This window comes from Mauremys reevesii, linkage group 21, assembly GCF_016161935.1.
Source record: "Mauremys reevesii isolate NIE-2019 linkage group 21, ASM1616193v1, whole genome shotgun sequence".
Taxonomy (NCBI): domain Eukaryota; kingdom Metazoa; phylum Chordata; order Testudines; family Geoemydidae; genus Mauremys; species Mauremys reevesii.
Window position 1 is genome coordinate 8,854,174 of NC_052643.1, and position 211,874 is coordinate 9,066,047.

The window sequence follows — 211,874 nt, forward strand, 5'->3', positions numbered from 1 at the left end:
CCCAACAGAGCCTGCCCCAGGGAACCGGGGTGGGATTTCATACCATCTCTCTACCTAATCAGAACTCTGGCGGGGAGACAGGGAGGGAGGCCAGTTTCTCCTATTTGCTCATCTCCCAGCCAGTCAGAGCCCAAGGGGCAGAGCTAGTTTTCACAGCGCTATGGTTGTTCTGTGAAGTGGGATTCCACACCTCTGTAGTACCACTTCACACCTCCACAGGCTCCAGCTCCAAACCTCCTGGGGCTTGGGCCCCTCCTCACTGCCTTGGCAAACACCCAGCTCACAGAGAGTCCAGAGTTGCTCTGAACTGACAATGGCAGAGAGGGCTCTTGATTGAATCCCATCGCTCCCTTTCCCCAAGCAGCGTGGAGCAAATACAGGGCTTTGCCGGGTGGTTTTCACATTGCCTGGGTGTAGATACCTTCCCCTTTCTCTCTAAAGCACTGCACTGTGCTATCCAGGGCCACTCTCCTACTGCATGGAGTCTCCAAACAGAGATCCTGACCCCCTGCCTCTTCCCACTGGCATCACTGCCTTCCACCCAAACACAGGCGGCTTGATGAAATTGCCTCCAAATTACCAGCCCTCGCCTCCAGCCTGCCTTTCCATGGGGTTTTCTGATTGAGGGACCTTGCCAGCCTGACAGCTTCATTACAGGGACCTTCAGTGCCGGCTTAGTCGAGGAAGTGATTTAGAACCAAATTACATCTAGATTTCCCCCTCCGCCCCGCCTCGCTGCGTGCTGCAATAATAGCACCAAAGAGGCCCTCCGAGCAATGCGTGTCCTGGACACAGCAGAGAAGCAGGAACAAAGCAGCGCACAGTTCTCAGCCAGAGTCAGACACAGCGAGTATCCCTGCAGAAAGGCCAACAGAGCCACCAGCCACCCAGGGTTTATTCAGTCCTTGGGTGTGGCTGGGTCTGAGCTGAAAGAACTGGGAAATGGTTAGCGCTTGAAGTAGCTGGGACTCTTCCGCGAGCAGATGGAGGCTGCTTGGAGTATAGTGGACGGCAGGTGGCAATTGGGAAGTTGAGGTGGCCGCAACACGGAGGCAGAGCAGAACGGAGGCAGTGATATGGACGTTTACATTACTCACCGGGGCCAGACCCTCAGCTGGAGTAGATCAACCCAGACTGTGCTGCTGCTGCCTTGAGGAGCTGGGCATTAGTCTCAAGAAATCGTTCTAGATGCCCATAAGAGCCAGGTGTGTGGGGATGAGATCCTGTTAACTGTCATTAGTGCCTGTGACTGTGTCTCCTGGCTAGAGGGAACTAGCAAACGTCCCCCCTTCCTATCGATAGGGGGGTTGCGCACACACCTCCCCTCCCCACTCAGCTGCTGGGTGTTTCTCCATTGGATGGACCCCCCATGTCTGCCTCCCCAGGAGAAGCTGCAGAGGGAAAGGGTGGCTATCTAGCCCTCCCCACTGAGAGGGCACCGAGAGAAGGGTAGAAAGGGGAACTAGGTGATCCATCAGCATCTTCACTGCGCTACTGTGGGATGAAAGAATGAAGGAATCATCCACACACACACCCCATGGGGACAACAAGAAGTGGCAACTGGGAAGAGGAGCCTAAAAATCAAACCCCGAATGTTTGGAAAACCAGGCCCAGTCCTGAAGCTCTGACTCAGTTTCTCCTCAGGCCCTGCTTAGGCCAACCTCCCCCGGCATCAGTGAGAGCTGTCAGTCTCCTGAGTGAGAAACGAGTACCCACTGGGCAGCCACTGTGAGATTGGAGCTCACTGCCTGGGCAAGAGCCAAGCCCAATCTAAGGCACTGAGCTCCATAACCCCCATCAGAGGTAGAGAGCACTCAGCACCTCCAGGAGCGGCTCAGCGCTTTGCAGGATTTTGCCCTCGGCCTAGAGGGTCACACATGGTTCCCAGGGCCTCGACGGGTCTCTCTCAGAGAAGCCGCATGGTTCTCAACCTGCCAAGGTCCAGAGGATATGCAGACACCATGAGCCACGCAGGGAACGAAGCTGTTACCAAGCAGGTTTTCCCCGATCAGTTCAGCACCGTGACTCAGCAATCGGGAGTTCACAGGAAGGATTTCATTTACAGTCAGAAAACATGGGCCGACAGCCGGGGCCATAGGTAGAATGATGGTGGACTAGGCTTGGAACCGAGAGGCCGGGAGTGTGTGCAGAAAGCCCCTGAGTAGCCTGCATGCTAAGGAGCAGTGAGAAGCAGCCACAGGTAGGGTGACCAGACAGCAAATGTGAAAAATCGGGATGGGGGTGGGGGGTAATAGGAGTCTGTATAAGAAAAAGACCCAAAAATCGGGACTGTCCCTATAAAATCGGGACATCTGGTCACCCTAGCCACAGGGAAACAACAGAAAGAGAGAAACTGCCTGTTTCCATCTGACATTTCTCTCCGCCTTGGAATCCCCATCTGGAGAACAGGCAACAACAAACAGGGGAATTTACACTGGCCACTTTATACAAATCTAACCTTTCGGTACCTGCCAGCTACAGAGCCGTTATTTACTACCCCACCACCTGGCTAAATTGGAAGAGGCAGCCAATCAAAACAGAGCGCTGAGCAGGGCAAAGGGCCCCAGCTCCCGACTGTAATTTCAGAGAGCGTGACAGCGTTCACCGGGCTGGGGAGATGTACTGACTGTATTCAAATGACTTGACAAGTAAGTACGTGGGGAGGCCACTGCTCTCTAATAGATAGACTCAGAACAGCTCCGCTATGTGTCATAGCCCTATTACGGTTCACAGGGAAGGGGGATGCTCCATTAGCTCAAGTACTAGGAGTGATTCCTTTCAGGGCAGGTGGATAAAGGTCCAATCTCCTTTATCAGCATCAGCAGAGTGACAGCTGTGAAGTCCCAGTTGGGAATGGGTTTATCACTATGGATAGAGCAATAGTGCACCTGCACGCGCACACACCCACCACCGAACGTTATCAAATTAATCTCCTCGTGCACCAACCTACTGAGTGACCCCAGGAGACCCGTGTAGCGTGGTGGGCTCCTAGAATGAGCATGCCAATTTTTCTGCATCCTCAATAAATATCTTGTGCATTTCTATGGTGTTATTCAGCAATTTCCATACAAAGGGCTCTCTTCGCCCATGTCAATGAAACGCAGACACCACTGGTGTGGGACACAACCGCTGTTTCTTGGCCCACAGCACAAGAGTTTAGGAAAGGAAAGGAATTAAAATAACATATCCAACCAAAACCCCTGGGGATGGGGGGGTGGGTCGGTAGTCAGAATGCAATTTCCCCCATGTTGAAATGTGGCCAGGATACAGGAGTTAAAAGTGTCCTCAGATCTTTAATGACCCCAAGGCTGGGAATTCAGCTTTCCGTCCCTTGCAACACAAAGTGCTCCTGCACTAACAGCTCTCTCAGAGCAGTGGTTTTCAACCTGTGGTCCGCAGACCCCTGGGGCCCGCAGACTATGTCTAAGATTTCCAAAGGGGTCCGCACCTCCATTCAAACCTTTTAGGGTCTGCAAATGAAAAAAGGTTGAAAACCACTGTGCTAGATACAAGGGTGTTCAAAGTGGGGGCTGCGTCCCCTTAGGGCAGGGCCGGCTCCAGGCACCAGCGCAGGAGGCAGGTGCTTGGGGCGGCCCGTGGAAAGGGACAGCACGTCTGGGTCTTCGGCGGCAATTCGGTAGTGGGTCCCTCAGTCCCTGTCGGAGCGAAGGACTTGCTGCCGAATTGCAGCCAAAGAATTAAGCGGCATGGCTGAGCTGCCGCCAAAGTGCCACCAATCGCGGCTTTTTATTTTTATTTTTTTGCTTCGCCACTTGGGGTGGAAAAAAAGCTGGAGCCGGCCCTGCCTTAGGGGGTGGCAAGGTTATTATGTGGGGGGTCAGGAGCTGTCAGCCTCCACCCCCAAACCCCACTTCACCTCCAGAATTTATAACAGTGTTAAATATAAAAAATGTGGTTTTAATTGATGGGGGTGGGGGTTGCACTCAGAGGCTTGCTGTGTGAAAGGGGTCACCAATACAAGAGTTGGAGAACCACTGGCTAGAGCATTGGAGCAGCCCAGACAAAGAAAAATGTTCCCCTTAGCAGCATGGTTCGTACCGGCTCTCTCCGCATCCCCCATACTTCCCACCATCACTAGCATCATGGCCAGGGTTGCCAACTCGCTAATTGCACAAAACGGAACATCCCCGGCCCCTGCTCACTCCCTCACCCTCACTCACTTTCACTGGGCTGGAGCAGGGGGTTGGGGTGCGGGAGGGGGGTGAGGACTCCAGCTGAGGGTTTGGGTTCTAGGTAGGACTGGGGATGAGGGCTTTGGGGTGGAGGAGGGAGTTTTGGGCTGGGGCAGGGGGTTGAGGTGCGGGAGAGGGATGAGGACTCCAGTTGGGGGAGGTTCGGGGGGAGGCAGGGATGAGGTATTTAGAGTGCAGGAGGGGGCTCAGGGCTGGAGCGGGGGGTTGAGGTGTGAGGGGGGTTGCGGGGTGCAGGCTCCAGGAGGGAGTTTGAGTTCAGGAGGGGACTCCGGGATGGGGCAGGGGGTTGGGGTACAGGGGGGGTTCAGGGTCCCAGCAATGCTTACTGCAGCTCCCAGGAAGCGGCCGCCAGGTCCTTGCAGCCCCTACGCACACGGGTGGCCAGGGAGGCTCCATGTGCTGCTCTCACGCCTGCAGGCGCCACCCACACAGCTCCCATTGTTGCTCTAGGCGAGGGCAGCACGCAGCCTCCCTGGCCACCCATGTGCATAGGGGCCACAGGCACCTGGTGGCTCCTTTCGGGAGCCATGTGAAGCTAGGGCAGGTGGGGAGCCTGCCTTAGCCTCATCTCCGTGCTGCACCACCAACTGGACTTTTAACGGCCTGGTCGGCAGTGCCAGCCGGAGCCGCCAGGGTTCCTTTTCGACCGAGCATTCCAGTAAAAAACCTGCTGCCTGGCAACCCTACTCCCTACACAAAGACACACAGTCTCTTACACACACACACACACACACACACACACATACATACAATGCATGCATGCACACAGACACTTTTTCATACACTTTCTCAGGGCCCTCTGGAGGAGGTGACACAGGAGACCCAACAGGTCACAGAGCCCCAAGAGGGGCAGTCTCGTTCTCCTCCCCTCCCCTCCAGCAGCCCCATTCCCAGCCCTTGGAGAGCCGGCAATGGGGCAACAGACCGCGGGGTCACCGTGGGCCACACGCTGCAGCTGGAGCGCAGCCACAGGAGGAGTGTGAGGAGGAGAAGAGGGACGGCAGCAGCGGGAGAGGCGCACGCCAGGACCCCTCAACAGCCAGCTGCTGAGCGCTCATGAGTCACGTTAGTTCGTCCCCTGCCGTGACCCAGCCAATGGGAGCTGCGCCTGCAGGCAGGGGATGGGGGCAGCACGCGGACCCCCCTGTCCACCCCTAAGCCTAAGAGCTGGACATACCAGCTGCTTCCAAGGAGCCGCACGGCATGAAGGCTAGCAGGGAGCCTGTCAGCCCTGCTGAGCAACACTGCAAACTGGACTTCCAATGGTCCAGTCAGCGGTGCTGACCAGAGCCACCAGGATCCCCTTTCGACCTGGTGTTCCAGTCGAAAGCCGGACATCTGACAACCCTAATCAGGGCAGCTCCACCACTATGCGCAAAAGCGGTAGCACCAGGCCTGAAGTTTCAAGCATGACTAGTGATTTGCAGGGGCTGGCTTGTCCCCAGCCCACCAAGGACTCACCGCTACGCCCGTCGCCCAGCATCCCTTGCCAGGCAATTTTATGTCTCAAACCTAGGCAACCCCCACACACAAACAGTTTCCCAGCCCACCCTGGGGTATGGCTCCCAGGGGACCTGCCCCTTCACCTCTCTCAATTCCAGCTGCTTCAGGGCCTATGGCAGGATTCTCTTCCTGGAGACTCTTCTCCCCTAGCAGGTTCCCAGGGCCTCCTCTCACAGGGGACTTCCTTCTGCTCATGCTCCCCAGGCCTCCCGGCTTGTGGCCTGTCTCCCTATTCCCAGGGAGCAGGCACGAGAGCCCCATGTCTGCTTTCTCTTCCCCTTTCCTGACTGACCCTCAAGCCAGACTCAGCCAGGCTCCTCTCTAGGGCCAAGGGGCTTTTTCTTACAGCCCAACTGGGACCAGTGCCACCCACTCACAGGGGCCCTGCTGAAGACACAATAAAGAGGCCTGGTTTCCAGAGGGCGGGTGCGCAGCACTTCCTGGAAATCAGGCCCCTTTAAGGTTTCTCTGTCTGGACCCCCAAAATCACTGGTTATATTTGGAAGTCTTGGCCTTAGTGTAGTCCAGGCCCCAGCAGCCTTTGGTGTTTTTACCACTGTGGTTTTCAGCCCTGCTCTGGGCAAGGGAAAGCATCACCAGTATTGCCAGCCCCCCAGCATTCCAAAATCTTTGATTCGGGCCTGAAACATCACACGATTGGCTTAAAAATCTTGAGATTTTTTTAAAATAATACATGTTGGTCTCTTTTTCTTTATTCTCTGGTTTCTCAGCCTTTAGGCTGCACTTGGGTCACATTTCCAAGCTTGTGGGCTGGACGTTTATTTTTTCTTTTAAATAAAAGCAGAGATTCTCACTTAATCACAGGACTCCAAGCCCTGGGGATTTAAGAATAACATCAAATATTGCAAAACTCGTGAAAAAATCATGACAGCTGGCCCTGCTTCAACTTGGTGGTAAGAACACAGGTTTCTCTGGCAGCCCTTTCCACTCTCCCCCTCCCATAGCTGGAACTAGGTAGCAACAGATGTGAAAATGAAGAGGAGAAAAGGCCCAGTGCAGACATAGCTAACTAGTTATGCTGCTTCCCACAACACACCGGTTTCCTTTGGAGCCTTTCATCCCGTCCTAGCCTTGCTTAGCTTGCAAGATCTGACAAGATCCCAGCCTGGGGGGATCTGGCTGCAGGGGATGCTGGAGGCTTCTCTTCTGAACCCAGCATGCCCTCACTGCTCCTGCCTTAAGTAGCCAGCTGGCTGCTCTTACGCAGGAAGAGAAAAGAGAAGGGACAAAAGAAAAAGAAAGGCTCCCCGTTGAATAAAGAGATGAGAAACCTAGAGTAGTTTTAAAACAGTTAGGAAAGTTAAGAGCTGAAACTGACCAGAAGTCATGGAGGGGAAGGTACATGAACTTTTAAAGACTTAGGCTGAGATTATCAAAGCTGCTGAGGCAACCTGGATTCTCATTTTCCATTCACTTTAATGGGAATTTGGCATCAAAGCAGTTCTGAAACCCCTGGCCTTGAGGCCTTGATTCTCCTCTTACTGACCCCAGGTTTACTCCAGCATAACTCCACTGCCTTTCCCTGGTGCTGGCGAGAGGAGAATCCAGCCCTTGATTCTTTTTGATCAGACTTTTTAAAAAAAGGGTCTCTGCTAAAACAATAATTATTCCCTGTAGAAAGGTGAGCCTGGCAAGCAATGAGTTTTCAGCTTTTAACACCAAGGGACCAAGGGAAGGAACAGAAGCAAGTTACAGGCTGACTCCAGCCCTGGAGGACCAGACATTCTTTTCCTCAACCAGGCAGTTTACCAAGGTCTTGTCTAAACACAAACATTGAACTGCTTTAATCACACTGGCTCAGTTCTGTCAGGCCAACCCCTAGCACGGACACAGTCACAGCAGTATAACAGTGCTTATAGCAGTATTGCTAGTGCATTAAGGAAAGGGGAAGACGCTGTACTGGTATAAAGGCGCAGTTACACCAGCACAACTATGTCCACACAAGGGGTTGAACTCATTTCACTACTTCAATAGGAAATCACACCCTACCTGACATAGTTAAATCCGGGCAAAATCTGAGTGTAGACCTGACCTAACTTCTCCCCAGCCATCTAAAGGCAGCCGGTCAGCTCTCTGCAGATGCATTGTAAGTAGCTCCAAAGAAGGGAGGCCAGGAAAAGGTGATAGAAGTGTCAGAGTGATGCTGCCTGCCCCGTGGGTCTCAGCACATCCTCCTCCCAACCTTGACTTTCCTCAGTCCTGCTGAGCTCGCAGTGTAGCACTCATGCATTTTCACTCCCCCCCTGCTAAGGTTGCCCCTTTGCCTGCAGGCTGCCATGACTGGGATCTCAGTCTGAAACACTAAACCCATTTGTGTGTCAGGGCAGCGCTCTTATCCCTGTTTTACAGGTGGGGAACTGAGGCACCAAGAGGCTAAGTGATTTGCCCAAGGAGTCTGTAGCAGAACAGGGAATTGAACCCACATCTCTGGCTAGCGCCCCAACCAGTGAATTAGCTGTCCTACTATAGGGGCTTTGCAACACTTGTGGCTTTCCAGCCAGACTGGTGAGAGACACCATTGCTGACAGCAGTTCAACACTGCCCAAGCTAAGGACCAGGTTGCAAACAACACTGGAAAAACACCTGGGATGGCTGTTGCGGGGTGTCATAAGCTCAAGGTGCTCCAAACAGCAGTCGTTTGCAGTGCTTTTTGGTTTAGTGTAGACAGGGCCTAGAGGGCCCTGCATAGCCACTGTAAAGTCAGCTGTATCGGTGCCTTTCCCCTGGGCTACCTGGGTCTCTGCAGGATCAGTTAGGAGCTCAAGAGGGCCATGCCTACCTCAGAGGATTTGACATCGTGTCTGCCTCCTATGTGGCTGTTCCATCACCAGGCAATGACTCACAATAGAGGGCGCCAACGGACGGGTGTCACAGTCCACTGCCAGTACACAGCAGGCCCGCAATGGGGCAGGAGCTGACTGCATTCTGGGAAGCTCTTGGCCTAACCATTTTTTTGTGAGGCTACCCATCGGGCACAGTTCCCTGGGCTTGCCAAGCCCTGGTGCCCAACTCCAGGAGCCCTCTCTCTGCTTGCAGCTCGTCATGGAGCAGTGTGGTGGGGAGAGTTCCCTTTCCAGCAGACAGGGGCCCACACTAGGCAACAGTTTCCGTCGCTTCCAACACCCACAGGCTGCTCGCGATGAGAAGGCTCAGAGCCTCCGCACTGCTAATCTACAGAGTGCTCAAGAGGCAAAGAAAGAAATAAGTGGAAAGTAATCAATGGCAGTAGTTAGTTTCAATAGGTTCCTTAATCAATACAATTTATAGCACAGACAGCTCCAAGCACTAAGGCAGGGAAGCCCAGCGTGGAGTGTTTATAACATTTCTTTTTGTTTATTTCTCCTCCTTTTCTTCCTTTGGCAGCATCCCATGGAGAACTAATTTGTCCAGGGACATAACAAGATCATGCTTCATTCACCAACATCTTACAAATGTCCTGTAAATTGAATTACCTGTTTGGGCCATTCTCTGGGATAGACACATGGCCAGGTCCCAGGGGAATGGATCAGAGATTTACAAAGTAATTTAATTTCTCTGTGTTATTGGATTTAAACTGACGATAAACAACTGGAAAGCAAACCAAAAGAGAGAGAGAGAGAGAGAATGGAAGTGGCTGTTGTAACAAAGACCTTTCATCATTAACTGGTCCCCTAACATGCTACTTCTGGAGTGGGGAGAACTGGCTTGTGTTTAAAGCACAGATCTAAGAGCCTGGAGATCAGGGTTTTATTCCTGGCTTTGTTACAAACTTCCTGTGTGATCTTTTGTGCCTCAGTTTATCCATTGGTAAAACAGGGATACAATAATAATCCTCCCTGTCTCCCTGGAGATTAATTGGCACACAGCACTGAGATCCTCAGGCAGGAGGCACTATGGAAGACAAAGTGTTCATTAGAAATGTTCCAGATGGTGGCATGTAGCTCTGGGTGGCAAGTCATGAGTGGATACAGTGTAGAGGAAGACTTGAAGGCTTTCTGATGAATCCAAACGTAGGCAATTTACTATTCAGGCCTAATATCTTCCCAGAAAGCCATCCCAAAATCACACCAGCCAGCCTGCCCCTCCTCTGGTTGCATGGACACAGACTCATAACCCTGAGCCCCAGTGTATCTCTAGCCACTGACTTTTCAACTAGCATGCTAAACAGAGCCCTGAGACAGTGGATTTGAAGGCCAGATTGACTAGGACAGCTCCAGGAGCAATAGTAAGGGCTTTCCAATGCATCTGCTCAGACAGATCAGGAGCCAGGAATCCAATGAACAGATGGCTGATGTCTTCTCGAGGCCCTGCCACACATTGCAAACCAAAGAGCTGTGCAATCCCAGAGCTGGGAAAAGAGCAGGTGTACACCTTGAATCCCCTATTAATTTGTCAAGGGCTCCTTCAGCATGGCCTTTTCCATCCTTGCTTGCTGATCATCTGGAAACAGAAACCTTCCTCCTTCTCAGCATCCTCTCTTTCCTAACATGATCCATCTGGAAAAGCACCAGCATTCCTTCAGTGATGGGGGGCAGGAGCCTGCTTGGATCGAGCAGCCCCCTCCGCCCCAAACCATCATCCCAAATTCAAAGCCAAACCAGACTTTCTTTCTTTGAGGTGAAAAAAATAGAAAGGGTGAGAGGTTTTGTTTTAAGTGACATACCGTTATTAGGGCATTTTTGCTCTTCTTTGTTGCATCTGGAATGGGAAGTGCTCAGATACTAGAGCCGATCAGAAAATTAAAAGAAAAAAAAACCTACATGAACCATTTCTAAATTGTTTCTGTTTTGCAGGATTCAAGGCAAAACTATTTTTAATTTCTTCCAAAACGTTTTGCAAAACCCTTATCAACATTTTTCATTCACCAAACACCAGGTTTTGCAGGAAACAAGCAACCAAAAACTTGCTTTAACCTGAAAAGCCCAGGTTTTGGTAAATGAAAATGTCCATCACCATTCCAAAGATCGATGCAGGGAACACTGTTGATAAAGAGTCACAAAGAAAGAAATGTTTCTAAAAAGAGTCAACAATTTTCAGGAAAATTTTGTTTTATGTTTTTTAAAAAGGCCTTTTTTCAGTGGGGGAAAAAACTTTTCAACCAGATTTACGGAAAATCATGAGAAAAGGGGCTTGGGGGAAAGGCAAACTTCAAGAGAAAGCCATCTCCAGGTCCATTCTGCTGACCCAAGAGGTTCAGATAAGCATCTAACCTTCTAGATGCTCATCCAGGCTCAACCTCAAGCCTATTGCTCTTCACTCATCACTTACCGTATAATAAGTGGGGCTTGAGAAAAAATATCCTGGGATTCAGGCAGATTTTACTGGGGAATCCAAAACAGGGATGTGAGATTCCAGGATTTCCTGAGCCGATTATCATCTGCATAGATCTCCTTGGCTGATTAACAAACAGGATGGAGACAACCTCAAGACAGCTGCATTCCCCATTCTTCCAGCAAAGAGGTATTGTGGTGGCCAGTAAAGACAGGGCAGCTGCCCCATCATCCTCTGGTGGAGGAGAAGCAACCTCAACTTTTGCCCCATGAAAATCACGGTTGCAACAGCTTCCTTTTGGCTCATCAGTAAGAAAGTTGCCTGGGGGATTATTTCCTTTGGGGAGGAGGACAGGTTCTGCAGGAGTGACTTCTCCCAGGGAAGAGAAACTTCAAGAGTAGCATTGGGAGGATGGGAAGAATAGTCCCAGAAGGAACACTGGCTCTCAGACCCCCAACCGTGAAAGCTTCCCTCGCTTCAGTGCTGGCCCGCTGCATGGGGATGTTCTTTACCCAAGGACTGGCTACAGGGTGGGTATCTCAGCAAAGAGAACACGCCAGAGGGATGCTGGGTCCCATTCTGGATTTGTCTGTGTTGTAACACCGGAGCGGTGCTGCCAGTGGAAACCTCTACGCCAGGCATTGCACCGAGAAGACAAGCTCCTTCTTTTAAGAGATTTTAACCCAATGAATTATTCATCATAAATGACTTTGAGACGAGGCGACTCTCTATGTCACCACCTGATTATGCGTTCCATAAAAAGAAATGGCAGCAATTTATCTCTTTTCTCTTCCAGGGTGGGCAGGGGGGATACATACACCACCAAGTTGGAGTTATGAATCATCCCTCTTAGCTGTCAGACTGCAGCCAGTGACACTTTTACTGATTTGCCACTTAGGGCTTCCCACCGGGAGCTGCAAGGAGAGGGCCTCGGGTTACTGTTTTGGGAAAGGAGGGGAGCGTGTGGATGGTGGAGGTCTCTGGTCTCTCTTTGCTCATTTCCATGTGTTTCCTTGTTGCTGAGTTCCAGATCGTAACCAGCAATGGCACCTGGACAGGTGACCCCCGGAGCTGTAGGGGGTGGAGCCTGTAACAAGGCCAGCTGCACATGCAAGCTGTCTAGAGCGTAGGGAGGTGGGTGTGACGTCTCTTCCCCATTCTATTATTAATTAAGCAGAGAGGCCGGGCTGGAGGAGGGAAACTCAGTAACTTGTTTCTCAGAGCCATGTTTCCATGCTACCAGATTGCATCAGTCTCAGGGGCACCAAGTGTAACAAGCAATGCGATGCAGGCAAGCCAAGAGCGCCGTGGCTGGGAAACGGGAGCTGGATGGGTTTGCAGTGAGAAATCAGCAAAGGGCTTCAGCGAGGGAAATGCAAGAGCTGGTAGCTCTAGGCAAGGTGCACCCTGCTGCACGTCCCCTTTGCCCAGGCCCACTCGGGTCATCCTGGGCCTCTCCTGAGGGGGTGCTGTTAGCTGTGCTTCCTGGGGCTCTTGTGATAGGGATGTACTGAAACCACCAAGCTTGGTTCATTTAGTGTCCTGCCCTGAGAGAGGAAAGGTGAAGACTTGATTTCCTGACCCCCAAACCTCGCTATTTGGGTGGGATTCTGTATGGGACACATAGGCACTGGCATGGCCACGCCCAGACACACTTTCACACACAGGTAGTCCTGCCCACAGAAGAAGAGTCATGCTCACAGGAATCCCCCCTTCCTTCACGTGCACACTTCCACACTCTGGTACGGCCACACGTAGTGACACAGGCAAACTCTTTGCACAAGTGCACCCCTGTAGGCATGCCTTCAGATGTACACTCGAAGGACACGGGTGCACCTCAGTGCACACATACACACACACACACACACACACGCATATCCCATGCACATATTGTGCTAGGCACTCCCACTCCCCCTAGACCATCACCCACCACTTTGCATTATCACCTCCCTCCTTCCAACCTCTTGGCTGCTGGCATGTGATGGGCAGATACAGCCTGGAAAAGTGTTAGGGGGGCACATCCTCCCCACCCTTGCACAGGCTGAGAGGAACATAAAGCACAGTGGAGATTGCAGCTGGTTTATTATTTATGAAGCTTTGGTGATGTTGCGTATAAATAATCCATGTCTGTAAAGCGTTGCTGGCACTCTCGTTGAATATTCATGAGATATTTTTGTTGGGAACTTTCACCACCAATTCAAATCCAGACACAAAAATAAAAATCATCATCGTAAAGCTTTCATCTGTCACTTTGCAGCTTCAACCTCTCTCTCTCTCTCACACACACACACACATACACACAGTTGAGGTTGGATTTTACAAAAAAGCCTTGCGCCCAACGTGCTGAGCTAGTTGGAAACCCTAGTCCTAAATGGTTCATAGGCCTGGTGAGCTGCATCTCACCCAGAATGTCTTATTTTTGTCTATCTCCCCTTGAACCTCCTTCTGTACTCCCCCTCCCCCCGTCTTATTGCACATCACAGCCACTTTGGCAAGGACCTGCAACATCATCTGTCCCCAACCAACACTAAAGCCCTGGCTCTTTTCACACTGTCACTGATGCGAAATGTGTAATTGGATTATAGAAGGTCCTTTTAGTGCCAGGCAAAGGAGGAGGTGTGAGCAGGGAGTGTAAAGAGAATGAAAAAATAAAAAGGAGGGAAAAACACTTAGGGCACCAGTTACCTATTTAAGCAAAAAAATGATTTTATAGAAAATCCCTCTCCCCTGCCCCCCTTTTTATCAGCTCCCACTGTTCTATCTCCCTCTCCTATCTGGATCCAGCGCCAGCATTTGTTCTTACTATGAAAGCTTGTCATGACTGGGTTTAATGAAGTTTAATTATCTTCCGAGATTCAATGAATAATTATAAATCTTTTCAAGATGCAATCACAAGCACTTCATGGTTCATTAATGGCGGAAAATCAATTGTAATTTGTGTAATTCCCCTCTCCTGGCTATCCCTACGCTCGTCTCCCCACACCCCTGCCTTGCATCCCCTTGTCTCGACAACAGGGAACAGTCCCTGTTTTCTTTTTGGAATTAATGAGGGTTTAGCGGCGTGCCATGCGAGGGGCAGGGGAATATGGAGAACACCATTAGGAAATGTTAGCAAGAGAGGGATGAAAGAGACAAGGTAGAAAAGATGGTTAAGGTTTTGATGTTGCTTTCATACACTGGCTGCAACTATCTCATTCCATCAGCCTTGGAGACACCATGAGTTCCGGATCATAAATCTCCTTAGCCTGGAGGTGCTTATTTCTCCCTCTTGCTGTTGTATTAAAAAATCCAGTTGGTTCCACTTCAGGGAATTATTTTTAAACACGCTGGCTCTTTTTCTTCTGTTGATCTGGACCTTCACCTCTCCCTCCTTTGGACACGCGTTGCAAATTTCCATGCTGTGAAGCTTCCAAGGGCTCAGAGCCCATGGGCAGTTTGAAAAATAATGCCCACCAGTTTATTTTTGGAACGTTTGGAAGGACTGGAAGCCATCACCCCTGGCGCAGAAGGCTAGTTAGCGCCATCTTCTCTCTTTAAACTGCAGGTAGTGTGCGAAACTGTCTGCCAAACGATTTCCAGAGTGACCTTTCTAATTGAAGCTCTTTAACCTTTTCGCACAATTACGGCTACACATTTTTACTGAATGCAAAAAAGGTGGTTGGTTTCGCGTTTTTTTTTTAAGGTTAAAAGATTAAAAAACATAATAGAGAGAGAAAGAGAGATGAAAATTAATGTAGTCAAGTTTGCAGTTTCCAGCAGCCCCAGGAGAGCTCTGCAACAAAGATGACATTTCCATGCAATTGACATTTCCCCAGTTGGAGCAATCCCTCCGATCTGTGGTTGCTTGTGTGTGGAGTCAGTTGTGAAGAGGATCATTTAGTTTCTCATTTCCATCCAACGGGATTTAATTTCTCTCCCTCCCTGCTTATTCCCCTTTTTCAAAACTGACACACAAGTTTCAAGCTCTCTAACTCAGCTCCACTCTTTGCATGGGGTGGCCTTCACTGGAGTTCCGGCGTTTTCAGTGCATTGTGGATTCACAGAGGAAATGAATACTTCTGTTTTATTAAGAGAGGGATGAGGCTATTGGGAGCAATGATCCTCAGGATCTGAGCCTCCAGTTGGCCCCAGGGAGCATGTGTCTATGTGCAAGCCTGCATATGTGTTGGGGCATGTGTCTGTGTGCATGTGTGTTTGGTCTGTTCTTGCTCCTGTTTAAGCCAATGCCTTCAGTAGGAGCCAGGCTCTTTCTTTGTCATGTTGACATGCATCCATATTTTTATGTGTGCGCACACGTTTCTAAATATGTATATGGGCACACATCTTTGCATGTGTATATGTATGTGCCTTCATGGGAGTGTATGTACATACATGTTTGTATGAGCATTCAGGCATTTCTACCATGTGCATGAATGCATGTGTGGAAAATCACACGTATCTTGTGAATCTGAGAGTACATACAGTTACATAAATTGGTGTGCGTACATGTGTGTCTGTGCATAGGTGTTTGTGTGAATGTGTCCGTATGCACGTGTGCTTACACGTGTATATTCAGACATGTATGTATGAGGATCCTTGTGTCTAAACACGTGTTAGTGTGTGGAACTGAGAGCGTTAAATGGTCACTGACAGCTACCTTGTACAGTTTTAACCTTTATTTTTAATTCCCATTATTTCTCTTCTTCTTTGAAGCTGAAAAAACTATTTGATTTTCCCAGTGTTGACCTCTCTCTTTTTTTGCCCTATATTATACAACATGCAGCATACAAAAGCCTGCTGTTATCCACGTGTAGTGAGGCTAGCCGGGCTCGTCTCTCCGGGGCGGCAGGGAACCACACCGCCTCGCTATCTTTCGGAATAGCTCTTGCGGCGAATTAATCTGGCCGTGGGACTCTTCCTCTACGGCCTTAGTGAAGGTACAGATAAACACAGTGAGCCCAGGCCCTGGTTCAGGGCAGGGCAATGGGGAGTCAGGTGCTCAGGCAGGGAGCAGTAACAGTATATAAACAGTAGGCCCAGGCCCTAGGCTCCACAGGGCCTGGGAGAGGGGGAGACGGCCACCCATGAGTTGGGTGGCGCGGGGGACGCAGGCCTTCCCACTCCACGGCATCCCAGCCTGGGGCCCTACCAGCAGCAAAAGACAGTGGGGATCCGAGCTGCAACACGCTGACATGGGGTCTGGCAGTGCTGCAGCCAGAATAGGGTCAGCTGCCCCTGGCTGTGTATCCAATTAACCACTGAAACATCTTACCAAGGGCCATGGTGGATTCTCCATCCCTGGCAATTTTTACATCAGGATGGGATGTTATCCTAAAAGAACTGCTCTAGTACAAGCACAGCCATTGGACTCAAAGTAGGAATTAGTACCAGGAAGCCCCATGGCCTGTGTTCTACAGGACAGTCTGCACAATCGCAGCGCAGAGAAGGGAACCTGAAGGTCCTGCCAGTAGGGTGGGAGCAAGGAGGCTGAGCAGAGGCATATGAAGGTTGGTCACTTCCAGACAGGGGACAGAGCACAGGTAGTTGGTGAGCTAGGTGCCCAGGGGGCTGGTGGAAAGGAATTGACAGTCCGTGATCTACTGATTGTTGTGACTGGCTGTGGCTGCGCATTTTCACTGCAAAAAGTAAGACAAGCTAACTCGCGCTCTGCCCGATACCTAGAGGGTGGCAGCTGCCTCCTGGGGGGGCCCAATGATGGCCCCACTGGGGGTGCTGGAGTCTGGACAGGGACCATGTTACAAAGAAAACTCATGATCCACAATTAATTAAACCTCTAGTGAAGACAAAGCCTGAATCAACCATCCTCCTCCTGCAGCACCCAGCTGTTCCTCTCCGCCAGGGACTGAGCTGGCCCGACATTGCTCAGCATGTGTGATCTAACAAGATCTCAGCTCAGGCTGAGCCAGGCAGGAGCCCCTGAAATGAAGGGGGGAAAGTCCAGTCCAAGTCTCCTGATGTCCTGGTGTCTGGAAGGTGTATGCGACCTCACTCAGCTCACTCGGGGATTGCGCACTCCAACCCTGCTGCCACTCAGAGACCTCTCTCCTCTCCCTCCATCTCTCCTTGGTGCTCTCCTTTGAGACTCCTTTGTCTCCAGAGGTAGGGCGCTGGAATCTGCTGCTGGCATGGAGCCCTGTGGCCCAAGCCCGTTGCTAATGGAGATCAGGACAGAGTCAGCGAAGCCTCGTTTCCCTGTCTGTCCCCATTGGGCTTACATTCCTCAGCCTCCTTCCAGGCTCTGCAGAACGCTGCCCCCGCTTACCAATCCAGCCCCTCTGGTTGCTCTATTGCTCTCTCCATCTCCTTCTACCACTCTCCTGCCCACTTCCCAGTTTCCCGCCCCCACCCCGGGTTTGGGACAGCCTCTCCCATTGCACACCCTCCCTCCCTCCTCCTCAGCACCCTCACATAGCCGCCTCTGCCATGAGTCAGGCTGTGAGCTCTTTGAGACAGGCCCCTGCTCTGTAAGGCTCCCTGGGCTAGATAAATAATAAAAGAGATATTGAACTTCCCATCTCCCTACCCCAGCCTCCTTTAATTAGTGAGGTGATAAGAGACCAGCAGCTGGATTCAGTATCCCTGCCTCCTCCCAAACCCACCACAGTCCACCCTGCTGCCAGCCAGGCTTGTGGTGCGTCAGCACCATGCAGACAGGGCTGGCACGCTCCGAGCGCTTTGCCTTCCAGGGTGATTTATGGGCCCTGTCAATCCAGCAGACTGAACGGCAGAGACAGCTGGAGCATACAGTGAGCGGGAGTAGCAATCCATCAGCACCGGGCGGGAGTCACCCAGGAATCCATCAAGAGCTCCATCATGCAAAGGAAGAAGAGAAACAGAGGAGAGAGCTGGAGAGAGCGCGCTGAGATTTCTCGGTGCCTGGGTGCTTCCAAGATACACAAATAAAACAAGATGACAGACACGGAAAACCATTTCCGGTGTTTGTAGTGACTCTGGTGGACCTGCTTTAAGTCACAAATGACAGTGTCTCACACAGCCGGGCACAGCTCTCTGGTGTCCGAGGAACCAGCAGCAATCACAAAGCTCTCTCCCTTTGCTAGCCACAGAGCCTTGTGGCGGGTACTAATTGCCTCTGGGTACAACAACTGGACAGTTTTGATTGTTAGGCCATTTTAATTGCTAGGAAGCCAGCCCTCGCTGCCTTTGTTCTCCACTGCAGAGGAGAAAGATGATGCCCTGCACATCAAAGAAACAATGCAGCGCAACCCACAGCTTCCTTTAATGTGCAATGAATTTTGTATTCCAACCCAGTGCTGACTCCTCAACAGGCCCCCACAGCCCACCCCACACACGTGTGTGCAAGCACATACACACGCAAAGACGCACAGCCCCAACCACAGGCAAGCACACAGAGAGGGATGCACAAAGACACAAACACACAAAGAAACATTTAAACACACAGGAATATACATACCAGTGCAGGCACGCACACAGGCCCAGAGACACACAAGCTCACATCAATAGGCTCTCACACATAAGTCTATGCACTGTCTACAAGCACAGGAAGGGACACACGAAAAGAACACAACGATCCAACCCCCCCCTACACACACACACATATCCATGCTCACTGCATGTCCCATTCTACAATTCCATAGACAGATAGAATGTTCCCCAGCAACAAAAGCTCCTTTCACCCCAGACTTCGTCAGCAAACAAGAGACTGTGGTTCTTTCTGAACCTGCTCTGGACACCAGGGAGAGAGACGGGGAAAAGATAGGAGCGTCTGATGTGGGGAGAAGAAAAGCAATTTAACTTGCAATAGCAAACAGCAGAACAAAGCACATTATGTCTTTTTGCTCCAAAGGCAGATACTGACGTTGCTGTGAGTCACGCTGATTACAGGTTAAGTGTGTGTTCCCACAGCTGGGGAAAGATGGAGGATAAATCAGCTGCAAAGTTGGTAAAGAAAAATAATCCAGCAAACAAAAGGATTCAGGATACAGGGGGGTGCAGGACGTGAGAGGGGTGAGTAGGAGACAGAGGATGGGCACGAGGGGGAAGGGTTAGGAACATGTGGACGCTAGGTGTTGGAGTGGATAGGAGGGGCTAGAGCAGGTGGAAGGAGCGGGTGTTAAGGGCTGAGGGTAGGAGCATGCAGAAGAACAGCAGGCATGGTGGGTCAGTGCGGCTGAGAAACGGAGGTTCAGACGGGTTCTGATTCAGGCTTATCTCAAGTGTGCGTTGCCTTTCCCCCAGTGCTCAGCCATTCCCAATCAGCTCAGCAACCTCCCTGCTGACCTCGTTTATTCCCCCACCCCCACCAGGTGCAAAAACATCAGGACGACTTTCAGGAGCTGCTGCTTTCACAGCCTGAAGCAGGGCTGGGCTGCGTCTGTCTCACCTTGAGCAGAGCCCCTGGTGCCGGCTGCATCACAGGCAGGACGTGGTGCCATTCTGGTTTATGATCCTTTTATCTCCCTGGCCAGGGGACCATATCCAGCTCCCCCGACCGAGGGCAATGAAGCCTCAGACATTACACATCGCCCAAAGGACTGCATGCCCCTTTATCTCAGGGGAGGATTCTCCTCCAAGCGCCAGCCTTTTCTTAGCCATTTGTTGCTCCAGCTGCAGCCTGGAGCATAAAGGAATCTTTTATTTTTTAAGTCAGCCTTTAAGCTGGGCCTCATTAAGGCCTCAGACGGCGCCCCAGGCCGCACATGGCACTGACAGAGGGCAAGAGAGAATGGCTTTCAAGCCTGGATGGCTTTGTCTGCGCTGCTCAATGCACACAGCAAGGGCAGAGAGCATCCGGCTGCTTCGGGAAAAGATGAGCCAAAACCTCCAGGCCTTCCTCCTCCCACCCGGACATTGGATGACTCTGATAAACAGGAATGTCGATCTGACCCAGACCCGGTTTGGGTTCTGCAAGTTATTTACTTGGACTGCAGTAGCATCTCAGAGCCCCAGGCATGGGCTGGGGCCCGGCTGTGCTAGGCGCTGTACAGACACACAGCAAAGACAGGCCCCGCACCAAAGGGCAAATCCAGCTTCTTCAGACCCACCCCAACTGATACCAAGAATTGCTATTCAGTGCAGGGTATGTGCAGCCTAGTGATTTACAGCAGGAAACTGGGAGTTGCCTCTGACACTGACTCGCCGTGTGACCTTGGAGTGTTCCTAACAGAATGTTTAGGCACCATTAGGAAAGAGAAAGATAATGAGACAAAAAAAGTCATAATGCCACTATATAAATCCATGGGATGCTCCATCTCAAAAAAGATCTATTGGAATTGGAAAAGGTCCAGAGAAGGGCAACAAAAATGAGGAGGGGTATGGAACAGCTTCCATATGAGGAGAGATTAAAAAGACTGGGACTGTTCATTTTAGAAAAGAGATAACTGGGGAAGGGTGGGGGGGAATCTAACAGAGGTCTATAAAACCATGAATTGTGTGGAGAAAATAAATAGGAGGGTGTTATTTACCCCTTCACATAACACAAGAACTAGGGGTCACTCAATAAAATTAATAGGCGGCATGTTTAAAACAAACAAAAGGAAGTATTTCTTCACACACCACACAGTCATCCCGTGGAGCTCATTACCAGGGGATGTTTTGAAGGCCAAAAGTATAACTGGGTTCACAAAAGAATTAGGTAAATTCATGGAGGACAGGTCCATCGGTGGCTGTCAGCCAAGATGGTCAGGGTTGCAATCCCTTGCTCTGGGTGTCCCTAAGCTTTGACTGCCAGAGGCTGGGACTGGAGAACAGGGGATGGCTCACTTCATGATTGCCATGTTCCATTCATCCCCTCTGAAGCATCTGGCACTGGCCACCGTCAGAAGACGGGATAATGGGCTATGGACCACTGGCCTGACTCGGTATGGCCCTTCTTATGTTCTTAAGAAACTTCACCCCTCTGTGCCACACTTTCCCCTTCTGTAAATGGGCACAGTAATATACCTCCATCACTGCAGAGTTGTGAAGCTTAACTAATTCTTTGTAAAGGGCTTGGAGATCCTCCAGTGAAAGCTGGTAGGAGTGTTGGTTTACTACGTAGACAGGCAATGGGGCACAGGCCCCTGTCAGGGCTGCACAAGACATTCTCCCTCCATACCAGCCGTGCGGCTGCTAGTGGCAATGCGTCCTGGGTTTCCGTGGATCCTTCTCATCCCCAGGATGCAGGTGCCCCCTGACTCCTTTGTTCATTGTGCATGCGAAGCTGCTCAATAAAACGCTGCTGACGCTGCTTTCTCTACCCCCCTGCTGCTCTCCTCACTGGCCTGGCAACTGACACGGTGCTGAAGGTAATTTCCTTTCATTTTAAATAAATAATCATTCACCAACTCAGGCAGCTGAATTTGTTCTTGATCTTGCATCAAAAGGGAGAGGACTTCCCTTCCCGGGCCGGAAAGAAGAGGGGGACTTGGCTTTGTAATTACATTTGCTTTCACTGTGTTTTGAAAATAAGGTGCACAAAGAGAGCCTCGTGTCATGGGCCCAAAGTAACAAAGGAAGCTGCCTCTTGTTTGTCTCCTCGATCTGCTTCCACAGAACAACATGATCTTGAGCACGTGGATAACGCAGGTGCGGGGGCCTGGTTAGTTCTCCCTGGATGCTCTGACTCTAGCAGCATGGAGGGAACGAGCAAAACCACCTCACTGGCTGCCGGGGATAAGAGCAGAATGAGCCCCCGGAGGTGCTAGGCACATTCTCTGACATTTTACACAGGAACTATGCTACTGGGGCATTGCTCACCCACGGAAGGGTCGGGCCATCACTGGGAAGGACGCTGGAGAGAGGAGGATCACTGTCTCTAGAATTTCTTGGCTAAGTCTCCCGCTAGTCGTGCTAAAGGTGCAGCTGGCACTGGTCTCTTTGCTTCCTCTTATTTTGTGGGCTCAAGTTTCTCCATCAGGGTTGACAGGAAGCCCCATATACCCAGAGTGAAACCTGCTTGTAAGTGACCTCAGCGTTTCATCTCAGCTCACCAGGAGTTCCTTAAACCAAGGCACTGAGTGAGCTTCAGTGCTAGCAACTGGATGGGTCATAGCTGCACTGCATAGGCAGCCTGGCAGCATTGCCCCAGCTCCTGAAGTCCTCCTGTCCCAGCATGCACTGGGTTCCGTGTAAAACCTGGGGTGAATTCTAGGGAGGCCAGTGTGCCCTTTGCTGATTGCCAAGTCCCTGTCTGGAGGGGATGTCCTGGGGGCTGGGGATTACACTCAGAGAAGCTCTTCCCATGGGGGGATAGAACGAAAGGCTCTCGTCATCTCAGTGCACAAGGAGCACACTGCAGTTCCCTTCCCAATGCACCTCTGCTCAGAGCCGTCCTTTTCAATGGAAAAATAAAGGACTTCAATAGCTGAGGGCTTTGCTGAAGGAGCTTAGGAGGGCTGTGTAAATGCTGTCTGAGGAAAGGAGTTTCATGGAGGAGGAGCCACTGGCCTTTGCTGTTGCCCAGGTTAAGCCCTTCAGACCCATTCTAGATCCTTGGCCCGCGGGTTCTTTTCCATTATTAGCTCAGTCCACCAAAGACTTACATACTTGGGGCCAAATCCAGCGGTGGGGTCACTCTAGTGAATTCAGGACTGATTCAGGTAAAGCCCCATTGATATCAACGGGAGCTCAGTGAGACCTTGGCCTTTGGCCCAGGCATTGTGTGAACTAAAAGAACTTCTCCCAGCCTCTTTCTCCCTTGCCACAGAGCACAATTCCTCCTTCCACCTGTCCCGGCCAGTCTGACTTGGGAGGGTGACAGAAAATCAGCCTTCCTTCCCATCTGCATCCCAATTGCTCTGCAGGGATCTGGGCTGCATCCCAGATGTTCCATTGCAGTGGCTGTGGGGTTGGCGGAGGACAGGGCAAGTGTGGCATGTTTGCACAGACCAGGCTCCAGCTCAGCTTTTGTCTGGGAACCTTGCTGGTCCTGCCTTCTCCAGCCATCTGGAGCCACTGTGCATTCTCCTCCATGCAGCCCCACAATTTATCTGCTGATCTGCAGCCCAATGCACCTGGCCTGTAACTAGTGAATGGTAATAAAAGAAAATGACACTGTGGGGCATTATAAAATAATGAAATTGTGCGATTTGTTTCTGCCCCAGATAGTGCAGATAATCAACATTTTACAAAAAATGCTCCCTCCACTTCCTGGCATATGTTATTATTGTTATTAATAGCGAGCCCATTCCTGGGGGCAGCTCTTGGCACAGGTATATTTATTTCCTCCATGGCGCCGTCACCCCCTTGCTGGCGTCCCACACCCCTGCAATGTGCCCTGCCCCATGGTGCAGGAGGCAGACTGGAAGGCGGGGACCATAGGTCGCGCTGCAGCTTCCCAGACAAAAAGCCTCCTCATTCCGTTGCCCAGGAGGGGCTGAAAGGTTAGATTCTATCACTGGAATTGCATTACCTGAGTCTCATTGCTCTATTAGTTCCTGTTTCTACCCAATGAATTGAGGTTGCCCTTTAGGAGACAAACACACTGGCATTTACCTCCTCCCCCGTGAGCCAATGGGAATGTGGGCTGCCACATAGCTGCTCCTCAATAATGAGGGAGACTTTCTCCCAAGCTTCTTCTATTAGTGCCAGCCATGCCCTGGGCATCGCCCTGGATACCCTCAGCCTTGAAACTGCACAAGCCCCTGCTGTTCCCCCCCTGGGACTAGGGGTTTTGTCACATGGCCCTGTCATGGGATCATCATAAACCCCCTATGATTTTCCTGATGTGCTAATCACAGAGCTGTGAGAGCCTCAGGTGTGTCCAAAGTGTCCCTATCCCTGTACCATGGTAAGCCTCAGGTGGTCCCCATCATTAATCCACCGCAAGCCTTAGGGACCCCCGTTCTTGAACCACAACAAGTCCTGGGCATTCCCCCAAGTGTTTCCCCTCACTAGACACAGCTGTTTCTCCAGTTTCCTCATCACAGAACCATGATGGGCCTCAGGTGTTTGCCTAGGTGTCCCATACCATGGCACCAAGAAAAAGAATTTGTCAAGCCATCATGGCAACTAAACCCTCCTTTAAAACACATGCCATGGAACACATCCCAGCTGGAGTACTGGCGGGCTAATGGTCAAGGAGCTACCCTGGGACTCAGGAGATCCAGGCTTTAGTCTTAGCTCTGCCACTGAGCTGCTGGGTGCCTTTGAATAAGTCACTTTGTGACTCCGTTTCCCTTCCCAGACTTTATCCATCTTGTCTATCCACACGATAAACTGGGTGGGGGAAGTGATTGGATCTGTACAGTGCCTGTCATAAATAAACAGATCAGGGTTAAGGTCTCTTTTACCTGGAAAGGGTTAACAAGCTCAGTAACCTGAGAAACACCTGACCAGAGGACCAATCAAGGGACAGAATAATTTCAAATCTCTGTGGAGGGAAGCCTTTGTCTGTGTTCCTTGTTGGCTCTGTGCTCTCTTTGGATCTAAGAGAGGCCAGTCATGTCTCCAAGTTCTCCTGGAGTAGTTCCTACTATCCAATAGTGAGTATTAATTAGAAAGGCGGATTAGTCTTATAATTTGATTTCTACATTTGCAATTCTGTGTTTTGCTATAGAATTTCTTTAATTCTGTACTGTTATTGCTTTTACTGAGAAAGAAAGGAGGGGAGATTCTCTCCAGAGATTGATAAGTTTAGACCCTGTGTATTGTTATTACAGAGACAGTTACTTCCTTTTTATTCTAGGTCTCACCCCCACTTGGAGCTGTTGGGTTCCAAAATGGGGACCTGCATGGACTCCTCTAAACTAAAATCCTAGTTTAAATCTGGTAAAAGCTGCCACCACCCAATAATGTACGTGTATTGGGACACAGTCCTTCCCCAAAATCCTTGGGGATCCCAAGAGCCCCAAATCCATGGAGTTCTTACACCCAGGAGAAATAAACCATTCCCCCCTGCTTCCTCCCCCCTCCCTTTTCCTAGGAGAGATACTGGGATCCAACTACAGAGGGATGCCGCCCTCCTCCCCTTTCCCTGAAGATTCACCCAAGGAAAGATCAACCAAGTCCTTAACAGAAAAGATTTATTAAAGAATAAAAAGGAAGTAACTGTCTCTGTAATAACAATACACAGGGTCTAAACTTATCAATCTCTGGAGAGAATCCCCCCTCCTTTCTTTCTCAGTAAAAGCAATAACAGTACAGAATTAAAGAAATTCTATAGCAAAACACAGAATTGCAAATGTAGAAATCAAATTATAAGACTAATCCGCCTTTCTAATTAATACTCACTATTGGATAGTAGGAACTACTCCAGGAGAACTTGGAGACATGACTGGCCTTTCTTAGATCCAAAGAGAGCACAGAGCCAACAAGGAACACAGACAAAGGCTTCCCTCCACAGAGATTTGAAATTATTCTGTCCCTTGATTGGTCCTCTGGTCAGGTGTTTCTCAGGTTACTGAGCTTGTTAACCCTTTCCAGGTAAAAGAGACCTTAACCCTGATCTGTTTATTTATGACAGTGCCTAACACAGTGGGGCACGTGTCTTGATTGGGGCCTCTGTGTGCTACTGTAATAGATGATAATGATTTTCCAGCATTGGTGCAGGCAGGAGAAGAGTCAGGAGTGTCTGGAGAGCTACTTACCGCTAAGATCTTCCCACCTACAGCACAGCCTGGAATCCCATCCACAGTGTGGACTGTTGATCTTTTTCCTGGGACAGACACAGTGCTGAACTCCCTTCTTCCATGCAGCTCATAGGACTTGGCTGCTCCTCTTTCCCATTGCTCTTTTGCACTGGGAACATACCCCAGGCTGTCACTCTGGTACCTATCCATCCATCGCCCATGGAATCCAGGCAATCATGAATGTTAGGGACTTGGATACGCTCCCTCCCCACCTTGTATGCTTGTCACTGGCACAAGGTAACGTTGTACAGCCATTTAATAACACAGCTCCTTAAGCTGCTGACAGTGGGGAGATGGAGGCCACTCAGAATGAGGAGCCTCATGACTCTATTTACTTCTGCAGATTTCAGGCGGGATCTGTAAAAACTTCCCAGCACATCCAGGATGCCCGTCCGGGGAGAGAAAGGCCTAGAGGCAAGCAGCCCGCCTGAGGAAATCTCCTAGTAATTCTCAGGTGGTAAACGCCTGGCACAATGATTTTGTTCATTGATCAGACTGAAGAGCCGTTTCCTTCTTTCATTCTTGGCTTCAGTTCTGTTTTGCTGCAGCAATGAAGATGCATTAGAGACCGGCCTTTGGGCTTGGGGGAGTCTGTGAAAATTCAGGCCCTGCCGCAGCTGTACGCAAAGCCCTGCCATCTCTCTCAGCACCACAGAAATGCAGCCAAACACTCCCCAACTTGAGGGCTCTAGAAAGCTGGATCCAGCTGTTATGACCTGAGCCCATGTCTAGTCAGGGGCAGGGTGCGAGTACAATGGACAATCGTTCCTGTTCTCTAGCATAGCTCAAGTTTCTACTGCCCCATGTTCTCCAAGGGAGACCTGCTCTCTCTGCCCTTCACTGTTCAAGAGACATCTCTCTTTGTCTCTTCTTGAGCCTACCTACCTACAGTCCTAACCCCAGCATCTCTTTGGGACCCTGCACTCTGGATGTCATTCCTCCCTCCCTGACCGAACCCATCAATGCCCCCCAACCCCTCACTACGAAGGCTCCTTCCTGCCCTGGGTATCTGTTGTGCTGTTTGGGGGGAAAAGCAGCAGCAGCCAAGGAAACTCCCAGGATTTGCAGACCAGTGAACTTCATCTTGGTTCCGAATAAATCAGCTGAGAGGAATTGAGGCTAGAATTGTACAATACTTGGGGCAAGGAGACAGTGATCAGGTCAGCCCAACGTTGCTGTTGTAAGGGAAATGAATCCCTCCCTGGCTTGGCGGACATAATACGATAGTAAGTAGAGGTGACCTGGTGGAGATAATTTACTTGGCCTCTCAAGGGCAAGGGGCCAGACTGATTTCGGTAACACTGGGGTAAATCCAAAGTGATGCCATAGGGTTCAGTGGAGTTACTCCAGATTTGCACTCGTCTGAGATAAGGTTCAGGCCCTAGGCTTCACTGTTTTCTCAGATGTTGGTATGCAATGGGAAACAGGCATGGCAAGCAGCCACTCCGCTGGCTGGAGAGAGTGATAGGGTGTAATAGTGAATAGTGAATAGGGTGACCAGATGTCCCGATTTTATAGGGACAGTCCTGATATTTGGGGCTTTTTCTTATATAGGCTCCTATTACCCCCTCCCCATCCTCTGTCCCGATTTTTCACACTGGCTGTCTGGTCACCCTAATAGTTAACTGCTGTTGGGATCAGAGTTACTGGAACCAGAGTTATTTCATATAAAAGGCCCAATGTAGTAAGCAGAATTTCGCTGGATTCAGCCTCGGCAATGGACTCTTTGCTGGCGAAGGAAAGTCTGGGTCTGTCAGCAGTGCAGGCATGGAGTGGGACAGACAGCATAGCCATTCAGGTGAAACTGCACCCGCCCTGAACTGAGGGTAGAGACATGGACGAACCAAGCCCGACAGTGCCCCTCCCCAGCATGAATACTCACATGTGCAATGTAAACGCTGATTTCCATGAGTGCTTGTGCACATGACTTTGGACCCCGATTTCCAGGAGGTCTGTGCTGGTAAAATGCAATCACTCGAGTGTCTGTGGAAAGCAAACACAAAAGTAGAATGAACCTGGAGGCAGTGAATTGTTACAAATTCAGAAGTCCGTAGACTTTGGTTTTTGCAGTATTCATCCAGTTCCAGCAGAGGGGGCTGATACATTTTGGCCAGAATTTTCAGGTGGGCTCAGCACTCACTACCGAGGGTCAAATTTTCCAAGGGGCTCAGTAGTATCTTGGGTGAATTAGAAAATCTGGACATCAGCAGGTTAGCTGAAGTCAAGCACCTGCTTTAATCATATTGCCCAACATACTGCAGACAGCCTCCTTCTATCATCCCAGTCTGCACCACATATCCGGTTTTATTATTTATGGTTCACACTCACCTTTCTTTGGGGATTGTAGCTATCCATTTTGCTTCTTCCTCTACCCCACAAGAGCTCCTTAAGCAGCATCATGGGAAACATTTCTGCAGTGCTTTAACAAGGATCACAGTGCAACTGGGACACTTTTTGGACTTAACCCAGGTGTCTAGGGTGAATCGCTACCACCTGCTTTCAGCAGGAGGGACCCTCATCTGTGCTGCTGGCAATACAAAACTACCTGGCAACATAAGCGCTCCGCTCCAGGCTCCACAAGCCCCGTTCTTTCCCAATGCAGGGTAGCGCTTTACACACACCCCTTTGTTATACTCGAGTGCCTAGTCCCTTGTCTTCTGGACATCCACAATGCACACTGATCTGCTGCCTCTTCTGGAAGCCGTGCACTCATTCACAGGTTTCACCTTAGTTCAATACTCTCCTCAGCACAAGGCACTTAGCCATCTCTATAGTAAACCCAAACTGAAGTTTATTTAACAAAGCTTGAGGTAAAGGTTCAAATAAAAGCAAAGCAAGAGAATTTGGAAACATAAGGTTACAGGTCTAAGAAAAACTTAATAAGTATAGGCTATTGCTTGTGTTTTAACAAGTTACTTTCCTATCTAATAATGACTCGTTTCACTTCTGCCTGTCCAATGCTCAACCCTTGCTTTTCCATTCTCTGCGCACGTTTTTCTCTCCTGCTTGCGATTAGCATTCCTTTTAAAATGTTTTCACACTCTTATTTCTCACCCAACGGTCAGCCCTTACAGTGCTTGTCCAGTCCAGTGGGAGGGACCCACTTGTCATGAGACACTCCTGCTGGCAGAATGTCACCTCCATTTGTGCCGTCTTTCCTTCTCTTATACAGTCCCAGACTTTTGTCTTTATCAAATCAAGTCTGCATCTACTCCAGTCTGTAGACTCTGGGCTGGACTGACAGATGTCAATTGTTCTCAATTTTGATTGAGTCAGCTCTGACACCTACCCTACCTCACAGGACAAGTTTCAACTCCGCCAGTTTTGGAAACCAATATTCTACATATTACATAACTCTGGAAATGTTTCCTGTACAAACATCCCACAATGTCCTTTGGTGAAATATCAGGAAGATGGTCAGACACAGATGTAATATATTTGCCAGGGCACGCCTGGGCATATCTGGGCATGTTAGTGTCACAGCATCCTAAACAGAAGAAATTACTCCTTTGAGTTCCTGCCTGCCCGATTCTCAGCCCTTGCTTTTCGATTCTCCGGGTGTACATTTTTCTCTCCAGCTTGAAATTAGCATGCCTTTAAAATGTTTTCACACTCTCAAATTGTTTCCTAAATGTGCATATTAGCCAGCGAAACAGCTTGGCTTAGTTACTCCACATGCACTAACATCCATCTCAGCAAAAGTCTATTACCCTTAATATGCCTTCCCCTCACTTCTCAGGCTCATAAAATCCAGGGGCACTAATGAAACCTGCTCTGTGGCTCTTTACACTGGTGCTAGAGAGTTCAGAGTGTCAAGCGCTGGGAGAAGTGACACGGTTTTGCTTTGGGAGCAGATGTATGCAAAAGACTGAGAGAGTGGGATATTGGCGTGAGGGTTTAACAAGCATTTGTGAATGCTACCCGGGGAAACCTTCACTCATGTCCATAAGCAAGCGCACACATTTCACTGGCACCAATGGCCAAACAGCACCGCTCTGGCAAAGGCATGCATTTCGGTGACTTTTGCCCCAATGCCATTTCGGTATGGCTCTTTGTGGTCCAATAACTCTTGGAGGGAATACTGTGAAAACAGCCTTTTATCTGCATGGGAAATTGGAACTGAAAACCAAAAATGGTCATTTGGGGAGAGATGAAACCACAAAAAAAAGTGATTCTATTGATTTTGATTGCCTGCGGTGGTGAGGACGTTTGTTTTTCACTCAGCTTCAGTGGAGTCCAGGCTCCGGCCTGCTTTCCCAAAGTAACCCTGGATCTATGCAGAAGGACATGTGAGACAATCAGCTTTCCCCAAGTCATATCAGTGAATTCGGCACAGGGGCTCTGACTTTGTGATGGGTGAGACAGTACCCAATCGGAGCAGCCCTGCTCCCCTCCCTGCTCAGCTGACAGAAAGAAAATATGCACAGATATGCATTTGTGCAGAGAGGTTCTCTTTTTAATTGTACAGGTCACAGACAAGCTTGCATTGACCACTTAGCATGCACTGCTATAGACTAGGGACCGAATGGCTAGGCCGCACTTCTGCAGAAAAGGACCTAGGGTTACAGTGGACGAGAAGCTGGATATGAGTCAACAGTGTGCCCTTGTTGCCAAAAAGGCTAACAGCATTTTGGGCTGTTGTATAAGTAGGGGCATTGCCAGCAGATCGAAGGACGTGATCATTCCCCTCTATTCGATATTGGTGAGGCCCCATCTGGAGTACTGTGTCCAGTTTTGGGACCCACATTACAAGAAAGATGTGGAAAAATTGGAAAGAGTCCAGCGGAGGGCAACAAAAATGATTAAGGGGCTGGAGCACATGACTTCTGAGGAGAGGTTGAGGGAACTGGGATTGTTTAGTCTGCAGAAGAGAAGAATGAGGGGGGATTTGATAGCTGCTTTCAACTACCTGAAACAGGGTTCCAAAGAGGATGGATCTAGACTGTTCTCAGTGGTAGCAGATGACAGAACAAGGAGTAAGGGTCTCAAGTTACAGTGGGAGAGGTTTAGGTTGGATATTAGGAAAAACTTTTTCACTAAGAGGGTGGTGAAGCACTGGAATGGGTTACCTAGAGAGATGGTGGAATCTCCTTCCTTAGAGGTTTTTAAGGTCAGGCTTGACAAAGCCCTGGCTGGGATGATTTAGTTGGGGATTGGTCCTGCTTTGAGCAGGGGGTTGGACTAGATGACCCTGATATTCTATGATTCTTAGGAACATGCACACTAAATATCAAGCTCAGGAGTTCCCCATGTCATTGCACTGCATTCTCTATCACCACAAGGTTCCCATTTTCCCTGCCAGGAACCAGTGCTGCATTTTCTTATTACCCTGTAAGTATAGGTGCTGTTGTCTAGGATGGGCACTGCATTCTTTGCTGGTCTGAAACTGCCTCACAGACAGAGAGCCTGATTCTGATCTCTCACACACCAGGATAAATGAGGTGGACTCCAGTGGTGCTACATGAAATTATCTCCAGTGTAACACCAGTGAGGTCAGAAAAGAGTCTAGAAACAGGAAATCATGAGCGGGCAGAGCGCGGCGTTTGACAGCCTTCTCGATTTTGTACATTTCAAAAAGGACCTAGAGCCAATAGAGAAATCCCCCTTGACTGCCTTGAACCAACCTGGGCTTTATGGCCAGGCCACTCTGAGGGCCACCACGCACAGGGCAAGAGGCCTCCTGCAGGGGTCATGATTCCAAACGAGACTTGGACAGATGGGGATTGATCCTCCCTCTCACGCTGCTTTTACACCAACATGGCCCCAACTTCACCAGTTCCTGCTCATGTACAGTAGAGTTACACACAAGGTCAGATCAGGCCCATGGGCAGCTCTTACATAGGACTCTCCAAACAGGGACTAACCTAACTTCACAAACTCACCTCCCCACAAGAGGGTCAGTCAGACAGCCTCAGTATCGCCATTCAACAGAGGCACCGAGGCTCGTGGTGGGTCCATGTCAGAACTGGGAGCGGAACGCAGGACGGCCTCTCTCCTAACTCTTTGCTCAGCCCACTAGACCATGCTGCTGTCAGTTAGGGTGCTGCCATCAAGCAGGAAAACAAGAAGTGAGGCTGTGCTGTGCGATGCTGCGCGTTGAAGAGGTGTTGGCGTAGGGGGAGGTTTCACTGGGGGGGCTTTTCAGTGGGGGGATAGAGGTGGGACCTGCTTGTGTCCTTCCTCTCACAAAACATTAGCCTTCCAGGTTTCCACTGTGAGCCCCTTCCCCTTCATTGCCTCTATTTTAAAAATAAGCTCCGGGCCCCTTGTGCTGAGCCTGGGTAACCCATCCCCAGTGAACTGTCACACCCTGGTCTTAGGGACCTCTCAGACTTCATACACACCTCTCAGCTCACCTGCAGATTGGAGGTGATCTCCAGCAGATGCAGATGCAAACCTCACCAAAATGGCTAACCACCCCCAGCTGCAGCTGGCCATGCCACGGGCTCCCAAACAAAGGTAGCAAGAGCTCATCATAGCTGCAGGAGGTGCTGCAGGCATGCAATCCGCCAGCCAGCACCAAAACCGGGTTCCTATAAGAGGTGAGGCTGAGAAGCTGAGATCCAGCTAGGGTTAAGAGTTCAGGTTCAAGGCTGCATAGAATTCCGCTTTGAATTTAACTGCACCAAAATTGTGCAGTCTCTGCCATCTTGGGCCTCATCTACGTTGGGCCCAGGACACAGGGCTCCTTCCAGCTGTGGATCTGTCATGGAAGCAGAGCTGGAGGGCGGGGCTCAGGAGCATCGGGAGATCCAGATCTGAAACCAGCCAACTATGAAATGTCTGGATGGAAGGCTCCAGTCTGGTCGCATTTCGAGCTGTAATAGAATCAGGGCAGAATCCTGGAATGATGGTAGGAGATGGAGTGGATGGCTGCTCTGCATTGTGCCTGGGGAGTCGTAACCCGTGCCCTTCCACCCTACATGTGCTCGTTGCTGTGGGAGCTTCTCCTGGAAGGGGATGTTGCGGAGGGGAGGTGTTGGGTGCTACTGGGGTCTGTTTGGGGGTGGCAGGGTGCCCATGCTGTAGGGGAAGGGGCAGAGCGGTGGTGGGGGAGAGTAGAGGATGGCTGGGAGGGTGGAAGGCATTGAGGCTGTGCGTATCCTGACCAGATCACTGCTATACTGTGTCTAGGAGAGCGGGGTTGTGGGGAGGCTTCTAGCCATGCATCTGCAATGCAGTAAATATGCCCCAGCACCCTGAAGAAGTGGAATGAGCCAGTGCTGCCCTCCCTGCTCTCAGGACCCTACTCCTTTAAACCACAGCTTGGAAACTCAGCCTGCCTATCAAGTCTCCTTCTTCCCCCTCCCCACATCTACCTGTCTGCTGGGGTGGTGCGCAGAGGAGGTGCCTGGGAGCAGAGTATAAATCAGGGGCTATATCAGAGCATTTCATCCCTGACTGTGTAAAGAGCAGCTTTTGTGACTTCCTGATGTGATTTACCATACAATGACAACCTTTAATGTCCGCTGGTGTTATAATCTACTTTATCTTAATACAATCTTTCCCTGCTGAACCCTCCGGAGTCTTAACAGCTATTTTCAATGGAGTTTTTTTTATTATGATGACTTGATACTGTGATTACTGTCGCACTCCTGCTCTTTGTAGAAGGGGAAATTAATAAGTTTTTTCTTAAGCACTTTGCACCAGAACGGAATACCAATCAGCCCCCAAGGCGGGCTCCCGCGCCTGCTGGATTCAATTACCAACCTTTGCTCTGACTTTCCAAGACACAGCAGTTTTCAGATCAACAGCATGTCAGCACAAACAGGCCACGCTCCGCTCGAGGCATCCAGCCTCCACGGGCCGTGGGTTGGGTAATGGAGGGAGGGGATCAGGGTGGGTGGCTTTATTTTCCACCCCACACTGCACTACTCCTGTTGATTCCCACATAAATATCCACCTAACTAACCCTCAAGGAGTCACCTCCCCAGCCTCTACCGCATCTTGATACCAGGGGGTCACAACAGTGCCCTCCACCCTCCCCCTCTTCTCAGAGAGCCACTGCGCCAGCCTCCCTCCTCCTCAGAGAGCCCACTGCACCAGCCTCCCCAATTCCCTCCCCCTCAGGGAGCCACTGCACTAGCCTCACCAGCCTCCCTCCTCCTCAGAGAGCCCACTGCACCAGCCTCCCCAATTCCCTCCCCCTCAGGGAGCCACTGCACTGGCCTCCCCAATTCCCTCCCCCTCAGGGAGCCACTGCGCCAGCCTCCCTCCTCCTCAGAGAGCCCACTGCACTGGCCTCTCCAATTCCCTCCCCCTCAGGGAGCCACTGCACCAGCCTCACCAGCCTCCCTCCTCCTCAGAGAGCCCACTGCACCAGCCTCCCCAATTCCCTCCCCCTCAGGGAGCCCACTGCACCAGCCTCACCAGCCTCCCTCCTCCTCAGGGAGACACTGCACCAGCCTCCCCTCTTCCCTCCCCCTTAGGAGCCACTTAGGTTGACCAGATGTCCTGATTTTATAGGGACAGTGCCAATATTTGGGGCTTTGTCTTATATAGGGTCCTATTACCCCACACCCCTTGTCCCGATTTTTCACACTTGCTGTCTGGTCACTCTAGAACCACTGCGCTGGCCTCCCCAGCCTCCTTGCCCCTCAGGGAGCCACTGCACTGGCCTCCTCTCCTCCCTCCCCCTCAGAGAACCACTGCACTGGCCTCCCCAGCCTCCCTCTCCTCAGGGAGCCACTACCCCAGCCTCCCTCCCCCTCAAGGAGCCACTGCACTGGCCTTAGGCTCACAGGGCTCGGCAGGGCTATACAATTGCAGTGTAGACATTGAGGCTCGGGTTGGAGCCCACATTCCGAGACCGCCCGCAATTCATGGGGTCTCAGAGCCCAAACATCGACACTTCAATTTTAGTGTCCCATCACCTGAGCTCCACAAGCCCAAGTCAGCTGACCTGGGCCAGCTGTGGCTATGCCCCGGGTCTTTTATTGCAGTGCGGACGTGCCCCAAGATTTCATCTCTGCCAGACACGGGGATGGTGTCTCGTTGCTTCCGCTGCCCAGGCTGCACCTGCCACTGGGGAAAAGAGAGGAGACTCTCTGACACCTTTCCCCAGTGGCGAGGCGACCTGGTGACTGTGAATAGAAAAGATAGCTGACGGCAGGGTGCTCGTCAACCTTGCTGACAAAGGCCCAGCAAGAGCCAAAGGCTGGAAGTTGAAGTTAGATAAATTCAGCCTTGAAACAAGATGCAAATTCCTAGTTGCCAGGGTAATTAAACATTGGCACAGCTCACCAGGTGAGGTGGTGGACTCAGCAACCCCCGGAGTCTTTACAATGAGATTAGATTTCTTTCTAAAAGACATGCTGCAATCCATCTTGTGGGAGAGGTTCTATGTGCGTGCAGAGGTCCAGGCTGCCTGGTCCCAGATGTCCCTTCTGGCCTTAGATTCACAGACTGCATGAGTCCCCCAGTTCATTTCCTTCCTTCATCAGCCACGGGCAGAACAGGATTGCCTGCATTGCCCTCAACATGCTCAGAACGCTTGCAGCTCTGCGTTAAGACAATGGCTTTACTAAAATCGCAGGGCTTCAGCTGGTTGCCTGCAGGGGTCGGAAACGATCTGTTTCCTCCAAAGTACAGCTGGTCAGATGTATTCAGGCTTTTTTCCATCTTCCTCTAAAGTGTCAGAGATTGACCACAGCTGGAGACAGGACATGGACAGCGTGGACCAGTGCCCTGAAGGGGTACAGAGAATCCGCTTTCTAAATGCCCAGCCGGTAGGTCTTGCCCACATGCTCAGGGTCATGCTGATCACCAGATTTGGAGTCAGGGAAGAATTTTCCCACAGGGCAGACTGGGGTTTTTCACCTTCCTCTGCAGCATGGGGTGGATTCACCTGCTGAGATCATCCGGGCATAGCTCATCAAATCAATTCCCTACCATTGCAAGGACCTTGGTACTGGTGGCACCTTGGTCTTTCCTGTTCTCTCGCTGTGGCACACAGCTTCACCTCCCGAGCACTGAAATGCTTTAGTCTGACTAAAACCTTTGGGCTTAATAGAGGGGTATCTGGGTGAGATGTGATGGGCTGTGAGACACAGGAGGTCAGACTAGATGATCCGATACTCCCTCCTGGCATTAAAATCTATGAAAATATAATTACTCTGCATTCTCTAAATCAAGTATTTGAGAGACAGAGGCATTGCTCCTGCACTTTGTCAGGCCTGATTCTCCCCTGCTCTGCACCTCGTCTCATCACTTCCACCAGTGCCAAGTGGATGTCAAATGCTTCCATTCTGATTGGTAGCATCCCTCACCCAATCTGCACTGGCATAAGTGACAACATGAGGGGCAAGGGAGCGGAGAATGTCACTGGGATAAATCTGGCCTTTGGTTTTCACGACTCTCTCTAAGATGCTACCAGCAGCGCTCATCTGCCCCCATTGCAAATTCTTTCCACAGTGCCCTCCATCCAGACACAAGCCAACATGGAAGAGGGATACGCACTGCCTGGGTCAGGCATCCGGGCACAGAGCCCAAGCTGCAGAGCCAATGCCACTATTGATCAGGTAAACTGCAAAAAGGAAACAAAGTCACTGTGATTAGTCACGTGGATGGATGCCAGCTAGTTTGTCTGTTTCCTGCAAAGAGGCCAAGAGTCTGATGGTGCAAACATTGAGTCATTATATAATAAAAGTACACAGGTCATTAAAAATCTTCCGGCAAGCCTGCAAAAAGAGCATCCTCTATTAACTGTTTCAATGAAGCAAGAGGATGTGGATGCCAGGGATTTAGTTGCACCCATGGGGTGGGGTCGGACGGGAGTCAGGGATCCTCAGCATTAGCGCTGAGTCACTGATTCCTGCTAAATCACGTATGCTTTGAATGCAGCCTCTTTTTCGGCCCAGGAAATATTCACCATCAGGTTGCGATTTCAACACATGTATTCAAACAGGGCTTTTTTTTATATCACAGTAGTGCCTAGGGACCTCAACGGAGATCAGGACCCTATTGTGCCTGGCACTGTTCAAACCTATAATAAAAGACAATCCCTGCCTTAAAGAGCTGACAGTCTAAAACAGACCAGATAGACAAAGAGTGGGAGAAAGGAAGGGTTATTATCCCTGTTTTACAAATGGGAAACAGAGGTTACATGACTTACCCAAGGTCACAGACTGACCTGAGACCAGAAGCCAGGTCTCCTAATTTCCACGGATGTGCTCTTGCCACTAGCTCAGCCTGCCTCACATGACCGCTTTGTTCACTAGCTACCTACTCATGATACATCTTTCATTGATGTCAATGAGACCCTTTCGGCTGACTTCAAAGGGAGTGGGATCCATCCCGCAGAGCCCACCTTTAAACAAATTCCTGTGGGCTGCATCCATGCTAAGTTTCAAACTTTGGTTGCTTTTGCTGTGGCTCTGTTCAAAGACAGAGTAGTTAAAATCTCTCTATAGTTTACAACAGGAAAGCGTATTTCGTTCGTGCTCCCATAGCTCAAACACAGCTGCAGGCATTTTGCTCAAACTGTCAACAGCAATTCATCTTCATTCAGAGACCAACCGTGGAATATTCCCACCCCAAAGGTGACATTTTCAGGAAGTTATAAGGGTGTGAAAGCAGGGAAGCGGTAATAGAAAACATTTTGCGGAATTATAGAAAAGCACCACAGGTATGCATAGAGCACTGTGCAATGGGTAACATCGGCTAAACAAACACCAAGGTCCCTGCCCAAAAGAACTTGTTGTCTAAGGGTGCACATCCCACTGGGTGTCGACTACCTGCATCTCCCCGAGGAGTCAATGGGAGTGAAGGATGTTCTTGCACAAGCAGGGGGTCAACTTTTAGAGCTGGAAAGCTTCCCAAAACAGCTGCATCTCCAGCTGTGTGTTGCGGAAGGAAGTGCAGGAAGGGGCTTGGCTAGCATTAGCTGGGAGGCTGTGCAGATGAAACTTTACCCTGAGGCCATTAACTTCAGCCGGACCTGCACCTGCTTACAGCAGCCACCCTAGTGTTAAAGGCCCCGGGGCCAGTGCAGCCACAGCTGTCAAACCTGCAGACATCAGGGCCCACCCCACCAGGGAAAGGCTGCTTGCCACTCATGTCCTAATGCCACCTGCTGCTTGTGCTGGCTGGGCTTGGCACAGGTAACTTAGTCCCCTGGGGAAAAATCCATGCATGTTAGTTCTGGGCACATTGCCTAGCTGCCTGTTCCTCCCCCATCAGAGCTGTTGGAAGGAGGGGAAGGAAACAATTCACTGAATCTTGGACCTTGAAGATGGGGGTCCCAAATGAATGGCCTTGCCGGGGGCCCCAGAACGGTTAGAATTGGACTGGGGGGGGAGGAGGAGCTGTGATGGGTTAAACTGTCCAATAAAACAATGGGGGGAGAGTCTTAAACCCTGTCTCTCTTACTGTGTGGGTAAGAATCATAAGGTCTTTCAAAAGCAGGGAGAGAAACCAGAGAGGAGGGTGAAGGAGTGCACATGCTCCTAGAAGACAGCCCTCTGGCTGGCTGGACTGCTGCAAACAGACAGTTCCCTGGAGCAAGGGGCTGAGGGTTTTAGCGTCCTGTTTCCTGGCGAGAGCAAGCCGCTTCAGAGCCAGCTGAAGATTTAAACAAGCTCTGAGCCGGATCTGCATCTCATTTGCTATGTGAGGCCAATAGCGTGAGAGGAGGCAGGTTGGTGCAGGGCAGCGGCATAGCCTGGCACAGCCAGACTCCCACGCTCCTGCCTCTCTGAGGCGCAGGGCACAAAGGCTGCTCTCCAGAGGCCAAGAGCACTTTTTAGAGCACTGCAGCAGAGACGGGCTGTGAACAAGTTGGTTAGAGCAATGGCAGGACTGCCTGGAGTACAGTTATTAATCAGTCATAGCAGGAGCAATAACCTTCATTTCTAGAAGGCCCAGACCCCCCAGGTGCATTGCAGATTAGATTAGATCCCACTTGCCCCTCTGCTGACCTGCAGCCGCTTTGTAGCTGCTGCCTCTGTGCAGCCTGAAAGGCTTCTAAGGCTGTTAAGACAGGAAGGGAAGAGTGACACACCCAATTTAAATGCATTTAGCACCTCACCCAACCAGTGTCTGGCAACATAGTAGGGGCCTAATACAACCTTCCATTGGCTTCAATGGGAGTTGGATCTGGCCCTAAAATCGTAATCTTCCTCACCGTTCCTGCCTAAATATTCTAAAGCGCTCAGACTCCGTGTGTCTAGAGTAGCTGAGGAGTGGTTCTTTCCATAGGAAGAAGCAGCAGCGCAGCAATGTCTAGGGATTACTACTCTGATTAGTGACTTAACTGGTGAAAGAGGACAGCACAACTGTGCTGTCTGGCACCGCGGGCTTAGATTAAGGAGGCAGTGTGGTTCAGCGATTAAGATGGAGACCTGAGTTCTATTTCTGGCTCTGCTGGTGACCTTATGGAAGTTCCCGTGCCTCAGTTTCCCCCTCTGTAAATGAGGCGTGATATTCACGGACCCACAGACTAATGAAATCATTACTATTTCTGCAGCACTACAGATGCCAGAGGGGTCCATGCTGTTTTATTTAGCAACCACAGTCACAGTCCCTCCACCTCAAAGAGTAATTCATTCACAAGACAGGATGCTGGAGAGAGAACAGGAAAAGGAGCTAGAGGAAGGAATACACAGAATAAGGTTGTGTAGATTGGGTGACACATTTGGATCATGCTGGCTGCTTGGGTTTTGATTACCTTGTGGTAAGCCCAGAGTGGCTAGACCTCAAAACATCAGCTGGGAAGAGCTGTGGAGTATTTCACATCTAGGGTTCTGCAGCATGAGCTTCTGAAGAAGTGGGTATTGCTCATGCTGCAGCCTCTGATATCTAGGGGAAAGGCACCCGAGGCCATGTCTACACTAAGGGCACTACATGGTACTGCACCTATGCCATTGTAGCACCATAGTGTAGATGCTTCCTACGGCAACAGCAGGCGTTCTCCCGTCACTGCAATTAATCCTCTCCCCCAACAGGTAGTAGAGCTAGGAAGAATTCTTCCATCAACCTAACCACATCTACACCTGGGGCTAGGGTGGCATAGTAAAGCTCTCAGGGGGGTGTGACGAGGTGGGACTGTTCTTAATGTTTCCTCTGAATACTGGGTGGGTGCCTCAGTTTCCCCATGCATTTCTTAAGTCTCCAGTGTGCATAAATGGCCAACACTCTGTATCCTGGCAACAAATGGCTGGGGCCCTTCCCCCCTGCAAGGAGATGGCTAAAGGTGAACAAAGATCAGGTGACCTCCTGGCCCGGGAAAGAGACAAAAGCCAGAAAGGAGGGGCTGGAGGGGGTTTCAGTTTGGAGCTGGCTGGGGACGGGAAGTGAGGGCAAACAGGGTTGTCTGGCTCGCTGGGCCCCAGGATGGACCCGGCTGAGGGGTCCTGTTCTCTGTACCTACAAGCTCCGGTTTAGACCGTGTTCCTGTCATCTAATAAACCTCTGTTTTACTGGCTGGCTAAGAGTCATGTCTGACTGCCAAGTGGGGGTGCGTGCAGGACCCTCTGGCTTCCCCAGGACCCCGCCTGGGCAGTCTTGCTGTGGGACGCGCACGGAGGGGCATATGCTGAATGCTCCAAGGTCAGACCCAGGAAGGTGAAGCCGTGTGAGCTTCTTGCCCTGAAGACAGTCTGCTCCAAGGGAGAGGAGGCTCCCCAAAGTCCTGACTGGCTTTGTGGGGAGCAGTTCCAGAGCACCACGCGGGGACTCCATGGCAGGGTGTGAATTCACACCCTTAAGCACCATTGCCGTATCAACCTAACTGATGCATAGACCAGGCCTGCGACATGGAGATGTAACATAAGTTACTGGCTGGGCAGCTTTTCTTATTCCCTGGAAAAATATCATTAAATCAAGGACTAAAGTTACAAAGGACCCTGAACCACAATCAAGAGTGCGTCACATCTGACCTTTTCAACTATGCCTTACAAAACACATCTCAGAGGTGATCAATCTGAGCCGGGACGCATAAGTGTCTGATGCAGAAAAGGTACAGCCGACGACAGAGAGGCAAAGGTTGAGTCTCTGGGAAAGCCAGGCCGGCCTGAGGGGATGGAGCACAAGCAGATCAGCACAGGGATTGTGTCTCACCAGCACCTAGCACAACAGTGGTGCCAATCTGATTACAAACAAGAGTAATAAATTCTCATGCAACATGCTGACAGGCGTAGCTGTGAACTACTGTGCAGTGAGTCAGCAGGCCCTCCCATGACTGCTTATGCCAGGCCAAGTCGCAGCAAGGCCCTGGGTGGTGAAACTGTGCAGCAGTAGCTGTGTTAAGAACTCTGGGAACCAGGGAACCACAGGGCCCATCTGTGCACGCAGTCTCAGTCAAGAATCCCCTTTATAGTCATGATTACTGAGTGCTTCCTCTTCTCTGGAAAGAGAATAAGAGCAGATCTCACGGTGTCTCTCATCTGCAAAAGGACATATAGTTCATATTGTTTTAAAATGACACCTTTATGAAAATACCATTAAAGAAAATATTATTAAGAGGAAAAAAATCCAACAGTTTCAATGGAAGAAGTGAAGCCCAATTGCTCCCAGGAGATGTAGCTGCCCCTCCAGCAGTGAAGCAGCTTTGCTAATGGATGGAAAAATTCTTACGGCTGCCTGTATTCTAACTCGTTTAGGAAATAATGTCTGAGCGACTTTTCTTCAACACAAAAGGGCTGGTAACAACAGTGCTGACAGGATACCAACTGGAACTCCAGATTTTCAGCTTTGACAACAGAATTATTGCACATTATTCTTTCTAAGTAAATTAAACCCATTAATCATCATAATCAGTAATGCTCCGTGTCAGTGATATGGGAACACAACTAGTCATTATATTGTGCTATCAAGAAATTAACAAATGATATTGCAGCCACTACACGCCGCTGCTGTCGCTGGCTGACAGTTGACGGGTACGTTAATACCCAAGGCTTAGGAGAGACCCCACTTCCGAGAGAAGTGAGGGCGTTTAGAGGAGATGACAACCCTTCCTCATGGGGAGTTATAGCACCTGGGACTCAGATTGATCAGAGGAGGCCTCCATATGTGGCCATGAATCTGGCCCATAAAGTTCATTCCTTTACTTGTAGCTGGTGGGGCTCAATGTCATTTAACTGGCTTGGAACATTCCATCCCTATGTCGGGCAGCTGAGACTGGCCGGATGCAGAATCCATCAGTACTCTGCGTTTTGGTTCAATGCTGTAATACTGAGCTCACCAAACGCCTGGCGTGCATTGCCCTCCATGCGCCCATATCACTTGCAGCTCTGCATTAAGATAATAACGATCATCAAATCTCATGCTTCAGGCAGGCAACTGCAGGGGACAGGAAGGAATTTTTTTCCCTGGTGTACAATTGGCTAGACGTATTCTGGGGCTTGTTTTCCACCTCCGTCTGAAGCATCAGAGACTGGCCACAGCTGGGATATGGGACACCAGATGGGACGGGCCATTGACTTGCGCATGAATCCTCTTTCTCAGTGCCTGGCTGGTGCTGTGTCTTGCTCACATGCTCAGGGTCATAGCAATCATCCCATTTGTGGTCAGGACGGAATTTTCCCCCAGGGCAGATTGGTGAGGACCTTAGAGGTTTTCACCTTCTTCTGGAGCATGGGGCGTGATTTGCCTGCTGAGATCACGTGGGCATGTCTCACCTAATCAATTCCCTGCCATTGCAGGGGCCTCAGTCTTTGGTGGCACTTTGGTCTCTCCTGTCCCTGGCCTGTGGCTCACAATTTAGTCCTGAGGTCTGAAATGCTTTAGTCTAAGGGCATGTCTACACATACTGTGCTGCAGCGGCACCACTGCAGCACCTCTGGTGAAGACGCTCTATGCTGACGGGAGAGAGCACTTATGTCGGTATAACTTAATGGGGGGGGGTATTAATGGACTAGCTGATCTAATGGTCTCTTCCAGCCTTTCTCGCAACAAAAAAGAAAAAAGAAAAAGCGCCACCATTTTAAAGTGTGCATTTGTATTAGAACTGAGTTAAGAGTTCTCACTATTATAGTCATGCTTTATATTAAGATACATTGATCAATAGTTCGTAAAGTGGCTAATAAATGTTTAATAGAAGCTTTAATAAACTATTAATAATCAGGTCAACAGCTGGCTTGTAACGACCTTAATACCTTCTACTGGGGTGTATAATCATCCATGACACGTACTGTTCCGGTGTGTAACTCATTGTTAGCATAGCTCATGTTCAGTTGTTAGCTTTTCCTGAGCTTTTTATAAGTGCACCCTTACTATTAAGTGTGACTCGTTATTTATTTGCGTTGTGGTAGCAACTAGAGGCTTCAACTGAGGTTGGGGTCCCACCGTGCTAGGTGCTGCACAAACACAAGGAAAAGAAGGTCCCTGGCCCCAACTAGGTTATAATCCATGTAGTTCACAGAAAATAATTTACTCAACAAGTTTTGCCTCCTTCTCTTTGCAAAAATATCTGTGTGCAGAGTGAGATTCTTTCTAACCGATGCATCATCTGAAATTACTCAGCAAAATTTTTCATTAATTTCATTCTCTGTACTGCTTGCTGGGTTGCTTAGTTACACCTGTCATACGGTACTGTTTTGGTTCCCTGATTGATTCTGATGGGAATGCTCACAGAAAGTGAAATTAAAACGTCTCTCTCTCTCCTGTATGATTTGAGCGTGTGAACGTTCATAGAAAGTGAACACGCAGAGACAGCTCGCACGAGCTTGCTCACGTGGAGTAGTACCTTCCTCCCATCAAGGGGATGACTCACCAGGGCTGTGAGAGTGGCTGAAACAAATTCATGCCAATGGCTGAATACTCACTGTCTTATTTTGTGTGTGGGTATGCGCACACACCATGCAGCTTTGTTTAAAAGCTAACCTGAGTAGTATAGTAACTATCCTTACTAGCCACTTCTTTACCACATGCTTTTTGAACAGTAGTTATTTCATTTTGTAGCAGCAGCTTCAGCAAGCAAGTCTCCAGGGATGATCAATACGTCTCGTAGATACCTTCCATTTAAATGTGCAGTAGGAAGCAATTATACTTCATAGATGCCAAAGCTTCTAGATTAGGGTGACCAGACAGCAAATGTGAAAAATCAGGACCGGGGGGGAGGGGTAATAGGAACCTATATAAGAAAAAGACCAAAAAATCAGGATTGTCCCTATAAAATCGGGACATCTGGTCACCCTATTCTAGATAGGCAGCAAAATATCTTATTGACCAGGAGTCTGAGCTGTGGTTCCACACCCCTGCCTGCATCCATAACAACAAACACCCCATGCCCAGTGCTTAATGTGGGGAAGTTACAGGGGGTCACATCAAGCGAGGTCATTGAGGAGCCCACTTTAAGCACTGTCCTGCCAAAACAGCTTCTCCCAGATTATGATAGACCCCCTCCACTCCCCCACACACACTTTTTTTCAGACCATTTTAAGCACTGCTCATACCTCCCATAGTCCCTGTTACATCTGCTGCATCCCTCATTTCACCCCTGTCTTGAACACCTGCCCCCCGGGTATAATTTCTCCCATTCTCCCTGAATTAAATTCCTGCCCCTGCATGTTACCAGCCACCCCGTTCCCACGCCCACCCTCTGAGGCAGCACAACATTCATGTCTGCCCAGAGAAATATATCCTAATGTTGTGAGCTCGGTTCCCCCTAGCGGTATAACTGACCTCGCTCGTTACTGAGCATGCTCAGAGCTACTTTGCAAGATACTGAGATGGATACAGAGGGCCTGGGGGTTGGTAATGGGATAAAGAGCCAGTCTGCAGAGGTCACTGGCTGCAATTACTCTCAGGTCATTAGTAACTAACGTGTGTTAGCATTTGATAGCTGTTCAGTGGCCTGTGTTAAAAGATCTGAGGGTTGTCGTGCTGTCAGCAGTCTGTGCCATGGCGGCTCAGGTCCACCTCAGGAAGGCAGCATAGGCTGAAAGTCAGTCGAGGAGCTAGAAAGCCAGAGAAAAACCACAGGGTCAGTCTGTGTCCAGCCGCAAAATAAAGAAACCCCCTTATATTGATAACAGACAGGTCCTGGCTCTTCTCTGCCATGAGAGACATTACACGGCTCTCAGACCTGTTCCTAGTGTACTTGGCACCTGCTAACCTTTTGTTGGCAGTGTCTGTACAAGGGCCATTGGGGAAGTGAGCTCCTGGCTCTAGAGAAAAGTCCTTCCACGTTAGGATGAAACACAGTGGCAGGCAAGTTTTCATTGCTACTGCCCTTGTTCTGTAGACACACCAAGCGATTTGGTTTCCCATGGTGTCAGCACACCTTCCATCTGCCAGTAGAAACAGATGCCCGACAGGAATAAAGCAGCTTTTTATCTCCAGTCTCTGACTGCTTCCGTAGCTTCATATCACACTGAGGTTTGAAGCAGAGCATCTTGGATCAAAAGGTAAATTCTAGGGAGACCAGGAAGCTTTCCCATACTGCTCCAGGTACCTTTCCATTCTCCTCCAGGGTCAGTGCAATGTCTACTGTACATCTGAACGGCGACAGACCTTTTATTTGTTTAAAGGCACAGGCACCCTCAGCTGGAAGCTGTCTACTCCATGATGGTCTACACTAGTGTTTTTCTCCCAGTCCAAGTCAATGAGAGTGCAGGTTCTCTGCACCTCTGGAAATGAGGCCCATGAAGCGCCTGGCACATTTCTCTCCTGCTGCCTTTGTGGGAAGCATTCATTGCCTCGCCGGACTGTGCTCTGGTTACCTTTTGTCCCTGCATGCTGCTAATAAGCTGGCTCTGAGGCCGATGCCCTCTTGGAATCATGGGCAAAGCTCGGAGAGATCAAGAAGGATGAGAGTCCTGGCAGGGGAAGAAATGCAGCTACTTGGGGTGGAAAAAAAGACAAAAACCTACTCGTAAGCCTGGAAATCCACAAACTCCCTCCTTTCCCCAATGGCCTTGCTCATCTAAACCCTCAGCATGCTGCTCCCCTTTCCTCGCAGCTGATCCGCACCCTGCTCTAAATCGTCTCCTCTCACTCTGAGCCCGCTCCAAATGCAGTTGTAATCTGTGGGAGCCTTTCCACTCATTTCAGTGGGATTTGGATCAGGTCCTTTACCATCAGAAAGGCAGGAGGAAGGAAATGCAGCTATAAAAAGAGAAATGTGCTGCTGCTTTCCCCATGAGCGCCATTCCTCCCCTCAGCCCACCCTCCACAAGGAGACTGGCATATTTAGTTTCCCGATGGCATTTTATTGGGCCATCTGCAGGAAGTGAGGGGTGCAAATAAGGATATTTATTGTAAGCTAAAATTACACCGGTTCCAGATAAACTAGGAGTGGAATTTTGTTTACTTCTTTATCCCACTCCTGCGCTCGGGTAATGATTTTACAGTAAATTCTTCCATTTAATATGCTCTGCCTTCCCATCTCTTCTGTTGAAGGGGATCCGGACACTCCAAGACAAAATGTTCAATAATTTCCCATGCTGCAGAGAGAGAACCTCCACTATATTTCCCCAATTTTGAGAGGAAATGGTTTTATAGGGACATTCCCAGGACAAAAAAACAAACAAACCAACCTCTCTTAGGATTTCATCCCTCATGTTTGTAAAGTTAGTAAAAGGTTTATGAGTTACTGAGCTACTCTGAGGATTATTGATAAACCCTTCTCTTCTTCCCATTGTTTCATCTCATCAGCCCCACAACCATTATGGACTTCTGAAGCATAGAGAGATTCTCTTCGCGGCATCATTTTAGTAACAGCCTCCCTAAGATTAATGCCAAGTTTTGCTACCCCATGAAATACATCATTCTCCACTCTCCCGTTATGACTTGGAAACCAGGCAGACAACGCATTAATCCCTCGTTAAGATAGGAGCAGTGTAAGATGGAGGGAATCTAATGGATGGAACCAGATAATACTTTTCCAGAAATGCACAACCCTTAGAACTGAGCAAAGGCAGATTTCACTGAATGCAAATTTAAGGCTAATGTTATCACCACGAGGGAGAGGGTGAAATATTGCCAATGTCCGTCTCTGAAATTTCTAACGGTGTCAAACTCTGATGAAGGAAAGTCTCCAAGACTTTTGGGGCCCCATCCAAATCTGACTCTCTGCCAGCAGAGATCATCCCAACATTCCAGCTCTGTGGACCACTCCATAAGAGAAGGCTTTTCCACGGACAGTGCGTGGTTCCCTACATGCCACCAAGAAAGTCTGTGCAGATGGCCAGTGGGCCATAGAGCACTGTCTGAGAACAGCTACCCAAAGTCCTTCACGTTCTCTCTTCTGCTGACCCTCACACGTAGGCGAAAGGCTGAGCTTAGTACAAATGCTACTCATTATGCAGAGTAACACAACAAAAAGGCTGTCATGTATAATCAGTAACCAGAACCACTCGTGATCAATCCACAGAGTTTAAAACATCTGCAAAAGAGTTAATCAAATGACAAATTGGAGGAAATCAAGATCTGCTCATAGATATTCTGCAAGAGAGAAAAAAAAAAGAAGCTATCTCCATCAAATACATTATTTGTTATCTACGTAAGGTACACCTCACAATCTTAAATGCATTTGTCCTCACAACACCCCAGTGAGACAGGGCAGTTCTTTTAATCCCATTTTGCAGATGGGGAAATGAGGCCCAGCGAGGCTAAGGCCATGCCTACATTACAGACTTCAGCCAGCATCGCTATGTCTGTGAGGGGCATGAAGAAGTGTGATCTCTGACCAACACAGCCAAGTCGGCAGAAGCCCCCAGTATAGACACAGCTAAACCAGTCACGCTGCACATTTGCCAGCTGCAATAAGCTATTCGGCCAAAAGTTTTGTCAGTATAAACTGCATCCACACTAGGGGCACTTTGCCAGTAGAGGATACTGGTCTAGCGCCACCGCCAAAGCCCTCTTAGTGTAGACATGGCCTTTATGATTGCCCAAGGTCACACAGGAAGCTTGTGGTACAAGTGAGACTTGAACCCAGGTGTCCTAAATCCGAGGCTAATACACTGACCACTGACCATCCTTCCTCTCTACTAATTATGAAATACTCCGCTCTAATTATCATTCTTCGTGTTTCACAGCTAAAGAAACCTATGCACTGAGAAACTAAGCAACTTGTCTAAGGTCACCAAGAAAGTTAGTGGCAGAACCATGACTATAACCCACATTCTTAACCTGGGTCCTCTGATCTATCCCAAAGACTTTGCTTCCTCTAGGAGGAGGTTCCCAGTCCTACTCACTCATTCTTGTATTTTGAATGTAGTTATCTATTGTCAGCTCTTGAGGACAGGGACTGTCTTTTTGTCCTGTGTTCATCCAGCACCTGGCACCCAGGGCCTTGGACTGCCAGGCCCTACTGTAGTTCATCATATACCCATTCCCATGGCCTCTGAGAGAATGTTACATAATATCCCACAAGATGGGAATATCCTCCAGACCCTCAGCCCATAGTCAACCAAATACCAGGCTGAAGAGCTATGCTTTGCACCATGGGCTGAAGGCCAAGGAGCTGGGGGAACCTGACAGGGAAAGTTGGTCCCACTCTAGGGGAAATCTCCATCACAAATAACAGGAGTGTCAAAAGGAGCTGATCTCAGCCAACACAAAGGTGCGCAGAGTTAGAGGCAAGCATTCAGGGCTCAATCCAATACCCACTAAGGCAATGGGAGTGCGACCATTAACTTCAGTGGGACCAAGATCAAACCCTTAGGGGAAAGCTCCCAAATCACATCGGGCTTTAGAGACTAAAGCCACTCACCTGGTTGCACCTAGAAGCAACTGGGAAGCTTACTAAGGGTATGTCTACACTGCAATTAAAAACCCAGGGATGGCCCAGGCCAGCTGCCTCAGACTTGTGGGACTTGGGCTAAGGGGCTGTTTAACTGCAGTGTAGACATTCGGGCTTGGGCTGCAGACCAAGGTCTGGGACCCTCCCACCTTGCAGGGTCCTAGAACCCAGGGTCCATCCTGAGCCCAATGAGCTCAGCTCCATGCTGCATGAGCTGATGCGGCCAGGAGTCCTTGAAAGGTATTATTATTGTACTCATTTTATTTGTGTTACAATAGCACTGAGGTCCCATTGTGCTAGGCGCTGTACAGACACATCGAGACAGTCCATGCTCCAAAGAGCTTACAATCTGACCAGAGCAGAGAGACAAAGGGAGCATTATGATCCCCATTTGACGGATGGGGAACTGAGGCACACAGAGATGAAGTCACTTGCCCAAGGTCACACACACAGTGTCTGCAGCAGAGTCAGAAACTGAAGCCCCAAGTCCCAGCCTAGTACCTTATCCATGCGGCCATCCCACGCAAAACACATTGCTGTACTTAGCCCTGCATCAAGAGCCCCGTTTCTATGAGGTTCCAAAGGACCCACCTGTTTGCTGGGCTCCTCTCATGGGAAATGGCCACTTCCCTGCACCCCAGACACATCCTGACATCTTGCCCCGCCAGCCTGATGTTTTGCTCTGGTTTTCCTGTGACAAGGAATTGCATGAGATGGGGGATTCAGGCAGGTGTCCCTCCCATCCAGGAATATAGCTGCTCAGCCTGAGTAATAAAGACACTCTCCTTGTCAGTGTTAATATAGAGATACACAGGCAGCCTCTCTGAGAGGCTTCAGTCTGAACAGACTCTCCAGAGCACAGGGCGCATGAGCCCTTTCGATTTTAATCCTTTCATTCTTTAATCTTTTTTGCTCATAGTTTTATCATGCACTGCAGAGTTTCAGGCGATAAGCCCACAACAGAGGCAGGTAAATCTCGCCTGTAGACAAGTGCGAATTCGGAATCTTCCCAAGCAAGGGAGAGAAATTCTTGGTTCTTCTTCATGGGAACTGGCAGAACCAGCAACTGCCAGCAATCATTTCCTAAGAGACAGGCTCCTCGCAGGGGAATCACTCAGGGGGGCAAAGAAATAGGGACAGGCAGCTCTATGGCGCCCATCCCTGCAGTATCAGAGCACCTCACAACCTCGAGTGTATTTAATCTTCCAGCACCCCTGCGAGGCAGGACAATGCTATTATCCCCATTGTACAGATGGAGAACTGAGGCACAGAGGGGCTAAGGCCCAGATCCACAGTGGTATTTAGATTCAAGCTGCCAGCCTAGAGGCAAACAGCTCTGCAGCAATCCCATGAGTTCTTCCACCGTGCAACCTCGTCATGTTGCAACACTGCAGCCCACCGAGCCTTGCATGTGTGGGTGAAAACTCTCGCTGTCACATTACAGGAACATTCCCTGTCCTTGCATATCCACAGCCTCTGAGTCACCTTGGGAAAAGATTCCACTCCCTGTCTGGGCGGGGGGAGGGGGGGGTTGGTTTCAGGGACCCAATGGCACCCAGGACTGAGAATGAGCTGGAGAATTGTAGGTCACTGGTTCAGATCTGGGCTGGTGTGTGACCATCAGTCATTCCCACCTGGATGAGTTTGGGCTCTAACCCCACAGACCAGTGCACTATGCCAACCTTCCCTGGAAATCTCAGCAAGCAGGTCAATGGGTGAACAGACCCAGGAAACTGAGCTCTCTGTCCCTCCAGGGCAAACTTGAGGGTCCTTGGCAGGGCATGGCATGGATCACTGGAAAAGTCTCTGGTGCCCACAAGGCCATAACCTTTTGCAGCACTAACTGGCCGTTACACAAAAGAGGGATGAAACGTTCCTCTGTGGTTAGGGAGGATCCAGCATCACATCGCCTTCCCTGTAGCAGGGAGCTGCTCCTCTGGCCCCCAACAGACATTTCTTTCCCTTTAATCTAAACCCATCACATCTCTCCAGCTCTGCTCCCTGACATCTCAGAACAGAGAGAGAGAGACCGGGGGCAACACCCACGTACACAGGCTCCTCTTGCTCCTACACGATAGTTTTGCACTGGAGCTGCCTGTGGCCAGACAGGGTCTCCCTTTCATTCACAAATCACAGCGGGTGGGAATCACTTTGATGGCTTCACTGGCCTCGTGAGGAAGGCTCCGAAGAGCACAGGCATTTGCACTAGTGCGGCACCTGCTTAGAGTGACTGAATCTGGGGAGAAAGAAGCTGCCTGTACTGGCATGCAAGGAAGTTATGGACAGCTTCAATGCATTTTCAGCTCACTAGTAGGGTCACATCCCAGCCAGAGCAGACATGTGATTTTTATGGGGTTTAGAGAGGGCTTTGTCTGCCCTGTCCTGAGGAGAGCTGGGCAAAATTTTTCAGCCAAATTTTTTTTCAGCAAAATATGTAGAGTTGGGTCAACTGAAACATTTCAGAAATTCATGTCCATTTTGCCAAATTGTTTTGGTCAGGAAAAAAAACTAAAAATAAATTCCAGAGAAATCAACATGTTTCATTTCAACATTTTCTAAATAAAATATTTCTTTTTTTTTTTTTTGTTTTTTACTGGAAGCAACTTTTCATTTTGAAATTTTCTTCAATCTTAGTTTTTAAAATTTAGAACATTTTTAAAGAGCTGGAAACCAAACCAAACCATTTCAGTTCAGATCAAATGACAGGGTTCATTCAGCCCAAAATGATTTTAAAAAAAACAACAAACTGAACTGAAGCAAACCGAAAATCAGTAATACACACAGCTCTAAACAAGGGTACGGCCCAATGCTGGGTCTCAGCATGCCCCTTTGTCTGTCAGTTACACCTGCCTGTTTTCAGGCACTGGCACCAATTGTGTGTTTGTGTGCGCGCGCATATACAACCCTATGTTTGTGTGCACATGTATTACAGATGGGCCCAAAACACCACATCCTTCAAACTATGAGAAAGTTTTGATCCAGATCTGGGATCTGCATCTTGAGGCCCTTTCACACTCTCTCTCTGGGTGGGGTGGGGAGGTGTGCCTGCATGTCAGGGAGTGTGTGCAGAGCACTGTCTGCTTGTCGATCTTCCCGTTCAATGACTGTGTGAGAGTGAGCGGAGCAGTAGAAGTCCATGAAACAGAGCGGATTCCAGTTGTACCACTTCCTGGGGATTAAGAAGCCAACTTTATACATACCTATCAGAAATCCAGAGAATTAGGGACACCTGGGATTTCTCTCTCTTTTTACTCGGGGAGCATTTTGTTCTTAATTACAACTGGCAATAACAGCAACCACTTTGTCAGGGATTAACTTGATTATATTCAAGGGGGGTGGGATGCTCTTTTCTTATGAAAATCCAATCAATCAATCTGGCTGTAGAGAACAAAGCCCCTGCAGCTGTGGGTAGTCACTTCTCCTGTGTGGAGATCCTAAGGGAAAGGGAGTAAGTTCATAGCAAATTTCTCCCTCTCTCCCAACTCAGAGGCTTCTTGGGAAATCTGAGTGAAAGGGGAATCCCTTATAGATTATCCTGCCTCTTCCCCGCTGGTAAACCCCACCCCCAAGAATAAAACTATCAGGAGAGAGCCTTACCTCCTGGGTTCTACATCTGCTCTGCCACTGACTCACTGGGCAACCACCACTCCATGCCTCAATTTCCCCATCTTTAAAATGGAAATAATATTATAATGAGTTGAGTGTTTATGCAAACCACTGCCCTCTACTGGAGAGAATCATAACTGAACAACAGTGTCTCATAGGCCCCATTCCAGTGAAAGCTAACAGAGATTCTTTGGTAGCCCAAGTAGTAGGGGGGCTAGGCTAGGCTAGGCTAGGCTTATGGAGCAGGAAAAACTGAGTTCCACCCTAGAGTCAGGAATTCGGAATGTCCTTTGTGTGTGACACAGCAGCAGCCCTAAAATCCTCAGTAACCACCAGTTGTTTTCAGAGCATTATCTCAGTTTCACAGCTGGGGCACCAGACCCAGAAGGAGACATACCCACAAAAGGAAACACCAGCAGAATCCTCAGGAGTTCTCAGCTCCTGTTCCTACTCAGACCACTGTGCTCCCTCTCCTGTACACAAGCCAGTGGCGTTCTGGGCAGGGCCCCGACTCCAGGATGCCACTAGTGGGCAAGGGTGAAATGGGTGGAATAAAATAATGAAAAACTTGAATCTTGCCAAAGCCCAAACCTTTTCTGTGCTTTGGAAAAATTCATCTCACTCTGTTTTATCCTGCTGACTATTTTCCCTTTCCATGGCAGCCTCTGCATTTGAAGGCTCTGGAAAGTCTATTCCCTAGCACAAACTAGTCTCTCAGACCCATGGTGTATGACTACGCATCAGAATGATCAGGTTCTTATCAGAACAGAGCCACCCTCCTACCACTGGGTTTTTGGTTCCCCTCAGCCATTCCTCTGCCTGCGCATCTCATTATGCATCTCCCTTGCCTTGCTAAGTCCTGTGCTGCCAGAGCAGCCATGATCCTCGTGGCTTTGTCCCATATTTTGTTCCTGAGTTAATCGTCTTTTCCCTAGGGCGCTTTATTTCCACTTCCCACTCAGTCCTCCATGCTGTGTCTCTGAAGCAACCAACAGCTGATGTGACGCATTGAAAAGCACAGCTGGGCTGGATGCAGCAGGAAACTCAAGCGCTGTCAAAGCCTGGAAGAACAGGGGACAGGCTGGTGAGGTTTGGCATGGTAGCTTGGAGGCACTGACAGTTCTGGGTCCCTCGCTCCAGTGCAGGATTGAGGAGGAAGGGGCGCCTTATGTCACTCACTAGCAACATCCTCTGGCTGACCGAAGGAATGGCACCGGAGGGTGCTGTCTGCAGGCCTTTGCTCCTGGAGGGCTGCCACAATAGCTTTGTGGGGAAGAAGAGAGGTATCAGCCTCAGGACATGATCTCCTGAGGGAGTTCAGAAGACCCCATCACCACCACCCCTCACACGGTGACAGATTTATGATGCTCTTAACTGTTCATTTCCTTTCAAACACTTGGGTTATTTGTACTCCATTAGCATCGAGAGGGCCCAATCAATGCTAGGGTCTCATTGCGTTAAGTGCCGTACAAACACCTAGTGAAAGGCAGACCCTGCCCCCAAAGAGCTTACCATCAAAACAGACCCAACAGAGAAAGGCCAGGAGGGGAAATGGAGGCACAGGGCAGGGACGTTACTTGCCCAAGATCACACAGGACAGTGGCAGAGTCAGGAATAGACTCCAGGTCTCCTGTGTGCCAGTGCAGTGCTGTAGCATGCATCACACTGCCCCTCTGGTGAATGATATGATAGGTGATAGTGTTACTTAGCAACCTTGATTAGTCTCAAAGTTCGGGAATTTCCCAGGAGTTGGTAGGGCTGAGGTGGGGGGAGGGAAAGAGGTGGGCCATGGGGAAGGAGGTAGCGTTCATTTTTTCTAGTGTAGGTAAATGAAGCCATTGGATTGTTTGTTAATTTTAAATAAGCGACAGAGACAATTTCAGATTAAATAGATGAGCATCGCTGGCCAGGCTCCTGTAGGGCCCTGCCTCATTCACTGCGCAGCTGGCCAGAGCCTAGAGGTGTGTGGTTACTAGGAGCTAGCTGGTCCGTGCACTGTCACAGCCCGGTGTGCTGCATTCTGCACGGTGACAGGAAACACGAAAAACTCAGACCTGAGAATAGAAATCTGGCACGGTGGATAAAAATCAATTATTTCTTTTTTAAATTAAAAAAAAAATCTGATTTTTTTGATAAAATGCTGTTTGAGGAAAAAAACCTATCGAAAGATAGTTTTAATTAAGATACGTTATAGCTCAAAGATATCTCATCATGGAATAGGGATTATAAATTCTAATTCTATAGTATGAGACAATAAATTCATGTAATGGTTAAGAAAAGTTTTGTAAAGGAGTTCCAATAGTTCACGGATTAGGGGCCCGATTTTATGAGGTTCCAGGGCTCTGAGAGCAGAGAAATTCATTTTCTCATGTTGACTTGGCTGACAGAGTCAATTTAATTTTTTTTTAACTATTTTAATTAAAAACAATTTTAACAAAAACAAACCTGATTTTAAAAAACTTGAATGTTTAACTAAATTCAAATGCTCGTTTTATTAAAATATTATGTTTGCTGTTGAAGAAAAAAATCCAGAATACATAATGTTGTTGTTTTAGTTAAATAAAACAATTTAAATGTCTGTCTGGTGATGTTCCCCTCCTAATACAGTATGGCAAGAATATCCTCCAAATATTAATAATGAACCTGTTGAATTGGAGATCGTTCACCTCCCAATGACTTCATAAATATCTGCTTCAATTACCTTTGGTAAATGAAATAACCAAACCACCATTCATTTTCTGATCTAGCTGTAAAACTAATCTGAAAAGTTTTCAGACTAAATCACTTTAAAAATGTATAGTGTGTACCTTCTAAAAATGAAACCTACACCTATCTCTGAATTGTGAAGAATATGTATTAAGGTTATAACCAGGGCCGGCTTTAGGACATGTGGGGCCCAATTTGAAAGAGCTGCTGCCAAAATGCCGCTGAAGACAGTGGCAGCGATTGAGGTAGCTGTTTCCGGCAGCACTTCGGTGAAGGGTGCGGGGCCCCTCTTCCGGACGCTGCGGGGCCTGGGAATCGGTGGAATTGCCCTAAAGCCAGCCCTGATTATAACAACCAACAAGAATGCACTTTTATGTAGAAATCCATGACTAAATCAAGTCTTCCTGACTAGTGATTTAAATCAAATCCACCCTGAAGTCAGGCCTCTTGATTTCACAGCTAGCACGTGCCTGCCAAGTCACTGAACCTCCGTGAACCTCAACTCCCACTCAGCACAAAGCAGCTACGATTAATGCTTCACACTTCTGTGCTGCTTAGGCTGTTACTCAAGACAGGTGCAGTGTGCCATCTAGAAGCACTGGAGGGGCCTGATCTCACACCCTGGAAGCCAATGGGAGTGTGGCCATTGATTTAAATGGATGCAGGATTGAACTCTGATATGATAAGCACATGTGTGGTCCTTCCTGCCTCTCTCCAGGGCAAAACTGCATGTGGTTTTTGAAAAATGCTTTTTCCATCAACAGATCTCAAAGCACTTTACATCCCATATAAAGGTTCTCCTGAGCTGCAAAACCCAGATCCAAATTCAGATTTGTGGATTTGGCCCATTCAGCTGTAAAATCCAGATTTCCCCCAGAATACAGCAATGCTCAGTTTGGGGTAGGAGGAAAGTGGGGGCAGTTGGGTTCTGGCCCATCTCTCTAATTACATCCTGTTGCTCTAAACCCTATCACTGGCCTGAACAACTCCCATCCAGCACCTTTAAATCATTCCCTCTCACAATTTTCCAGCCAAGCTCTGCCCTTGGGCAAAAGCTCTTTAAAAAAACCAAGGCAGAGAGAGGAGAATTTGCACCAAATCTTTGGGGAGAAAACCTACCAAATGGAATTTTGCACACTATCCCTCACCCCTCCTCTCCCCTCCCTGCAGCTGCTGGGCCTTTAACTGTTCAGCCCATTAAACCACAGACTGAAAGGTGGGGGTGGAGGGAACGAAAGAGGGACATGATGCACAACAGCAAGGAGAACGGGACATGGCCATAAGCACACCAGAGATGCAGGTGTTCTGAGCACAGAGGGTTTATAAATGACTTGAACTGTAACACTTCATCAATTATCCTGACGCTGCCTCAGCCGTACGAACTCCTCGTGGACGGGAGAAGGTTTGGGCGTTGGAATCTGTCTCCCATCAGTCATGATCAGCAGTAGCCTTTTAGCCAAGGCAGGCTGCAGCTTCGATCCTGATACAGAGGGGTTAAGAGCCTCACAGAATTCTGCAGGAGGTGGTCAAGCAGCACAGGGCTGGCTTCTTTATTTCTCTTGGCAAGCCAGGGTAAGGAATCCAACTCCACCCCAGCCCACTGGCTTTAATACTGTTGATGATCTGGCCCAAATTAAGGCCACAACCCATTTGGCCTAGGCAGGAGACGAAGGATAGTCTTGTGGGTAGCTCCACGGAGACTAGGAATCAGGAGCTGTGAAGCCTGTTCACATTGATGTAAATCAGGATCGACTCCAGGGAAGGCAATGGAGTTACACCGATGGAAAGTCAGTGTGAGAACAAATCCAGGGTCATGCAATCAATGCCTGGCTCAGCCAAAGACAGACCTGGGACAAGTCGCTAACAGTCTGACCTGTCAGAGTTGCTAAGCACCCATGACTTCAGCTGAAGTCAGTGGGAGCAGTGGGTAGCTCATCACCCCTGAAAAAAAATCAGACTTTTGATCTTTATGTGCTTCTGCTTTCTCATCTAATTCTTCACATCATCAACAATCATCATTACTAACAACTCCCTACCTCACCGGGGAGTTCTGCGGCTTGAGTCTCTCAGATGCATTAAGCAGGCAGCCAGTCTCCACTGTGCTGAGAGACAGAACTCACCGCTGTCTGTAAAATGCTTGGAGATGGGCAGAAGGAAGGTAGCACAGGAAGGCGTAGCGTTGGTGACGGGTACTGCAGCACCCATGGTATGAAATATCGGACACCAGTTCCCGGCCCTGCGATCAACAGCAGATCATACCATGTGGCGAGTGGAGGATGGTGCCCGCCTGTTTTATCTCCAACCCTTGTGGCTTGTTGTTGGTCAGTGTCATTGCTTGCTTGCTGCTTGTGAAGGGAGTTTTTGTGCCTCTAGATCTGCATCTTTGCCTCTGGATCTGCAATAATCCTGTGATTGTGATGCCAAGCGGCACCCCAAGACAATTTTATCACACTCTGTATAATGTGTAAATACCATTAAGTTAGACAGATTTTCTCATTAATTTTCCGTCCCGGTGACAGGCCAGGAATTAACACAATTGATTTTCCAGTCCCTGCTCATTATCAATCATCCAAGAACTTAGTCACATTTCATCTGTTCCACCTGATCCCTAGCATTTATTTGGAGGCTTCAACGTATATTAAACTAATCAAGAACAATGGGTGTAGCAGCCTTGGTGTTCAAAACACAGGCAGGAGCACAGGGAGTACATACCTAATTCCCTCAGTGCGAAATGCTCTCCTGGGTGTCAGCGCAGCAACGCAGGACAAATGAGGTGGAGACTAAAAACAGCCACGTTAAATCACGTCCAGGGCTCTGGCATTTTCCAGACTGCCCAGCCAAATGGGCACCCAGGCGCATATGTCTGCATTCCTCTCCAAAGGGTTAATGACACTGCAGCACTCACAGAGGGCTTCACCAGAGTAGTGGAGGGTGCTGAGTGCCATGCCTGGGGCAGCTGGCAGGATCAGATCCGGATTCTGAGTTCCTTACTCTCATTGATTAGGCCATACTCCGTCAAGAGTCCCATTGCTGGAGAGGAAGGATGGCCCAGTGGTTCGGGCACTAGCAAGGCTTGAGAGACCCAGGTTCAATGCTCTACTCTGTCACTGACTTTGTATGTGACCTTGGACAAGTCACTTAGCCTCTCTGTGCCTTAGTTCTCCCTCTGTGCAATGGGAATGATAGTGCTGCCCTACTGCATGGGGATGTGTAGATAAATACATTGAAGACTGTGAAGTGTTAAGATACTAAGGTGAGGTCTGGCTCACACACAGCTCTCTCCACGAGTCTAGAGGGTGAGGGGACTTCACAAATATTGACACAGATGATCTGTCCCGATGTCCATCCCTAGTAAATATGGCTGATATCCTTTCCTGATCGCTCTCTAACCCTCACCCTTCACATCACCTGCATTCTCCTACTGCCAGCAGCTCTGCTAATTGTCTCATACCCTGTATTGTATTTTCTGCAAACCAAGTCATTTATCTGCAGCGCTCTCGGAAATCTAGGGAGCCACATTCTTTCTGGGAATGGAGACAAGCAGGTTATTTTGGACAATACATTCATCTGCGGCTATCTTTTTTAGGACATATGTTCTTTTGGCCCATGTAGTAAAAGAGGACTTATGGCCAAAACCATCTCTCACACTCACACATTTAACCATGCTGTAATAGACTAATGATCTCTTCTCTAACAGCAGCCAATGCTGAATGCTTCACAAAACCAGAGAGGGAAATTTCTTCCTGACTTGGTGATCATTTTAAACCTTGAAATGGGAGCCCTTATTTTGATAATGGCTAATGGCACCGCGCTGAGGATGATTACTCCTATCCAATCTTGCTGAGTTATCTCCCATAGTATCCTGCAGATGTGAGTTCCACAGGTCAATCATACATAGCATGTTAAAAAAAAAGTTTCCACCTAGGCCTTTGAAATGCACTGATTTCTCATCTGAATGTCCCCATTTTGCTCCTGTCCAAAAGGACAGGATAAATTTTCTTCTTGGTGCTGTCAGCTCTCTTCTATTCATCAGGATACAGGCATTATTCAAGGCAGGTTTGCAGCTGGAATTATCACTAGATAATACTAATCTTTATGGAAGCTATTTAAGAGGAATTCTAATCTGCTTTTATTAGGTGACTTTTGGCAGTTCCAGTGCAGGGAGACAGCGTGGGTGTGGAATACTAAGCAATGAGAGGTTAGAAGGGACACTTCAATCTAGTGGCTGTTTCTCCAGCTAATTGGATTCATAATCCCCTTAAGGTTATGATCAGAGTTTAGTCAGCTGGGACATTAAGAAGGTGCCCAATTAGTTTGAAATCTCACAGTTCAACCACAGCCTGCAAGAGACAAATAACAATTCCATCTGAAAATCTTCCCAGGACGGGAGACTAAGGATGTCACAGATATGGCTGTGGTGGATCAGCTCTCAGCACTTCACTTGCGTCCTTGGAAGGGGCACTGGAATATATGTGCCTGTCTCCCAACAGTTTCAGAACAGCAGCCCATGCCATCTCCAAATCCAAAGGATGAGAGGTGCCAGCCTCTGGAGGGCGCCTGATAGCCAGCCCCTTCTCACAGCCCCCTGCTCCTATCTAAGTGGAGAGGAATGAACCTTGGAGATTCCAGTGCTCAGAAGGCAGGTTCTCTTGGTTACATTCATGCTGTGCTTGCTGTTTCTCAAGGTTACTGCACTGAAAGGCTGCAGCATTTGCAAAAAGCATGGCGGTTTAAACATTTTACACAAAATCCATATTAAATCACAAAAGTCTCTCTCAAGGAGTGTGAAAGTGTCTGATGGCAGCACAAAGGAGCTGGTAAATACAGCGGAACCCAACCTGCTCTTGTACAACATCTTTCATGCCTTGCGGGAACAAAGCACAGGAAACAAGCCTAACTCAACATCGCTGCCCAGGAGCAGGAAACACAGAGAACTTAAACCCACTCTTAGACAGCAAAGATTTGGGCCAAATTCAGCATTGCTGTAAGAGGGTGTAACTTCAGTGCAGTCATGAGATAAACATTGATCAGTGAAATATTTTTAGGTCCAATGCTGCCCTTTCTCTGGATCCCACTAACACCAGTGAACTTTCCATGCACAGAGCTCAGACTGTGACTCTATCGATGAGTACGAAAAGATGACATGGCTCTGAAAAAGGTGCCTTCAAGGTACTGCCCGTTTCAGAGGGACTCTGCATGCACTGCTGATGGAGGACACTGATGCAGGTAGAATGAACCAGCATGTCAGCTGGGGAGGGAGTAAAGAATATCAATCACCACCAGCCAAAGTTAAAAGGCAAACTCTTGACCTGTTACTTTTCAGATATCTGAGGATGATGAGGTTGTGCAAAGAGCAGGAGGGGGAAAAAAAACCCAACCCCTACACATCCTGTTAGCATAGGCAGAGGGATGAATCTGCCAGACCTACAAGGCTTGTTAAAATGGGGAAGATTTACTACACAGAGCAGACAATTTTGCAGCCTCGTGTAACTTCCTTGACAGCATGTTAACTGCACTTTTGGAGTGGCCTGCGATCTACAACGTGGAGACTTCACCACAAGACCAAGTACATAGGAAACACAAAGCACAAGAGTCCTCACACATGCATCCGAGGAAGTGGGTATTTTCCCACGAAAGCTCATGCTCCAATACGTCTGTTAGTCTATAAGGTGCCACAGGACTCTGCTGCTTTTACATGCTTAACAGCGAGTTCTCAACCAGAAACAACATCAGAAAGGGTCCAGGATGCAGACTTGTGGCTGGTCTACATTTAAAACACTACAGTGGCACAGCTGCACCACTGTAGCACTTCAGTGTAGACACTACCTACACCAACAGAAGAGGTTCTCCTGTCAGTGTAGGTAATCCACTCCCCGAGAGGTGGTAGCTAGGTCAGAATTCTTCCATTGACCTATCGCTGTCTGCACAGAGACTCAGGTCACCTTAACAATGCCATTCAGCAGTGAGGATTTTTCACACCCCTCATCAATGTAGTTAAACAGACCTAATTTTCTAGTGTAGACCAGGCCCCAGACTGGAGACCCCAGGACAGGTGGTCATATCACTTGGCCTCAATGGTCACCCTGTTTCTTTTCTTTTCTTTTTTTTTAAACCAGGAAGACAATGGAAAGAATGAGAGCCTGGGGGAATCATAGAATATCAGGGTTTGAAGGGACCCGGCTCAATCCCCAACTAAATCAGGGAGGATGAGGTAAATGGCATCACCAGTAGATTATTATTATTATCGATTTGTATTACAATATCACCCAGCAGCCCTGATTTCTTGTTGTTTTCTCCCAAGCCTAAGTCACTGCATTCCAGACAGGCATGCCTTGCTGATGGTGCAGGAAAACAAACAGATTAACAGCCTGCGAGGGGAAAAGGTATTTCAAGGTTATGAGCATAACAAAAAAATCTGTCAGAAACCAACACACTCTCCCATTTCTCAACGGCTGAGCTCCTTCTCCTCTTGCAGTCTGGTAAATACATTCACCCAGGTGTGACTAGTTTTATGGCAGGCTTTGGGCTGGAGGGAATTTTTACAGCCCAGTCTGGAACTCAGCATCACCATTGACATTTGCCTATCAATGAACCTGCACCTCCAGCCATGCAGCCCCCATAGGCAGAGAGAGCTGGGCCCTAGCCTCAGGCAATGCATGGATGAGGTCAGACAGCAGGCACTGGTGGGGTACAGCTGATTGCTGCCATGAAACTCCTCTTGCACCTCCAGCCCTGCAAAACCTCCTGCTGCTCTAGTCCTGGATGCCCCATGTGTCTCTGCTGATCCATCTTAAACCTGACCTGCAGCAATTCCAGATCTGGGCCTATATGCCAATTCACCTTGTTCCCATCCAGCAGTCCCGCTCGCTATGCCCATCCCGGGCTCCCCACACCCAGCAGCCACACGCACGCTGCTCCCCTCCTGGGTATTTTGAGAGCACTGAGTGAAATTATATTCCTGAGCTAGGCATGGAGCCAGGGAATGCTCTTTATTGTCATTCACTTGGCAGTGATTGGTACAGCTTATAGCAGATTGAAGTATAAGGACCTGATAATGAAACCGTTTCATTTCCATCCCTGATTCAGCTGCCACCTGTAATGCTACAGCCAGGAAAGGGCTCTGGAAGGGCGTTACAACCCCCTTGCAGTCCCGCTAGGCACTGCCTTCTCCTCTACACATCACCATTCATCTTGCTCTAGGACTCCCCTTCCAGCTGGGCCCTGAAGTGATGCAGGCCCCAGGCCAGATCTGTTACTTGCAGGGACACAAAGCATGCAGCTGCCTGGATGTTTAATACACAGGTACAGCTTGTAGAGGCTACAGGTCCTAGCACTCAGATGCTATTTCTTGACCCGAGTGAGCCTCCACTCCACTCAAGATGAGCATTGCACGCTGGGATTTGTAGTCTCCACAGGCTGCTCTTCCACATTAAGGATGAAGAGGACCCTAGACTGCTTTTGGTCAGTGCCCTTTGGGGAATCCTTACCATAGTGAACTGAACTGATGCCCTCCACAGGGGTTTGTCCTGGGGGTAAGTCTTCATTTGCAATGTGCTCATTTTGGGAACCCTTGGGAAAACTCAGTGACCCCTTCCAAGCAACTCCAGTCCCATTCCTACATGATTCCCCATATTAATGCTCGAGCCAAACTATTCAGACTCATAGACTTTAAGGTCAGAAGGGACCATTATGATCATCTAGTCTGACCTCCTGCACAACACAGGCCACAGAATCTCACCCACCCACTCCTGTATCAAACCCCTAACCTATGACGAACACCATCAAGTAGCCCAGGCTCAAAAGGTGGCCTTACTTAAAAATCATCAAAACCTGGCCTGCAGATTCCACTTTTACCTTGAAATCCACTGTTTTGGAGATGCCAACTGGAACTAAAGGCCACCACACCATTGTGGTGGGACACACCAAAAATGAGTGAGCTCCCCCTGCTGGCAATTTGTTCTGCCCAGCCATGCACATTCCTGCTGACATCACCCCTGTTGCTAGCACATAAACAAACAGTAGCTTTTGCGCTCCTTTAGAAAAACAGGAGGGAGGGACATATTCAATTAAAAGGGAGCAAATTGGAAAAAAAGAAGTTATTTTCCAGTTTCTATGAGTATATTTGGTCTATTTCCAAATGTGCTCATCACCAGGTAGTCAAACCCCTCTATGGAACTGGCCCTGCCTCCCTGAGACAGCATCTCTCCCCTCTGCAACCATGGCCTCTTATAACAGCTGCCTTCCACCAAAACAAACTGCTGACCAGTAGGGGAGAAGGTTCAGGCATACTGGAGACAGCACTTTCATAGAGGCTATACTTAGGGCATGGCTACACTTGCAAATGTAGAGCGCTTTGAGTTAAACCCATCTTCGTAGAGCAAGCACTGCAGTCTGTCCACACTGACAAGCTGCAAGCGCATTGGTGTGGCCACATTTGCATCACTTGCAGCGGCCACAGAAAGCAGTGCATTGTGGTAACTATCCCAGCATGCAAGTGGCTGCAACGTGCTTTTCAAATGGGGGGGGGGGGTGGAATGTGACAGGGAGTGTGTATGTGGATGGGTTTTGGGGGGGGCTGAGAGCATGTCAGCATGCTGTCTTGTAAGTTCAGACAGCAGCAGATTCCCCTCTCCCCTGCCTCCCTCTCTCACACACCATTCCACAGTAATGGTTTGCTTTGATATCCGCATTCCTGCAGTGATTCCAAAACAATGACAAGAGTGGCCACTTGACTTAAGGGGATTATGGGACCTTTCTGGAGGCCGATCAGAGCGCAGTAATGCAACACCTCGTTCACACTGACGCCCGGGCGTTTCACCCGAGGCGCACCAAGCGTTATGCTTCTCACCAGGTGGATTACCAGGAGTGCTCTAGCCACGGAGTGAGAGTGTTCTAAGTGCCTTGCCAGTGTGGACGAGTCATGAGTTAGGAGGCCCTTGGCTGCTTTAATGTGCTCTAACTTGCAAGTGCAGCCAAGCCCTTAGACTATGGAACCTACTGCCACAAGAGATCAGAATGACCACAGATCCCCTCGGATGAGAACTAAATGTTTCCCCTTGATAAGCTCTTCACGTGCAGTGATATGCACAACACACAAACAAAACAAACAAAGACCCTATAATCAGCTGCTTTTCTTACAGGTCGGCATGGAAGAGAGATCATTATTGTCTTTCTATTTTTTAACTGTTGGGAAGCACTCAGATACACAGGGAACGGGGCCCCTTAATTACCTCAATTCATTAATCAGCAACAAGGGAATGAGGATAATTCCAGATGTGAAAATCGTACCATTTGCCATTTGTATTCACATTTATGCACCCCACTCCCCACCCCAAAGCTCAGAGAGGAGAATGGCCCCTGCCACATGATTGCAGCCGTTTTGGGCATACTATGGTTCCATCCACAGATCCCTGCCGCCCTCTCCCCTGCCCAGCGGACAGCAGAAAGGGAGACAGCAGTTTGAGGCTTGGTTGAGCCCAGCCCTGTGTGGTGTGCAAGGCTGGGGAAGGGAGGCAAACAGCTTTCCCTCTACCCCTTCTATGCCAGCACATGATGAGCCAGGTACCATGGCAGGGCAAAGGAGGCCATACTTCCCCCACTGTACTGGTCAACAGAAATGGGGGGTGGGGAGGGTTGAGCTCCTGGTTGGCAGGTCCAGTGATGACCACGGTGGCCTAGCTGGCCATTACTGACACACAGTGCTCCCAGCCTGAGTTTCTGGGTTTCATATTGTATTATCACGGTCTAGAGTTATTGAAGCTCTAAACTGTAAAGTCTGTAGCTCTGTGATACTTTAGGATGAATGCAAATGGAGCAGCTGATTGTTACCCAGGCATACAGCCCTGCTGACTCCGCATAAGCCATTCTGCAGCACTGCTCCAGCCACATTGCTGCTGAAGTCATGATCAGAAATAGCCCCAGCTCTCCCGCAAAGTTCTTGGGCTCTCATATTTACTGCAGGCCCCTTCGCTCCTGGCAAAGAGGAGGATGGCAGTTTCCCTCTTAGCAATTTTCCAGTGGACAGCTTGGAAGCAGAGACCAGGTAGCCCCGCAGGCAAGTGCACAGAGCAGGTTAAGAGGCGGGTTCGATTCCATTTGCTGGTGCACGTCAGTTCCCATCTCTGAGCCACAGATTTTTCACCTGTAAAACGGAGATAAGAGCACACAGATGTCTCTGGATGAGGCAGCTCTGTGTGAAATGTTGGCTGTTCCCCATGCACATGGGAGTGGAGATGTTCCTTGCAGAGGGGAAAGCATTCTTCTCTAAAACAGTAGGACTCACCCGCAGCCACCGCTTCTGGAGGGTTATTGGCGATATAAAGCCGGACCAACAGAGAAAGGCTGAGCTGGAACCTCCACAAAATTTGGGACAGTTTAGCCTTGGATCCAAGCTTCCCAAGTGCTCCCCTCTCTCTGCAGTGGAATGAGCCAAACCCTGGGCTCCAATGACCCCTTAAATGGGGGAAAACGTGGATATAGATGGATCCCAACTTTCCAGCTCAGGTCTATTGCTGCTGAAGAGAGAACTGAGCCATGGAGGTGCAGCGCTGACGCCTTTGTTGCTGATGGAGCAACCTGAGATTCCTGCCTTGTTGCTGCATGAAAAGAAACATTAGAACACATCTTCAGACAGAAAGAAATAAAACAGGATTCCAGCCTCTGAAGTTCAGTGGCAAAGACCTCTCCTCCTCCCCTCTTCTTCATCATCAGGATCTTTCCTCTTACTCCTCCTGATCTCCTCCCAGGCACCCACTTCTGGCCTCAGCGCAGCCCTGGACATGGCACATCACTTCAACTTCCCTCTTGGGTTCCCAGTAAGTCCATGAGAGCTTATTCTCCATTCCATCAACAGTTGATTAACAAAAGCACAGTGCAAACGACCCAGCGCAAAAATCCCCACAACATTGTCCACATCAATCCCATGCAAGGAATCTTCAAAAACCCAGCTCCATGCTCACCATCCTGGACTTCCACCAGACCTGGACTCTTGCAGTCCTCCTCTGTCCTTTTGCTAGAATAGCCACTCCAGACCTTCCTTTTGGGGTGCAACCTTGCTCTTCCCCGTGGGAGCTTCCAAAGACGCTCTGCTGGCTCCTCTGGGAGCCAGTTAGACACAAGTGGGCAAGCCCCTCTGCTGCTCTCCTTCCTTCTGCCTGCTCCGGCTCAGAACCAGCAGGCATCAGCTTCGGCAAACTCTTTGCTGCTGCCTTCAGCCCTCCCCCAGGAACCATCTTTCCTGTGCGACAGCTCTCACCTCCCAGTCTTCCTGATTAAACCAGTCTGCTCTGACTCCCCGGCAGCCTCTTCTCACCAGGCCTGTGATAGCCCCCAGGTCATAGAATATCAGGGTTGGAAGGGACCTCAGGAGGTATCTAGTCCAACCCCCTGCTCAAAGCAGGACCAATCCCCAGACAGATTTTTTCCCTGAGATCCCTAAATGGCCACCTCAAGGATTGAACTCACAACCCTGGGTTTAGCAGGCCAATGCTCAAAGCACTGAGCTATGCGGTCACACCTTCTTAATTAGCCCAACTGGCCACCCCTGGACTGGAACAAGAGAGCTGAGCCCTGCTTCATTAAATGAGCCAGCTGCCCTGTTACATCTCCCCCCACTGCTCCTGCCAGAATAGTTCCCCCTTTTCCTGTAACCCTGACCTGCAAAGTTCCAAAGGACCACGGCAAAGAAAACAGCCTGGGTAGGAGATTCTAGCACCGGGGGGTGATTAATCCTTTGGAAAGCCAAGGGCAGATCACATGGGGAAGAAATCAACTCAGCCTTGCCTTAGTTTTCATTGTGCGTAATTAACTGCTTAGTTAAAAACTAATTTAAGGGAGGAGAAAGGTCAGCTGGAGAAAAGTGTGACTTTTTTAGGGCTTTATTGAGCTCCATAACATAAAACAGCCAGTGAATCTATAGCAGGGTCACTCCCAGCCTTATTTATCCTGAATGGAGCTGAGGTTTATACAGACTTAGAAATCTCTTGCCCATGGGTTGAAATATGACTTCACTGTGGCATATAATGGCCAAAGTGCCATAGTGAGAGTAATTTATTATTCACTGGAAGTCACTACATCAGCCATAGGGACAAGAGCTAACTGTGCTCAGGGACATGGTTTATTAGCCCCTCTTCCTGATCAGCCTGAACTTGCAAAACCGCCTATTAGCGTAGAAGCAGCAAAGAATCCTGTGGCACCTTATAGACTAACAGACGTCAGTTAGTCTATAAGGTGACGCAGGATTCTTTGCTGCTTCTACAGAACCAGACTAACACGGCTACCCCTCTGATATTAGCGTAGAGCACGACAGTGCCTCGTGGCCTTATTGGAAACAGAGACCACCCAGCATGCAGTTAATTGTCTGTTCGCTTGTTCGACAAAATAGGCAGCAAGTTTGTCTGTTTTACAAATATGCTAACAAGTTTTGGGACACACGTAGCTTGTACAAATCTAAATAAACACATACGGTTTATTTCAGAAACAGGCCATTACCCATGCCACAAATCAAGTTGCTGGCAGGCAGATTTCTCCCTCTTTCTTGGGAGGTGCCTTTGCAGATTTACCAGCAGCAGGACTGCAAAATGGGCTGGGTTATTTGGCTTTTCCTGGCAAATGCACAAAGGGCCAGGTTTCCCAGGGCTTCACAGCCAGAGGTTTCCCCAAGAGCTCTGGATCCAGCATGATGAGTGCTTTTGCACAGCTAGCCTCTCTTGGTGCCCAAAGAACTGAGTTCTTCTGCCCAAAGCAAGTAGCATTAGCAGATCTTACGAGAGAGGGACAAAAAGACTGAAATAGGGTGAAACTCCGCCTTCCCGCAAAAGCCTGAGCAAATGGGCTTTGTGCAGGATCAATCATTTGGGGTGACAGAGGAGAAAGAGAATTCATCCCACTCCCCAAGCCCAGCCAAGAAGCAGGGCCCAGTCCTGAGCTGCCACTGCTGCCTATATCAGTTATGGTCCACTACAAACTTCCCCACCTCTACTACGTAGGGTTGTGGCCACTGGATTTTCACTTGCACATTAACTAACCCTCTCACCAGGGGCGGCTCTAGGGATTTTGCTGCCCCATCACGGCAGGCAGGCTGCCTCCGGCGGTTTGCCTGCGGGAGGTCCACCGAAGCCGCGGGACCAGCAGACCCTCCGCAGGCGAACCGCCAGAGGCAGCCTGCCTGCCGCCCTCGCGGCGCCGGCAGAGCACCCCCCGCGACTTGCCGCCCCAAGCACACGCTTGGCGTGCTGGGGCCTGGAGCCGCCCCTGCCTCTCACTCCCCTTGTGTGGTTCACTTTGAACTGTAACTGTTTAAGCCTCTGTATCTAGAGTACTTGCAACTTTCCCCCTTTTGCCAGCCCTGCCAAAAACATTTTCCTTAGCCACGTGCCCTGGTTAATTCACATGCTTTGCTATTTAAGCGCTGAATCACCATTTTGCTGTACAAAGCAGGCAGTCGGTGCTGTTAGCTCTAAGCTATATGAAGCATTCTTTCTCTTCTCCATTTTCTGCCACCAAAACAAAGGCACTGCTTGTTCATTTGCTTTCAGCCAGGGCCTGTCTTAGGAGAAATATGGATTCCTGTGTCAAGACTGAATAACTGATTTGTAAGTTCACATGAAAGGGACTAGTCACTTTCCTTCCCTTATTCTCAGGCACCAGAATAATGGCGCAATATCAAGCCGCAAACACTGCAGGGAAAGATTTAAGTCAAACAAACTGTTTTCATTGATTTTTTTTCCAGTCTCATGACAACATTCCCTCCATACTATCTGATTTTAGACCCTTTTTGTGATGAAAAGAACCAAACCAAACCCATCGCTTCTCAGCCTAAACTACCTGACAAGGTCAGTTCCATTAAGCATCTAAGGAAGCGAGGCTGGGAAAGCGTTTCAAGGGATGGTGGAGAGAAGGAAGAGAAATACATTGACACGGGGAGGGAGAAGGAATGGCACGTGTGCAGCTGCGTTTGGGAGGGTTGTCTTACAGACTCAGGTAGGAGTTCTGCCTTGTTGGGAAACTAGCACGTAGCAAACCCAAACGCAGCAGGACCCTCAGTGAGAGCACTTTACCCTGACACACATCAACTTCACTGCAAGCCAAGTTCCACTTTAATAGGGGAGAGGCCTCGTTTACACTGGCGCCTCTCAGCATTGCTGTGCCAGCAGACCTGCACCAGCGCTACCCTGGCGATGGAAGAGTCCTCACTGGAAATGCAGACTTCATGACACTGATCCTCCTTGTCACTTCAAACCTGGCGCTGCTCTGGTCAGTCGCTAGGCTCTTGTCACTTTCAAACCCATGCAGGGTACCTGGCTTTTTTTCAGTTCTCAGGTTAAGAAAAGCCTCTGCGTTTTGTGAGGGCTTCAGCCTTCACTTTCCTGCTTGACAAACTGTTGCCTGACACATTGCTTCACCAGGGCATTCATCTTTATTCGTTATCGGCAGGTCCGTCTGATTAACGAGCAACACAGGGGGAAGCAACACAACGGTGTCATGGATTTTTAATTTTTCAAATCACTTTGGCCTCAGCAGGGATGACAGCAAATCTGGACAGAGCAGACGGTGTCAGGATGGGTTTGGGTTTTTTTTGTTTTTTTAAAAAGTGAAAACGTTTGGGTCTGAGCAAAGGCTGCAAACTTCCCTTTGGAAACCTCTGCTGATCTTTTGCCCCAGGGGCTAACGACAGCCTGGAATCCGGGACAGATTTCCACATGCAGGGCTGTTTCCAAGGGAACAGAGGAACTTGGTCTGTAACTGGCTTTGTGTTTGCTATTTAACAATCCTTCAGTGCTGGAGGCCAGCTATGCTTCCTCAGAGGATTCCAGGTTCAGAGATTCAGAAGCTCTCTATATCCAAAGGCTCAGAAGCCTTCTCTACCCACCTCTCAAGACCTGATCCAATGTCTTTTGAAGACAATGGGACTTTTTCAACTGACTTCAGTGGGGTGTTGGATCACACCCCAAACACTTCTCCATCAGAGAGCACCCAGTTGGTTGCTGAAATGTCTGGATTAGGACATGGACAGTCATATGATTTAGAAGGCAGGAGAGGCAAGTATAGACAAAGGAGGAGCAGCGCCAGTTTTTAGAGATTGCACTGGAAGAAGATTTGAAAGAAAACCCAATAAACAGGTTCACTTTGGATCTTACTCAGTTACACACAGGAGCAAAAGGCTTATTTCAGACAGTAAAGCACGGCTGTTACTCTAGGCAGAGCTGATCTCTATGTTTCCTTCAGACATACAGCCGCAATAAGCCAGCTGTACCAGAGTTTTATTAAGCCTTATGAATTTTTTAGCAGATCTGGGAGCTATAGATTTTAACCTGGGTAGATATTTAGCTCCACCTTAAAATGAAAAATCTCAAAAAGTCAGAGCAGCATTTCATCCCTTAAATATGTAATTCCAGCTGGAGCAAAACTCCAAGAACAAAGCAGCCAAAGGTGAGTGAATTAAAAGTGATCTGAAGGCAAACTACCAGGGAAGGGGGTAGGCTAGTGATTAAAACAACAGACTGGCGAGCAGGCTTCTTGTGTTTTGATCCCCTACTGCACATATGCTCCTGTGTAACTGTGATGAAGGGACAGCGGCTCAGTTTACCCAGACATGAAATGGGGACAACACAGACTAAGCTCCGAGGAGCACTGTCAGAGGTAACTGATATTTGGAAGGGTGCTTTGAGATCTGACGGTTAAGGCAGCTGTATAAACACAAACTCATTTTACGGCACCTACACAAAACCTGTGCAGATACTGCACATTTTTTTCACACAGGCGGATATTTGTGTATCACCCATGATGCACCGCTTGCTCACACTCCATTGTAAGCTTATTCCTCAGCGTCTGACCTGAATAAGCTTATTAAGCCATCAGTGGCGAAAGCTTTAAGAATGCAAGGTAGGGCTGGATGGCTCTCTTCAAAGGTACATTTCCACCATCGCCTGCCAGGGCACGTCTGTCACTACTTAATCCTTACATTAGAAATTAATCTGCAGTCATTTAGCTGCGTCACTTGTTTACCCCAGAGGAGACTCATGGCTTCCCCCATTGAGGCAAGGCTCAAATCAGCAGCTGTTTTCTGACCTCTCTCTCTTAGAGCCTGAATTTCTTTGAAGACAAAAAGACAGCACAGCCATGCTAAAGCGTGTGCATATGTCTCCATCCACCAGGGCCCTGCATCCGTCAGCTGCAGAACTGTGCTCCAGAATTTAAGCTTTTCTTTTCTAGCTGCAAAGAGAACCTTCCCAATTTGAAGGGAGAGCAAACGGAGGCACTGAGCTGAGTCTGCAGAGAGCCTGAAGCAATGGCTCTGAGAAGGGTGAACCGCCTCATTCGTCTGACAATGATGCAGACAGACCAGCTTTGCAAAGCACTTTGAGGTCTATTGATGAAAAGTGCTGTATAAGACCGAGGAATTAGTATTAAAATATTATCTCAGCAGCAAGTTAAGTCTGAAGACTGATGTGTCAGAACTGGTAACTATGACATTGTTGGTCAGTGAACACCCAACTAATATCCCTGTCCCACAAGCCCAAACTTCCTTCCACCCCTTCCCAGGTGCCCACAATCCTAGCTGCCCCCTCCTCAAAGGCCAAAGCCTCCAGCTCCCTCCTGGACCACCTCTGTGATTCAGCCCTGCATTTCCAACACCGAGGTCTGCAGCACACTGAAAATTAAATGCTATGGGGCCATTTAAGATAAACCGAACAGTATCTCCTGTTACACAACGAGAGGGATACACAGTGCTGACTGAATTATTCATTCTCATATTTAATTTCATTAAAAATCAGTTAATTCAGCCAACGCTGCAACAAGATATCCAGCGCTGCCGTGCTAGGGTTGCCGCCGGATGCAGGAATCTTGTTGTAGAATTTGTCCTGCATTTGCAGTGGAGCACGTAAGGCCCTGCCTTTCGTGAATCTTCCCAATGGCACGGTCCATGTGTGTGTCCTCACCTGAGGCCCCAATCCTGATCCATACACAAGGACCCCAGTGGGGCTCTCCACAAGGTCCTCCCCACATGGACCAGGGCATATGTAGTAAACATCATGAGGTCCTGGCCCTAACTTGTAGGGTTTTGCAAAGCGCTTTGAATAAGGTGACAACACTGTGTGAATGATGCATTGGAGGATTCCACAAAGAGACCTGCTGCTGTCCAGGAGCACCTACCCCTTCAAGCTGCATGGCCGTGGGAGTCCCTTTGCACCTGCAGATCCACATTCTCAATTTGAAAATGATACTCCTGCCACGCACAAGGCCATCTTGGGAGCATTAGCTGTGGATTAGCTGCTCTGTCATGTTCTCTCCCGCTCCGGGTGAAAGCAACGAGGCCCAGCAAGCCTTACAAACAGTTGGTGGCTTCTACACGAGCGGCTTCCCTGCATCCAGAGTTTGTTTTCCAAGCCCCATAGTTCTTATCTGGATCCAGATCTCACATACAGCAAAACTGTGTAGGGTGTTTGGAGCTGGGATTCTGGGTCGGCCTGGGAGAAAGATATAGGAGGATTCTGAACCTTCCCAGTCCTTCCTATTTTGGTCTGGGTCATCTCATCCCCTATATGTAACACCAGGCTACACTCTATCCCCGCTCCCCTGATTGTACCGGTACAGGAGCAGCTCAGCCTGGTCTTCCAGCTTTTAGACTAGGAGGCCTATGTTCTGGTTAACTGGGGATGCCCCACTAGTCTGTATCCATTCCCCTTCCCCTTGAGCTTGAGCAGATGGAGGAGGGGGTGGGTTCTGCTCTTAGCACTCCTGAGCCAGCGGTTTTCCCTCAATACACCAATGTCATTAAGGCTTTTCAGTTACAGGCAACTTTACCACCATTATCCAAGAAAGAAGTTTCCAAAGTGCAATGTACGTCCGATCCGCTGAGCATTCTCACCTCTCTCCAACCTACAGAGAAATTGTCGCAATGAAGGAGACAAAAGCAAGTTCAGCTGGGCTAGGAGTCCAGGATGCCTTCTCAAGTGACCCCACTCTAGGCAGCGGTGAACTGGCATGGTCAATCCCGATCGGAAAGAGCAGCCATTCTGGTGCTGAACGGAACCAGCTCACTGGGGAGAAGAGCAGCTTCTCCAGACATCCCCATCTCTGCCCTCTGTAGAATGAACTGTGAAGGATAATTCGGAGGGAACTCTGTCCGGTTCATTTTGTGCATGGAGATCGCAGCTGGCAGGATAATACTGTATCATCTAGCTGTCTTAGGTACTTATATGGCCCCCATTACCATACAACAGTGATACTCACAGTGTGGTTCACAAGCTGCAAGTGGCTCTTTGCAGCACATGATATTAAAACACTGGGTGATTTAATTATTAACCATTCTAAGTTATTAGCCAATCAGGATGCTTTTACTTTGTTATGATCCAATTGTAGTTGATAAAATAATAATACTTCGCTAGTCATTTTGCTGGGGGAGTTTTTATATTACAGTATATACATACATACACACACACACACACTAAATATTTCCCCTGCCATGCTGCTTCAATATGAATATATAGTACTATAGTAAGTGAAACCATGGATTCACACTGCTGAGACTTTTAGGTAATGCCGATCCCTAATTTGGCTCCTGAACCATTAAGGTCTGAGTATCACAGTTATTCTACCCTACTCCAATGATTATAGTACAACACTGCCATCTTCAGGCAACTTGCAGAAATGCAGCCCCTATCCAGGCTGAAAACCTGAACACAAATGGCACAATCTAGAAAAAAAGAACAAGGAGTCCTTGTGGCACCTTAGAGACTAACAAATTTATTTGAGCAGCAGGGCCAGAACCAATGTCAGTGTGTTGCGGTCAGGATCCCCACTGCTGCAGCAGCAAGTCTGCTGCTGCTAGGGCACCGGGCTGGGACGCAGTGGAGCGGGTGGGCCTCCGTCCCCCCTGCCACCCTACTCACGGGTGGCCGTCTCCCCCTCGCACCAGACGCTCAGAAGCCTGAGCTCCTGACTGTGTGTTTGCTGCCCTGCCCTAGGGCCAGGGCTCCTATTGAACTATTGGCTCAGCCCCTGCCTAAGGGCCCGAGCTCCTGACTGTGTGTTTACTGGCCAGCCCTGACCCAGGGCTTGGGCCCAGAGCGAACTATTGTGAGGCGGTGGGACGAGCCTCAGCCGAGCCCTTCTACAGGCAGATCTATCCTGCAAACATCTGAGGCATGATCTGCTGTATTGGCAAAAGGCACAGTGAGTGTAGGCGAGATTATACCAGCAAGGATGTCCTTTTGCTTGTTGGAATAAGTTATACTACTAAAAGCACAACTGCATCTGCACTAGGAGCTCTTGGCCAGTATATCACACCAGTACAGCTAGATCAGCAAAGCCCTCCTTGAGTAGAAGTGGGTCTACATTACAGTTGACTTTTACTCAATACTCCACAAGTAGAGTCCATCCACAATTCATTTGAACTTTATGGGCTTAGCAAATTGTAAGACAAGGGTTTATCTATGCTAGAGGGTTTTAGTGCAGGTTAACTGATGGGAGAGCTTCTCCTGCTGACATAGCTACTGCCTTTCGGGGAGGTGGATTAACTCCACCAACAGAAGATCTCCCATCGGCGTAGGAGCGTCTTTATTTACGTGTTACTGTGGCACGGCTGCACCGATGCAGCATTTTAAGTGTAGACCTGCCCACAGGGAGTACTATTTCCTCCAAGACAGCTGAGCTGCAGGCCCCAGCATAGGCTGAGAAGGGTACGATGCCACAACCTTCTTGGAAAAATTAAGCTTGCCCACACGTGATCATTAAAGACCCAGAAAAGGGTGAATTCCGAGGCAGATTAAATGGTGTCAGAGATAAATTAGTGTACATGGGTGGAACTTGAACCGAGCTAGCGAAAGTGAGTGTGATACCATGGGGCTGTCACCAGGCTAAGAGGGCTCGAGATCAGGGGTGAAGTAGAAACAGGAGAAAAAGCAGTCTCCACTCCAGCTACAAATCTGCCTTCTGCCCCAGGCAAGTAAGTTACACCCCGATCCCCACTGTTTACATCACCTTTTCATTTGGCCCAGCATCCACAAAGCACTTCATGATCCCTCACAATGACAAAGGCAACAGTAAAGCTTAGCACTAATAGTGCTTGGCATCTTCATAGTGCTGTTCACAGAGCAAGCCTCCAAACAGCCCTTAGAAGGGCATCAGGCAGATTAGCCCCTTTTCATATCTAAGGGAAGCAATGGCAAAGAGTTGTGCCTAGACTTACACAGTAAATCAGCACTAGAGTTCTCACTCTTAGTCCCAAACTCCTTCTTCTACACCACGCTGCCTCTTGAGACATAAATAAGGGATTAGCCCCACACCTTTTATAATCTGCTAAAACAGTTATTTGTGGGCTGTGAAGTTAGACCGTGAATCACGCCGAAGCATCTAACGACAGCAGCATTATGCTGCATGTAAAAACATAAGTCCCTCGGGGCAGTTTTCCCTGCCACAAGGGTTTATAGCTCCTGGGCTCTGCTGCACATACATGTAACGCAGGATGGAACTTGGGGGGCACTTTAAACCAGAATCAACAGAAGGAAAAATATAAATGAACAAATTCCCCTATGCCACAGACCTCCCGTTCTGGCCAAAGCCCTGCATTCAAACACGCAAACCTTACACACCAACCATTAACACAGCTTAAAGGTCTCTGCCCCAAAGCATCCCAATAGCTGGTGTGAAAGAAAGAGCAAGGAGACCACGCAGGAGAAACATGATTTGAGTGGCAGAATGACACTGAAGAGGCTCAAGTGTGCCTGTGTCCTGGGCAGGCATTAGTGACCACAGCTACTCCAGAAAGCTTCCCAATAATCCTTTACCCTGGTTTGTGGCCCAGATGGGAGACTGGTGGGGGCAGCACGCTGCCAAGGGCCTGCGGCGCAAATGCGACCACCTAAAAAGTTGCAAGGAAGTCAGAAGCGGGGACTTTGATACAGGAAGAGCAGGAGAACACGCAGGTGTTGATAAGCAAGTTTATCTTTATTAAAAAGACAAAGTTCAATTGAAGTCTGTCTCAGTATTATAAATGCTCAGGCTCATCAGTGCCCTGCATAGAAAGCTGTATTCCAAAGTGGCCTCTGTTGATAGATTAGATCCCCAAAACCTATTAACATCTGCCCTCAAACATATGTTTGCCCTTTCAATTGAACTGATTATCTCTCGACATACAAGGACAGGGCTGCTGGGTTCACAAGGGGACTCTTATGGTCAAAGGCGCCTACCTCATGCGTACCTAGGGTGTGCGCTTTCCAGTGCTTCTACGCCAAAGCTGTACAGAGGAGTGTCCATAGGAAACATGTTCTCCCAGAAGATCCAAACCCAGAAACGTAACACGGAGCCGTTTAAAATAATTAACCGTGGCTTGTTACAAATGGAACATTTAGACACCTCACTGAACCTCTGCCTGGGCGAGAGGAGAGGTCAGGAGGCCATTTAATACATACGCTGGACAGATGTGCTACAGATCTGCTCGGCTACCAGCAGAGACTCAGCATGCAGCAATACAGCTTATTGCAAGAGGCTGAAAAGGCCTATGATCAGAAGAGGTGCTGGACATACAGCATCTGAACTGAGGATATTGGAACACAAGACCAGTTGCCTTAGGGTTTGTCTATATGGAAAGTTTTACCAGTGATGCTAAAATAAATCCCCATGTGGACACAGAAGCCTGGCTTTTGTTTAGATTAAATCCTGTACCCAAGCAACATAAATTAAACCAAAAAGGGGCTTCTCATACCAGAATAAGAGCATATGCATGGTATAATACTGGTACAACTTTACTGGTTTAAATTCACCACCTTATGTTATACCAAAAAGATCTTCCTATATAAGTAAGGCTTGAGAAGCAGAATGCCTGAGAAAATATCCAGCATAGATATAGCACTTCTTACTTTCAAAGTTCTTTATCAAATTACATTAACCCCACAACACCCAGTGAGGTAGGCAACGATAAGCTCCATTTTACAGATGGAAAAACCCAGGCACAGAGAAATTAAGTGGCTTGCCCAAGGCCACTGGGGGGAAACAAATGAGATGGTTAGGATTAGAATCCAGGCGTTTCCAGCTCCCTTACCATACACAGATCACCCCACACCCCTAAGGCTTCCAAAGTCTGCTATGTTTGATGCTGCTTATGAATGGAAGCAGTCTGCACACGTTTCCTTCTAATCCCTGTATCTGTAAATCACTTTGAATGCCCAAGAAAATGGCGCCACAAATGCATGAAATGGGTCACCTCTCACCCCAGCTCTGTGGCAATAGCACTGGTCTTTCCCACTAGCAGACAGACTTTCTAACCAGGAGTCTTTTCCCTTTTTGTAAGGAAGAGATCAATCATAGTGTTATGTGTTGCTGTTCCACTGAGGGACATTTCCTAGACTATTCACCATAAGAACTACAGCTCTCAAATTTCTTGTTCACATTCTGCCTGTCAGAAGCAACATGGCTTAGGGAACATGCATAAAAAATTGCCACATCAATCCCCATTAAACTATAGCTATGCAAGAGCTAGACATATCATCATATAACAAACAAGAAAAGGGCACATGATGTATCTGCTGAAAGACCTACAAACAATACAACCCTGGGATTAACCGGATCAACCCACTCCATCTTGCAGAATGGGCTCTGTTAGGAAATAGCTCTCTCTACCACCGGGGTTGATTTTGCCATCACTTCCACTCCTCAGTCTGTGAGACAGAATGTGCTTGGCAGAAGGCAGAGTTGGTTCTTTGACAAATGCTCATCACCAGCCCACTGGAGCTTTAAGCCAGCACCGAAAATAGGAAGTGTACATTTTCCCAGAAAATCACTGCCAAGTATTGCTAGATGCCTCTCTCCCTCCAGCTGAGATCAACCCCTTCTGACTGGGTTTCTAACCAAAGCCAGGTTCTCTACTGTACAAAGCAGCAGACTGACTGCTTAAACCAGTTTTGCCTTGCTGTTTTCCCTGGGCAGCCTGGAGAGAAAGTCTGATCCAGGCATCGCCCTATTTTAATAACTGAATCTGAGGCTGGTGAAAGCTGTCACCTGCCTGCTAAGATTGCTCCTGAGTAACGGTGTCCAGCTGTGAAGCAATCACAACCGGCAGCTAAGTCACCAGAAACCATTTGAACACTTTGATGTCACCTATATAACACCTCGGTGCCAGTTCCATTTTACAGTTGTCATAACTCCTCCATTACATCAGCACTGAACAGCAATCACCCCTTTCAGGTGAGTAACCTCTCATTGCCATAACACGCCCAAGGTGACTATGCCACACTGCACACCCTGCTGGACTTTACTGATCGCAACTAAAAGGCTCCTTGTGCCCTGGTTAATACCCTCCCCTCGGGCTCAGGAACACTGTGCTCCTGGCAGTCGGAGTTCTAGAACAAGGTCTAGATCAAGTCAATCTGGACATTTCAAGGGCGTCCTGCAAAGAGCCCTTACATCAACACTCGCCATTTCACGCAGGGAACAAAAAAATTTCCCAGTGAAGAACAGGGTTCAGTGACGGTGGGAAAATATGAGTGAGAGCCAACACGGACCAGGTGGTGAGGATGAAGTTTATCAAGAGGAGTGAAGTAGCACCATCTGCTTTATCCATGATGCTGACAAAAATAAAACATTCAGTGGCAACTTTCATGTGCTACAGCATAGGGGTGGAGCTGCTGAATCCCCTTCATGTTGTATGGGGATGATTCACAGATCGGGGAAGGGACAGTTCACATTTAAGCCTCAACCCTGCTCCTATTGAAGTTAATAGCGAAAGTCCCTTTGAATTCAATGGCAGTAGCATCAAGTCCTTGAAATGTCTGTCTGCTCACATGGTGAATTACAATAAGCACCGAGAGAAAGCCAGAGACACAGTCAATTCAACCCTCTTCCCAGAGAAGAAGTTCCTAAGACACCATCGGAAGTCTCTCGTACAAGAGAAACTGCTTATCTCAACAAGACCAAAGCCCATAAAATTCACATGGAGTCACTGGCTCGAGCCAGCCTTCTTGCTCTGGCCCCATCCATAACAAACCACCCACTTGCACCCCGAGCTCTGGCACTAACACTCAAGTCATGGGGCTACAGCAGCTCTCGCCATTACAGTTTGGGCAGCGTGCCTGCTGGTGCCAGTATAATACCAAAAACATAGAAGAGCCCCAGCAGGAGGTTGAGCTTGGCTGTCCGCTGGGGAATTTTGCTGAAGCTCTGGCTCCGGAACTGCCTCTCCAGCGAAAAGGCCATAGGAATGGTAAGTAGTGGCAGCGCCATGCTGATGGTGTAACGCGTGGCCAAGATGCAGAAAATCAGGTACGGCAGGAAGAGCAGCGTGTTGTAGAGCATGTAGGAAAACGTGGGGCCGATGAGGATGGCCAAGGTGACAATGCCTGCCTGCCGGTCAGACTCCATGTCCCGTGTGTTGTTGCTGTGCAGGATGGCCTCAGTGCTGAGGGCTAGTGGGACAGCATAGAGCAGCGGTGAGACAGACAGATAGCCAACCTGCACTGCATGGGCAAACATGACAGCCAGGGGCCCAAATGTGATGAGGATCACCAAGTCGCCAAGTGCAACATATTTAAATCCAATTCCTGTGGCAAGAAACAAGTGGAAAACAAGTGTTACCAGATGAAATTCACTTTATGGAGGATAATAGATGTTACTCAAACAGATCAGCAGCTCCTACAAAATGCGGTAAAACAGCCAACACAAATACAACTAGGGCAGGGCTACACATGCTCTCGTATTGCCCCAGAACTGATTATTGTTCTCCCTTTCCAAAGATAATAAAGCAAATACAATGTCTGCAATTCTCCAGTCTCACCCACTGAGCATAGATTATGGGGCAGATTCCAGTTACCACCTGGAATACTTGTTCCACAAGCAGTCACACTGAAGTCAACGGGATCACACATGCAGAAAGGTGCTACACAACGTGAGTAAAGATATTCGAATCTGGTCCTGAACAGACGCAACCATCAGGTTAGACTAACAGCTGCTACATCTTTCAAATGATATCCTCCGAATCCTAGAAATTGCTTAATCTTATCTATAGCAAAACACTAGGTGTCTCTTCAACAACCCAGCTGCAGAAAGAGGCAAAAGACATTTTTATCTTGATAAGCCCCACAAAAAAAATTCATGTTCCTACTCTACATCAGTGTTATTCATTAATCTTGGGTGCATTTCTTAAAGCATGTCTTAAGTTTACTTTTCATTTGAAACTAGATCTGGCTAATAAGAAATGAGGACCCATTCAGATAATACAAACTGAGCTCCATCCCTGAAGAAGAGAACACAGATAATGAACCAAACCAGTTGACATACACCAGATATACATTTCACACACAATTCCTGCCACAGACTCAGAGTACTGAATACAGTCCTTACCTCCAGTATAAAGGAAGGAACTGGAAAGTCCCCCAAAGTAGATCAGGGCCAGGTGCTCCAACTTGAGAGTGGAGAGACAGTAGAGGCAGGCAGCACAGATACAGCCCAGGGTATAGAGGAAGACCCCAAATCGGACCACATCCTGAGGCTCCAAGATCTGGTCCACCAATGTCCGGTCATCACTCTTCTTGTGGTCAATGCCCTTGGAGAAGTCATAGTAGGTATTAACCAAGTTACCTGCTCCATGCACAGCCAAGACAGCCACTGCACTGCCCACTAGCAGCCCTGGGTCTAGGGATCCATGGGACCGATAGGCTAAGGCACTGCCCAGGGCTACTGGGGTCAAAGAGGCGCTGAAGCTCCAGGGCCGCAGGGCCAGAACGTAGGCTGCACATTTCTGCCTCCAGGTGCCTGGGTGGCTCTTCGCAGAGCTGACCAGCCCGATGCCCAGCTCCCCCACAACACCTCCTCTGGGGCTCTCAGCGCTGATGCTAATCTTCTCGGTCTGATCCTCAGCCTCCATGCTCTTCACGCAGCTGCCTCAGGAGAAGGTGCCGGAGAGAGACCTGGGAAAGGAGGGGGAGTTTGCATCAGGAAAGGGAAATCCCCAGGCCTCACCAGTGACTCACTGGTGACATACCCAGCCCAGGGGAGACCCGCCCCGCAACGTGAACCTCTGCAGCTGCCACCGCCGAGCGAAGGACCCACAGCAGGGAGAGCGAGGGGCGGGCCCCTTCCCAAGCGGGGCACCACAGCGGAGAAGCGGGGTCTTTCCCCGGCTTCCTCCTCCCCATGGGGCGCCTCAGCTGGGGTGACCGGATGTCCCGATTTCATAGGGACAGTCCCGATTTTGGGGGCATTTTCTTATATAGGCTCCTAATACCCCCACCCTGGCCTCAGCTCCCCCGACCTCCGCATGTCCTGGGCAGGGGGCGGCTCCCGGCCCCGGGCGGGGCTGACTCTGCGCTCCCGTCTCCTGGGGCGGCTCCGAGGGCCCCTCACCTGCTGCGGAGCCGGGATCCGGCTCCGTTCACGCGCGAGCCGGGCACTCAGGACCATGGCAACCAGCCCGCGGTGCCGCCATCTTGCCCGCGTGGGCACCAGCCAGGGCCGCCCCTCCGGAAACAAGGGCTCCGATCGCGGGGGTTCCGCTTGCTCTGAGGGGAGCCCTGGGCCGGGAGGGGCGGGGGGAAGAGCCCCACAATACTAGTAATACGGGAGCGGGGCTAGGATCTTCCCGCAGCGGGACGGCAGCACAGGGAGGTTAAACCTCATACTCGGGGTCACTCAGCCAGTCCGTGGATTGAACCCGGGAGTCCTGAGCCCCCATCCCCCTTCTTTAACCACAGAGAACAGACTCCCCTACCCCCGGCCCTGCACACGGGTGCTCGGGGTGCTGCATGCACACACAGCCCCGCAGACTCCTGCCTGCAAGATCAGAGCCTGAGCCTCCGTTTTCCCCAACCTGCAAAATGGGGATAACAACCCACAGGGATTAATATGTAGGAGCGACTGGAATAATCTGGTAATAAGTGACACAGAGAAAGCCTAGGACGTTAATTCCGAGTCACTGTTACTCAATTATCGGTTAATATTTAACTATTACTGAACATTAACATCTAATCATTAGTATCAATAACAAGTCTGTTATATGAACCCTTAACCATTAAGATTAGCGGTAAATCAGGGATGTTAAACACTTCGTATTGATTATTACAGCTATTAGCTATTCTCCAAACTAGGTGTCACAGAAGCGAGTACCTTCTATACGTAACATTACGGTAACAGAGCCTTTCTTCTGCCCTTGGTGCTCTTCAGGGCGGGCTGCACCCAGAGCAGTAGAGAAGCTGGAGGAAATAGAAGGACCAAGCGTTCACGCGGCGGAAGATTCCTACCGTATCAATGGTTTAAAAAAAAAACAATCGACGCTTCCCCATTCCCGCATGCGCACAATACCTGTGGCTTCAAAGAGGGCGGAAGCAATGCGGCTTTCCAATGGGGGGAGCAAGCTCTGAATTCTAACCAATCAGGCGGCACCCAACTTCTCATTGGTTCAGTTAAGTGTCAGTATATCACCATCTGTCCTTTGATTGGCCATGAGCGATTGCACCCGCCTCCGGCAGTTATTTGGGGGTGGAAACACGATCCCCTAGTAGCCCCTCCTCACCTGTAAAACTATTGGCTGCTCCACCCGCTGGTCACATTCCCCTCCGCGCTGATTGGTTGCCGGTTCTTCGCCGGCCCAGCGGCAGCAGCGGGGGTGGGGAAACCCGGGGCCCAGGCTGGGGAACCGGTCGCAAGGGGGCCGGCGCGGCTGGGCCGGCCGGAGGCGGTGAGTGATCCCCCGCTGTAGGGACACCCCGGCCTGGCTCCCCCGTACGGGGCCTATGGGGGCGGCCTCCCCTTCGCCGGCCGGGCTGGCCCAGGCCCCCCGGCGGCCGGGCTGGGGCGCTGCCGGGTGAGCGGGGCCGCCCGCGGGTCCTTCCCTCCCCCGGCCGGCCGGCCGCCCCCGCAGCTCGGGAGGTGCCCGACTCCCCTCCCGTGCCCCAGGCGGAGCAGTGCCCGGAGCTGTCAGCCAGGCCGGCGGCCGCCGCTCTACCCCCGGGGCCTCCCCGCGCCGCGCCGCTCTGGCTGGGACCGTGGCCTTGGGTCTGCGCCGGCTTTCCCAAGGCGGGGCATCCGTGCCCCCCGCTCATGCAAGCCAGGCCTCTGCCCTTGGCGGTGTGCGCAGGCTCGTAGGCCTTGCTCGCCCGAGCTAGACACCCCCTTTGCACCGGAAAACACCGCTCGTTGGGGAGCTGCGAAGGCATTTCCCTCACCAGGGAAGAGGAGGCCTATTTAGGCGACTCTTCCCATGCTGGGAGCTGATCATGGCTTCTGGGGCGATGCTGATAGCAGGAAAGATCCCACACTGTCTCCTGATTCCTCTGGGGCATCTGCTGTACCCAGGGATTTTAACGAGGCAGAGTTGTCCCGCGGCTAGTGAGGAATAGGAACCCGGGACTATTAGGGTTCTGGTCCTAGTTCCCCCAACTCACCTGCTGTTTGTTTGCAGCAAAGTACTTGAAGACCTGTTTGTTGGTTTCCTCCTTTCTAAAACGTTTCTTTTTCAACTTTTAAAAAAAAATGCACCCATCAAGATGGTCTCTACACATGCACAACATTAAACATCCCATTACAATGACTGTTGCTGGCATGAATAGACTCTCAGCCCATGAATGTACATTGGAGGTTATAACACTTACCCTGGGCGTATTGAGGCTTGTAAAGAACTTTGAGGTTCTTGGATGAAAGGGATTGTAGAGGAGCAAACTAAAGTAATGATATCAACATGCTAACCAAGCGGGCCTTATCCTCCTTGTAACTTTGCTTGACCGAGAACGACTCTGAAACACAACCCTGTCTTGGTATTTGGGCATGTAATTGATATGGGCATGTCACATGTACCCAAGAACACTTTGTGCTGAGGCTGAGCTGGGTCCAGTTTGTTTAGGGTGCGCTGAAGGACCTAGCGCGGAATCCAAGGAGCTTGTACCCCTGTCATATATCTGTCAGGGCTCTGTAGCTACCATGCCATCTGAAAGCCCTCTGTTTCTCATGAGATGTGTATTTGGGAGCAGTAAATAGGAGCAGTGTGGTGGAGGGAGCTGTGATTAGTTTCTATACTAGCCAAAAGCAATAAACAGGTTTTCTGTCTAAAGGATCCACTGGACTTGATACCCCAAGTCCCAGCTTGCCGCCATCATGTCGAGCACCGTGTCCATCCTTCAGCAATTTGCCAGTGGCCTGAAGAGCCGCAATGAAGAAATTAGGGCAAAAGCCGCCAAGGACTTGCAGCATTATGTCACCATGGAGTTCCGTGAGGTGAGTGCTGCAGATGTGGGAGCAGCAGCATTTAGCTGGGAAGACACGTTTGTACTACTTGGCTAGGGAGTGAGGTATGTTGCTTGGATGCTTGGGGTGGTAGAGATTTGGGATGCTGAGGTAAGTAAGGCTCCAGAACAGGGGCTGGGTTAACAGGGCAGGAGCACAGGCAGGAGATATAATTGCTTCTTCTAGATGTTTGAATCCCACAGTTAATTTACTGCTTTTGAGTTTGGGAGCCCTGAAAAGTGGTGTTGCCCTTCTTTGGCTTGGTCTACACTGGGGGGATTGATCTAAGATACGTCGACTTCAGCTACGAGAATAGCGTAGCTGAAGTCGACGTATCTTAGATCGACTTTCTTCGCGTCCTTGGGGCGCAGGATCGACGGCTGCCACGCCCCCGTTGACTCCGCTTCCGCCTCTCGCCCTGGTGGAGTTCGGGAGTCGAAGGGGAGCACATTCGGGGATCGATCGTGGGAAGTGTAGACATACCCTTTATCTGGGGCATGTGTAATGGAGGAGAGTTTGTAAATTGGTCTGAATTCCTTTCCTGTGCAGATGAGCCAGGAGGAATCTACCCGCTTCTACGATCAGCTGAATCACCATATATTTGAACTGGTCTCTAGCTCTGATGCAAACGAGAGGAAAGGAGGCATTCTCGCCATAGGTGAGTGAAGGACTTCAGAGCCTCTGGTGAACTTTCCCTTCAAATTGTTATTCTATCAGGACAGATTGTCAAGAGAACTCCATACCACAAGAGATGCCCAGTATACTTAAGAGAGTTTGGTGCACTGGGTGCGTATAGAATGTAGAGCTCTTTTGAAAATCTGACCATAAATGTCACAATGGGAGCTGCTGGATGCTGAGCACTTCTGAAAATCTGGCCCTTTTGCTGCCTCCTTGGAAACTGAGCTCTTGAAAACCTGACCCCAATGTAGGTGCTGAGCACTTGAAAATCTGGCCCTGAGCTCTTCTGAAAATACTTCTCATAGTGTCCAGTTTTATTGGTGGTCACAAGAGGCGAAGACTCCGGACTCCCAGTTGCCTGAGAACATTCATTCTTTTTTGTTTAAAGTCACCTGCTCAAGGGCAGCAGCCCCCATCCCTGTGGAGGGATCTAAATGGCTTTTGCCTTCATTTTGTTTAGTGTCTCTCTCAATTGCCCTGTTGTGCTTTCATTCTTACATGGCAAAGCTGCCCAAATCCTGTGACACACAAGGATGCAGGTAACTTGTATAAAAACACACTCTGTACTCTTCGCGTTTGCCTTTTGTTAACTACATAGAAACTGCTTGTGGGTTGATTTCATGAACCATAACCAAACCAACCCCAAGGTATCTGGAGGTGGTGGAAGTAACTTAGGAAAAGAAATCTTTGTTGACCGCATCTGATTTCAAAGCTGACAGTATCACTCTAAAATTGTTTCTGTGAATTTAGTGCTGTTGAAAGGTGCCGGATTGACAACCCTGGACACTGATGGCCTCTTTATCTACAGAGCAGGTACAACCCAGGCACCGGCAGTGCAAACTTCAGCCACACTGCCCCCTGTCAGTGTGCCTCAACTTTGACCTGGAGGGACCATCTCTAGGGGTGAGGGAGCATTCAGTCTCCTTAGTCCATTCAGTCCTTGGCGCCTCTACTGAGACTGTCAAGAAGGGGGCCAATTGTAGTGGTTGCATGTGGATGCCTGTCAATTGGGAATGGGTCCACAATCCCAGGGTGGAAAATCTGTGACCTGTGGAAAGAACTTGATAAGCTTCCCTGTTTACTAAACAAATTCTGACTTTAAAAGGCTGGTGATCCTTTCCTATTGCTTGATTTCTGTGGTGGATTTCTGGTTTAGGAAGAGATAATGGGAGTCTCTAAAGAATGGATAGGGAATACTAACTCTTCTCCAGGGACTACCCTACTGTCTGGCAAGCTGACTCGGTGGCAGAGCTTTCACTCCTGTTCTCCTTCTCCCCAGCAAGCCTTATCGGCGTTGAGGGAGGCAATGCCACCCGCATTGGCAGATTTGCCAATTACCTTCGGAACCTCCTCCCCTCCAATGACCCCGTCGTCATGGAGATGGCGTCCAAGGCCATCGGGCGCCTTGCTCTGGCAGGTGATACCTTCACGGCGGAATATGTGGAGTTCGAGGTGAAACGGGCTCTGGAGTGGCTGGGAGCTGATAGGAATGAAGGTCGAAGACATGCAGCTGTATGTACTCCTCTTCAGCCTTCCTGGGAAAGGGCTCATGAGTAGTGCTGATGGGAGCTATGTATATAGATGGGCGGATGCAGCGAATGAGAGCTGTCAGGGATTGGAGTGGCTACCATTGTATATCTGAGAAGTTGTGATGCTGGCTAGCTGGTCTGCCATTAATCATGTTCATTATCATAGTCTCTTGGGACCAGCCAAGAATGAGGGCCTGTTTTGCTAGGCATTGTATAGATGCAGAGCAGATAGAAGCTTACAGTCTGGACAGACACAGGGAAGGGGTCAGTCTCTGAATTCCAATCTGTCCCTAACACCACTGTCTCTCTTCCTCTCTCCAGGTTCTGGTCCTGCGTGAGCTGGCAATCAGCGTGCCCACCTTCTTCTTCCAGCAAGTGCAGCCATTCTTCGATAACATCTTTGTTGCTGTGTGGGATCCCAAACAGGCCATCCGAGAGGGAGCCGTGTCTGCCTTACGAGCCTGCCTTATCCTCACCACCCAGCGGGAGCCAAAAGAGATGCAGAAGCCACAGTGGTACAGAGTAAGGAAATAATCCCTTAATCTTGGAACAGCTTTCCTCTAGAGTTCAGAAAAGCCTCAGTGTCGGCACCAAAAGCCAAGAGACTGATCCTCATATGTCAATAGGTGTTGGCCTCTCTCAGTCAGGATTGAAAATGGTTTGGCCTCTAGAATAGGCTGAACCAAACTGTTTACACTACCCTCCCCAAAAGCATGTGAGACACTCCATTCCACCAGGGCTCTATTGTACGTTCTGTAACTTGTTGCCAACAGTAGAACAGAATGCTCAGTAGTTAGGGACACGTGCAGATTTTATGGGTTCAGCTACCTCAAGGTCTCATCAGCATCAGTGATCAAAGAGCCAGTCAGCAATGGCACTGTTACAATGCTGCAGCCAGGGGTTGTACTTATTTGGCAATGAGTTCTAAATTCACATGTTAGGCTTGAACAATGCAATCAAACTAATTTGACACCGTGAGACCTGAGCACGTCCTACTGGCAACATGACCAGGGCGCCAAAACATGAAAGGCCTCAACACACATTTCAAATAATCCCCATGAACGCTATGATAATGGTGTGTTCTTGAGAGAAGATGGAAGACGCAGATCTCTTTGTTCACTCTTTCTGTTGAAAACAGTTTGGCTGCCAGAGTAGACTGGGTCAGAACTATTCAGTGCTCTGTTCTAGTGTAGATCAGCTGAGGTTTGTAGCTGTTCTTGGAACTTATGGGCTCCCAGTAACTACTGACTTGCTATATTCCCTTGTTCTACATTGAGGGGACTTGGTCTCTGTTAAGGTTGCTATTATCTTTGTTCAGCACACATACGAAGAGGCAGAGAAAGGTTTTGATGAGACTTTGGCCAAGGAGAAAGGTATGAATCGTGACGACCGAATCCACGGCGCCTTACTGATCCTCAATGAATTAGTGAGAATCAGCAGCATGGAGGGAGAGGTGAGTGACTTATCAAGATGGCGACCAGTGTTTGGTGCTATGGTTGGCCGAACGGAGGTGTCTCCTTGTTCAGTTTAATAAAATGGGGCACATGCGATTAATCCGTTTGGGTTGGAAATGGGTTGATTGAGCTGGAGAAGTTCACAAGCAACTGGGGTCTAGGGCATTTAATTGTCACAAACACAGTGGCAAAGTGAAGGGAATTAGTACAACAGTACCAAATGTGTAGGGACAGGAGGGTTCATTCATGATGGAAAGTGACATTAAATAGCTTTAAGTGACAACTGGATGTGTGGGGCAGCAAGTACAGATATTTGTGGGATATAAACACAAAGGAAGGAGAGGAATTGTGCAGGGTGTTATAGGAGGATATAGCCAGAGGAGGTGGGAACACTTCCTCGCAGTGATTAAATGAGATGCTGGGCAGCCTCCCAAGGGAAGGGAAAGGGTGAAAACCCAATTGCTTGGGACTTTTAAAATTAGATTAGAAAAAGCACTAGAGAATGTCCTTCAGGGAACAATTCTGCCTCCGTCCCTTGGGATGGACAAGGTGATTGAATAGATCTCTCTCCCTCTTTAGTTTCAATTACTCCTCCACGATCTTTTCCCAGTTGTAGCTTCAAACCTTTCTTGCATTATGCTGTCCCCTGTGACCGTATGTAGTAGGACAGGTACATCACTGTCTGTTCAATGTGTGTGATATAGGATGGTCGCCTGATAGGTTCTAACCTTATATGGATATGTGTTTAATTTAAGCAGCAACTTGGCACCAATTAAATTTGAACTGAAGGTGTGTTCGTAGGGGCTGGTGGGTTCATAGGAAGTGGTTGAATGTGTTGGACGCGAGGGTCAGGTTAGTGCCCAGAACTGTTTAATCATGTGAAACTCAGCACATTCTGAGAGTCCTGCTAGACCAGTGGTTCCCAAACTAGGGGCGCTCCTTGTTCAGGGAAAACCCCTGGCGGGCCAGGCCGGTTTGTTTACCTGCCGCGTCCGCAGGTTCAGCCGATCACGGCTCCCACTGGCTGCAGTTCACTGTTCTTGGCCAATGGGGGCTGCGGGAAGCGGTGGCCAGCACGTCCCTCGGCCTGCGCTGCTTTCTGCAGCTCCCATTGGCCAAGAACGGCGAACCGCGGCCAGTGGGCGCCACAATCGGACGAACCTGCGGACGCGGCAGGTAAACAAACGTGCCTGGCCCGCCAGGGGCTTTCTCTGAACAAGCGGCGCCCCTAGTTTGGGAACCACTGTGCTAGACTGTGAATTCACAGTATTATAGAAATGTAGGGCTGGAAGGGACCTTGAGACATCACCTAGGCCATCCCCCAACTTCCCTTTGGTTGAGGGGGCAGTGGATGCAGGGTTGGAACAGCATTTCCCGTAAGAGTTAGGGCCACTGCCATACCTAGTCTGCCTTGTTCAGTGAATTTCACTGGTTGACCCTGATTCTTTCCCACTCTGAGGCCGAAAAGGGAGAATTCTTTGCCTGTGCTGTCTCACTGCTGGCCACTTGGCAGGAAAATCGATTGCATGTAAGGCACCTGGATGTCAAGTCTGGTTTGCAGTTCAGTCCGTGCCATACAGCCCCCTTGGTGTGGGTGCCTGTGGTCCATGAGTTTGTTAGTTGTATGTGTCCTCTTCTGTTTAACTGCCTTTGAAAGTGTTTTTTTTCTGTGCCCAGCGCCTTAGAGAGGAGATGGAGGAGATCACGCAGCAGCAGATGGTGCACGACAAATACTGCAAAGACCTGCTGGGCTTTGGTACAAAGCCTCGCCACATCACCCCTTTCACCAGCTTCCAGTCTGTACAGCCCCCGCAGTCAAACGCCTTGGTGGGGCTCCTGGGGTACAGCCCGCATCAAGGAATCATGGGGTTTGGAGCCTCGCCTGTCCCAGCAAAGTCAACGTTGGTCGAGAGTCGATGTTGTCGGGATCTGATGGAGGAGAAGTTTGATCAGGTGAGCTGTGGGCTTTTCTCTAGCGCCTCCCAAAATCTCCTGCGCAGAGACCAGACGCTTAGTGTGACGTCCTTCCATGTCCTTTGCTGGGAGGCAGTATGGCCCGATAGTTGGATCACGGTCACAACCCATTAACTGTGTCCCTGACTCTGAGGCTGGTTTCCTGTGTGTCCTGGAGGGAGCAACTTAACTTCTCTGTGCCTCAGTTTAGCCCTCTGTGGCACAGGTATAATTATAACCCTTCCTGAGGGGTGATGCAGCGGAATGACAGTGGAAAACCTTGCGATCCCCACAAGGCAAGGATGACAGAGCACCCTTTAAAGCCCAACCCCTCTGGTTCCAGGTGTGCCTCTGGGTTTTGAAGTGCAGAACCAGCAAGAACTCTCTAATCCAGATGACAATCCTCAACTTACTGCCACGGCTGGCTGCTTTCCGGCCTTCTGCGTTCACAGGTGAGGGGTCTTGCAGCTGGGCTTTGGCTGGGGCTGCAGCTGAAGGTGAGTTGGGGAGTTTCTAGCTCATGTGGTCCCATTGACCTATGTACAGGTAATGCAGCAGCAGAAATCCTGGTGCTTGGCATTGTACTAACTGGCACTTTGATTCCTGCTTTAAGTAGTGGGAATTACTGTCCTCTGGATGGTCTCCTTGACATCTGATGGGAGCTCACTGCTTTGTAAAGCTGGCAGAGTGAAAGCCCTTGCCTGGAGTCCGTGTTCAGTGCCTTAATAAAAACAGGACCTCATTTTCATGCTCCCTGAGCGTGCCATGTTCAGTGGTGAGCTGTACCCTCTTACTCCCTGCACTTATATCCCAGTTATCAGCAATGTCCGATCCGGATTTCCCTTCTGTGGATGAAAGAAAATCCCAGCTGGCCTTTCAAAAGTTGAATCACTCAAGGTGCTGAGAACAGCCAAAGTAGTTGGAGTTAGAGGAGCACTGTCAATATGGCTCTAACTGGATTTACCTTAAAGCTTTATTATTGTCTCTCCTCACCACCAGATCCCAGTCGGTCACTGCAGTAACAAGCAATAAACTGCTTGGCATCTTGCTTACAGGAAGCGTCTTTTAACTACTATTGCCAGGTTCTCCCTTACACTGTTTCTGTAGTGGGGGCCGTATGAAAGGGACCACTGGGCTTTTAGCCACACAGGCCAATAGGAAGTTGGTTTCTCATAATCTCATAAAAACTTTGTGTCCACTCTGTCAGGCCAAATGAACTCATTGATTGTCTTGTTCTGCTCTTGTGATCAGCTGATCAGTACCTTCCAGACACCATGAACCACATTCTGAGCTGTGTGAAGAAGGAGAAGGAGCGAACAGCCGCCTTCCAAGCCTTGGGATTGCTGTCTGTGGCCGTGAGGTCTGAGTTCCAGGCCTACTTGCCCAAGGTCCTTGAAATCATCAAAGCAGCACTCCCGCCAAAAGATTTCGCCCACAAGTGAGTGTGTGAAGGTTAGAGAGGCTCTTGGACAGACACCTGCTGATCATGCCATTTTTGGTGTGACTGTGGGGTATGACAGCTTATTAAACTGATAGGTGTTCCCATGAGACGTTGATAAGTGAGGGGGGTGAAGAGAGATGCAGGATTGCACTCTGAGGTAAATAGCTCTTATGGTGTCTGTTTTCAGGAGGCAGAAGTCCATGCAGGTGGATGCCACAGTCTTCACCTGCATCAGCATGCTGGCACGAGCTATGGGACCCTGCATCCAGCAGGACATCAAAGAGCTTCTGGAACCCATGTTGGCCGTGGGACTGAGGTAGGTACAAGATATGTTAACAAGTTCTTCCATTAGCCACTGGGTGGCATTGTTGGCCATCACTATATGTATAAAAGTGAGTTATGAAACTCCAGCAAGCAGACTTCTTAATCAGCCTTAGAGAAAAGCCTGTCAAATGCTTTCCCTTCACAAACACTCAGAGATTATATTGTTGTCCGTCTTCCTGAGTTGGAGGAAATAGTGCACTGAGTGTCCTGCTTTCCTAAGACATGCCACTGAGAAGCCAAATACCAGGATGAAAATAACAGTATGGTGTTACGAAACTAATTTGTTTTGAGAGAAGGGGTGAGAACTAATCTTTAGATTCAAAGAGCCAAAAAACCAAATTCCTTTCGAATAGAAATACTCCAGAAGCTATTCCCTTTTCTTGAGAAGGAATCCTTCAGCTCTTGGGATGGCAGCCGGGGTGAGGGTGTGCATTCGAGTCAGCCAATTCGCACAGTCCCCTTAAAAGTGAAACATACCAGAAAAGACATGATTTTCAAACACAGGCAATTGTATCCCGTGACCAAATCCAACCCTGGTTACACTTAGGTGTGTGAAAAGGATATTCGTGCCTTTCTGCTGCTCTGGTTATTCAAGCTCAGCACTTAGGTGAGTTATCATGGCTCCCATGTCTGGAAGTCAGGGCCAGTATTTTAAATTCAGTATGTGGGTGCATTGCTGTGCTGAGCTTCCCATTCCACGCCTGGTGCTGCCAGCTAGACTCCTCCAGCACTGTGAGTGCGTATACATCCTGCTGGGGGGAGGTTACTCCTCTGAGAAGGCAACAAGCAGCAATTTGTCTTCCGTGTGAGATGTCTCTTGGGTTCTGAGCAGGTGTCACCGTTTAAAGAATTGCTCTATAAAATAACTAGTCCCAGTGAAGTCGAGAGCAGAGTCCCCTGCTTCCCAGCACTCAGACACTCCTTTTAGGCAAAAACTTGGGCAAACAGGAAAACCCTGAAGGTCAGTGCACTCCATCTGGGTCAGCCCAACAGGGGAAGTGAATTCGAGGTCGGACTGTCCCACGTCTAGCCTTCCCCCACCTTCAGAGTTCATATCTGGGGACTCCTAACTCACGTGTCCCAACTGATCTCCTCTGCCAAGATGGCGGATACGGATAAAGGCAGTCGTTCAAACAGCTTGCTCCCAGGTTGCACAGCGCTTCATACTCCTGGACGTGTATTGGTAGCCTTTGCCTACAGATTATAGGAATGAGGCATCCAACACAGCAGGTGCCACTAAAATAAGCCTGCAGCTGCATTCTGCTCCCTGTGAAACATCAGAGCAGTGTTCAAAGGTAGCCCGATGCAGAGTGCCTTGCACCACTCTCCTCTAGAGTCCCACCATGCAGATAATTCCTGGTAGCGCCTAACACAGCAGTGTGGGCTAGAATCCAAGCAGTTTGTTTGTTCGCTCTGGAGTTTGCACGAAGGCAGCTGTGCTGTGATAGCAGGTGTTGCTGTGACATTAGAAACACCTCAGGTAACGTTTCCATGGGCAAAGTTACAGTCGTGAATGAGAAGCCAAAACATGTAACTGTTCTTGTTCCTGTCCTACTGAGTGTCTGCCTGCTTGTTGCCCTCAGCCCCGCTCTGACCGCTGTGCTCTATGACTTGAGTCGTCAGATCCCCCAGCTGAAGAAGGACATCCAGGACGGGCTGCTGAAAATGCTCTCTCTCGTTCTAATGCACAAACCTCTCCGGCACCCAGGCATGCCCAAGGGCCTGGCCCATCAGCTGGCCTCTCCCAGCCTCACCAACATCCCCGAGGCCAGCGATGTGGGCAGCATCACCCTCGCCCTGCGCACACTGGGCAGCTTCGAGTTCGAAGGTAAGCTGTGGAGCCAGCAGCAGGGTGGATGTGCATGTCAGTATTGTCGGTGCAGGCTGCGTACGCTGTCATTAAGGTTGCACAACAATATCCATGGCCTGTGTGTGTTCCCACGGCTGAATTCACTGCAGAGTTTTGGGAGCCTTCTGGAAAGCATCACCCGTTGTGGGTGCACAGTAACACAAATATGTATATACTGTAATTAGAATTACAATCCAGAAATCGGTGTAAAAGCATCTAAGGAAAGGCTTGCCTTTCCCCTGGCTGGCACAGAAGAGAAGAGCTGACATAGCTCATGCTCAGGCTGACCCCATCTACACAGCTGCTCCTGTTACAGGAGGAGAGACTTTAAACCAAACGGTAACGGTGTCCCTCACATTCAGTCTGCAGCTCTGTGTTTGTCTCCCTGGAAAGTCTTCTATCGCTGAGGTGTAAACCTGTGTGATAACCAATCTCTCTTTTCCCCACTCCCATCCAGGCCATTCTCTGACCCAGTTTGTCCGGCACTGTGCGGATCACTTCCTGAACAGTGAGCACAAGGAGATCCGGATGGAGGCGGCCCGCACCTGCTCTCGCCTTCTCACGCCCTCCATCCACTTGATCAGCGGTCATGCCCATGTGGTCAGCCAGACCGCAGTGCAGGTGGTGGCAGACGTTCTCAGCAAACTGCTAGTGGTTGGGATAACAGACCCAGGTAATGTGTTGGGTTTGCCACCATACAGCTGTCTGTGCCTGGACCAAGGGTTGTGGTACTGTTCAGGCTTGTTTTCTGATAACCCAGGGAATCGCTCTTTCTAAATAAAATGGATTTCACACCTCTGAATCCATCCCCAGATTTGGGCGTATTAGCAGAGAGCAAGTGCAGAGTGATGTAACCCCAGGAATTCTCTATTCTAGGTGGAGGCCTCAGAATTTCACTCCCCGCCTCTTGCCTTGTTGTATGAGCCTGTCCCACATCACAGTCTCAATTGTTACGACTCAGGAGGGACCGGCTCCTTTTGTTGAACCTTGCTCTCTTTTCCCCCTTTTGCTGGGTGGAGTCTGTTAATGGCTGAGCGGTCACCTGGGGCTGAGCGGTCACCTGGGGCTGGTTTGCCCTTTCTCTATGGTGCTTCCAGTCACACTAGCTTTAGGAGCAACAAACTGTCCTGGACGTGAACCCCAGGAGTCTTGTTTGGCAGCACAGAGCTATAGTGAGACGCCATTGGGTAGATTCTTCAGGTCTCTCTCACTCATTGGGGTCCTCGTCCGCTTGCTCCAAGGTTTTGGCAGGGTGGTTCATTGACAGTAGCTCTCTGGTGAAAGAAGGTGGTATGTTATTTAGTGTGTCTGTCAAGATTGTGTAAGAACAACGGTTGAACATGAGCGAAGACAAGTGACCATGCTCTTGCAGACCCCGATATCCGTTACTGTGTGTTGGCCTCCTTGGACGAGAGGTTTGATGCCCATCTTGCCCAGGCAGAAAATCTGCAGGCTCTCTTTGTGGCCCTGAACGATCAGGTGTTTGAAATCCGAGAGCTGGCTATCTGCACCGTGGGCCGGCTGAGCAGCATGAACCCTGCCTTTGTCATGCCTTTCCTGCGCAAGATGTTAATACAGGTAACAGAGACAGGGTGCTAAGGATGGGGATGGATTCTTTACTGACTGAGGTGGGGATGGTGGCATTAAGGAAGTCAGACTGTGCTAGAATAGCTGCAGTGCAACGTAGGTCTCCCTTTCTGGAAGGCTGTTTATAACCCAGCTTGATACGTCTTAGACAATGCTTTCCTAATGAGTGTTGATGGTTTCATTTTATGTATTTGCACCAGCGTCCCTCAGAATTCTATGAGGTTTTCAGTCACCAACTTCCATGGTAGGGTGGAGAGGACAGTAGTAACTTCAGGTCCCAACATGTGCAACGCTTTTTGCCTAGAGTGGAGGGGCCTTCTGTTCAGACTGAGGTGGAGTATAATCCCATAGGGTTTCCCTCCCCGTTAGGGATGGATCTGGTTGCACTCCATTCCGTTTTATACAGATTAGCCATGGCCTCGTTTGGGCACCCTTGGCTGATACCACGTATACAGCTTCTGAGATTGCTTTCTCATTTGACACTTGAGTTGTGAGTTGCGGAGGAGGATGGGATCAGTCTCGCTATTTTGCTCTCTTCTATCGTTTGCTGCCTTACGTGGAGAACGCTGGCTCTCCAGCTTTCGCTCTGCTTTAATGCATCTGGTTTGCCCTTTGCGCAGATCCTGACAGAGCTGGAACACAGTGGTGTTGGCAGAATAAAGGAGCAGAGCGCGAGGATGTTGGGTCACTTGGTTTCCAATGCCCCACGACTCATTCGTCCATACATGGAGCCCATCCTTAAGGTAGGGCCTTCTTAGAATTCCTGCTGACTTTTGGTGGGGGAGATCTTCTGGCACACAGGTGGATCACACAATAACTGTGACCATGAGCTTCACCATTTTCATTGCTCTGTAATGGCATAATAACCAGACTGGAGTGTGGTCCCTACGACAACCCTGAGTGTGTGCAACTGCTTGACCTGGATAGACGTTGGATGCGCAAAAACCCTAAAGATATGATAGAAATATGTTGTAAATCTTTGAAACATACGTTGGCACCCATGAGCATCTGTTAGGGGCTCTGTCTTACTGGCATTTCCAGTGCAGGAATCGGGGAAGAGATTGCTCAGTGCAGGAGTCAGGGTCAGGGGAGAAGTTTCTCAGAGGATTCTAACTTTTTCCTATGTCATCAAACAGGCATTGATTGTGAAACTGAAAGATCCTGACCCAGATCCAAATCCAGGGGTGATTAATAATGTCTTGGCTACCATAGGGGAGCTGGCACAGGTAAGCGTCTTGCAGCTTCATGTGGAGGCATTATCATTGCTGCCTAAGTCTGTAACAGTTCTAGATGAGAGCCCTTCCTTCCTCTGTCTACAGGTCAGTGGGCTGGAGATGAGGAAGTGGGTGGACGAGCTCTTCATCATAATCATGGACATGCTCCAGGACTCCTCCTTGCTGGCGAAAAGACAGGTACGTATATGACACCTGCCTAAACCATGCTGTCCTCTGTGACCAGAAGCATACAGTAAAATGTCACTGTAGGCTATGAAAGCTACTAAAAAACGTTAGCTCAGAATGTCAGTCTCTCATGGAATGTGGAGTCCGTTCTTGTCTGCCAAGATGGAAATTGTAGCGCCACTCTGTCTTGTGATCAGGATGTTCTGCCACGTGGCTAGAGAACCCAGCTTAGGTCAGTAGTTTTTGTGGAAGATGCTGGGATCAGGCTCAGTGCTGCAGAGACGTTTCCAACACCAACTGAAGGAGATGGAGAAAAATGTCATATCTCAGAGTGGTGTGGTGTGTGTGTTGTATAAGCCTGAGGTTTGTAGGTTGCCATGTGTTAATTGACTTTTCACCTTCCCTTAACAAAGAGACCCTGTTTGTGGAGGCTTCCAGTGTCATGGCCTATGGAAGGCAATCAGACATTGAGATGTTTTAAAAGAATAAAAATGGCTCTGGTAGGACAGGACAAATAGTAACTTGCTGCTTGGCCTGATCATAACTAACCATTCGGGGCTATGTTCATTCCAGGTGGCTCTGTGGACACTGGGACAACTGGTGGCCAGCACGGGTTATGTGGTGGAGCCGTACAGGAAATACCCAACTTTGCTGGATGTGCTGCTGAACTTCTTGAAGACCGAGCAGAACCAGGGCACTCGGAGAGAGGTAGGGACTCAAAGCTCACTTCCCAGCAGTAACTTCTGCGTACTTGCATGAGAGGGCGAGGTCAGTGATGCTAACCTTCTGAACGAACGACTGATCTGTCATTGGGGTTGCTTGAGGGATAGTTTGGCATAATGGGTAGGACTCTAAAGGGGCTGTGAATGGAAACTAATGAAGTTGCTCACTTCAGTGGATGGGGAGAATCAATACACTCTATTTGGAATACGATGGGACTGTCTCCCCCACCACCCGATCATCTTCCCCTTCCCTCCACCAGCTACCCAGAGCCCTGAGTTCAGGCTTCATTTAATGTGTTGGCCTTAGCCTGGGTGATACGCCTTGACATGCCTTCTTTGTTTTGATTTTTTTTTCCCCCCTTGCTAGGCTATCCGTGTGCTGGGACTGCTGGGGGCTTTGGACCCTTACAAGCACAAAGTGAATATTGGCATGATTGACCAGTCGCGAGACGCTTCAGCTGTCAGCCTGTCGGAGTCTAAATCCAGCCAGGATTCTTGTAAGCAGAGGGAGACTGGGGAAAGAATGTGCACCCTGCACTGTTTAGTTTTAAAGGGGCCTTGGTCTTTACATTCCAGCACAGGAACTAAAGATGAAAATGATGTAATGCAGCATCTGGGTTGTTTCCTCAGTCAGTCCTGAGAGGTGGGCTAGATGGATCCTAACCAAGAGTGTTTCCCAAAAACTCCATGGGCTTTACACACAACCAGGATTTTCCCTCAGAAGTGAAATGACTTAAGCTACGGAAAGGCAGCATTATCTGTAGCTAGGGCATAGGACAGGGTGTCAGGAGACCTGAGTTTTTTTCCCCAGCTCTGCCTCTGAGACTTCTCAGAACTAGAGGTGAAAGTCATTTCATGTTCTCCACCTCTCTCAGATCTCCCTGCCAAATTTTGAGGTTTTACAATTGCACCTTCCTGTTTTATAAAATGTCTTTCTCTTCCCTGTTGCTGCTTGAAAGGCTAATGGAAATGGGAGACTACCTATATAGGGGAAATCTGAATACACATGATGTGGTCAAATGTACAGTAAAATGACCAGTAGAGAAATATCTCCTCTAATTTTTTTATCTGTAATGATCTTGGGTGCTACTTACAGCAATAGTCCATAAATTGCAGGCAAATGTGCGGGGAATTGTTTAAGCTGATGGTGTCCGCTTAAAAATGTTCCAGTTAGTTGACAGGGTTTACTTAGGACTGCTTGTCTACAAGGTCACAGCACCACTCCCAGAGAACTGTTTGACTCCTTTGAAAGTTTTCCCTGCCCTAGCCCCGTCTCCCGCTTTCATGGGAATGCAGAATATGGTGGTTTTATTCTGAGAATGAATATCAAGCAGAAAGACGTTTTAAACAATTACCAACTTAAACCCAGTTTTTCTCTCTCAAAGTGCCTTCTAGCCTGTTCCATTACATGTTCTTGCACTAGAATGAGCTATGTTTCAGGAGCATAGGCTTTACTGTCCATTGCACAGTTCAATGCTTTAGGCCATTATTTCTGTAGCGTCCTAGGGATGTGTGGTGTCCGACAGACAAATTACACAGGCCTCTGCCCTGCGGAGCGTGCAATCAGAGTAAAATGCTGAAACCATCTAACAAAAACACTTCCCAAGTAGGCGTCCATGGAGTATGTCAAACTCATACAACTGAGGGTATCAATAGTTTTGCCCCCTTACTTTTATCATTGAATTTTGGTGCTAATGTAAATAGAAGTTCATGTGGTTGCTTCAGTACAAAGTTCTGCCCACCTCCCTCACTCCCTGTCTGCAGGTACCCATGTTGTATACCCATTTCCTGACCAGAGAGCAATAATGCTGAATTGCCTGGCGATGGTGTCAGGACGTAGACAGGCAGCTGTTTGCCAGGTGTTTGCTTAAATAAAACCATCAAACTGGCGTCACAGGACTTTGGTTTTGTCAGGAATTTTTATTAGCACTTTCAACTGTTACAATAAAAAAATATAATACCAGATGGACCGTGATAAACTGTCCCTAAATTCAAATAGATTTCTAAGCGCTTTCAAGATAGCATTACTGTAAGGCAGTAAAAAGCCCCCTGAGTTCAGCTGTGAAACCGATTGTGTATGTGTGCATGAATTTCACTGTATACAAAATAAGAGAACAGAACAAAAATAAGTAGCCAGATTATGGGCATCTCCAGATGTGAAATTCACTATAAGTGACTTTATTGTTTAATTGTAACTTACTGTAAACACCTACAATGGAAATAGTTATACTGACGTGTCCACTCAGCCACTGGCAAGGATTTCTTCTGTGAAATCCAAAGAATTCCGTGGAGCTCCGCTGGATTTCCATCAGTGTAAATGAAGTCTAGATATGGAATAAAAAATACCATTTCAATTGGTTTCCAAACACTAATACAAACAGACAGGGATGAGAGTGCAAAAGGAATGTGGTCTCGGAGTAGTAGAGCAATGTCTGGTGATACAGAAGTTTGAGGAAATTTTCAAAAAGCCCTTAGGGTTTGTCTACACTTGGAAATTTACCAGAGTACTTATTCCAAAGTAACTCTTTGTGGATACACTCATGTTCTGGAATAGTTATCTTGGTAAATTTCCAAGTGTAGACAAGTCCCAAATGACTTAGGAGCCTAGATCCCTCTGAATGTCAATGCCACATTTGAAAACGGGACTGAGGCACTTGAGAAAATGTTACCCGATAGCTACAAATTAGCCTACTGGTTACCCCCATTTAAAATATCTGATTAGATGGGAAAAGAAGGAAGGGGATATTTCATCTTTAAAAAGAGAGAGGAAGAGGCAATCAATCAGATGTAGCTTATTTCCAGGAGAGGTTTGTATTGCAGAATATTTTATAAATGGGATGTGAGAAACTGTCTGTCATGCTCCAACTATCTAAAAGTGCTTTACAAAGTCAGTCGGTCACTGCAGTGCATCCAGCCATGGAGGCAAACGTCTCAGGTGATGTGCTAGGCTCTGGCACTCTCACACTTTTGGACATGAGTAGGTGTGTCCCTAGGAGAGGAACGTTGGCCAGAATGGCAGGGTTTATCCCCTCATTTTTTATTTTTATTTTTATTTTTTTTACAAAAGCAGAGTGAGATTATGAATTTTCCTCCCAGATGGCTACCAGGGATGAGCAGCAGGTGTCATGTGCAATCAAAGGGCAGATTGTGTTATTGTTGAGACACTCTCGTCTTAGCTCTTGCTGTTGTGTTGAAGAACTGCAGCTGAGAAAGATGACCAGTAGCTAGAGTTAAAGCTGTCCTGTTAGTGACAGCTTTTAGTTTTCTGCGGGCAGACTCCCCTCTCCTGCACAAAGAACATGGGAGGGGGGAGCAAGAAAACCCTGCACATTTCACCTGTTTCCCCCAACCTCTTGTGACAGAAGACATTTTGCTGAGTGGGGTCTGTTAATCTTGAAGCTGTGCCTCCACCCAACCCCATAAATCCTAGCGACATGGGAGAATCCTGGGGATCTCTTCTGCAGTGAGCCAAGACTCTGCTGCTACGCTGGTCTGTCTTCCTCAGTAGCCAAGACTGCTGCAGTACCATTGCCTGGGTCCCCCTATGACTGTTTAGCAACATTACCCTGTGCACGGATTTTCTTATGGAAGTGTCCGGGCTCTGTAGGGGCCAATACTCTGGAGATCAGACCTCCCCTTTTCCACCCATTCCTACCCTGAAAGCTTCTGAACTCCTGTAAACAGAGTCTCAGCAAAGAAGCACGTGCAGTGGGCAGGTTGGGGCACAGTGCTTTATAGATGCCACTCCCCTATTTGTGTTTTTTTGTGCAAAAATTGAGAGATCCGTGCAGCCACGTTCTTTTCTTGTATTTAGGAATACAACTTTCAGGGTCTCAGGGCTTTGGTTTAAGTTCCCATGGACTGGTCATCTCCTCTGAGCATGTTGTTAATGTAAATTCCTCTTTTCTCTTCCCCCCCCCCCCCCCCCATTAGCCAGCTGTGTCTGAAGTGCAATGTTGGTGTGCATTGTGTGTACACATGTAAGTGACACTTCCTTCCCTTTTCCCAGCTGATTACAGTACCAGTGAGATGTTAGTGAACATGGGAAACCTCCCTCTGGATGAGTTCTACCCTGCTGTCTCCATGGTAGCGCTGATGAGAATCTTCCGAGACCAATCCTTGTCCCACCATCACACTATGGTAGTCCAAGCCATCACCTTTATTTTCAAATCTCTCGGGCTGAAGTGTGTGCAGTTCCTGCCCCAGGTCATGCCAACGTTTCTCAATGTAATTCGGGTTTGCGATGGTGCCATCCGAGAGGTGAGTGTGCTAGGAATTTGCTCCCCCTCCCCAAAACAAGAATCCATTGTAAAGCGAATGCAATTATCTTTGGGTGCTCCTGCACCGAGTGCTGCTGCCAAGCATGCTGCGAAAGTGAGGTACCAGCTTTGCTTTCTCTCTCCTCTTGTTATTGATCAGAACATCAAGTGGTGCCAATTTTTCTGCTTCTCCACTGAAACAGCTGCTACCAAGCATCCCCCCTAAATGGCCAGTTCTCAGTTCTGCTTCCTCCTTAAGCCATCCTGTGCAGGTCCCACAGCTTTCAGTGGCCTCTGCAGTTTATGCCCTGTTGCACCGTGTGTCTTTACATGTAGAATCTTAAACGTCTAGCAAAGCGGTCTGCTTTCATCCTCCTGTGCAGGGAATTTGACTTGCTGCAGTCAGCTGGCATTCACAGCTGAGTGGACAATGATTCCACAGCACCTCACTTCTTTCTCATTTAACTAGCAGTTTTCACTTAAATGTAAAATTGCATCAGAAGAATGGGCCTCAGCTGCATCTGGCCTAAGATGGCTGGTTGTAGCAGAACCTCTTTCTCAAGAGTGTATGTAATGGGGAATTCACATGAGTTACTAGAATTGTGTTTTACATGTGGGATGGGAGCAACAGAATTACCCCCATTCCTGCTATAGAACCACAGTCACCGCTGGCAATCCTCTACCAGACTGAATTACTACTCAGGTTGGAACGAAAACCCCTGGCGCTCGGGGTTTGCTGAGCGCCTAGACATGACTGACCTAACTTGCTTGAAAGCTCTGCAGTTTTGCACACTCTCTTTAAAAATTTTCAGGTAAAAGAAGATGGTGAAAGTGTACTGGGGAGAAGAGCTGAGGTGGGTACAAAGCGCAAACCAGGCAGTTCCCTGCACTGTATGTAAACCTCCTCTTGCAACTCCACAAGAACTGAGTTATTTTTCAGTAAACATGTATATGTTGCTCTAGCCACAGAGGCTGCTTTTTATCCCTTGTCCACTTACCTGATTTTCATGAAACCCCATAATCGATTCTTCTGAGCTCCACTTGTGAATTGGAACACATTGGCCTGTATTTGCTATGAACACCAATTACAATCTACACCACAAGTTTTGCATGAAAACTGTGAAATTTAATAGAAAATGATACAAATGTTCTTGGGTTTTTTTTGTTTATTTGTTCTGGTTTTCAATAAGCATTTGTGGACCAGGGGTGCTCACCCAAATTGTTATATTATTTCACACCAAACTCAAAAGTAAAATCACTACAGTGGATGGTTGCACATGATTTTGTTTTGCTTGATCAAAGTGAATCATGAACCCAACACAGCAAATGTACAGTAGAATGGTCTAGGTCACGATACTCCCAGGGTACAATTAGCCATCTTTCTAATGAACCGTTAACCTGGCAAGTACTGCAATCTGTCCCTGTAATATTCCACCAATATGCCTTGGTGGGGAGAGGGAGAGAATATAGAACAAAGTATCTTAAAATCTGGGTGAGTTTGGCCAGCAGCAAGAGATCGGGGCTACATTTTCAGAAGCAGCCTCCAGGTCTGAATTTATAAAGCGATGTGGTATTTCAAACTCTGGGTTCAGGCTTGCGAGTCCGTTGTTTAAACACCTGATAATTTGCATGCGTAGAATCCCTTTGATGCATGCATATCCAAAGTTTTAAATATAGCAGTGGATAAAAATACCAACTTTGGGTTGAGGCTGAGAGAGAATTTGGCCCCAGACTTCCAGCATTTATAGCTGTGCATGTTTTTTAGTTTTTAAAGACGCTTGCAATTAGCCTTTTGAAATCAGATTTGCCCTGAATTGCGCAGGCATTTGGATAGCAGCATCGAGCACTTACCTGTCTCTTCCTTTCAGTTCCTGTTCCAGCAGCTAGGAATGTTGGTGTCTTTTGTGAGGAGCCATATTCGACCCTATATGGATGAAATTGTCACCCTTATGAGAGTGAGTACAACCCTTAGTCTGAACCCCAGTATCCTGGAAATAGTGGAAGGTGGTTAATTACGCTTTCCTTTATTGAGCAGGTGGGGTCATTCTTGAGGGAATATCACAGTCACAATACCTGCCCATCCAGAAAGAGAGATCCGGAGAGATTAACAAACCTCTGCAGCTGCGGAAGGCAGGGAAATTATTAATAATGGGAGAAAAATATTGATTAATAAAATATCACTTAATATTACAATAATAGTTTCTTCTTCTAATCCAGTCTCAGAGCTGTTACTCCAGCTGAGGGTACGGGTCATTCTCTCTTTCTTAGGATTGAACCTGGGCTTTGCTAACTACTGCTGAACAGCGTCAGATGGAAGCCTGGAGCATTGTGATTGTAACCAATGATTCGTCTGTTGCCCTAAAGCTGGTGTAATATGCAGTGTTAAATAGGTGGCTTGGGTGTTTTGTTTTTTCTTAAGTTGCTTAAATCAGGGGATTGCCTAATGGAGGAGAAGGTTCTCCCTAGTGTTAGCCTTATGCTGTCTCCTGGTCCCATACTGCATGCAGCTCAGCTATAGAGAACCTTTTTTATCTTTCTCCTCCAGGACTTCTGGGTCATGAACAATTCTATACAGAGCACAATTATCCTACTTATTGAGCAAATTGTGGTGGCTCTTGGGGGCGAGTTCAAGCTCTATCTGCCTCAGCTTATTCCTCACATGTTACGGGTCTTCATGCACGACAGTAGCCCAGGACGCAACGTCTCTGTCAAGGTGAGTGATTCAGCCTATGAGGTGACATGTTGGGTACTGCCTGTCCAGGAGCCTAGTCTCATGGGCCCACGTCTGGCTACACTGAAGCAAGAGGGGTGGAATAGCCCTACTGCCATAATAGCACGGGATCCAGTGGTTCAGTCAGTGCTCAGGTGAATGCACTGTGCCAGAGCAGCTTCCAAATGGAGAGAGGGTTACTTTAAAACATTGCTGTTTCATTGGATCATCTTTCCCTCCAGCTGTTGAATGCGATCCAGCTGTTTGGAGCTAACTTGGATGACTACCTGCATTTGTTACTACCTCCCATTGTAAAGCTGTTTGATGCCCCAGACGTCCCCCTGGTGGCTCGCAAGTAAGTATCTGCCAACTCTGTACTCTTTTCTCCACTCTGCCTCCATTCATCTGTGTTCCTCAGTGGCTGCTGTGGTCCTACATGGCATAGATTGCTTGTTAGTCCCTCTAGGTTTTCGATAATCAGATGCATGTAGTACTTGTTACTTTATTTACTTGAATGCCTCAGCCCTAGTGCTCTGTGTTTCTCAGCTGCACTAATAAATCCTAGCTTTCACCTGCCATTGTCTTAGTCACGGCCATATTCAAGCAGTCGTGCAAGTGTCGTTGTCACCAAAAGCCCACTAAACTGCCATGTCTATTTCTGTTATTGCTAATGGCTGAGACATATGTGCCTAAATCGCTTGTATCTTTATAATCGGCCTTCTCCTCCTGTTCCGTCCCATCGGTGAGAGTCCTCCCCTCTTTCTGCTCTGGTTTCAGAGCTGCCCTGGAGACTGTGGACCGCCTGACAGAATCGCTGGATTTCACTGATTATGCTTCACGGATTATTCACCCCATCGTGCGGACACTAGATCAAAGCCCTGAGCTACGGCCAACTGCCATGGATACATTGTCCTCTCTGGTCTTCCAGCTAGGGAAGAAGGTAATTTCCTTCTTAAGTGCGACAGCCCCCAGAGAGGAGGGAATTTCCTTCACGGCGTTAAAATGGGAGTATTTAACATGTAGTCAGCCTGGATTTTAGAGAGACAATGCCCAGTTTTGCAGTCTTTCCAGTCTACAATTGTGTATTGCAGTGGGTTTGCCCTTACAGTGTCTCCCCTGCCCTCCCCCCAATGGCTTTTGGTAGCATGTGTTTTTCAAATCAAGCTCTTTCAGATTCTGCTTCTAGCTGGTCAGTGAATTGAAGATGGAATCGTGGGTATATTTTAGTCTTGGTGAAACTGACTAACTGGCTTTTGACTCCTTCTCCCATACAGTATCAGATTTTTATCCCAATGGTGAACAAGGTCCTGATGCGTCATCGAATAAACCACCAGCGGTATGATGTTCTCATCTGCAGGATTGTGAAGGTTAGTTGGCTTGTATGAATGCAGCCAGGTGTGTAGAATCGGATTCAGGTAGGTTCAGTACTGAAGCTACTGCAGCAGAAGACTCGTGTAGGCTTCTCGCTGTTGCATGCAGAGTAACTGTTTCCATGTTCTGAGTAGTAGTTGGGTATTTTGGGACTGAAACTGGAAAACGTATTTGCCTTGTAAAACTTGGGCTCCCCATAGAAAAGTCTCTGAACTGTCTAGGAGGAATCTATAATAGTAGTTTGTGTCTTTCCTTCTCTCTCATGTATCTTCTTCACCATTTCCACCCTAGGACCAAGGAAGGATTCCCCTGCTCAAGCCCAATGTACTACAGTAGGTCCCATAGTTCATAAGTCAGGAACTGCTCCGTATTTCCCAACATAATTCCATTATTATGTCCTCTCCTGGTCACTAGCACAATGTCTTTCTGCAGCTCTCACCGAGACAACTGGACACTGATTTGTGGCGTATTATTCCACAGTGGTGTGACTGAGTTTAGCTTCTCCGTCCTCCAATGTTGGGAGCCAAGATTTCTTGGCAGCTAGTGCTGATGGGAATGGGATGACCTGAGCTCACAGATGCCAAAGATGTAATATGTTGTTGTGAAAGATCATCCCCCTACCCCAAATTGAGCTTAACAGTTGAGAACTTCTTGAGTTTTCCTTTCACCCAGACAGATAGCCTTGAGCAGAAAGTGGGAGGGGAGAGGTAGGGAGGGAAGGGCTGTGCACATTAAAGGAAGTCTTAATAGTGGCACACCTGGCCTTCACTCTGAGCCATTGATTGCAGGGCTACACCCTTGCTGATGAAGAGGAGGATCCCCTGATTTATCAGCACCGAATGCTGAGAAGCAGCCAGGGAGAGACGCTGACCAGTGGCCCTGTGGAAACAGGACCTATGAAGAAATTACATGTCAGCACCATCAACCTGCAGAAGGTGAGTTACGGATTTCCCGCAGTAGCTTGCTGCAGAAGGTGGGGGGCTATTGGTGCCTTGATCAAAGAGTTATGTCTGGAGCATCTGAACATTTCAGGGCTCTACCAGCTGTCAGCCCCAAGAGTAGACTTGTCTAGTGTCAGGGGGCTTCCTTTAGAATTCTAAGCAACTTTGAGGTTCTCTCTTGGTTTTAGAGGATGTCTTGTGAGCAGTTCAGATGCTGGATTAAAAGGGGCCTTGTAGTAACACTGAAGGTCTCTTTCCCCATGTCTGACGTGTTCGCAAGACTCCTTGATTCTGAGGAATGAGCCTTGGAATGGTCTATCACTTACTTCTGGATTTAACGACTTCAGCTCCATTGGAATGTTTTTTTCTACCCTCACTGTCCCCAAGAATAGTCCATTGTTAAAGGCAGCTGTGTAAAGTGCCCTCTGTTCCATGTTAGAGAGTTAATGTTCAGATGAACTCCCTGTGGTGCTTTACAGTTCTGTGCGTGGATGCATCTCTAGGTATTGGTACGTGTGAGACTATTTAGACCACAGACAAAGAGTGACTTGGCTCAGAGGGAAATGGCAGGAAAGTATTGACCAGAATGACAATAATGACTTTGATATGTAGCCCTTTGCTTTAAGTGGTAAGTGCAATGAAGGAACTGCGTTCTACTTAAGACAAGTTCCTGGCTACCGTTCCACTAACTGCAGTGCTTATCCTCGGCCCCTCTTCCCAACAGGAGGCATTGGAGCACTTTGGCTGGCCTCTGGATGTTCTCCATCTGCTCTTAGGAGGGCAATAGCACAGTTCTGATTGGTCATGTGAGCACGGTTTGACCATAGGCTAGATTCAAAGGGGGGGTGTGTGTGGCACTCCCTCTCCTCAGCAGGATGGGGAGCTGAGTTGACCCTGCAGTTCTAATTCTAGACGCACCTATTAGGTATTTCAAAGCTGGTGCTTAACATTGACATGTGACATCGGGTGTGTTTTGCAAAGGAGAGAGAAGGGCTGCAGGTCTTGCTTGTTAAACATTTGTCGTGCATGATGGGAACATGCTTTGGGTGGGTTGCTTAGAAATGAGGCTGGATTGTTGCAAATGGCCCTGTGGAAGGAGAACCCCGGCAGGGAATAGAAGAACAGATCGTACCAGATGAGATGTAGAGCTATGAAGTCGAAACCTCTCTTGCTGAAGCCTCTTATCCTCTGCTCTGGGCTCACGTATTGGCACTGCACTCAGCAGCTGAGCTGTCTTGCTTTCTGCTTCAGGCCTGGGGAGCAGCAAGAAGAGTCTCCAAAGATGACTGGTTGGAATGGCTGCGGCGATTGAGCTTGGAGCTACTGAAAGATTCCTCATCGCCATCCCTGCGCTCTTGCTGGGCCTTGGCTCAGGCCTATAACCCTATGGCCAGGTACGGTCATTCTGTATTTCCTGCCGCTCCTTAATGTGCTTGCAGCAGCAGGCACACGCCCAAAAAAAAAAATGGTAAGGGAATGGAAACTCACATAAAAGCTGTGGAATTTTATGTAAAGTTACCTATTGCTTGGGCAGGGAATAAAACGGTTGGCATTCCTGATTGGCAGCTCCTCGAGGTGCAGTGTTGAGTGGGAGAATTTTCAAGATACTTCTGTCTACTGCTCTTTCCAGAATAATAGAAGGCAAATAAAAGTGAAGCTGAAAAAACAGGAAAGTAAAAAATTGTTTGTAGAGCCCTGCATCTCAGATAAGATTCCTCTGGGTGGAATAAACTGCTCTGATTTAATATCATTGTAACCAGTAGGTCTAGGGCGACTTGGTTTTCATGAGCAGCCGCTTGTTCATCTCTTCCCTGTGGCACATAATTGTCACTTCAGTGGGCGGGAACCTGACTTTACTGTTGTCTCAAGAGAGCCACTCGTTTCTAGTTTTGCTTTTTTGATAGAAGTGAATTGTAGCACGCATACAATGGAAAGGCTGATAGATTGGCAAAAGTTTGGGGCTTGCTGTGTGGGCAGATGTTGTGCAAGTGTCCTTCACAGCTCTGCAAATGCATCTCAGTTCTGTCCTTTAGTATTTCCCTGCTATTCTAGCCCCACTCCCAGAGTGCCCCCATCTCCCCTCCACCGCATGTGCACACAGAGCTCTGCCCATGCACTTAATCCTCTCTGCAGCAACCCCTGCTAAACCCCAGTTCTGCTCTGTAGTGAGCACAGACTATGTGATAACTTTGTGAGGTCAACACATGTCCAGTAAAAATACTAAGTGACATTCTCCCTGCCCCACTAGTTCAGGCTGGAACCCAGATACAGTATTCAGAGCGGAAAGGATAGACATGCTCCCTGCTGTTCCAGTCCACCACCATCATACTGCTTTAAAATATTTTATTTTTAAAATTTAATCTTGTTGGGCATTTTGTGCTGAAGAAATAAACACAGGAATTTCTCATTCCTGTGCATACCAGAATGAATTGCAGGGCTCTGCACAGAAGGAACATAGTGTTTCAAAACCAGTGCTTAAGCCACTAAGATCTCTTGTGGTCCTGTGGTCTAAGCATAGTGTTTGGAATAACAAGACTCCTTGCAACCACATGTTTTAATCCTGGCTGCATTCGTTCAGTCCTTTGTCCTACTCAGGTACGTAAACTAAGTTCTCTGCAACTTGTGTGTGAGCCTCTTGAGCTAGATCTTCAAAGCAGAGATTCTGTGTATCAAACATCCTGTCGTGCTTTTTCAAAGATCAGGAATCCATCCCCTTGGCCAAAAAACTCCCTCCCCCGCACTGTTGTGCAGCAGGCTGCGTAGGAGCTGGCTGCCGGCTACTGTCCTCCACCCCCAGCGATGACTGCAGTGACTTTTCTACATGTGGTTCGTAAAGCAGGTCGAAAACCTTTGTGCTGAAAGGCACTGTGTAAATGTAAGGTAATATTTAATATAGACAATACCAGGAATTTCAAGAGAACCTTATTTATATTCATTTCATATCCTATTTTCTCTGCATTAAAAATGAATAAAGCAGCTAATTGAGAGAAGGGTACTAAGACAGTGAAAGCAAGAGCCTCCCCAGTGATGCATTTTAGGCTTTTAGTTGAGGTTTAATATGTTCTTGTAGTGTGTCCCCACATAACCTCGCACTTAAAATCAACTACAGAAGAGAAGGCTGAGGTTGCATTTGTCAGGGCTTTAATCATCTGCTCTCTTGTGAGTCTGGATTCTGATTTCTAGTACCTCAGCAAGATTCTTCTAGCTGTTAAGCTTCATAATGATCCAAGAAATACTTTGATTCTCTACAGAATCCCTTAAATAGTTTCAGCAGCAGGCAGAATGCTGAGGCAGCAAGTGATAAGCCTCATATTGGAGCGCCAATTTTATGTAGAACTCTATCCGAGGATGGTGCAAAGGGTTTGTAAAACCTCTTGTTGGGCCACGGCCTGACGGTCAATCCACTGGACTAGAAAGGACTCCACCCTCACTTTCACTCCCCATCTAAAGACAAAAGTAAAATTACTTAAAATATTCTGGTCCACTAATAATAATAATTGTCTCCAAATATATCCCCAGAGCACATATGAGCATCCTACCTCCCTCTTGGGAAGGGAGACTGAGGCAGAGGTGACTTGTCAAGGCCATGGAGAGAAACTGTCAGAGCTGGGATTAGAACTCAGGAGCTCCTGAAGCCTAGTCCTGTGTTCTAAATACTAGTTAGACTGAAATCCTGTCGCCAAATGACCTTATATTTGTACAGTATCTCTCACCCAGATGGTTCTTAAAGTGCATTACAGAAAGATCACTCAACCTATGTGCAGTACGGAAATCACTGAGGGTACTACTGGAATGTCATTACATCTGGGGTGGAACAGAGTAGATGTTTAGGGCATGGCAGTACTACACAACGACTTAGGAAAGGCAATGAAGAATTCCATATCTGCCAAACTTCAAAGGGAATCGAAAGAGGCATAGTGCAGTTATCTGTGTTTGGAATTTGGGAAGGTTAAAATATCTTATTTAAAAAAAAAGCCAGGACATCTTCAGTGACCGTAAGTGGCCACGACCTCAGTTTTGTCGTCATGTTGGCTTCCGCATAACTCAACGGTGGCCCTGAGCTGAACGTAGCTGCTCAGCCCACAGCAGAAGAACAGAAGTTGGTTTTACAGTGAATGGTTAATCCCTTCCTCTAATCCTGTTTTCCCTCCATCCTCAGAGATCTCTTCAATGCTGCCTTCGTTTCCTGTTGGTCCGAGCTGAATGAAGACCAACAGGATGAGCTGATCCGAAGCATTGAGTTGGCCCTCACTTCTCAGGACATTGCAGAGGTGACTCAGACCCTGCTGAACTTGGCAGAATTCATGGAGCACAGTGACAAGGTAAAAGAGAGCCCCTCGTTGCGGGATGGGGTGATTATCCTTACATGCTGTCCTCCCTTCCTGTGCACCCACTCGATTTCTGATTCTGACCTGTTCCTCTCCAGGGTCCGTTGCCGTTAAGAGATGATAATGGCATTGTCTTGTTGGGGGAAAGAGCTGCTAAATGCCGTGCCTATGCGAAGGCCCTGCACTACAAAGAGCTGGAGTTTCAGAAGGGCCCCAGCCCAGCTATTCTGGAGTCGCTCATCAGGTAGCGTGACTCTCATCAGTTCTGGTTGTGCCTGATTTCCACCAAACTTCCCCTGCCCTCTGTTGTCATTTACAGTAGACCCACTCCACTCTCAGGCAGCAAAAAGAGCCCTTTGGTGATTTAGAGTGTCGGCCATGGGGTCCAATGTGTAGATTAGCAGATTGTTTGCTTTCAAGGGGGCATTTGTAGCTTGCACACTGGGCACATTCACACCTGTCGAGTTCATTTCTCTTTCTGTGCAGTAAAAATTGTAGAGTGAGCCAGCATCTGGGAGTTGGTTATTTCCCTCTCTCAATGAGCTGTAACCTGCTGAAGTTTTGCAGGTCACAGTTACAGAAGCAGATCAGACAGAGTCCTCTGATGTTCCCTGGTTAGGTGTGAGTCCCCAGGGAGTGGCTGAAATGTAAATGAAAGGTGTTTAGGAAATACCGTCTGTGAGCCTGAAGCTCAGCAGCTGAGCAGAAAGCTTTTGGGAAATGAACTTGGCCTTTTTTTGTATCTATTGTTGCAGCTGAGTATTTCAAATTGGGCTAAGCTGGTGTTTATCAGTGAGATGGCAGGAATTACTGGGTTTAAGGAAAAGCCACGAATTACGGTGTGTGTCCCTCCACTCTACCTCCCCCACAACAAGGGATTTTCAACCCGTCTGATTCTGAAGAGTTTTGATCATGAAATCAAGCACTGCTGGGCGAGTCTGCAGCCAGTCAAAGGGAAATATGCCACAGAAAAGTCTGAATTCCCACCAGTTTGTCCAGCCATCACAATGGATGGTACCTTTTGTGCTCTTAATATTGTTACTTAAATGCCAACATTCCCAATTTCATTTGTGATTGTCCTACTGGAATAACCAGTCACTGCATTTTGCAGCGTGGCTGGTAGTGTTGCTGCACCTTCTGTTTTCCAGGATCATGCCCTGCAAGCCTAGCTTGTGGAGTCCATGCGTGACATCCTGTTGTTTTGTGATGATGCAACGGCCACGCTGTGGGAACATGCCACGGCAGCAGCATCACGGTGGAAGCATCAAAATGCCATGAGGCAAAAGTTTCTCTCTAGACTAGATGCACCTGCTTCACCCAAACCTCCCATTTACTTGAACGAAAGGCTCCGCCTAAATAATGTAGCTATATTTGCAAACAGTTAATAGAATATTCTTTATACTGGGACATGATACCTTAGTGCATGTTTTTGAAAAGACTGATTAGGAGGAAAGTAAATGGCAATTTATGAACTGCATGGACTCCTGTAGTGTGTTTGGGATTAGCAAATTTTCTGTATAACTTGGCCTGGTTGTAGCAGCAAAAGACATTTCAGTATAACAAGCTAATAAATATCTTTGTAATTGACCCTCCTTGCATCTTAAAATATCATCTGCTGTTGAAATGCCTGAGCTCAAGTACAATGTAAATTCCACAGATCTTGCCAAAGTTCTCTACAGACTTTCTGGTTTTGCTCATATCTCATCCAAAGCTGCTGCTGTAACAGAACATACCCTAGTGAATTTTTCTTCTGCACTCTTAAGCTTGAATAATTAGAGATACTGTTTAAACTGTTGGTTGGTGAGGAATTTTCCAGAGCACGTGTTCGTTAGTGAGGGGGGAAAAAAATCTGCCGCTGCTGCATTACTTTAAAAAGCCATTGTTTATGACATTTGTTCTGCTGTTCTAGAGGCAGCCAATGAAAAGAGCATTTAGCAGTCACCTGTGCTTTGCTGTATGACTTGACCTTCCTGTGGTATTTTGTATCCTACATTTAGAAAATGCTGCGGTAAAGCTAACTGAATGCTAGGCCAACGCAGATGGCCTATTAAAGAGATGCATATGCTCATGATGAGCAGAGGACTGGGAACCGGGAGCTTTTGTTTATAGCTGATTTGGGCTGGATTTGAACTGGTGAATTAGATTATATTTATATTTGAGCAAAAATATTAGAGGCTTTTGACTCTTTGGCTGCAAAGGGCAGTTTCAGGCTGCAGCCCCAGGGTGTGCTCAGCTGTGGAGGGCTGCATTTCTATTCACTGGAGTTGGCTCAGCTTTTCAAAATTCTGCTTGTTCAGCACAAATAATGTCTGTTTTTTTGGATGGGCAAATAAAATATCACCTCACAAGGGTGGCAGAAAAGATTTTGTGTCTAGGCTAGTAAAATTTCATGAGAGCTCTGGCTAAAGTATGTTAGCTTGGCAGGGCCAGGCTACCTTTGAAGTGTCTTGAGAATGCACAGCTCTAGAAAGCACCTCCCTGATTTTTTCTCATTTCATATCAGCCCAGACAGCAATAACTTCTAGGTAATATTGTCAAATGCTTTTGTTCCCCAAGGTCCTAGTGTCTCATGATTGATGTATTTTTCAGTAGATTTTGCCGTTATGCCTAGGATCAGTTGTCTAATTTATAACTACCTGGCTTGCTTTATGTGCTGGAATTGGGGTGGGGGGCAGCCTTTTGGCCCTCTCCATTCTGGGTCCAGTTTTGTACTGGCTGCAGTTCAGTTGTTGCCAGCTGGCGACAAATTGTCAGCTTGAAAACTGTCAGAAATGACACATCTAAAATGCTAGTGACAAAACCAGAGAGGCTGCAGCTTTTATTGCTGTAGCAGGAAGGCTGGGCAGGGCAGTGTGCAGCCCTGACTGTCTGTGATTTCTATTCTCAGAGCACGGACACGTCTTTCTCCATTAGGACTCTAAAGGCTGACTCCGGAGGACTGGGTACAGAGAGAGGCCGGATGAAGTGTTGTGCACTCTCAGGTCGCTCTCTCCAGAGCTGTCTGAAATTCCTGACATGGTTAAACATGGCTTCTTTTTTTTTTTTTTTAAAGATTGAAACCGAAGTTTCAGGGCCCTAGCTAAATACAGAGGGGAGATGTGTGGAATTCCCCAAATGAGCACCACTTCTCCCCCCTGTGTACCACCAAGCCTGCTGTAGCATGTGTCCTGGCTCTGTAACCAAAGATCGACACATCTTGCTTGAAACAAATTCCCTGAAATCACAGCTTCAGATCCTAGATGGGTTAACTTGGTCCATCTACCTTATGAGGGGGATAAGTTAATTGGGTAGGGCAGATGGAGAGTCTCTTAGACAAGATCTTGCAAACAGACCTCTTGTCTGCACTGCAGGAATATTAAAAGTCCCATGGCACTATTTGTAAGTGGTATAATTTGGAGGCCAAAATCTGTTCTCACCTCCCAGAAAATTGCTGTGCCGTGTGCTGTCCACTGGTTGGTGCCACCTTCCACAGATGGCTGTGTTTCTGCAGGGCTGTTTGAATATAGCTTGTGAAATACTTTGGGAGCATTCAGGCTCGAAGGCACTATAACTGTAGGTGGTTATAAAACACCTAGGGATTTATGGCTCTGGAGCAAGATGTAGTGAGGTGCCAATGGCAGGCCCTTTGTGATGAGTAGGGAAGAAATAGCTGTACTATAGTGGTGAATACTATGGAGTTGTCTCTGATAGAGCTGTAAGGGAAAAGAGGGGCAGGTGGCAAGCTGGTGCAAATTCTTTCAAATGCAAATTAGTCAGTGCCGTTGCAGCACCAGCTTTGCAGGTGTTGTGGCCATCTTGCTCTGCGGTGGTGGTCATGGCACCTCCAAGAGGAGGTCACACAAAAACCCCAGCTTCTTTTTGCCTTTCAAAACCGTTCCTGAAGCAGCAAAGACTTCCCCTTGCATGTCCACTCAGTTTATCCCTCTCCACTCTTAGAGATGTTAGCGTGATCGGTGTCTGCTCCTGCATTCCAACCCCCTCCTTGTTTGCGGTTAATGTGACTTTGCTTGGCCTTCTAATATGTCTCTTCCGGGTGTTCATTGTATTTGAACTGTCTGTCCAGTGCCTTGAGTGCTGTTTTGGGAGTGGGAGGATGAAGACTTCCTGAACATTTCAGGAGTCAAGGCTCTTTTGGTGAAGAAATAACCAGAGTTGGACCAGGCTTGGAGGTGCAGCTTTGGGGTGAGCATCATGGCTCTTGTCCTCTAGGTGGAAAATGCTGTTGTGGCAGATTGGAGTGGGCAGAGTGATTCAGCAACGCTCGGGGCTCTGGCTGCAACCTGAGTTTTGTGCCTTGCCTCAAAATGGAAGGCAAAGTAGAATAAGCATAATGCAAAATGATTTGCACCAGCCTTCTGTTCCCAATAGCGAAGTAGTGGGCCTTCCAGCCTCCCTACCTGCTGTGTACACCTGGCCGTGTGTGCTGCTATAAGTTACTTCCCAGAGAATGGCCAGGATTTGAGTCACAACTTAGTAGCACGTCCCGCTGCTTCCTTATTTTTCCTTCCTAGCTTGTGTATGAGCTTGATTCAGCTGTTGAGAGATTCAAATTACTAAACTTGTCAAGTGTACTGCTCCCAGCCAGCCAAACAATCATTTCAATTTGAGATGTGGACGTTCCTGTGAAAGGATCTTTCCCCGGGGATACGTAACTCTTTGTTAATCAGTGAATTCAAGCTCCCTGCCTGCCTGCCTGGCTCACTGAAATCCATAACTAATTTATTCACTTGCTTCCTATTCTTTGTGCTGAGGCTGAGTCCTACAACTGGAGTCTTGGTTTTAAAGACTCCAGCACTCGTGTAGAGCAGCATCTGCCTTTGCAACCGTGTTCAGGTCATTGTCTGAAACAAGGAGCCGAGCTCTTCTATTCCCTGGGGAGAATCAGAGACAAGGACACACACATGAGCAAGTTTCTTACTGCACTTTGTTAAATCTTCTTTCAAGAGATCACTCGAGTGGGGAGATGAGGGAAATAAATTGTTGTAGGGCTTTAGGTGGGACAGAAAGGTACAAGTCTGCAATATGCTATTAAACAATTATTCTTTTAAAGGAACTTACTGTTTTCCTATATGGGCGAGCAATATATAGCACATTGTGAATGCTACTGTAATCAAAATGATAAAGGATAGCAGGACTCAAAGCTACAGATCCCTTGTATGTTAGAATTCCACATTGGCTTGGACTAAGAGGAATGTTTCCCTTTGAATTGGTATATGCAGCCTCTCTCCCTCTTGAATCAATGTACGAAGTTCTCTGTGGTGTGAGGAAGGGCACAGCCTCTCGAACAAGTTGCTTTGGTCTTTATACGATGGATTTTTAAGCTCTCTGAAGATGCTTGCTTTTAGATTTATGCTTTCACCTTTGTTTACTTTACAGATATTTGCTTCTGTGCAGCATGCTGTGCTGTTTTTGCCTTCTCTGCAATACGCTTTCATCCCTTCGCCTCTGTTGCATCCCCTAGGATGCTTCAGAACTTGCTGTATTCCCCTTTCCTGACCTTAATCCCTCTGTCTGTGTGAGTGTTTGTATCAAACAGCAGGTTAAGGTACAAGACTTGAAGAAAACAGGCTTAAAAATGAGAGACTTTATTACAGAAATGGAAAAGTTTGGTATAAAAAAAAATCCATTGCACAGACTGCATATTTGTATACAACGCTGTTCCAATGTACGGTATGAATAGTCAACATATATAAGACATTTCCCAGGAAACCTTTATCTCCCGTTCCGCATAAGACAGAAAATTTTAAATTAGGCTCAAGCTTTGTTTTTGTAAAGTGAATAAAAATAGATATATTAACTATAACTGTCTTTTTCTACATATTCAAGCAACGGTGTGGCTGCCCTTTTTAACAATCTTTTTCAAGACACTCTTAGGTAAGGAAATGGAATGTGCTGGTTTTCAACGTGGAACCTTTAGGCAGTGCTTACAAAAAATAACCCTCCAAAACAAACCTGGAAATTCCCGGGTATGGCATCCCACCAACAAGGGAGGATTTTTGTAGGTTTCTAATTTCCCTTGGCACTTGAGGATTCCCTGGCTTCCGTGAAAGCTCTGCTCCCAGATGCATTGCTTTGAACTTTCAATACTGTAATGAAAGGAATAACATGCTCCTTTTCTCCCACCCCACCCCTGACATGTGGGCAGCACGGCGAAATTTACTAGGTGCCTGTATTTTGCCTTTCTCTAAAGCATGAATACTGGTCACAGCTGGTGGCAATAGAGCTTTCTTCATGGACCAGAGGTCTGATACAAGGTGAATAATCCTATGCTTGTAAACCATAAAGCAGAGTGTTAAATATTTCCCACATCTGGATTCTCTTTTAAGTAAAAACAGAAAGTTAAAAGCAGGTGGAAGTTCAGGATCAAGCATTATAAAATAGAGATTCGATGGAATAAAGCTTTAAATACAACTTGGGTTCCAGTGACAACACAAACCACTCGAGATTGCTTCTCTTAGTGCGTAATATTATCCAGGATCCTTTGCTGTATTAGAGCCACACATCATCTCTGTATTATTTGATCCCTTGTTTACTAGCACTTCTATTAACCTGCCTTTTTCCAGTTAAACATTAAAAGCTCCCCACCCCACCCCTTGTGTTTTGGAATACAGTGTCAATGTTAAAAGGCTTCTGGCTGTTTGCTCCCTGTTCGCTCCTGGTCTTGCTGATAGTGTGATGAGGTGGCACAAAATGGCCCTTCTGTGTTCCAAGAGGAACACTAGTAACGTTGCAAATCAGTTCATTGTAGCTCAGAGAGTTGCATCCCAGTCCCTCATGTGCTTTCTAGTATAGATCTCCCAGCTCCACATAGCCTAGAGCAGATGGGACTTGAGGTCTCTCCCTGGGAGTACAGTCTTACATGGGTGTTTTCCTGTGACTAGTGGCTGGAAGGCGGTGATGAGACTTCAGGAAAGAGCAGGTGCAACATGCAATTGCCTAAAGTCTCAACCTAGCTTTTCCTACGTGGGGAGAATGGGCCAATTAACATGCACTAGAGAAACATCTCATTGTGGATATTTCTAAGGTGTTCGAAGGGTTTGAAATAAAAGCCCCGTTCCTCTGTTTCTTGGGTCTTGGTAGAAACTCTCTTCCTTGGCAAGATTTGTATTCACCCTCAATGAATCTAAACACGGCAGAGATGGCGAAAAGGAGGGTAAAAGCCGAATTTTTCCTAAACTCTAACTGGTCAAACAATAAGGCAACCCTGTAAATCCCAGTGCTAGTGTAACCACACCATATCCTTCCTGAAGATGCTGCTCCTGCAGGATGTGCCTATTCTAACATAGTATGTATCCTGTTGTGGGGGAGAGTGCCTTGAGAGGAGAACTGGGCTGAGCCATAGTAATGTTGGTACCTTTCCTCTCTCCCGAGTCTGCCTCAGAACTAATGTGTGATGCATAGTCAGTGTATGTAGCCCTTGCGTTTGCACACTTTCTAGATGAAGTTAAACCATTTCAGTGGCTGGTTGAGATTCCAGGATGTTTCCCCTCAGTGCAGCAGTGTCACCGTAGCTTTCCAGTTGAGTGTTGCTTCCCCCTAGGGTTTGAAATCCTCTGGGCGGATCTTCATCTCAACTCTTTTCAGAGAGTAGGTTGAGCCGTGCCAGCCGTACCAGGTGATTCCATCCATGTTTTTGGTGTGTTCCCCTTTGCGGTAGTAAACCCCATTCAGGTTGGAATCTGTGCAGCAGCTGTACCAGTATCCACCTTGCAGGAAACAAACAGAGAAAGCCTTTGTCTACCATTTAGTTAACAGTGACATTCTGTGTTCATGAAGTGAACAATTTTCCTTCTGCAGGGAAGGAGTGGAAGAGGGGCTAGGGTGCAGAATTCATTCTGGAAGCCTGTGACCTTGGCAGCTGTCATTACATTGGGACAGGAGCTAAATTCAAGACACACTGTCTGGTGAGCCCTTCTTTGGAGAGTTCAGAGATGCAGTGAACAGGGCAAATCACCAAGATGATGTAGCCAAATAAACCCAGTGTCTTTGTTAAAGTTCTTGTCTGAGGCACTTGATGCACCTTTGAAAGTTTCATCTCCATTTCTTCCCTCTCTCCCTCTTTGAAAACAAAAGGTCAGCAGAGAACACTGTTTAGTGTTCTTAGCTGGTTGGCTCTAGTATGCATCTGAATGCAATTTGTCCGAGGGTTTACTTTGCAACTAAGGCAACAGTAAAGTAGAACAGCTGAATTCAGAAACTTTTCCCTTAGGGGCTATAATTGCCTAGAGAGGTGAAGCTTATCCCTCTACATATTGGGGCTGTATTAAGAAATTTAAAATAAAAGAGTGAGTTCAGAAGCACTCAGTTACCTTGGTGATGAGCACAGTAGAAAAAGCTGAATAGAATATTCCATCCAGAGGCTCTCGTTACAACACGAATAGAGCAGAGCTCAAAGTGCATGAACCTCCAGATGAAAATAATTCTACAAGTCACTGCAGCCCATATTTTATATATAATCTTACGTTTGTTTAGTACCTTCCATCTATAACTGAATATAAAAAATACACAGGGATAATCTCACCCATCTCTGGGATAGCCAAGCAGATAGATGATGCACAGTACACTTAACAACTGTGTAGTGATCCCATTGCACTCCTGTGGAAAGTGCAATGGGATCACTAATGTCTATAACACACATTATGGCTCTGAGTAGATCCCGTTTCAATTCTTAGATTGTCCAGATAACTGACATATGCATATTCCAGAAACACTCATCAGTTCACTGATCTGCCATCAGAATGTTAACAACTTAAAACAATTGATTAATCTCACTCTGTAATCGTGATGCCATCCATATGTTGCATAGCATGGTTCATTCAAACATTTGCAGAGGAGGAATCTGTGTGCCTTACCTTTACGGAACGCGGCACAGTCATCCACGCACTTGTCGTTGTCCTTGTCCTTGGTGCTGAAGGCTGTGTTGTTGTGGTACCTTAGGGAGTCATGCCCTGTGTTGCCGGTGTAGTTCCCCAGGAAAAGGCGGTAGCTATTCATCTCGTTGCTCAGGGTGAACTGGTTATATTGTGCGTAGCGGATGTTGCCTTCCCAGTCCTGCCACAGGATTAGAGGAGTGAAGAGGAAACAGATTCTGTTTTTAAATAAAATAAAAATACTAGGCAGACTTTGGCAGCTGTGTTTACCTGGGATGCACATTAGCTGAGTTTTCAATAGTTAATTTCTCTTTTAAAATAGAGACTACAGACTAGACTGCAGGAACTCCACTATGGCAAACGAGAATGAACACATTTTCACTTAGCATAGCAGGCTGGTGAATTACCAAGGCATCTTGTTTGCTAGGTGGTCTGCGTTGACATTAAGTTCTATACGCAGAAATCTGGTACACTTCCCTTCCATCCTACAGTCTTATCTTAAGTGTGAACTAACTCAAGTTGGTTTTTCAGGGAGTGCCATTTAGATTCTCTGGAAGCCCCACAAACCACCATTTTGTCCATTACCCCATGCCCATCTCTCAAGGCCCTACACTTACAGCTGCCGTTCTTCCAGTCATGACCTGGACTGATTAATAAGTCGCCAGCCATTAACAGACTGGAGAAGTTGCTGCCGGGCAATGCAAAGCACTCCTTGCTCCCCGCATGCTGTCTCTGCAGCACTCCTGCCCAAAGGAGTGAGCTGGAGTCCCTCCAATCTGTAGTTGGGCATCCCTGTGGATCTTTAAATCCCTAAAAGATGGTCAGCAGCATAATCCCTCCACCCTGGGCTATGATCTTGTTCACCTCAGTGATGGGCAAAATTCACCTGCGAATCCTTTAGAGTCTGTGGCTCACCCAAGATCCAATCTGTAGCCCCGTGAAGGTTCTGTTACGCCGATAGTAAACACTGGGGAATATGCTTCTGTCGTGCCCCTAATGTTGCTGCCATGTCTCTCTCGCATTAGTCTCTCGACTCTAAATATGCGAGTCCTTTAGCCCTCCATTGCTGTTAGGAGATTGCACTTTCTACCAAAGAACCACTGTGCACTAGAAGCTTTTGCTGCTGGAAGTGAGAACCTGTGAATTACCTCCAGCTCTACTCGCAGCAGGGTCGGGCGTCTGGAGAGCCGATAGATATTTTCATTCCCTAGCCAGAAATCTCCCCGGATATTGCCAAAACCTTCCTTGTATTGTTTCCAATCTCTGTTGAAAGAGATCAGGCCAACTTTGCGCCTCTGGATGATGGTCCAGCCACCACCGTCTGTCTCCATGTCACAATACACCTGTAGCAAGAGAGGATGCAGTGCTAACCAATCAGCAGGGTTACAGGGTCCCACTTCCGATTTCATTGTATACAAGATCAGGAAGCAGGGCAGGATACTCTCTGCACCAAACCTCATCTGTCAAGGGAGTTTGTTGGTTTGTGCAAAGAGGCATGAAAACCTGATTTGCTCTGAGCTTTTCTCTCTCCAATGTACCCTTTCCATCCCTACTATATAAGATTCTGTAGGGATTTTAAATGTAATATGCCATCTCCCTCCCTCCGACACTGTAAAAACTGGACTTCACTCTAAGTGTTTTCCAACTGTACAGTATTGAGGAAGCTCTGCTAGAACCGAAGGCATGCACTGTGTATGCACAGCATTCTTACCTCTACATCAGGGCTCCCCAAGAATTCATCTGGAGGCAGCTTGTAAACACCGGAGATTCTGTAATTCTTCTGGTAAAGGGATGAGCAGTCGTAGACAGCATCTACTTGAATCAAACACAGGAAGTAAGATGCTGAGCAGGAGAAGGACCCACCTACTGCAGGTGTGTGTCCTCGAAGGCTTGAGATAAACATTCAAAGGGGCCATTTTGTTGCATCTCCAGTGAAGTGCGAAAGGGTGGAGAAAAATCTGCCTGGGGTGTGATGTGTGCATGGAACAGTGTAGCTTTGATCAGTGCCTGGGGCTGCTCAACTCTAGATGAGCTGTATGGCAGCGGTATTGGAGCTGGTCAGGTTTGCATGTGAGAGAGAGAGGCGGCAGCACTGGAACATGAGGTGCTTTCTGTGGGATGTGGGATTTCTAAGCCTTTTGTCTTCAGCCCCCAAACAGAAAATACTCCTCATAGGAACTGGAAAGCCCACGAAATGAGACGGCACTTGTTAAAAACGAGAGAGATGATCAGGCTGGTGCTGGATGGGTGGTTATGAGCCTTGAAGCAAATTGCAAAGCCCCATTGCATGTCTAGGGCTAGGTACAGTATTTGCAGATGGTGAAATAATCCATTACTACAACTGGAGGAAATACTTTTGCGTGCTTTAAAATATCTTTCCACTACGCAAATGAAGATTTAACCCTTTCTGTGGCTGCTTAGCACAATACGATGGCATTAAAATTCTAGCACCCAGGAAAGAATGCTGAATGTAATTTAGTCATCTCTGGCTTGGTTATAAAATGTACAAGGAAGTGGCTTTGTGCTTGGCTCGGGGGGGGGCTGCATTAGCACTTTACAGCATGCAGTCTTGTCTCTCTTCTCCCACCCGTCAGGAGGTGGGGGTACTTTGAAAGCAGCACTTTTGAGAGGGAGGAAGTGCCAGGGGCTCAATAGCGACGCCTCTGGCCTGCTCTGAAGTGAATCTGTGGGGGGCTCCTTGTGCCTGAAGCTCTTGTGTGGTGGCCACAGTCTCGGGGCGTAGATGATGGTAGGGTGAGGGAGACTAACATGGGGCAGCTCTGAAGAGCTCTATTCTGGACCTGGGGAGGAAAGGGCTAAGCGTGAAGGACAGAGATGCTGTGCTATACAAGGAAACAAATGGCTTGTATGTGTAACTAGCAGAATCAGAACAGCGTCCATTATCTGTTACCTTTATAGCCTCCTAACCTCTTACTGGAGTGCGCAAAGCTCCAGCCTTCGCAGCCATCTCTGTTTTGTATGAAAATTACCAGCGTGAATAAAATGTCCCTTCATACACAGGTCCCTGCCTGACAGAAAGGCAAGATCAGCCGCCTGTGCAGATCATGCGGTTGGGCAGATGAGCTGAGTTTGTGAATAAAACACATTGCGCGATAGTTTCTGTATCACAGTTTGCGATGGCGGGGATGGCATTTAGCTCATCTGAATCTCAGCCTTGCCAGCCCCCCTTCCTCTCTGGATAGGAGCTGATTGAGGGTAGGTGGTGCACACGGGAGGGGAGAGAAGCTAGCTGGGGGGAGGAGTCATCCCTCCTGACAGTTTTTTCAGCATATTGCAGGGTGAATGACTTTCACCTGGTGGCATGAATTCCCTGCATCTGGCTGCTCAAGTCCCTACTTGGCTGGCTTTCTCTGTGTGCTGCTTTGTTTTACAAAACCACATTGCGGCGTTACTATACCCCTGATGAGACTCATTACAGTAAAACACTTCTGTTTATTTAAGACGATAGAAATAGTGAGCAGTGTTTCCAAACTAATGACATTAAACCTTTTCCTTAAGCAGAACTTAGTAAACACTGGTGGTTTGAGATTTTCTTTTTTTTCCCCATTGTAAAACAGACCCAGAATTAAGGTGTTTAGCACATACAATCACTCCAGGCAATAGTAGTCTTTAGAAGGAATTTTAACCTTGTTGGAATGGGTTCCCTTTGGAGTAGACTTTCCTCAGCAAATCCAAAGCAAATGTGCTGTGAAACTTTCCTGCAGCACTATACCAGGGAAGGAGGGAGAATTTTAAACTATTGAAATGTGTTTGTGTTATATCAGGGATTTTGCATAATCTACACCCTTGGATTTCTGAGAATTATTATTCCAAAGATGTCTTAATTTTATTCTGGATCAGACAGGCATAAAGATGGTGTTGCATCAGCAATGGTTCTTAGAAGTGACTCCAGTTGTTTAACTAAACCTTGATCCCCTACCAGTGTTCTGGAGGATGTGGGCATATTATTGCTAGAGGTTTTCCCACACAAACTGACTGCCTCTTTATTCAGATTGGGATCATAGTACTTTGGGGCACGGGGCGGGTGGGGGGGGTATTAAATGAGTCCATCTCACTGCAATTGCAGGATCTGTTCTGCTCCCCCAACCCTTAACAGAGAGCATATCTGATAGTAAACTGCTAACTGGATCTGTGGATTTCTGGCCAAATAAACCTGGCAGCTTTTTGCGCTGTTGTGTCTGCAGAAGTGCACTGGGTAGACTGGCATTCAGTAGGCACAGTCATCAGCTGTGTTAATGGGACATGCTAGCATAGGTTAAAAGTTGGTGGTTAGTTGGGGTTCTGCATTAAGAGGCGCATTTGGGAGCTTAGAGGCTCCGTCCTTACCAGCTGAGGTTTGTGTGACCGTCTGGGCTGCCTGCAGCTGCATGATGTCTATCTGGCTGTTAATTTCGGAGTACTTGCTCTCGGCATCGAGGAGCCGGGACTCCATCTGCTTGGTGCTCCCTTCCAGCTCCATCACCTGCATAACCACATTCACCCAGTCGTCTTCCTGCTTCTTGCTCAGCGCGCCCAGCATGGTGCTCAGGTTGGCTATCTGCAGCTTGAGGTCTTTCATCTCATCGCAGCAGCCCATCAGTTTGGGCTGGGTGTTCCCGCTGGTTGTTCTCCTCTTGGGAGGCTTCTGCAGCCACGCTGGGTAGATGGCCAAGGACAAGGTGATAACACAGAGCCATGCCAGTTGCATAGAGACTTTCACTGGCATTTTCACTCTCAGCAGTGAGAACTCCTGAGTTCTCTGGCTGAGTCCACTGCAGATGCTGTGAGCGCAGCAGGGGCACGTATGAAACTCTTCTGAAAGTGCTACAGCACGCTGGTGCCCTAACTCTGTTTCTCTCCCCCTCTCTCTCAGTGAAGGTGGAGTCTAAAGGGGACTTCTGCAGCCCTTTCCTGTAGGAGTCTGTGCACTCTGGAAGTCTGTCTCTCTCAGCATCTTAAATATCTTTTCTCCTATGTACCTCCACCCCCCTGCAGCCGCACACAGCATTCTAGCCCCTCCCAGCTAATCTGTTCATATCAAGTGCCTATGGGCTGAAATCAACACAGACTTAGGCCAAAAAAGGGGTGGGAAGGAGACTTCCCTCCACTCACCTGTGCCCTGTCGGGTGGGAGAGAGGGCTAGGAATTAATGGGAGTTTCCATTTGGGTTTTAGCCCTTTCGGTGACTAAGTCTGGCACGTCAGAGAACATAACAGCATTCGAGGTCCAGGACATGAGAGGGCTCTCTAACAGGGATGATTTTGTAGCAATTTGAACAAGGTGACTTCTGTGGGGAGTGCTCCTAGCTTTGACAGTCCTATTTGAAGTATTCCACATGAGCTGTATCTCTTGGGTGCTTTTCCGTTTTGATTTGGTGCAGAGACCATTTAGCCATTTCATCCCATAAACAGCTAATCCTCCTCTCTGTAGAGGATCTGTTGTTCCTGGAGTATGTGTCTTGTTGGATTTGGAACTGCTCACTTTAGAGAGGAGATGACTAAGAGGGAGTATAGAATGGTGACTATAGAGCAGGTAAATCACATGCCTCTTACCCTTTCTCATAATACAAGAACATGGGACATTCTGTAACATCGAAAAGCAGCAAATTTAACACCGACAAAAGGAAATGCATTTAATTAACCCGGTGAGCTGATACTGAGGCCAGAATTCTAACAGGTTTTTGAAAAAGAATTAGACATTTATGTGGATAATTAGAGCATCCACAGTTTTATATATAATATAGGATTAAAAATAATCGTATTAAACCCTCATAGTTCAGGACATAAGCCCAGAGAAACTTTCCCTACGGCAGATTATTCTGTAACTGTCGTCCACAAGGATTGTTATGCCTTCCTCTGAAGCCTCTGTCCTGGCTGCTGTTGGAGGCAGGATAAGGGAATAGATGGAGCAAGGGCTTGATTCAGTCTGGCTGCTCCGATGGTAAATGTCATGGATGCCTGTTTTTTTAAAAAAAATCAATTAATCTCGCTTCTGCCTGGTAGGAAGAAAGTGCGAAAGACACAATTGAGCCATCTTGTTCCACATGGAAGTCACTCACTGGTCTAAAAAGGAACTAGGATATATGGTGATAAGGTTTTAATTAGGTTAATTGATTTACTAGTCCCTCATGCACCTTGGACCTATGGAAACATAACTTGCTCCAGCACTCAGCTTTTACTCCTCAGCCTTGTTAAACTTACTGCTAGATGTTTTGTTTGTAGGGACGGATGAACGTGCCAGCCAGCTAGTAACCTTTCAGCAAAGCAGCAGTGGTGTCCTGGCAGGGTTCAGAAAAGTGGGAAGATGAAAGCATCAGAGCGTTTGCAAAGAGGAAGCATGGTGAGACATTGCTTCAGACGCTGTATTTCCCAGGGGAGAGAGGAGAGCAGGATGGAGATCTCTGAGCATGTAGCACGGGTGTCTTGGTGGCTGACCCCTCCTGTGTGCTGTGCTCAGGGCACATCCCTGCCATCTGAGGCATTAGCAGGCAAAGCTCCCACATGTTTCCAGTGACCTGAGATGCCACCAGACTCCGTCAGTCAGGAGTGACAGGTGTTTTTGTTTGAAAGTACAGCAGCTCCCTCTCCTGTTGCTTGTTTTCTGTTGCTGGCATTTCAAGAACCTTCCATAGCAAAATTGTGTTTTATACCACAAACCAGCATGTGCCCCACACACAGACTAAAAGCCTGACCTTTTTGTTCTGCATGTAATCCTGTCTGAGCCCTCTTCTAGCCAGAGTTTGTCTTTCCCTGGGGGCAAATTCTTGTCAGGCTGCATGTGACGAGAAACATGTTTTTGTCAAAAACAGAGACCAATAGTGGAGTAAGCTGGGTTCTTGTTTCTCTCTCCCCCCACAAAAAAAAAAAAAGCATACTCCCACTTGTGTCCCTGCTGTGGTCAAATCCTTGGCGTTCTTTTGAAATTCTAACAGCCTCCTTGATTTTTTCTAAGCAGTTTTGAAAGCTGATCAGCGGTGCTCGGTCCTAAAATAGAAGTGAAGCCTCTCAGTGATGTGCTACCCTCTGACAAAGGGACATGGTTCACCTTTGCTGCTGTTCTACCTCCCTGAAACTCATTTTTATTTTCAAATGCTCTGAGCTCCTGACTACATCTTTTTGGCCACCATAGTATATGAATCTCAAAAATTGGGGACAGGGTATAGGCAGTGGAGGGGCACTTGCAGCCCTCAAGGGACACTGAAATACATCCTCCTGCTTTCAGCATTGAAGTAATGAAAGGACCCAATGTTCAGACAAATTCTTGCCTTCAGTCAGGAGTTCTAATACAGAGGAGAAACTGGTCCAGTGTTGAAGGCATTAGACTGGAAGACAGGAGACTTAGGTTTTATTTCTGGTCCTGCCCCAGGGCTGTTTCCTCTGAGGCAAGTTACTTCACCTCCCTCTGACTCAGTTTCCCTGTCTTTAGAATGGGGATGATACTCCATTTGCTAAAGCACTTTGGTGTCTATGCTGTACAACAGCTAACAAGGAACAAGTCTTGGTAGACAAGAACAGAGAAGAGGGCAAACCTAGCAAACCTGTATATTGGAAGTGTGGACTGTACTGGATACAACTTTATTTTCCTTGTTCTGTTGCAATCCTATTAACCCACAATTGATGCTGAATATGGTTATATCTGGCTTGGTGCCATTCCTTATGCAAACAGGGCTTATATCACTAGCTGGCATTACATAATTAGGAGTATATTAGTGTTTTCTAATTAGAAGTAGCTATCTCCTATACCTGGCGGGATAGATTAAATCAGTGTTGGGCTTAAGTTACTCCTTCCTCTGGGAGTTGTTCCAGCAGGTGTACAAGTTCAAAGTGGGTGAAGCTAAGACTAGAAGGCAAACTGACTATTTGGTAGTCAGTCATTGCAGAGCACATAACATGCAGCTGGTAAATGCTTTTAGGGACCTAACCCACTGTTGTTGCCTACTGTGATTGACAAGGTGTTTATTAGATTCTTCACTGCTGGCAAATTCCAGGAAATCTAGCCCTAGCAAAAGGATCCTTAGGGATGTGTGTATTTCCTCCAGATGTGTAATAAATGTATGTGTAGTTTAAGCTTTGGATATTTTAATAATGATCATGTTCATTGTTTTTAACTCAGCAGCTCACAATTAGTAACTGATTTCTTATTAACGTCAACTAGAATTGTTGACTGTCTGAGTGATTTGGTTATGTAACCAGTAATAGAGAATGTATCCAATATACGAGAGAATAGAATACTGCAGACTTCCAGGCTGGAGGCACAAATCTGATGGAAGAATTATTTGAGGGAGATACAAATCTATTCCCATTACCACATCCTGATTTTACTGAGGATGAATAAGGACAGATACCTCTACAGTCTTTGTTGCTGCAGCCAGTAAATACGTTCCATTATTATGGTTGCAAAAACAAAGAAGCACAATAGAAATGCAGTTCCTCAGAATAAAAACTAAGAGATGTGGAAAGACTTACTGCTTTTATTGGCTTTAATTACTAAAGTATCCGAGGGAAGATAGAGGAAGTGAGGTGACTTGATTTTTAAAAAATCATTGGTATAGCTCCTGGAATGACATGTGATATTTATACTATCTTGGCAGTGTTCTTACCTTGCATATCCGATGCCTAAAGACACTCTGTTTCTGGTCTTGCCTTTTTCCCCTAAATGTTTTCCCTTGCTATTTTCCTTCACTACCTTCATTACATCTCACTTATTAAAAGGCAGGAGATAGCAAGAGGGAGACTTTCTGCAGCATGTCCAACAGGGTTGGCTGAGAATTCTGTTATGGTTTTCACTGCCTCTCCCTACATCAGCAGGAAGCTGGGTGCAGGCTTTTATATCAACACTGGGAATCCAGCCAACTTGAGGGCCTGTAAGTGATGTGGTGAGACTTCACTGGAAAGATGAAGGGGGATTGGCCTGGCCTCTGAAAAGTCAGTCACTGCAATGGTTATTGAAAACAACTCTTTGCTGACATTGGTTTCCCAAAACATTTGTTCCCAAGCATGGGAATAATGTTTAGTAGCTTGATGGAGAGGTTTTGTGGTGAGGTTTTGTTTTTTTTTTTCAAAAGTTTGTTGAATCAAGGATTCAGGGATGCCTGAACACACACAAACCGTAGAATTGGAGAAACTGGCCAGCAAAGGCAACTCCCTGTGCCAGAAGATTATGTGTTCCCCCAAGCTTCCACAAAGCCTCAGCCCTCAGCTTCTAATCCCAGAGGAGAGCTCCCCACACTTCTGCACAGGGAAAAATAAACTTGATTTAGATGGGTGACACTTTCAGAACAATGGGAAAGGGAGCCTTTCAGTGGGTAAGGAGAAGAGACGAGGGGTCTGACCTCAGTTTGACTCCCTAATCTTGCATAGCCTCTGTGCATCTGCATTAATGCAGAAAGGTGCCTTTTCTACCAAGCTTTTGAAACCTTTTCTGGCTGATGCAAGTGTGTGTTCTCCACTCACTGGGGGAAGATTAATTTTGGGGCCTCCTGAAAGATTTCTGTTAAAGCTTTTTTGTGAGAAGGTGAGGGAGGGATCCAGTCTGTTTTCATTTACCTTCTGAGTTCCCAAATATCTTACAAATTTTGCATTACAGACAATATTGTTGGAGACCTTCAGAGAGCAGGGAGCACTGGAAAGCAACCAGGGGCATCTGAGAGAGACTCTTTCTATTATTAGATATGCAGGAGAACCTAAGAGAGAAGAAAGCCCAGCATATGAGTTCTTTTCCTTCTGGTGATAGCAGCTCTGTTGTTAGGTTTGTTTTTTTCACTCCCAATCCTTGTCTGATTTCTTTTTGAAAAGCCTTTACAATACAGAAGTCTTTCTTATTCAGTGCCTGTTTGACGCATTCATAACTTAAGATTAGTTGCGTTATCTTTTAAGCAGCACTAAAACAATTTGCTGAAGACTTGAGTATTTTGTCATGGGCATCAGTTTTTGAGACTACTGATTTTTCCCCCCCCGGCCCAATAACCTTTGTCTTGTTACATTAGCTGGTCACCTCTTGTAATAACCATCCTTGCTACCATGCACGAGTGTGAAGAAAAGGAATTGCTTTCCAGGATGCCTGGCCAAGCAGGACTGGGGTGGAGGGAAGGAGTTTGCACAATCACAATCAAGGCGAAATCAGAAACATGGATTAAAACCTAGATTTTATCAAAATGTGCAGTGACTCATCCGTGATTTTCTTTGCCAAACTATCTTTACCAAACTCGTTGCCCTTACCTGGCTGCTAAAGATTATGTATGCAGACCACATAGGGTGAAATCACCTTTTGATGATTCTTATTAGCCTCAGTTTTCATTCTTTTCTGTGATTATAGCCTGTGCCACAAATGGATCTAAATTGTTCTGAACCGCAGTGACCGAAACACAATTCCAGTGTTGCAGCCTGACTGGTCTGCATTTTAAAAAGCTGTGGTTTTTACTGCTGCTTTAGATTTCCACATAAAATATGAAATCAGACTGTGGAAATTAGAGAAATCAGAGCATTATTTTAAAATAACGTATATCAAATCCCTTCCATTGCTATGAAATCATAGAATATCAGGGTTGGAAGGGACCTCAGGAGGTCATCTAGTCCACCACCACCACCCCACCCCACCCCACCCCAAAGCAGGACCCAATCCCCAACTAAATCATCCCAGCCAGGGCTTTGTCAAGCCTGACCTTAAAAACTTCTAAGGAAGGAGATTCCACCACTTCCTTAGGTAACCCATTCCAGTTCTTCACCACCCTCCTAGCGAAAAAGTTTTTCCTAATATCCAATCTAAACCTCCCCCTCTGCAACTTGAGACCATTACTCCTTGTTCTGTCATCTGGTACGACTGAGAACAGTCTAAATCCATCCTCTTAGGAACCCTCTTTCAGGTAGTTGAAAGCAGCTATCAAATCCCCTCCCCTCTCGCCCCCATTCTTCTCTTCTGCAGGCTAAATAATCCCAGTTCCCTCACCCTTTCCTCGTAGGTCATGTGCTCTGGCCCCTTAATCATTTTTGTTGCCCTCTGCTGGATTCTTTCCAATTTTTCCACATCCTTCTTGTAGTGTGGGGCCCAAAACTGGACACAGCTGCCAAGTTGTGTTCCTGCTGGGGGCTGCCATTTTAATGATGTGTATCCAGACAGGAAGACAGCAATGCTACCAGAGAGAGAGAGAACAGTGAGCGATTTCCAGAGCTCTTTTAAGGTAAGAAATAGAAGAATTCCATAGATTTTCACACTAAAACAAAATACAGAACTTACCTTAAAGCTGTAGAAATTTCCTGCTGCTCCCCATGTCTGACTGCAGCTTTGATCTTCCCCCATGATGCTTGTAATCAGCTGACAATGGAGCTAGCGCCTTCTTCGTTTAAAAAAAAATTGTATGGGATTAAAAATATAATTAGGAATTATTTTGTCTTGCTTTTCACTTTGGATCAAGCAATTGAAACCCTCACACACAAAAGATAATTTGGACCTTGACATCCTTTTTCAAAGAAAACCTCAAGAAGATATAAAATGTTGGCCAAACTCTTCTGAAAATAAAAATAATTTAAATTTGGTAACTGGAAGTTAGTAAAATGCATTGCAGATGTTAGTTATTAACTTAACTGATTAATCAGCACTTTGAAAGCAAAACAACTCCTGCAATACAGAAGAAGTTAGGGAGGAAGGAAAAGTAGGTTTCACTTGAGTTCAGCGGGCTGATGGCGTTTTCTCTGTAATTTGAGTGAACCAGCACCAGACTCTGGTGGAGTCTCTTTATTTCAGAGATCTATTTGCAAAGTGTTTTTACCTTGACAAGCAGTGAGTATAAGGCACTCATCCTTTGCCCATATTGAATGCACCACTAAGTGTGCGAGTATAGGCAAAGTTAACATGAACTTCTTCTATGAAAAAAGGTCTTCACTATGAAAAAAGGTGTGTCTGCCTGCTCACTTGTGGGGAAAAAGACAGACGGTCTTACCTATCTCAAGTTGAAATCCTGCTGAAGACATCTTGCATTAAAAACATACCTTTTTTTCCCAGAGTGAAGACATAAGAACAGCCATACTGGGCCAGAACAATGGTCCATCTAGCCCATTATCCTGTCTTCTGACACTGGCCAGCGCCAGATGCTTCATAGGGAATGAACAGAACAGGGCAACTGAGTGATCCATCTGCTGTCGTCCAGTCCCAGCTTCGGGCAGTCAGAGGTTTAGGGACACCCAGAGCACAGGGTTGCATCCCTGGGCATCTAGGCTAATAGCTCTCCTCCATGAAGTTATCTAAAGCTTTTTTTTTTTAACCTAGTTATACTTTTGGCCTTCCCGGTATCCCATGGCAACAAGTTCCACAGGTTGACTGCATTGTGTGAAGAAATATTTCCTTATGTTTGTTTTAAACCTGCTGCCTATTAATTTCTCTGGGTGACCTAGTTCTTGTGTTAAGTAGAGGGGGTAAACTACACTTTTTCTCCACACCATTCATGATTTTATAGATTTCTATCATAACCTCCCTCCCTCAATCATCTCTTCTGTACACTGCATAGTCCCATACTTTTTAATCTTTCCTGTGGAAGCTATTCCATACCCCTAATCATTTTTTTTTTGAGATGGGGCAATCAGAACTGCATGCAGTATTCAAGGTGTGGGCGTGCCATGGATTTCTATAGTGGTATTAGGTTTTCATTTGACAGTGCCACCTGTTGAGGGGAGGGCTATATGGGGGACTTGCTTTGTGCTGAGGTTGGCCAGCAAAGCCAGTTCTGCCTCGGGGATGTTTCCCCACCTTTTTATCCTGGAAGATTTTGCAGATCATCTTTCTCTGGAAACTAAGAGGAAAATATCCACCTGATTCTAGTCCAGTAAATTGCTATGAATCCCAGTCACAACACTGACTAAAAGCTACTGATGGTTCTGCCTGACTGGAACATTAGTCCCTCGGGATTCCGTGTGTGCCTGAATGCTTTAGTGCTGTTCGTTCTCTGTCCAGTCCCAGGCAGCGATAACTGGAAAACAGTCTTGTAATTCCTTAAGAATGTAATAGAATTTTAGAAGATTGTGTCTGAACAATGAATTAATGGCAAGTGCCTCAGGCCCTCAACCTGCCTGAAAAGGGGTGAGAGCAGTAAGTCTTTGAAATCTGCGCGGGGGAGAGAATACTCCATTGGTATTAATTTTAAGCATACATTTTGAAGGTGTTGACACTGCTGCTTGTAATGTTACTGTGTGGCTTCCAGGAAAAGCACAGTCTGTCCCCCCAGCCTCAAAAGAGCTGGTCTCCAAAGAGGTGTGAGTCAGTTTTTAAATGACTCGTTTCCCTTTGAAAACACATTCCAGTCAGCTATGGTAATGGTGATTTAATGAGCTGTCAATATGGCTTCAATAATCAGTGAGTGAAAAGATGACTCCAAGGGAGGAGAGAAGGCAGAAATCCAGCTAATAAAAAAGAAACTCGGACTCAAACAGGATAGGGCCGAACCACCCCCACACACACACACACAATTTTCCACTCACCTACATAAGATTTAATAGCAGAGTGCTTAGAGTTCTTTACTCTTAAGAAACAGCATATTGAATGCTCTGCAGTATAATATGAACTATAACCTGTATCACTCAAACAACACCTGTCAGATTAATGAAGGGCGCATGGTGATTCATGAACCAGGCTTTGTGGGGATTTGTTTTATTCTTTATCATACATAGTAGGGATGAAAAAGACCAATGGGAATCATCAACTCCATTTCTCTGCCAGTGCATATAATCCCCTGTTGCATACAAACATGAGAACAGTATGCAAACTTGCACTGCTCAGAAATGCCGCCGTGGATCCCCCTACCCTCCCTCCCCCAGTCATTAATGTGAGTTTTTCCTGCCTCACTGGAGGTTTTTATGGTTAAAGAAACCTCTATTTATACTTAAGTAACGTTTAACAGAAAGTCAGTAACACATTAAGTGTGCGGCAGTTTCGGGAGCTGTCCTCGGAAGAAAAATGGTGGAAGCATGCAGTGGGGAACGTCTGCTTGATCAGCTTCTCACAGAAATGCCTTTGCGCCTTCTTCCATGCTGCCCGCTAACTTGGTTCATCCTTCCTGCATTTATCCATAAGCAGCTAGCCCTTCAGCTCTCTCCCCGAGACCCGCCTTGGCCATATTATCTGCAAGAAATTGATGATGATGGGTTGGGAGGTGAACGAGGCCAAGCTGCACTCTTATTTATCTAACAATTAAAATTTTGCATCTCTATTTCTATAAAAATTGTATCCCTCTATTCTACCCTTCACAAGTCACTTGTCATCTTAAATTGTAGTCTCTTTGGGACAGTGGCCATTGTGTTCATATGTCTATATGGCATCTACCACAATGGGGTCCCGATCCTGACTGGACCTCCGGACACTATTGTGATAAAATAATCAGTACATTTATATAGCTAGCATATTTTTCCAACCCTCTGGATGCCTCTTTTGTCTGTCACTTCTGCTGCAAACCTGCCCCATCAATCCTGGCACGGCTGTTCCCCTCAAAATACAAAGATATTCTGCTCTCCCCAGTCCTCAGCAAACTTGCACTTAAACTCAACCTGCCTTGCCAGCTACCCATCCCTTTTCCTTCAGGCCTGCATCTCTGAATCCATCAGACATACCATTTTCAACTGTTCTTCAGATTCCTATCCACCAACTTCATCTTGGAACCCCTCCAGCCTGGCTTCTGCCCCCTTTGCTCCACCAAAGCTGCTATCTCACTGAGCTTTACCAGTTACCTTTTCCTGGGTGTCTCAGGACCTTTACTACATGCTCAACTTTCTTGAACCCTCTGCTTCTTTTGATGCTCAGTGACACCTGCTTTAAGATTCTGTCCTCCCTTGGCTTTTGTGACTCTGTCCTCTCCTGGTTCTATTCCTGTTTGCCCGTGGTCATTCCTTCAGTGCAGCATTGTCCTCCCTTTGTGATACTGCCAGACTGCAGTGCAGAGACCATTTTATTCCCAAGAGACACTGTATCCTAAGAGCCAGACAGCAGCTCTTGGTGAAGCCCGCATCACCAGCATTACAACCCAGCCTCCCCACTAAGCTATTGACATCGAAAAACACATCACGGACCATGAAATAAGCCCTTCCCCATGAAATCCAATGTCCCCTAGGAGCGCCTCAGCAAAGGGGGCTCCTAGCTCCAGCTGGGGTGGGGAGGTGCAGGACTTGTCCATCCCCTGCACAGCCACTGGGGGCGGGGGGACCAGACCCACCTCTGGGTGCCTCCCCCTGCTGCAGAACACTCTGGGACTGGGCAGCAGCTTGTGGAGTTGAATCTTATCTTACCTGTGCAGCTGGGAGCGCCCCAGCAAGCCGCTAGTCTAGGCAGGGCTGGGGCAGGACAAGACTTGCTCTTTCCCTGCAGGGCTGCTCTTGGGTATCTCTCCTGGCTGCAGATCGATCCTCACCCCCTTCCCCACTCTGTCTAGCTCTGAAGGCAGCACAGAAGTGAGGGTGGCAATCCCATTACCTCACTATAACAGGTTTGCGACACCCCTCCTCCCATCTCCTTTTGGGTCGGAACCCCCACGGTTACAACACTGTGAAATTTCAGATGTAAGCCTCTGAAAATGTGAAATTTACCAGTTTTCAAATCCTATGGCTGTGAAATTGACCATAATGGACCATGAATGCCCTACCGATGCATGCTTGGCAGGTCGGTTCCTGCCAAAGACGCACTTCTGTTGCAATTCCTACAAGATGTGAGCAAACTTATGCTGGCTAGGCTGAGAGTCAGATGGGTACGTTGATATTTTGGGAAAGGATGTAATTTCATAACTATCATATTTATTTGTATATAAAAATGTTATCTCTGTTTGACTTCCTCCCTTTCCCTTGCTTTTTGGATGCTTCTCAGTATCTCTCTGGGGTAGGGACTGTGTCTGTATGTCACCTAGCACTACAGAACCTTAATCCTGGTTGGGTCTTCTGGGCACTACAGTCATATAAATAAACAGCTGAGCGAGGCTCCTCTTTTGGGATTATTTCAAGGACATTTTACAAAGTAATATTTGACTCTTCTATTTAATGCCCAGAATTGATTTGTACTTAATACACTCTGAGTTCCTGTTTTGTTCTCCTGCGAATCATTAAAATAAAAATAAAATTAAAAAATTATTTTTGACTTTTTTTCCTTCCCAAATGGCTAATAGTTGAAGGTATTTCTGGAAACTGAACCATTCATTCCCCTGTCTTATTTTCCTGCTTGTTCATCCAAAATAATCAGAATTGGGTCTGTCTTTGTTTTTGAACAAATGTAAGATGGCCAGATCCTGTGACAACAGGTGTCATTACAAATAACAAGAATATTGTCTGCTGCTCTAGTAAAGAGAACATTTTGTTTAGTAGCTTTTGCCAACTGAGTGCACAGGTTGGATTTAGGGAATTCTCATCACACTAATTCTTATAGGAAAAAATGCTTGATTAAAAAAACCAAACAAATAATGAAATATTTCCTTTTTTGGAGGCGGAGGAGATGTCACCTCTTAAATTTAAGAAAACCCTCTCCTCTGCATTGGATAACAAAAAGAGAGAGCACATAGAAACTCTCCACAGATGAACCTCTAGTTTTAATCATAGGCTTTATGTTTTTACTTCACTGCTAATGCTCCTGGGCTGCCCATGCCAGTAATCTGGATTCCGTACTGAGAGTGTTCACTCTTAGAGCCCTTTCAGGTAGAACTTCATCCTGTACTGTGTCCATAGGAAGGTCTCACCTAGTGGATGGTGGAAAGGGGGTGGTCTACATGTGGGCAGTTGTGGGAGAAGGACCCACGGGGTCGCCTCTCTATTTCTTCCTGCCAAATGAACCTCCAATATAGACTCGCAGGTCTGAGCACCTTCCACAGTGCATTCTAGAACCTCCCTGGAGGATGAATAGAAAGGAGTAATCTGGGTTGACTGACAGATTCGCTTTTAAAGACCACCCATTTTAGCCCTTGTTTAGTACCCGGGCCAGAATTTTTATCATGTGAGAGAAATATTCCTGACAGACAGCTGCCAAGCTATAGACACAGCAGCTTCCCTTCTACATCAAGGTCTTTCCTCTCTCCCTCCCTCTCCCCCCCCCCACCTCTCAGGCTAACAACAAATTGTGCCTTGTTAAGGCTTGTCTGGAATGCAGAACATTTCATTCTACTCTGGACAGCAAAGGGGAAGCATGCACATAAAAAAAAAAAAAAAGTACCAGGCTCTGTCAACGAAGGAGCTATGCTAATTGCTGAAGAATAAAAGATAATGGCCAATTTGTCAGCAAGCGTTGACAAGAAAGATAAAGTTGGAAGTAATTAACTGTCTTAGGTGCTGGGAGTGATGTGTCTGCCAGTGGCTCTCTAAATCATCGGGCTATGAAATGTGACAGACATTTATCACTTTTATGATGCAGCACCGACTAGCTCCTGCTTGGGAACTGTGGAGGGCGGTATGTTCTTTGATTGTCACCACTGAGACGCAGGTGTAGTCCTAACCGGTCCTGCCTGGGTGACTAATTCTGGGGAAAAGAACAGGCGTACTTGTGGCACCGTAGAGACTAACAAATTTATTTCAGCATAAGCTTTCGTGGGCTACAGCTCACTTCTTCAGAGGCATAGAATGGAACAGGTTGGCTGTGCATATGGAGCCCAATAGTGTCTGATTCAGCTGAGTGCATTTTGAGCTCATCTTCACTAGGCCGGTATGCATTTTGCTCCATCTGGTGTGCTCCTTGGATATCTGAAATGTATTGAGGAAGCTTGGTCTAACTTAACCAGGCTGGAAAGAGTTCAGGGTGAGAGAACTAAATCAGGAGCCCGGGACAATGTTATACTAATATTTCACACTTCTGCTGGTGTCTTTTTGCAAAGCACCCGGAGCATTTCACAGCCATTAATTCAGTAAGCCTCACGACACACCTGTGAGGCAGGCTAAGTCTCATGATCTCCGTTTTTACAGATCGTTTAACTGACACATTCTGACTTGCCCTCGGCCATAGTGGAAGTCGCTGACTGTCAAGAAAAGAACCCGGGAGTCCTTTCCCAGATATTTGTGCCTCTGTGGATTCTTTAAAGTATAGGATTATATCTCCCAGCCCTTGCCTTGCACTGACTTCAATTGGTGGGTGACAGTCTCATTCATGGTACCAGAATGTCTGTCTCAAGTGCTTTACGTTGCATGTTTCCCCTTCAAATCACTGTAGCGGGAAGGGAGGGTCTTGGACCATTTAGGCATCCAGAAGCCCCACAGGAGACGGCTTTGTAGTGGATTTAAAAAAAAAAAAAACAAAACAGGAGCCAGCCTGGTTTTCTGGTTTCCTCCTGTGCTAGGGCAGGGGATAAAGCACCACTATTGGTTATCTCTGAGACACAGAGCTGGGTCTCTGTAGAGCAGCATGAATTAAGTTGGCACCTGTTTCTCTCTGGTGCCCATGAATGGCGTTTTGGAAATGTGGGGGTTAGGAAAAGGTTCTTCCTCTCTCAAGTATGCAACAGCACAAAACATTCCAGGCCCCGTCTTTTTCACTGCTCTTGTAGTGTTCCTGAGTCGGCATCACAAGGCTAGACTGTGGCATGAACAGTCTGGCCTGGCTGAAGAGAGTCCCATGTATCCTTATAGATAGGTTCCGTGTGCTCCATAGGGTGCACAGAGTTCTCATTGTGTAGGAAACAAGATGCTGTACATGATGCAGCCAGATTAAGGGTTGTGATGTAAGTAGGCTACATGCATGGACAATGAAACTCTAAACTGTACTTAGACCTGGGAAGATGTGGATATTAACTGCTAAAGAGCCATTGGGAACACCTGGACTTCAATAATACAATACAATAAAGGAGCTCATCCGATCTGACTGCAGGGGACCTGTGTTTTGATCATGGACTTTATGTACAAAATAGATGCACTGGTTTGATTTCAGTGGCAAAAAGACTGAGGCTAGATTATGTAGGGTCCAGGGTTATAGATGAAGCCAGGAAAAGCAGAGCTGGAACCCAGACCTCCAGATTCTTAGCCCGGTGGTTTAGTCACAAGCCCATCGTTCCCCACAAAGAAATTTCGAGAATAACATTATTATACCAGTAAGAAGGCTACTGAAACGTTTCTTTGTCACCCCATGCCTCCTTAGCTCAGCTAGTGTGAACAGTGCCACTTCAGCTGAACGCTCTCTCGGTATTCTCATTACACATGTGTATTTCCAGGGGTGTTGTAATTGAAGGGAAAAAACAATCATTAGTGGGAGAGACATGAAGCACTGAGAGAGGCTGGCGATGGCTTTGGTCTTTGAAATTAGTTCTGTTGGTAAAAGAGATGAAAAATTTGCTGTCTGTGCCGCTGTTTCCTGATCTGCCACCTCGGTACCTGATGGCATGTGGTGAGAATTGGTGCTTCTAACGGGCTTGGACACTGGCTTTAAAAGCACTGCATAAATGTGTATGACACTGTACTACTTGGAACCATCTTTACTCTGAATTGGCAATTCTAGTCATTCCCAACCACCTCCATTATGGAAGTTCTGTGACCATGTTGGTGAGATGAGTGTTTGCTGGTAAAGGTTTAAGCATGAAGAATTCTAGCTGCCAGGATTAGCTGTCAGTTGAATGACCAGAATCTGACTTGGGTTGTTTCCTTTCTTCCCCTTTAGTTAGTTCGATGTCATGAGGTGCCATCGGTACGATTTATGATTTGTAGGGTTCCTAGCAAGCCTGGGGCCGCAGTCCGTCCCCAAGACAGATGTCAGTGGAGTTGCTTTTCCTTCCAATCCGACAGCCAGAGAAGGAAGGACAACCCCTGAACTGCAGACTGTGGATAACAGGGCTCCAAAAGAGAAGAGGCTCCAAGTGGTCACTGGCTTGGCTTATTTAGGGCCAGTGCTGTTCTTGCCACACACGAGGAAGGGCTAAGGCAGTTTTGCATTGACTAGCTTGTTTACTGTAGTGTTTAAGTGAGAGGGCTGGAGGAAGCTTGAATGTAAATTATGCTCAAAGTAGGTATTATGTTCTTCTCCCCAAGCCTGATCTTGCTGAGACTTCGCAGCTTCCATGGCTTGCAAGAGAACCACTCCTGTGGGAACTCTTGAAAGTCTGTGAATGAAAAGAAGATGGACAAGGGCTTACAGAAGCCATGGAGTTGAAAATAGGGTGGGCATATTTGCAATGGCAAGAGCCTATTTGACAGGCTAGCACCAAAAGCCGTAAGTTAGGGTGCATACATGATAAAATGATTTCTTCTCTGTTCCCATGGAGCAAATTATTATTTGGTACATATCTCTAATCCAGTTCTTCTAAGGGGTTGGTGGTCCTGGGTTTTTTTTTGTTTGTTTGTTTCTTTGTTTCTTTCTTTGCCTGTTTTAAAGTCAGCAGTCACTTGGGAGCTCTGAATGTCTGCAGCTGGTGCTTGATGGCACAAGGGTCTTGCATATGTGAAGGAAGATCAGAGGAAAAGGGCCAGAGAGGAAGTCTTAGCTTAAGACAGAGTAAATCAGAGGAAATTAAAATGAAGAAATGGAATACGCAAGCAGAAACATGAGTTGTGCTTAAGTCTCTTGCTGATCACTACACTAAATCTCATTTGAATCCCTAAATCTAGTGGCAACAGAGGGAAAACTGGTGGCCTGGGAACTAAATGAAGCAAAAAACCAGAAGTCCTTTCCAGCATTCATAGCAGTGATTCTTTACAGATGGAGCAGGCTTTCCTCCACAGGTGCATTTGTAATCACATTCACTCAGCGATATCCTAGCCTTGCCACACCAAGCCAAGGCCACATTGATTTGCAAATTTATTTTTTATATAAAAAATGCACACAACTATATTCCTTGTGCTTCTGTCTCCTCTTGTTCATTGAATGGGGATTTGGTTGAGTTTCACCATTAGTGAAAACACTGCAGTTGAGCAGCTGTCTTCATCCAGCGTCCCACATGGAGGTGGCAGCTGTGAGCACGAGCACTGGCTTTAGGTCTCTGCAGGCTTTCCTTTTGTTTCTGGCTTCAGTCAACTTCCTCTACCATGGAAAACTGAGCAATTGGTAGCTAAAAAGACAGCACCAGAATTTAAAATGTGGGCAGTTACCTTGGACAATGGGGGAGGACAAGTCATTTTAAATACACTTCCCGGTTCTGAATATAGGCAGCAACAGAGACTGGAAAATCTGTTTTTCCCCTCCCCCCCTCCCCTCCCTCCCTCCTGTGGTTGCTATAATCTGCTAACTCCAATTTTATTGCAATGCATTTTATGGCACAATCGCCATGTGGTTATAGTCAGTTACACTCTGGTATTACTGGGGGACGCGTATGCTTCTGGGATCTTCTGGGAACTTCAAAAAGATCTCACAAAACTAAGTGATTGGGCAACAAAATGGCAAATGAAATTTAATGTGGATAAATGTAAAGTAATGCACATTGGAAAAAATAACCCCAACTATACATACAACATGATGGGGGCTAATTTAGCTACAACGAGTCAGGAAAAAGATCTTGGAGTCATCGTGGATAGTTCTCTGAAGCTGTCCACGCAGTGTGCAGAGGTGGTCAAAAAAGCAAACAGGATGTTAGGAATCATTAAAAAGGGGATAGAAAATAAGACTGAGAATATATTATTGCCCTTATATAAATCCATGGTATGCCCACATCTTGAATACTGTGTTCAGATGTGGTCTCCTCACCTCAAAAAAGATATTCTAGCACTAGAAAAGGTTCAGAAAAGGGCAACTAAAATGATTAGGGGTTTGGAGAGGGTCCCATACGAGGAAAGATTAAAGAGGCTAGGACTCTTCAGCTTGGAAAAGAGAAGACTAAGGGGGGATATGATAGAGGTATATAAAATCATGAGTGATGTCGAGAAAGTGGATAAGGAAAAGTTATTTACTTATTCCCATAATACAAGAACTAGGGGTCACCAAATGAAATTAATAGGCAAGCAGGTTTAAAACAAATAAAAGGAAGTTCTTCTTCACGCAGCGCATAGTCAACTTGTGGAACTCCTTACCTGAGGAGGTTGTGAAGGCTAGGACTATAACAATGTTTAAAAGGGGACTGGATAAATTCATGGTGGCTAAGCCCATAAATGGCTATTAGCCAGGATGGGTAAGAATAGTGTCCCTAGCCTCTGTTCGTCAGAGGATGGAGATGGATGGCAGGAGAGAGATCACTTGATCACTGCCTGTTTAGGTTCACTCCCTCTGGGGCACCTGGCATTGGCCACTGTCGGTAGACAGATACTGGGCTAGATGGACCTTTGGTCTGACCCAGTACGGCCGTTCTTATGTTCTTATGATTCTCTAACTGTAATTTGAAAATGCGAGAAGGTATGCAACCCTGTGATCTGGATCTTTTCCTACACTGAATCCAGAAGGTCAGTTACAACCACAAACGCATAGCTACAGCTAAAAGAGCCTGCACTGAAATGTCCTCTGATAAACCCCCTACAGTAAGCTCTTGTGCACACCAGCCATCCCAGAGGTCACCAGCATGTTTTCAGGTAGTGCCATATGAATCTTTAGGTATTTTCTGTCCATTTGTTTTTAGCTGGTTTTACCTATTTTAGTCAGGCCTCATATCCATTACAGAGAAATTCATTAAAAATGTCAAAATAAATTTTTCAAACACTGCTCACTACAATCTCTTGACCTTTACAAGCCAAAACAGTGGCTCATCGTTAGTTGTGTGACAGTTCCACAAAAGGTTCTATGAAGGCAGCCATGAAGACTTAAACCTGCAAGTCACAGTCTTATTCATTGGGGTTCATAGATGCCATCTGGCCTGCTGAGAACTGCCAATACCTTGCATGTAATCAATGCAATTCAGAGCTCTGCAATCCAGGACCAGTCTTAAGCTCCTAGCTGATGCAGAAGCCCTGGGGTCATGAGTTGACTCGGCTTCCGTTCTTTCTTGAGGAAGGGGAGCAGTTAGTCTCCTCTTCTCCAGGCCTGCTGCTGGAGTGGGAGATAGGGTCTCAGCCTACGAGTTGCATGGAGAAACGAGAGAATGGAACTTTTGCAGAGAAAGGAGGGAATGATGGAATTATTGCAGCCATTCTCAATCAGTGCAGCCCCATTGTGTGAGCAGAGCGCCTGAATTCTGTGGAGCTATATGCATTTCTGAGTCTTGAGAGGATGTACTTCAAGAATACAGGAGAAAATGTTAGCTCATCAACAGTTGCCAACTGTCCTCCTCCCCTCTATGTAGGCTGCTCTTTAGAATCAGCAGTGTTATGCAATCGCCACTTGTGTAAGGGACCTTGAGACTGTGTATATTGTTTGTGCTGTTGTCTGGCTTGTGTATGTGGTGTTAATGTGTCTCTTGCACAGTCCAATACCTGTTATTTTCAGCAACTCAAGAAGCTTTCGAATTAAAAAAAAATAAAAAAGCAGGGGTGGTGTTTCATCAATAGTTGTAGCTGACACAGTTTGTTCTCAAAGTTGGGGAAAATTTTATGCTGGTCCTCAAACATCAGTGACTATGCTAAATGTTCTTTTTCTCTCCTTTTCCTTTCTAGCATTAACAATAAGCTGCAGCAGCCTGAGGCAGCTGCTGGGGTGCTTGAGTATGCCATGAAGCACTTTGGGGAGCTGGTGAGTCTCTGTCTAGATGCTTGGCTCATCCTGTTCCAAAGCGTCTCGATGTTTTCAGTGTTTCCCCTGTGGGCATACACCCATTCTGTCATATTTCTGCTCTTCACTGTAAAATACCTTTAGCTCCTGTCCCTGTAAATGTGACTCCTTCAATGTGCAATTTCAATTCCCTCCCTGTCCTAAATACTCATTTAGTGTTGCCACACCTTGTTAATCAGCTGCTGTGTTCCAGTCCAAAGGTGGCTATATTTCAGTGGCAGGTGAAGTGATACCATTTTGTTAAAACCTGCTTATAACGTGCCAAGCACTTTGGAACTGTTAGGATGCAGCAGTATGTTTGATAAAATGATTGGGCTCAATACAAGGGTAACTGGGTGAAATTGAATGGCCTGTATTATACAGGAAGTCAGACTAGATGATCTAATGGTCCCTCTGCCTTAAACTGTATGAATCTGTGAAATTCCTAGAGCAAGGGAAGCCATGTGTAAGTCTCAAAGCTCCAGACCAAGGTAAATAACATGATTGTAATATATTTATCAAAGGATAAGGCCAGCTCCAGAAAGTTATAACAACCCGGAAGGTTAGGCAGGAAACCTACTTGTAGTTGGGAACTATGGAATTTTTACAGGGAGAATTTCCTTGGCTGCTTCCCTGTAAGTAAATCACTGTTTGAAGGGTGCTATTATAAAAGCATCACATTCACTTTTCCACATGTTTTATAACCAACATAGAGTCTCGCCTGTCGTGACTACTCTGAACAGTGCCGCTCACTCTTTCGTTGCTGAGGAGGGGGTGTGGGCAGGAGAACAGTCCTTCAACTCTCATGGGTTGTGCTTTAAAGCATAATGAACCTCTGAGGTTCTCTCTCTCTCTCACTCTCTGCTTGTCCTGACATGTTTTAATGAAATGCCAGAAGTGATGGAGTAGAAAACAGAGGCTATCTGCCAGGTCTGTGGTTGACTGCAGACATGATTGTCCAGCACAGAGGAAGAGGAAGGGAGAGTCAGCTGCTGTCTAGTGTACTGAATTAGTGCAGTACAATCTCACTGCGAAGCTCTTGGACAGAAATACTGGCCTATTCTGGCTCACGTGGTTTTTTTAAGTGCTCCTCATAAAAAGGAGAACGGTGGGAGTATGCACGTCCCACAGAGAAGGGATTCACTCTCCTAGCCGCATTTACAGCGTTCAAAGTTTTTTCACGGCTGTGGAAGTATAGGTGATTCAGGTGATGCTTGTGAGTGCGGGTGCTGTGGACTCAGCTCCCTGGCCAGGTACCAATGAAAGTACTTACCCAGGCAAAGGCAGCAGGGGAAGCCCCCTTCTGAACTAATCCCCCAAGTCTCTGTAGGTGGACTTGATCTAATGGCTAAATTCAAGACTGCTAACCTACAGGGTGGGGCTAAAGCCAAAATGGTCAAGCTTGTGTGCCTAAAATTAGGCACTTAAATCCACACTTAGGCACCTACATAAGTGACCTGACTTTTAGAAGAACCCATCTTTCAGACTCCTTCCTCTGTACCAGATCAGAATGGGTTGGGGGGGAGATTCCTGAATGCAAGTGAAGAGGGGAGGGAGAGAGAGAGAGAGAGAGTGTGTGTGTGTGTCAGTGTCAGTCAAACTGACTGACTGACTGAGCTGCCATTTTGAAGGGCCATTACCAAGAGGTACCATTGACATCTGTGGGAATTGTGGGTACTCAGGAACTCTGAGTAACAAGCCATTTTATTTGGATGTCTGTTCCTTTGACGGAATGGAGATAGATATATTATTGTTGTTCCTATTGTTACATTTTTGGTAGGCACTCAGCTACTGCAATGACAGGGCCCCATATGTACCTAGATAGATTTTAATAAGGGTTGTATCTCTAACCCTCCCTTCACGCAAGTGAGCACAAGAGCTTACCCAATAGCTGGTACATCTTGGTAATGGTCCTTCAAAATGGCAGCTCAATCAGTCAGTCAGTTTGACTGACACACACACATACACATTCCTCTTCACTTGCATTCAGGAATCTCCCCTCCACCCATTCTGATCTGGTACAGAGGAAGGAGTCTGAAAGGCAACTTTCTTGACAAAAGGGGAGGCGGCAGCAGAAATGCAATGGACAATGTTCCCCTTTTAAACAGACCCTTCTAGTGGGGACCATTGGGAATGTGGATACAGGTCAGGTGTAAGCACAGCAGTGATGGGATTGATTCAGGTCGAACGCTCTTAGAGGCGCTATGTAAAGCTTGGCCCTAGATTGGAAAAGGGGCCCTATATAGGAAGAGAACTGATTTTAGAATGTCCCAACAGCTGTTGTTGTTTCCTGAAGTATCTGCTTTGTGGAGGGAGCAGAGTCACAGATTATTAGGGTTGGAAGGGACCTCAGGAGATCATCTAGTCCAACCCCCTGCTCAAAGCAGGACTAATCCCCAAATCCCTAAATGGCCCCCTCAAGGATTGAACTCACAACCCTGGGTTTAGCAGGCCAATGCTCAAACCACTGAGCTATACCTCTCCCCCAGGTTGCCTTATTCTATTATGTCATTGTAGCTGAAATCTCTAGAAAGAATTGGGTGGACCTGAGTGCGCGAAACTAGGGGTGGGAGGGAGTGAGGAGGACATTTCAGATGAGCTCTCTTTAATCATATAAATCTAGAGAAAAGGTTCCCTCTTGCTCTTTAATGGGTTTTGAAGCAGTCGGTTGCGAGCTGGAGACCCACAGCGAACTAGGGCAAGGCACAGGCATTAGTGTCTCACGTGGAGGACACTGAAGGGCAGTGTCTAGTTTATCCTACCAACAGCCCACGTGGATGTTAAAAAAAAAAAAAAATTTAAAAAAATCAATTTTTGGCGTATGCCAGAACAAGAGCTGCCAAGGGCTGAGCAGAAAAGAACATTGGCAGGGAATCCGGTGTGGAAAAAATCTCAAGGAATTCAAAGCAGACTTTTATTTCCTGAAAATTAAAATCCATAAAGAAACAAGAGGTTGAAGAAAGGTTTGTGCAGTAGATAATGATCACCAGTTGGTTTATTTCTACAGCCTGTGCTGCATACCACAATCTTTCCCCTTAAGGTAGGGGTTAGGACCAGACCATCACTCAAGAATCTTCCCCTGCTGCGAAATGGCCCAGCACCAACCCATTCTGCACAGTTGTAGATTTTGTGGTTAGCTGCCTCATTCTTGTACAGTGCTGCTCTCCTTGCTTAAATTCATCCATGTGGAATAATGACAGATGGGTATCTTTGAGGTATAGATCCCCTCTGCCCACTCCCCAAACTATTCATATTAGTATTTCAGTAGAAATCAATGGGATGAAAATCTGGAATTCATCCCTGTGACATACCTAATGCATTTAGCTCCTGTCTTGCATGTTTGTCAGGTACACAGGATTACAGCTATCTCACTAGCACAAAGTGAGCTTCCATCTGTCAGAGCAGAGTTTGTGCTGATATTCAACATGGACAAAAGGCTGGGTGTAATGAGCAGAACTGGACAAACAACTAATTTGACTTCTCTGAGAATTAGCAAGCTTGAATCTTTAAGGGCAGAGGAAACATTTTAAGTTGGAACCTGCAAACCAGAGACTGAATGTCTTTGGTGGTCTTGTTAGTAATTCTCTGTAAGCACTTTAACCACCCATAGACATGCCTATTTAGATCCCTGCAGCTAGGTTTGCTGATACATATCCTGTATCCAGTTCCTCCTGGTACAGTTAGCAAATCTGGACTAGCCACGGTGAGATAGTGGATGTGCAGACATCATAGTGGGCTCCATGTATGCAAAATTCTCAGTTATCTGGGACTGCTGCTGCTGAGTATATATTCAGTACCTGCACTTCTTGCCTTTCCCCAGCAAGTAAGAAATTGGATCTCAATTTACCAACCGCAATAAACATAATGGCATGTAATTTCAATAATTTATGTATGCAAAATAGGTTCAGTCCAACTAACTGGGAGGTGGAAACTATCCTGTATAATCATGCATCTAAATCAGTGATTCTCAGACCTCAGTGGTTCAGGAGCCAAACTGGCGATCAACATTACCCAAAAGAGCCATGTTCCAGAAAAAGCTACAGTAGCTGTCATGGGAGGGGGGCGGGTGAGAGAGAGAGCACTGTTTCTTCTTCTGATCTGTTGCCACCCTACAGGAAATCCAAGCTACCTGGTATGAGAAGCTCCACGAGTGGGAGGATGCCCTTGTGGCCTATGACAAGAAGATGGACACAAACAAGGATGATCCTGAGCTGATGCTGGGACGTATGCGTTGCCTGGAAGCACTCGGAGAATGGTAAGAGGAGAATTGAGAATCCAGAAAAGCCTATTGAGCTCAAACAGTTTTTCCTGTTTCAGTTGATCTCAGACCCAGCCTCCTCCTGTTTTGCTATTTCTCTGTTTCATTTTGCTCCAGAAATGTGGCTAGTTATTTCTGAAATCTGCTTACTATTTGCCTGGTGAATTATGCCATTCGTGCTACCCATCAGGTGAATTCCTTGAATTACCATTTATTTGTACTTTCCTAACTTTTAGAAGATATCAAGTTGCTGCTCACCCTACACATCAAGGCAGCACCTCATTGCAGGTGTTGGACATCCCTGTCTGAGCCTTTTAGGGTGGAGCCATCTGATTAGCCAAGTTCCACCTGAAAGGGGACGTGCAGCTGATCAGTTCTGTTCCGCCTTTAGTAGCGAGAGATAATATTAATAGAGAGGAGTTCTGGGAACACATAACTAGGCAGCGTGGTTCAAAACTGCCATCAAAAAGTGAGATCCTTCCATGATGACTCATTTAGGTTTACTTGGCCTATTCAGCATTATTCACATGCCTGTCTGGAATGCGTGGACTTTTTTGTGCAAGTGTCAACAATGTTGCCTACTTCCCGGTAGCAATCTGAATGAGATTATGCCAGATAAAACATTCATTTTAAATCCCTTTCACCAAGTCTGCTGCAGATGTCTGAGTTTCTTATCTTGACTGTTGTGAGCATTTTATTAGTTTTTGTCTCTTTTGGCATTCGCTGATGGAAACCACATGACGTCCATCTCTTTGGCACATAGATCACGACATCGGAGTTTGTTTCCACCAGACAGAGACCCATTAATGATTTAGAACTTGCAGATTGTGGGGTGTTCCCCGTGCTCACCTTGAATCAAGAGGCTAATCAGAGAAGACAGGTCCTGTGCACTGTAGTGTGCAGTTCTGCCTCCAGGCACAGCAAATCTGTGCACATCCTGCCTCTCTGCTGAGCTTCTCATGTCACTAGGCCTGTGTGCTGATGGGCCCTGACAGGAACCTGTGTGATGGCACACAGGAAGAAGATTCCTCTCCATTGAGGTCATTGTACTGCTGCATAAACTGAGCTGCCTGGAAACTGTGCTCGGCTGCCCAAGAAGTCCAAAATCCAAACAGCATTTTTCTACCTCCTCCTGCTTCCTGAGTTTTTGCAGCAGGAAGAATGGAGCTTCCCGGTGGACAGTCTCTTATTTGTCCTTGCAAGGAGTAGGCAGTTCCCACCAGGGATTGATGGGATTTCTCTCTCCTGTAGAAATCATCCTTTCTGATTAATCTTCTGCTTCCCTACATTTGGGAGAGATTTATTCTGAAAGATTTTGTTTTTCTATAGGAGCTATAAACGCCTGTGTCTGTTGGCATATTCTGCAGGAAGGGAGGTAATCCCAGTGTTCTGACTTGCATTCAACCCTTTCCTGATGTACAAGAGACTAACCCTCTGTCCAGATAATGTTCGATATGTGTACTGGGTGTCCTGACAGCACAGGAAATGCCCTGCAGCCTATTTGATATGCAGGCAGTGTTACTGGAATCCCAGCCATTCTGTCCTATGATTACATTTTACATGGCTGCTTAAGTAACGCTCCCCTTACTGTTGCTGTTTTGACAAGGGGGTGCGGGAAGGAAGTCAGACCCAATATTTGAAGACTTTAGTGCTGGAGAGATATGGGAGGAAACAGTGTTTCTGGAGAGGATGTAATAGGAGCCAGGTCATTCCAAGAGCTAGTTCTCCAGAATAAAAAATGATTCTCTTCTGTGTAACTGGCTACACCGAAGCAAGATGCAGAGAGATATTGCAACACCTCCACAGTTGGTAGTTTTTTAGTATCAGATAAAAGTCCAGAGAAGTTTGAGGCGCATCATGTGATTGCCTTTGGCTGTGTGAGTTTAACAGCTCACTGCTTTGTTTTATTTCCTTACTAAAGAACAGTATATAAAATAGTGTATTTAGAACAGCTCCTATTGCCCATCTTCTTCTTTCCTGGCTGTACACTTCTGGTTCTGTTTAGTAAGATTTCTCCTAAACAGTGCAGCTTGCAGCTAAGTTTCTTTTAACTTCACAAGGTCTGCTGGGAAGGAAGCAACAGGGCACTATTTCTGCATCAAAGAGGGAGCTTTTATCCTTTTTGTCCTGATAGGGCTTCCTTTAGAGAGACTCCAGCAGATGGAGCAGGGAAGAGACCAAGGAGTTTGGAGGGCTAGTCTTCCTAATGGATACTATATATCATGTCTCTCCATAGCCATCTTCTTTCCTACCTAGACATGCGACCGTAGCCATCTATCTGAGGGATACACACAAAGCTGATCTGCAGGACAAGAGGTGGTCTAAGGACTTAGCAACACCTGGGGGTGTTAGGGAGATTTTTTTGTTGAAATAAAATAATTAACACAGCAGGGAGCATTTTCCTGCCTTTCTTGATGTCAGATATTTGTGATAAATCAACCTATACAGGATAGACACCAACTCCAGAACTCAGATGGAAAGTTGAAATTGAATTGATTCTTTCAGTATCTGATTTGAAATGTAAATATAGCTGTAGCTTGTACATTTACATCTTTAAAAGCAAAACCCTGCATCAGTACAACACTAAGGTCTGAATCTGAATGCAGTCAGAATGCAGAAGTTAATGGTCTTATGGCAAAGAAAAAGGTAAACAGACTTTTTTCCTGTGGCAAAATATCCAGGGAGTTGGTTTCACAAGGCTGGCAGTGTATGCCACTGCAGAATTACTAGGGTGACCAGACAGCAAATGTGAAAAATCGGGACAGGGTGGAGGGTAATAGGAGCCTATATAAAACCCAAAAATCAGGACTGTCCCTATAAAATCGGGGCATCTGGTCACCCTAAGAATTATGCTCCTAATTACCCAAAAAGAATGCTCCCATATCCATGAATGACGTTAGCGCTCTCTCTACACACTTATGTTGCTATCAAACAAAGTAAATATTTCATATAACCCAGCAGTGCCACAGTCGTGCAGCCAGCTCCTTCCTGCTGACATTAATGTCACAATCCCAAGGTTGAGGATTTAGTGCCTTAGTCAACTTGGGCTGCTGTCTGTCTTCTGGTGTAGTGCTGAACTATTTGTGCTGCTTGTTTCTGCTTGACAGTAACTGATGGTTCCTCTGGAATTGATGCTGCACCATGCTGTCGTTCTCAGCATGCTGTGCAGTGAGCGTTTGAAAGTGCAGCCAAGGCAGGCCTAGCCACTTGTCTCCTGGTATAATTATGTCTGCAAGAGCCACGCTTTTGTACTAGCTCATATTGGATACTGATTCACTGCTGCTGCTGTTTTTTCCTGGACCATTAAGCTGTCAGTATGACTGTCTTGCCTGTGGCAACTCATCCATTTTTTGTGTTGACTGATTCATCTTCCTCACTGGGACTAGGGACTAGCAATGAGAAGGCAAGTTGGTCTCCCTCATAGTTAACAGCTGCTTTGCTGCTACAGACTTTCCAGGCTGAGAAATACTAAACTTGCAATACCCAGAATAATTGGTGTGATCAACAACACATTCGAGGTCGATGAAAGCATCTTGGAGGTTCCCCTCTACTAGAGGTGAAGATTAGAGAGTCCCCTTTGAGAACCCATCGAGACAAGTCCTCACCCTTATTTGCTGTAACTGTGATTGTGTAGCTGCACTTTTTGAAGCATGCAGACCCCATAGTGTGTTTATCCAAAGTGTGTTTAACAAAGCCGGGAGGCAGGAACTGTGCAGAACCCATTCATCATAGGTGTCCTTTTTACTGAGGTTTCCAAAGAAGTGCTAAATGTCCCTTGCTTTAAGCATGTGCGCTATGAATTCTGGATTTAATGTAATACCCTTTTCTAGGCTGAAACTGACAGCTCCGTTTTTTAAATAATTTTTCACTGGTTTAGACTAGATGTTCTTGAGCTGTTCTGAGGCTAAATAAATGGAGATATCCTATCTCCTAGAACTGGAAGGGACCTTGAAAGGTCATTGAGTCCAGCCCCCTGCCTTCACTAGCAGGACCAAGTACTGATTTTGCCCCAGATCCCTAAGTGGCCCCCTCAAGGATTGAACTCTCAACCCTGGGTTTAGCAGGCCAATGCTCAAACCACTGAGCTATCCCTCCCCCCGAAACTCCTCATTGACCAAACCACATTATGTCTGTGGACTTGCCAAAATGGAAGCGGTAAACCCCCTTCTTCTCCTCTCTGTAAAAGACAGTTGATGGGGGTAGGCCAGTAAAAACTCTAGGTGTAAGATTGTTCTTATTCCCTAGAAGCTATTAAAACATTTTAAAAACTGAGCTGTCAGCGCCATCCTAGAACAGGGTATTACATTAAACCCAGAAAACATGACCCGCCTGCTTAAAACAAGGGGCATTTAGAACTTCTTTGAAACCTCAGTACAAGGGACCCCGTGGAGGGTGGCTGTCACACAAAGCAAAACCCACTGAGGCGGTTTTCACTAACCTGAAACTGTGAATTATTCCTTCCAGGGGGCAGCTTCATCAGCAGTGCTGTGAAAAGTGGACGCTGGTAAACGATGAAACTCAAGCCAAGATGGCTAGGATGGCTGCTGCTGCTGCTTGGGGCTTAGGTAACATACGCCTTCCAGCTGTGCTTGAGGGATGGTGTAAGATAGCAATTCAGGAATGAGTTCAGGGGTGTAATTGACATCTTTTAAGAAGTCTGAATCACAAGATAAGAGAAAACGTATAGAGCAGGGGCAAGCTTATTAATAGGGTTACATGAAATAATAAAAACAACGAGGAGTCCTTGTGGCACCTTAGAGACCAACACATTTATTTGGGCATAAGCTTTCGTGGGCTAGAACCCACTTCATCAGATGCATATGAATAATGAAGGTCATTTAATGTTCAAGCCCACAATGAAACCTTCTATGCAAAAGCTGCCAATGCACTCTTAGGTAATGAAGAGGTACCTTTTGAGGGCGGAATAATAATAAACAGATGGATTAATACAGTACCCTTTGACCTCTGCTGACTATAACAGGGTTCAAAAAACAACTAGATAAATTCATGGAGGATAGGGTCCATCAGTGGTGCTTAGCCAGGATGGGCAGGGATCGTGTCCCTAGCCTCTGTTTGCCAGAAACTGGGAATGAGCAACAGGGGATGGATCACTTGATGATTACCTGTTCTGTTCATTCCCTCAACATAAATACTGCCTTCGTGGAAGAGCCTGGTGGCCCATCTAATCCAATGGCCTGTCTCCAGTTGTAACCAGTGCCAGATGCTTCAGAGGAAGTCTTAGAACCCCTGTGATATCTCTGTTTGTGTAATGCAACACGGTGGGAGAAATAGCTTCTGATCAATTCATTCCTTGAAGCAGAGCTGATAGCTCTTGTAATTTTTCCATGTTGGTGTAATGTAGATGATACTCTTATTCATATACATGAATACATTAAAAAGTTTGCTAGGCTGATCAACAGGATCCTGGAGTAGCAGGTCCCTCAGATTAATTGCAGTAAAAAAAAATCCTTTTAATCTTTTAGATGTGTTGCCTTTTTAATTTCCGGAACTATTTTTTTCTGGTGTTATGGGCTAGGGTAAATAAGAGTGCCCACCTGGCCTGCTCTGTGCAACTCATTGGAGTAGAATCCTCTTTAGCTATATAAAAGGAGAACATCAAGTTGGTTCAAGCTTTTCAATGCAAATGCTACATGGGGGCAGGGGGAATATAAGTGAGTTTTGGATAATGCGGGATTTCAGATAACTGAGGTTTTTCTGTAGTTCCTTCAGCCATCCCAAGGCAGCTACTTTAAAGAGCAGTATATGAAACCTCACATGGTGCTTTTGGACTCCAAATTAGTCACTTGGCCGGGATCCAATAGCACTGTGACTCTAACCACTGTACTCCGTGCTTAACACTGGAGTCTAGTTGTAGCACGGTGTCAGAGAGGGCTATGGCATCAGCCAGTGTGTCTGTCTCTCTGCAGGTCAGTGGGATAGCATGGAGGAATATACTTGCATGATCCCAAGGGACACCCATGACGGTGCCTTCTACAGGGCCGTGCTGGCACTGCATCAAGACCTCTTCTCATTGGCTCAACAAGTGAGTATCTTCCTTCATGACTTTGCTTCTATAAATAAAGGATTGTGTGTCCTTCCATGCAGCAATGGAGCCGGTTTGAAAGCGGTTAGCCATAACACATGAAATTGCTAGTAATGTCTCTCAAGTGGAAACTCTCTTATCTCTCACGGCTCAGTTTGTTGTGTGTTTCCATGAATACCGCACTCGCTGTGTAGAGACACGTTAGCCCAAGAGTTGTCTTAGTTGTACTCAAGTTTCTGTTCTATTGTGTCCTCTTGGCGGGTGGAGGGAAGTCATGGGACACATCCTGTCTAGGAAATGATTCTGCACAAGACAGCGTTCAGTGAAGGGCGCTGATGGCTAGAGACGTGAATAACAGTATCTCCTTGTCAGTCTGTGCATTCTTGGGTTTGCCAAGTCTTTTCAGAGTAATGTTAACAAATGCCAGATGCTGCAACTGATGCATACTTTTTGGTTTAGGTGCATGGCCCATCTTTACCTTCTGGTGCATCTCCTGTACCCGATCTTCCTTGCAGCAGTGAGGAGTCTTTGTAATCCCGAGGGTACATCTACACTGCAATATGAGGTGGGACTGCAGCAAGTGGAGACATACATAATCTAGTTTTGACCTAGCTAGCTCCAATAACAATAGCAGTGAAACTGGCAGCACGACCTGGGTGGGGTTACACAACCCATTCTGCCACCATGCTGCTGTGACTTTCCTGCTATTGTTGTTTGAGCTAGTTAGATCAAAGCTAGCTTGGCTATGTCTGCACATCCTGCAGCCGCAACTCTGAAGATTGTAGTGTAGCTGTACCCTTCGATAGAGACTAGGCATAAAGGAAAGGAAAGAGTCTGCTGAACAGAGCCCTGTTAGTCTGAGTGCATCTTTGCCTGACATAATTCACGGGGAACGTCATCCCTTTGCAGGTGTGAAACATGTCGATTACTTTCCAAGGAAACTTGTGTAGGATTTCTCAGAATTCTGTGCTGACTTACAGAATTAGATAAAGGAGTGATCCAATCTGCCCTGGCAGAACACGTGCATATCTTGAGTGATATGCACAAGAAAATGAGCTGAGCGTTTAATGGACTAGGGTTTGTAATTAACCTTTAACATTTTGAAAGGAGAAAGTTACAGATGTGAGACTATATAATGAATGGCACCAGAGCAGGACCTTGTTTCATGCATTCAGAGTGTCTTATTTGTACTGAGAGACGTGGGGTTTGCAGGGTCTAAAACAGTCGTAAGAAGTTACTGGGGCATGTAGAACTGTGAGTCCATCTAAGGCCATGACTACACTAGCACTTATGTCAACAAAACTTTTATTGCTCAGGAGTGTGAAAAAACCACCTCCCTGAGTGAGACAAGTTTTGCTGCCATAAACACTTGTGTGCACGTTGCTATCGGCAGGAGATGTTCTCCCAACATAGCTACTGCCGCTTGTTGAGCTGGCTTTATGATGTCACTGGGAGAGCTCTCTCCCGTCAGCAGAATGCGGCTACACAAGTGTTGTTACAGTGGTACAGCTGTGCCACTGTAAGCTTGTAAATGTAGACATGGCCTTAGTAACTGCACGTTATCAAAGAACCAAAGCTCCTGAGGATTTTCTGTAACTGGTTGTTTCACAGTTATTACCAAAATCCCAACTCTTCCATCCCTTACTCAGTGTTACGGTTGGGTTTGCAAGGACGCCGGGCTCAAAGCACGGCAAACACTGGTGACGCAGTCTAGGTATGAGGGACTTTAGCAAATCCAAACTTCCATGGACAGGACCCACTTTTAGACTATAAATGCAAGTCCCAATTTTTTCCCCATACTCACCATTGCATTCTCCAGTTTTCTGTTAGTTTCCATTTTAGAGCTAATTCTCCCTGTAGGTGACTCTCCTTTTCTGGTGCCTGGCGGAGTTTGGGGTGGCTCCCACCTTCCTTGTGGGAGTATTGAGAGTGGACAGTTGTGTTAGTGTGAACTGTCACTGTCTTTGGACAAGGCACAACACTGAAATCTCAACTTCTGTTTCAGTGCATTGACAAGGCCAGAGACCTGCTAGATGCTGAGCTGACAGCCATGGCAGGAGAGAGTTACAGTCGGGCCTATGGGGTGAGTATCTGACCTGCAGCCTCCATGTTAGTTTAGGTTATTTATATAAGCTCAGGGCTTCCTGACTATATTTGTATATCAAATACAAAGGCCTGTGCAGGCCACACGGACCCACAAACTAAGTGGCTGTTGTATGTGGGGATTGTGGCTTTTTAGAAAAGGGTCTGAATCCATTGAAAAGCAGAGTGAGCAAAATGTGTCTGACTCAGTACCCCACTACCAACCCTTATCTCTGCCCCGGTCAAGTTTTGTGGTTAGTTCGGTCTCCGTGTGGAAAAGCTCAGCTTTCACTTCTTCATACCCCAGTGGAAAGTCATCCTTAAGATCAAAGTTTAGAAGCATTGTGTGGGAGGCTCAGGCTCAAGTGAAGATGGAGATGAAATTCCCTGCAGTTCCCTCCACAAATTAGAATTGGGGGTTTTGTTACAGCAGTTTGAGGAAGATACCTGAAAGGCAACTGCTTGTTTTTTCCCTTTTGGTCAGTAGATAAACCCAAGGTTTTGAGGCCAAGTGCTGATCTTTAGTCATGGACTCACTGTGCATTGATTGGGATGGAATGTGATTGTTTCATTCAGGCTATGGTATCCTGCCAGATGCTATCAGAGCTGGAAGAGGTTATCCAGTATAAACTTGTACCAGAACGACGCGAGATCATCCGCCAGATATGGTGGGAGCGACTGCAGGTAAATCTGCTATAAACCTCTGTATACCTTCTGCCAGTGGTATGGACGCTCACGCAGTGCGCACCCACAGCTCCCATTGGTGTCTGTTAGAGTTGTGAGTGCTCAGTGCTTCTGACAGTCAGGCCCTGTCTCCCTCCCTCCTCCTCCATTGGCGCGTGCACAACAACCTGCTTTCTCTCTTCTTTACAGACGTGTCCTACGCAAGTTCTCAACGTGTATTTAATGCCTTTGGGCCACCCCAATGGTGTACATGCTCATTTTAAACCCTGACAGAGGATCTTTCAAATTTGCCTCCTCCAAAGCAGGTTCTAAAGAGATCTGAGTGGAGTAGAGGTTTTAGCGAAACCTGCAGGGCCGCTTGTCCAAATGATTCTGTCTAGCTTGCGGGTGCTAGGGTGCTACACTTCTCAGCTCCTCTTCTTTCATTTGCATGTCTGCATGTTAAATGTAAATGAATATTCATGATGGAATGATTGGAATGAGTAATACTGAGAAACAGGACGCTGCATCAGTGTGCAAAGAGTCATAGAAATGTCCTGTATGTAGTGGTGTTGCAGCCATGTTGGTCCCAGTATGTTAGATAGACAAGGTGAATGAGGTAATATGCGTTGCTGGGATATTACCTCACTCACCTTGTCTCTCTAATAGAAATTTCCTAGCATTTTAGGTCACCTTATCCACCGCACCTGGCGGTGCAAGATTGTTCCCCTACTATTCTCCATTGATTTGTCCTGTCCACTTTTTTTAAGTGCCTCAAGCAATGGAGCTTTCACCAATTCCACTGGAAAGCTAATGCATCTTTTGCCTAGAGAGCATAAGCCCAAGACACGTCTCAGGACTTAAGACCACCTAAATAATTTGAGTGGGTATCCTTTCTGGAGGGAGCTTTTCTGTGAGAGGGAGGACCTGTACATGAAGTAACATATGCAGTACCTTCTAGCACTATCCACAGAGGCGTTCCTTGCAGGGAGAAAAATTATAGTCAGAATGAAGTGTATAAACTGCATTGGACTTCAGTGTTCCATCTGGAGAGAGAATTCTCTCACTGCTGTACGGTCCCCAACACTGAAGGGTGTTTACCTGTTGCTACTGTGAACATTTCAGCTATTTAGGGAGCTGTGACAATGCTTTTTGCTTCCAAACTGCATTCTTGTCTGGAAAAGCTGAGAACATTCCTCTGGAGAGGAGAGGCTGAGTGAGATGGGGAGAGTAATGCCTATGAGTACAGCTGTTTATGGTCCTGAAAACAGTACATACAGTTCTTGTACATTTTATAGTGTCTTAATAATAATTATAAAATGCCTGTTAGATGATTTGGTGGAAGGTTGATTTGGGCATTAGGGAGGGCTGCATGGAACAGGCTTTTCTGTCTAATTTGCATGCACCCAGTTTTGAAAAGTCAGTGGGGTACTTAGCTATTTAATCAGAGATGAGAAGACCTTCTTTTTTCCCTTGGTGTGAGATTTTCCCTTCAAGATCACGTGCTGATTGAGCATTTGACTTGCCTGCAAAGCAGCAGATTTGTGCTGCTGCGTCCAGATAGAATCCCTTGCTGTCACAAAGTTGTGCTAGTCTCCAGTGGGCACAGTCTACCATAGATCTCTGGGATGGATTAAGTCTAAGTCAGTTCTAAAGTTAAGAGGCCTCTTAAAGACTTATTTATCCCACTCTTAAAGAACTTGATCAACCCAGTCAGCCCAAGCCCCAGTGGGTGGCCAGTAGCAATCAGATACGTGCACCACCACCCGCAATTTTGCATCTGAAGCTGGGTCTACACTACAGAATTAGGTCTGTGTAAGGCAGCTTACGTCTACCGAACTCTGTGTCTGCACTGCAACGTTGCTCCCACCAATGTAAGTCGCCCGCTATGCCAACCTTATAACTCCCCCGTTGAAGGTGCGTAGTGTGTAGGTCGATGTAGTTAGTGCGACACACTGCGTTACTTACATCACCTGGTGGCTGTCAGCCTCGCGCGGGGCTCACAACTGGAGGTCCCCTTCTCACCACCCTGGGGCTCACAGCTAGAGCCTGGCAGCCCCAGGGCAAGAAGGCTCCAACTGTGAGCTGACAGAGGGGGCATATTGTGGACATGAACCACTGCAGTAATTACTGCGGTGGCTCTACTTCGACCTAATTTTGTAGCGTGGACAAGACCCAACTCTCTGGACGCACCCTCCAGCTTCAGGGCCAGATCCTGTCCCATCTGCTCTGTTGGACTTGAAGCTATTGTGGCACTCAGCACAGGTAGACAGTAACCAGACACGACTGCTCTAGCAGCTTAGCAGCTGGCCATTCAATTTCTGGCAGAGTGTCAACTAAATCACTTCAGTGTCTGTAAAAACCAGCAACAAGGAGGGGAAGGAAAAGGGCAATAACAAAAATATCTCTTGGCCACTTTCCGAACTTTTTTGTTTTTGTACCTTCTGATATTGGAACTAGTCACTGTTGAAACCAAAAATAAAGTTTGAAGCTGGGTTCGGAAACGTTGTGAAACCCTTGCGTTGTTGTTTTGGCAGTGCAGAAGTAACTGCTCTGCTTTTGGATCTGCTTCTGCTGTAAAAGGTCTCTCTCCTTTTTTCCATTAGAGAATGTCATTAGACTTGGAGCAACCAGCTGGCATCTAATGAGGTTCTGACTATTGAGTATGAGGCTCAGGGACTTACCCTCATTCACACATAGCAATGTTAAGAATGCAGCCAATTAGTGCCCTGTCTCTCTCTGCTGTGAAGTATGGGGACAGCAGTCACTCTGATCTTGGGGAAAGGCTCTTCGGTTGTGGAGGGAACGGAGGAATGGTCCCAGTGGAAAAGAAACATTAATAGGTTCTGTCTGCACTTCTCTTCCCAGGGCTGCCAGCGGATTGTAGAGGACTGGCAGAGAATACTTATGGTCCGGTCTCTCGTTGTCAACCCCCACGAGGACATGAGAACTTGGCTCAAGTACGCCAGCCTATGTGGCAAGAGTGGGAGACTGGTGAGTCGGAGGATTGTGGGAAACCACTGTCATCAGAGGGCAAATAGTCATCCTAAGAGAGACTTACAGCTGAGTTCTGTTCCCAGGCTGGGTCTGAAAACTTCTATGTAATAGTGTCAGTATTATTCATACTTGGCTCTTACTTTGCACTTTCCATCGTATCTAGATAGTTCTGTTAGTATCATTGTTACGCTCCTAGTTTGGGCAGTAACCGCAATAATATTTATTACCAACAAGACACATAAACCACAAAGAATTCCCACTCTTTATTGGCTACTGATGTGAAAACATAACATCTAGGGCCAGGAGAAAACATATGGTCTGTTGTGGGGAGGAGGTGGCTGTCCTTGTAAATACAGGAAATAGTAATCAGGCTGCTGGAGTGTGTATCTCTCCATAACCCTCAATACAGATAACAGCGGTAACAGTTCACTCTTACGTTTTACCAAACCACATCCCTCTCCCCTGTGTATTGATACAGTTGCTTACTACTTTCTGACAACTTGTTCCATGTCCCAGGTGGCCTTTGAGCACAGAAGCTTGTTCTAAGTTGCATCAGAGCCAGTGTTCTCTGCCTCAATCCATAACCTCTAGTTTGACAGCTATTGTGAGCTGGGTTCTATGCTGAGAATGTCAGTGTAAATGATGAAATACTAACACAAGGTACGCGGAGAGACTGTGTGACCTGGGACTACTTCTCCACAGTGACCATGCAGAATTGTTAAATCAGACGTTGTATATGAAACTCACATGGGCATACAGTGGAAGTGTAGCCTTGCACGTGTTCCAGTGCACAGCTGCCCTTTCTGCATGACGTGACCTGCCTATGACCGCCTTAGTACAGAGAAGCAATGTCGCTTTACAAGACTGTTATGAACAAGGGACTGTAGAGGTGAGAGTCAGTGTGTTATAACCTGGTTTTTTCTTTGCCATTCTTTCAAGGCTTTGGCCCACAAGACACTTGTACTACTCCTGGGAGTAGACCCATCTCGACAGCTGGATCACCCATTGCCAACTGTTCATCCCCAAGTGACGTATGCCTATATGAAACACATGTGGAAGAGTGCCCGCAAGGTACATGTTATTTAGAACCTCAGAATCCTTTCCACTCTCAGTTGCTCTGTTTTCAGTTTCTTGCGGTGTCATAGCCACTAGCTCTCTAGTCCCCGAGGAACAAAACCAGGCTGCAGCTGATGATGTTATGATCTTACCCAAAAAAAGGCAAATAAATCATTTTATTTTGGGAAAATCTTTTTCAAGACTTATTAAAATCCTAAAGGAGCACAGAGGATCTAAACCCAATTTGCTCTCTTTTGATTTCAAGTCCCCAAAATAAATCAGCAGCAGTTTCCTGAGAGGCGCAAAGAAGCGTCAGAGGTAGGTGTGATGCCCTTGCCAGGGTTTTTACCTACTTGCTGATGTATGGTGTGCTCCCAGCCACCCCATCACAAGGATACCGAAACTGCCATCTCCCCAATCATGCCCATTTGTGCCCACCTGGCTATCCCCTGGTCAGGGCTGTAGGCTGACAGAGCGAAGGAGCTTGTCATCACCACAAGCTGCCCCGGAATCATGGTCTGACAGTCACACATGTACCCCACGGTGATGGCCAGCAAAAAAACCCCAAGAAAACTAGTTGCAACCTCAATAAAGAAAAGGCAAAATAGATTTTTGTGATGGGCATGGATGAAAACATTCAACAGATGAAAACATCCAATCGAGAGGCAGCTGGAAAGTACCTAGGGCTTTGTCGGGAGAACAACTTGGTTGTGAGGAGCCTGGGATGAATGTTCTAACATTGCAACGCAGAGAGAGTTTACATACTCAAATCCAGTAAGCTCTAAACTGGATGACTTAGCTTTTTTTCATATACATTAAAGCCTCTGTTTATTCTCAAATGTTCTACCACATCTTTTTCAGTTTTTCTGTCTTTGGGCTTGCCAGCTCTGGGACCGTGCCATTTGCAAGCACTTAGCCTACCCCCCTTCCGTTAAATGTAAAAAGCAGAAGGAGCTGCCTATGTGTAGAACAGAGTGCAACTCACTTTTGCACCAGAGTAGTCTCCTACTCTATTCATGGTATCATTCTCTGCCATACCTCCAGGTATATCTCCTCTCCACTGACTGCCTATGTAAGGGAAGGGGGACCTCTGATTAATGCTTTCAAGTCTTCTACTTGATCTGTGATGGAGAAAGAGGTAGGCAAGATGTGAGGGACAGTTGTAGAGAGCAGCATGAAAGAAGGTGTTCACAGAGTAAGAGAAGCAGCTGGAGAAAGGATTGTGTGGCATATGAAAGAGGAAAAAGAGGGCATGAGAGCACAGGAAGAAGCTGAGACGAGATTATGCAGGGTCATGAGAGCAAGGCTCTTCAGTATGACACAACAGAAGAAGACAGTGAAGACTGAAGGAGAAGGGAGGACAGAGTCAGAGACACCCCCTCCAATACCTGAGCTGTTCTCTCTCTTTATTGCATTATATAGCCTCTTTGGTGCAGGCTGTGCCTCTCTGTTTCTAGTTTGTAAAGCTCTGTGTATATTTACAGTGCTGTTTAAGCAATACCTCATCCCAAGGACAGTATTCGAACTGCATGTAAGGTTCAGCATTGGTTGTGAGCTCTGTTCTGCTTGGAGACACGGACCCATGACTATTAAATAGGTTCTTTGCACACCTTTTAAATCTAAGTGCTTGATTTTTGAAATGCAGGCTAGAGCTGCAGCACTGTCATAGCAGAAGCCAGGTTATAATGTGACAGGGACTGCAATCTAGAAAATTTGGATGCCTGTGTTTATCTGGACAAAACTCTGAAAATGTGGGAACATTTTTATATTGCTGGGGGATGGACTACGTGATCGAATGGTGGTTGTTTTTTTTTTAAATTATGTATCTGTGAAATAAAATGCGTGCAGACATATGGCTGGTTGTAGAACGTTATGTGACCAGGCACATAACCTCGATGTGGGACCCTGTATGACTTTTAGTGCAGATCTGTAGTTGTAGAAGGCTGAGTGTTCCTGCCACGCTCAAGTTTGGAATAAGTCATAACTTGCCTTAAACTTGCTCTGTTGTTAGCGATCTACTTCTAACTTGACACCTCCCAATCCACTGAAAGACAAAATGAGGTCTAGATGATGAGCTTCCACTCTGAACCTATCGACTACTATTAGACTTTCTCACAGATGTGGTGTAGTGAGAGAATAAACCCACAGAGCCTCTCCAAACAAAGACTTTTGCCAACCACTGCAGACCAAAGAGATTCCTCCCACTACAAAACTGCACATTGATTTATAAATCCACTTGTTTAAATAAACTGCCCACTTTGATACTCTGGAGTACATTGCCTTAGAATTCATGTCAATTGAAGCAGAAGAGTTTTATTCTGTATAGTGACATGAGGAAGCAGATTGCCAGGCATGGGTAGGAATGGGAGGTGGGAGCATCAGGTTTTTAAAAGTATGTCTTCACTCATTTTAGATAAACCTTAGTTACATTCAGCGAAAGAGTACTGCCAGTTTACTGGCAGATACTTAATGGGGATGGGGATCTTATTAGCCACATAAAGATCCCTCTGCTATCCCTGTGTTCGGATTAGCAGCATGACAATTTTCCATGTTCTGCCTCTCGGTTAAAACTCTTTTTTTCCCCTGATGGTTGATTGAATTCAGCATGCTGAAAAGTAAGGTTGACATTTGCACTGAGCTGATGAGTCATTCCAATTCAGGTGTCTCCTGTCTCATCCTCTTAAATAGCTCCGTTAATGAGAAAAATGCTCATTCCCATTGACAGAAGAGAAACAAATTGGCCTCTTAATAGCACATTGTGCAGTTCCTGACCTGAAGTGACCTTTTAGATTTCAAGGGCTTCCAGTGGAGCGCAGACGCCTCTTTGGACATTTAACTTCAATTTTTCTTGCTTTTAATTTTTTTTCATTGTGTTGAAAGGATTTTTTCCCAAATCTTGCTATCAGGAGCTGCTTCCGCACTGAACTCTCTCTAACCCATCAGAAAAAGAGCCATGTGCTGTTCCATGAGGCTTCCAAAACAACCTGCAGACAAATCTGGACCTTTCAACTAGTTAAAGATCTAAAATACTTCAGGACTGGCACTGTGGGCCAGGCCTGGAGTCTGAGGGGAGAAGAGGGAAGCCCAAGAAGCTGCAAGTTTCCTGAGGCAGTTTTTCCTCAAACCAGTGTTCTCCTGCAAAGTGTGTTCTAGAGGGGCTTCCCGTAATCTCTGGTACCATCAATCTGCTTGCCATTTTGACATATTTACAGATGGCAAAATCCCTCCTAAATTTGGTGGGCCACCAGATTATGTAAGAATGTGTGCTCTGCATTTGCCATCTCTTTGCTTCCAAGTGAATTTCAGGGTGCTGGTTACATTCATTGAAGTCCTGGATAATCTGGGACCTGCCCCAATGTCCTATGGCAAATCAGCTGAGAGGTTTTTGTTTGATTCCTAGGATCACATTTTCCAGGCCCAGCAGTAGACACTTCTCAGTCAAAGGTTCTCATTTGTAGAGTTGACTTTGTCAAGTCGCCAGAGCCAGGTTTTGTTGGCCTGAAGAGCACAGTGCTAGGGCATGTCTCTACAGCCAGGCTTTTGGCTGAATGTATGAGCTGAAGGCGAGTCCACTGAAGATAAGTCCTGAGTAGCAGTTCAGTTGCCAGATTTGTGAGGTGGTGATTCAGAATTCATGCATGGTAAAGACTGATAGGTGCCATGAAAGAACATAAAATAAATCCATTTATACATCCATCATATAAAGCAAAGTTACTCCATATGGGTGTAAATGGTTAGAGGGCATTGAGGGGAAAATTAAGATCTGCTTTGGCTCCCAGAAATACCTGTATTTCCAATAGATCACCTTCCCCCTTGTGAAGCTGTATTTAACCTGTACATTCATACCGTCGACATCCAATTGCAGATCGATGCCTTCCAACATATGCAGCACTTTGTGCAGACAATGCAGCAACAAGCACAGCATGCCATCGCAACCGAAGACCAACAGCACAAGCAGGAACTCCACAAACTCATGGCACGGTTAGTACGGTGTCCTTTGAGGTCCAGTGCCTGGTTATTGCCACCAGCACAGATTCTGAGGTTGCAGAATCCTTACAGAAAATACATGAACAGTAATTCCTCTTAGAATGGGGAGGGCCAGAGTTGTCTTCATTTAGCTGATAGAGGCTGGTTGTGTTATGTCACATGCCTGCAGAGCCGGCTCCAGGCACCAGCCCAGCAAGCAGCTGCTTGGGGGCGGCCAACGGTGACGGGCGGCACGTCTGGGTCTTCGGCGGCAATTCAGTGGCGGGTCCCTCACTCCCTCTCGGAGCAAAGGACCAGCCGCCAAATTGCCGCCGAAGACTGAAGCGGCAGCGGTAGAGCTGCAGATTGTGATCGCGGCTATTTTCTTTTTTTTTTTTTTCTTTTTGCTGCTTGGGGCGGCAAAAACCCTGGAGCCGGCCCTGCATGCCTGTCCAGTGTGTAATTTCAGCAGCTAAACCTTCTGCAAATTCAGAATGCTGAATGACATTGGTTAATGACACTGAGACATCATTTAAGCGAGCTTGTGTTTGTCTCAGGCAGCTGGTTGTATTTTTCCTGCTGTGTGGCTGATTGATTGAAGAAGCCAGAGACCCCAGCATGACTAATTCTTTGGTTTTGGGGGGTTCCAGTTAGCAGTAAAGAAACACTTCCACATGGCTAGCTCAGCCTGGCGCATCCAGGCTTCTGGCAGCTCAGGCACTTGATGCAGCTGTGCTCCTGGCAACCGGGTGCCCAGCTTGAGGTAGCCTCTTAAAAAATAGAGTTACGTTAAAAATACGTCTAGTAAAAATGTCAGTTTCCCTTCTGAGTTCTTAGATTTTATCATTTCCTGTTCGAGTAAGAAACTGAATGATCAAAAGATGATGATGTTTTACTGCTGAATGGAACTTTAAAAAGGACCTTTATTTTTTCTTAACTATATATTCTTTCCAGAATGAGAGTTTTATAACAGCCATTCTCTTCCTAGGCCACCTGTAATGATCCAGCTTGAAAGGCAAGTGCTGATGAGTTCAGCACTTAATTTTTCCTTTGTAACACTCATTGAAAATTGAAACAGGTAGAAAGGACTGGGCTGCATTATTGTGGCACTTAAAGCTTCCTGAGGGAACTAAGCATTAAACCTCTCAGAGCATCCCTCCTGTTGCAATGAACATATTTTATTTCCTGTCTTCGGGGCAGGAGTGAACAATGATTTTTGGCTCTGGCCAAGACTAGTCTCCATGCACCTTAGTGACTGGTTTTCATAGTGCATTCCCTCAGGGCCTGCTGGCGGTGGGCGGTTTATGTGATGCTTTTGTCTGTGGCCACTCAGTACGTTATGTCAGGCACCTCATATAGTGACAGTGTCCCTGTATTGTGATTTTCATATGAGGATTTCAGAACGTTTTATGAACATTCATTAAGCCTCCCGATGCCCCTGTGGGACACTTATTATCCTCATCTTATAATTGGGTATACTGAGGCGCAGTCTGATTTCGTAGTGTTTGTTCTGTTTTCGGGTTCTTAATTTCCCTGGCTTTTTCAGGTGTTTCCTGAAACTGGGCGAGTGGCAGCTTAATCTGCAAGGCATCAATGAAAGCACTATCCCCAAAGTCCTGCAGTACTACAGTGCCTCAACCGAGCACGACGGCAACTGGTACAAGGTAGCCGAGGAGAGAACTCAGTACTAACCCGTGGAGGCAATACAAGGAGTCCTGTATCCCAAAATACAACACAGCCTTGTGCGGCCCATATAACTTCTGCCCTCTTAAACTAGGTTAGACACTGGTATATCACTGATCCCAGTGGAAGTGACCCTGCAGCTCAGGTCAAAATGCAACCGCTGATGTTTGCTGACCAGTGGAACGGGACTGCAGTTCAACCCATGCTGTCACATTTGAGAACTTCTCTCTTGTGGGTTAATTATGGCTGCTTAGGTCAAGGGGGGGAATTAATGTATGGGGAAGTGTTTAAACTTGCTCCACAATGTCTTGTAATTCTATAGGATTTCCACTGTGAAGCCAGAAGCTCCTTTGAGAACTAAAAGTGTTCCTACACATTTGAGACCAGATATCCCCTTGGCAGCCTGCTCCTCACCACGTACCCTTCTGTCTCTACCTCATTGTCCTCTCCTTATATTTTATTTCCTCTTGTCTTTCAACGAGCTAGATGGGGGAAGGGAGGCCTAATTTAATTTTGCTGCAGCAGGGATCCTTTAATCACTAGAAAGTGGGGGCGGTGTAGAGGCTTCATCGTTCCTGGGATTCCTGTTGATATTCTGCTCCCCCATCGGCAGGCCTGGCACGCCTGGGCAGTGATGAACTTTGAGGCTGTGCTTCACTACAAACATCAGAACCAGGCCAGAGATGAGAAGAAGAAACTGCGTCATGCCAGTGGAGCCAGCATCACCAGCGCCAACACGGAGGGCAGCAACAGCGACAGCGAGGCAGAGAGCACAGAGAACAGTCCCATTCCATCTCCTGTGCAAAAGAAAGTCACTGAGGTACGGCCCTCCCTGCCTGCTGGGGATGAGTGGCGCCGCTTGGTGGGTGAATTGATTCAAAGGCATATCATGCGACTTTCCTTTCTGAGAAGACTCTAATGACACACATTGTAGGAGGTATAATTTGAAGCAGAAAGTTTTAGTAGTTCTTAGTGTTTTATCATTTTTGCCCATAAATTCATGTATAAGAAGAACCCTAGCTGCTGCCGCGCTGCAGGGGAGGTGGGGAGGAAAGAACAGGGAGTACCTGTGTTCGCTGCAAGGGTGGGAAGTAGGTGTGGACTTAAGTATAGAGTATTGGGTGCTGGAGTATCTGAATATGTCCTGAGGGGGTGAGGGCTAGAGTCAGGGTTGGTGTGAATCATATGCATGCCTGCATATATTTGTTCCCTCCCCTCTGCTCAGAATTCATGAAGGCAGCCTGCAAGCCGAGAGAGACATGTTCAGTTTACACTCCATTTCCTGCAGCCTTCCCGCTGATACTACATCCTTCACCTCAGATGCTTTTGTAGAACTAAGGCAGCTATTTTCATTCCCACAGGATTTGTCCAAGACCCTCTTGCTGTATACAGTCCCTGCTGTCCAGGGTTTCTTCCGCTCTATCTCTCTGTCTCGAGGCAACAATCTACAGGACACTCTCAGGTACCTAGTAAAGCACACACCAAACAAAATCAAGCTGCTAGTGATATACAGAACTCACTCACTTTAGGGCTCCCTGTAACATGTTCCTGCTCTCTTCACGTACAGCTAAACAAATCAAAGACTGAACACTCAGTCCAAGCTTGTTTATAACCACATGTTCTGGGTTTTGGGGAAGGAGAGATTGCTGTAGGTTCTGAAAACAAGACAATGGGATGTCCTGTTTTTCTTTCTTCAGGGTCCTTACTCTATGGTTTGACTATGGTCACTGGCCTGATGTCAATGAAGCTCTGGTTGAAGGGGTCAAGGCAATCCAAATAGACACCTGGCTGCAGGTAAGGAGTAGGAGGGGCTGGGGCAGATTCCACTTCTTACCTAACTTTGTTCTTACCTAGCGCTTTGGAATTTCAATTACTGTAATATCCCAAATGGCACCCTGCCAAAGGAACCTCTGTATGTGACTTGATGAGAGCAGGGTGCTTGCTCACAGTAGGAATTGTAAATCTTTTAATAAGCACCTTGCACAGACACTGGAGCAGCATGCCTGGATGCCTGTCTGATCTGATTAGTGCCAGAGAAGGAGAAAGGATGAGGGATTTTAAAGTTAGAGATAACATGCAGTAATGACAATGGGATGTGAAACCCTGCTGTGCTACTCTTCTGTAATCCAGACTCTCAGTCCGTTTCAGGATGGCTGTATAGACTGTACTTCATACAAGAGGCTCCACTTTTTATTTACTTTACATTTACCCTTGTTCAAGATGTGGGAGAAGCCTGCAACAGTTTGCACGGGGAGTATCATCCACCACTGTGTGCAGGAATTAACATCTACCACAAGAGACTGGTTGCACATGATAGTCACATAGCTGTTCTGTACCTCTGACATCACCTTTTGGATCTCTGTATTCTCTGTCTAGTTTGTAGAATGCATGCTGGGATCTCTGGCTACTTTGCGGTGGACAAACAGAGCCTTTGAGGACTCTGGTGAGAGTGGTTGGACCGAGCAGCTTGTGAACTATACATGCGAGTGTGACTGGGATCTTTATTTTCTCACCTTTGCTATCAGGTGATCCCTCAGCTCATTGCAAGAATCGATACCCCTCGGCCTTTAGTGGGGCGCCTTATTCACCAGCTCCTCACAGATATTGGAAGATATCACCCGCAGGTAAGCTGTGGCCCTGAGGAAGATTCTCAATAGATTCTTGGTCAAGTAAAGCTTCCTTATTCTATTAGATGTCTATAATGAAAATGACTAGGGAGTGAAGGTGTAAGGGTCAGATCCTGGCACAGGAATGGTTATAGTTTATATCAGACAAGCTTTATTACTGCTACTTCTCCTGAATAGCTTTACTCATTCCCCTGAAAGATTTTTTCCCTCAGCCCCCTCACAGGAAAGATAGAAATGAGGGGCAGATGAAACATGCAGCATTGAGACCAGACAGAATTTAAAGTCCTCTCTGTCTGTTGGGACACCTGATGGTGAAAATTGATTCCTTAAATTTAACTCCATAAAGTAATTGTTATTGTACAGTAGCTGCTGCTAAAACACTAGCTGCATTTCCTACCTTGGTGTAGAGAATCTGTCCCAGCATGCTGGGGAGAAGAATTTTCTGTTCCTCTATCAGTTTGGCACTAGTTCATCACCACTGGAATTACCCTGCTACCCGATCAGTGAAAATCCAAGCATTTCAGATAGTGGGACTTTCTGGTGGAAAAACAAATGTGTTAATCCTTCAGTTATCCATTTCAATAAGGGAGTTACTTTTTTTGCCACAAAATTCTTAGTAGACTAGTATTGAAGCAGGTTTGTCACCTGGTTTCTACGTGCTTGGACTTTATTTTATTTTGTTTTAGTCTTGTTAGTCTCTTGATCTCTGCAGCTCCTGTTTATTACTGTGTGATGTCTGTCATAGGCTTTGATCTACCCCTTGACTGTAGCCTCTAAGTCCACCACAACTGCACGCCACAATGCTGCCAATAAGATCCTGAAAAACATGTGTGAGCACAGTAACACTCTGGTACAGCAAGCAATGATGGTGAGTGCTGTGTATATGGGCAATAAAGAATCATTCCAGGGACTGATGCACCAGCCATATTAAGGTTTTTTGGTCTGTTCTTGTAGCAATATTCTCTCCCATTAAACCAAAGAAAAATGCTGGTTAGTTGATTCTGAGTATGATTAATTCATGGGGAAGGAATGATAGTGTTAGAATACACAGTCTCCAGGAAACTTTCTAGTGTGATGGGACCATAAACTTTAAATATTGGGATTGTGATGTTTGTCACAGATGAACCTGGGAGGTGAGGAGAATGGGGAAAGGGAATCATTGGCCCCATAAAGAGAAATGTTAATTTAATGAGAAAGGGAAACAGAACACCCCAAGTCTGACTTGTTTCTGGGGAAGGGTCGGTTTATCTTGATTGCTAAATTCTTGATGAATAACTGAAAGACAGGAATATATTACCAGGAAAACTTCATGTGATTGCAAACATACTGGCAGGTGAGCAAATCAGTTTATAGTAGTCCAGTAGGGTACTCACGGGAGAAAGTTTATCAAGTAGACAGTTGGGAAAAGTTTGTGTGGCATCCTGTAGTCACCAGCAGGGAGTAGGTGAAACCATTCTCAAGGTGAAAGTAGTCTCGTACTTTTAAGCCTCCCTGCGTCCATGCGATTTTTTTCCCCCCATAGGAATTTATTATCTTCCCTATCCTAATCCAGGTGAGCGAAGAGCTGATCCGTGTAGCCATCCTCTGGCATGAGATGTGGCATGAAGGGCTGGAAGAGGCATCCCGTCTGTACTTTGGAGAGAGGAATGTGAAGGGAATGTTTGAGGTGCTGGAGCCTCTTCATGCTATGATGGAGCGTGGGCCCCAGACCCTCAAGGAAACGTCTTTCAATCAGGTATCTGCTAGTAGAGTGCAGTCTGAGCTTCCTGTCGCCCCAAAAACCAGAACACCCTGCCTCAAAAACATTCCCAGCACCTTTTATCAAGGTAGTAAAAAAGGCAATGGATTTTTTTATTATTGGATGGAGGGCTGCTGTGGGTGGCGCATATATGTGTGTGTGTATCTCTCTCTCTCAATCTTCCTATAACTCTGGTTTTTCATTGTGGAAGCTCGACAGAGTGACTGCCCTCCTGTACAGTAAAGCCTACCTCCAAAGAGTCCCAATTCGAGGCCCCCGAGGGGAGTTTTGACAGTCTCACTGTTTGTTTGCATCCTTTCAATCAGATTGAGGAGCATGTTGAGAATGAAGAGTGCTTCAGGGAGTGAACATGCTTCAAACCCAGTTCTAGACTCTGAAACAGAGGTGGGGGGTTATTCCACCAATTGAGCTACGGGTGAGGCTTTTGAGATAGTTTATACTAGCTTCAAGCATCACTTAGCCATGACACTTATTTCTGCATTCTTGATCTTTGGGGACTCTAATTCTACCTGGGCATAATCTGATCAAAGAAATGGAGTCTAGTGTCTGACAGCCATTACGTGGCCTTTGTAAAATATACCCACCAAAGCAGTCCATGAGAGTAAATGGTTCCTCCTTTGAAGTAACTTCCTCTGCCTCATGGTCACATTGCTTCATGGTCAGCATCACTAGTGCAGGTGATGGAGATGACTCCGCCCTAGTCAGCATAGCAGTTTATTTGACCTTGTGATGTTGCTCTAGCCCCACAGCTACACCATTAAAGGGTATTTCTGCCTTTTCTGGTTTCTTTTGGGGGTGAAATCTGTGTGGCGCAGCTTTGTCTAATAGTGTCAGCACAGCCAGAAATACCTGCGTTCTAATCTTGGTCCTGCCACTGATTTGCCTTGTAAGCTTGGGAACAGTTAGTGTTTGTACAGGACTTTGAAATGACATAAATGAAGCTCTTTGTAAGTGAGAACTATTTACTCTTGGTTTGTTCCACTGTAGTAAGGGTTGGTTTTTCTTCTTCCTCCCCAGGCATATGGCAGAGACTTAATGGAGGCTCAGGAATGGTGCAGGAAGTACATGAAATCGGGAAATGTCAAGGACCTCACCCAGGCCTGGGATCTCTATTACCATGTGTTCAGGCGGATCTCTAAGCAGCTGCCTCAGGTGGGGGGAGAGCTAGAGTTCTGGGTCTTACAGTGTAAGCTGTCAAAACCCATGTGTGTTTATCCAAAATACTCAACAAGGGTATTCCAGAAATACCTGCTGCTGGCTTGCACCTCATGCGGTGCTTTTTGCAAGTAACTGAAGTACTGACGGTTGACTGAACTGTTCTATGCCCTCCATAACATCAACTTATTTTATATTTCAGTGGTATTAAATAGACACATAGACGTATATAAAACTCTGGTTTTGTTTGTTTGTTTCTTGCTGGCAGCTCACGTCCTTAGAACTACAGTATGTGTCACCAAAACTCCTCATGTGCCGGGATTTGGAATTAGCGGTGCCAGGAACATATGATCCCAACCAGCCGATCATCCGCATTCAATCCATTGCACCATCGCTGCAAGTCATCACGTCCAAGCAGAGGCCCAGGAAATTGACATTAATGGGTGAGAAGTGCAAGTTGAGTTTAGCTCAGACCGTATACTTTTTCAAGAAAGTCTTCACTCTAGTCCCTTTAGAAAGCGGATTTTTCATTTTCTGTAAATGATTTTCAGGACAGGCCAGCTGCTCAGATTACCCTACTTTCCTATTCCTGGAAATATCAACATGTACTCTCTCCCTAGCTCCTCATCAAGAAACAAGCATGGAACTGGAGGGTAATGGAAATAACTTGTATAGAGTGTCTTGCATCCCAGAGTCCTTCAGCTACATAGCTAAAGTGACACTGACCCATAGCCATCTTTGGGATGGAGGCTGTCAGCCAACTGGCCCATGGCATGCTACGCAATCGTGGAAAGGAAGGGAAATTATATAATCAGCATAATATCTTTGATTTTATGTTCAGAACAAACAGGCTGTTGGATTTCTATGTTCTGTCTGAAAAAACATTTAGTAAAATGCATTGTATTCAACTCCTCTAACCCAGCAGAGTGAAGGGCTATATTGACTTTGACAGGAGTCAAATCCATGGCTGCAGGGGGTAATGTTATAAGGCTGATGTTTAGGCTACCAGTTTAGTTCCTTTGGCTACACAGTTTGGAAGAGCAAAAGGAACTAAAGGAAGAGGGATACGCAGACCAAGAAAGCGGGTGGAGGTCTGGAGTAGGATTAGATTTATAATGTATATGAAGGGCCGAACACAGTGCCGGGGAGCTTGAGAGTGCATGAGTGTGGAGAGAGATGCCAAAAGTGACAACACGATTCACAACTGCAAGAAAGCAGTAGAGCTTTTGTGCATTTTGTCATGTCAGTGTCCTGTTGTTTTATTTATCTTAGTATTGCATCTCCTTCTGAAGAGTGGAGTCTTTGTGATCTTTCTTTAATGAATACCAACCATTTATTCAAGAAATCAGGACTTGTTTTGTTGCATTATTCCTTAACAAGTGAATTTCTACCCTCAGAAGGAAGTTATTTATAAAATATATCTACCTAATATTCTGAATCTTGCTGTCATTCTGTCCTATTTAATGTGATTCAGACTTCATCTGATGGTTCATGTAAGATACTGCACTCCGCCTCACCACGCCCCGTATCTTCTCTTACAGGAAGCAACGGGCATGAGTTTGTATTCCTTCTGAAGGGCCATGAGGACCTTCGCCAGGATGAAAGAGTGATGCAGCTCTTTGGACTAGTCAACACTCTGCTGGCCAATGACCCGACATCTCTGCGTAAAAACCTCAGGTATTTGGAGCAAATATAGGATCTTCTAATGCATTAATGCTGATGCACTTAACGCCACTACACTTTCTGCTAGCTGATGAAGAAACAGAAAATCCAATAACACAGAAAACAAAATGCAACATTTATGTAACTAATAGCTGGAGATAATGTATGTCAAAAGGAGATGGGGGGGGTTATGTTTGTTTTTGTTTTAAATAAACCCCTTTCGTTGGAGTTTCATCATCTTCAAGATGATTGCAATTCAAGGCATTTCTGTTATTGGCTCTGGAGCCTTAGAGCATTAATAACCTTGCTGGCTTACTAGAGTCCAGTGACTGTTTTGTTGAATTGTAATGTAGTTTATAATCCTACTTTGGGAGGTACAAATAATCTTGTGAAATGGTGAATTCTTGACAAGAAGATTTTAAAATAGCCACTGCATACTCACACTGGTGCTCATTTTAAGTAGCCACTGACAGTATTTCTGCACCCTTGTGTTTCACATGTGAGCACACATCAAGCAGAATGCCATCTGCAGTTAATAGAATGTTGTGGGTCACTTACCCCCAGAGCTCCAGAAAGTGAGCGGTCAATGAGCTTAACATAAACACCTTAAAATAATTCTTAAGGGTAAACAGTAGTACTCTATCAAGAAGGGTTCTCCAGTTAATTTGAAAAAAGACTGGGTGATAAAGTAATGAATTGGATACATCACATTCCCCAGATTTAGGTGGTGGGTTGCTCTAGACCGGTAGATTTTGAACATCATGAAATACACCAATTCCTAATGTCCAGCAATTTGAGCTGTGATTTTTTTTTTTCCTCTCTCTCCCCCTAGCATCCAGAGATACGCCGTTATTCCACTCTCTACAAACTCTGGCCTGATTGGCTGGGTTCCCCACTGTGACACTCTGCACGCGCTCATCCGAGACTACAGGGAGAAGAAAAAGATCCTTCTCAATATTGAACATCGCATCATGCTGCGGGTAAAGGGCGAGACTGGCACACAATTAGCTGTTCTGTTAGATCTCTAATATCCCTCTGAGAGTGAAAGCAATGGGTCAGGCTCTTTTGTTCCCATTTATTTACCTGTCTTTTGATCCCTTTTTGTATTAAAATTACTTTAATAACTGTGCACTAATATAAAATAAAAATGCGAGAATATTCCAAAGCACTCATAAATTAGTGATAGGCGGTGGAGCTATTCACCTCTCACTTGCCATGTTGATAGTGACCACAAGTTCTTACTGTCTTACAGCTAAAATGAGGTTGGTAGAGATCAGTCTGGTTCCTAGCAGATGTGTCCATATCAAGAAGAGTGCCACAGCAGCTGATATTTACTAGCATAAGCAGAGCCCAAAAATTTAATGAGCTATGAAAATTGCACATTGGTGGGGGAAGCAGAGGGAAGCTTGTACTGCTGGTTCTGTCAGTAAACAGAGTGGGTATCATAACCCAGAAGACTAAATCTTACTCCAGAACTAAAATTCTCTCTCAGCTCTTTTTTAAACAATAAAAGTAGCTGTTGGAATGTTTGTGGCCACACCGTGTGGTATTGCATTTCAGAACAGTTCTTTTGGCTGAGTTTGCTGAAAATAAATTGGTTTGTGCTGCAGAGCAATTAATTTAATCGTTTTCTCATAGTTTTACTCTTAAATTAGTAGAGATTGACACATTCCTTGTATTGCAGCTGTTTCAGAATTGTTATGAAAAACTTGGTGGCTGCTGAACGACATTTCTCTATTTCAGATGGCTCCAGACTACGACCACCTGACTTTGATGCAGAAAGTGGAGGTGTTTGAACATGCTGTCAATAATACTGCCGGTGATGATCTTGCCAAACTGCTGTGGCTAAAAAGTCCCAGCTCCGAGGTACATTCACCTTCAGTCTCTACTGATGACTCTTGCAGACAGCTAAATATGGTGCCCTCTCTGTGAACAGAGTGTTTGCAGCATGTAAATGCAAGTCTGTGTTTATAGGTACACAACTGAATGAAGATTATTCCCTTGATCCCCAAGAGCTGCATATGATGTATTTTGTATATGATGATAAAGAATTCATGGATGAAAGACTTAAGATTTAATTTACTGTTAGAGAAATTAAAATGGTGAAATGTAAACTGAATTAGCATAATTAACCTGCTCAGTGCCTGTGCCTTGTATGCATTTTCTGAATTTGTTTGAGGCACACCCAGTTTAAACAGAACTGTTTCGTTTCATCTCTTATTTTTCAGGTGTGGTTTGACAGAAGAACTAATTACACCCGCTCACTAGCTGTGATGTCAATGGTTGGGTACATTTTGGGCCTTGGGGACAGGTAAGTGAAATTGGAATAGTTTCTTTGAAATAAGTGCAGCTAACGAGGATTTATAGATTCCATTCTGAAATAGTTGTCATGCTCCCATCAGCTCATTCCCTGGATATTCTGTTGTGATAACTACTTTCATCTTGGCTATTCCAAACTCCAAATGATATCTTTCAGGGCCTGCCACTACTCCAATTAACGTCAGTGCTCCAGGATCAGGCCCTAGGGTTTGTATGTCTCTTGATTGCACTACATGAATGTCTTCTCTTACAAGAGGCAGTGTGGTTGAGAGGAATAAGCGCAAAACTAAGGAGCTGAGAGTTTTAATTCCAGACCTACCACTCACTCACTGAGTGGCCTTGAATAAATCACTTAACCTGGTACCCCATGTGGCAGAAAGAGAGAACCTCCCAGTGTTGTTACTCTGGGAGGATAAATGACTGTTTGTGCAGTGCTTGGTAGATAGCGAGCATTCATACTGACAGCACTCAATATTTCCTTTTTAAAGAGGTAACCTAAGTATATCTTGTATCACAGCTGCTACAGGAAGTGCAGCTCACTGCTGCCATCACAACTTTTACACAGCATCATCAGTCTCTTTCCCTTGGGGCATCTTATCTGGGTAAAAAACAGGAGCTTGATATTAATGGGTTTTTAGTGAGGTCTTTAATACAATTTCCTTTGTATCACTTAATTCTGATTTTCTTGTCCATAAAGATTACCTAGGAAGTATATGATTAAATATGTAGATAATATTTAAAACACACATTATTTTCCTCATACTAGTCTGTTGTTCAAATGCATATTGGTATGTCACTTAAATATGTATGTCAATGGAAGACTACAATGAACCAGTCAAAGATGATCTAAACTTTGGATTTAGTTTGTGGATTACGGTCCCAGTAGGCCCTAATAACTCCTTTGAAAATCCATCTGAAACCGGTATTTTTATACTAGAGGTCTGTAACATAACAACCAAACCTTTCTGCAACATTTTTGTAATAAAATCATTTGCTTTTGAGCTTAGAATTTTTGATAATTAAGTCATAAGCCTGTGAAACTTGAGGGTTAAAATAAAAACTGAAATGCAGCAGCATAAAAGACAGTACTATATCACCCAGCATCTTTCTAGTCTAAGACTGCCTCTGATAGCCTGTTTTCCTCTCTTTACTTGCAATATGCTCGTTAAATTTCCCTGTGCTGTAAAAATGTACAGTCGTCATAAAATTAGTGGAATATCAACCCTAAATATAAAAGGAATATAACACAAAATGTGCATATCCAAAAATATAGTGGTGCGTCTGGTCTAATAGGACATTTATCTTCAAAAACAAGAGGATTTCTGATAACTCTTGAGTTGTAATTACAGAATCTAATCACACCATGAGGGAAGTGCTTCGGGAAAGCTATTTATCATGATAGCTTCCTGATCAGAGGTCTCCAATCATTAGCTGCCTTCTGACTTGCAAAGATCAATGTCATCCTAGACCCAAAGCCATGATTTACTTTTTGATACATTTTTCTATAACTCTCTAATGATCTGTCACTCTGGCTTCTCTCCTGTTCCTTCCACAAAGACACCCTTCCAACCTGATGCTAGACAGGCTGAGTGGAAAGATCCTGCATATTGACTTTGGGGACTGTTTTGAGGTGAGCTTTTGTACAAAAAATGTGTTGTTTTTTTAAAAAAGTGTTTATTTTTATATTTCAGAAAGACCCTGTTATCTAGTATAGCAAAGGCAGAACTAGGATCCAGGAACTCCTGAGTTCTTATTTTAGCTCTGACACTGACTTTCAGTGTGGTCTTGTGGCATGTCACTTAACTACTCTGTGCCTCACTTTACCTGTCAGTAAAATGGAGAGAATGCACACCTACCTCACCGGAATGTTGAGATTAGTTATATAATTGTTTTACAAACATTGAGTGCTAAGTATCAGTAGTGGTTTTCACATAAATCTTTACACCAATTTGTAATTGAAATATAGAGTACATTACTCTGTACCAACAGACGGGCACAGACTCTTAGTTTGATTCTTACGTTCTTTATCTAGTCATGTTTACAGCTTCCCTCAAAAAAAATTCCAATAACTACGGAATCATAGAAAAGTAGGGCTGGAAGAGACCTTGAGAAGTCATCAAGTCCATCCCCCTGCACAGAGACAGGATCAAATAAACCTAGACCATACCTGATAGGTATTTGTCCAACCTGTTCTTAGAAACCTCCAAAGATTGGGATTTCACAACCTCCCTTGGAGGCCTATTCTAGCACTAACTATCCTTATGGCTAGAAAGTTTTTCCTAATAGCTAACCTAAATCTCCCTGCTGGCAGATTAAGCCCATTAACTTCTTGTCCTACCTTCAGATGATACGGAGAACAATTGATCACAGTCCTCTTTATAACAACCCTTCACATATTTGAAGACTGTTATCAGGTCCCTCTCAGTTGTATTTTCTCAAGACTAAACATAGCCAGTTTTTTTAACCTTTCCTCATAGGTCAGGCTTTCTAAACCTTTTATCATTTTGGTTCCTCTCCACACATTTCTTTCCTTTTTATACCCACAACTTTCAGAGTTCTAGCAGGCAAGCCCAGGCCCTTACTTATTAACAAACTGCTTTTTCAAGGAATATCTGCAAAGTTAGTGTGTTAGTTAACTGATTCTCTTCTATTGTGTATTCAGGTTGCAATGACAAGAGAGAAGTTCCCTGAGAAGATTCCATTTAGACTTACAAGGATGTTGACAAATGCTATGGAGGTAGGTGGGAGTTAGCAGCTACCTTTCTAATAGGACAGAAAGGGGACTGTTCCTAAGAAGGTGTCAGCGGTTCCCCAGCTATCCATGTGTGTTCTACTGTAGGTGACTCTCCCCAATTCCATAAGGAGCCGAGGTGCTAATATTTCACCTGCATTTTCCTTTAAATAAATTTCCCATGTGACCTTTACAATATGAAAACAATTCTTCATTGATTAAAAGGAAACACGGTCCTGCAATTTCCCGGGCCTCTCCATATTTCCTCATCCCAAATATTGGCCATGAACCAAACACAGTCCAGTAGCACAGGGCTTCAAGATGAGTGTCACCTGGACCTCATTTCCATGTCACCAGCGGGCAGTAAATCAGAGTAATGGGGCCTCTTAAACTTGTAATGAACCTGTAGCTTCTTTTAATAAATGGAACATGGTGTAAGGGGATTCTGGTCAAGACACAGGCATGTCCTGCCATGGGAATGATTAGGGCTGGAGTCAGAAGGTAAAAGGAGCACCATCGTTGAGTCAGTTCTTTCTCTTCTGAAGGTGACTGGCCTAGATGGTAACTATAGAATCACCTGTCACACTGTGATGGAAGTCCTGCGAGAACATAAAGACAGTGTCATGGCTGTGCTAGAGGCCTTTGTCTATGACCCCTTACTGAACTGGAGGCTGATGGACAGTAAGTTATTTGGGGAAACAGTCAGAGCAGGGGAGAGAAGTAAATCAGAGTAAACTGTATAAATGTAAGACATTCAGGAGCACAAAATCAAATGTCTTCAAACTCAGGCCTTGGTGGTTTAAATCTGCAGTCTATGCACAGACACTAAGGTTAACAAGACTATGTTCAAGAGTCCTAAAATAAAGAAACACAGAGATGAAATCCCATTTGCCCTTAAAGGGAGAGGTGAAACTAAATTAAAAACAAAATTACTGGAGTGCTTTTGAATGATTTGTCAACATCTTTATTTTGAAAAGCCCCCCCACACACACATTATCTGCAGTTGTTAGTTTGCCTGAAGCATCAGGACACTTAACCCTGTGTCATTCAGAGGAAGTCTGATTCAGTTTGAGAAGCTGGTATTTCCAAAGTCTGTAGTTCAAAGATAAAAACACTTAAGCATTTTATTTTCTTTGCAGCAAATACAAAAGGCAATAAACGATCACGAACAAGGACAGACTCCTATTCAGCTAGTCAGTCAGTAGGTGTGTATAATGTTTTATTGTATTTCATTTAATTGGAGCATAATTTTGAAAAATATTTTTCTAGTCTTTTTTTTTTTCTTCTTCAAAAGCACAATGGAAAAAGCGCTTTATTGAAACTAGGTTTCAAGGCACCAAGTATCTGGTTTTGACTGGTGCCTGTTAATCTCATAATTATATATATATATAATCAACTGCTGAGCTACTTCAGCTTGAATAGCAGCCACTGCTTTGTAGTTATATTCACATTGTAATGTGGCATCAGGATTTTTGTGGAGTACCTAAAAGTTGGTGCAACCCACAGAGTAATTATGACCTGTGATATGTACTGTACTTGCTCGGTTTTGCATAGTAATGCTGCTGTAAGCTCAGTAAAGTTTCACATAGCAACATAGTGGTAAATATGTTACACAAAATCCTAGCAGCTGGTTGCTAATGGACTTGTAGGAGAAATGTCAAAGGAAAGCATTTACTATAATGTTTAATAGTAGGGTTTCAATAACTTCAGTTACTTGGCTACTATTTTAAGTTAATTGTGCGTCTTTTTTAAATATCTTTTAACTAGCAAAATGTACTGAAGGGTCCTTAAAGGTTAACTGCGGCTTTCAGCACATAACATACAAAGTATGTTTCAATCCTGAGTTAGAATCCCTTTAATCAGAGCAATGGGGGCATTCAGCGCACTTAGCCACAATTCAGCAAGCTTCTCAAAAACAAATCAGTCAATCCAAGTCACCAGTAAGACTGCGGGGGAGAGAGGGTTATTGGTAAACGCTACATAGAATATGATATTCTGAGCCTCATGCAATACTGAAATACATTGGCCAGTTTAATGCTCCATTTCCCTGTGTGTCAGTTTTAATGACAACGTAAATATTTTAGCATAGTCCTAAAAAGGCATTTTGCTCAAGATGTTCTATTTAATCCCATGATGCTCCTAGTTCTCATTCAAACACACATACACAAACAAGTGCTTTACATAAATTCACTTGCACGCTGGGAATTGAAGAATTTATTTTCTGTAATCTTAGATGCTGTTGGAGAATTTCTTTCTTTTGTACGGTCTAGACTAGCTGAAGTGCTGTTTTCTGCAAATGTAGCAGTGACCAGGCATAAAAAAAAGTTTAAATGTGCAGTTGCCCATCACATAACTTCATGGTGGTAAGAACTGCATGTAAACCAGAAGCTTTACACAACATACTTGAGCTTGAGTGTAAGGTTTTTTTGAGCTACAAACTGAACCTTAAAAAATGTCACTTTATCTGCCTTTGGGCTTCATATTTATACTGCCATAATTTCCTTTAAAATCAAAGTTTTTACACTGTTCAAAGTGCTGTGCAGGAGAATCTCCTGAAAAGCCACCAAATGCCAATCTTTGTATTTGATGACTGTACTGATATTCTCCCCTCTCTCATTAGAAATGTTGGATAATGTGGAGCTGGGTGAGACAGCCCATAAGAAAACTGGGACCACAGTGCCTGAATCCATCCATTCCTTCAGTAAGTTCCTGTGCAAACCTCATACATTTTACATTATGGGCAACTAGCTCATAAATCAGCACGCTCTACAGATGACAGCTAGCCAAGGTGGGGCAAAAAGGGGTTCTCTGTGAGCATAGATAAGAACTTGTAACTGTCTACTCTCTTCTCTAATTAAACCCAGCAGCTTACAGCGGTGTGTGTATCAACTATTCATGGCAAAAAAGTAACTGCATCACAAATTGTTTTGATCATTGTTGTCCAAATAAAGTCTAAAACGTTGTTTTCACTTCTGTCTTCTAGTAGGGGATGGGTTAGTGAAGCCAGAGGCTCTCAATAAGAAGGCTATTCAAATTATTAACAGGGTTCGCGATAAACTCACTGGTAAGTGTATACTTTTCTAAAATAAAATATCATAAAAGTAATACAGACATTAGAATTATGTTCAGGTTTAAGTGCTTGCCTAGCACTATCATATTTCAGTTTTGTGCTAGTTCTTCATCAATTTTATTTCAGATTATCCTGTTTCTTAATTGGGCAGAGCCATTTAATATATTCGGGCTTTGTAATTTGTATGCTGGAAAACAATCTTGTTTGGAAAATGTAGAGGTAATTTTCATTAATGTGCAGCAGATCTGACCAGTTCATCTTTTAGGTGATGATTCTAAATCAAATCTCCAGCAACCGGCTTTCCTTTTACTGGCTTTGCAACTGGAAAAATTTAGATGTGACATTTTAGACTCTCAATGACGTATATAAGAACCACTAGAATTAGGTACTTAATGTAGCTAGGCAGTGGATTCCTTCTACTAGGAATTTTTAATAAGTACATTACTTTTGTCTGTTGTTTGAAGGAGAGGGTGGGGATAGAGAAAACGCTGATGGGTCATCGAAAACATTTGTGTTCCAAAGGATTCAAAATAGACTCAATGTCGCTTTTGAGATTTTGTCTTTGAACAGTTCTGTGCCAAATATATATTATAAGAGGAGAGAGAGTCATCTTCACATTGCTCCACAACTTGCCAACCAAACCAAGCTATGTAATTTGGCTTACGGCCTTCTTTAATGTTTCTTTCACTTTAATTGTAAAGGTCGAGACTTCTCTCATGATGAAACTCTGGATGTACCCACACAAGTAGAATTGCTCATTAAGCAAGCTACTTCCCATGAGAATCTCTGCCAGTGCTACATTGGATGGTGAGTTTGTCTTTAAACTAGCCTTCCAAATGGAGAACAATCAAGTAAAATATCATTACTCTTATCTCAGTAATCATGCTGAGGATGGCTGAGTAGACATTGTGTCTAAGCTTGTAAACTTTTGTGACCATTTTGTTAGGTTACCTTAGGCACTGCCCTGTAAGCAAGCGAATGTGTTATAAATAGAAAAGGGGATTATTTAAATCAACTCAGAGGTTTTACGCATTTGAAATAAGATGTTCCAATTGTATGTCTATCACCAACTGCTAGTTATGGTAGGGAAATTACATACTCTAATGTCATCAAGTACACTTTTATAACACCTTCATCTTTCTAAGGTTTCTTAACTGTAGTTGTATTCGAGGAACCAGAGGATTTGGGGGGTTCCAGACATTAGGGGTGTTGATCCAGTGATCAAGAAGTAGGCTCAGGCATGGGTCTTTCCCATCCTCAGTGTCCTTGTAATTATGGAAAGGCTTCTGGACATTAGGAGACCTCAGTCCTTCTTAACATAGTCTGTTTTTATGAAGCGATGGGTAAGATTGCACTATTAAAGTATTGCTTTTGCCATCTTTAGGTGTCCTTTTTGGTAACAGAAGATTCCAGAGTATCCACAGCCTTTATTGGAGGCTTTTGCGCTCCACATATATTCTTCTACAAACAAATCTTGGACTGAAATACAGCCTGTCAAATATTTTGAAATGTAAATTAAAGAGTTATTGTATATTAAAAGTTGGTTTAAGCCAATTCATAGCTGCTGTTGAAAAACACGAGTTGTCTGAAACATAAGACTTGATTTGGGTTTCCAGAACAATGAAGACTGACCAAGCCACAAATATATGGTTCACTTGGTCTTTGGGGAACTGGTGACCCATTACAAATAACAAAATACGGGTTTTGACTTAACTTACAATGTAACTATACTAAAATATTTGCAGATGAATCATTGCCCTGGTCAGTCCTGTTGGCGTGGCTGCAGTGAACTCAGTGCACTCATGCAAGAATCCTCATATAAGTGTGGGGACAGAGTTGGAGGGTAGAGAGCAAGAGGAAAGAAGCAGAGTTTTTCTGTCTGTATTACCCCATTATCTCACCTATCCCAAAACTCTGTACACTCACCCAAAATCAGAGGGAGGGATTGTAGTTGAAAGGTTTGTATCTGACCCCAGTGGTGATGTAACCAGCACATTTCAGACTAGATCTGGATATAGGGGTAGATCCAGGATCGAAGACTCTAAGCCAGTCAAAGCAGGGTGGCTCAAAGAGGGTTGATCTATGTCAAGGAGGATGCAAGGTAAACTCAGAATACCACTTGGGAGCTTCCCACACTGGTGGACTAAAGAACAGTATTGGGAAATAATTAGGGAAAACTGAATACTCAGCACAAAAAACAGAAGGGAGGAGAACTGAGCATACCTGGAAATGGAGAGTAATGGATATTAAACATGAGGGTGAAGGTAAATAAAGTTATGATTTATTAATAAAACAAAATGCACAAAATACGAAGTGTAGCCATGTTTAGATGCCATGTTGTATTTGAATATTTTTGTGCCAATAAATTACACAAAAATGTAAAAAGATTTTGACTGGATTCGTATTTATTCCAAAGCGCTCCTTATGGAGAGCAGAATTGAGGCACAGCAGCATTACACTAGCACAGCGGAACTATGAGTTGGGACCCCAGAGTGGCTCAAACACTTTTTAATGGGGTTGCCAGGGCTGGCGTTAGACTTGCTGGGACCAAATCCCGAGACCCACTGCCTGGGGCCAAAGCCTAAGGACTTCAGCCCTGGGTGGCGGGGCTCAGGTTACAGGCATCCTGTCTGGGGCTGAAGCCCTTGGGCTTCATCTTTGGCGTACCCACCCGGGCAGCGGGGCTCAGGCTTTGGGGTTGTGTAGTAACTTTCATTGTCTGAAGGGGGTCACAGTGCAATGAAGTTTAAGAACCCCTGGCAGAAACCCACAGAAGGCACAAACACTGTTGGTAGTGGATTGGATATCTCTAAGGGTAGGTCCATACTTACCTGCCGGGTCGACGCGGAGAGTTTGACTTATTGGGGGAGCCGCGGACTTCAATCCCGCGGCGTCAGGACGGGTAAGTCAGTCGAACTAAGGTAGTTCGACTTCAGCTACGCTATTCACGTAGCTGAAGTCACGTACCTTAGTTCGACACCCCCCCCCCCCCAGTGTAGACCAGGCCTAAGACACTTGTTGTTTTTTGTTATGGGTTTGGCTGTCTTCTCCTATACCAGTCCAGATGGTTGGCTATAGCTCCTTCATGATAGCAGGTGGAGAAAAACAGTCAAAACTGACTACCTGTATCAAAGGAGTTTGCCTGTTTATAAATCTTTTTGTTTTAGTTTCCAGCAACTGCAACTGTATCCTTAAGTGGGCTGCAATTTGGTAAGAACATGAACTTTCTTTATTCCAGATTTTTGGGCATTTTTCTTCTCTTAGCACAAGACACTGATTCTGTGAGACTGAAGAAATATAATTTTAATCTGATTGCTGTGCTGTGTATTTGGAGGGATGATGGTTTAGAAGATGTTTCTTCCTAGCAAATTATTTGTATTTATATAGATTCAAAGATGTTAAGGTTAGAAGGGCCCATTATAACATAGGCCACAGAACCATACAGGAAATTCAAAGTGTCTGGGACAGGGGGAAAAAAGATTGTACCTGTTTTGATTTTGATTATTTCTGCTTTGAAATAATCAACTCCCCAAGACTGTATACTGGAGGAGGAATGTCATCCGTAAAAACTTGAGCTACAGTCTCCATCTGCTGGCAGATTGAAATTTATGCCACCAATCTCTGAACTGGTGTAGAAAAAACTCCAAAAATCAAAGCTCGCTAACAAATGTGACTTGTTCTCTCAGGCTGGTGTCTAGTCAAGGTTAGACGAGGCTTTCCTAGGAAATGTCCATTTACAAAAGTGGCTGAATCAAATACTCCCGGAATCACGCTGGACAGCAGCGAATAACCCCTCCTGGGCTGCAGTCAAGCCCCTGCCTAGAGGGCGGAGTGATGTGGGGGGGGGCCTCAGGCTCGTGGCCCTACTCCAGCGGGGGCAGCAGCCGGGACCCTACAGCGTGTGGGGGGGGGGGGGGGGCCCGTCGGCGGCATGGGGGCGCCGGAACTTGGCGGGAGATCGCCCCACTCCCAGGGCGGGGGGGGGCGTTTTGGGGATGGGGAGGGTCAGTGCCGGGGAGGGGGGCGGCCAGTGCTGGGATGAGCAGCCCGGGGGCGGCGCCGGGCCCATGCGGCGGACGAGTAGATCGCTCCGCTCGCCCGGCCTCGCTGAGGTACTAAGAGGGAAAGACCCAGACAGCCAAAGGGCAGCCCCTGCTCTCACCGCGTGCGCATGCGTCTTCCCCACTTCTGCCTTCCCTCCATTCCCCCCACGGTTCTGCTATCGCGCGAGACTCAGCTATTGTCGCGTCACGTGGGTCCGTGTCAAAGATGGCGGCTGCCAGCGGACGGGGGAGTCGTAGCGCAGCAGTTAAGACGGGCCGGATAATGGACACGGGGAGCGGCGGCTCCACGGAGGAGCCGCCGGGAGGCTGCTCCGACACCGTGCTCCCGGGGTTCAGGGATGCCGACTCCTTCGTCAAGGTACGGCAGGGAGCCGCCACAGACTACTACTCCCGGCGTGCTCTGCGGCACCCCCGCAGCGGGGCATGCTGGGGACTGTAGTTCCTGCTCGCGGCGCGAGCTGAGGCCTGAGGGGAAGCGCGCTACGTTGTATTTCCCAGCATTCTCCGCGGCCGAGATCGAGGCGGAGTGTTGCATGCCGGGCGTTGTAGTTTGGGCCTCGCGCCCCCCTGTTGCCCAGGGCCCTCGCTCTAAGGTGGGGAAGCGGGACCTTGGAGCAGTGACCCTGGGCCCACCTCCTGCTGCTGCAGCCGGGGCCGGCACCACCCACCCTGTCAGCGCAGGGCAGAGCTTGAGTGAGCTGGGCAGCCCGAGGGGGGACCCGGGCGCCAGCGTGGCGGCGGGGTTGGGGGTGCTGCCCCCACATACAACCTACACCCTCTCTGCCCCCCTTCCCCACACAGCCTGGGTAGCCAGCGCTCTCCAGTGCAGCCTCCCAGCGCCGCCCACGCTGTCACGCCTCTCCCCCCGGGAGAGTGGGGGGACAAGCTGCATCCCACTGCCATGAAGTGAGTCCGTTTGTGCAGTTCTGTGCAATGGAGAGATGTAGGCCACGGGACTCGGAACTAGAATTGTAAACCAGGGCCTGTTGTCTCCGTGGCCCTGGAGGCAGTCTCCTTTTTTCTAATTTCATGCAGTCTTCCTGTTCCTGGCAAATTGTCAGCATAACCCCTCAAATTAGTTAGGGCATTCCCTGCAGTGGAGTCTGGGGAACTAGAATCATGGTGGTGAGATAAATTTAACCTAAACAGCCGGTACTAGCTCATCCATGGGCCCTGGTGCCAAAAGCAGCCCTACATTTAGTTATCTGTGTCTTAACCGGAAAAAAAATTCAAAGGAAACCCCCGGATTTGGCAACACTGGAGTGGTGGGATTCTCTGTATTCATAAATTTTCACCAGGGTAGGTGCAAGAGAGGCAGCCTCCTCTGTAATGCTCTCCCTACAGCAAGAAGGATTTTCAATATGCATTTAGCAGCTAGGTCTTGATTTTTGGATATAGGCGGACATTTATGTGGGACTGTTAATCCAAGCATGACAAAGCATTCTACAAACTGATTTACAAACCACAGCATTGCCATCTCCATCATTACAAACTTAGTTCCTACACATTTCCTCACCCAGGGACCTTTTCGTAGGCCTGGTCTACACTACTGAGTTAGATTGATGTAAGCTGCCTTGCATCGACCTAACGATGGAAGTGTCTACACTTAAAATTTTGCTCTTGCCAACTTAACTGCCCCACTATGCCAGCTTAATAACTCCACCTCCATGAGCAGCATAGAATCAAAATCAATGTAGGTAGGTCGATGCAGTGTCAGTGTAGACACAACATTGCTTGCATAGATGGTTACTGGCTTTCAGGAAACTTCCCACAATGCCCTACAATAAAATCGATACAAGCGCTGCTGGTGAGGACACGCACCAGTGATGCAAGGAGCAAAGTGTAGGCGATGCAATTACTGCAGTGGTTGTATGCCGATGTAAATTATGTCAATTTAATTTTATAGTGTAGACATGGCCCTAGAGAGAGAGCATTTCTTAGTTCTGAAGTTGGAGTTAGTATACCCATAATATTTCCATTAAACCAAAACATCTTCAGTTTAAGATTTTTCTTTTCTTTTTAATATTAGTTTCATTAACTCAGAAAGAAATGGTTGTAAACTCTCTTGTTTAAAAAGGCCTAGTTGTGCCTTGGTTTAGGAATAGTAATATAATGCGAGGAATGGGATTACTGTGTGTTCATCTGGCAGGGTCATATTAAAATGAAGATACATTGTGGAATTATATTTTAATGATGTGTGCTTTTTAACAGCATGCACTTGGCACTGTGGTGGCTGCTACTAAGGCATCTAATGGGCTCCCTCAGCCTGGAGATGAATATGACTTCTATCGCAGTTTTCCTGGATTCCGGGCATACTGTGAAACGCAAGGTGACAGGCTGCTTCACTGGTAAGGACATTTTGGCTTTCTTGTGTCAGTGGTGAAAACCTAATGATAGGGAACAAAGTGAGGGGCAGAGAATTCTCTTCTTTGCAAATTTCAAAATAAAACAATATATGAGCATTTTTTATTACGTATATTTCAGCTGTATTTAAAAATGTGTCAACTGCTTTTCTGATACATGAAATTTAAATGGTAATGATAAAAATTGAGTCGTTCAGTTTACCACTGTAAAGTAGCTGCAACAATTTAGGTGAAGAACTGAGCAGGTGGGGGCTGATGGAAAAGTGACTTCCTAACTAGATGGCCCAATCTAAGTTTCGTAGACCCAGTGGAAATGAATAGCAATACTTAGCACTTTCTCAGAGCTTCTCATGTTCAAAGCTCTTACAACAGTATCTAAAGGATCTATATTTGATTTTGCAAACCTCAGAGTAGCCAGAGCTCAGGAAGGATCTTAATAAATTGGTCCAGTCCTTAGTATACCTGCTTTTAATGTCATTTAAAGAGTAACTGAAGTATTCTCTTGTTAGTATGAGCAAGGTGATGCAGTATCATGGCTGTCGCAGTCACATCAAGGATCGCAGCAAAGCAACAGAGTTGGAAGATAAATTTGATTTGCTGGTGGACTCCAATGATGTAATTCTTGAAAAAGTGGTGAGTAAACTTTCCCTGTGTTTTTTGTCTTGTAACCATTCAGCGGATCACTCTCTCCACAGAAATTGAAATGGCAATATTTAGCAATTACACTTTGTTCCTGACTCTTAGATCTTTTTCATTTTAAACATTTATTCTGTTATAGTCACTATTTCTTAGGTATCTCCTTGTTTAAAAAAAAAAAAATTACAGCCCAATGGGAGGCTATTTTTCTGAGCTGTCTGTCACTGTTCTGTATTTCAAATCACAGCAGTAGGTTAGAACTGGGCCTGTAAGGATGAGAGTGATTACTTTTATGACAACAGCACCTAAGGGCTCCAACTGAGATTGGGACCCATTGTATTAGGTGCTGTACATACACACAAGATGTCCCTTGGCTGGAAAGTTTGTAATCTAAATAGAATAGACAAAGGGCGTAAGGGAAAGCAGAGACACAGAAAAGTGGCATGATTTGCCGTAGGTCACACAGCAGAAGGAATAGAAACCAGGGCTCCAACTGTTCCTGAAAACCAGAGACAGTCAATCAAACCTTTCCATTGCAAACGAGGAAGAGAAGGCTGCCTGTGTGGGTGCCAGAGCGGATGTATCATATACTATCCCAGGAGAGCAAGGGAGCTGGAATAATTACCCCAGCCATAAAGAACAGAACAGGCTGGCAGCTGATTAAACTGACATGCGGCTGAGAGCAGAGACCTCAGTACCACTTACATTCAAAAGTAAAGTCTCTTAAACCAGTCATTTAAATCAGTGCTTCCCAGGCCCCAGTAATGGCACATTGGGCTTTGGTGCTGTAGCCTCCCACAGCTTTATTCTCTGCTATCTGGAACCTCATGCAGTCATTTACACTTGTGCAAAGTGAGTATGAAAGAAGCCTAAGAAGGGCCATGTGATCTGGGGCTGAGAATCTGGAGCTCCATGTTCTATTCCTGGTTCTGCCATTGACCTGTGGTGTTACCTCGAGCAAGTCACATTACCTCTCTGGGCCTCCATTTTCCTTCCAAACCTTTGTCTATTTACACTGTTATCCCTTTGGGTCAGGGACTGTCTCTTACTATTTGCCTGTACTGTGCCTAGCATGATATGTCCCTGATTTCAGTTGGGGCCTCTAGATGGTGCCATAATGTCCAAAAAAAAAGTTCTCTGATTCCTAGGCCAGTGCTTCAGCCACTAGAAGACAGTGCCACGTCTATAACAATGGTTCATTTCTCAGCCTGGCTAAGAGTTGTTTATTTATCATGCTTTGCCAAGCAAATTAGATGCAAGACTAACTCTGTATTGGCCCATCTCAAAACTGGGCAGAGTGGAGGATAAGATATGAGAGGAGAGTGTGGGTCTAGGATGATCAGCACATGAATATCTCTGAAGAAACTCCCCTTTGATTCCTTGGCAATTGCATCTCCTAATCCCTAACATTAGAATTCCATACCTAGCCTTTGGCCACTCTTGCCCTTTACAAAATTCAGAGTTGATGAGCATGGAGGCAGCTGCACATTTCTCTTTCAGTCCAGCTGGACTGCCAAATACAGAATGTTTCATACCGTTTCGCTTAAGCTTCTTTTCCCAAATTTCAGGGTATTTTACTGGATGAAGCAGCAGGAGTGAACAAGAACCAGCAGCCTATCCTCCCTGCAGGGATGCAACTCCCAAAGACAATCGTTTCCAGCTGGAACCGTAAGGTGAGACTTCTACAGTCAGCTGATTTGAATTAACTTGAACTTTTTTGCTTAGGCTTGAGTTGTACTGATAGTGGTTGGGGGTTCAGTAACCCAAAGTTCTGTTAGATTTCTGGTTGTGCTTCCCCTCCCTTCACTCCAGATTCAGGATCCCTGGGTTTCTGATCTAGATTTCATGCACACAGATCTCTCTCTAACCTGAATTCAGGGCCCCAGGGCACCTAATTTATATGTTGTTGTATTGACCTTAGATACAGTGCTGTACTTTCAGGAAGTTTTTCATTGTGTCTGGAGTTTAATATTCAAATGCATATAGGGATATAGGGATAATAGACTATCTCAAAATCCATTCAAATGTGTGTTTTAAACAGAGTGGAGAATCCCACAGAACAAAGTCTGAAACCTTCCGATTGTTACATGCCAAGAATATCACTCGACCACAGCTCAGATTTCGAGAGAAGATTGACAATTCCAACACTCCCTTTGTACCTAAGCTTTTTGTCAAACCCAACGCTCTGAAACCGCTGCCTGAAGGTAAGAAGGCCAGGGTGAGAGGGCTTCATTTGCCTTGGGTAGCATATAATAATAATAATAAATATGAGCTAGGTAGTATTATTATTATTAGGGCTGTCAAGTGATTTAAAAAATTAATCGTGCAATTAAAAAAATCACGATTAATCGTGCTGCTAAACGATAGAATACCATTTATTTTAATATTTTTGGATGTTCTATATTTTCAAATATATTGATTTCAGTTACAACACAATACAAAGTGTGCATTGCTCACTTTACATTTATTTATTACAAGTATTTGCACTGTAAAAAAAAGAAAAGAAATGGGATTTTTCAGTTTACCTAATACAAGTACAATAGTGCAATCTCTTTATCATGAAAGTTGAACTTACAAATGTAGAATTATGTACAAGAAAACTGCATTAAAAAATAAAACAATCTAAAATTTCAGAGCCTGCAAGTCCATTCAGTCCTACTTCTTGTTCAGCCAATCGCTCACATACACACAGGAATGTTTACATTTGCAGGAGATAATGCTGCCTGCTTCTTGTTTACAATGTCACCTGAAAATGAGAACGGGCATTTTCGTGGCACTTTTGTAGCCGGCATCGCGAGATATTTACATGCCAGATGCGCTAAAGATTCATATGTCCCTTCATATTTCGGCCACCATTCCAGGGGACATGCGTCTACGCTGATGATGGGCTCAATAACAATCCAAAGCAGTGCGGCTTGACTCTTCTTCATTTTCATCCTCTGAATCGGATGTCACCAGCAGAAGGTTGATTTTCTTTTTTTGGTGGCTCAGGTTCTGTAGTTTCCGCATCAGAGTGTTGCTCTTTTAAGATTTCTGAAAGTATGCTCCACACCTCGTCCCTCTCAGATTCTGAAAGGCACTTCAAATTCTTAAACCTTGGGTCGAGTACTGTACCTATCTTTAGAAATCTCACGTTGGTACTTTCTTTGCGTTTTGTCAAATCTGCAGTGAAAGTGTTCTTAAAATGAACAACATGTGCTGGGTCATCATCCAAGACTTCTATAACATGAAATATATGGCAGAATGAGGGTAAAACCGAGCAGGGGACATACAATTCTCTCCTGTCACAAATTTAATTAACGCATTTTTTTTTTTATCTAGCACCATTAGCGTGGAAGCATGTCTTCTGGAATGGTGGCCGAAGCATGAAGGGGCATACAAATGTTTATCATATCTGTCATGTAAATACCTTGTAATACCGGCTACAAAAGTGCCATGCAAATGCCTGTTCTCACTTTCTGGTGACGTAAATAAGAAGAGGGCAGCATTATCTCCTGTAAATGTAAACAAACTTGTTCAGCCAATTGCTAAGACAAACAAGAAATAGGACTGAGTGGACTTGTAGACTCTGAAGTGTTACATTGTTTCATTTTTGAGTGCAGTTGTGTACCAAAAAAATCTACATTTGTAAGTTGTACTTTCACAACAAAGAGATCGTACTACAGTACTTGTATGAGGTGAATTGAAAAATACTATTTTTTATCATTTTTACAGTGAAAATATTTGTAATGAAGAATAATATACACTTCAATTTAAATTAAAACACAGAATACAATATATATGAAAATGTAGAAAAACATCCAAAATATTTAGTAAATTTCAATTGGTATTCTATTGCTTAACAGTGAGATTAAAACTGCGCTTAATCGTGATTATTTTTTTAAATTTCAATTAATTTTTTGAGTTAATCGCGTAAGTTAACTGTGATTAATCGACAGCCCTAATTATTATTTTTATAATGAACATCAAATAGAAACCAACCCTCACAAGCCAAAAGAAATCATTGAATCTAAAGAATGTACCTCAGAAGGAGACAAAAACCCTTTGGAAGTGCTAAGCATCCCGTTATGATGGTGACATTCTTATTAGAGTCAAGTCTGTATAAAATGTCTTGCTGTGGATGCACATGTAACAATCTGTAACACAGAATGTATTTTGGAGCTAATCCTGCTCCCGCAAAGTCAGGGATCAGGCTCTTATTGATGTCAAGAAGTACCAGGTCCTGCGTAAATGCAGTTGACCTTAGAAGAAATAATGGGTTTTGTTATTAGTATAGTGAAAAAAAGATTAGATGTGAGTTTTTGCTTTCACTTCCTTAGCCAAATAGTTGACACAAAGCAACCAAAAGCTTCAGTAGTTCTCCCCCTCCCTCCCACCTCATAACATTCCAAGTCTTTGTGATCTGTCATTTGGTTGTTGTTGAATCAACATTTCTCCATTAAAATGCAATTGCAGTTCTAGCTACTAACAGTTGATTTGACTTTCGTTTTATTATTTTTCATCACTTTCTAATAGCATATATAATAGAGGTAGAGCTGCTAGTTGCCTTTCCATTGCAGAGCAGTGTTTGGCTGCCAGAATTATTAATCTTTGGGATGCTTGCACCATGTGATTAAATTTTAAAAAATTTCTTGTTATATTAGCATTGCTCATCTTACTTAGTCTTTGCGGGGTGACATATGTCCTTGTCATACCTACTACTGAGATATAAAACAAGGCACAGGTAGAAATCTTGTATTTAGAAGCAGTAGGCCAGGAGTGTTCAGGGTTTTATAATACTTAATTATTTTAATGGGTTTCGGGTTAGGCATTGGGGAGAGAAACTTGAGTTAGGAATACACGTTATTTGTACAGCGTTGTCTAATTTTTTCTTCTTGGTCATTCAGCACTCGCAAAAAGCAGGCGGGAACGAAAGGAGCGTCCTGAAGACTTGGATGTACCAGCTGCTCTGGCCGATTTCCTCCATCAACAGAGAACTCAGCAGACTGAACAAGACATGTAAGAAATTAAATAAGCAACAGGATGCTGGAAATACACTAGATATATATGCATTTTGTATGCAATCCTTTTATGCATGTACCTGTCACATGCAGCACCTCATGTGGCTCTTCTCTGTGTCTGTGCACGTGCATGGTTCTTCACTTGTAGCTGCCCCCATATATGTTCATAATTTTTTTTATACCTATGCATAACAAATCTGCCCTGTGCTAAGATTTCTGGTCAATACTAGGCAAACTGCGGTGGCTCACAAAGAGTATCTCTTGGTAACCACTTCCTTTGGCTTGGTGAAGTTGATTGGAATGACGCAGATTCCCTTTTTGTTACTTGTGCAGGTTTGCTCATCCTTACCAGTATGAACTGGAGCACTTTGTTCCACCAGATGAAGCTCTCGAGAAACCACAACTTCAGGTTAGTGCCCAGGTTAAATTACCGTTCGAATCTAGAAGAAACGTTGGAAGAAGTAGATAATCAGTTTGCAGTAGGCCCTGGTTGTAGCCTAGTTATGATTGCAGGGGAGCAGTTACAGCCTGTGAGAGTGGTCTTTAATTCAGAAACTTTTGGCTATATGTCAGATGTACAGGCCTGTTGAAGACACACCCTGCCATTTCATCTCCACCTTGGATGAGTTGGTAGAACTGAACGAAAAGCTCGTAAGCTGCAAAGAATTTGCTGTGGATTTGGAGGTAAGTGTGTTGCTCTTTGTTTTAAATTACATATGTTGAGTTAGCACTTAGCAGGTTACATTATACTATTATCCTTCTAATTTTCATAATCTGTTGCTTTGTGTACCATATCCTTTTTATGTTGAGTTAGGTGATATGTCCCAGGTATGATGTGGGAAGCCTGCATGGGATTTTAGCTGCCATTTTAACTTCTCAAACTTTATTCTATTGTAATAAGCTTTATATTGAATTTAGTCTGTTGAATTTTTTCCTATGATCCCCCCTGGGTTATATTGAGATCCATGGAAAGGACCAACTTCAAAATTAATTCGGATGATGTATTATTAAAATAGTAGCAATGATTGCAAAGACCTGAAATCTGTTCATGTCATTAACTTTTGCCTAGAGGAATTCTTCATTCATTTATTGTCATCTTTTCCTCTGCTTTTGGTCATTCTGTGTTTCATAGTACCACTCCTGCAGGGGCTCTGAGTTAACTTCTGTCCTTTGTCTGGTAGCACCATTCCTATAGGAGTTTCCTGGGCTTGACATGTCTGATGCAGATTTCCACCCGGATGGAAGATTTTATTATTGACACCCTGGAGCTACGTAGTGACATGTATATTTTGAATGAGGCCTTCACAGACCCTGCTATTGTGAAGGTCAGTAGACGCTTCCAACCTATTCAGAATTATGCCTGGATAACTTATTTTTGGATTAACTCTGTCCAAAACCATGCTTTATTCTCCTGCCCTAGCCACTTCCTCCTTCCGGGGAAAGGTTGGCACAAGTGGAAGAGCCATGGTATGGGCCTGATCCAATACCCATTGAAATCATTGGAAAGATTCCCCTTGACTTCAGTGAGCACTGAATCAGCCTTTATGACCTCAGGCCTTAAGATGCTAGTAACATCTAAGTCACTGTTGTGAGAGTGAGCACTGCTTAGTTGGTAATGGCCCAAAAATGGATCTGACCACCCATCAGGAGGTCTTAGGCAGGTCTGTATCCATCAGACTGTACTGAACACAAACCAGGTACCATTTCTGTTCTTGATTGTAGGTGCTATACTGACAAGTATGAAGACAAGGTCCCTGCCCCAAAGAGCTTGCCCACTAGATAAAAAGTATAAACATTGGAGGGAATGGATGGGGAGCGCCATAAGAAATGTGACTGAAATGGGAGTGGGGGGGAACAGAGGAGAAATAAATTTTCAGTGGTTTACCAGTTGTCTGTTGAGAGGGCTGAGTGTGGAAACATGGTCTGGGTGAAACCAAATACTTGCTGTTATGCCACTAGCAGTGGAAGGAGAAATGTTGGCAAAGAGGTCTTGGTTTAGAAACATAACTTTCTAACTCTGGTGCTTCTGGCCCCTAAGTGGAATTGGTTATCCTCTCATCCCAAGTGCTATTCCACCCTCTCGCATCCTTGTTTCTGATGCATTTGATTGTGTTGCCTTACAGGTCCTTCATGGTGCCGACTCAGATGTGGAGTGGCTACAGAAAGATTTTGGTCTGTACTTAGTGAACATGTTTGATACTCACCAGGCTGCCCGTCTCCTCAACCTTGGCAGGCACTCCCTGGACCACTTGCTAAAACTCTATTGCCACGTGGAAACTGACAAGCGGTATCAGCTGGCTGACTGGAGGATTCGGTAAGAGTTTTATCCTGACGTGTTGCCGTTAGAGTTAAGAGTCAAATTCAGGACTTGTTTGCATGTTAATGGGTGACTGTTTCACTTCTCAACCGATCCCCAAACCACATAGCTCACTGGGATGTTTGGTTAAGACTGTGGTGGTGAAGAACTGGAATAAAAGGGACAGGCTTCAAAACAGAGCTGAAATGCATTAGCAGATTTGTGGAATGGGGTTGAGATTAGTATGTACAGCATCTGCCTACGGAACACCGTGCTTGGCTGTCTATTTCAGCCGCTTACTTTGATGAGCACTAAGTTCTCGCCAAATGCTGTAATATGCATGTTTTAAAATCAGCGAAACAAAAGACTTCTGGAAGCTGACTTAACGCAATAAGAACAGTGCATAACTACAGTGTAATGTTATGACAAAAGCTGCCACCTCCTTGAAGAGGTAATTGCTGCCACCTTCTCTGCATTGCTCAGCCTGGCATTCTAAAATTGCAATTCTGTTGTGACAGATGCACCACTAAAAAATTCTAACTTCCAGACAAAAATGCTACGTAAACCAGTACAGGGACTGAATGATGGGTTCTAGCTTGAGAATGATCTCTGCAGCGCGATCTCCCTGGCCCACGAAGAGCACAGCTGTGGTACATAGGCCGTGCAGGTGCACAGTGGTAGCATTACTATACAGGGTACCTCCTGCCATCTGATTGAATGGCTCCCCTGGGGATCCTGGTCTCCCAGATATAGGCAAGAGGTCAGATGGAGAAAATCATTGTAATGGTGCCCACAAATGAGATTCTGGGGAGAGGAATCCATAGAATTCCTGGATTTGTTCTTGGGGGGTGGACCCAGATGTAGCTTGTCTTTACGTGCTGTGGCAGAGGGCACTGCAAGGATGACGGATGGGCTGCTAAAACACATTTGCGCACCACTGATAGTTCTCTGCTTCCAGCCCTTTGCCAGAGGAAATGATCCATTACGCCCGAGACGACACTCACTACCTGCTCTACATTTATGATAAAGTGAGAGAGGCACTGTGGGAGAGAGGAAATGGACAGCCCACTCAGCTGCAGGTGGTGTGGCAGCGCAGCAAGGACATCTGCCTGAAGGTAAATCTTCACCTGGGGACCAGTTATCTGGGTCAGAATACAGACTGTCTAGGATGGGAAGCACCCAAGGTTGGGCCTGGCCCATTCCCTACCTTCTGGCAGAATCCCTAATTTTCAGTATGTATATCTGGAAATAGTCTTACAGCCTTACTCTCTCTCCATTCCCACCTCGCGTGGGCTCAGCTGTTCCACTAGCTAAGGGACCACTAGATCAGAGGTTCTCAGCCAGCGGTCCAGGGTCCCCTAGGGGACTGCGAGCAGGTTTCAGGGGGGCCACCAAGCAGGGCCAGTGTTAAACTCGCTAGGTTCCAGGGCAGAAAGCTGAAGCATGAGGCTGAAGCCCGGGGCCCTGAGCCCCAACACCCGGGGCTGAAGCCAAAGCCTGAGCAAAGTAGCTTCGTGGGGGCCCCTGTGGTATGGGGCCCCAAGCAATTGCCCTGCTGGCTAGCCCCTAATGCCGGCCCCAGCTTTTATATGCAGAAAACCAGTTATTCTGGCACAAGTGGGCCATGGAGTTTTTATAGCATTTGGGGCGGGGGGGGTCAGAAAGGAAAAAGGTTGAGAACCCCTGTTCTAGATGTTCTAGACCTTTTGTTGTCTTCAAAACTGCTGCTGCTGATCCACATCAGCCTGCAGGTGTCAAGAGGCTGAAACTTTTCAAGTGAGTCAATATTTACTCTCACTTCTCTGGACATCCCTAATAAAAGCCTCAGATATTGGAGCACACAGTAACTACATGATAAATATACACTGCCAAATGAAAACTAGTGAGAACAAGAGGTGGGTAGTTTTCTAATCGACCAAGACTTAAAGATCTGTTATGTCTATGGATGCTCTTGGACTTGAAAGCTTTCTTGCCTCATGTATCCAAATTAAAATGAAAAAATGAGCGTGGCTGGAACTAAAACATAAACAGTTGCGAGCCCCAAATGCTTAAGGTAAAAACCTCAAGTGGCTCCTCCGTTCTGAATTCATGAGCCATTGTTGCAAACCATCCAGTCCTCTCTTGTGTGCTTGATTCTCTGGCACTTCCCAGGGTATGTTCTCTCTAGCCCAGAGAGAGTTGGTACATGACTCTGTTTGATATTGAGCACCAGTCTCTCTAATTCTTCCTGTTCAGAAATACATCAAACCCATCTTCTCAGAGGACTCCTACCTCGAGCTCTACAGGAGGCAGAAAAAGCATCTCAACACACAGCAGCTAACAGCTTTTAAATTGCTCTTTGCCTGGAGGGACAAGATGGCACGCCAAGAGGATGAGAGTACAGGGTAGGAAGTCGTTCATTAGACACAGTTTTAAATGGATCTCTGCAGAGCAGTACAGCTCGTTGAGTGGATCTCTGCAGGGTGGTGCAGCTCGTCGAAAGAAACCCTGGATCTGCTAAGAATGGTTGATTTGGGTGCTTCTTGTGTATCTAAGACACTATCCAGTGAAAGGCACCGTACTTTAGTTGCACCACTTCCTCTCATCTGTTCCTCTGACCCCCTAACCCGCAGATCAGAAATATCATTGGGGGGTGGGGGAATTGCCTCTATGGTTTTCTAGATCAATCATGATTTATTTCTCCCTAACCTGACCCCAGCGCTTAAGAACTTGGACCCAGTGCAGAATGATACATGAGGTGTTTTTTTCCCCATTACATTTATCTGTAAACAAGTCTAATTAACACAATTACCGTGATACCAGTGCTACTGCTCTTTATGTTGCAGGTATGTGCTACCAAACCATATGCTAATGAAGATAGCAGAGGAACTGCCCAAGTATGTATTGGTGCCTTTTTGGGGTTGGTTTGTTTTTTTTCTTTTTTTTCTCCTCTGTTTTTGTACAACTCTGAATGTCCTTTGCTTGTCCCAGGTCCATCAGTCAGCTGGATTTTCCTCTTCCCTTGTTTTGTTTTTACTTCTCTGGTTAGCTTGTTGCTCTGAGTAATTAGCATTACATCTGCCTTTAGTTCTTCAAAGCAGAGAAATTCCGTACACAAAAAAATTAAGATGCTAAGCTCTTCTAGCATAAGCCAGATGGCTATGAAATACATGTGTCTTTATGTCAGGAATACAGAGTCTGCTAATGCAAAACATGGTCACACTGCTGCCAGTCATTGCATCTCCCTTCTCTTTTGAGCTCTCCACCAGTACTCTATAGGAGTATACACCTAGGTGTTGATTCAGTTTGGAAAGGAAAATGTGTAGGTGCCAGACCCCTCTCATGTCCTCCATGACATTCTCCCGTAAACAAGATTTTTTTTTTTTTTTTGGAGGGTTTGGTATTCACAATTTACCACCCACACTTGAAAGGAGATAAAACTGCATCTGTGATTTCAAAACACTCCACACTCCCTCTGTAAGAAAAATAGATATTGGAAAGGAGAGAAATTAAAGCTGGATGCAGAAAGAACATTGTGGGGGGGACTGAGCTAATGGACTTTCTTTATGTGCCCAAATGTGGTATTGACACATTAGTCATCACTGTTTATCCAGTACAACTACAAATCTGATTTGCCTTACTCAGTGAAGTGAGGCATGTGATTACATCTGGTTTACTCTCCTTTGCATGTGAAGGTTTGATTTATCAGCTGAGAATATAGTAAACTCAGTTCAATTCATTATGTCTTTAGAGAACCCCAGGGCATCATTGCTTGCTGCAACCCGATCCCACCACTAGTCCGCCAACAGATCAACGAAATGCATCTCCTCATCCAACAGGCCCGAGAGATGCCTCTGCTCAAGGTACAAAGATCTTCTACCAACACGACTGTATTGTGGAATATCTCTTGCACCTCATCCTCCAGAGGTTCCTATTGATCTCATGGGTATTGAAATCTAGAAATAGTCTACATGCAAGGCTATAGTGCAAGGCTGCTGCTGGGGATTGCCATTTGTGTCTGAGACAGTAACCTCACTTTGAAGCCTGAGTACTGTACTGTATGCTATAGTGCACACAGAAGCACTTCCTGTAGGCATTTCTTCCTACTCCCGCAATGAAATCTCACTGCAGACTTCAATGCAGTTCAGGCCCTTAAGGGAACCAGGGGAGTAACAGGGTAGAAATACTCACTCTTGAGCAAAGCAATTATCTGTGAGGTTTCTGGGGCATAACCCCTATTCTGCCTTTATGCACACATCACATTTACCTACAAAGGGAATAAGAGCTTGTTGGATGCACATAAGAAATCACCAATGACAAAGCCTACACAACTGGCAAAGCAGAAACAGACATGCAACCTAGAGGCTTGGAATGAGGTTTAATGAAGGTCAGCACAGATCTGCTGTTACTACAGTGGAGTGCATCCTCCTACAGGGAAATTAAGCCATTCCTGAGCACAAACACAGCCTTGCTATGTGAACAGCTTCATCATTTTACCTATCCTCACACAGACACACACCCCTGGGAGGGGAAATGTAGAACTGTTCTTCTGCTAGCTGTGTTGAAAATATTGGTAGGGGGAAGCTTGTGCCTGCTGGGCTAGATGCTTCAAAGTTAACCATTAGTAATTTTCTTATTTTTTCTCTTCTCTTAGTCTGAAACTGCAGCGGCGGTAAAGAAGAAAGGGTCTCTGCCCAATCCAGAGGTACTATCTGTGTCATGCTAGGCATGCTAATGTGTTAAACCATAGACTCATAGAAACTGCTATAGCAGAGGTCGATATCATGAAGCATGAAGATTGTAATTTTATTCTAGCTGGTTACACTAAATCCACTGACTAGTTTTTTTCCATTTGACAAACATGTCCCTCTGTTAACCCAGTTTTATCCTTGTGTGCTATAATGCTTGTAAAACTACCAGTCATGAGTCAATATTTTAAAAGCTCCAAACAAGACTATAGTAAATAAGTCTTCCATCAGTAAACACTACAGTTGCTGGACAAAGTTTTGTGTATGTTTGTTATAATCTATATTGACTGATTTTTAAGAAGGAAAATTTCAGATGAGTTACTACAGCTGTCCTAGTTATCTGCCTTGTGTCTATGAAGCAAAGCATTCTTGCTAGCCAATAGCCATTTGCACAGCCATCCTTTTAGTGTCAGATTCTCTGTGCAATTGCAGATGAGCTATATTAGAAATACTTAGCCTCAGAACATCACCCATACATTTCAATTGTGATTAGCCTGTCATTTTCCACTCTGTAAATTCCCTTAAATCATCTCAGAGCAAGGTTCTGTATTGATCACATATGTAATTTGAATTTGTTTGCAGAGGCTGGAGAATCATTTGTTTGGACCTCATGACAATACACGTGTTCCTCTGGATGATATTCAGAACCCCTCAGCCTTAGGTAATTTGGGAAGGATGGGAGACAGTCTCTGACTTCTGCTAATATGGAAAAAATTCAAGTAGTTTTTTTTTTCCTTTGACACCTTAAAATAAGCATTTCACCTTCAGTGGAAGCTCATTTGCAGAGCCAGGGAGATCATAGCAGAACACAAACCCAATAGGAATGGAGTATTCAAAACCAGAAACTTTTTGTTTTCCTTTCTCTGCAGAACCTGCACCAGTTCTGGAATGTGGGAGCCTCTTTTCAGACAGCGAGGGGGAGATGGACGGCACAAGGATATTACCCAATTCCGCATGTCTTGTTGCTACAGCCACCATCAGTATATTCAGTGTAAGCTCCAGTAATATGAAGGTGTCTACATTTAAATTTTAGAAAATGAAGGTTTGATAAACTGGTGAAAAGTTCTAGTAATGCTGCACAAAAGGTAGCTGCCGAGGAATAGGGTATTCATGGAGATACTGCTGTGCTCCCTGTCAGGTGTACAGCATAACCAAGTTCAGCAAGTAGGAAGCTGGCAAGTGGATTAGCTCTTCCCAGGGTCACTGCCCACACTGGGGCTTTAGGCGGATTAGGAAACAATACGGTGATAACCTGAGGAGCCCAAAAATGCAACTGAAAATTCACCTACTACTAAAACAAGCAGCAGGTGTGAAATGGGCACTGTTACAGAACAGAACTTTCTAGGCTTGTCAAGTATCGAAGTAAAATTCAGTACTGCCTCAGTTCCCCATCTCACTTCCCTCCATTTCCTGCCCCCCCCCCCCCCCCCCAAGTAAGCAAAACCTAGTTGATGCTGTTTCAGTTTTTGGCACTAGGGGATCTCCTAAATGTCTGGCTTTTACTAACTCTACTAGCCCTTAAAAGCCTCAGGTCACATATCCTGTGTTTCAAACAATGCTGGACTCATTGTCTATATACAGTCTGTAAGTAACGTATGTATTTTTTATGCTAATTGCTTTTCTGCATTCCTTAAGGAGCCTGATGTGGATGAAGGGAATGAGAAGAACTTAACAGTCGCACAGCAGAAGGCTCAGCGCATAATGGAGTCCTTTGAAAATCCGTTTAGAATGGTAAAGGGCACTATATATACTTCATAGCGACAGCTGGTAAACTGAGCAATGTAGTGAGTCCCATAAGAGAAGGAATTTTCACAAGGCAGTGTTAGTAGAGCCTAGCATGAAATCAGCCACTGCTCATTTACTGGAATCACAAGGTTATATGCTAGATGTATTTTGCAAGGAAAACAATGGGATTTAGTTTTGAAACTTGTAGAGAAATGGATGTTCAGGAGGCACTTCAACAGGTTAAAAGAATCATTTTTTAAAAAAATTAAAACTTTTGTTAGATACCTTTTAATTAAAACCATTTTTTTAATCTAGTTTTTCATCTTTGACCATATTTTACGTCTCTCAGCTTGATGGTGAAAATAAACTAGTCAGTCCTCTCTTGATATGAATCTATTTCATTTCTGGTTTGCCATGTTCTAAAATGTATTTTGCCAATATGTTTGGACTTGCAAAGTGGAGGATAATGTTATCAAAAAGTGTTTCCATTGGATTTACTTTCAAAAGAAATATTTCTGTTGGCCTCAAGCTTTGTAATTTTGGACAGGGGTGAACTGACATTCTTTTGAACCATTAACTTTCTGTAGATTTGATGTTAAATTTGACTTTTTTTCAGTTAGCACCTACTAAGTGTGCATCTCAGCCGTCAGTGACTTCCCCACATGTATGCTGTCTGCAACCTGCATGCTGTGTTAAAAAAATGTTTTTTCCTTTTCCTAGTATCTGCCTTCAGAACAGAATCCTGCCCACATCTCACAATCAGCAAAGTTTGACCCATCATCAAAAATTTATGAAGTGAGTGTCTACTTGCCACATTTCCTGAAAACTGCTCAGCTCCCTGTGAAAGAACCAGGTGACAACCAATGAGTTCCAAGTCCCCTTTGAAGTTTCTGAGGGGCGAGAGATTACTTGGGTTTATTTTTTTCCTTTTTGCTTCCCTTTCACCTCAGAAAAGGGGAGACGTTTTTCAGACTTCTACAGCAAAGAACAAGGGAAACGCCAGCTCATATCTCCCACATTGCAAAACATTGAATTACAACTAGGCACCATACCTGACATGGAACCTTTGGTGCTAATTCATGTGGCTCAGGACTCTTTACAAAATAAAAAAAGTCATATTTTAACCATGGTTCATGCAACAGTGTAGTCAAATTTGGTGTTCTGTACTCCAAAATGAATGCTGGTGCAGGTCTGTAAACTCCTCCCCCATTCTGTCTGACTTCAGAGTGAGTGATCCTAGATAATTTTTCTTTTGATGTAGATCAGCAATCGGTGGAAGTTGATGAGTCAGGCACAACTGCAGAAAGAGGCAAAGGAAGAAGCCAAAAAGAAAGCAGTACAGCAGAGAGGTAACACCCACTTTTTTGGACTGAGATGGAGGAGAGGGCTGGGGGAGGGAAGGTGGATCTTCCAAACCCCTGAATGTCCCTTTCCCTGTAACACCACTGTCCAGGCCCTGCATCTTAACTACAGCCTTTTCAACCAAGACACTCTGAGCAAGAGTCCTTTCAGAGCCAGTCACAACCAATTTTAGGTGATTTGGGTGGTTAGCAGTGAATGACATCAGGTCCTTCCTTCCTTCCCTCCCAGCAATACATCCATAGTACTCCTTACCTTTACGGGGGCACAAAAGGTCAGGACTGGAAATCAAATGCAGATCTGATTGTTTGGTAGTTCAGAGTGCTTGCATTAAAAGTACCATCATCCTAACCCATAGTTTTTAACTAGAAAGTCTCCTTTCAGCATGGCAGGCCACCTCTTTCCTCTGTCTAATCCTTGTATATTTGTAAGGGGCTAAAACATACTGCTGTTTGAAACTGGGAGATTGATACAGTCAGTAGAACAAGGCCCAGTGTAAACTAGTACTTTGCAAACTTCCACACGCACAGCTCTTCCAGTGTGTTTCTGTGCTAACATGCAGTATCCCTTTTGTTTGCATATTAGCCATTCACTGACAAGAGACTGCAAATAGTGCTTAATTATATGTATTCCAGGCTGACTCCTCTAAATTCACTTCCTCTGTAACCCGTTCCACATAGAATGCAGGTATCCAGTGTTCGACGGCTGGCATGTTAATCTGCACGGTTATTACCAGAAAACCCTTAACGCTTTACATTTTTGTTGTTCTTCAGATAGAGAAGGTGCTTAAGATTTTGGAAGAACAGTGATTAGTCAGTTGTCTTGGGGACACCCAAAATCTTTTCAAGGGAGCCAGCCCAGCCCAGTGGGGTGCCTTAGTTTGGTGATTGATGCCCTCAATTATTCAGCAGGTGGGAGTGTTTCAGGAAGAGGTGGTTAGAGAGAGCTAGGGGAGCTGAGAGCTAAGGTGGAGTGAGATTTGAGATAAACCATTCCCCACCGCCCAACAGACTACTGAGGAATCGGCCAGCTGGCTTCCCCATAATCTAGATATGGTATGCTCCTGTCCTGCCATAGTCTGGGGGACATAACTCATGCTCTAAAAGGGGTTTTCTGATGAATGAGGTTCACCTCATGAAGATTGTCTCTGTGTGGTATCTGGGGTAAGAGGATTGCCATTGCAAAGCAAGCTCCTCGTTCTTCCTTGAGAGCGATCTTTGCTAATGCAGTCCTGCTTTCCTGCATGTCTCTTGGCTGAATCTCTGTTCTTTTCACAGCCGCCCGTGAACAGATGCAGAAGGAGTGCAAAGCAACAGCAGAGAATATTGTCTCAGTCCGTCAGCAAGCTGTGGTGCGTACAAATGTTTGAGTGTGAAGGACAAAACAAGCTACCCCTTTCGCCTTCACAAATATAAACTCTGGGCCCTCGATCCAGGGCACCTAACATCTCTCAGGCCCTCTGAATCTATGGACTAAACCTTTCCTGGGCTTCTGACCCTGTACATAGCAACAGTCCTCGTTTCAGACCTCAGTGAATCTGTGCTGGGCCTCACCCTACTCCAGTTTCAACTCTCCTCTAGCCTAGCCATGGCCTTATCTCTGTCTTCCTCGGTTCCCCCCAAAATGTGTACATAGAGCGACAACTGATCCAGGCCTCTAGTATTATGATTGTCAGCAGTATTTCTAATCTGAGAAGCCTCTGCTATGGGAGCAAGGCATCTTAAACCTTGGATCCCAGTACAGAAATGTTTCCCCCAACCCCCATTATGGTATCCATGGCAACTACCATCTGAGCCCAGTGTGACCGGGCAGAGAGGTTATCACATTTCCTTCCTTGGGTGTGTTGCTTTTACAGCAGGAACAGGCCAGCAAGAAGAGGGAGAGAGTCACCAGTGAACCAGGAACAGATACCCCGAAACAAGAGAAGAAACGGCCAAAAGCCTCCCAGCAGCCAGAGGAGCAGGAAATGCCAAAGCAGTTCACCCCCTTTGATTACAGCAAGTCTAACTTCAAGGTGTTCGCTGGTAAGAGCTGGATTCCCCACCTCCGAGGCTGCAGGCTGTGGAGACCATTGCCTGGCTGAGCCTTGAAAGGCTGTGTGGGTGTGTGGAGCTCTGTGACATCCAAACAGTAATGTCTTTGCCCTGTACTAATGGAAGAATTGGGAATGGTTTAAAGAAATCAGCCTGGTTGAAGTGGATTGCTCACCATCTGTCTGTGTAATTACAAAACCAGTTTAAATGCTCTTGGAATTACCAAAGGCACTGGCTCTTTTTTCTGCACAATAGAGTAATGTATTTCATTAAACCCTGCAGCAGTAGAAAATAGGAGAGACTTGAATCAGGTGTAATGAGGATCCATTTAAAAGCTTATTCTCTCCTTAGCAGTATACTCTGTTTCATAGTGAGGGAAAGACAGCCCTTTATATTTCATTACAGCCAAAGAGCACTTGCTATTGGTGTGAATTTACTGTTCATTTAAAAGAACCTTTCTAATAGCAATTATTCTCCACTCCGTGTCTGTCTCAGGAAACAGCAAATCCAAGCAGTCATCCCAGTTTGATCCAGCCAAGCAGGCCCACACAGGCAAGGTAAGGGAACACTCTGAAATGAGGAACAGAAATAAAGGTGATACCGTGTGTCTGTAGAGCCAAACCTCCCCTAATAGCCACTTGATGCTGAGATGCAGGCTTTCGATCTCTAATCCATAAGGCTGGTTACAAGCCCTCATCCCATGTGCACCCTCTTCCTGCCACTCTGACTGATGTGCAGATGGTATCCACAAGCTTCTCTTTCAGATCATTACAACTGTGTGTAGAGTTTAACAAGTGATCAGTTTACATGTGATACTGTGGGAAATGCAGTTTCCTGTGCAGTCACTTCAATGTCAGTCCAAACTCATTCCACAGAGAGAGATGAGATGTAGAATAAAATGAAGCACAGTGGTGGGGATGAATCAGGGAGAAGAAAAGGGGATAGGGTCCTGTTCAGGATCCCTCTGTACTAACCTCTCTAATTGTAGAAATTTCATCTGTGTGGAATCTGTAGACAGAAATGTCAAGCAGAAGCTCCTAGTCAGGAAAGCTCATTTCAGGTGAATGAGAGAATATGTTGTATTCCAAAACTCACAACTTAAATGAGCAGAAAGTGTTCCTTGGAGGTATGATGGACAAGACAGGGTTGGATGCGAATAGAAGTATCATGTGAAATATATTGTTAGTTAATGTACTGGTGGGTCATTTTTCCTTTCTTATAGAAATTCTCTGGAGCCAGCAAACTTCAGCACCCAGCTGGAAGTAAAAGCATGTCCTACTTGGCAGGGAAAAGTGATCGGTATGTTGTTGAACGGTTCTCTGCAAAGTGATGGAGTGTTCCCCACTCAAATGCCCTGGAGTCATAGGCAAAGCCACTGTTATACTAGTTCACACAGCAGTATCTGGACATGCTTAGCATGAGAGCTGCACAACACCTACTGGTGTTCATTGACATCAGCTTCAGAAATCTAGTCCAAGATTAATGTGAAAAAAGACAACCCTGGCAGAGGAGGGATAGCTCAGTGGTTTGAGCGTTGGCCTGCTAAACCCAGGGTTGCGAGTTCAGTCCTTGAGGGGACCATTTAGGGATTTGGGGATTGGTCCTGCTTTGAGCAGGGGGTTGGACTAGATGACCTCCTGAGGTCCCTTCCAACCCTAATAATCTATGATTCTATGATCTGAAATCCTGAGGTCACAGTGGTGCTAGTCTTATGGGAGATGCAGCCCTGGACCAAAGATCAGGCTGTACGGAGGGAGCACATGTCTAACCAGGGAGTTAGAAGGGAAAGCGATGGTGTTGGCTCACATGAAAATTCCACAGAGGCTAATTCCCAAGATATTTAGTTTGCAGTTCCCAGGCATAACACTTATGGGGAGGTAACCAGAGGGGCAGCATTGTGGCCCATAAATCCCCTGCAGCTGCAGAAGAGCAACATTACTTTGACTCTCACTGAGGTGGGGATAGCAAGAGAGCTTGTTTCACCATCATCTCAATACAGCCTTGCTAACATTTCATAGGCTTTAAAGCTCAAGTGAACTTCGAACCCAAAGCTATTTTAAATTCTTTCTGTAACTGTTTTTGCAGGGGCTCCAAGCACAGCTGGCCAAAAAGATAGTGTTGGTAAGAGATCCTGTGAGAACTGCCAATGAACAAAAGTCTCTGTCGAGCTGTGGAGAGGCAAATATCAACCACTGCTGCAGTTTTTGTACAGAAATCTTTTAAAAATAATTAAAATGCTTTTTCCAAAGGGGAAAACCAATTTTAATTGTTTTGTCTTTGGCCTTTATTATATTTACATTTTCAGAAGTGGTTGGAAAATGTATTTGGTGTCGGGCTTGAACCTGTTGCCACCTTCCGCTGTCTGGAAGAGCAGAATTCGACATGTCAGTTGGATGTGGGATTAACCTGGTTCGTATTGCCAAAGCCAGCACAGAAATAATCAAGAGATTCAGCAAATGTGCAAATATTTGTGACTTGAACTAGATATAGGGGAACAAATCCTATACAAATAGAACAGCAAAGGAACTAGAGCCAGGCTGTCCCTATGATGCCAAACTGCCTGTTTACTGCAAGCCACTGTAATGTAGAAAATGCATTGGTTCCCAAGCAGTAATAATTTCAGTGCTTAGAAGAGAAGAGCGCAGGTACTTCTGAATTGAATGAAAACCAACAGTTACTGCTTTGCTTGACTGTTACAGAAATGAACACAGGGACTGAAAGCCATGTAAATAGGTTGAAGGTTAAAACACAACTGGAGAAGACTGATGGGATCTATTTGACATTGCTCACTCCTGTGCTACTCTGTACTTTTAATGTCTAAGAATCTCAAAGCTTGTTCCACATGTTGACAAATGAAGGCTTGTTAATGCCCCCGTGAGGCAGGTAAGCAGTATCCCCATTTTACAGCTGAAGAAGCACCAAATTGACGTGACTTGGCAGAGTCATACACTGAGTTAGTGGCAGAGCAGATACTAGAACTCTGGACTCCTGGTTGTCTGCTCTGACCCCTGGGTGCTGCTCCCTTTCCCATTGTCCTTGTCCTTTTTTTCCTCAAACCTGCATCACTGCATAATGCTGCTCTGTTTTTTAATCCTCCTGTTTGAGCCTAATCTCCAAGTGTTAGTCTAAGCCTGGTGACAAGCAGCAGGTGAGCGAATGCAAAAAGGTCTTTTCTGTTTTTGGAGGCTTCCAATCTGAGAACTTTATTTCACAAAAAAATTAGTGACGTGCATGGTGGGTTTTGTTCATTTAGGAGTTTTGCCATGAATAGCGTCAGGCAAATTACATCTGAAGAGTGGCAGAGCTAGGTCCCTTCCTGCTCATGAAAGCTATTTGCACAGCTGAATATTACACCTGCATGTCTTTGAAGGGGCGCAATTGAACAGCAGTTTTCTTTGTGAACATGTGCCATTCCACAGCCCACTCCACATTTGCTGCCAATTGCAATTCCCTTTCAGCTTTGCCACCTCTGCTACTTTTTTTAATGGATGTATCAGTGAATCTACTGAAAGACCTATTGACTATGGGGATTAAATAATCTTCTGGTTTCTATAGGCTCCTTTTCCTCATTTTAGAAGTATGTGCAATGTAACATTTTCAAAGGTTGGGCTTAATTTTCATCTTGATTTCCCCCCTCCCCCCCCATTTTGAATTGAGGTTTGTCATAGGTCTTAAAAATGCCCTTAATGAATATGACTGGCAAATTTATGCACGTTTTATCCACCTAAGTGAGATTATAGCTATAATTTAGATGCAGTCCTCATGCTACACTTTTATGTTGCTGGGATATTTTTTTCTACCAACAGCCAAGAAACTTTTTTTTTTTTTTGCTTAAAAATCATTTTTGATAACTTCTTGTGGGTTTTTTTTCCTAAGAATTATACTAAGGTCTGCTCCTGAAAATATGTGCCATGTGTCTTGTACTATTTCTGGATGTATCCCCAGGCACAATAATATACTCCCATAGCATCTAATTGTTTTTTAAAAATCCAGCTAAGATTTTTCAGAGGTGACCAGTAATTTTGGGTTGCCTCAGTTCTTGGGGTTCACACCTTCACAGACCCAATTTTCAGAGGGTAGGTGCTGAGCACTTTATGAAACTCAGCCCCCTTTCAGATGTGTGTAGATGGACACCCAAAATCACTTGTCATTTATTAGTATCTTAATCCATATGTTAATTACTAATTATATTAGTACAGTAATGGACTAATATAAAAGTGTAATGCTTGGCTGCTTAGAAGTTACTTGGTACTTTTGTAAAGAGAACAGACCACCTTTAATGTACCTGGGGTTGGCCCCTTGTATAAATCTGCACCTCAAATCTGTAATATGCCCATCATTTTTCATATTGAATTATTTTAGTAAAGCAATTTACAATCATATCTAATTGCTTTACAGAAAGAACTAGAAAATAAACATACACCAATAACTTTAAATATTATCGTCTGGAAGTGGTGTTTGCATTGTCCCTTAGTGGTTTTGCCCTCAGGTACTGTATTCTTGATAAAGAATCTGATTCTGCAATCCTTCTCACATTGAATAGCACTTACATGAGTAGACTCTTTTTTTTTTTTAATAGGACTGCTCACAGGAATAAGTACTACTCAGTGAAAGTAACAGTTGCCAGACTGAGACCTCTATTTTAAAGTATTTGTAGGGGAGGCATTCTGGATATCATGTATACATCAAAAGCTCTTTCAATATCAATTCTAATCCTAGAGTGTGGATTGTACAGTTGAATTAACAGTGCCCTGAGATCTCAAACTAACCACGTAGCAGGATGTTAAACATCTTGGAGTTATTCTTGCCTTGCAGTTAGTTAAATATTTTAATCAGCAGTATTGTAGTTCGGGTCCTATTTCCACCCATGCCTCAGAGAAGGTAGAGAGATCAGTGATGTGTTAGTGAATATGAACAAAAAGAACAGGAGTACTTGTGGCACCTTAGAGACTAACAAATTTATTTTAGCATGAGCTTTCGTGAGCTACAGCTCACTTCTTCGGATGCATAGAATGGAACACACAGACAGGAGATATTTATACATACAGAGAACATGTATGTATAAATATCTCCTGTCTGTGTGTTCCATTCTATGCATCCGAAGAAGTGAGCTGTAGCTCACGAAAGCTCATGCTAAAATAAATTCGTTAGTCTCTAAGGTGCCACAAGTACTCCTGTTCTTTTTGCAGATACAGACTAATACGGCTGCTACTCTGAAACCTGAATATGAACAGAGCACCTACTGACTACCTATTTAAGTAGCCAGCTTGGATTGTGGAGCTTTCATGTTCATCATATGGCTCTAATCAGGGGGAATATAGAGTGGGTTATAATCACTTTTGCAATTGATGTTATTTAACCATTCTTCTGAAGATGTAACATACCTCATTTCATCTTGACTCTTAAGTAATACATCCCTATGCCTCTGAAAGGCCAGTGGCCAAAGGTGAACAATAGTCAGGCCTGAGCAAGTAGTAACTTCTCCAGATCTAAAACTGTCTTAGGTTTAAGTTCCACTCTATTCCAGTATCCTGCAGGGCTACAACAGGAACTCTACACCATTAGGAAAGGGAGAATACTTATTCCCAATGGAATCTAGTAAAAGCTTCTATTCTTGCCAAGAGATACCGGCTTTTAAAATCATGACATTTTAGGTCGAGAAATGTTTATTGGAAAGGGAGTTATATTGTTTCCTCGTGCCTGCTACATCGATGCACTCCTGTGGAACCAGGTGCCTTCTTTCACAGATACTAGGAGAAAGAAAATGTTGTGGTTTTAAAAAGATTAGGGGGACAACATTCCTAAAATAAAAACAGGAGTACTTGTGGCACCTTAAAGACTAACAAATTTATTTAAGCATGAGCTTTCGTGAGCTACAGCTCACTTCTTCGGATGCATAGAATGGAACACACAGACAGGGGATATTTATACATACAGAGAACATGAAAAGGTGGAAGTATGCATACCAACAGGCAGACCTGTCATTCCTAAAATAGTATATCTGTACCACGCCAGGTAGAGACTATGCAAAGTTGTGCAGGGATAGGATTTTATCGGCTCTTGATGAGATTCATACAGAGTTTCACCAATGCAGCCACCCCAGACTCAGATATTTCTGTTGTACACCTAAATGTTAATATTTCTGTGTACAATAGTGAGACAGTATTTGTGAATATTTTACATGTTTGGTATATAGTGCTAAAAATCAATAAAAATGGAATACAAATGACTTGCAAAATATCTCATTCAAGAGGGGCATCATCCAGGGAGCTACTATCCATATGTCCTTTCCCTTGCCTCATGTCTTTTTCCTTCCTCACTTACTCCTATTTTGTTTGAATTAGAAAATAGAAAGGGGATATGCACTCTGCTCCAAGGAGCTCCCCTGAGATGGGGGGAGAAAAGATGAAATCAACCCTGGCTTTCTACCTTTACTTCACTAGCTGGGGGAGAGGAGGTCACATGTTCAAAACTTCGGTTTCTTTTTCAGCAGGGAGCAGTAATGCATCCCCTTCCCCAGAGGCGCATACACCCCATTGGCCCATCTGTCACAAGCCCAACTGCGCACATAGAGCAGACTATCTCACATCCCCATCTACCCTAGCCACAGCCCTAGAGTGAGATGGGAGCATCACACATCCGTCCACCCGCCCCGGTCAACCTCCCCATACACACATAGCTGGGGGCAATTCCACATCCACCGTCCCCACACACACCCAGTGGGGCAGAGAGATCACATGCACACACCCCCTGAGGGGGGGGGGTCGCTTCACACACACACACACACACACACACACCCTGAGGCGGGGTCGCTTCCCCACACACCCGGCGGGGGGGAAATCACTTCACACACACACACCCTGAGGCGGGGT

At 46.3% G+C, this 211,874-nt stretch overlaps 4 protein-coding genes across 9 annotated transcripts; 2 read left to right on the plus strand and 2 right to left on the minus strand.

Annotated features, from left to right (window-relative positions):
- Positions 1-75,503: 75,503 nt before the first annotated feature.
- Positions 75,504-81,844, minus strand: UBIAD1 (UbiA prenyltransferase domain containing 1). 4 transcript variants are annotated; one of them, XM_039509599.1, is made up of 3 exons: positions 81,806-81,844; positions 79,911-80,476; positions 75,504-79,111 (listed from the first exon to the last, which is right to left on the minus strand). In XM_039509599.1, the coding sequence occupies exons 2-3, from the start codon at positions 80,431-80,433 to the stop codon at positions 78,624-78,626; spliced, it is 1,011 nt and encodes a 336-aa protein (XP_039365533.1). In that variant the 5' UTR covers positions 80,434-80,476; positions 81,806-81,844; the 3' UTR covers positions 75,504-78,623. The 4 variants fall into 4 exon arrangements, with proteins under 4 accessions (XP_039365533.1, XP_039365530.1, XP_039365531.1 ...); XM_039509596.1 differs by lacking the exon at positions 81,806-81,844 and adding an exon at positions 81,672-81,804; XM_039509597.1 differs by lacking the exon at positions 81,806-81,844 and adding an exon at positions 80,913-81,056.
- A 245-nt stretch (positions 81,845-82,089) lies between these two features.
- MTOR (mechanistic target of rapamycin kinase) lies at positions 82,090-183,186 on the plus strand. Of its 2 annotated transcripts, XM_039509591.1 has the most exons (60): positions 82,090-82,242; positions 83,612-83,774; positions 84,333-84,441; positions 85,212-85,274; positions 85,741-85,973; positions 86,312-86,512; positions 87,309-87,443; positions 89,122-89,397; positions 89,741-89,849; positions 90,649-90,835; positions 91,026-91,154; positions 92,746-92,990; positions 93,469-93,684; positions 94,384-94,589; positions 95,219-95,341; positions 95,735-95,824; positions 95,918-96,010; positions 96,572-96,706; positions 97,088-97,217; positions 100,730-100,980; positions 101,792-101,833; positions 102,848-102,934; positions 103,525-103,692; positions 103,932-104,044; positions 104,467-104,629; positions 104,964-105,056; positions 105,849-105,995; positions 107,253-107,395; positions 110,161-110,323; positions 110,428-110,573; positions 142,635-142,710; positions 146,844-146,983; positions 151,451-151,551; positions 152,914-153,029; positions 155,035-155,112; positions 155,688-155,795; positions 158,643-158,768; positions 159,711-159,842; positions 163,693-163,808; positions 165,340-165,457; positions 166,090-166,296; positions 166,838-166,938; positions 167,174-167,270; positions 168,002-168,100; positions 168,849-168,971; positions 169,656-169,838; positions 170,880-171,014; positions 171,286-171,460; positions 172,559-172,694; positions 173,512-173,659; positions 174,423-174,545; positions 174,908-174,990; positions 176,556-176,628; positions 177,661-177,735; positions 178,275-178,410; positions 178,869-178,934; positions 180,350-180,430; positions 180,713-180,793; positions 181,501-181,606; positions 182,184-183,186. In XM_039509591.1, exons 2-60 carry the CDS (start codon positions 83,655-83,657, stop codon positions 182,197-182,199), a joined length of 7,671 nt encoding a protein of 2,556 aa, XP_039365525.1. In that variant the 5' UTR covers positions 82,090-82,242; positions 83,612-83,654; the 3' UTR covers positions 182,200-183,186. The 2 variants fall into 2 exon arrangements, with proteins under 2 accessions (XP_039365525.1, XP_039365527.1); XM_039509593.1 differs by lacking the exon at positions 85,212-85,274.
- ANGPTL7 (angiopoietin like 7) lies at positions 115,989-124,117 on the minus strand. Of its 2 annotated transcripts, none has more exons than XM_039509595.1 (5): positions 123,547-124,117; positions 120,911-121,011; positions 120,348-120,542; positions 119,182-119,380; positions 115,989-118,035 (listed from the first exon to the last, which is right to left on the minus strand). In XM_039509595.1, the coding sequence occupies exons 1-5, from the start codon at positions 123,923-123,925 to the stop codon at positions 117,866-117,868; spliced, it is 1,044 nt and encodes a 347-aa protein (XP_039365529.1). In that variant the 5' UTR covers positions 123,926-124,117; the 3' UTR covers positions 115,989-117,865. The 2 variants fall into 2 exon arrangements, with proteins under 2 accessions (XP_039365529.1, XP_039365528.1); XM_039509594.1 differs by having other exon boundaries at positions 120,911-121,014.
- Positions 183,187-185,041: 1,855 nt separating the features above from the next.
- On the plus strand, positions 185,042-207,268 carry EXOSC10 (exosome component 10). The gene is made up of 25 exons (XM_039509123.1): positions 185,042-185,221; positions 187,075-187,211; positions 187,736-187,859; positions 189,431-189,535; positions 189,904-190,066; positions 192,749-192,860; positions 193,196-193,271; positions 193,436-193,546; positions 194,044-194,187; positions 194,986-195,176; positions 196,117-196,273; positions 197,394-197,542; positions 197,984-198,034; positions 198,889-199,000; positions 199,792-199,842; positions 200,468-200,546; positions 200,755-200,876; positions 201,521-201,616; positions 202,331-202,405; positions 202,872-202,959; positions 204,247-204,320; positions 204,825-204,993; positions 205,498-205,559; positions 206,225-206,301; positions 207,088-207,268. Exons 1-25 carry the CDS (start codon positions 185,069-185,071, stop codon positions 207,116-207,118), a joined length of 2,709 nt encoding a protein of 902 aa, XP_039365057.1. The 5' UTR covers positions 185,042-185,068; the 3' UTR covers positions 207,119-207,268.
- Positions 207,269-211,874: the final 4,606 nt, after the last annotated feature.

Coding starts and splice junctions, on each gene's coding strand:
- ANGPTL7 (XM_039509594.1), bottom strand. CDS start 123,925: ATGCCAGTGAAAGTCTCTATGCAACTGGCATGGCTCTGTGTTATCACC. Junction 120,543..120,910: donor TGGGGAGCCCTGATGTAGAG/GTAAGAATGCTG, acceptor CTCTTGCTACAG/GTGTATTGTGACATGGAGAC. Junction 119,381..120,347: donor TGCTGCGAGTAGAGCTGGAG/GTAATTCACAGG, acceptor ATCCTGTGGCAG/GACTGGGAAGGCAACATCCG.
- MTOR (XM_039509591.1), top strand. CDS start 83,655: ATGTCGAGCACCGTGTCCATCCTTCAGCAATTTGCCAGTGGCCTGAAG. Junction 95,825..95,917: donor CCATAGGGGAGCTGGCACAG/GTAAGCGTCTTG, acceptor CTCTGTCTACAG/GTCAGTGGGCTGGAGATGAG. Junction 158,769..159,710: donor GTGGCAAGAGTGGGAGACTG/GTGAGTCGGAGG, acceptor CATTCTTTCAAG/GCTTTGGCCCACAAGACACT.
- UBIAD1 (XM_039509599.1), bottom strand. CDS start 80,433: ATGGAGGCTGAGGATCAGACCGAGAAGATTAGCATCAGCGCTGAGAGC. Junction 79,112..79,910: donor TTCCTTCCTTTATACTGGAG/GTAAGGACTGTA, acceptor TTCTTGCCACAG/GAATTGGATTTAAATATGTT.
- EXOSC10 (XM_039509123.1), top strand. CDS start 185,069: ATGGCGGCTGCCAGCGGACGGGGGAGTCGTAGCGCAGCAGTTAAGACG. Junction 185,222..187,074: donor ATGCCGACTCCTTCGTCAAG/GTACGGCAGGGA, acceptor GCTTTTTAACAG/CATGCACTTGGCACTGTGGT. Junction 196,274..197,393: donor GCAAGGACATCTGCCTGAAG/GTAAATCTTCAC, acceptor CTTCCTGTTCAG/AAATACATCAAACCCATCTT.